The 288,358-nt window shown below is 39.3% G+C and overlaps 3 protein-coding genes and 1 long non-coding RNA gene across 8 annotated transcripts in view; 1 reads left to right on the forward strand and 3 right to left on the reverse strand.

Annotated features, from left to right (window-relative positions):
* LOC134299584 (uncharacterized) overlaps positions 1-3,283 on the reverse strand; it is a 14,696-nt gene extending 11,413 nt beyond the window's left edge. Inside the window, exon 1 of the long non-coding RNA XR_010006790.1 lies at positions 2,575-3,283. This is a non-coding gene — a long non-coding RNA (uncharacterized LOC134299584). The remainder of the gene's footprint in view (positions 1-2,574) is intronic.
* Positions 3,284-85,405: 82,122 nt separating this feature from the next.
* On the reverse strand, positions 85,406-90,642 carry LOC100561244 (opsin-VA). The gene is made up of 4 exons (XM_003221042.4): positions 89,320-90,642; positions 88,069-88,397; positions 87,140-87,385; positions 85,406-85,647 (listed from the first exon to the last, which is right to left on the reverse strand). The coding sequence occupies exons 1-4, from the start codon at positions 89,648-89,650 to the stop codon at positions 85,513-85,515; spliced, it is 1,041 nt and encodes a 346-aa protein (XP_003221090.1). The 5' UTR covers positions 89,651-90,642; the 3' UTR covers positions 85,406-85,512.
* A 6,397-nt stretch (positions 90,643-97,039) lies between these two features.
* On the forward strand, positions 97,040-127,559 carry plekhg7 (pleckstrin homology and RhoGEF domain containing G7). Of its 3 annotated transcripts, XR_010006792.1 has the most exons (18): positions 97,040-97,504; positions 100,538-101,186; positions 102,654-102,679; positions 106,180-106,316; positions 106,817-106,857; positions 107,375-107,476; positions 108,105-108,254; positions 108,590-108,685; positions 109,325-109,420; positions 110,314-110,427; positions 111,579-111,750; positions 112,350-112,465; positions 113,503-113,596; positions 114,197-114,276; positions 124,135-124,294; positions 125,083-125,122; positions 126,600-126,697; positions 127,137-127,559. XR_010006792.1 is itself a non-coding variant. In XM_003221081.4 (17 exons), the coding sequence occupies exons 2-17, from the start codon at positions 100,569-100,571 to the stop codon at positions 127,242-127,244; spliced, it is 2,208 nt and encodes a 735-aa protein (XP_003221129.2). In that variant the 5' UTR covers positions 97,044-97,504; positions 100,538-100,568; the 3' UTR covers positions 127,245-127,559. The 3 variants fall into 3 exon arrangements, 2 of the variants coding, with proteins under 2 accessions (XP_062838878.1, XP_003221129.2); XM_003221081.4 differs by lacking the exon at positions 125,083-125,122 and having other exon boundaries at positions 97,044-97,504; XM_062982808.1 differs by lacking the exon at positions 127,137-127,559 and having other exon boundaries at positions 125,083-126,697.
* Positions 127,560-128,335: 776 nt separating this feature from the next.
* On the reverse strand, positions 128,336-203,410 carry eea1 (early endosome antigen 1). Of its 3 annotated transcripts, XM_062982806.1 has the most exons (30): positions 203,271-203,410; positions 197,119-197,208; positions 191,397-191,522; positions 189,492-189,613; positions 188,341-188,395; positions 188,184-188,249; positions 187,203-187,242; positions 186,453-186,566; positions 186,245-186,366; positions 185,643-185,798; positions 181,159-181,275; positions 179,782-180,120; positions 176,696-176,845; positions 173,898-174,017; positions 166,857-167,060; positions 163,376-163,576; positions 162,130-162,243; positions 161,471-161,626; positions 154,747-154,886; positions 154,075-154,405; positions 145,478-145,579; positions 144,928-145,122; positions 143,014-143,196; positions 140,589-140,774; positions 138,944-139,075; positions 136,742-136,927; positions 135,140-135,378; positions 134,632-134,752; positions 134,178-134,276; positions 128,336-132,697 (listed from the first exon to the last, which is right to left on the reverse strand). In XM_062982806.1, the coding sequence occupies exons 1-30, from the start codon at positions 203,292-203,294 to the stop codon at positions 132,575-132,577; spliced, it is 4,353 nt and encodes a 1,450-aa protein (XP_062838876.1). In that variant the 5' UTR covers positions 203,295-203,410; the 3' UTR covers positions 128,336-132,574. The 3 variants fall into 3 exon arrangements, with proteins under 3 accessions (XP_062838876.1, XP_008109078.1, XP_062838877.1); XM_008110871.3 differs by lacking the exon at positions 191,397-191,522; XM_062982807.1 differs by lacking the exons at positions 188,184-188,249; positions 188,341-188,395; positions 189,492-189,613; ... (1 more) ...; positions 197,119-197,208; positions 203,271-203,410 and adding an exon at positions 188,095-188,163.
* Between the last annotated feature and the right edge of the window lie 84,948 nt (positions 203,411-288,358).

A 288,358-nucleotide genomic window follows, 5' to 3' on the forward strand; every position in this document is an offset into this window, starting at 1 on the left:
TCATTACAGCTATCCAAATCCTGGTTGCTTCTCTGCCCCCTAAAATGGGGGCACCAGCCTCTACATACAGGCCAAGTACAGTAACCAAAATATTGAACACTAGAAGCTGCTAAACCCACATTCCTGAAGCAAATAAGGCATATGAATGATAATCAGTTTGTAAGCCTAAATACCGTTAGAAAATGTTATGGAAGCTTTTCCTAACAAACAAAATTACAAAATATATTCACTCTATCCCAACAAGGAATTTTATTTGGGTCACTACTTTCTTGTTGTTTAGTCTTGTAAAATTTCACGAACACTGAAATGTGATGAAAGATTTATCTTGCAAAAGAATAATAATTCCTTTTCCTATCACACATTTGTTCACTTTAGAAACTTGTGTCAGAAGCCTTTGCATATCAGGAACAAGATATGGCTCTCTCAACAATGTAGTTGTGAGCTGTATGTGATAAAACTGATGAAAAGTAAGCCTGAGCTCACTCATTTCTTGATAATTAGCAGCTTTTATCTAACAGACACCATTTCCTACACTTAGTTTTGCTCCATGATAAGAAGTAAAAAGTTTGCTAAAGGCAGAGCTATTTTTGTTCATGATAACACATACATTGTCATCAGATCTTAGAAATACATATAAAAGGTACAAAATGGTGGCAGGTCGTAAATCTGCAAAATGATGCAGTTTCTGGCTAAAATCCTGTTCAAAAGATTCACAACTGGGAGTTATATCTGTATAATGACTATTTGATACTTTATAGAAGGTGAAATCCAGTACCTCCTTCTGCAACCAAACAACAACTGATCTCCCCAGGTACATTCACACTGAACCCTGAAGTATTAAGCAGTCTTATGATGGGGGTAGCTGCTGATCCATCTTCCCTCCTGGCACAAGAGCAGTTTGAATGAGTCTAGACTCTAGATGCACCTTCCAGCTGATCATTTGCTCTGAAGATGATCCTGTCCCTGGCACACACACATACACACATTCATGGACAAACACACATACTAGCTATTATCATAGCATAAATATCAGGCAGCAAATTATACTTTGAAAGGAATGTGCAATCCTTATACTATACTATGGGAGAACCATGGTATAGTGCAGTAGTTCTCAGTCTGAGAACCCCTTATGTTTTTGGCTTTCAACTCCCAGAAATCTTAACATCTGGTAAACTGGCAGGGATTTCTGGAAGTTGTAGGCCAAAAAACATCTGGAGACCCCAGGTTGAGAACCACTGGTATAGTGATTTATACATTGCATTGCAACTCTATAGACCAGGGTTCACATCCTCACTCAGCTAAGAACCCCTTGTGTGATCTTGGCAAGTCACATACTCTCAGCCTCATAGGAAGGTAAAGGTAAACCTCTTCTGAACAATACATTTCAAGAAAATCCTCTGATAGGTTCACTTTAGGGCACTATAGTAGGCTAGAAATTACTTGAAGACATGCACCAACAACAAATAGTAATTGGATGCATAGTGCAACACATGAACACTGATGAATGTGCATATCTGTTACCTCACTGCATGATGTATAGTGCATAATGTACAATGATACACTAATGTAGCAGCATTGTTTCACATCTGTAGCAGTTTAATATCTAGAATTATCAGTGGGATACATAAAAAGTCACACCACGAGCATTGTGCAAGTTACACCTGAGTATGTCACCAATAGGATTTTGGCCAGAGAAAGTGAGAGCTTTATCAATGCCCACATCCTCAAGTAGAACATGACAACTTTTTGAAATAGCTCCACTTACAGTAATTCAAGTTTCCAGCTGAATCTCTACTGATACTAAGAGTCCCTGGGCAAAAGCACAACTTTACAACTACTCTTATAGAACTATTCTTTTAATCAGGGGGACTTTGACTGAGGACTGGTGTGAATTGTGCTGGCAGTATATGTACTCATGGCAAAGTACTTTGTGGCTGACAGGGAAAGATTAGGTTTTCTGACCACATGCCTTACATTATGATTAATTCATCATTTTAATTATAGACCCTTGCTGCAGATAAAAGCACCACTGAGTGACGCAATTACAACAACAATGACAGGGTCAAATCTCTTTTAGAATTTAAATAGATGATGTGAATACCCCATTGAGCTCATACATATTATTTCCTCTTGTTCTATGCATGCCAAAAACACACTCCCAGCAAGGACTGTAAAACATGGAGGAAATGACAGGCAGGAGGGCTGAGCGACAGGAAACTTTCTCTAGTCAATTTAGCCTGTGACTATTGCCAGCTTTTCTAAATAACAATGAGAGAAATAATGATATGCAGGATTCACAACATGGAAGCAACTTTTTACAAGTTTGTGTTTTAACCTTAAAAAACAAAATAAAATACTGATTTCAGTTAATGCATCCATAAATTTCTCTGTAAAATTACTGTATTATCCACATTCAGCAAGAACATGATGCAAAATGTCTGTTTCTATAAAGGCCCATTCCTTATTCTACTGATGAAAGGAAGGAAACTTTTTAGTTCTCAAACAGGGGACTCTCCTTTTAAGGCTTATTTGTCAATCTGGTCCCATTCAATTGGCATATGTAGTGAATTTTACCTGTTAGGCCGGAAAAGGAGCCTGGATAACAGTGGGCAGGCCTCCATTTTAGGAGAGCATACCAGGGAGGCAGCCATCTTAAGTGAGGCTGGTTAAAAGGGGAGGAGTTTTGGAGACTCCTAGGATTGGCCAGAGGAAGTTGGGAGGAGCCAAGTCTTAGAAAGGAGGGAGAGAAGGAAGGGAGCTTCAGTCAGAGTTGGAGGTTGGAGTTGGAGAGTTGTTGGGAGAGAGAAAGAGTTTGGGAAGTGTAGGTTACAGAGTCAATTGCTGTGAGCTGACAGGAAAAGGGTCAGACAGCAGGGTGGTTTCTTGTGGGAATTAGCACAAGGGATTGACTCTCTATACTGGGCTAATTAACAGGAAGAACTCTAGTTAGAGTTAGTTAATAACCCAGGGGACTACCTAGTTAGGTTAGTCAGACTTGTTACTATTCTCAGAGATAGAGCGAGGGTTCTGTTAACCATTAGTTAGATTGGTCTGGTTAATCTGTCTGTAAGTGAAGTGAACTGAACAAACAACCAAGTCCAACTACAACCAAGTCCAACTCCAACTGACGCTCGGGTGCCAGAGCTAAGAGGGGGCCATGAAGAGACTTCCATCTTGTCTCTTTGCATCGGCTGAGGCCCCTCCCACCATCTCCAACTGACGCTCAGGTGCCAGAGCTAAGAGAGGGCCATGAAGAGACTTCCATCTTGTCTCTTTGCATCGGCTGAGGCCTCTCTCACCTTCTCCAACTGACGCTCGGGTGCCAGAGCTAAGAGGGGGCCATGAAGAGATTTCCATCTTGTCTCTTTGCATCGGCTGAGGCCCCTCCCACCATCTCCAACTGACGCTCTGGTGCCAGAGCTAAGAGGGGGCCATGAAGAGACTTCCATCTTGTCTCTTTGCATCAGCTGAGGCCCCTCCCACCATCTCCAACTGACGCTCTGGTGCCAGAGCTAAGAGGGGGCCATGAAGAGACTTCCATCTTGTCTCTTTGCATCAGCTGAGGCCCCTCCCACCATCTCCAACTGACGCTCTGGTGCCAGAGCTAAGAGGGGGCCATGAAGAGACTTCCATCTTGTCTCTTTGCATCGGCTGAGGCCCCTCCCACCATCTCCAACTGACGCTCAGGTGCCAGAGCTAAGAGAGGGCCATGAAGAGACTTCCATCTTGTCTCTTTGCATCGGCTGAGGCCTCTCTCACCTTCTCCAACTGACGCTCGGGTGCCAGAGCTAAGAGGGGGCCATGAAGAGATTTCCATCTTGTCTCTTTGCATCGGCTGAGGCCCCTCCCACCATCTCCAACTGACGCTCTGGTGCCAGAGCTAAGGGGGCCATGAAGAGACTTCCATCTTGTCTCTTTGCATCAGCTGAGGCCTCTCCCACCATCTCCAACTGACGCTCGAGTGCCAGAGCTAAGAGGGGGCCATGAAGAGACTTCCATCTTGTCTCTTTGCATCGGCTGAGGCCCCTCCCACCATCTCCAACTGACGCTCAGGTGCCAGAGCTAAGAGAGGGCCATGAAGAGACTTCCATCTTGTCTCTTTGCATCGGCTGAGGCCTCTCTCATCTTCTCCAACTGACGCTCGGGTGCCAGAGCTAAGAGGGGGCCATGAAGAGATTTCCATCTTGTCTCTTTGCATCGGCTGAGGCCCCTCCCACCATCTCCAACTGACGCTCTGGTGCCAGAGCTAAGAGGGGGCCATGAAGAGACTTCCATCTTGTCTCTTTGCATCAGCTGAGGCCTCTCCCACCATCTCCAACTGACGCTCGAGTGCCAGAGCTAAGAGGGGGCCATGAAGAGACTTCCATCTTGTCTCTTTGCATCGGCTGAGGCCCCTCCCACCATCTCCAACTGACGCTCAGGTGCCAGAGCTAAGAGAGGGCCATGAAGAGACTTCCATCTTGTCTCTTTGCATCGGCTGAGGCCTCTCTCACCTTCTCCAACTGACGCTCGGGTGCCAGAGCTAAGAGGGGGCCATGAAGAGATTTCCATCTTGTCTCTTTGCATCGGCTGAGGCCCCTCCCACCATCTCCAACTGACGCTCTGGTGCCAGAGCTAAGGGGGCCATGAAGAGACTTCCATCTTGTCTCTTTGCATCAGCTGAGGCCTCTCCCACCATCTCCAACTGACGCTCGAGTGCCAGAGCTAAGAGGGGGCCATGAAGAGACTTCCATCTTGTCTCTTTGCATCGGCTGAGGCCCCTCCCACCATCTCCAACTGACGCTCAGGTGCCAGAGCTAAGAGAGGGCCATGAAGAGACTTCCATCTTGTCTCTTTGCATCGGCTGAGGCCTCTCTCATCTTCTCCAACTGACGCTCGGGTGCCAGAGCTAAGAGGGGGCCATGAAGAGATTTCCATCTTGTCTCTTTGCATCGGCTGAGGCCCCTCCCACCATCTCCAACTGACGCTCTGGTGCCAGAGCTAAGAGGGGGCCATGAAGAGACTTCCATCTTGTCTCTTTGCATCAGCTGAGGCCCCTCCCACCATCTCCAACTGACGCTCAGGTGCCAGAGCTAAGAGGGGGCCATGAAGAGACTTCCATCTTGTCTCTTTGTATCAGCTGAGGCCTCTCCCACCATCTCCAACTGACGCTCGAGTGCCAGAGCTAAGAGGGGGCCATGAAGAGACTTCCATCTTGTCTCTTTGCATCGGCTGAGGCCCCTCCCACCATCTCCAACTGACGCTCAGGTGCCAGAGCTAAGAGGGGGCCATGAAGAGACTTCCATCTTGTCTCTTTCCATCGGCTGAGGCCTCTCTCACCTTCTCACTTTTGCTTCACAAGCATGTGCCTTGTTTTTGTGCCTAAGTTTGGGTTTGGCTTAGGAATAAAATGCACACACCTCACACAGATTATTTTAAGACAAAATAATCTTTCTAACAATGCCATGTTGCTAAGCTTTAGTGTCATAGCCATAAAACTCGTTTCACCAAGAGGGATGAAGATAGAAATTTTAATGCACCCCCATGATTCATATGTTGGCTACTCCTATTCCCAGAGATGTGGATGTTATAATAAACAGATGCAGTTTAGTACATGTGATCTAAATACATCTCACATCTCATTGTACCTCCCAGCCTAGTGTGCTGGTAAACCTTATTTATCAAAACTGATTGACATAGTGTCTGCTAGCCAGTCAGATTATGTGAATAAAAGCCATGCTTTAAAAGCAAGCTGCTGTAGTGCTGTAAATGTCCGTTGTGTACAGCGCTGGCTATATCCCCAAGAAGTGAAACACTATTTAATTTTAGTGCACAGATAAAGGCTTTCAAGCCTGACTGAACTTTCATGCTATCTGCATAAAGGAGAGCCTAGGGAGTATGAAAGGACTAATGGGTAACTTTATCCTCAGAAGCCTCTTGGGGAATTTGCTAGGAAGATAGTGATGGGTCAAGTTAATGTACTCCAGATCTAAAGGGGGGTGGGATTGCTCCCACAGAAAGAGAGAGAAAATGAGATAGAAAAAACAACTGACGGAAGGAGAGAGAAGTTTGTTTGGTTTTCAGCAACTGAAATTGTTTTAAAAAATAACACCAGATGAGCCGTGCAAAAGAAGAAGGCCACACTGAAATCAACCACCAAACAAAAGTGAATGACAACGCATTGTCAGAGTGCATACCCCCCCCCCCCCCGGCTCCGAATTTCAGCTATGGAATAATGTAAAAAAATATGGAGAAAAGAGAGAGAGAGAGAGATCGTCTTAGAACCCTAAGTCTGAGTTTTTGGTCTCTAGAGAATTCAGGTTTTATGTACTAGCATAAGAAAACAAGTAATAGATTCCACACATTTAAGAAGATGTTAATTCATTGTCGGAAATTAGAATTACACGCTGAAACCATTATAGGCACAGACAAGGTATAAAACCTGTCTTCATGGTGAACAGTTTCATTAACTCAGGCACCCATTATGTTTCTGTGATATTTATTACACATTTAAAACATTTATTAGTTAGTACTACATGCATATTTTAACTCTACTTTTATGCTTGAGTCCTCAAGATATCTACTCAAAATGTAGTCTTGCTGAGATCAATGGACCTTGTGTTTACAGAACTGAAGTCTTAATATTTTCTTATTTCATGTAATAAAAATATAGCTGCATTTCTGGAAACTTTACACTTTTCTGAAAAATGCATTTATTCCCCTGACCCTTTCCATCCTTCTCTAGTCCATGTCATTCATTCATTCAATGTTGAATTCTGCTCTTGAGTCCAAGAAGAAATCTAAGGGATGCTAGGAAAAAAATTGAAAATCTATTTTAAAAAATAGAACCTATTAAATGATATTTAGAAGTTGTGCAATTTGGCTCTGACTTATAATGATTCTATCACATGGTTTTCCTGGCAAGACTTATGCAGAGATGATTGCCTTTGCCTTTTTCTGAGACTGAGAAAAGGTGACTTCTGGGTCCCCATGGTCCCATTCATTGGGTTCCCATGGTCTAGTAGGAATTTGAACCATGGTTTTCTGGGATCTGAGCCCAAGATTCAAACCACTACTCCACAGTGGTCTCTCAAATAGCAGAGAAAGCCCACTTAGAAAATAATAGCCTTGAAAAATGAACTTGCATAGACCTCTTGGAAGAATCTCTAATGCAGATTTCAACACACATGCAGATGTGAGGATAGTAGTTGTAGGATGCCTAGATCCCCTGCTCTCTAAGATTGGAAAGGTTAAGAATTTTCCTATGAGGAATACAATATGTGGAGTATCTACAAGTATTTGAGGACACTAAGTGAAAGTTTTCTGGGCAGTTGTTTCTGCCTGAGAAATACTTCCTACACATTGGGGAGTGCATTTCCTCTTCCTAAATGTTATCTCCCCCTTGCCCCCATACACACAATTTTTGAAAAGCTATCTTTTAAATTACAATTCCCAGAATCCCATTCCTGGCCAGGCAGACTGCTGTCTTTGAAGGCTTGGCAGTTTGGGAGTTGGGATACAAGACTTTGTGCATATAGGGGAAATTGCTGTACATACAGTAAATACACTTGCCAACCAAAGGTTGGAGTGACCCTTAGAGTCAATTCAAAACATTCAGAAATAGTATATAGTAGAACTGTCCTTTGAGTATATTTTCACATGCCATTGACAAATCCCATCTGAATGTCCTTTTTGTCTATTAAAATGTCTCCATTCCTGTAAAATTAGGCTTGATGTGATGACATATATAAACACGCAACTGTCCATCCCAGCATTCTGAGCAGTCACGGTTCAGTGTTATCCATTTTTACTCGGAATCCCTTGAATTGACCCTGACAAAAACATCCACATGGAGTTACATCAGCAACTAAGGAGAACATATATAATTATCATTTCAATATGCATGGCTGGCATGTCACGTATTGAGTCAGTTGTCTATATTGACCCAGCAATAATTTACAGGAAGCTGGGATCAAATTCTGGAGACACAAAAAAGAACCAACACAAGAGTGGTTACCTGGTTAGTATTCCAGACTTGTTTAATGGTTAATGGTCAACTATTAATAGACATTCCTTTTTATTTTTATCAGAGAGTATTTAGACTTTCAAATTGGCATTACTGGAGTCTTCAGGAGTCAAGCCAAAGCAAACAAGCAGATTAGACTTTCCCACCCATGCTTACTACCAACCAGAGAATCAGGTCAAAACAAAGGTAAATAAATCATATTTGAGAATAATATGAACTTTCTGGCCTTTCAAGGTGGTGCTTTGCGAGAGCATAATGACCTGCAGTCATAAGTTAAATCAAGTTCGTTTCGAACAAAGTCCAATAGTCTAGCATTTTATCATTGCTAAATAAACCTTTTTATGTTCTTATTTTACACATCAAATAAAAAAACATGGATATCGCAAATAGTTAGATACATGGTTCTCTCATTAACAGCAGAGGCCAGTGCAAAGGGCAAGTGTCTGGCAATTAAAAATGAAAAGGGCTTAGAAGTTTTCTTTCCAGTGAAAGGTTGCCATAGCACAGTGGGCAGAGTACACAACAGAAAAGTAGGGAGTTCAAAGAATGAGTTTCCTCATTGCGTTCCTTCACATAACAGCCTACGTTGGTGAAAATAAAAATATAAGCCTGGAACCAATGAAGCAAATGGATAGTCTTGCTACTGGCAAATTTAGATGAAAGACAACACAGTATAAGATACATTTTTTTGCTGACTGAGAAAAATTCTTTCAGGCCACAAATTTGAGGAGTGGTCTTCACTTAGAAACATGTCTAAAGATTAATCAAAGGGAACACATTCTTTTGAAGGGCTAGCTCTGATTTTTTTAAAACCCAAAACAAGGGTCCAATTGTTTTGTGATCCTGCAACCCACCCAAGCACAACATTATATCATCTGGCAGTTTTCACTAAAGTTAAAGCAAGTAGAGAGAAGTAATGTGAACTGAGGGACTTCAGTTCAGTGAGTGAGGGGTATGGAAAGGGCCATACCTCAGTGAATGAGTATCTGCTACACATAGAGAAGAGCCTTGCATCTGATTAATCTGCCTGAAATGATCTTTAGTAAAATGTTCATAAAAAGCTCATCTTATCAAAATAACTAGAACCTAAGCTAAACTAGTCTTCTTTAGCAGAAGGGATTTTCCACATAGACCTAACCACATCTGGTCCTTTGAGTATCTTTCTTCCTAAGACTATTATGAATGAGACCAACACAGGAAATGGTAAAACCAATATTTATCATAGTGGCCCTTGGAGCAATCTCCCAGCAGAAATAACCTAATAACCTAACTTAAATCTTTGGACTTAGTTCTCAATGCAAAAGCCAGTTCCACTGTGAAATATCTTTGGGGGATTTTGGAGGATGTGAGGGCAATTATTCTTTTAAAACATAGTAGCATGGGACAGCATGCCTTTACATTTTTAACAAGCATTTCATTTTCTGTCATTTCTTCAGAGGACTACTTTACACTGCACCCATTGAATAAAATTAGCTTAGAGAAATGATCCATCTACTGTGTAAATGCATTTCTATTTCTGTAGATCTGTCAGTGGTCATGCCATAGTCCAAAAAAAAAAAATCTTCAAAATGTATCAAATCCATTCTATCCACTTTAAGGTACCATTTTCCTCATTAAGTATCAAAGGAGCCAAACACATGTTATAGATGTGAAACCAGTAAACTCCACACAATCCTCCACCACTACCACATAAACAATAGTTTCACTTCAGTTATGAGATTACAGAAGAGAAAGAACAGGCAGTTATGAGGTCTATGAAAAGGTTGAAAAACTGCTCTTGACAATTTGGTTCCCCTTTAGCTGGACACAAGGTCTCTGGGCACCACCAAATAATAATAATAATAATAATAATAATAATAATAATAATAATAATAATAATAATAATAAAAAAAAACTTTATTTATACCCCGCCACCATCTCCCCAACGGGGACTCGGGGCAGCTTACATGGGGCCTTGCCCAGGACAATACAATATAACAAAAGCATCTGATGCTCCTTTACATTTATTCAAACCTTAGTGTGTGACTATTAGGCAGAGATTCTCAGCCAATCCCTAAAATTTCCATTGTAATATTGTATAATATTTACCTGGTTGTCAAAGTTTGTGAGTTTGTGTAATATGCCTTCCAGGGTTTTTTCAGGATCTGGAAATTGTCACCTCTGTGACACCTCATTTCATTCTTTGAGGAGGATTTTTTAAAATCCTAACAGCTGGTAAACTGGCTGGGATTTCTGAGAGTTGTAGGCCAAAGCACCTGGGACCCACAGGTTGAGAACCACTGCACTATGGGTCTTCCAAAGGGCATGATTTGTCAAGACGGTTCTATGGAATGAAGATCACATTTTCTCCTGTCTGCTCCCCACCCCCACCCCCAAATAAAATAAAGTTATGATGGCCATTTCATTGATACACTGATGCACTATAACTCTGAGAAAGAGAGAGACAGAGATTTCAACATATCTCAGAATTAAAAAGAAACCCACTTTGGCAGTGGGGATGAAATGTTGCATCTGGTGTAGCAATTTGCCAAAAGTAGTTTAGGCAGTACAGATAGTTTGGGGCAACAATAATATTATTTGTATGCTCATTTTAAGAACCAAAACATAAAAATAACAAAAAAATGACTCTCCAAGACATTTGCCCCATCTGAAGGAGTACAGCATTGTGTATAATACAATAACTAAAACTTTGTGTATAGGTTGTTGGAGAACATGGGTTTGCACTTATGTTCTGTTTTTAGTCTTCCCATGGGCAACTAGTTGTGTGAATAGAATGTTGAACTAAATGCACCTTTGATCTGGTAAAGTATGACTTCTTCTTATGTTCTTAGAGTTTTCTGTATTCAAATGCCATATAATCAAATTATAGCTTCCAAGGAGTTTTATTATATTTTTGATGCTTTATTTTTGTCCTGTTGACCATTCAATTTCTTCCTGGATGAAATGCTGAGCAGTCCTCTTTCCTCTGAACAACTGCCATTAAACTTACATCTTACCATTTAGTTTGTAACATGCAACCACAAGATAATGTTGCAAAGGATGTTTGCAAAAAAAAAAAAAAGTTCAAGCCTGACAGAATCTGGTAGATGGGCCTAATCATTAGCAAATATTTGTGAGAGTTAAGGAAATGTTTACATTTTCGCAGTTCTGAGAAAGGAAGATAACATATACAGCATTTTACAGGGAAATACCATATTTCATTGCATAATATTCAGCACCGTATAAAACCCCAATTTTTGAGGTGGCAAAATTGGTATTTTGTTGTTTCTTACATAATAGTCACATGCTTTATTCATTTGCCCTCGCACCTGCCCAGACAGCCACACGTCTGCCCCTTGGATCTATGGGGCTTCACTCAGCAGCCAAGTGAAGCCCCATAGCTCCAAGGAAAGACTGCAGGAGCACAGGCAGCCCCTTTCCAGTTACTGGGCTTCTCTTGGCTGCCAGCCAAGTAAAGCCCTATAACTTAACATATTATCAATGCATAAGAGTCACACCCCCTTTTTTTGACCAAAAGGGAGGAGGGGAAGTGTGACCATATATGGTGAAATACGATGTGTTGATAATATCACAATATTGTCAAAGTGTCAAGAATGTCTCTGTATAGTTTTTCTTTGCATCACTACAGCAAAGTCTGCACTGGCTTCTTATTAATGTTACCTTACAATGAGTGATTTGGCAATCTGAACAAATACACTTTGTTCTGTAAAATGCCCAGTATAGAGATCTCAAAAAAAAAAACTTTGCAGGCTGTGGACAATCCATCAATAACTGCTGGAATCTAGCAGATGGATTAAATACATGAGAAAAAAGTGAGAAAAGTATTGATGAATTGTCCAAATTTCTAACAATTTCTAACAGTGGACATTCAGAGAGTCTTTAAGAAATGGATGTCTAGGGTGGTAGCTCATCACAGTTTTGCATCCCCTCAGTGTATCTATCCCCAGCATAACTTCATTTTCCATCCAATAGCTACTGCTGCTCCTCTAAATATAATGCTCAACTCGATGTTGCTCAAGAAATGATGTGGAGCAAAATTTGAAGCATATTGGCTGACCTGTTCACATTCCCAGTCTCATTGAATCCAGCAATACTATGTTAGCTGGGTTACATGCAGTGCAAGTGCTTTACCATGTAGCGAGAGTAGATGATTAAAAAATAGCCTCTGATCCCTAGTTACTTTCTGTTTTGTAGAGTCATCCAATCCAATTGACAATACAATATGAGCCCTTATCCATGGCTTGGCATACACACACTCCAAAAAGAATCCTGATTGGTGATCAGTAGTGATGGTGGTATGGTGGTACAAGATACTAAATATGTTGTTGTACCTTTCATTGATGCCTTTGTTTGTCATGGCACTAAAGTTTCTCAAAAAATACCTTACCAGCTACCACAATATTTCGATACAGGAGGTTTTGCAGCTGTTCTGAATAAGGTTGCTTTCCCTCTGAAAGATCAGGTTCATAGCTTGGGCGTGCTCTTGAACCCAGAGCTGTTCCTGGAAAGCCAGATTGCTGCAGTTGCCAAGAGAACTTTGTTCAAGTGTGGTTGGTGTGCCAGCTGCTCCCTTTCATGGGGTAGGGCGAATTGGCCACAGTGGCTCATGCTTTAATTGCCTCTTAATCAGACTATTGTAATGCACTCTGTGGGGCTGCCTTTGAAACGTGTTTGGAAGCTACAGCTAGTGCAAAATGAAGCAGGCAGACTGGTCTCAGATGTGCATCTTATAGACCATATAAATTTGCCCTCAATGACTTGGAGCCAATGTATCTGAAAGACCGCCTCCTCCAATATGAACTGGCCAGAAACAGGAGACCTTTAGAGGAATCCATGTTACATATCCCATCACCTCATGAAGTTAGGTTGGTGGATCCAATACTTTAATTTAATTTATGCTTCCAGCAGGCAGCCAAACCAGTGTTATTCCATTTGGCATTCAATGTTTGAAAGTGCTGTTTTAACTGTTTCAAAACTGGAGTTGTTTTTAAATTGCCTTTAGTTTTTAAAGAGTATTTAAATGCATTTTTTAAATGTTTTCAACTTTGTAGTGTTTCAAATGGTTTTAATTTGTTCTCATAGGAGCCCCCAGATGGCGGATCCCACCTGGGGAGAGTGTGGATGAGCTCCCTCTATCAGCTCCAGCTCCATGCGGGGACATGAGAGAAGCCTCCCACAAGGATGGTAAAAAACATCAAAACATCCGGGCGTCCCCTGGGCAACATCCTTGCAGACGGCTAATTCTCTCACTCCAGAAGCAACTCCGGTTGCTCCTGACACGAAAAAAAAAAATGTTCTCATCTCGAGAGCTCTTGTGGGCTGGGAGATCAACAGAAATGTTTTAAAAAATATATAATGCTCATAGGCAAACAGTAATTTAAGTGTACATTATCCTGGTCCAGCAGAAAGATCCCCCCCACTCTCTTGCCAATATTTTAAATGGCTGAATAGAGGGAGAAAAACAAGAACAAAATCATTATTCCTTTAACTGCTGCTGATATCTGTAATTAATTACATTCCTAGGGGTTAAAATCCTTCTTTTGTTCTCCTAGTGAGATATATTAAGTCCACAGGCACACACACAGACAGACAGAAGACCCATATTTCTGCTGCTGCAGCTGCGGCTATTTTTTTAACTGAAAATAGATGAGCTACTTCCAACTGCATCGCTCTCCTATTTTCTCCATTAATTTGTAGAATCCAATTATGTCTCCTTTCCATTCAGTCTTCTGTTTACTAGTCTATATAGGTCAAGCTCCTTTAACCCTGTCTTACCAAATAGGGTCACTACTTCTCATATGCCTCAATGAGCTCTTGTTTTTACATATTTATGTTTATATTTATCATATTTAAACCTCGCTATTAGCAGGTGTTCTTTGTAATGTAGAAATTAAAATTTTCTATTTTGAACTGGCCGACACTTCAAGACCTTTTTCCAAGGGGAAGCCCATAGAGGAAGTTACCAGAATATGAACAATTGCAACAAGGCTGTGTGTGCACAGGTAAAGGTATACCCGGTGTATTAGCCCTAAGCTAATAAAGGCTTTCTGAGCCATGAAAGTAACTAGGGTTGGCATTTCAGGACCAAAATCTGAGACCTTGAAACAACAACCCTGTGACTTGCCACAAGTGGCAGCTCCTGGTGATTTACAATTTGACATTACAAGAAGAAGCCCAGATGATTTCATTAAGCATGACACCTTAAAGTTCAACCACAATTACATAGTGTACACTATTGAGATTTTTTTTTTAAAAAAAAAAAAACAGCATATAATATAAAATAATAATAACTTTATTTTTTATATCCCGCCTCCATCTCCCCGAAGGGACTTGGGGCAGCTTACATGGAGACAAGCCTGATCCAACAAAGATTAAAACCAAACACAGATTAAAACATATCTCAATAAAATCAATGACATTACAAGAAGACAATAACATAAAAACAGCATCATCAATAGCCAATAGTCTGAGCAGTAATGGGCAGTAATATAATTCATAACCCAAAATTATGGATCCATAACAATGCCATATTCAGCTATGCTCCATATTCATAACTGTGGCACTATTGCCACAATCAAATGCAATTCAAAACTCATCTTTAAGAGCCAAAAAATAGCTCTGAAGACAGAACCATGCAAACAAATTAAGTGAGAAGCTTCAGGATGTTTCAGTTAGCCCCCTCCCAACACAAACTGCACTGAGATGAGTTTAAAGTGTATTTTGGGAATTGGATTCTTAAATCATTTGTGGATACATTAATGTAGCTCTGAATGCCATGTAGAGTCTCAAACACTAAAGCCCCATCTACATTGACTATTAAATACAGTTCAAAGCTAGCTTCAAACAGTGGCAGCCGAACAACAAACTCGCACAAAATAAAGCCCTTAGTGTGCATCAATGCTCTGCGGTTTGTGGAGTCACCAAACAGGCTTCAAACAAAATTTCCTGTGTAATGATCTGCACGAGCCCCGGTGGCGAAGTACATTAAAGCACTGAGCTGGAGACCGAAAGGTCCCAGGTTCAATCCCCGGAAGCGGCTTGAGCGGCCGCTGTTAGCTCCAGCTCCTGCCAACCTAGCAGTTCGAAAATGTGTCAATGTGAGTAATAATAATAATAATAAAACTTTATTTATACCCCGCCACCATCTCCCCAACGGGGACTCGGGGCGGCTTACATGGGGCCATGCCCAAGACAGTACAATATAACAAAATATAAAAACAACATATCAAAATACAATTAAACAATACAAGAATAACAATGCACAGTACAGAACAAAATCAAAGCAAAAGCAACATAACATAACAAGGGCGGGCCGCATGGACACAAAGTTAAAACTCGGGGTAAGAAGAGATAAGAATAAAACCATGGGGAACAGGGACATGAGATAATGAAAACAGTCTAGAGGATAGATGTTGGGGGGGGGGTAACAAAGGAGGTATATAACAGTTACTCTCCGAAAGCACACCGGAAGAGCCATGTTTTTAAATCTTTCCTAAAGGCTAAAAGAGTGGGGGCTTGCCTGATCTCAATGGGCAGTGAGTTCCATAAACGGGGGGCCACAGCAGAAAAGGCCCTCTCCCTTGTTCCCACAAGGCGGGCCTGAGATAAAGGCAGTGGCAACAGGAGGGCCTCCCCTGATGATCGAAGAGATCGGGCAGGTTTATGGTAGGAGATACGGTCACGAAGGTAGGTGGGTCCCAAACCGTTTAGGGCTTTATAAATGATGGTCTGCACCTTGAATTGGGACCGGAAAATGAACGGCAGCCAGTGGAGCTCCTTAAACAGGGGAGTAGATCTCTCCCTGTAACTCGCTCCCGTTATTAATCTGGCAGCCGAGCGTTGGACCAATTGTAGTTTCCGGGCCGTCTTCAGGGGAAGCCCCACGTAGAGCGCATTACAGTAGTCCAGTCTAGAGGTAACTAAGGCGTGCACCACCGTGGTCAAGTCAGACTTCACGAGGTATGGTCGCAGTTGGCGCACAAGTTTGAGTTGTGCGAAAGCCCTCCCGGCCACCGCCGACACCTGAGCCTCAAGCGTCAACGCTGAATCCAGGAGGACCCCCAAACTGCGGACCTATGATTTCAGGGGGAGTGCAACCCCGTCCAGCACAGGTTGCCACCCAATACCCCGATCTGACGAGCGACTGACCAGGAGGGCCTCTGTCTTGTCAGGATTGATCCTCAGCTTGTTCCTCCTCATCCAGTCCGCTACAGCGGCCAAGCACTGGTTCAGCACCCGAGGGGCTTCCTTGGAGTCAGATGGAAATGAGTAGTGGATCTGTGTGTCATCTGCGTAGAGATGGCAACACCCTCCAAAACTCCGGATGACCTCTCCCAGCGGTTTCATGTAGATGTTGAAAAGCATGGGGGATAAAATAGACCCTTGCGGGACCCCACAGGTCAAAGGCCAGGGGTCCGAGCAGGTGTCCCCCAGCTTCACCATCTGGGAACGGCCCTCCAGGAAGGATCGGAGCCACTGCAGAACAGTGCCACCAAGCCCCATCCCAGAGAGCCGTCCCAGTAGATCAATAGGTACCGCTCCGGCGGGAAGGTAACGGCGCTCCATGCAGTCATGCCGGCCACATGACCTTGGAGATTTCTACGGACAACGCCGGCTCTTCGGCTTAGAAATGGAGATGAGCACCAACCCCCAGAGTCAGACATGACTGGACTTAACGTCAGGGGAAAACCTTTACCTTACCTTAATGATCTGCACAGTGAAACCACTTTCTTCAGTACCGGTTTTAAACTGCATTAAATGGTCAGTGTATATGGTGCCAGAGTCTAATGAATGAGGAAATATATACATACACAATATTTCAAAACAATAATCTCACATTGAGATTCCTCCCTCTTGCCTTAAGAACTGGAAAGAGGGTCCAGGCTCAGAGACTTGGTTACCCAAAAAGCCAGAACTGCCTCTAGTGACAACGATGTATCTAACAACCTCATCATATGAAGGAAGAGAAGTGTCTTCTACCTGCTTCTCTCTGCTGTTGGCATGGATTCCCCTGGAGCCCGTCACATGATGCAGGGCTACTTCCTGTGGGACTCTGTAGGGCTCCGTGCTAGCAGTGTTGTGGCAGCGGAGCCCAGATGAGTCAGGTGCACATCCAACTCCTCATAGAAAAAAGGCAGAAGAAGTATGGGACAATGGGTAACATCATGGGAAAGGATACCATGGATTCCGACGGTAGAGAACACAGTGAGACGGTTCCCTGTGTTGCACCATCATTTCCCCCACTGTTCCCCAACAAAGACTGATGGCGACATTCTGAGGCCATCAAAATATGTCAGATTTTACAAATTCAACTTTACTAAGATTTTGAAATTTTGGTTCTGTGTGTGTCTACCACTGCTCATTCTTAGGATGACAACTGAAGTCTTAGGCAACTAAAATGTTTCCTAAGTTTCCAGTGTTTAATTCTGTTTTAATGTTTGTATATTTATATATTTTAATTTGGATACCAGTGCTTCTATGTTAAGCCGCTTTGAGTCCCCTTTGGGAAAATAAAGCAGGGTATAAATAAATATTATTATAATAATAGGACAAAAATCAGTGCTAGGAAGATAATATAATAAAGTACTGTAGCATAACTGATCTTGGATATTTTCTTCTGAAATACAAACGGAGCCACTACAGTATGATGACCATACATCTCAACGCAATCAGCTTATTCAGATCATAGTGGATGGTGCTGAGAGGTAAATGGAATCAATAGGGTCACAAAGAACAGAGTTTGAGTATTTTGGAGGGCCAAAATTTCATTGCCTGTACTCCAGACCAGCAATGCAATGAGGAGAGAAAAAGCAGGGTATAAATAAACATCATAATCATCCACAAAAAAAAGGCAGAATGTTGTACTTTGTTTGGCTTTTTGCTTAAAACCTTGAGAATCACCAAGCAGACCATGGTGAAAAATACATATAATTGAAGATTCCAAGACCAGGCATTCATCTGAACTGAATAAAGCTTACAGGCTTTCCACATACATTTTTCCTCCTCATTACACCAAGCTTGAATAATTTAAGGCAGAGGGGTCTTGTAGGTGTGTGTGGGACTATTATTAAATAACTGAAACAAAAATTCTTGAAACAAAAATTCTTGCCATATTAACATTGTGGGTTTAGGGAGGGCTATTTAGAATTTTCAACCAGAGCTCTCCAAAATCTATGATGAGATTTCATAGGATAAAGCCATTTCAGTTAAAGTGGATTCATAGCACTACCTTCTGTCCACCCCTATAACTATTGTTGGAATAAATTAAGAATTAAGATTCAGTGTGTGCTGATCTGTTTTGGTGAGCTTTATACACTCCATCTTGACAACTGCTGACATCTCCTCATGAACTACATTGTTTGCTGAGCTCCGTCATTTGTGTTATGCTAGAAATGCTGTAGCGGCAATATTATGTGTCCTGTCCAATGCCAACAATGAGAAGTTATGACTACATATATTGCCAGACCCTGAGAACATCCCCTTGAACAACAAACAAGCCTTAGATACATTCCGTGCTGGTCACATAGACCTCAGATAAGGATTACTACATATGGCTTGGATATTGCTCATATGCATTTTGTCTTTATCTGTATCTGTTCTATAAAATACTGATATTTGAAATAAATTGTATCTGTCTCTGCCAGTGCTATGAGTATGTTGGACTGAAAGCAATGCTGGGGTTGGTAGATCCTTTGGACAAAGTTAATGTTTATTGTCTGTTTGTCTTCCTGGTCAACTTCAGGACTCATCCTAGCTTCGTATCCCACCTGGGAGGATACTGTAGGCTGATATTTCAAGCCTATTCAACAGTAGTATACCAGAACCATACAAATGTCAAGAAATAAAATGCATGGCAATGGTTCTCAGCTTGCAATAATTAAAACTTATTATTGTTGGGTATTAAAACTGTCTCCCGGCCATGAATCCTGAAACACTAGTCATTGCATCATTTTGCAGGAAAAATATATTATGCCCCTGAGTCACAGCATGTACTGTATGTAAGTGTTTCTGAAATGGAGGGTGAGAGGGTAGTCCCCCACTTTTGTCAGTTCCAATGACTTGTTGCACCTGTTCCCTTCAAGGACTGCTCATTTCATGCCAAAGCGAGTTTGCTGCCTGGCAGAGCAAGCATTCTCCGGTTTAATTCTGGCTTTAACCAGCTGGCTGTGTTGAAAGAGCAAGAGTGAAGGGCAGCTCTGCCAGAATCACATTTCATACATTCTGACATGTAAACACACCTTCACCTAAAGAGTGATGAAACAGTGCAAACAGAAAGGTTAGTCCATTCCGCAAGCTGAACCAAAGTCTTCATTTCTTCCATAATTCTGTATTAGAATTATCAACAATAATAAATATACAGAAGGGGAAGTGTCATGGGTCAACATGCCCCTTTCAATATATGGAAACTGACTGGGGGAAAGCATTCTGTGTATGTTCAAGCTAGCTCTGCGCTATTTGGAAGAAGCAGGACTGATTTCATGTTTCATAGCCTCTCAGTTGCTTCTGCCATATAATCCCACATCCATTATTACCTGATAAAATACAAGTGTTGCTGGTTCTATTGTTCAAAGATATAAAACAACAACTGGAGGCCCCAGGGTCAGTTGTTGTGAGGGATACTCTCTCGTTCCACAATGCTAGTCCAGAGGCAAAGGGAATATTTGGAGAAAATGGCGGCAAGAGCAATAAGATTTGCTTATGGTGCTCTTTAAAGTATTGTGGGTGAACTGCTCCTCTAGCCAGCCCTTAGAACCCTTTTACACTACATCAGGCATGGGCAAACATGGACCTCCAGGTGTTTTGGACTTCAACTCCCACCATTCCTAACAGCCTCAGGCCCCTTCCTTTTCCCCCTCAGCCGCTTAAGGCCTGAGGCTGTTAGGAATGGTAGGAGTTGAAGCCCAAAACACCTGGATGCCCCAAGTTTGCACATGCCTGCACTACATCCTTTCACTAGGTCATCCATACCCGGGGCGGCCTTAGGTATAAGCGAGCTACACTTATGGCCAATCCCCTAGGAGCGCTGTTGAGGTGTGCCTGGTTCAGCGCCGAGAGAGAGAGAGAGGCGGGCAAACAAACATTTACCTCTCTGCCTCAGAGCGCCTCTGCCTCTGACTAAATCCCCAGCCAAATGCTCAGATCCTGGGAATTAGGGCAGTGTAGATTCAGCCTGAGTCCCCTTCCACACTGCTCCTATATCCCAAGATATGATCCCAGATTATCTGCTCTGAACTGGATTATATGAGTCTACACTGCCAGATAATCTGAGATAAGAAGATAATCTGGGATCAGATCCTGGGAATTAGGGCGGTGTAGATCCACCCTGAGTCCCCTCCCACACTGCTGCTATATCCCAAGATCTGATCCCAGATTATCTGCTCTGAAATGGATTATATGAGTCTATACTGCCAGATAATCCAGAATAAATAATCTGGGATCAGATCCTGGGATATAGGGCAGTGTAGTTCAAGCCTAAGGCTATCCCTATATCCCAGGATCTTATCCTAGATTATCTTCTTATCCCAGATTATATGGCAGTGGAGATTCATATAATCCAATTTAAATCAGATCCTGGGACATAAGGCAGCATAGAAGGGGCCTGATTTCCATTATTAATTTCAATGGGTTTAACATTTGGGGGGGGGGGGGGAAACAAACCTCAATTAAAGTATCAGTTTTTAAGTGTGTATACCTTTTTTGGGACACCCTGTTTAGAGCAAGTTCAGATGGAAAGCGGGGCTCTTAATACAGGAATATTTAAAGGCATAATAAAATCTATCCACACTGACATTTCTATGCAGTTTCAAACCAGTATTGTAAGGGGGGAAATGCAGAAAATCCTGGAACAAATTGGAAGCCTGGAAGAGAAGGTAATTGCACCAACCACAGAATTTTGTTCTGCGTTAAGGAGTTTGCTGGAGTTCTCAGGAGTTTGTAGGAAGCTGCATGTAAGGGATCAGCATAGATTGGGAGGAGGGGAGGGGACTTGATCTCTCCTCCATGCAATCGGGAGAGAGGGGTCCTGATTCTCCCTGTTTGCATTGATCAACTAACCTGGATTCCCGGCTGTATGTGGCTGATTGCTATAGGTTTTTCGGGCTGTATGGCCATGTTCCAGAGGCATTCTCTCATGACGTTTCGCTCACATCTATGGCAGGCATCCTCAGAGGTTGAGGTCTGTTGGAGACTGGAGAAGAACCTACAGCCTGAAAAACCTACATCAATCCAAAAAATACACTGCTTTCTCAAAATGTTAATTGTCCCCCCATTAGTGTTTCTTTGTATTGACTCTTGTTTTCCAAAGTTTAAATTTTTATTTATGTTACTCTTGGTAACTGAGGGTTGATATATACATCTTAGGGCCTGATTGGTTTGGGGGGGGGGGGGGGGATGCCAAAATACTGTTTGCTTACTCTTGAAAATTACCTAGGGTCGGCCCTGTCCATACCCATGGGATTGGTACATACTCTTTCACCTACCTGCATCTGACAAAATAATCCCTACCCTTTAGTGGGCAAAATTTAGTTTGAAGGCTCAAAATTTTCCTTTCCCTACTATAAGTATGTTACTTTTCACACATACACCTCCAAATAAGGCTATCAGTTTTAAATGATACTCATACTTTCTCTCAAAATTTATTTATTTATTTATTTATTTATTACATCACTTCTACCCCGCCCTTCTCACCCATCAGGGGACTCAGGGCAGCTTACAATATAAACATACACATCAAAAACAGTTTTCATCAAATTTAAAAATCCATCAAGATTAAAAATTACAATAAAATTAAGAATATACATTAAAATATACATAATTATACATTTAAATATACATTTAAGGCGCTTTCCATGTCCAGGTGGAACATGATAGCACCACTGCCCATGAGCAATGATTAAACTCAGAGCTGAGTAATTGACCTTGTCCTGGAATAGATCCTTATGCCTTTGTAAAAATAAGATATGCTGCATGACATACAGCAGTGTGGCCCAACATTTAGTTACCCGAGGGCAAATCAAACTTTAGTATAGGAATGTGAGGCTTCAATATGGCTGTTATATGGCTGTTTCTTAAAAACTTAAAACAATAAGAGAATAAACAATTTTTCCAAACATTAAATTAAAATATTTTTCCAGTAAGAAAGGCAGGGGCCAACAAAAATGAATTGGTGGGCTGCACAGGCCACAGTATTCCGGAAGTGAGCCCAGACTCAGATTTTCTTCTTAAGATCTGTTCAATGTTCAAATGGGCAGAAACGGCTAGGAGCCACCACTTTAGTAGGAAATAGCCATCTATCAATCCCTGGTGCTTCTTGGAGAAGATGATTTGACAAAAGAAAACTGCATCCAACATTTATGACGAGCCTGCAAAAGTGGGAAGATTTTAAAACAGCTTGCAATGGTATGGGCGGTGGTCAGCATCACTGAAAACTCATATAACCAATTTCATTCTGCCTTTTGTTACACTCATCAGTTGGGAGAAGTAGAAAAATGTGTGTGGGGGTGGGGGGAAGTGTTCCATTTTCTCATCATCTAGTCTAACAAAGCTGCCTAGTTTTCCAGTCTGAATTGCTGCATCCTCTACAGCTGCGTGTTTTTGCTTTTCATCCCCTCCAGTTCCTCTGACCTTCAAATTGTGCCTCCCCTTTTTGTAATCACATGGCCCTTTTTTGGACTTTATAATAAATCAATAGACAGTAAAAGAAAATCCCTGTGGGAGCAGAGATGTGGGGGTCGCTTGTTTAAAACTTAAAATGCCCACCTGCCATTTGACCAGCAAAAAGCTTGGATTCATCTCTGCCCTCCCTTGCAGATTATGTAAAGCTATTTAAATCCTGAGTGACAGTATTTACTAAGACAGCTGTTGGGCTCTGCCACCATCAGTGGGGAAGAGGGGATAAAAGGCAAGGCAATCAGAAGGGTGAAGGTAATAAAAGATGACTTTCTTATATATTCCTTTGGCAAAACAAAATATTCAGCTGCTACGTTTTGTCCAGGTGGCAGCAAATAAATAATGGGGGAGAAATAATGTTGCTGCAAATAAAAGAGTAAGTAGGGGTTAAAACATGTATCTCTCCCTTCCTGCCATTCTACCTGACACTGTTTTCCTAGATACAAGGGGCGTTCATTAAAGATTTCCCCTGACCCACTTCAATTTATCACAGGATGCTGAAACTGCACATGTGTAATTATATAAGTCTGTATTAGTTACATGCCAATTTACAACTCAGAACTGATAACGGTCTTGATTTTACAGGTGCTGAAGTGGTGTGAGGTTTGATAATAAACCCAGTGGAATACAGAGCAGTCATCAAGTTCCTTTACTTGAAAGGCTGCACACCAAAGGAGACGTTCGATGAGATGAAAGAGGTTTATGGTGATTCCCCATCATATGTTGTTGTCAAGAACTGGCATCATCAATTCAAATGTGGTCATACTTTGGTGCAAACAGTTCCAAATCCTGGGCGACCTCACTCTGCTATTGCATTGATGAACACACCATCCAGCAAGTAGAGGTCACCATTTTGGAAAATCGCTGTGTAACCATTTGCCACCTAGCTCAAAATGTCAAGATTAGTGTGGGGTCTGTGGAAAAAATCATCCAAGACCATCTTCACATGCTTAAGGTATCTGCTCGCTTGGTTCTCCGGCTGCTCACACCTTTCCAGAAGCAGGAATGAGTTGAATGCTCTCAGGTTCTATCGATGATATGCCATGGAAACCAGGAGGACTTTTTCAACAGACTGGTTCCATCATTACGGTCCTGAGACTGAAGTCCAGTCGATGCAATAGAAGCATCATGACTCACTGCCTCCAAAGAAACCACATGCCCAACTCTTGGCAGGCAAGGTCATGCTCACAGTATTTTGGTACCAGCATGGAGTAGTATTGATGGATTTCCTAGCAAAGGTTATCATGATCACCGGGGTATACTATGCTTCAGTGCAGCAGAAATTGCAGGAGGCCATCAAAAGCAAGAGATGTGGCATGCTCACCAAAGGTGTCCATCTTCTACAAGACAATGCACCAATTCACAACTTACATGTTGCCCAATGGAAGCATGCTCCTGTGGCTTTGAAATTCTACCGCATCCCCCTTATTCACCCGACCTTGCACCATCGGACTTATTTTTGAAGAGAAAGCATTTTTCAGATGATGAGACTCTGATTTCCGAAGTCACAATGTGGCTTTTGGAGCAATCTGTCAACTTCTGCAAGCAAGGTGTTTTCAGTTGCTTAAAAAGATGGGAGAAGTGTGTGTCCCTAGGTGGCACCTATGTAGAGAAGGACTAATAACTGTGCCAAGTTTCATTGCTCTCAGTCCACAGGAGGTAGGTCAGGGGAAATCTTTAATGAACACCCTTCATATCAATGACCTCATCATCATTTCATATGCAAAAGCAGAGATAAAAGGAAGTCTCTCTCATACCTCTCTCTCTCTCTGTTTATTTTGCCTACATGACATTTGTTTTTAAAATATTTCAAAGTGTAAACTGGAACAGCACTACTTGATCATCTATTTAATTGCCTTGCCTTTATGTAATGAAGCTATACAGTTGTCTACCAGAGCTCTGCGCCTTCCATCTGATTTTCTATAGGATGACATTGTATGTGCATTTATAGCCTTACCCAATTCAATGATCTTGGTGTTACCAAAAAAAATGGGAATGTTCACAATTTGTAAGATAAGTTTAATTGTCTTTAATATCTTAAATTCACTTCTCCCCTCCCCCCCCCCAATATCACTGTCCCCCTTTCAAACCTATGTGCATATAGTATGACTCTCATTTCCATGGGGATGCATTGTTGGATTTCATATGAAATTGTAAAATTGTGGAGAACAGTGAAGCCTATTGGAATTAAGGGACACCTGGCCCAAGAATGCCATACATTCATGCTGGAGGTCTTAGAAAATTGCTAGAGATTATGTATTTTTATAAATGAAACAACGGATACTGATCCCATGGCTACCTACCTATGTTAAAATTTTCATCTAAAGCACTGGTTCTCAACCTGTGGGTCCCCAGACATTTTGGCCTACAACTCCCAGAAATCCCAGCCAGTTTACCAGCTGTTAGGATTTCTGGGAGTTGAAGACCAAAACATCTGGGGACCCACAGGTTGAGAACCACTGATCTAAAGGGTTTTTTTCTCCTTACCAGCTGTTTTAGATGCAAAAGTGCTGTGAAAAAACCCTCGCTTTTTAAAGTACAAATTCACCATTAATCATTCAAGCCATTGACCTAGAATAGATGTATTTTGTTATTGTTGCCTGCACATAATTCTTCCACAAACTCATGGAGCATTCCCCCACCCCTCGTACACAAATCTAAAATTGAATACAGAAATCACTTTAAATAGCACTCTCATTTATCCATCCTATATTCCACATAATTCTTGTATTCCTCAGGCCATCTGGATAAACTAGATTAATGATGCCATGTAGCATGCAGCCGCTATTGCTGTAATCATTTTCTTTGCTGATAGTAGTGGAGAAGGAGTGCTCAACCATTTCACATTATTTCAAAGAAACAATGCTTCCCTTATGTTTTCTAGATGTGGGCAAATTCATGTCAGAATTCTCTCCTGAACTCTTTCCACCCAAAGTGGGAATATATTGTGAGCAAAAAAGGACCAAGCCCATATGAACTCTGACACAACATTCATTAATCATATCTCTAAATCTTTTATTTAATAAGGTAAAAATTATGTGGTTAATTTTTAACTACCAAGTGAGCTTTTGGTCATTCAAGCAGTTATATTTACCATTTACCAGATTAAATTATGAATATGCAGCTCAAGCTTCTTGTATTCTGGAATGTTAAGTGACCTGGTGACCGCCTAGGGCAAGACAGCCAGACTAAAATGTATGGCACCTCAACTAGCTGCAGAAATAAAGACTAACCATGAGTCTGCATGGATCAAATACAAGTTTGCACCTCAAACCTTCCGTAAGCAGTCCAGATGGTGTATCGCCAATTCTGGAACAGAGGAATTGCTTCCAGCATTTTAATCATCACAAGAAGAACCGCAAGTGACTCTGAAACTTCCAGGAAACTCTGGAGTGTTTTGAAGTGTGGACAGCTGGATTGGGTTAGACCCATAGCAGTGACGACATATCAAAAAGATTCACAGCTCTTTTCCTGGTCAGAAGCACTCCCAGGCAGAGCCTTGTGGTAATGTCACTCCTGGTGATCAGATGGTTGTGTGCCCTGTTATGACCACACCAGAAGCAACATCACCAGCAAGATTCTGCCAAGAAACTATTTCTGATGAATGAAAAAGCAGCAGTGGTGGCTTCCCGGAAAAGGACAGGGCACTGATGCCAGTGGACTGTTGGCCCAACTGACTGAATGCAAAACAGCTTCAGAATGCTTCCTGTCTGGTATGAGTGGACCTCATATGGTGTATCCGAAGCAGCTCCTGAGCAGACTGATATGAATGCTTTTGATTGGTGTAAACACAGTTTAAGATAAGCCCAAGATAAAGATATCACAACAAAACTGAAGGAATGGTGTTTCACAAACACCCATTATGATTTGTTGTCCTCTTTGTTAGGTATAGGAGTAGAGAGAGTTATTTGTCATGAACCGTGATCCTCACCTAACTTATGACCATCTGTAGCACATTCTGTACAAATATTTCAAAGAAAGCTATGATGTGGGAATATGCTGCCAACGTTTTGTCTTCCCCTGGATTTTTACATAATATAGAAAAGTCTGCAATAAAAGTACACAGTTCTTTGAAATGTTTAAAAATGACACAATGACTGACAAGAAAGGAAGGAACAAGTTAAATTCCTTCTTAAAGATTTGATTTCTGAAAGAGTTGCTGAGTATTTATTTATTTATTTATTTATACCCTGCCATTCCTCTAAGATTGGATTCAAGATGATTTTCCTAATACAAAAAAAGAGAGGCAAGGATATGGTCAAGTAATGTGCAGAGTACAAAAAAGGAGTTACATACAGCTTTCAATGTAAGATCTATTCCGCAGATAGGGAATATGTGACCCTCCAGATGTTGCTGTACTGCAAATTCCAACATCCTTCATTGTAGTCTAATAACATAGTTAACTCTGTCCCTGTCCTAACCCTAATGTGTGCTAACGAGCAGCAAAGTAGACACATTATTGTCCTCGGGGTGTGTTCCTGTTGCTTTTTTGATTTAGGTCTTCAAGGACAATTACATAGGTGTACCAGGAATCTTGAAATAGGTCACCCCACCCTACTCCCTGTCACAATACTGCTATGCCACTGTGATACTCAGATATAATGACAGATCTTTTGATCATAGTGTGGTGGAGTTGGGTAAGTCAGTTTCTCGCTGCCTCACAGATTGGTCACTTCCATACCTGCTTGTCTCTGGAGCAGCAAAAAACAAGCTGGCCTCATCTTCAATATAACATTCTTTCAAACATTTGGGCAAGGCTTTCATGTCACCACTTAACCATCACATCTTCAGGTTAAACGTACCCAGCTCCCTGAGCTGCTCTTCATAGGGCTTGGCTTCCAATCCTCTCACAATTTTGATCAAGTTCCAGCTTGTCAGTTTTTTAAAATCATGGTACCCAGAGCAGTACCATTACTTCCCTCAGTGTAGACACTATATTCCTATTGATGCAGCCTAGAACCACACTGGATTTTTTAGCTGCTGATGCCACATCATGTCGTGACTGGTTTATACAGGCAAAGTGGTTTATCTTATAATGTTATTACTATGGCTGGTATCACGTTAGCGTGGATATAGTTGCAATGGCTGTGCTTTCTCATGATTTGCACAAGTGTGGACTCCAGTGCAGCCAGTCCTTTTGTCAGCACAACCACACCCAATTCTATCCCTTGTGGGTAAAAAGCTAACGGACAACTGTGAAATGGGTGAGCTTCAGACAATGGTGCCCATTATGTCTTTGGTTGTGCCATTGGGAGATCCAGCTTAACTACACTGATAATACCCTCCAATTTGACAATGACAGTCCCATGTAATTCTGGCATTACAGTTTTTCAACTGCATTTAAAATGTCCTAGTTTCTTCCACTTCCTTCCACTCTCTCCCTTTGTCCTCAGCTTACTTCACTTACTGCAAATGAGTTCACCATGCAGAAGTAGTTTTACTTCAGTTAAGTCAGTGCAAGAAGGAGTGAAGGGAGCAGAATCTTGCCCTTCTCAGCTTATCTCTTCTTATCTGTTCTTCCTCATTAATAACTTTTGCCATTTGACCACATGCTGATGTTACTTGGATTTAAACATGTACAATATTACAGGGCATGCACTGATTCATAACCATACTATATGACAAATGGGTATGAACTTGGCCATTATGGGGAGATACCTTGGCTGAGCTCCTACAATTGCCCCTCTCCTTCTCTCTGGTTGCATGGATGCCTTTGCTGATGTTAGCAAAGGCACCCAGCAATGGCCATGAGCTCTGTGGAGCTCTCTATCCATCTGTCATGGTGATTGGGTTGTCAGAAAAGGTAAGGGTAACAGTCCAGTCAGGCCAAATTGGTTTGGGCCCAACTGGACCATCTAGACTCCACCTCTGCCATTGCCATGGATCACAGGCAGAACATGTAAACATCCCTGTGGCCTCTGGATTGGCTCTGGATTTTGTTGTAAGTGTACACGAGCCCCTAGACCACCTTTTTCATAGAAAATGAGACACATAGAGTGCTACAATGCCATGGCTCAGTGCTATGGAATCCTGGAATTTATAGCTTGGTGAAACATCAGGACTCTTTGGCAGAGAAGGCTAGAGACCTTATAAAACTACAAAATTCACTGATCACTTGATTTGAGCCATGGCAGTTAAAAGTGGTAACCAGGTACATTATTTCTACATTGTAGATGGATCCTTGTAAATGTGAGTAGATCAATAGGTACCGCTCCAGCGGGAAGGTAACGGTGCTCCATGCAGTCATGCCGGCCACATGACCTTGGAGGTATCTACGGACAACGCCGGCTCTTCGGCTTAGAAATGGAGATGAGCACCAACCCCCAGAGTCGGACACGACTGGACTTAACGTCAGGGGAAACCTTTACCTTTACCTTAAATGGATCCTTGGTTAATATACATCATGTCCCTAAACCAGAGATAGATTATTTTGTGTTCATTTAGTTGCTTTGCAATTCACTCTATATTTGTAACTGAGCGAATCCCGCTAGAACATGGGCTGCAAAACTCTAAGATGAGAGCTAACTTTTAGAGCAAGAATAGGGACCTTTTGTCCCTCTATATGTTTTTAAGTACAACTCCCATAGTCCCTCACCATTGCTTATATTTGGCCAAAGCTTCTGGCAGCTGAAATAGAAAACTTTCAATAAAGCAAAGGTTTTGTACCCTTCCCTTACTTACACCTTCCCTAGTGTGATCTTTTGCTGTTCATTATCACAGTTCTCTTCACAGATCAGAGTCAAAGGACCACGCAGCACACTGTTTATCATCTCCATCAAATAAATTGGAACCACAAGAGTTCTGAGAGTCTTTAGACATTATTGGTATTAATAGACCTTACAGGATCACACTCCAAGCAGTGAGCTAAGCTGTTAATCCATGAGGTATCTTAAGAATGGAGCGGATTCATCACACCTCTCAGTGGTCTACCAGAATATTTCTCGTCAATGTTATCAGGAGTAAACAAAGAAACAGACACCTATCAGATTTTTCATCTTGCACAGTCAGGAACATGTTGGACTATGCTCATTTATTGTTAGCACCTCATACGATGCTGAAATAAGGTTTGAAGTCATGTGTAGCTTGTCGGATTAACAGGGGAAATGACAGACAGCTTTTACCTGCTATGTCTTGGGAAGAGCAATAATAACAACACATATTTGAGTTCCCTGGTTTCTCACTATTAAAATATCAAAGTCCCGTTGTAACTTTGATCTAGCTGACACTCAGCCTTGCTGACACAAGGCGGAATATGAACCAGGACATCTTGCAATAGCATGGCTTCTAATTTAATTCTTCATATTTTTCCTCCTTCCGAACCATTCATGGCTCCAATACATGCCAAGTTCAGAGAGAGTTCAAGCTCATCACTTGCACAGAAATTATTGAAAACCTTTAGGATTCTGTTTCATGGGGATGGTGCCCGGGCACTGTAGGGTAAGAATTGATATGTAATACTTGTGCCAGGCAGTGTGGGATTTAAAAACTAAACTTCTGAGCCTTATAATTTTCAAGAACAAACTTGGTGAATATTATACTGCAGAAAGGAAAAATGCAGTGATGGAGATAAAGTTTGGTGTGTTATAAAGATACCAAAGATGATAACACTCAAATGATGTTATCTCCCTTTGCCACTATCTTGTTCACAAAACTCAAGCAATCGTTTCAGGTCAGGGTGTTTGGTTTCTCCAAACAATGGAGCTGATACTTGTATAACCATATCAATGCCAACATGTACAATAGGCCAGTGTATGCAGAGCAAAAGGAAAGGAAATTCCTAACAAGACAACAGCTTTCCATCTCAGAGTTTCAAAAAGATATTAGACACCAACAAGGTTTTTTGTTTTTTAAAAAATAAGTTTTTAAAAATAAGATACACAAAATTAGGATTCTTGTAGAACAAGAAACATCTCGAGGGTAACAGTTCCAAACAACAACAAAAGCCGATGCCAGAAGCCACATCCCTACCATGGTGAATTCAATATTCAAGGCAATTCAATCCACAAAAAGATATGCATAATTCTTCTGCCAATATGACTGGCAGAACAACAGCTGAGGCTTTATCATGTTTGGCATGAGCTTCTCCACTGAAACGTGTGAATTCAGATAGTATAAAAAGGAAGGCAGTTTTTTTCCATTCTTGCAATATGCTGAGACAGGGAGTGGATGTCAAAAACAAACTGTTTATTTTGGAGTTGAGAAATGATGGAAGGGGTAGGGAATGTTAGTAATAAATATCCTGCTTTTTATTTTTGAGAAACTGCAAGTTGCTTCTAGAATCATAGAAACAAAGAGTTGGAAGAGACCTCATGGGCCATCTAGTCCAACCCCCTGCTAAGAAGCAGGAAAGTCACATTCAAAGCACCCCTGACAGATGGCCATCCAGCCTCTGCTTGAAAGCTTCCAAAGAAGGAGAGAATTGGCCATCTGCAAGGACGATGCCCAGGGGATGCACAGATGTTTTTGATGTTTTTACCATCCTGCTAACCAGTACATATAGAGAACGTGTGTGTACAGACAGCCCCCAAGTTACAAACAAGACAGATTTCATAGGTTTTTTTTTCTTAAGTTGAATTTGTATGTAAGTCAAAACAGGTACATTTTGAGTGTAATTCCTGCCAAATATATATAGAGAGAGAGTGAGTTTTAGATAGCATTGGGAAGAGTTAACGCCCCTGTAGTGTCTGTGCTCCTGTTCAGAAGATTTCACCTCATTTTATGTCCCTGTAATAATTGGATTTTGGGGGAAAAATGGCTTGTTGTGGAAACAAGGATTGGTGATAAAATTTCTGTTGAGACACCATTCCTCTTTGATAACTCCCAGGAGTGAATTTCTCTTCCTAGGGGTAGATTTCCTCTTACTTCCTGTTGTCTCACACTCATTCTTAACTATAAATCATTTGTAAGTTGGATGTTTGTAACTCAGGGACAACACCCAACATACAATGGAAGACATCCATGGGAAAGGCTAAATTACTGGAATCTACATAGCTGGGCACTGAATGCATCACAGGGAGTGATTTTGTCAGCATTCAGTATCATAGGATGTAGGAGCAGGGGGGGCAATGTCCAGAAAGTACCACCCACAAATTATCCAAGAGCTTGTTCAACTAAAGAGGCAATGTTATGTAGATAAAGCATAGAGTCTGGAAGTAAAGAAGAGAGTAAGGACCTCAGTACATTTAGTTGTCTAATGCAGGCAACAGTGGGGGGAATTGGCAGGCATTGTGGCAAACCTGTGGGGGAAGGCGGAGGAATCTGTCTCTCTGTGCCATACAGCACCAACAATGTTGCCTTTCCCATCACATCGGAAAGTGTTGCTGCCTGGTTTCTCCCCACCCTGTCCCCATTACTGGCAACGAGAACACGGGAAGCTTCATCGTAGGACACTGGGAGCAAAGTTCATGGAAGTAGCTGTGCGTCGGAAGTAGCTGTGCATCGTGTGAAGGCATCCAGTGCACTCTGTCCAGGAACTGTGCTCTCAGCATCCTACGACAGATGTGAAATCCCACATGATGAAGGAATAAGTGTAGTTCTACTTGTTCAACACTAGACAGCTGTCTTATAAGGCAGCCTCCTGTAGCTTGACTCCCTCCAATAGTTGTGCTGGCTGGGGATGATAGGAGATATTGTTCAACATATTTGGAAGGTAGCATACTGGGGAAGCATCCTCTAAATTGAACCATATGTCCTGCAGACACCAATGGCTGGGATGCTCAACCCTGGAGAGAGGAAATGGAGAGGGGCACCAGGAGGAGAAACAGGAGCAGGCAGGAAGGAGTGTCTTCAGACAGGCAATGAGTGATGCCCCACCAGCTGTCACCCCTTGCTGACAATGTCACTCAGTAAGGTCCGTACCTCCTTCACCCTCCTAGTAATGCCACTGAGGATGTGTGTTCTTCCTCAGCTTCCAAAAAACTTGTCTAGCATTAGGTAATTGCCACCTCAACTTTTGTGTGAGGAGACTATATTTGCCATTCAACTTCAGACAGCATGAACAATAAGAGCATCTCCAAACTGAGTTCTGCTGGCCAGGAGAGCAAAAAAGAAAATTCACAGCCCTTCAAAAGGGAGAGCTGAAATGTTAACTATCAGGTTCTCATTTAACATTTTGTTTAAAAAGCCTTCAACTTAAATAGATTTCTATAGAATAAGAAGGGTATTTCAGAATGTTCCCATTTTTGTATCATTTCCCATTAAGCTGACAACATGCTCAACAAAATTTACCCAACTGTTATTTCTGCTTTACTGAAGAAAGGCCCAACAAAACATTTTTCCCCTTCATGAGGCGCCTTCCTAGAATGAAGAGGATTTGGAAATAGAGAACCATTAAGAGATCTTTGCGATACTTGGATAAATCACTCTTTTCTGAGGAACAAATCACATTGTGCAAACTCTACACAGATGGATTGATGGTATCTCTGTGTGACTTGATTTTTGACTGGTTTCCATCACATTACAATTACATTAAGGGGCAACATAGTGTTGGAGATTCTTAAAAGCCATTAGTGATGTGTGTGCATTCAGTTTTCATATCTGCAAGGCCTCTTGGAAGAGGCAGAAACTCCTTGCGGTGGTACTAGGATGGAAGAAGGAGCAGAGCCAGTATCATTATTGAATCATTCAGCTTGGAATCTACTACTTCTTGGCCCCACTGCCAAGTCATGAGAGAAAAACCCTTTGCAGCCTCTAAATAAAGGGGGCAACATTTTACCCATTCTGTTCAGATGGGAGGAGGACATTTTTATGTCATTAGAACAGCAAGAGAGAAGGCATAGATTCTTATAATCTTGAACATTAAATTTAAAATAATCCTATTTTGTGAAGGCAAGGTGTTGGCAGTCAGTCAATCACTGAGGCAGGGGCTTTTTATCATATGGATGCTTCATTTTCCCTCGCTTATGTGTGCTTAACATTTGTTTTTCATTGCTTGAATTAAGGTTTTGATGTATGTTTTAAAAAACAGTAAAGGCCAGAAAATCTATCCAGATTGTTTTTATATTTTAAAGTATTGATTGGTTGATTTTAATATGTCTTGGATCTATATGCTGATGTTATGTGTTTAATGTGTTGTTGTTCTCCATCTCATTCTGTAAGAAGAGATGGGCAAGAAATGGATGATAATGATGACAAGCTTAGTGTTTTCACATTTGCTGGCTTTACTGACTGCAGCAAGTTAAAGTATAATCTTCCCCAACAACAACCAGGATCTTTAATAACAGTATGTCATCCCATATCCATGGAGGATAGGTTCTAAGCCCACCCATGAATACCTGAAACAATGGAAAGGAGATTCCATCTAAATATCAGAAAGATCTTCCTAACTGTGAGAGCTGTTTAGCAATGGAACTCTCTTCTTTGAAGGCTTCTAAACAGAGGCTGGATGGCCGTCTGTCGGGGGTGTTTTGAATGCAATTTTCCTGCTTCTTGGCAGGGGATTGGACGGGATGGCCCACAAGGTCTCTTCCAACTCTATGATTCTATTATTCTAATATCGAACCTAATATTGTGACTATACTTGGACTGGAAGCACACCATAGAATTACATAAGAGAATTTACAAAGACCCACAAACAATTTCAAGGATAAAAAAATTTTTGGAGTGTGGATAAGCGAAACCATGGATGAATCCATGGAAAAGGAAATCATACTATATTACTATTTTTTTCAGCTCAATATTCAACAGGTTGCTTGGGCACAAACTACAAAAATGAGTTAAATTCAATTTAGCTTTAAAGAATGTTTTTTTTTTTTCATTTCCAGTCTGATGTTTGGAAATGCTGCTGTTCTGACTGCCTCAAAGGAGAAGGTCAGGCTCCTGTTCTTTACACCTGTCCCAGCCAATTTAGAAGCATCAAATCCCCTGCTTGTTACAAAAATGGATGCTTCACATCACTGTTCCTTTTTGGAGCAAAAGAAGTTGAGCACATACAGTCCTGTGAAAAGCTTAGCAGGAGGCCAGTGCTCAAACCACTGGTTTTTATTAATGACACCCTGCCCAATATAGGACCAAAATGCCTGACAGACCACCTGAAAGTGTATGAACTTGCCCAGAGGCCTTACTCAGGGGCTTAGTTTCAATATCACATAGCCTATCTGATGCTATGGGCAATGTTCCATATGATGTTTCCTATATTGTGAAATTCCCTCCCAATAGATACATTTTTGGCCCAGTCAGTTATATCCTTCCAAAATCCTTTGAAGAATCTATCTGTTCTTAATTAACTTTTAAGTAAGAAATTGCAACTTACCATCATTGTGATGGGCATCTTTGCACAGTTGCTGGCATTGTGTGATTGTTGCCCCACAGCTGTGCAAAGCCGCAGTTCCAGGAGGAGGCATAACTGCACCGTCTTGCTCTGCAGTTCCACTTCCTTGTTTCATGTTGTTGTTGTTGTTGTTGTTGTTGTCACTGCAATATAAACACTTCAGAACTGTGAAGTGCCTGGTGATTTTTTTTAAAATAGAACTACAGAGGAGCAGCAAGTGCTGCCACCGAAGCACATGGACCCTCTGTACAAAGTGGGTCCTGGGACCATGGTGCAATTAATATCCCTGATGGTTTCATATCAGGAAGGAGATAGACCAGCTATGTGTATTACATGACCTCATGCAATAGGGACAATCACCAAAGTTGACAGTCCTGCTGGTGTACCAGTTGGACATCTTCATGTAAATAAATTCATGGTTTCTTTTAATGTATAGTAATTTTACACAGTTTTGTTTTATTCTTGTTTGCTGGGTGTGTTTTTATAAATAGTAATATTTCTTTTTTTTTCTATTTTAAACTGTGCCATATGATAATTGAAGCTTTGTGGTTTACTTATGTGTTTCAAAAGCTACCTTGACAGGAAACTGTAGTCTAAAAGAGTAAATAATTCATTTTCAATAAATAATTCCCAAGTTCACATTTATAGTACTAGTTCTACAGCCCAATTCACCAGTTTTCTACCATGCAATTAATCTCTGTGCAAACAAATGAACAGGATGTGGTGTATACATATAGTTGTATTCATGGTTATATCTCAGAGCTTCAAAAAGATAACTTTTGGACTACAAGTCCCAGCTTTCCTGGTCAGCAAAGTTACTGATGTGTTTGTATGTGCCTTCAAGTTGCCTGTTGACTTATAAAGACCCTGAACCTCAGAAAATTTTCTTAGGCAAGAAATATACAATGATGGTTTCCCTTCCTCTGAAATCTATCGCACAGCTATAAGCTATATTGGTGGTCTACCATCCAAATGCTAATCAGGGCTGGCCCTGGTTAGCTTCCAAGATTAGGCAGGATATGGTGCCTTTGGGCCACATAATTACTAGATGTATGCAAAAACAACTTTGCTAAGTTCTGGCTGTACTTCTTGATTTCTAAGTCCCAAGTATGCGCAACTGGAAGGCTAGAAATAACAGGCAGCTTCTGGAAGTTCATACACAGCCTAGTATATATTAGAGAGAAATACATGTGCATAAGCACAAAACAAGCATTTGATTGATATAGTGTGGAGCTTGTAAAATGATGTATATGCAAATATATTCCAGAAAAAAATGCATAACAACTTTCCTTCTCTGCCCTTCTGGAAGTTGGGTGCACTTCCAAGCATCTGCACTGTGTATAGCTGTGTAAACATATGCTTATTTATTCGTTTTCATAAATTCACCACACCGTTTGACTACATCCTCTAGCTGCATGTGGCAATTAAGAGTCAATGACCTTTTGCACTACTTTTGCCATGCTTCTCAAAGGTGCTATTATATGTCTAGTTGGGATAGCACAAGTGTGGTTCTGTTTGAGTCAGCAGGTCTGCTACAGGAAAAACACTACAAAACCCGCTCAGTGTAACCAACCTCACTTTGTTTTTGTTAGGAAAGGTCAAGGCAGCACTAGAGTAAGTGGAAAATCAGCCAGGATTTGGCATCCATCCCACTTAGGCAAGACTTCCAGAGTCAACAAACTACTTCTCAATATCCTCCATACGAAGTTTATTGAACAGAGACCTAAATGTTAAATGGATGTTTCATCCATAAAAAAAATCCTGGGCACACCTTTGGTACCATTCCCAGAGCTCTGAAAACGCCTTCAGCGATCATCAGTTTTAATTCATCTCAAAATTCGACTTCAATGCAAACTTTGTACATGATTCTTGCAACTCTGGTTGCCCTCCGTCCTGTGACTATCTGAAAGACATCTTTCATGGGTGGGTTGCTGAAAATTCTAACTACATTTTTCCGTAAACAATTTTTTTAACATTTAGATTAAGAGTTACCATGTGCAGAAGTCATTATCCTGCCAATTATTTGGATAGAGCATGGAATAGATATTCTACCAATGTTGGGTAAGATGTGAGCTTGCACAATGCAGGCTGAAATCATAAGTGATGGCAGCAATGTTGGTACCTAAACATGGATGATCCTTCCTATCAAACACGGTCTATTCCAACTCCAGGGATGATTTGTCTACATGAGGAAGACTGTTTTATACAATAACTACCACAGAAATGGAAACCCTATGGCCCTCCAAGTATCGGATCAACCCCTCAACAGCATAGCTAATAATGAGGGGCTATGAGTATCCCACAACATCTGGAGAACAACATGTTCCTCATCCTTGCCCTACAAAATAAGAGTACATTGTAATGAAGTCTTGGGAGATCTTGCAGCACAAATAGGATTGTAGCAGATCCTGCAACTCTAAAATCCAGAGTTGAAGCTGCAGTTGGGGGCAAAATGAGGATGTGGCCCCTCTGGCAAAACTTCTGTCCCTCACTATGAAAATTTCCTTGAATTGTAGAGAGTAGAACATTGAAAATTAGTCATACCTAAAATTCTTACATTCCCTTGGTAATTTTACCTTTTCATTGGATGTCTAAAAAGCTGATGTGAGTGGAAGTTTTCCAGTCAGTATCAAATTAAATTGCAATAGCGCCCTCCATTCACCTTGGCAATAGGCAACATATTTCATCCTGCCCATGTCCTCGAATGACCATCGTTAAGGACCTCATCACACAATGGAAATTCAGCATCCTAGGACACTTCTGCCCCAGTTAATCCACAGATCCACATGCTGTCCAACACACAATGTGGTCTCACTTCTGGCAGGAACCTGTGGGACAACTGGGGCAGCTGCATCATAGAACTCTGTGCCGCCATCACTGGAGCTTCCCCATATTCCATTTGGAACAACTGGGCTACAGCGGGAGGGAGCTACACAGCAATGCTTCTCCACGCATGATGCCAAAACCTCAGTTAGTGGTGAGGCAAGGTGCAGGATGCTGGGATTGCCCCTGCCCCCAATTCAAAACAGAGGCTGGTGAATTGGAACACTGGATCTCATCAATGTGATGAGGTTCTTAAACTGAACTTGTCACCTCATGACTATACCCACATGTTTTGCATTTCTGTTTGTATTCACACATATGACTTGTTCCTGGGCACTTCACTCCATGTATCAGATGTAGCTGGCTTAAGTTTGAGAAAGCTTATGCTTCCAACCTCTTTCTCTCCATCGCAAAGGTGCTAAACTACCCCTTTCAATTCTGAAGCATGTGATTGAACAGAAACTGCAAGAATCAAAATGTATGAGTTAGATTTTTGGGGTTTTTTGCTCAACAATATTGTTCTGATTCAGAACCATCAAACCACTTATGTGTTCACACGAACAAAATCACAGTGGCTTCCCTCTGAATCTGCTGCCTCAGCCCTTTGAGATATCACATTCCCACAATGCATTAGCATAGCTGATCGATTCAGCATGACTGATACATAATCACAATAGCAGCAAAGCCTAGATAACCACCAGCAACTATGTCGCTAGCCAGTTTTGGATGGAAGCCAGACACAGAGTTTGTGCAGAGAGTCATACCTCTCCCAAGTTCTGAGGGTTTGCGGCAAAGCTGTTTCAGCATCTGAAGTTTATTCATGTTGAGACTACTGAGTGAAATAAGGTGGAGGCCTCTCTACCCCTTTGTTCTCATATACAAGCAGTGTATTCATGCTCCAAAGGTAGTCAGTTTCCAATACCACAGCTTGGAAAAGTCATTTTGGGTTATGTAGCTTTCCAGATTCTCCCAACAACAAGGGTGGGGCAGTGTGAGAGCTTTAGTCCAGAATAACAACATGTTTAGCCTCTGATGTGGATCTTTACATGGCCAAATCACCCACACATGAGTGTGAGGAGTCCAATCACTTAAGGAAATCCTTTATTTTGCAGAAGTACCAAAACATCAAGGAGAATTCAGGTGGAGAACCTAAAATCATGGTGATGAGGACCAAGTCAAGCCATGTGCACTATACGTACAGGAAGCACCAGAGGTAAGGGAATGTCCTGGGAAAGGCCATAACTGAGGGGAAAGGACAACATATCTATTTTCTTCCAACTCTGCTGGTGGAGTGTCTCAGTTTGGAAATACAGTAGAGTCTCACTTATCCAACACTCGCTTATCTAACGTTCTGGATTATCCAACGCATTTTTGTAGTCAATGTTTTCAATACATCGTGATATTTTGGTGCTAAATTTGTAAATACAGTAATTACTACATAGCATTACTGCGTATTGAACTACTTTTTCTGTCAAATTTGTTGTCTAACATGATATTTTGGTGCCTCATTTGTAAAATCATAACCTAATTTGATGTTTAATAGGCTTTTCCTTAATCCCTCCTTATTATCCAACATATTCGCTTATCCAACATTCTGCCGGCCCGTTTATGTTGGATAAGTGAGACTCTACTGTAAAACTAGTCCACCCAAAAATATGGTAGCTTCCTTCGTTAACTTGGGGGAAGTTTCTTAATGAACACAGAAGGAGCTATATCTGTAAATATGGAAACACAGACCATGAGAATGGCTGACCAAAACGTATTTGCTATCAGGTTATATAGAAAATTAAAAGGAGTTAAGCCTACAACGATAAAAGAAATTCTAGAGTATTTTAACCTATTGTCTCAAAATCCTTTGTTTGTTGCTACCTTTAAGCCATACTGCAATGGCAACTAATCTCAAAGAGCTTCTTTTCAAGATAAAGATACAACGAGAGCATTGACCCTGGAACCTGACACAAGCTGAGGTCTGATATGGTCTAAATTTTAGATACTCTACATCAGGCACGGGTAAACATTTTTGCCTTGGGGCCATACTGTGGGCCTGGCCAGGAGGGAGAGAGGGGCCAGGATCACGCTGGGTGGGGAGGGCGTGGGAAAGGACAGGGCCAGGAGGGGGAAGGGCAGGACCTGGGTCATCCTCAGGTTGCCCTCCCAGCATAAGGATGGGGCTGCTCATCCCATCCTTATGCTGGGAGGAAGGTGGTGACTGCCCCAATCTTCCTTCCCATCCTTCTCCCCCAATCCTTGGGCTGTCCTCTTGGTATTATGCCGAGAGGAGGGCGAGACAGGCAGCGGCTGTGTGTGCTCTGGAGGTCTGTCAGCTGTCACATGCCTTCCTCGAGTCATCCACTCCGCATAAAGATGGGGTCACTCACACCATCCTTATGCCGGGAGGAGGGTGAGACATACAGTCACTGAGAGCGCTCCAGATATCTCTCAGCTGCTATGTGCCTTCTTCCCGCATATTTTTGGCATGAGGATGCAGCAGGCTACCACGTTCTTATGCCAAGAGGACAGAGAAAATGAGGAGGGCCTGAGGTAAGCGTCTTAGTTTGCCCATGCTTGCTCTACATAGACCAGCATATGCAATAGTTCACTTTTGCATAATTGAATGGACAGTGTTTACTTGCACAAACCTACATCCACATTTTTTCTCTATTCCCTCTTCTCAGTCTCTTCTCACCTCTCATTCCTTTTTGTTTTTGTTTTTAAGGGCAGGAATCCAGTGAATATGAGAGAGTGTCTTTTTTTTCAGATGTGCATATTGTTGTTTCATACACATCTCAATTCATACACATTTTTCTGTATCTACTTTTCAAGTATTATTTTTGTCCTAAATGCTTTAACCTCTGTTCATAAATACATGGATTCCTGTTCATCTAGTCTCTGAATCATAGACCAGGGGAAATCTGTACTAAAAGCCCACTAAAGTGGATTCCTAAATTCTAATACATCCTTAGCAAGGAGCCCTGGAAAAGTAATTTTATTGCTCTTATTGTAGATGTGTGCCTTTCAAACCCTATCATGACATGCTGTTGGCAAAATTTATTCAGAGGGAATTTCCCATTGCCTTACCCTAAGGCAGAAAGAGTATAATTTGCCCAGGATCACTCAGTGAGTTTCCTCAGCTGAGCATGGATTCACACTCTGGTCAGCTAAAGCTTAGTCCATCGCTCAAACCGTGACATCAAACAAGTTCTTATAATCAAACTGCCTACCTGTAATTAAAACTCATTGTGTTTCCATCGGTGCACAGAGACTCATATTGTTTTGCACCTGTGCAGAGCAACAGCTCAGAACATTTGGGAGACATCGCTCCACTCAAGGAGAAAGTCCTGACAGGATCTACATGCCTCAGGGGAGGAAATAACATATTTCAGTTCCAGCTCAGTTCCTTCCTGATTGATCCACTCAGAGATTTTCCCAATCAAGGAGTGCTCTTGTGGGAAAGGATGCCACAGTGTGTGAGCCTATAGAAGGGATGAAAGTATAAAAAAACACATTCTATTGGATCAAATCAAGGCCTGATTTAGTCCATCATCCTACTAACTATAGATCTCATTCTGATGTATCTTACGACTTCATCACACACAGTAAAATCAGCATTTCTACACATTTAGGAAACAGCAACCCACTGTACCCTTCTCACAATGCAAGCTTCAACTGTGGAATTGAGGCATTTTTCCATTTCTAAAGTGTTGATTTTTCGAATGTTTCCTACACTAATTGGTAATCGGCTAATTTTTAAATTTCTCATATAGAAAGGAGCAAAATAGCCAATTTCCCAGTGTTATGTTAATCCCTGTTGCCCGCTTGTAAATAAAACGATGACGCTGTGTGTGGGAGGAGCCAAAATACCCATTTCCTCAGATGGCCAATGCCGAGGCTTGGAGAAAGATCAGGGCTAATGAAAGGCTCTGGAAAAGATGAAGGCTAATTTTAAACCACTTCCTACAATCCAGGATGATGTTTTTTTTTAAAAAGATAAATAATCAAAATTCTGGAAGGACAATAAGAGGACACAAATCTCTGAGCAAATGACCCCATGGAAACTGCCACCTTAAGAAAAGTGTCTTAAATCCACTTTCCCTCATTTTCTCCAGCTCCTTGTGATGAAGTCCTTAAAGACCTGCAATTGGGATATCACGATCTCTTATGTTCACACTATATAGTCGGCCCTCCACAGATTATTCATAGATTCTGCATCCATGGATGCTATTATTCAAGAATTGAAAATATCTCTCTTCCCCCCCCCCCAAAAAAAATCCCAAAAGCTAACTTGGATTTTGGCATTTTGTATAAGGCTCACCATTTCATTCTGCCATTGTATATAATAGGATTTGAACATGGTCTCCACAAGTGGTCCTGGAACGAAACCCCAGCCAAAACTATTATATCCAAAGCTTAGATAATTAATTCTTGAAATGAATGCATATAATAACCGTTGAAGCATTAAATAAATGAACAGTAGTTATGATTTATTAATTTCTGGTTTTGTTTTTAATAACTCTCTTTTTTTGAGCCCAGTACATACTGTGCCAGAGGGAGTTTGTCCATATTTTAGTATTTATGTGCATGGATAGTCTCCCGATCCTATACCAACCAATGATCTTGTCAAGACCCAGGCTACGGAGCACCAATAACCATGCGCAGAGGCCAGATTCTATCTAATATCTTTATTAAAGGAATATATAAAGTCAATAAAAACAAGTGAAGAATAAAGTTCAGAAGTAGACCTTTCAGGAAAGGTCAAATATAGTCCAGGAAAACAATGTCCAATATGAGATATTAGAGTCCAAAGTTATAATCCAATAACCGAAACACACACTTTGCCAAGCAAAGTGTGGGGAAATGACAAGGTCCTTTAGTCCAATGGAGCTTGACAACAAGGCTGAGAAACAAACTAGATTCTTGGCAAACAAGGCTTGATACGAGGCAACAAGAAGCAAGAAGCAAGAACGAGGTCCGTGACGAGGTCCGGGGAACAAGGCTGGCTTGGAACTGGAACAAGATCCGTGGCAAGGTCCTGGAAACAAAGGAACTGGAGTAGCGTAGTCTACACACGATCTCACTCCTGAAGCTGACGAATTGACTCCGCAAGGATCCCCTTGCGGGAAACAGCTATATAGGATCTTGTTTTCCCGCCAAGGAACACTTTCCCTGGGGAACAAGAAGTGAAACCCAAACTGTCCAGATGCAAGACTCCTTAAGATTTCCCAAGGGAAACAGGCTTAATCAGCTAATTGTCTGGCAGCGATCCTGGCGCTTCGGCGATTCGCCTCCCGAGCGCCTCTATCTCGATTATAATTATCCCGGTGAGAGAACGGGGGAGAATTCTGCCCAAGGCTTGTTTGGCTGACTTCTTGAGGGCAAACATCCTGCAGGTGCAGGGGCTCCGATTCTGGCTGAATCGGTGGGAAACCAAAGTTTTCCTCTTCGTCTGCCACAATAGTACTAGGAACGGGACTACATGGCCCATGAGACATCACAGATCTTCACATGAATTTACCAGAGGGTCCTCGCCGTCACTTAAGGATAAAAACTGCAACTGAAGTTTTGCCTGCAGAACGCATGAGATGAAATCCAATCTTTTCCTGCTATTCATCCCTTTTAAGGGTGAATAGATTTGTGCAGCCTGGAATGATGACTGTGGTTTGTTTAAAGTTGTCATAACATGCTCTGGTTCTTTGTACTGAGATCTTTTCATCATGTTCAGGCCGTAAAGAAAATTTCACATATTATGAGATTACTGCCAGGTGAATGGGATCCTAGGGTCATATTCTTCCCCAAAATGATTATATTTTGAAGTTATAAACATAAATTGTTTCTTGGAGACAAAACAGCTCCCCTGCTGGTGCTCCCAGTGTGCAGCTCACATAATGTGCCGTACTGCAAATATATATCACAAATTGATTCTAGAACTTCTCAGAAAACATTGGCTTCTCGCGGAGAACAATACCTTGGTCACAAAAGAGAAACTGTTTCATTTCTTTTTTAAAAAAAATTAAAATGATCCTATGAATTTCCATTCCATTTTATAGAGATTTGGAAGCACACTTGCTTTCTGTCATCACCTTTTTTCCTTCGTTGCCAAAGACTGCATAACACAACAAAGCTCTTAGCTGCATCACCAGCTACAAAATAACAGGATGATGCAATGGCAACCGTAAGACTGCCTGGAGACCTGGAAGAAGAATTGACATTTAAGTTCATAGGTTCTGACTGGAATCCCACAAAGAGCCAAAGTCACATCAGAGCCACTTGATGAACTAACCTGGACACAGTATATTATCTGAGAACACAGAAATGCTGGACCACTCTAATAACCACCATGTCAGACTACACAGAGAAGCCATTGAAATCCACAAGCATGTGGGCAATTTCAACAGAAAGGCGGAAACCATGAAAATTAACAAAAATCTGGCTACCACTATTTAAAAAAACTCTAAAATCAGAACAGTAAATAAGTAACAACACTCTGAAAACAGAGGAATTCCAGACATGAATCAATCAGGGGCAGTTAACACCTCCGAACAAAGGATTCCCCCAGGCAGGAAGAAGCCAGGACATGAAGCTGGCAAGACCATTAATGCTAATCAAGGTGATTAATTACAACATTCACGCTGGCCTCAAACAGACAAGAGTTCATTCTCCCACCCTGGACCTTCTACAAATATATAAACCTTTCTTGCTTAGTTTTTCCAATATACCTCACAATCTCTGAGGATGCCTGCCATAGATGTGGGCGAAACGTCAGGAAAGAATGCTTCTGGAATATAGCCGTACAGTCGGGAAAACTCACAACAACCCAGTGTAAGAACTGTCATGCAAGATCAGAAAACTGCAGAAATGCAAACATGAAAATTTACTAGTGATAATTTTAATTTTTGCTGCCTAGTGTCAAGCTCTGAAAATCTAATCTACTGTAGATTTCAGTGATTTTTTCTCTCCATGGAACAGCATGAACAAGCCATTTAGAACTGAGTCAAAGTAGATTATTTTCCCCTCCAAGATGCATCCATATAATATTATGTGTATATCCAACCTACCTGCAGGTTTCTAATCTGTTTTGTACAGTATTTGGCTGCAAGGTTTTATTTCTTACATACCATCTGTAAGAAATATAGAGCCACCTGTTTGGTGTCATAGAATCAGAGCTAGAAGAGACCACAGAGGCCATCCAGTCCAACCCACAGCCGTGCAGGAATGTTCAATCAAAAGCACTCTCGACAGATGGCTATCCAGCCTTTGCTTTAAAAACTCCAGAGAAGGAGACTCCACCACACTCCAAAGCAGCATATTCCTGTGTCAAACTGCTTTTGCTATCAAGAAAGTCTTCCTAATATTTGGGTGGAATCTATTTTCTAGTTGTTCGAATCTATTGCTCTCACCACTTCCCGACATGCAGTTCTACAAAAGATTGCCTATGCCTTTCCTACAGACCAGTTATGACTAGAATGAGCTCCATGCAAACATCTGAAGAACTGAAGAGCCATTACTTAACTTTCTGAGACATTTTTGCATTCATCACATTAGGTTTCAATAGAAATTATATCATACCAAAATGAAATTCATATCTGAAATCAAGTTCTATTTTCTCAGTTCTCCTATAATGATCTGTATCAGCTACATGTTTGAATATTTTCTGTGTGAGTGCTAATGCCAGATAGGCGGTATTATTATTATTATTATTATTATTATTATTATTATTATTATTATTATTATTATTATTTTCATGTGTAAGCATTATATGTCTACCTGTCTCCCAGAATAAATTGCATAAATATAATCCATGTAGGATAGGGAACAAGTGTCAGATCCCCTCAGTTTCAATTGCATCACAATTCAGGGATGTTTCACATCATATTTGTTTATATTTTGATTTTCTTAATGAGATCTTCTTTTTAGGCTCCAGGCACTTCTGTGTGATTTAAACTAACTTCACTGCAGCAACTTTCCACACCCACCAGTGCCACAAAAGAGCTACGAAATTAGTTAGGTATAACAGAAAGAGAGAGAAAGAGAAAGAGAGAGAGAGAGAGAAATGATACATACCATCTAGCTCTCATATATACAAAATACCACTCTTGGTATTTACCACTCTTGGTTTGGAAGTCAGAATCACTTATCTGGAAACTTTAATTAAATGCCAGTAAATTTTATCGTCATTTCCTAGCAGTTTAAGTGTTGGATTCTGGAAACAAAGTTTCAACTCCCCACTTAGCCATGGCAACCCAGTGAGTTACCTCTTCTCAGCCCTAGAAAACTGTGTGACAAGTTTGCCTTAGGGTCACCATAAGTTGAAAATGACTTCAGTGCACACAATAATGACAACATAGTTTAGCATCCAGATATAGTCAAAATCCCAGGCTAGGGAAATATGTGTTGATCAAATGCTCAATAATCTGTGAAAACTACAGATCTGAGTAGAGCATTTTCCTAATGTTTTTGGGAAAAGAGATGAGATCATGCTCACAGCGGCACTCCATCTCCTCCTGATACCCATATGTTCACTGGCATCATATGCCCATCAACCCCAGTGGGACCTGGTGGCAAGCAAAGATGCTACATTTTCTTTGCTTGCCACTGACTTGGCCACTTTCACATCATAGGCATCCTTGGAAACATAAGACTAGCCAGCTGGGATGGATGAAAATGAACTGAGCAGAGCAGACTCATATCAAGGCTCATATGCAACCATTATGAAACAGTTGCCGATCTGTTTCCTATGTGGTTTGGATTTGCAAATGAGTAGGTGTAAACTTGATGAAAAGGATAAAGTCCTGTGATAAAACTAGACTGAGTGATAGATGTCAGTCCAGGTCATAGGGTCAAATGCCTTCATATAATTATGTGTGAAGTACAACAAAACTACGTGGAGAATGAGCCTGCCCCTAGGCACACAGAGCCAGAGGTTATCTCCATAGCTGGGACTGCTGAGAAAAGTGCAGCCACCATTATTTTTAAATAACTGCCAGCTCAACAAGTCTTTCTGTATTTTGTTTCTGTTGTTGTTTTTGTTATTACTACTATTACGGCCTCACTTTCCGCTCTGGCTCAACAAAGTGACTCAATGCAGTCCTAGATCCATTTGAAGAATCTTTTGAGAAGTTGACACTGTCCAGTCCATAGTTGGTTCTAATTGGATAGGAGTATGAAGGCAATAAAGGGAACATTATGACATGTGTTCTTTGCCTAATAGATTGTGAGACAAAAAGAATCCAGCTGAGGTAATAAATTTGGAAGTCAGGCTAAGGAGAGCCAATCACTAATCTCACTAAATTTATTTTGAAATTGCCTACTCAACACTTCTCATTATTATCTTTAACATATATCACATCTTTTTTCTAGTGAGCCATTCCTCCACTGCATCTTTGCCACAATCCTATGAGGTGACCCAGACTGGGAGATTGAAGGTAAGGGACTGGGCCAAAGTCACCCAGTAGACTCAAAATATTCTCTGAGTTTCCATCATTTCAGTGCCTGCATAGGAGCCCCCAGATGGCGTAGTGGACTGCGTGACTTGAAGGTTGGGTTGCTGACCTGAAAGCTGCCAGGTTCGAATCCCACCTGGGGAGAGTGTGGATGAGCTCCCTCTATCAGCTCCAGCTCCATGCGGGGACACGAGAGAAGCCTCCCACAAGGATGGTAAAAACATCAAAACATCCGGGCGTCCCCTGGGCAACGTCCTTGCAGACGGCCAATTCTCCCACTCCAGAAGCAACTCCGGTTGCTCCTGACACGGAAAAAAAAAGTGCCTGCATCACAGTGGTTCTCATTTACACTAACAATTCTATATCACAGCAAGCAAATCTTTACCAAAGTATCACACAGTTCTACTTTGTCTAGACCAGTGGTTCCCAACCTGTGGGCTGTGGCCCACTGGTGAGCTGTGGGACCTGAAATAAAGTCCACGAGACATGCAGGGAAAATCAACTCTAGATTATTAAATATAGTTTTTTGAGGGCAAGCAGATAGTGACTAGTGGGTGGCATATGTTCTGTATCAGAAACTAGAGCTGATGTGGTCTATCCAATGCAATTTTCTGAATCAGCACCCCGAATAACCAAACTGAACCTAAAGTTTACCAAAAACTGATTTGTAACTCTTTTGGTACTAATGTTGGAGAGTGGTTCCTGGTCAAAGTGGTCCCTAGTCAAAAAAAGCTTGGGAACCACTGGGCTAGACTTTGCTATTGTTACCTATCTTTAGTAATGCATGTTGTGTTATGCTTGGAGCTTACATTAAAGCAAGCAATAACAACGTGCTGCCTAGGTGCCACATGTAAACCATGCCTGTGATGGTCAAGAGCTCCCCAAGAGCTCTTGACCATCACAATGGAGACTGGGAAGGGAAGGGAAGGTGAAAGTTCAACCAGGCAAAATTGGTTTCAGCCTGGCTGTGCCATCTAAAACAGAGGTCCCCAAACGGAGGCCTGCAGGCCAGATGCAGCCCTCCAAGGTTATTTGCCCAGGCCCTGCCTTAAGCTTTAGTCTTAGGGCCCTTCCATACAGCCATATAACCCAGAATATCAAGGGAGAAAATCCCACAATATCTGCTTTAAACTGGGTTGTCTCGGTCTACACTGCCATATATCCCAATTCAAAGCAGAAAATGTGGGATTTTATTCAGCTGTGTGGAAGGGGCCCCAGAGTTGCACCAAGTCTGAAACGACTTGAAGACACATAACAATAACAATCCTAATCAACTTGACTATCTCATCAGCCAAAACCAGGCTGAAACTTCCCATTGAAATCCTGGTAAATTTATGTTGGTTAAAACTGCTCATCATTTTAAATACTGTATTGTTCTTTCATTTCTTGCACTGCAAATAAGATATATGCAGTGTGCATAGCACTTTGTTCATGTTTTTTTTCCAAACTATAGCTTGGCCTCCCAACAGTCTGAGGGACCATGAACCAGCCTCTGCTTTCAAAGTTTGAGAAAACCTGATGTAAAGTCTGCCCTGCTGCCACTGCAGCTTTGGCATGGAGCTTTTAAACACCTCCAGACTGACCCTGAAATAACTCACCAGTATAGACAAGCCCAATGATATGATCTACCTCAATACACAATAAATGGAAGAAATAATTTTGTTTCCACAAGCCTCTATATATGTATGTGTGTATCAGTGTGTAGATAAATATATCTATCTATCTATCTATCTATCTATCTATCTATCTATCTATCTATCTATCTATCTATCTATCTATATTTTCTGGTTTTGGTTTTTTCTTTCCTTACAGAAGATCTATCATTTAATGAAAGGCTTGTTGATTAATGTTCTTCCCCAACTTCAGAGAGATATAATGATTACATTTCCTGGAGACAATTTCAGCCCCTTAAGGAGCCTAGGGCTGCAACATCTTGTTTCATCAGGATTACGTGCAAGAGCTCAGGCTTTGTTATGATCTGCTCGAGCACATAGCGATTCCTATCAGGCTGCTTGCTAAAGAAACCGTCACAGATCAGGTTTCTAAGTTTGCAGTAAGGAATAGTTGTGATTTTCCATGATGGATCACTGGGTTCAAGCAGTCAGTCAAAGGACTGAAAAACACAGAATATGTTTTGAAAATAACTGCAGGTCATAAATGAAGCAACTTCAAATATGTTAAGCAAAAGGGCTGTGCCAATCAGTTGTTTAAATGACCTCGGTCATTTTCACAATGAAAAAGGGAGGGGTGTTTGTTGAACGAGGTCACTATTAGCCATTTGTGCAGTGGCTTTTTTCAAGTTCTATGCTGACTCTTTTGTTTTGTAAAAACGAGACAATAGCCAGATGACTATCCAGATGCAAAACAAGAGAGAGTTCATGAATCTTCAGAGCTTGAAAAAGTTCCTTTTGGAAACTATTGTTTTCAGATAACCAGATGCAAGAATTCAAATCCAAAAAAATCTAAGCTTTGTATTTGTGAAAGTTTTCTAGAAAATAAAATTTTGCAGATATTGGTTATCACCATATAGTTGTTTTGGTAACTTATCATACAGTCCTACGCATAATACTTCCAGAGATAGATGTATGTATCATGTTACTTTCTCTCTCTCATTTTTCTAGTCTTAAATTTGTTTCCTTCTATCCTATATCAGTTTGCCATTTTATTTTTGTTTGAATCTGCATAAATATTGTAACATATTCCACTGCACATTTGCTCTGACGTGTTCTCTTTTTGTATGCACATATTTGCAAACATGTTTGTTTGTTTGTTTGTTTTTCTACATTTGTATCACGGCCTTCTCACCCTGAAGGGAACTCAGCCTTACAGATAGGCAGCAATTCGATGCCATAAACATTCATACAATAAAATAAACAATTACATTAAAACCAAAAAATTAAAACAACTCAATTTAAAATCAATTGTTTAGATCACGCCATCCAAAATCATAATCCAAGGCCATTCCATTTGTCATTTCACTATCCCTTAGACTCTTATTGCGCTAAAATTTGCTATCCAAAAGCTTCCATGTTTTTACTTTCGTCCTGCTCTAATTTCACTGAGGAGGGAGTTTCACAGGCAAGGAGCCACCACTGAGAAGGCTCTGTCTTTTGTCCCCACCAACCACACCTGTGAAGGAGGTGGGACCAAGAGAAGGGCCTCCCCAGAAGATGTTACCCTCCAAGGTGGATCAAGGGGGAAGATACGCTTGGATAGGTAAGCTGGGCCAGAACCATTTAGGGCTTCATAGGCTAACACCAGCACTTTGAATTGTGCTCGGTTGCAAACTGGCAGTCAGTGGAACCGACATACCTCCCTGTATGCTACCCCAGTGAAGACTCTGGCTGGCACCCGTTAGACCACTTGAAGCTTCCAAACAGTCTTCAAAGGCAACCCCACATAGAGGTATGTTCCCACAAATAATGTGGTGTTCATCCTAGGATGAAGTCAGGGTTATATTTTCCTGGCAAAAACAGTTTCCCATTTTAGGAGCCTTCTCTAAAGAAAGCTTTTTGCAACAATGTTATTACCACATAGGAAACTGTGGACTGCTGTCCTAAGAAAAGTTCATCTGGCACCTATTATATTGTTCTTTTACCACCTGGCAAGCAGCTGAGTTTTTTAAAGGCAGTTTTAATTCTACTGACAGCTTTTATCATATTAATTATTTTATTTACATGCCAAATGCTTTCATTCTTTCTGGGAAGCGCCTTGGGGATATGAGTGAAGAAGAAGAGTACCGAAATAGCGATTAAATATGTGAATAAATAATAGTAAGGACGATTCAGAGCATTTGATAAAACTTTCCAGTAAGAATGCATTTTATCAGTAATCTTAATACATCTTGTCACATTTCCTGCAGAGCAAGAGATGACCCTTTACATTACCAAGGAGGTATAAACTTTAAATTCACTGCAAGAAATCATTTCATATTTCGTGTTACATATCTGGATGGATCCCATTCCAATGTACCCTAACAATCCTAACCGCATAAACCTATTAGGCTTAGTTAGACAGGATATCTCAGCATGGGATGATAGATTGATAGATGGATGGATGGATGGATGGATGGTTATTCAGAAGAGAGCTAACAAGATGTAGTTTGGATTATCAATCTGGAAACGAGGGTTCAAATCTCCACTCAGTCTTGCAAACTCCCTGGATGACTTTCGGCACATCACTCTCTCTAAATTTCAGAGGGAGACAAAGGACACACACACACACACACACACTGACAAATCTTGCCAAGAAAATCCTGTGATATGTTCACCTTAGGGCCGCCATAGTTTGGAAATGAAATCAAGGTACATAACATGTCTCCCAGATTACAAGGCAAGTTGCTTAAGCCTTCTGTAACATGATGCAGATTGTAGTTTTTAAATATGTGATGAACATACATGTTAATCGTTGTATCATAGATTTTTGAACCCATCCAAAGCAGTGCCTGTAGAGCAGCAGTAGCAAATAGAGGATCTTCACCCTGTAAATTTGAAAGGATCAGGAAACACCCTGCTCCACATTAAAAGAAAGACACTCATGAAGTCAGCTGGGTTGATTTACAGCTGGCTGTAAATTAGCTCAGACAAAACCATTCCATTGCTAAAGACAAACAGTTCCAACACTCCATTACAACCCAGTCTGACATATCTGGCTTTGTGAATCACTAAGCATGTACAGTCGACAGTCTCTGGCAATTCTCTTCTTGGCTTCAGATGTTGCTTAGGACTGCTTTTCCCATTTAGACCTTGGGTTGTGTGGTCCCCACTTCTGCTTTCATTGAAGCCCCATATATAATATGGAACAAGTCTAATCCCTTTCCTCCCTGCCCAATCCATTCCTGTTGGTTGTAAGTGATGAACTCATCGAGTACTTGCCAGTCCTGAAACCAGACACTTGCCTTTTAAACAATTATGATCACAATACTGTCTTTAGAGAGATTTTAGATAGGCCTTTACAAAATGTTGTTTGAATGGATCATGCTAAGTCAATTGTTAAATGCTTTGGCCAAAGGATCTGTGGAAGTGAAATAGCTGAATGGAGAAGAGACACAGTATAATGCATGCACCTAAAAAAAAGGACAATGCACTTTTTTTACAACACTATATAATTATCAGTCCCATACAGTAAGTGCTGTTGAAGGTAAGCTGAGAAGAACATTCAGCAAATTAGAATAAAAGGAACCTGTAATCCCTAATGACGTATAATAAGTCCACCATACAGTTTCCCTGTTTTGAAAGTCTTTGAAACAATAGAAGGCATGAGATAGCAGGCATTTACTGGCAACTCCTTGACTGCAATGTCAGTCTGAGCTGCTCTGTACCCCATACCACCACACACAACAACAACGAAAGGGAAGTAGATACATAAAGGTTTGTAAAATTGAAAGTAATGAAGATGTTTCAGGAACTGGCATCTGTGTGTAGATATTCCACTGAGCAAAAGAGATGCTAACTGCATCTGATGAATTATTCATTGTGAATTCTTCATTGAGCTTCTGCTAGTGTGGCATTAGCACCAAGCAGCACCAGTCCAACAAGCGACCCTTATCTGAAAAGCTTTTGTAAGCTTTGCCCCTTGTTCCTACTAACCTTTCAAGAGCCCCATGAAAGGAGCATATGGGGAATTGAAGCACTACTACTCTGTATTAGTCATTTATTACTTTGGTTGAAAAATCTACTAAATCAACTCAATCTGATTTGACTGAAAATTTAAAAATTTAAAATATGTAGAGGAAAATATATGGTATATTTTAAGATGTTCTAATTTGGCTGGTTATTCTAAAGCAAGTTTCCTTGTCACACTACAAGCTCAATATTACATAGTTCTTTTCATCCGTTGCTGCTTGAACAATACAGTTTACACACCAAAAGAAAAGGGGCAAAATTACCAAATGACTGAGGACATAGAAAATATAAGGATTGTATGTGTGATTTTTCAGTAACCCTCTGAAATGCCAGAATTTGGGGACTGAAGGAGATAAGGGAGGTGGTCTGAATTCTCCCTGGAGCAATGCTACCAGCTACATTCCTAGACATCCGCATAACACAATTTTTTATTGTTACTTTGGGATAGCAGGAGCATAATGACACTGTCCTTGCAAAACAACATAACACTCTACATATTCAGTGGCGGTCTTGTTGAACATACAGCAAAATAAAACAAAACCTACAAAAGATAGATATATAACTTTATCAGTCAACCAAAATGCACAAGACACTCCATTTAAACTTTTGGAACTCCCCAAGCTTCTTCAGGCAAAACATGTTTAAAAACTATATAAGAGAATATATATTACAGGCCTACAGATGTTGTTTCTGTTGTTCAGTTGTTCAGTTGGACTGGAGGGATTGCAATAGTTTGTTAGTAGGCAACACTCACTGTTATGCTTACTGTCTAACATTGAAACAATCACATCTGGGCCTTCAGGGCAGGGTTGGCTAAAACATTGAAATAAACAGGAAATAGTATCAGCAATGAAGATTGAAATTGTATCCTAATAGCATCACATGGCCAAAAGGGGAGGAAAGTGCAGGTAGTTCCATCGGAGCTACCCAAACCACGCTTTCCTCCCCATAGTTTTCAGCACTTCTTCTCCACTTTGGCAGGAATGTGGGAAAAGTGATTAAAAGCTGCAAAATGGGGCAAAAATGCCCTGTGTGGAGAGGTCCCCAATTTTCTATTGTCCACTTTTCAGATGCTTTTAAAATGTCACAGTTTCTCTGTCCTCTTCCAATTTTCCAGCCTTTCCCTCAGTTTGCTTCTATTACTGCAAACTGGCAGTGCTTCCAGACAGTGCCAAAATCTGGGTTTTAAATGGTAAAATGTAAATAAAAAAAAACTCTGACTGCAGGTCCCCACACAAACCTGTTAGTCCTGGGATTGGGTCCCCCACCATCCTCACAGGCTTTCTCTGTATCAGAACAAGATGAAGAGTGGTTAGGGGGCATCAAGCGGAAGTTTTGGTTTTTAAAAAACCACGTTATGTACTAGATTGTATATGTGCACATGCGAATATCTTAATATAAATATAAGCAGATTTGCATGTGCACATATGAGGTTCAGTGCATAACAGTGATTTTTTTTAAACTTCCACCAAATTTCTCTCTTCCCACAATTCAAGCTCTGTTTAATATTATAAAGTTTAAAATAGTTTCCGAGAGTTCTAATTACTCTCCATTCATGCTTCCTTTAAAGCAACTATGTGTCTGTTTCACATCCCAATCAGCTAATCAGCTGTTTCAGGCTTTTTAATAGCTGGAGCAGTCTACACAGAGGGAGAGGGAGGAAATCACATGTTTTCTTTGAGTACAGTGATGCAAATATGCACATTTTCCGTCTGGAAAGGTGATCTTTTCATCAGTTGCAGCGAATCAGTGAGGATTTACCACTAGCATCATGTAGTTACCGCCCCTTTTAAGTTGTTGACTTCAGTGTTTAAGGTGCTGTGTAGATGAGCCCTGCATTCATAATGCAAAAGTAGTCTGCATTCACTTAACTCAGGGTTTGGATGAACTGGTAAAAAATAACTTTTCACCACGAATGGACCACTACCTGTTCCCATAACACACAGTGGCTTCTGGCAAGTATCACAGAGTTTTTTGCTTTAATCAGTTTTGCTCCATTTTGGGCAAAGTCTAGGGATACTCATCAGTTTGCTGGAGGATCTGAGGGCTTTACTACAGTCTGGACAATGGGACAATTCAGACCAATCCATTGTTCAGATTGAACATCAGTATTACGGTGCTCGTTTCGTTGCTGCCACTATCATTCTTAGCTGGCCATGGAGATCATTGCAAGCTCCTGGCCTTAATAGACACTTCTGTTGATGTCACAATGAAACAACCCCCTCACCCAATCATCAAGAGATAGGGAGATTCCCCCCACACCCCTATTGCTGACCATGTGAGTGTCCCTAAGAGTAGCAGCAGTTTCAAAATGGTGAACCTCAGTAGTGTGGATGCTCACCAGGCTATCTAGATAATGACCTCAGAATCGTGCTGGATCCAGAGCCACACTGGGACATACACCAGGCTAAACTGCCTAGTGTAGATGAGCCCTTGGTGGGGGAGAGAGCGGAGGATGGAATAGTTTTCTTCCTAGTAGACTCATAAAAATGGCTATAGCCTCTCCTAGCTAAATAGCTTTTGCCATCTTGACCACACTTTGATATTCCCAGTCCACATGTGTCTGTTTTCCTATGTAAAATGTTGGGGATTATGCACTGCACTGCTTCAGACAGAATTGCACTGGTCTTAAAGTCATACCAGAAACCACTTCTACCAAGAAATAATCTGGAGATACTCAAAAAGTACTACTTTTTCTTGACTTTGATATCAAAGGAAAGGTAATCCATGCAAAATATAATTGATGCATCAATGAAACCAGGAAGAGAGGAAAAAGGAAGAGCACAGTCTCTCTCTTTTTACATAATAATTAGTCAGAATTGAAAGAGATGGCTGAAATGGCCTAAAAGTGTTCTGACACCCATATTAATTTTTTTACTTTCCCTCCCAGCCAGCTCTTGGCTAAACATAGAAGCATTTCTTCAAACAGTCAGACATCTGGCCTTTACTGTGTTCTCCCAGAGCCCTTGAAATCTTATCTGGATTCATATGAGCAAAGAGCAATCTTTGAAGTCAATATGGCACATAAAAAGCTTCAAACATCAATAAAGCCATTCAGAAAGCAGTAAATGAATGTAGGAAAAATCCACCCACTTCCAATAAGTTCTCCTTACCACACATGCATTTATTCCCCCACCAAAGCATCTTAGATTTGTCTCCAAGTCAGTTCATCAGTGAAGGTGGTTCATTAAGTGCTCTTTTCACAGGACAGAAACCCAGGAGAAAGTGGGTGAAAATAATCCGCTTTCTCCTAGGTTTCTGTCCCCACCCCTCCCACAACCCCAGGCTTTCCCTCAGGGGGTGGCATCCCCCAGACCCCCATTCACCCCCCCCAACTTACTCAAGGGGCCTGCTAGCAGCTCAGGCCCCTCAGCAGAATACTCCTGGTGCCTGAAAATGATTTGTCAGGAAATGGGAAGGGGGGAGGACCTGCACAGCTGGCAGGCACCTCCTGTAAGTTGGAGGGAGGAGACAGGGTGGTGGGGATGGGCGCTCTCCGATTCCTTCAGACTTCAGAAGACTGACCCCCAGGATTGACCCCCAGGACTGCAAACTCATTCCCAGGAGTCAGTGTCCCCACAGAGCCTACACCTAGAAAGATCCAGACCTAGATCTTTCCAGGTGTTTAATTAATGCAGAGTAAACTAGGAAAACCCAGTTTTCTTTGCCTTAATTCACTTTTACCGGATGCATCTATTTTTGTTTTAAAAATTGTGACAAACTATTGTACTCCTCCCCCCTTGTTGTGTTCCAACTCCCACCAGCGCCTTATTATTGATAATTGTGAACCCTGTGGATAATAGTGACCCCTGTTCCAATGAAGGACTTCATGTCCAAGAATACCATAGAAATGTACTGGAAGATCTAGAAAATGGCACAGAGATGGCATATTTCATCAGATGTGGATAAAATAAACAATCCAGATCTTAAGAAAAATGTTAACACAGAAATAATTCATTCATTGTGAAAACAAAATTAAATATATACATCTGAAATATATACATGTCTTAAAGTTACTGAAAATGCCTATAAGAGTGAGAGGCATAACATATCAAATGGCAGTTCAAAGGGGATTGCACAACTGCACACCAAATTGTCTTGGATGCCTTGCAGCTGTTCCCTGAGGCTCCTTAAAGCTGTAGACATTTATTTGCAGCTCCCTGGAATCTTAGAAGTGCTGGCATTTCTTCAGCTGCTTAATTCCTAGGTTGGTTATTCCAGTGCTTTAGGGAGGATTTGATGGTGCTAACAGAAGTCAGCAAAAACAAAAGAAAACAAACCAACAATACCCATAAATGCTAGAACTATTTTTGTTCAGTATGACTTACATCTAAAGGTAAGCTCCATGGTCAGGCTACATGACATATTCAAATGAAATATTCTTTCTTAAAATAATTCCTCTTTTGGATGCCCTTGCAGCCTTAGAAGAATTTCTGCACCTCATTGTGGGCTGAGAAATTGAGAGTAAGAACAAAAGAGCAAAGACCATTACTTTTTTTCTCTAGTCTATTAGGTTGAAAAATTGAATCATTCCAATGTATAAAAAAATCCCCCATCTGGCTCTTTCACATTGCTCCTGGGAAGTTCCCTAAGTTTCAAAAAGCTGAGTGGTGTGCAAACATTTACACAGGGTGCATCTACACTGCAGAGTTAATGCAAGTTGGCACTATTGTAACTTCTCTGGCTCAATGCTATGGAACCATGGGAGTTGTAGTTTGATGAGGCAACAGCACTCTTTGCCAGAAAAAGGTTAAATCAGTGTTCTCAACCTGGGGTCCCCATATGTTTTTGGTCTACAACTCCCAGAAATCCCAGCCAGTTTACCAGCTGTTAGGGTTTCTGGGAGTTGAAGGCCAAAAATATCTGGAGACCCATTGGGTTGAGAACCACTGGGTTAAAGGCATTGTAAAACCTCAACCTACATGGTTCCATAGCATTGAGTCATGAAAGATTTATGAAGCAGTAAGTCTCCTTAAAAGATGTTTCCTTTGAGCTGTGGTGAGTCTAGAAAGACCTGCGCCTCCCAAGGTTCACCCCGACTTTGTTCTCTCTCCCTGGCCTATTTTTAAGGTCAGCATTGCTGCCCACTCAAAAACCCTCTGAAGTAATCGGAAGGATATTTTGGCCTTCATTGGCGGAATAACACCTAGATTGTCTACAATCCAATTTACCTGAAATAGGCTCACTACTTAGAAATGACATAACTACCATCTCACTCAACTTACAGCACACAGATAATGTTGGGTTATTTCACCGTAGAAAACAAAACAGCAATAGCACAAGCAAAGAAGTCTTAAGCCCACAACATGAAATTACGCAGTCAGATGAATAAATGATAGTGAAGGAAATAAAGAAAAACAAGAAGATTGATCAGCCAACTGCATCTTTCCTCCCACCTGCTTATCTAAGTGCATTGGATAATGTCTTCCTACCCCTGTCCTTGGCCATGGGAATTGTAGTCCAACACACCTGGAGAGTGCCAGGTTGCAAAAGGGCGATATACATTTGCACAGCTTTGGTATTTCATTGTACTAGAACAACGTTGGCGTCAAAATGGGAATTACATGCTGCGCTTGCCAAATATCATCAAAACATTGCCTGCAAAATATGCTGTCATCCTGTTTACCTGACTACAATCTATCTTCATGTAATCATTTCATTTGATGTTTAAAAACTGGAATCGTTGCTCTTATTCTGCCCTCTGCTGACAGAATCCTTGATCTTTTTTAGCAAAAGCTTAAATTGACACAAAAACAAGGGGAAGTAAACACAGGAACATATATCAGAATCAGTCAGGATATATCAGCTAAGGTCAAGAAGTAATGCAATTACATAATAATAATAATAATAATAATAATAATAATAATAATAATAATAATATATAATCATCATCATCATCATCTTTATTTATATCCCTAAGTGGGACCCAAAGTGGTTCACAACATTTTAAAACAATATAGAACAACCATACATAAGCAATAAACAATCAAACCAACTTCACAATAAAACATAAATAAATAAATATTTTAAGATACCAGATACCATTGTTACGGAGGCTCGTAAATTCAGATGATAAACTTCGCTCGGTTTGGAGGTGTAGGTTGAATGCCATGGAAAACATCCAGGGCCCCTTCCACACAGCTGAATAAAATCACACATTATCTGCTTTGAACTGGGATATGTGGCAGTGTGGACTCAGATAACCCAGATCAAAGCAGATATTGTGGGTTATTCTGCCTTGATATTCTGGGTTATATGGCTGTGTGGAAGGGCCCCAGGATGTAAGGAAAAGACGGGATGGTGAAGCCTCTTAGGTTGTTTGTGAAATGACTTTCCTTGCAGCTTTTCCAACATAAGGCCAGGTAGGCATTACTTCTGTTGTAATGACAGATTTCATGTGATTCAGGTTCTCTCCCTTTCTACAACTATGGAGTTTGCAAAAACATAGCAACTTCTGCCGCTCACACATCCTCTTTCAGGTCCAAGCTATTTGTCAGATCGTATCTCCCTGTATGAACCTGCCTGGACTAAGATCTTCAAGAGGTGGTGGTGGGGCTAGCGTGCTCCAATGAGTCAGAGGGCTGAGCTGGAGGACTACCCAAGCCAAAGAGGCCTCTGATGAGGAGCCAGATTAAATGTGTCCAAAACCCAAAACTATGGTGAAGACAACAAAAAGAAACTTTATACCGGATCAGTCATCACCCGGGTCTACAAGGACCGCATTTTGTGCTGGAGTACCTGAGCACTTGGTGGAAAATAGTCTACAGGACTCAAGATCTTCAGCTGAGCAACTAGGGCTGGAGACTATAGGGCTACTGGTAGCATTGAATAAACATTAATACCTCTCATATCCTAGGCCCTAGGGAAAAGCATGATATTCAGAGATTAATTCCAGACACTTGGACCTAATGTGCATGTGTGCAGTGTTATGTACATGTAAACAACAACAACAACAACAACAACAACAACATATCCTATAGCTGTAGAAAGTCACCCCATGCTTTCTATATAAACTAAGCAAATTAAGCACAATACTCTCAAGTTCTTCGATATGTCTTCTCAGGAGTAGCTTTGAGTCCAACAGCATTCCTGTTGGTACAGCAACACATTTCAGTGCAACAATTTTCCTGTCCACAAAGCTGGACTCAGCTCAATGCTTTCTTACCCTGCTGTGGAGACTTAACTTTTCTGCCTTCAGGCACAGTTGAGTTCCCTAGAATAGCTTTTCTGTCTGGAAAAACTGCTCATATCCATGCAACAGCTTTCCACAGTTCCAATCCCTATATAATGTTGTACAGAATATTTAGAATTTAATTACAGTTTTATCACCCTTCCCTTAAGCATGTAGGGAATATGCTCCCAAACAAAGTCTGGATATGTGAAACTGCCATTAATTGTGAAGCCTATTGTTTTTAATGAGAAAATAACGGAGATACTGAGAAGAGTGTGAAGCTTGCATAGGAGGCCTGTCAAGGACAGAACGCCACAAGATCAAAGATAACAGAGTTTATTGGATTTACAGAACTCAAAATGCCCGTAAAAGACAAGGGCAAGGCAACTTTAGCCTTTAAAAACAAAAAGGGGCAAGAAAAACGTTCAAAAGATAAACCGGATTAAACTGGAGTTTAATCCGGGTAAAATCAAAACAGCTTGCTTCAGCCTGGGGAAAAACAAACAGAAGCTGGGAAACAAAGAGTTCAAAAGAATGCAACTAATTGGCAGCAGATGCCTCTCTGCTGCCAGCACTATGTTTTGAGTAACTAGGAGTCACTCCTTCACACAGCAAGGCAAATTTCCAATACAAACTCAGCAGCCAAGGATTGAAGCAGTAGCGTAGTCCCAGTTCGTTCCGTAGGTCGAGAGGCAGAATCAGACGTTTGCAGTTTTCCAAGTTCAATAGGAGAAAGCGAGCCCGTAGTCAGTTTTCAGTCCGTAAATCCAGAGTAGCAGATGGCGTCCGTCAAGAAGACGACGGAAGGTCAAAGCTATTGAGATTAAGCAGAGGTTTTGCACAAACAAAAGCCCACACAATTCCTCCCGCCGTCTGAACCCAAATTCCAAAACAACTTACGTATCAGCACACGAAAACACACCAGTCTTCAGGAAAGCGTCCCACACAGATCCCAAGCGTTCGTCCAGATTACCTTGCCCAACGCAATTTGCAATTGCTCCCAAGCCTCATTTTATGCCAGTTACAAATCCTCATCACTATCAGCTGCCCTCCTTAACCCGGGCGTTTCCTCATCACTTTCCTCATCAGAGCTGGAACACCTCTGACTACGCCCCACAGCATCCCCAGCTGTGGATCCCGTCCCATCCCTCCAGCTTGTCCATGGGTCTAATCCTGAAGGTCCCCATTCATCTTCCATCCCATTATTGCCAGTGGCACCCAACTCCTCCCTTACCCGAGTCCAATCCATCTCATCCTCTTCCGAGCTAACCAGCTCTTCCTCCATTCTCTCCGTGAACCCCTTAAAAGACTCTTCGTCAGATGGTTCTGCAAAGATATCTCGCAGCCTCTTTCTTTCTCGCTCCTCGAGAGTATCTGACTCTCGAGGAGTCTTACGTCCACGTCTGCCAGAAGCAGAGCCATGAGGCTCAATCATAACAAGGCCTAAATGAATAAATGAATAAGTGAAATCATGGATAAATGAAAGTGCATTTATTGGTTCTGTGGATACAGAGGTATTTTTACCTCTGTATCCACAGTATTTTTAAACACCAGTATTTTTAAACACCATCTTAAACCTAATCACTGATGTGCTATAACAGCTAAAGAAGAGCCGCAGTACTACATTCTTTGGTAAGATGCAAATACAAACCTATTTGGCTCATTTTTGTAGTTTACTTGTGATGAGTAACTCAGCAAGCCCCTCAAATTCTGAAATACAACATCCAATGCCAGTGTCATTAGGGACTACTCTATCATATGTAAAAAATATCATTCTCCTTCAGGCAGGCAGTTCACAAAGCAAATACATTGGCTTTGCTGCTGCAGCAAATTTAACAGATTGTCACAAACAAGGAGCGGTACATGAGTCTTGTTCAAACTGTCTTGTGAAGAAGTCTGTCTGCACAGCAGGACAGGAAAGCACAGAATGAGCATCAGGTTTTTGTTTTGGGGTGTGTGTATGTTGTTGGAGCAAAGTTACTGAGTTGACAGGAGATGCGTTCATTGGCAAGAAGGGCATGACATTTTGTAAGCCGCAGGGACCATCCGGCCTCACCAAATGCCAAGCAGCACAAAGAAAATGCATTGCATTCAGCCTTGCTAAAGAGGCACATCTATTGTCTCACTGGCAGAGAGTGCCAGGATAAAGAGTATCCTAGAAACAAAGTGTAAAGCTATTTCAACATCTACTTGGACACATGGAGAGAAAATGAAGCGGCACAATAGTAGCTGTGGAAGAAACAGCTGGGTTTGGAAGCACCAATCTGCATATTTCAGCTGGTATTATTTCCATAGCTTCATTTTGAAGGAGAGGTCTTCCAAGGACCTCTTTAACAAAACAAAAAACTGAACAATCAGTTTCTTTCAGTCCAACAGATAAATAGACAAATAGATGGAGCTTATTTTCAATCCAAAAACTTAAATTGAATAGCAATTGCTATAATATATGTGAAAAACTCACCATGAGTAAGATGCATCTAATACAGAAATTGGGAGTTCAGGGATCTTGAATTAATTTTGAACCACTTGTGTCATCATCCCTGACCAATGCACAAGAAACTGGTGAGATTTGGAGTCCAATAATATCAGGTGAATAGCAGGATTTCCCCAACGAAGAGTAATGCTATAATTATTGGATTGTAGCCACAGAGATGTTTAAATCCTTAATCCAATCTCATTCTCTACCCTCAGCTAAGTTCTTGCAAGTCCAGGTCAAATGTAGAAATCAAGCAACGATGCTTTCAATAGACATTCCAGCATGGACTCTAATATAAAGGGACTTCCTTCAGTGTCATGAAGTTGTGGAAATCTCTTTGGAGGACCTTTCTATTCTGAGGTGACATAAATTATGTTTATCAATTTTTACGTTTAGTAGCACAAAGGTGTATAATGAAAGTAATCTCTAAAAGGCAAACACAAGCAATTTATCTTAATGGTCTGCCTGGTGAAATTTGGTCTTGCTCTACAAGACACCTCTGGAGACCTAGTAGCTGAGAAATTCTTGAGTTCTCTTGGGAAAATTCAAATAGAGAGAGCTGGCCAATCTCCTGAGATCCTTGAGCTACAGAATTGCAAGTGAGGGTTCTGGGAATTGTAGTCACTGGTTGTGTCCATTCTCAGCCAATCAGAGCATGGACACAACCAGGCCTTTTATTGGCGGAGAAACAGAGAGAGAGAGAGAAACTTCAACTCACATCATGCTCTGAGAGAACAGAGACTTTTCAATGCCCGCCCTATGCAAGTGCTTCTGGGAAAACAAGTTCCCAGCAGGGCCCTCATTGGAGAAGGAGCCTAGGAAACTTTCCAAAAAGAAATGGAGGGACACTGCTTCTGCTGGGGAGGGAGAAAAGATACGGCAGATCCCTACCTAGGTATATTGCAGACTTAATTCCTTCCTCTCAAGGAACTAAAAAAAATCTGGCTCCCTTAATCCGTTTTTCCGGGCTTTGCAGCTCCCTGTTTTCAGAGATTATATCAAACTGACCACTGAATATTACAAATAATTTTCGTTCAAACTTATTTGAGCCCAAGCCTACTTTTTAGTGAGTGGGGCTTGGCTTGCTTTGTGGTTTTGTGGAGAATTCTAGACAATGAAATGATGGTGATCCTTAGAGTGGGAATTGGCTGAACTCACAATCAGTGACAAACCTGATGACTGACACCACATGTATCCCCCATATCTTCCCTTAGAATGAAAACATCTTTATCACCTATCCAATTCTTCTCCATAAGTTTCAAGCCAAACTCAGAGAAGTTTGAAATGTATGCATGTTTACTTCATATAAACAAATATATTTCATTTCTTTTCCTATCCATAAAAACTAATTACTCAACCATCTGCCACCTGGGAAAATCACTTCACATTGTTTGCTGGTTGCTTGAATGTTCTGGTTGCTAGAGTTCCAGTTAACTGAGAGTTTATTGTACATGCCAAGGGATGCCTTGCCTTTCATGGACTCTAGCTGCACCCATTTCAAGGAGACCGAGGAATTCTTAAAGAGTCTACCTTGATAATTTATTCTGCACTGAGTTTGTGGGTCACAGATCATACGTATCACAACCTTTCTCTTGAGCCTGACATTTCAGTTTCTTTGCCAAAGTAAAATAATGTATCAACACAACGAATGGGGATTATGTCCCTAAACCAAAAGTCAAGGAAGAAAATAGCAAAATGAGCTCTGCCTCCTGAAGACAATGAACATGGTATCACAATAATCATCAAAGACAATGAGGGTTTGGTTCAATGACCAAGGTTATAAAAACTCTTATCTTCTCAAGATAACATGTTTACATTCAGGTTCTCCACTGACACTCTGATTCTGCTTATAAATTCAGAATTGAAATTACTATCTTGCTCTAAAGTTTCTCAATGTGGCATAAAAAGATCCCATGAAGTTTTCATACTTCAAGGCCTAAACATTTGGACAGAACTGGCACAAACCAGTTCCTATTCTGGCAAGTTCAGTTGCAAGACAAAAGGCTTTCGTTTCCTTGTTTAACCAAGTGTGATCCACCCACTGAATGTAGCTATCAACATTTTTCATAGTGAGCATCATTTTGAAAATACACTTCTACTTTAAGGATTAATAATAAAGGCAGGAGACTCTGCAGTAAAGAACAGCTATTTCAAATTCTGTTAGAAAGTAGCTTTTCTCTTCTTATAGTTAAGGGTGGCACTAATTGTCCACAAATGATCAAAAAACAAAACCTGCAGCAGCTGATTTATTGACTTGTGATAAAAGTACTTCTGGCCTATTTTGGGATGGGACAGTGGAGGTATACTACACACCGAAAGGGAGCAGGAACATTTACAGACAGACATCTCTCCATGCAGCAGAGACGCAGAAATGTGGACCCTACATTTCAACATTTGAGTCAGATTTTGGATCTAGGTACTTTGAAAGAATGCAAGACCTTATCCATTTTGTTTTACTTCTATTTTGTTTTTACTGCTAATGCAACAGAAAAAGAAAGATATTTAGTCACACTAATGGGAGACGAAGGCTGGCATCAGGCACGTAGTTCTCAAGAGGAATATTTGATAATGTCTTCATCATTAGTTCCATGTGTTTTATTTAACATTATTTTAAAAAACAAAATTGTATGAGAGATAAATTACTCTTGGCATCCAATGTATTAGTCAGGGGCATTTGTCAGCTGCTTGTCATAATATATATTTCAAGCCCATTTTGCGATGTAATACTTTTTCTTGAAGATTGGTGTTAGTGTGCACATACTTCAAGCGGGGTTGCTGTAAGGAAAGAGGCAGACTCCTTAAAATCTAAGTAAGAAGTGATACAGGATCTGTTGCTGTTGTTGTCACAATGGATTTTAGATAAATAAAATTTCCCTTCCCTTGGCACCTCATGCAGCTTTCACAAAGACACCGACTATTTCTTTCTCATCTGCTTTAATGTATCTGCCTCTGCAAAGCTAATGCAGTTGCAGAAATTGCTTTCTGTGGTCTTCCATGTTTTATTGATACAGTGCACATCTCTTCATAAAGAAAGCTTAAATATTTCAGTGCAATCACTGGTCTAAGTAAAGAAAGAAGGTCCCATTCTCTATTACCTGGAGTTTTCTCAGCTTGCATTCTGTATCATGATTTCCCCTCGGGATCATGTCCTCTGAGAATCCAACGGCTATTTTTTTAAAATTTATGATTCATTTATTTCTTAATCATAACATGTATCATTTTCCCGCATTGAATTAAATATCTTGGAAGTAAACAGGCTTCGTCTAGATAGGTGAAAACTAGAAGCCTATAGTTTAAGTCAGTGGTTCTCAGTCTGTGGGTCCCCGGATGTTTTGGCCTACAACTCCCAGAAATCCCAGCCAGTTTACCAACTGTTAGGATTTCTAAGAGTTGAAAGCCAAAACATCTGGAGACCAACAGGTTGAGAAGCACTGGTCTAAGTGATGAAAATAGCTACTTAGAGGCTGGTAGGTGAGAGGAATAATGAGAAGTGGACCTGACATTCGGTCTTTACACATTTTAAAATTATAACCTTAGTTGTTATGGCAGGACCCTATGGAATACTTAGAATTATTTAGAAATTCCAACCTGAAAGCTATTTTACCTGACAAAACTACAAACCCCAGGATTTGAAAAGATGCAGGCATGGCAGTTAAAATAACTTTGTACAGTAAAAACGCCCATCATCACCTAGAACCTGATCAGATGCAGGGTATACCCTCCCCATTTCTACACACTTTAAAAAGAGTTTAGAGATGGAGTCCCATGGACAACTGACTTTGTACAACACAAGACCTCTGGCAGATCCCCATGGAACTATCTTTAAACTGTTTTAAAGTGTGTAGACACTGGGTTCAGAGTCAGGGACCAATAATCTTCAGAGCTCCTGATTTGCACAGAAATGGCTAAAAGCACATATTTTAACATGGGATGGGAATTGTCAGATTCCCCTTTGTTAGATATTTTAGTGACGTCAAAGTGTACGCAGTCCTGTGGGTGGTTTCAAAATGTGCTTTCATCCTCTTTTTCTCACCATTAATCTTCTTGCATGAATTTTTTGAGTAATTTGTAAAAATAATTTATTCTTCAGGAGTTGCACAATTTTGATACATTACCAGTTTGCTATAGCTATATTTTCTCCCTTTTTGGACCTAGATTTCAATTATAAGGTTTCCCCATTTAATAGCTCAGAATGCAGAGGATTAGAAATGGACAAAAGTACATCGTGTGTGATGGGGTTAATATATTATCTGTTTTCCTTATAAACAATCCAGAATGAAATGCTACAGTAAAGGGGATTATTCCCCTCGCTTTCCCCATCATGTGATGAGGTCCCATAGACTACCATAGATATTCCAAAGCACACTGGAAGTGATAATCAAAACATAATCCTCCCTTCCTTCTTACTGTTCAAAACAATTTACAGTCAGGATATGGTTGGCTGCACATAAACAGGGTTTACATGATCATGGTTTGCAGGTGCTCTTTTGTAACCTCTTGCACACATTTTTATATCCATTTGATCAACTACCAGTCCCACACCACCACCCAGATTCTAGAAGCAAGCTAAGATGTTGCCACACAGCCATTTAATCTGATTCAGGATATGGATGAAAGAGATTCAGGAACTCTTCATATTGGCCATCGGAATCGCCACACTTCGGGGCAATTCTGGCGACCACTTTGAGGGACATGGGGAACCCATCGCCCGATGCCCAGCATTGCCCAGTTTACCCACGGGGCGATCCCACAGGGGAAGTGTCAACTGCCGGCTTCCCCCCATTGCCCAAAGGCAACATGGGAAGCCTCCCAAGTTGCTGCCATAGCAGCATGCTCTATTTCACCACCCCTTTAAGCATGGAGGAAGTAGTAATATGTCATGTAATGGGAGTCAATGAGCTCCGTACTTAAAGGGATGGCAAAGTGAAGTATTGTCGAAGGCTTATTGACAGCCAAGTGGAGTATTGTCGAAGTGGAGTATGCCACCAATTCTTCCTAGGTCTGATGAGCTAATCAGTTTGCTTCAGAGTGCCTATACAGACACCCCAAACACTGGTTGCAAGCTCCCATAAAGTCCACAAAGCTCCAATGACCTCGATCCATACAAACCCAGGAGTATCCCTTTTCTTCACCCCTCTGAAAAATGTGCTGCTTGAAAACAGCATTTGTCTGCAGGTGAGGCAAGCAAGAGAGGGTAATTTAGCATTTCCATGAGAACACTGTGCATTCTTACTGGGGAGGAGATGTTTGTTTACCTTCCCTCTGAGCTGGTCTGTGACTACAACAGTTTTAACCCTGTCCTGATAAGCACTCCAAAGCATCTCCTGCTTTGCAGCACTGCATGGTTTAAACAGTAATCAACTTCAGCATATTTTGTGATATGATCCGGAATTTCTTGTGAGTTTTTTTAACATGCAGTTTTCAGTTGGATGAGTGTTGGAGGTCACATTGTGGGTGAATGTTTAAGACACTCCAACCTCGAGACAGTGTCAAGCCGGATTATAATCCCTGTGTAGATGGGGCCTTAAACATTTTGCAAAAATGTGTGAAATAACTTTACTTGAAATGCAAGAGATTTCATAACATCTTGTGGTGCAGGAGTCTCTGTGAACATACCCTCCAAAAATAAAGAAGCAAAACTGTAGAATACAAAACTGATACAGGAAGAAAGAGGATTTGGCCCTAGAAATAGGAAATTAAACAAGTCCATGCTGATCCTAACCTTTTAAAGAGATAAATTAGCAACTACCAAGCCTGGGGAAGCTAATGTCACCACCTCTAACAAGCCCATCTCAGCCACAAAACGTACAGGATGCATCTTGGGTCACTTACATGTTCTCTTTCATCCCAGTATACCATTTAAGTACAGTAGGCCCTGTATATTTGCAGGTTTAACTTTTGTGTAGTTAATTATAATATATTATCTCTAGGAGCCTCTTGATCCCCCAGTGCAACTCAGTAATCAACTTCTACTGGAACTTTGCAGAAAAAATAATGTTGTTTTTTTATTCGGAGGTGGGGGGCTACTCCCCTAACCCCTGCAAAATTGGAGGGTCTGCTATATCAGGAGGAGATAAATACATGCTGCTTAGAGAATATTGAGTGAAAGGTGGCATAGAAATGCAACAAATAAATCTAGAGGGAAAGAAAAGGAGGAAAATATTTTTCACAGCTTCACAACAAGTTCTTAAATTAATGCTCCAAAGTTTTCTTAAAGAACTGCAGTCCTTGAGCGCCATCAAGGTCATCCACACAGCAAGAAATATAGATAAGCTTTCTTCTTCTTCCTGTAGCATATGTGTTCGATGATGAGGGGAAGGATTCTGTGTCCTAGGAAGCCCATGCCTTCCCACTGGTTGGTAAGTGGATTGTTTTCCTGCCTCAGGCAGCTTTTGGATTACATCCACTGTCAAACAAAAGGAATTGTTTGGCACTAGACTCTGACCAGGCTTCCACACCTCATGGAGTTTATAATCTCTCTCTCTCTCATACAGAGCTTTTCATTAAAATATGTTGGAAAGATCTTTCTCCTGATTCCACGTGTCACGTTGGAAGCAAAATGCCAATATGCTCTAAGAAAACATTACTAAGAGTATGCAGGAAATACAAAGAGAGCCCTTCTGTTTGTTAGGCAGCTTTTTTAGCACACTAGCCTAAGAAGAATTCAAATCAGAATTATCCATTAAAAATCAGGTACAGTTTTGCTCAGAGAATGAGAAATATATTTGTTTAGGTTTAGAATATGCTTATTTAACAAGAAAAGTGATGGTTGGACTACATGTCTGGGAAGTGAGGATGGGATCTGACATATGACGCAGAAAATAATCATATGTCTCAGTGTGCCCTAGAACTGGAATCTCCAGTTCAGCACTCACTATTATGCTGTGCAGTCTTCACATTTCTTATGGATCTTATTAACTGCAGATTTGATTAATATTTTTGTAGAGGAATATCTAGGTCCTCCAGCATGACTCTGGTCAACTTCCAGCAGAAGCTGACCATAGAATCGCACTGCGCAACCTAGAGATCCCTAGAAAGAACACTTCTCTAGGCCCTTGTAGGTCCTCCAGTGCAATTCTGTGGTCAACATCAGACAGAAGTTGACCGAAGAGTCACACAAGAGGAGCTAGAGACTGAAACCATCGTTTTCTTTCAAATCTCATATCTTATGACATAAGCCACAGGATGAGGCTCAGTATGGTGCCACTGTTTACAGCAGGACCGAAACTCATGCAACCCTCCAGATGTTCTTGTAACTTCATCACATTATGAAACGGATGAATTCCTTACCTTCACCACACTTCCATGCAACTTCGTATGTTATCCGCAGTCTTTGAGTAAATTTCTCACCACATTACAGATCTGAGCCCCACCCCACCCCCACCCCCCCACACACATTATTTGATGGAAGAAATCGTCTTCTTGAAATCTCAGCCTTGCTCTGTATTAATGTGAGGGCTAAGAAGTTTCTGAGCATACTCAGTTTGTCCCTTTGAGATGCTGCCTAAAAGAAAGGAGAAAAAAAAGAAAGATAGAAACAAAAGGAATTAGGTATTTCAGCGTTATTTCTGGCATGAGGGAAGGGGGGAAACTCTGCAACTTAGTAGTATGTGCTCTGGGAACAAAATATCATACACTATAATACTTTCAAAATCATATACAAACAAATTACTAGGGGATACTTACATCATAGTGTAATTGCAGCCAGGCTTTGAAACTGCAAGGCTATTCGGTGCTAACCAAGGTGACCAATTGCTAAATTCCCACTTGCCTCTGATAATAATGAGATAATGCTTCTGGAACATGGCCAGACAGCCCTGAAAGAGTTTAGAGTTTAATTGAACTCAGTGGGCATTATTTCCAATGATTTTTTTATCTTGATGTGACAGTTGCAAGACTAAATCCCAATAGCTCTAGCCAGCATCACTAACGGAGCAGCCCAGCAACACCTAGAGGTTAGTATGATTGTGACTCCTGATATAGAGCATTGTGAAAGAATGGCCAAAATCTAAACAATGTCCTGTATATTGACAACTAGGGAAGATGTGTGTGCTAGGCTGTTTTTTATAGTTACAGATACCATTTAATTATTTTTCTTTTGGATCTAAGGCCTAGCTAGCATTTGCCAGAACATGTAGGCAAGATTGTATGTGGCGTACTGGGCAAGTCAGAATTTACTCAACCGTAATTAGAGGCAATCCTATAGGATATTTCTTGCAGAAAACAACCCCCTACTATACTTGTGCTTGCCTGCCTGTCTGCATGCCTATATCTTTATTTCTGCTGTATACTGTGACATATAAAAAAAACATTTCATTTTAAATCATGTTTTCTATTTCTACAGAAGTCCTTCACAAGGTTATGGTTGTTGCATCTGATAAAGTAGTTGGATTGTTTATATTATATGTAAGAAGACATGCACTGTTGTTACAGCACAGTTTGGGGGCTTTTAACATTTTAACTCCACTGAATTTCATCAATGTAATCTAACTCTGCTGCTAATCCACCGAAACTCACATGCGGTTGGTGAAGTAAACAGTGTTCTGAAACTTTCTTTTGAAGGTTTGTAATCAGAATTCTTGTAATTCTGTTAATTGGTAGATAATGTGTAGCTAAGTGTTTATAACTCCCTTACTTTTCTTAAGGTTCTACAGTAATTGTGTGTTTATGATGAAGGAAACAGGATAGGATATACATTCATTTTATGTATCTATAATTGCTGGACCTCCCACATGAGAATGATACAAACAAAGAAAATGGTTTTAAATGCTGGAGGCTAAGTAAGGGCATATGCACATCATCAGTTCTTCTCAAGCATCCAGTCATTGTAAGTTTACTTCTCAACTTGTGTCCTTGTCAATTGCCATCAATTAAATTGCCTTCAATTTATAGTGACCCTATGAATAAGGACCTTCAAGTCACCCTGACATCAACAGCCATGCTCAGATCTTGCAGACTCGGGACCAGGGTTTCCTGAATTGACTCCTTCTATAGTGTGATTCCCCCCCCCCCCCCTACTGCCTTCCATCTTACCAAGCACTATTGCCATTTCTAATCTTCTGATTTCTTAATTACAATCTCCACTGTGATGTGAATGACTCTTTGAATTATGTCAGTGTTTTCACCATCTATTTTACAGTTACATAAATCCTCTGTGGTCATTGCTTATTTTTTCTTAATATTCAGTTGTAAATATGCCTGTTCATTTTCAGTAGCAAAGATAGTCTTACTTATTTGTTGCTAGTAATATGGTATCATCTTCATATCTTAAATCATTGGTGTTTCTCCAGTTTTTATGCCTCCTTCCTCAGGGTCTAATCCTTCTTTACATATAAGGTCAGCAGATAGGGCAATGAAATACAGCCTTGCCTGACTCCCTTGCCAATTGAAATTCTGTTTCTCCATATTCTGTCCTGAGTGTAGTTTTGTATCCTCAATACATGGCAATCAAATGTTGTGGCACAAACATTTCTTTAATAGTGATACATAGTATTACAATCCAAGGTTTTACTGTAATCTACAAACCACATGCTGAAATTCTTTGGTGTGTTCCATTATTCAATGTATGTTTGCAATATGATCCAGAATATCTCTTGTTTTCCTAAATCCAGCTTGGACATCTGACATTTCTTGGTTTATATATAATCATATGTAAAATCAATGTTGTAGACTTTTGAGCGTTATTTTGCTTTTATGGGAAATTAATGCAATATTGCTGTGGTTATTGCTATCACTGGCGTTCCCTTTCTTGCATACTAGATAAATGGAAATCGCAGTGCCACACAGTGAGATAGGTAAACTGAATACAGCCAGTGGACCATCCATATTTGCCCTGGAAGATTGCAACCTGGCCTGCATCAAGAAATGACTGCTATAAACATTACACCAACCATTGCTCTACAAGTATTATAACTGTATACAAATCAGTTTTCTGGTGGAAAAGCAACATAGGAGGGATGCGGTTACAAGATTTTCTTTTGCAGAAAACATACAGTAAACATGCAGGAGCATCAAAATAGTTAACTCATTCCTCTTGGTCAGAAAATGAATGGAGTAATAATGATATATTTGTGCCTGATTAAATTAGTCTCTACATAAGTAGTGGACAACACACAACCCCAAGCCCTACATGGCTCTTGAACATAATTATTCTGTTCTTTGCATCTGCCAAATTGGCTGCTATCAACACCAACACCATAGAGAATACTACTGAATTCAGCAGAAAAAAGCACATTATTTTTTATCTATTGGGCTTGATCCTTCTGCCTTCCTCTCACTTCCTGTCTTAGAAGACACTCTTTTCTGATGGTCTTGGCATTGCATGTTCCTGAACTATATAAACACTGTCCTTGCCACTGAAATTCAGTGTCAGTTTCAGTTAATACAGGAAAAAGATGCACCCTCTAAAGATGTGTCTTCAATACAGAGAATTAGTTAATATTAATTAATCTTGATATTTTAATGTTTGAATTGTTTTTAAATCTTATATTTATACCTCTATTAAATGCATGAATGTTGTTTAAAATATTCTGTTAACTGACTTGAATCTCATTATTAGAGAAAGGCAGGATATAAATAAAATAAATAAATTTGAGGAGAGACATTGATGTCAAAATTTCACCATGTCTTTTTTGGGCTAAGGAAGTTGAGGCCAAGAGGCAAATAATCAAGCAGGGTCTAGGTGCACTTTTAAATGAGTTTCCTACTTCACACAAGTAGTCTAAATTAGAATGTTTCTCTGCATTGTTAGTATTTTTTAATTAAAAGCTAAAGGCTGTAGTTTAGGCAGCAGGAGTTCTCTTTAGGGTCATTTTTACAAATTGCAAAGTCAGTCAGGAGTAAACGCCACGTATTTCAGCTCAGTGGGGATGTAGTTCTTCATTAAATTAGTTCTAGAAGGAAGCAACAAGTAATTTTTTAATAATTTTCGCCCCCATCTTTTGAGAGACATTTTCCACTGATTTTGTGCAACATGTGGGAGGCAGAAAGACTGCATAGAAAATAGCATTTTCTCTGCAGAAGGTAATATGAACATAGGGTTGGTTTTTTACATTTTGTACATTTAATATCCTCAAGTATAGCATTTTCTGCAAAAAAAATAATAATTTTGTAATGTGAATGTTGTGCTAAATAACCCCCAAAGTGTTAAAATTCTCATCAGTTGATTAATCATCTCTTCAAGATTTCCTGCTTGAGAAAAACAGTTTTCAACTATTTTTAAATATGTTCGAATATTATTTCACCCCTACATCTCATTTTACTGAAAAGTAGCAATTGCACTTCCATGTGTTTCATTTTAGTTCCTAAACTGAGAAATTTACAAATGCTTTGATGGGGAAAGAAAAGTAGCTTCCCTTCGAAATAGGACTACAATAACAGTAGACCCTTCTACACTGTCCTATATCCCAGGATCTGATCCCATATTATCTGTTTATCCCAGATTATATGGCAGTGGAGACTCAGATAATACAGTTCAAAGCATATAATCTGTGATTCTATGGTATGCTTATGGTCCAAGTACAGTGTTCCCTCACTACTTCCCGGTTCACTTTTTGCGGATTCGCTGTTTTGCGGTTTTTCAATAAACTCTAAGACTATTATAAATAATAAAAAATTACAATTTACAGCCTAAGGAAGGGAGGAAGGAGAAGCCAAAGGGAGAGAAAAGGAAACAGAGGCAACAGGAGGAGAAGGAGGCGATTTATCAACACACGATTGGTTGATAAAGACTTAAAATAGTGTATAACTACTAAAATAATGTATACATATTAAAATAAATATAGTGTCCCTACTTTGCGGATTTTCACTTATTGGGAGTGGTCCTGGAATGTAACCCCCGCAATAAGTGAGGGAACCCTGTATAGTCAAAATACAGGGTTCACTATTATCCATGGTTTCAGGCATCCACAGGGACGTGTTTTGGAACCTATCCCCTCAATCTTGTGATTTGACCTTTGAGGCAATCTGGTCACCCCTTTTTTCATGAGATGTTCTCAGTTTGGGCATCTTTTCTTTTGGGATTAACCCCATAATAATTTTATTTACACGTGATATCTTCAGGCTCCTCCCCCCTTCTGTGAGATTGACCTTGGAGAGAATACTATAAAGAGCTATCAGAGATAGATATAAACATGCCTCCTCCCACTTTCAATGTGTGGGGTCCTTGTCAGACTAGAAATATTGCAAGAACATCAAGGCATGGTTGCTTTTATTGAACTTGCATCATCAAAGTTACATAAACCATGTAAATAACACTAACTTATAATGATAAACCTATAGAGAAGGTTGCAGTCTACAGATATTTTAATCATGCGTTTTCCAATATAGCTTTGTTTACTAGCAATAGACACTAAAAATTCAGAAATAAGAAAAAATAGTTTTAAACAAATGCAGAAAGCCCAGCAATGCTTTTAGAAGATGCTGTGCTGCCATCTTGTGGGCTTTAACAATGGCAGTTGTCCTATATAATAATAATAGTAACCTAACCAACTTAGAATGTGGGTCTCCACATATTGCTAAGATACAATTCCTGAAATCATTGACTGCATCAGTGTGGCATAGTACTTTGAGCTCTGGACTATGACTCTGGAGGCTAGGTTCAAATCAGAGGAAGGCGAAGGCAAACACACTCTGAACAAATTTTGCCATGTATTGGTTCACCTAAATCAGTGGTTCTCAACCTGGGGTCCCCAGATGTTTTTGGCCTACAACTCCCAGAAATCCCAGCCAGTTTATGAGCTGTTAGGATTTCTGGTAGTTGAAGGCCAAAACATCTGAGGACCCCAAGTTGAGAACCACTGACCTAAGGGTTGCCATACATTGCAAACGACTTGAAGGCACACAGCAGCAGCAAATACCCAACCATTGACCATACCAGCCAGGAATGGAGTCAAGTAATATCTGGAAGATTGGCACACTTTTCCTTCACTGATTTAAGTTTATTACTTTTAGTTTCAGTAATAGAAACACAGGAGATTGCAAGTCTGTTCAGGAATAAAAGCTCCTTTTTTCATGTCAGGAGCGACTTGAGAAACTGCAAGTCGCTTCTGGTGTGAAAGAATAGGCCGTCTACAAAAACATTGCCCAGGGGACACCCGGATGTTTGATGTTTTACCATCCTGTAAGAGGCTTCTCTCATGTCCCCACTTCAGCTGAAGCTGACAGAGGGAGTTCATCCACTTTCCCTGGATTCAAACTGTTGACCTGTTAGTCAGCAGTCCTAGTGGCACAAGGGTTTAACCCATTGCACCACCAGGGTCTCCATAAGATCTCCTGAGTTGAATGGCGTTAATGCCAAAGTAAGGTAAGGTACATGCACAGTAGAACTTACCACTGACCTTGCTACACATTTCCCTAGTAAAATACAACAGTCTTTTAGAAATGCAACCAGTTCAAACAATTGAATATTGAGGTAGACTGTCAAGTTCTATGTAATATTATAAGCCTGAAATTGTGTAGTGTACTACACAAGGAACTATGTTACACTGAGCCAATGAACACTCCCTGGATTTACTGGATAGCTGCTGAAGCTCCCACTTCTCACAATCATTTTGCCTGGAAGGGGTGTGTTGACAGAACCATCTGCCTATTTATCTGTAGCAAGACACAAAGTATTCACATAATCTGCTGAGGCCCACCAATGTCTCAGTGACTAATACAGTAATTTTGGATATAATCAGACACTTCTTTATGTCTCCTCCTTAGTCTCCTTCAGGCAGAAATGGGTCCGGGATTCAGCAACTTGATGGTTGATCTAGAGATGTCTTTGGTCACTGCAAATGAGAAAAGGAATACCAACCTTTTCAGCTAATAAAAACAAAAATGCATCAACAGGATGCTACATGTAAAATGCATAATGATTTATATATTTCAATATGCGAAGGATACAAAAATAAATTACATAGCATTGATGTGTTGACTTTTTAAGGTGATTATGACAAATATCAAGAGAGAAGGACTAGCCAAAATACAAAAATCCAATGGAAACAGGGAAAGAGATGTTGGCTGAAATTTCATGTCACCCAGAAAACGGCAGATTCCAACGCTCCTGGGCTTCAGGAAAGCCTTAAAGACATGGTTGTGTACACAAGCGTTCAGTGAATGAGAACTATATCCCATGGTCTGGACTACGATTTACATATGAGGACTTTTAGATGAATGGATTTTAACTTGAATATGTTTTTAACCTTTGTATTATGTATTTTACTATGTTATGTTATTCATCTGAACTGTTGGTGAATGTATTGTGTCAAGCATTGAATTTTTGCCTATTATTGTAAGCCGCCTTGAGTCCCCTCGGGTGAGAAAGGTGGAGTAGAAATGATGTAAATAAATAAATAAAACCAAACTGAACATGAAAATCCACAGACCATTGCCATGTATAGTAGCTGTCAAAGAAGGGGGTTTCCAAAGAAAAGTGTATGGAACAATATGTATATTTGATGAAGTCTGCCTTCATTTGTTTGCTTCTTCAGCACAATAATGCACTACATCATTATTTATTGTGCATACTTCAGATCTAGTTCCTTTCTTTTTACCATTTGTCCTTGGACAACCTTCCAGTTGACAGCCTTTGTCTGACTTACTCCATCTCCTCTTTCTGTTGGCCCCATGGGATTTCATAAAGAAAGCGCTGGAGGGGAGTATGTTTGTGCTGTTATTGCATGTTACAGGTCAACACACATTGTTTGTCAGTGACAGGAACATCATTGAAGAGGACAGGGATTGCAATCCATAACCTCCTCTTACATTCAGATTCCATATCTGGTTACATACTGAGCTGCTAAATACATAGCAATTGTATGAAACATTAAAAATTGTAGTAAGAACAAACAGTTGTAAAATGCATTTCCCCTCCCTTTTCTTTGGCAACAGAACTAAAACTGGTCAAACATAATCCCACCAGAAATGCAGCTTTTAAACTGTTGCAGCCACAACAACATGACTATTAACTAGTGGGGATGTGAGGAAAGATCAGAGGGAAATGGAGAGCATCTAGTTATGCTACTATAGCCCAGACTTTGGTCCTCCAGTTGTGTTGGACATTAGTTTCAGAATTCCTGACCATTGTGCAAGCTGACTGGGGATTCTGGGAGTTGAAATCCAAAATACCCAAAGGACCAAAGCTTGAAAACTTCTATAAAGGTAAAGATTTCCCCTGACGTTAAGTCCAGTCATGTCTGACTCTGGGGATTGGTGCTCATCTCCATTTCTAAGCTGAAGAGCTGGCGTTGTCCATAGACACCTCCAAGGTCATGTGGCCGGCATGACTGCATGGAGCACTGTTACCTTCCCGCCGGAGCGGTACCTATTGATCTACTCATATTGGCATGTTTTCGAATGGCTAGGTTGGCAGGGGCTGGAGCTAACAGCAGCCGCTCACGCCACTCCCAGGGTTTGAAAACTTCTATAGCTGAACATATAACAATGGCATTATCCTCCAAGACTTTTAGAGGCCCCTGGCCCCTAAAAGTCCCACAAGATGCCTTTTGCTGTAAGAACACACACTGATGTTCCTCCGCTATCATAGGGTGTGTCTACATTGTAAAATTAATGTGGTTTGATACCACTTTAATTGCCATGGTTCAGTGCTATGGAATCACGGGAGTTGTAGTTTTACAGGGTCTTTAGCCTTCTCTGCCAGAGTGCTGATGCCCACCAAAATACAAATCCTGGGATTCCATAACATGTAACCATGGCAATTAAAATGGTGGCAAATTGCACTGTTTTTACAGTGTGCATGCGCCCATAGCTCTGCCTGTGTGGAAATTTATTACAGTAGAGTCTCACTTATCCAAGCTAAACGGGCCGGCAGAAGCTTGGATAAGCGAATATCTTGGATAATAAGGAGGGATTAAGGAAAAGCCTATTAAACATCAAATTAGGTTATGATTTTACAAATTAAGCACCAAAACATCATGTTATACAACAAATTTCACAGAAAAAGTAGTTCAATACACAGTAATGTTATGTTGTAATTACTGTATTTATGAATTTAGCACCAAAATATCATGATATATTGAAAACATTGACTACAAAAATGGCTTGGATTATCCAGAGGCTTGGATAAGCGAGGCTTGGATAAGTGAGACTCTACTGTATATATCCCTCAGTCCAGCATTTCAGCTCAGCCAAAGATTTTCCAATCCAGTATGATTGTATGTATTACGTCTGAAGTTTGTTTAAGTTTTGGGCATCATAATTTTGTTAAGAACACACTATGAGAACATACTGAAATATTTTCTTATGATCAATACACAAAGTGTGGAAAAGTTTGGTTTGTTGTTTTTTTTCAAACTTTGCATGCACTTCTGTCTGACTGGTTGACATCCTTGTTTGAAATACAGGTAGATATATTTTAACAACAATAATTAATCTCTGCTATATTTTCTGCAGAAGAAATGCCATAACGGACAGATGGTTTAACTATCACTCTAGTCAAGCATTTTATTTTATTTTATTTTATTTTTTTAAACAAGCAAACAAGAAATTCTCCCCTGAATTTTTGGTAAATGAGTAGCCTCAATAACCTGACACAAAGTCAATGTCAAAGATAAAGCCCATTCATATTTGCAAACATAAGAAATGTCAGATTTCATGCATGGATGCTCACTGTTAATGTACTTGTAACATTGCTTTGTTGCTACAAAGCATAGCCCTGTGCTTGCCAATTTTAACTATGAGTTTTCAGAAAAGGAGTGTTAGCATCTTATACTATCAGATTGTGCCATCTGCTGCTTTGGATGGATGAGAGCATAATTTTGAGTATTATCGATGTGCACTGCATTAATATGTACAATATAGATGTGGGAATAGAATAACAGAATATCTTTATCATTGTTTCATTACCTGCATTATGTACTGTGCCATTTCAAAAGAACTGCAGCCTTTATAAAAGGGGCTCCCGTGCCATCTGCTCACACAGTAGGACTTCTGGACCTAAGCCAATAGGTTTTTGATTCTTACATTTCACTCGATTGTGCTTAATGTTTGCCATAACCTATGGTTTTATGCAAGAAAATGTCCTTCATGTCGTGAGAAACCAGAAATTTTCTTGAACATTCATGAATATCCTTTGTTTTCATGTCACCATTACTAGTTTGCACATTCTTGAATTCTTGTTTGTTTATTTTCCACCTCCAATCTCTTTCTGAGGTGCTCTAACCTGCAACCATTGTTTTTTTATCTCTTAATAATAATAATAATAATAATAATAATAATAATAATAATAATAATAATAATAATGTTTTAATGTTAGGACAACCTCAGTGGCCTGAAGTGCAGAGGTTTTATTATGATATATGTGATATTTTAATGCATATTTATATTTATCTAACTGGTGTTCTGTGCAATGTGTTGTTTATATGTTGGGTTTGTGGGGTGATGATTTTTTTGTATTATGTAGTTGTTTCTATTTTGTTCGCTGCTTTGGGTCCCATCTTGTGGGAGAAAAGCAGGACCCAAGTAAATAAATACATACATAATACCATCTGAAGATACTAGGGGATGTGGTTTGAAACTTCTAAAAAGGACTAGGCTGGGGGAAAAGCAATCTTTGCCCAAAGTTTGCCATTCTTTATTTTTCTATCATGCTTGCCTGGAAGTGATATAGAAATTAGATATTCTCCTATTGTGGGAGGACAGCTTCTAGTTCAGTGACAAGCAAGACCAGCCAAGCAAGCAGGGAAACGAATGTGAAATGCAGTTCTATTTTGGCTCAGGTAAGGACAAGATACCCCCCATGGGTGCTGCCCTAGTTTCCCTGCTGTTCAGTTCATTTTGCAACACTCCGTATCAGTTTGGAGTCAGCAAAGAAGCCTCACTTCCCAGCTTCCCTCCCTCTTCCTTTCCTTTTCTTAGGGCTTAGATTCCCATCACTCACATTCTCCTTCTAACTCATTTGTTAAACATAATATAATGTTATTCACCACTGAAACAACCTACAAGAAAGGATACCAGCATAGAAAAATAAATAGAATCAACATGCAGTCAGCTCTCCACATTTGCTGAGGTTAGGCACAGGACTCCAAGGTAAAGGTAAAAAATTTTCCCCTGACATTAAGTCTAGTCGTGTCCGATTCTGGGGGTGGTACTCATCTCCATTTCTAAGCCGAAGAGCCAGTGTTGTCCGTAGACGTCTCCAAGGTCATGTGGCCAGCATGACTGCATGGAGTGCCATTACCTTTCCGCCAGAGCAGTACCTATTGATCTACTCACATTTGCATGTTTTTGAACTGCTAGGTTGGCAGAAGCTGGGCCTAACAGCAAGAGCTCATCTCGCTCCCAGTATTCGAACTGCTGACTTTTTGGTCAGCAAGTTCAGGTTCTCTACAAAAGTAGAAAAACCACAGATATTTTGAAAATGTACTTTTATAATGGGAAGATCACTTCTCTTTGAATTTCTAAGTCTTCCAGCATGACTCCATAGTTAACTTCCACTGAAAGCTGACCACAGATTCACACTGCAGGACATAGAGATTACTAGAATGGTGTTCTCTCTGTCAGAATATCTAGATCAGGGGTCCTCAAACTTTTTAAGTGGAGGGCCAATTCATGGTCCCTCAGATTGTTGAGGGGCTGAATTATCATTTGAAAAAAAAATGAACAAATTCCTATGATCACTGCACATGTCTTATTTGTAGTGCAAAAACCCCCCAAAAAACCCCAGCAACAATTACTTATTTATTTATGTATTACATTTATACCCCACCCTCTATCACCCCAAAGGGGACTCAGAGCGGCTTACATATTGTATGTACATACAATATATTATATTATTAGCATAGCACAATATTAGCATTATATATTACTATATTGTACTATACCATTATACCGTAATATTATTAGTAATATTACATTTAATATATAATATATAATTAATATTATTATAGTGTATTATTATTATTAGCCGCCCTGAGTCCCCTATTGGGTGAGAAGGGCAGGGTAGAAATACTGTAATAAATAAATAAATAAATATTATATTGTATTACATTAAAATATTTATTATCAATATTATATGTATACACAATATTTATTTTTTATTACAATATATTATATTATTACCATATCATTCATTTACAATATTTCATTTACAATATTGGTAAATGAAAAAACAATACAATATTTAAAAATAAAAATAATTTTAACCAAAATACTGTAAACTTATCAGGATTTCAGTGGGAAGTGTGGGCCTGCTTCTAGCCAATGAGATAATCAAGTAGGATTGTTGTTGTGCCTTCAAGTCATTTCAGACTTTGGGCGAGCCTAAGTCTAAAACTAGGGCGGGGGCCAGGTAAATGGCCTTGGAGGGCTGCATCCGGCCCCCGGGCCTTAGTTTGGGGACCCCTGATCTAGATCCTCCATTATAACTCTGTGGTCACCATCTGGCCTTATTTCTCTATTTCCCCCAAAAAGCTCTTAACTGGTCAACTATGATCGTTCCAGTGTATTTTTATACATCTGAATTTGACATGCTACTACTTCTCCTTTTCTGCGACATCTGTTCTTTTTTAATTGTAAATACTCATCAATTGTAATATTTCAGTCATAGAAATCATACCACCAGGTGTCCGTTATGCCTATAAAGTCATATTTGCCTTCCTGCACTAGGACTTCAAAGCTTAGCTTATTTGTTATGTAAAATATTCCAGGAATTTTTATTCAAAGGTGATATGGAAATATTTAAAACACATAACCCATGCAAATCCCATGAACGCTACACAATAACTCAAGTTGATATATATTGCTTCTTCCTTTTATTGCTCATTGAAAGTTGTCACTTATAAGGTATTTGGTTTTTTCCAGAGCCTTCTTACCACATTTTACCAACTGATCTCATCATCCCATAACCTAATTACATATTGGCCACAGAAAATCGGAACTCTGGACCAACATAAAAAAACACCAGGCCGGGAAAAGCTGATCTATATTATACCAGCAAATTGCATCAATGGGCTTCATTTTTTTTTCTGCTACATTGAATCCAGGAATGCATAAAAGGGAACTTGACTTCTGCCAACTGAATGACATGTGATATTAATGTCAGATGTGTGCATGAAGGAATTGATGGCTGTTTCCCAAAACTGTATGGTACAAAATAGGCTTCATGTTTGATGCTGAGGGGAGCACCTTTAAGTCACAATGCATTCAACGCATGTCCACACATGCCCAGAAGTGTGCTAGTCAGTCCCACCCCAATCTTCTGTCCTGGAGTCACCTGGAAAGCTGCTCCCTGTCCATCTGGAATCAGTTTGGAGGGAGGCTGTGAACTTGGCAAAGGAGATTGGCAACACACGTGCTATGTGTGAACAGAAGTACCTTCTGCTTGCATAAGACATCCTTTGAAAACAAGCCAGCAGAGGATCATTATTTAGTGATAGTGTGTTACCTAGTTCAGTGTGTACTGCTGAGCTTCACCCAGGTGCAGGAACATTTTCATAACATCTTCATTAACTATGATCGAGCACAAATTAACAACACTAACAAGGGATCACATCAGACTTGAATGAGTAAAGCAATTATGCCAGCTCACTGAGCAGACAAGCTTTGCTCGCAAGCATGTCCCAAGGGCGGATACAAAGTTAAGTGAAGGCAACAGATTAGCGCACTTTCTAAATGTAAACTCCTTTTCCTTGCATAATTATGTACCACAGCAGTCCAAGCCAATATGCAAAACCATTTTCCTGCTGCAAGTTGTATTGAATAGTCAATTATTAAAGATCATTAGCAAATATTTATGAATTTTTAAAAATGTAAGCATGGATAAGGAGTTTGTGGTTCTGACTTTGGTCTATACTTCGCAGTTGTTCACATTGATAGTACTTCAGGAAGCTTGAAAGAAACAGTGCCCAAGATCGTGTGGTGCACAGCAAAGTGTATTAGTTTCACAACCAGAACTATAGTGTATGTTTTCTTAACACCCACCCCAAAAAATTGACTATTTAGTTTCGGCCCATGCATGCACTTTTCTGTGACAGGTGGGAAGGTGGGGGCAGTATCAGAAGTTTAGTCTACCTTCCACAACAACCCAAAAAGACATACACAGGCAAAAAGGCAATTTACAACCATATAAGTTACTAACATGGTTCCAGCAAAATGAGAATAAGGGACTAATGTTGACTAAACATTTAATTCAAGCTTGAAAAAGTTTTGAACAGGAGTAGGTCGTTTGGGAGCAGTCTTGGATTTTCCAACCTCTTTTTAATATTGTATGGGCTTCCTGAACAACATGAACAACTTTTAAACAACCAGATGCTTACATTATAAAGGTCAAACATCTGACTTGAATATACTTTGTTTGCTTCAGACATTTCCTCTATTCCTGCTGCTCAAATTCTTCGTGCCATTGCCTATCTAGCCCAAAATGTTCCACTAGTACACAAGACAGTTATCAGCAGATTTAGGGCAATGCTAAGTGTTTGTTTGTTTTTTTTAATGAAAAAGGAGGTGTAATTATAGACCACTGAAGATTAAGCTTATGCAATGGCCGTGGAGTGCTGACTGAAATTATATGAAAATTATTTCATGTTTTTAGAAGAGCTGCTCCCACAAGTGATAAAAGACATCTGTTTGTCATAGCCTGTGATTTTTATTCCTATCTTCAAAATATCTTCAAAGGAAGATATCTCAATTCAGTATGCCTTTTTTCAAATTGTCATAAGATAAAGATAAACACAGGCTTAACTTGTAAGTGAGCCCCTGATGGCACACTGGGTTAAACCCTTCTGCTGGCAGAACTGATGACTTGAAGGTTGGGTTGCTGACCTGAAGGCTGCCAGTTCAAATCCAGTCCAGGGAGAGTGTGGATGAGCTCCCTCTATCAGCTCCAGCTCCATCTGGGGACCACAAGGATGGTAAAACATCAAAAAACATCTGGGCGTCTCCTGGGCAACGTCCTTACAGACGGCCAATTTTCTCACACCAGAAGCGACTTGCAGTTTCTCACTTGTTTCTCACTTGTAAGTCAGATTCCTGAAGCATATACTGGAAAAAAAATCCCATTATAGGACAGGGAATGGGTTAATCAAAGAAACCATGCACTTTAATTAATCTTGAATGTTTTGAAATGTAATAAGATTGCTACAGTCCTAAAAATGTGGCATTACGAAAAAATACTTTTCATATTACAAATACCTTGAAGCCTGCAACCTTGAGAGTTGTAGTCCAAAATATAACAGATCTGCCACTTACATTGCACTAGTGCTGAAATTCAACCTGACTCACAGTTGAATAATATTGCACTGTAGTTTTACATCTGCCGCATTCATCTCTTAGTTTCAAGATGTGCTTATTTAGTCCAGGACGGGCAAATATGAACATCTGAACGTGTTTGGCCTACAACTGACTCCTCCATGCCCTACATACCCAATGGTGAAGAATTATGAAAGTTGCAAGCATCTCAAAAGGCATAGCTAGCCACCCCAGGGTAGTTTATCAATAGTGTGTCTTCCAAATGGCATCCTTTTTATTTAAAAAAATTCTACACTAAGAAGAATAGAAATAATAATAATAATAATAATAATAATAATAATAATAATAATAATACATTATTTTTCTTACCACCTCTCCTTAAAGCATTTTAAGAAACACATTCCAATGAGCTAATCAGCATAGATATTATTTCCCTTCCTTCTTCTCCAATTTGCTGAGTTAATCCTTGCAAACTGCTTCTGTGTTTTAAACTTAATTTGCAGCAACTGATGTAAGCTGAGGACAAAAGGAAAGGACAAGAGAAAAACCATGACAGTTTCAAAGCACCTGAGAATGGCACACGGTTAATTGGGATGGCCTTGACTCTTCTGTTTCAACAGGTCCTTAGATATGATGGAACTTGTTGAAAACACAGGGTTTAGAAAATATTTGCTGTGAAAAAGAAATCTGTTAAATGAATAAATAAACAACAATATATTTTAGAGGAATAAATATGTCAAAAGTCATTAATAGGCAGCCATTGAAAACTTTATTATCTTTTTGCATGAATCACATACTTCTAGTATCTTTCTCCAGCTGCAACTCAGTAAATGAAACTTGAGGCAAATGCTTATCAAACAGGAGTCACTTGGTTGATCTTACATGGTGCTATGCCTTCATCGGAAATTGCTGAAGTTGAAATGTCTTCTTCTGGGCTTGTTAGAACAACTTTGCCACAGGTTATAAATTCAACTGCACACTCACGGAACTGCACATGATGAAAGAAAGAAAGAAAGAAAAGAAAAGAAAAGGATAGATTTATTTCTGATCTTCAGTGAAACCTCATTATTTTTAGTACAGTATGACCACTGTATCCATAGAACTGAGACCCACAGTTTCATTTATTCATGTTCAAATTGGTTCAAATTTCATTTATTCATGTTCAAACACCTCTCTAGGTGTTTTCTAGGTTCTCCAGCATGTATCTATGCTGTCCTTGGGGCCAGAAATCCTTCATTTCAGAAGAGCCCATAGTTTTACATATTCACACGAAGTCCGGGAACATATTCACTAGAGATACAGGGGTCATCTATATATATAAAAGGGTAATGAAATTTCGGCCTAGGACAAAACAACAAAACTACACATCCCAGAAACACTGAACTTGGCAGCACCACCCCTCATCCATGCCTCTACGTTCATACAACAAAAAGAAAAGAAAGATAAAGTCCTAATTAGAGGGAGAGTAATAATTATTTTTATCCAATTGCTGCCAGTTAGAAGGCTAAGCTCTGCCCAGGGGACAGGCAGAGTTAGGCCTCACTTAGGCCTCTTCCACACTGCCTATAAAATACAGATTATCTGATTTTAACTGGATTATATGGCAGTATAGACTCAAGGCCCTTCCACACAGCCATATAACCCATTTATAATGGACTTAATGTCAGGGGAAAACCTTTACCCTTTACCTTAACTACCACCAATTCCTCAATACTTTATTTCCCATACCACCAGACTTCACCACAGCAAAGTGACATTTCGGCCGAGGACAAAACAAGAAAACTACACGTCCCAGAAACACTAAACTTGGCAGCACAACCCGTCATCCAGGCCTCTACGTTCATACAACAAAAAGCTCCAGCTCCTCCAGAAAACGGCCAGGCTTTGAGGCTGCAAGGCTATTCACTGCTCTTCCACCTGGCCAACAAAGGATTCCCATCAGCCACAGCAACGCGTGGCTGGGCAAAGCTAGTACTTTATAATAAACTACTTCAACAAAAGAAGAGTCTATCAAAAGGCCACGAAGAGCTCTTGCTACCAAGACATTCTTCCAACTGTTTAGTTGTAAAATGCATTCCTGTAATCCGAATCCATTAGTTTGGATCCTATCCTCCCAAGCAGTATAAAACAAGCTCATTCAATATTTGATACAACAGAAACATAAATATTTAAAGATGGCTGGTATATCAATAGTTTGCAGTTGTCAGATTGTTGGAGTCAGATCCCAGAAGTCACTGTCATTATGTTCAATGGATGGAATAAATGGGAGTTGTAATTCATTAACATCTGGGGGCCAAATCTAACAATTACTGATCTAAATAAATGACACCAAGTGATAAACCATTAAGAATCCAATTGATTGACGCAACAATGAGCAATATACTTTGACTCTACAAGCAATTATCAGCATGTAGCCACATCTCCAAGATGGATTTCACTATAATTGTAGTTTTTCATTACAGCTTCACCATAGAGCATACCTCTTTGTTCAGGAAAATGTAGATGATGGGATTGTATACTGGACTAGTCTTTGAAAGATATGTTGGGATGGTTGCAGCCAAAGGTGAAATATTTAGTGCTGGATTAAAGACAACAGTTAGAGCAAAGAGAGTGTAGGGCAACCAACAAATCAGAAATGCCACCACCATCACAAGGACCATAATCACAGCTCGAAATTCTTCTTCAGGATTACTTTTTCCTCCCAATTGTTCAACTTTCTTGTTTAGCTGTCAAGTCAAATCAATAGCATTAATCATTTGTTGAAATCTGCTTATTCAACTAGTTAAGAATTCATGCTAATCAATCATACATCTGTAATGTGCATAGTAAATATTGTAGTTCCCTTATTCTAAGATCCACTTTTTGCCTACATAAATATTTATAAAAATGGGGCACATTTTAGAATTGTGGGTGCATCTTATGTATTGTTGTGTTGTTGTTGTTGTTGTTATTGTTGTTGTTGCTGCTGCTGTCATGTCTTTTGTGATACTGAAATTAGGGTGCATCTTACAATCAGTTAAGAATATGAAAATAGCCAGGAATCTGGAAACAAAGCTACCCTGGCAGTCAAAACGTATGGGATGCAAATACTTAGCAAATAGAATTATACTTGAAGGTTTAGTTATATTTGAAGGTTTTGAGTAATGAATCCTCTGCAAAGGAAAGACAGCTAGACTAGCAATGTACAATATCCATAAATATGGAATGTATTATTATTAGCATTTTTGTTTTCAGCTTGACAAGTCCGAAATCATATATTAATTTGTAATTTGTGGGTGGGGAGGTTCATGTGATTTAATGTGTTTGCATGTGTTGTGGTGTGTTCATTTGAAATGTATATATATATATTTTAAAAAATTCAAAAAAGAATAAACAAACACAAGACACACATATTTACTTGACTACTTACCCCATGTAATGACCTAATGACATTGCCATAAGAAAATCCAATGATCAAAACAGGAATGAAGAAGCAGGAGAGGAAGTACACAATCAGATAGCTATAGTTGTTCCATGATCTTTCTTCCCAGCCAATCGAGCATGAGGTCTGAACTCCTTCAGGACCATATGAACTCCAGCCAAAGAGGGGCACCACAGCCCAGAAAAGACAGAAAACCCAGATAAAACCAAGTAGCTGGTAAGCTCTTTGAGTACTCATCTGGAGGGTTCCCAAAGGTTGGCATACCACATTGTATCTTTCATATGCCAAAATTGTCAAGGACCAGAGAGACACAATTCCTGGAAAACAGTGAGAAGATCTAAACAACTTGAAGTCACAAGCCCTCAATATGTCAGATTGCAACACTGTTCTTCAAATTTCCTTTCCATATATACTATAAAGTAAAATATACTGATTCAATGGAACATGTTCTCCACATATATACATACACTCACACCCACATATATATACATACATACACTTTTGAGTAACAATCAGAACGTCATATTGAAATCTATAGATTTCCACAAATGAGTTGAATCAGTATGTCCTAAAATGTGGTAAAGACTTGTAGAGTTCAGGACTACTGCTGGAATATATTGAACCCAAAGACAACTGAACTGGAATAGAAAATGATAGTACAGTAGAGTCTCACTTATCCAAGCTAAATGGCCGGCAGAACCTTGGATAAGCAAATATCTTGGATAATAAGGAGGGATTAAGGAAAAGCCTATTAAACATCAAATTAGGTTATGATTTTACAAATTAAGCACCAAAACGTTTACAACAAATTTGACAGAAAAAGTAGTTCAATATGCAGTAATGTTATGTTGTAATTACTGTATTTACAGATTTAGCACCAAAATATCACGATATATTGAAAACATTGACTACAAAAATGCATTTGATAATCCAGAACCTTGGAGAAGCAAGTCTTGGATAAGTGAGATTCTACTGTAATTATATTTGCCAAAGATTTCTTACTTTTCCCTCTGTCTTTTTTTTAGAAAAGCAAATGGTCAAATTCAAGGGCCTCTCATAAATCATCATTCAAGAAAGGATAGCATTTTGAGGTTTTATTTAGCAACAGAAATGTTAAGATGGTTTGGTATTTTAGTTGTTGCTCTTTCAGTTCTTGCTCAGCTCCATCAATATTTTGGATGTATATAACAAGAGAGAAACAAAGAGAAGCAGCAGCAGTAATCTGGTTATTTTGCTTACCAAAATAATTGACTGCAAATCCCTGGAAAATGCAGAATCGCCGTCCCAGATAGAAATATCCATGGTAGTTTGTAGCAATCACAATTGTGGTGCCACAGATAGACATCATGAGATCTGAAAAGGAGAGGTTTAGAATGAATATGTTGATGGGATTCCGGAGCTGAGGGTTCTTCAGGGTTACTGCAATAACCAAAAAATTATTAAATAATGAAAACAAAGCATTAATGAACATCAGGAAGGCTAAGACTCCATATCCAGCTCTTGGGAAAATTGTAGGTCTCACAATATAACCCTCAGCTCCTTCAAGCACAAGAGAACTTTCATTCTCCATGATAGCAATAAGCAGAGCTATAGGTTTTGTTATAACAGCCTCCAGAAAATAGGACTCATTTTCTAAATGGACTGAGATAATCTAATAGTAAAAGTGCGCAGACGTATAAAAAAGGAACAACCAAAATTGAGGTGGGTAAATCCAAGGATTAAAGCAATAGCTGTCCTTTCTCAGCAGTGCCTTAGTTGTATTCACCAGCTAGTAATAAACAATTAAGTATCCTAAGAAGATTACACTCAAAACAATAGTAGTCGACAGTTGACAGCATATGCTGAAAAGGAATTCAGAAGCAACTTGGTAAAATATCTCAGGGCTGAGGGTTTTTAAGTGATTGTGGTTGGAACACATGAAAAGGATATATGAAATCATGCATGGTTTAGAAAAAATAGAGATGGAAACTTCTGCCTCCTGCTGCTATAATACTAGAACCTGGGGTCAACCAGTAAAGCTGAATGGTGGAAACATCAGGCTGAGAAAATGTAGTGCTTTTAACTGAACAAATTTGCTTCACAAGAGGAGCAATGGCAACCAACTCAATCAATTTTCGAAAGGGTTTAGACAAATTATGATTATATATTCTAATACAGTGGTTCTCAACCTGTGGGTCCCCAAATGTTTTGGCCTTCAACTCCCAGAAATCCTAACAGCTGGTAAACTGGGATTTCTGGGAGTTGTGGGCCAAAACACCTGGGGACCCACAGGTTGAGAACCACTGTTCTAATATAAGAAACCATATGCCTCTCACTGCCAAGGGCTGGGAAAGAATACAAAGGGGTGGGGTTCAATTACATTCATGTCCTCCTGGTTGGTAACTGGTTAGTTCTAGCATACACATTGTTTACTGTGGACAATTTGCTTCTGTACCAGATTTCTAGCTTTGTATTAATTTAAAATTTGAGTGCAGCATTTAAACCCAGTGGGGTGTTGGGGGGTTTCTGGGCTGTATGGCCGTGTTCTAGCAGCATTTTCTCCTGATGTTTCACTTACAACTGTGGCTGGCATCTTCAGAGGATCCCCGAGTTTAGGTATTAAGCTTGGGTATTCAAAGAAAAGAGAGGCGAAGTTGCCAAGGGAATGTGAATAGCCGCAAATATAAAGGCTCCAGGTGTGAGCAATTTTCAATGCCTGCCTCTCTGCAATTGTGAAAGCCCAAAGAGGGTTAGATTTGGGGGACCTGAAGCGGAAAGCCCTCATTTTATTGCTTATATATATATATATATATATATATATATATAATCAGAAGTGACTTGAGAACATACTGCAAGTCGCTTCTGGTGTGAGAGAAATGGCCGTTTACAGAGACATTGCCCAGGGGATGCCCAACAAAGGATTCCTCCAGGCAGGAAGCAGCCAGGCTTTGAAGCTGCAATGCCATTCAATGTTAATCAAGGTGACCAATTGCAACATTCACACTTGCCTCAAGCAGACAATAGTACTTTTTCCCACACCGGACAGTCCACAGATAAATAACCCCACTTGCCTAGTTTCCAGCAGACCCCACAGCTTCTGAGGATGCCTGCCATTGCTGTGGGCAAAACGTCAGGAGAGAATACTTCTGGAACATGGCCATACAGCCCAGAAAACTTACAGCAACCCAACTTTTCCAAACTTTGTATTCTACCACTACATGCTACGAAACTAGAGGGAAGCCTGGCCTTTTCACGCTACACATTTATAGTGCTATGATTCCACTTTAAACTCCATGGCAACTTATGGAATCTTAGGATCTGTTGTTTAGAGAGATGTCTTATGATTCTCATGCAAAGAGCTCCAGTGCTTTCCCAAACTACAAATCCCAGGATTCCACAGGATGCAGCTGTGACAGGTAAGGTGCTATAAATGTGTAGTGTGGAAAGGCCATAGGAGTGCCATGATCTATAAATAAATCTATTTTACATGTTTATGTTCTGTTATTGTGAGTGACATTATAGCGTACAGAGTAGTCAGATCCTCTGTTTAAGCCTTGATACTGTTGTGGTTGCCTTAGTTATTGTTACTGTAGAAATAAGGATTCAAGCTGACAGCCTGAAAATGACTGGAGGCAATGCTACCGTTGTTTAGGTGGGTCAAGGTGATCAACAAATGTGATTTCCCACAGACCACATTGTACATTCTGGCTGCTTGATATAAAGGAAAGGCAACAGAATTATTATGCTGTATTGTTTTAAGAATGTTCTCTTATTGGCACATGTTTGGCTCCTTGGCACAGTACAGTAATTAGCATGTGACATGGAAAACAAAATAAAAATTGTCATAGCAATTACTACTGAAGATGACAAGTTGGCTGTGTACTACTTTAAGTGCTATTTTAAGCAAATTTAGCAAATTTATTGTGTGAATATTTAAGCTTCTTCCACATGTTCATCACATTCCTTCAGTGCAATTTGCAACGAGGCACAAACTGGAACTTTTATGGGACAGAAACATACAGTTTCCCAAAAAAGCGATATAAACATTCAAGATATGAAAAAGATACTTTCTGTTAACCGATGTAATGAGCGACTGAAATCCACCCCAGCCCTATGATCAGACCACAAGGAATGGTTACTTCAGGTTTCTGGAGGGAGGAGAAGGAAGCAAACTGAGCAGAATTGTGGGTCCCTATCTCTATCTAATAAGTGTTTCCATTCGCTAAGGTTCTCTCTTCAGTGAAAACAAGAGACTTTCATCCAAATATACCATTTTTATACCATTGAATCAATGGGAATTTGGTAAGTCAAGACATATAAAGCTGATTCTAAACAGGGTTCACTGAGATTTGTAATGCTGTCAGTTCTGGCGTACAACATGCAAACTGTTGCAACACAGACTCCTTAAAGTGCCAGACCAGACGTTAGTAGAAATACAGTTTATTAGTTCACAACCAAAAGGAGCCCAAAAACAAACTCAAAAGGCTCAGAACACTTAATCTTCAGTGTGAAACACAGAATTCCCACCAAACAACACAAAACCCCAGACCCTGGAAAATAACCTGGATTAAACCGGACTATAATCCGGTTTAAAAACAAACTTCGTAAAACAATAAAGAAGGCACTCCAATTCCCAGCAGGACATCAGCAGGCAGGAATTGACAACCAGCAGGGGCCCAAAGACGTCTGTTGAAGTCACCCAAACACAATGTCCACGTTGTTGAGTCAAATCTGGGTCAGCAATACGAAATCCAGTCCAGGTCAGTGAAGGAGAAGCCTGCAATACGAAATCCAGTCCAGGTCAGCGAAGGAGAAGCCTGCAATACGAAATCCAGTCCAGGTCATACACAGAGCCAAAGCATAAAATGCAGCACGGCAACTAATGCATAAGATCATCACAAAGCAGTCCAGAGAAAACAGTTCCAACCCCCACATCCAGATTAAACTTATGTTCACAGAAGTCTTCCCAAAGTACGTCTTCCCAAATAGCTCACACGGACACATGAACGAACACCCAACAACACTTTGCCGACTGCAAAGGTGATCCATTTCCCAAACTCACTTTTATTCACAAATCATCCTCAGAAGTAGAATCAGCCAACACCCTGCCAGCAGCTGCAGCCTGTTGCCTCAATTCCTCCTCAGAGCTAGAATCAGACAACGCCCCACCAGACCTCCTTTCAGTTGAAGCCCCTTGCCGATCCCTCCACCCAGTCCATCTTTTATCCGAACCCATAATTCCCCAAGACCCAGCTGGATCCCCACTGTGCCAACCCTCAAACGTGTCACTACTTGTGGGTTCTCTAAAGATGTCCTGGATCTCCTGCACCTTAGTCCAGTCCATTACCTCATCCTCTGAACTTGTCATCCCATCCTCCTGATTCTCAACCCCATCATCCCCCTCAAAGCCCTCAAATGAGTCATCATAAGTAGGCTCCATAAGTATTTCCCGGATCCGCTTCCTTTGTTGCTCCTCATCGGAGTCTTGCTCACGAGTAGTTTTTTTCCTCTTCTAGTGCATCTAGTAGTATCATTACTCAAAGGCTCCATCACAACACAAACAATGTACAGGCAGTCCCCATGTCATGAACTAGATAGGTTCCGTAAGTTGTGCTTAAGTTGAATGTGTATGTAAGTTGGAACAGCTACATTTTAAGCGTAACTCCAGTCATAGATAGATAGATGATTGATAGATAGCTAGATAGCTAGATAGCTAGATAGATAGATAGATAGAGAGAGAGATAGAGATAAAGGTTTCCATTGACATTAAGTCTAGCCATGTCTGACTCTGGGGGTTGGTGCTCATCTCCATTTCTAAGCCGAAAAACTGGCATTGTCCGTAGATGCCTCCAAGGTCATGTGGCCGGCATGACTGCATGGAGCACCGTTACCTTTCCACAGAAGCGGTACCTATTGATCTACTCACATTTGCATGTTTTCGAACTGCTAGGTTGGCAGAAGCTGGGGTTAACCTTTCGGTCAGCAAGTTCAGCAGCTCAGCGATTTAACTCACTGTACTACCGGTGGCTCCATATGTGTGTGTGTGTGTGTGTGTGTGTGTATACACACACACATGCATACTTTGGACAGCATAAGGATGGGTCAACACCCCTATGGTGTTTGTTTTGCTGCCCCTTTTCAGAAGATTTCACCTTTTTTTCCCTGTGGCAATTGGATTGAAAATTATGGCTTGTTGTGGAAACAAGGATTGGTGAGAACGTTTCAGTGGAGACACCTTTTCCCAATGATAACTTCCAGGAGTGAATTTCCCTTCTGAGGGGTGGATTCCTCTCACTTCCTGTTGTCCCACCCCTGTTCTTCACTATGAGTTGTATGTAAGTCAGATGTTTATAACTTGGGGACTTCCTGTTTAGCCATTTATTTTACCACAATTTCATAAATGCATCAGCATCTGTTTCAAAATACATACATACACAATCAAATGATATGTGTTGTTTAATGGGAATTTCCTTTCAACAAAAGGCATCTGTCAAGAGTGTTTCATTGCTTTGGACCAGCCCAGGCACACCTCAAGCCAAACTGAAGTAGAGAGAACATTATAAAGTATTTATAGGTGCCAATCCCTAAGCAAACAAGTCAGGTAGCTATGTTTGAAGCATGCTGAAAGCATACAGTAACACTAAGCCTTAAAGAGTAATATCAAGGGCCCCTTTCATATAGCTGTATAAAATCCACATTGAACTTGATTAGTGTGGATTCAGATAATCCATTTCAAAGCAGATATTGTGGATTATCTGCCTTGATATTCTGGGTTATAAGGCTATGTGGAAGGGCCCTAGGAAGCCCTAGACCAGTGGTTCTCAACCTGTGGGTCCCCAGGTGTTTTGGCCTACAACTCCCAGAAATCCCAGCCAGTTTACCAGCTGTTAGGGTTTCTGGGAGTTGAAAGCCAACAGGTTGAGAACCACTGCCCTAGACTGACTTCAGAATATTTCCTCTGAGGCTGGATCTGCAATGCCCTATATCCCAGGATCTGATCCCAGATTATCTGTTTATCCCAGATTATCTGGCAGTGTAGACATATACTCCAGTTCAAATCAGATAATCCCGAATCAGATCCTGCGATATAGGACAGTGTAGATCCAACCCTATATAGAAGGGCTGCTCAAGAACAGTTCTTTCTTTGAAAACCAGATCCTAAAAAAGAGATATTGAAACTACCCATCAATACTTGGCACATAAACAGCAGATTCATCAAGCATCCATGGATTTAGATATCCACATGACCAATCACAGTTCTCCCCCACAAAGGTAAGACTATGGCCCCTTCTACACTGCCATATAAAATCCAGATTATCTGCTTTGAACAGGATTACATTTGTCTGGATCAGCATACAAAGGAAATTCCAGATTAACACATCTATGTCTTTGAGATCATCATCATCATCATCACTGTCAAACCGATCTTTTATATACCAGTAGTACATATAATTTACAGATTATTATCATCACCAATCTGGGGATCACAACCAGGCACAGTGAAGACATCTGCCCTTGTGCTTTGCTACTCTGCTGCTGAATACACATGCCCAGTGTGGAATACATCTCGCCACGTTAAAGCCGTGGATGTGGTTCTTAATGAGACATGTTGCATTATCACAGGATGTCTACGCCCCACACCACTGGGGAAATTATACTGTTTAGCCAGTATTGCACCACTTGACATATGCCAGGAAACAGCAGCCAGCAATGAAAGGACCAAGGCAGTGACATCTTTGGCCCATCCCCTGTTCGGATATCAGCTAGCACGCCAATGCCTTAAATCAGGAAATAGTTTTCTAAGATCTACAGAGATACTTACAGGAACACCTCAGCAAGCGAGCGTCCAAAAGTGGCAGGCTAAAACCCAGAACCTCAATCAGTGGCTGACGCCAGATGAGAGACTCCCTCCTGGGCATACAGAAGACTGGGTGACTTGGAAGGCACTGAACAGACTGCGCTTTGACACCACAAGATGTAGAGTCAACCTTAAGAAATTGAACTACAAAGTGGAGTCCACAACATGAGAGTGTAGAGAAGAACAAACCACAGACCATTTACTACAATGCAGCTTGAGCTCTGCCACATGCACAATGGAGGGCCTTCCTACAGTAACACCAGAGGCACTCCAAGTGGCCAGCTACTGGTCAAATGACATTTAGTATAATACCAAGTTTTTAAAATTTTGTGTGTGTTTTCAAATACATTACAACTTGTACCTTCAGTTCGCTTCTAACACAATAAATAAATAAATAAATAAATAAATCACCACCTCCAAGCCCATCTATTATGTAATAATATAATGTACTATTACAGTAGAGTCTCACTTATCCAAGCTAAACGGGCCGGCAGAAGCTTGGATAAGTGAATATCTTGGATAATAAGGAAGGATTAAGGAAAAGCCTATTAAACATCAAATTAGGTTATGATTTTACAAATTAAGCACCAAAACATCACGTTTTACAACAAATTTGACAGAAAAAGCAGTTCAATACGCAGTAATGTTATGTTGTAATTACTGTATGAATCTAGCACCAAAATATCACGATATATTGAAAACATTGACTACAAAAATGGCTTGGATAATCCAGAAACTTGGATAAGAGAGGCTTGGATAAGTGAGACTCTACTGTATTGTCAAACAAAATTGTGGCTTAAGTATTCTAGTCCTTGAAAGAATGTAATAATCCTAACAAACATTGATTTATCACAATCAAATAATGCTAAACCCTTTTAGTGCTATACTATCAACACACATGTGAAGCCAAGCTATTAGACAGGGACAGTTTGAATGTCAGAATCATGTTGCCAGGATAATTTTTAAAGGAGTTTAAAGGAAGTCACTGAAAGAGGATTTTGAAAGGGCATGATTTCTAAGACCATGGGAAACGTCTTTGTGCTGAGAGACAGTAAGGAAAAGCTACAAAGGAAAGGTCAAACGGTTCTAGTTGCCCATTTGATCTCAAAGGAATGGCACAGCAGCTGACAAATCTCCCATAACAACATGATTTTTGCTACTCTTTCATCTGCCTTTCTCCCCTACAGGAGGTTAATTTGCCAAAACATTGATTTTCAAATCTGTATGGAAACTGGGAGATAGAAGGGAATTAAGCAAATGTGTCTGCAGAGCAAAGATAATCAGTCATGTATTCGGGCATATCATGTTACCTTCTGTAAACTAACTTGTTGCCACTTCCCTTTGTGCAGTTGAGATAAAAAAAAATCCCTTGGAAACACACAAAGAGGAAAAACAAGTTCCCTTTTCCTGCATTCAGCTAGGCGATCTAGAAAGTGAAGAGTGCCTGCATTCAAATCTAAAAGGGACAATTCAAAGAGGATTCGCCAGTTGTTTCAAGCAATTTCCACATTATATATTGGTGGACAAATTCTTAAACCCATGGAACCTGACAATATTAGTCATACATCTGTGTCAGCTGTTTATACCGTAAGTAATGAACGAGTGTTTCTATCAAAACTTTATCAGATCAAACTTTGTAAATTTTGGATTTGTCTCATGCTTCTATCCATTGCACAGCATTCCAAACTGTCTGTTGCAACAGTGTGTAGGTGTGTCTCGTGAACATAGTGAGAAACCTGAATCTACCGTGTTTCCCCGAAAATAAGACAGTGTCTTATATTAATTTTTGCTCCCAAAGATGCACTAGGTCTTATTTTCAGGGGATGTCTTATTTTTCCATGAAGAAGAATTCACATTTATTGTTGAACAAAAAAAAATGAACATTTATTCTATACTGTACAGTAGTTGCCATCACAAACCAACATAACCAGACAAACTGTGAATCCTGTCAAGAATTTCTTGTTACTACAGTAAAGTCTCACTTATCCAACACTCGCTTATCCAACTTCTGGATTATCCAACATATTTTTGTAGTCAATGTTTTCAATATATCATGATATTTTGGTGCTACATTCGTAAATACAGTAATTACTACATAGCATTACTGTATATTGAACTACTCTTTCTGTCAAATTTGTTGTACAACATGATGTTTTGGTGCTTAATTTGTAAAATCATAACCTAATTTAATGTTTAATAGGCGTTTTCTTAATGCCTCCTTATTATCCAACATATTCGCTTATCCAACATTCTGCCAGCCCGTTTATGTTGGATAAGTGAGACTCTACTGTACCATTATTTCCATATACAAGTACAGTAGAGTCTCACTTATCCAACACTCGCTTATCCAACGTTCTGGATAATCCAAGCCATTTTTGTAGTCAATGTTTTTAATATATCATGAAATTTGGTGCTAAATTTGTAAATACAGTAATTACTACATAGCATTACTGTGTATTGAACTACTTTTTCGGTCAAATTTGTTGTATAACATGATGTTTTGGTGCTTAATTTGTAAAATCATAACCTAATTTAATGTTTAATAGGCTTTTCCTTAATCGCTCCTTATAATCCAACATATTCGCTTATCTAACGTTCTGCTGGCCCGTTTACGTTGGATAAACAAGACTCTACTGTAGTATGTACATATACTAATCCTGCATGCTCTGGTGTTTTGTTTGGTGGGCGCCGGGCATGCTTCCAAACAAAAACTTTGCTAGGTCTTACTTTCGGGGGAGGCCTTATATTTAGCAATTCAGCAAAACCTCTACTAGGTCTTATTTTTTGGGGATGTCTTATTTTAGGGGAAACAGGGTATGTGAAATAAGCAATAAATCATATTTTTTTAAAAAAAATGAAAGGTTTTCATGAGATATGTTGTGTTCCCATACATTTTGTTATTACAACTTTTGTATGTGTCTATATCCCTTATAAGGGTTTGATTTAATATCCAGTTTGCTAGTAAAGCTGAATTACTGTGTTGTGAAATGACGCATGTCTAAAAAAGTGTGTCACCAACATGAAATGTTTGAAAACCTCTCATAATCTTCTTAGCTTTTGTATGCCTTCTAAATTTTGATTTTATTAGAAAGCAAAGTATTTTAAGGCAATGTGTAATATAATTCTATTGATTCTACAGATTTTTAAGAAGTCCCAAGTAACCCTGCACATAATTACATCTTTAAGCCTAAATTCTATTATTTGTCCCAACTAGAGTAGACTCACTAAATCAATGTTAATATAGCAAGTCAAAATGTATATAAACTCCACTGGTTTTCTGGATCTGTTAGTCTGGACTGTAACAGTTGCCTTTAGGCTTAAGTTTCTTTACATTGTGTGAACAGCTCTTTACTGTTAGCTAAGCCATAGATTTGACATTCTGAGTGTGTATAAAATATATTGAGGTGGAAAAAATGGTCAACCTTCAGATGCTGTTTGACTCCAGTTCCCATTAGCTCTGCCATGCATAACTAATAGTCAAGGATGATTGGGTTAAAGATCAACACTTTTAGGAGAGAAAGTAGTTTTCTACAAAAGAGAGATTTAGAGAGAAAAAGATTTCAAGTCCAAGTCCTTTTAAATCCAAATACAGTAGAGTCTCACTTATCCAACATAAACGGGCCGGCAGAATGTTGGATAAGTGAATATGTTGGATAATAAGGAGGGATTAAGGAAAAGCCTATTGAACATCAAATTACATTATGATTTTACAAATTAAGCACCAAAAAATCATGTTTTACAACAAATTGACAGAAAAAGCAATTCAATACACAGTAACGTTACGTAGTAATTACAGTATTTACAAATTTAGCACCAAAACATCGCAATGTATTGAAAATATTGACTACAAAAACATTGGCTACTAACAAATTGACTACAAAAAAGACAGATTGAATAAAATGAACTTATAGTAGCAACATTGTCAGAAATTAAATTCATAAAATGTTCAATCCTAGCTGCCTAGAGAAACAGCTGTGGGTCGGGGTGGGAGGCAAACTGCGTTGGATAATCCAGAATATTGGATAAGTGAATGTTGGATAAGTGAGACTCTACTGTTGTACCATGCATTCAAAAAAAGGCAGTTATGGGCAGGTACAAGAGTACAGGAAATCTTTAGAAGGAAAAATACCCTTCAGAAGCAGTATTGTGTAACTGCCCTTACTTTTAATTAATGGTATAGATCTGCCGTCTTTATGGTTTCGCATCCAATAAACCAATAGATGTCAAGAAATAATGAACTGGACCAATCCAAAATAAATAGGTCATACACTGTAGACATTTACATGAATACGATGATATAAAACTTCAGAAATCATCAGTTACAAAACATCAGTGAATAGGTTTAAGAAAGAATTCTTTCTCTGTCTGGGCAACCCAATAAAAGCACAAAAGACGACTAGGTAAATACTCAGGTAAATGGCATATTCTAATTTCTGAACATATCTTTATTTGTTGAGTTACAGAAAGGATTTTTTTTATTATGTTTGTGCCAGAGCTATTGGTCCTCACCAAAACTATAAGGCTTTATGAAAATTCAGGAGGTAAATTTCACGTGTTTAAAATTAGAGGCAATCTGCATGAATGAAATATTTACTCCAATTTCTCTTCAAATTGCTTTAGAATTTTGTGCTGTAAAGGCAAGGATGCAAAAATGGATGATGAATTTTGTATAGCAGAAGAACAATGTCATGAACTTAGTGGAACGAAACAATGGGACAAGAATTCATGTTCAGTTAGAAAGAGTGAGACAGAAGATGTCTTTTCATCCCAAAAGATCTCATCCACAACAAGCATGAACCCACATGCCATCACCAGGAGGTGTGACTTTAAAGCTAACCCACACTTACTACAAGTTCCATCAGTGGAGGATGATGATGTTGACATCACACTGTGCCAGTTTGACAGGCATGCTCCAGGAAGGATTTCAACTTCTCCAACTTTGAGGAGGCTACGAAGCAGTACGTCATCACTGTCTCAAGTATTTCCACTCCAAGATAGCACTGAGAGCACAACATTATGCAGTCCATTGACACAAAATGATTCTTTAATTCGTGTTAGCCAACGTCCTCTCAAATGTTCTCAGAGTTGTTCTTCCTCCTACCCCAGCCTCTGCAACAATTCACTGTCAAACACGCCATCCGTTGACCCTATATCATTTCAACCGCACATGAAAGATGGTTTCTGTGATGGTCACATGCCACAATATACTACAGAGAACAACTCTTCTTTCCTTTCTGAGGAAAACCAGAATTCTCAGGAATATGGTCAGGTAAATAATATGGATAATTGCAATAGCAACATGTTATTTTTCATCTTTTGTTTTGCTTTGCTTGGTTTCTTGCTCTCTTTATAAAAGATTGATAGTTTATTAAAGACTGTCCACCAAATAAAGTTATGCCCAATTTTACAATATTTCTTCTGATATGCATCTGTCCACTCCAGCATCCCCCCCCCCCCAATTTTGGGATTATGAATTACAACATCCTTGGCCAGCATAACAGACTAAATCCTACACATGCTTAAGTTCCCTGTGCTGTACAGCTTGAAGCTATTATGCCACAGCATGATATAGTACTGGAACTAGTCCAGGTCAGGGGAAATACTTCAGAGAATAGATGATAGGGAAGTAAGGAAGCAGTAGGGCAGGTTTTGGATCTGTTCATTTCTGCAGTACAAATAATAATAATAATAATAATAATAATAATAATAATAATAATAATAATAATAATAATGTTTTATAGCTAAACACAAACAAGTCTTGTTTAACTCTGAATTGCATGGTTGGACATGCAAACAGGAACAAGAATGGATATTTCCCTCTCAATGCAATCTTGGGTGTGGGTGAAGATCCAGATTGGAAACATGGCAGAAGATGACAAGGGAAATCCCTACATTTGGTCTCCCAAAGTTCCAGGTCTGATCAAGCCCCAACCTCCAACAATTTCTCTTTGTGTTTCTCAGAAGATTGACACTATTTACATATCTTGCACGTAGCAAGACAACCAGTATGGCTCTGATTTTGTGGTGGTGGGGTGCGAGGGAAATGGAGAACATCCAAGGGTTCATCTACTAAAGTGGTTCTTTACCTGTTGGTTCCCAGAGATCCCAGCCAGTTTATCAGCTGTTGGGATTTCTGGGAGTTGAAAGCCAAAACTCTGGGAACCCATAGGTTGAGAACCACTGATCTACTACATCTTAAAATACAGTTTGACACCACTTTAACAGTTTGACATCACTTTAACTGTCATAGCTCAATACTGTAGTATCCTGGGAATTATGGTTTTACAAGTTCTTTAGCCTTTCCTACCAAGAGTGCTGATGCCTCGTCAAACTACAGCTGCTGAACTCTATAGCATTGGGCTATGGCAGTTAAAGTGCTGTCGAACTGCATTCATTCTATAGTTTAGATTTACCCGAGGAGAGCCCAGGAGAGAAAAGGAGACCTGTCTCAAGTTGAAAAATAATGCTTAGTAGTTGAAGAGATTCAGAATGTTTTGGCCTGGACAAAGAATATGAAAATGGTAAAGTATTACATTGTTAATAATATCACAAATTGTGAAATAATTATACTACTCATGCATTAGATAAGATGCATATTTATTAATGGACAGGTCAAAAATTGCTGCCGATCAGGCTTAAAATTTATATTTGTGATCCCTTTCTTCAGCAAGAAGAGTGCAAATTGCTGTATTCTTTTCTTTCATCAAGACTAACATGAAATGTCTTTTCCCCCCAGGAATTAGATTTACATAAACCTAGTAGGTATGTATGAGTTTATTTTAAAGAAACATTCATTCTTCTTTAAAATGTGTATTGATAGATAGTATGTGTGACAGATTCGTTTATCTAAGTACTTAACAAGATTAGTTGATCTTCAGATTAAGAATGGGGAATTTGGTTTAGCCAGTGGACCAAATTTAATTTTGAGATAAGTTCTTGGGGACAACATTCCAACATGGGACAAAACAGCCCAAAGCAAGGTATGGAAGCAAGTTTTTGCCAGGTCTTTAGAGGAACCCCAGATCATTTTAGGCCCATGAGAGGTCCTAAAGAAGTTGACTCCTTTTTAAAGAAGTGTTTAGAATAAATTTTGACCCACTCAGTGATCAACACAACACATTATTTCTAAGAAATATGATTTGAGAGCATATTAGATGTCAGATAAGCTCTTGTACTTTTGGATCTTCAAACTTCCTTGTAATTTGAACATATCTTATGATAGAAGGTGTGAAATTACTAAAAACTGTACTTATTTGCTTTTTCCAGACTCTAGGTATTACTGCCAATCACAAAACTGCAATAATTTTTATTCACTCTCTGATCTAATCTTCATACACAAAGCTGATACAAATTAAACTTCATAACCCAAATATTGTCTGAATTTTTCTTGTAAGTCTTTTTTTAAAAATCCAGAAACTTGCAAGTATTATGTGCTTATAAGTAGACTTGCATCTGCAAGAAATAATAATAAATAATAATAATCTTTATTTATATCCCACCACCATCTCCTCGAAGGGACTCGTGGCAGCTTACAAAGGCACTCCAGGGTGCAGCATATAACATAAAACAGTACATAAGTATAAAATAATAACACATGAAATTATAATAACAACCACTACCAACACACATAACATAACATAAAATAGCTTAATTTTAAAAAACGCAGAACACCTGTAGATAAAAACTAACTGCCATCAATTTAAAAACTAAAGTGCCAGAGTGTCAACCTCATATGGGTCCATTACAACCTACTCAAGGTCAAAAGTCTGTTTTAAAATCCATGTTTTTAGGCTGGATCGGAAGAATTGAATTATGTAATGTCCAGTAGAGGGCTAATGTTACCTAACTACATAGCAGAATCAATGCACAATAGAACTAAAAAGAATAAGGACTAACGCAATAGGGTCCCTGTTACACAGCAACCCCACAATGCACATTGGACACTTTTTGTAATTCAGTAACCAAGTCTCTGCTACTTACCCTATATACTCATGTATAGGTCTAGAAATTTTGTGTTAAAAGAAGCAAAAACTTGAGTTGACTTATCCACAGGTCAATGTGAGTACTGTACTTTAACTCTTTAAAGAAGGAACCAACTCTTTCTCTGAATAGAGTGGGAAAAGGCAAGAGCTTAGTTCAACCCGAGGAACCCAAAATAACACTGATACCCCAGTACTCTCTCCACCACTTTTGAATGCTTGAGTGGAAAAATGGCTGGAGCTGGCCTTCTCTGATAGCTTTGGTGCTTTCCCCTCTCTGTGGAATAGCCCTATACTTATCCAAGAGTCATATCAAAAACAATTATTGTCCCAATCTCAACCCTTGACTTGTACATGAAGTCGACTTATACATGAGTATATACAGTAGCTAAATGCATGCACATTTACATTCAGTGAAAGGTTATATAAGATTCTGGCCATATTCACCAAAATCCCCATGTGTCTGAAATGCAATCCATATTCTTGGAAAAACAAGTAACATTTAAATTCTCAAAGGGTGGGGAAAGAATAAAAAGAAGGAGGGATGTTTGTATATACAAATATTCCAACCAAACCCCTATGTTATTTGAGACCTCTGTGGTTCAGTTATTCCATCCCATTTATTTACCTTAATCTTTTGGTTACTGTATGAAAGCTTGAATATGGGAAACTGCTATGACATCATGATTCACCACATGTGATTCCTTTCTAACACAAAAGGGATCTGTATAATATTAGATAGAAAATTATCATGGACCTGTTATAACTTCAGCATATGACATTAACCCGATGCTGTGTTAATAGTCCCTTTATTTCTCCACCACCGAGGCCACCATCTGTGAGATAAATGCATACTTGTACTGCATGCATCTCTCTTTTTTATTCAAAACCACAAAGAAAGAATCCAGCCCTAAGGATAAATCCCTAAAGTGTGTTTCTGGGACAAACAAAACAAAAAAAAGCTAGAAACTAACTTTTTTAATCAGAATGGGATTCACATAAAGATATTCTCAGGCACAGAAATAGATTTAATGTTGTTGTAACCCATTTAGAAATTACCTTTGAAATTTTGTTAAGAGACAATCCTCTGTCACAACACCAAATAGGATTTTAAATATTTGAAACTTAAGTAAAACAATTATTGTGATTTTCAATAGAATTCTAACAGGATGGGCTTTTTTTAGACTCAGATTAGTTTTAATGCTATTTATTTTAACCACTCTTGTGAAACAGCATCCTTTTATTCTGTATCATATTTTGATCTTCAGCCATAGTTCAGATTCATTAAATGTTGTTATCTTTAAAGCTAAACCTTGCCCAGTAGTAGAAAGTATGCCTCTGGTGATGCAGCGGGTTAAACCACTGAGCTGTTGAACTTGCTGACCAAAGGTTTGTGGTTCGAATCTGGGGAGCGGGGTGAGCTCCCACTGTTAGCCCCAGCTTCTGCCAACCTAGTAGTTCGAAAACATGCAAATGTGAGTAGATCAATAGGTACTGCTCTGGAGGAAAGGTAATGGCGCTCCATGCAGTCATGCCAGCCACATGACCTTGAAGGTGTCTACGGACAAGGCAGCTCTTCAGCTTAGAAACGGAGCTTAGAAACCCACAGAGTCAGACATGACTAGACTTAATGTCAGGGGGAAAATTTTACCTTTTACCTAAGCTCACTAAATATGAAAGAATGTCACAATCACATATAATTCTTCAGACTAGTTCAAATAAATTATATTTCATATTGTGTATATATGGTTTTGCAATTATATATTGCTTGTCCAAGGGAGACTATGCTCTGTTTGAAAAACAATCCAAACATAGTTGGTTGGAAAGATGTAGGTCACAACTTCATTGGTTACAGCTGATAAATCGGGTTAGACCATAAAAGGAACCCAGATCCAAGGAGTGACCAATCCTCCTGTTTTCGAGGAACCACCATTCCAGCCTATTGCCAGAACCCCCATGGGATCCCAGGAAAGAATCCATAAGCTGTTGACCATTGACATGGTTCCCCTGATACCAGGGAATGCAGAAGGATCTGACTCCCAAGCCAGGCAGAATTTGCCCACACACCCCAAGTCACCAATAGAAAACTCCCCAATGCCCTATCAACACTGGCAATTCATATCCCGTATCCAAGACCCATGCCAACCATCCCCATGAAACAGATTGGCAGACCTTTGGCCAGTCACTCTGTCAGGCTGGCCCATCTTCAGCAGCAGCGAATTACTGAACTTTCAGTGTCCTTTCTTGGAAATAATAGTGTGCATTGTTCTATTTCTTTTGTAGTCTTTATAGCTCACCAGAACGCAGGCATAGTTCAGTGGTGGTGAGTTTGCCCGGATTTGAAATGTTCCCAGGAGACCTGTTGATATCAGACAGTGCAGCAAAATTCCTCTATCATCCAGCATCTCTACAAAGCTCAGGTAAGTAAGGGCAAAGCACTTCACAAATGAAATAACCTTCACAATACTTCACACTTGCTGCCTGAGATGTCTGCCATACCTTGCCCAATGGTAGAGCAGGCCTTGTCATCAAATTCTCTTAAGTTCAGGTTTTCCATATCCCTTTCTGTTATACAAATGGTGGATTTTCCTTTTCAGAAATAAGCAAATAAACTTTTGCATGTGCACAATGCCACTGAGGGAGGATAAATGAAAACTTAAAACAAAGAACATAAGAACATTGCTGGTTAAAACCAAGGGTCTATTAATCTCAACTTTCTATTCATACAATGGCCAGTCAGTGGACTGTACGAAGCACATCAGCAAGAAAAAAAAGTAATCATCAAATTTGGCCATATAATTGCTTAATCCTAACTCCAGGATATAGAAATTGAAATGGATATATCCTATCTCCAGGTCATTTGTTAAAAACTGTGTCTTTTTTTTCTTAACAATGCCCTTGTTTCTGTTCCATTCATTAGAGTCCAAAAAGCCCAGGTGGCCATTTGCTAAAAGAGGAACTGTAAGTATTTCAAATAATACATCTCGGTTCATTTTCTCTTTCAAAAACATATATCAACATGTCAGAGTGAATCAGGCTTATCTGCTTTCCCTTTCTCTTTCTGTTTCGTTCTACACATGTTTAGTAGCTGATTCTGGAAGCAGCTGTTTACCTTGCCTGTCATATGCAAGCACACACAGCTATAGCTTTTGAAACTGGACCACCTGGACTCAGGTCAAAGGGTGCAGTTTACCTAGCATTAATTTAATAGTGATGTAGTGGAGACCAGAGTTTGATTCCCTGCTCAACCATGGAAACTCTGGGTAACCTTGGGCAAATGACACTCTCTTTGCCTCACAGAATGACAAAGGCAAACAACTTCTGAAAAAATCTTGCCAATACACTTTGTGACAGATTCACTTTAAAACAGAAATGACTTGATGGCACACAGCAACCTCAACGTCCCAACCCTTGGTCTGGTTTGAAATACGTGACTATAGATTTTACAAATTAACATTTATGTTTTACTTTTAAACAGAGTAAAGACAAACAAAAACAAATATCAGATTTGGAAAATTATCTTTCAACTCTCACAATCAAGATGTTGAAGTGTGACGACTATGAATTTAACAGTGTTAAGGTATACATGTGTAATTGTACACTAATATTGTACCCCAAAAGATGTTAGAAAGAAAATGTTAATCCTTGTTTTTCTTGTTCTGATTTCCCCTAAATCAATTGTGGCCTTGCAAACATATTGGACACCAGTTCCAACAGCCTTTCCAACATTAAAGGATGATAAAATAATACAATACTAATAATTTTACCATTATAGTACTGTATATCAGATTCAACATAATAATAGTGAAAACACAAACAAAATATTCCTCATCCACGGGTGATTTGTGATTAAAGGCACACAACAATTGATGTGCAATTTTACAGTGGTAACCAGTGGTTTCCTATCATGAGTGTGGTGAATTCACTTTCAATAAAATCCTATGTTATCTGCTTTGAACTGGAATTTATGGCAGTGTGGACTCAGATAACCCAGTTCAGAGCAGATATTGTGAGATTTTCTGCCTTAATATTCTGGGTTATATGGTTGTGTTGAAGGGCCCTTAGAGGTTGAACGCTATTCCACAAAATAGGTTCAGCACCTTGAATGGCTTCTTTAGTCTATAATAAAACAGAGTGGTAGGGAAGTCACCAGCCACCATTGCATAGGAGTATGCTTATAGCTATAGATTTGTATTTCCAATTCATAGAGCAAGACTTGGCAAGAAATCGTGGAGATGTATCAGCTTCAACCACGAGCCACTGATGATCGGTTAGATGCAAAAAAGAAAGAAGCAGTATGGGAGCTTTTCACAACTGAATGTACATATTTTCTTGATCATCTACTGGTTCTCAAAATGGTATGTTAGAATTGCAAAATTGTTTCTTCCCCTGTGAAGGTTGTAAGGACGGTAACAGTGTTGTGGTGAATTGTGAAGTGCAGGTGATCATCTTTACAATTCCCTGAACTAGAATTGGGCTGGACTGAACAGAGAGGGGCTTACTAGTACATGACTGGATATTTTGTGTCAATTGGCAAGAATGTCCGATTCCTGGCTATTTGACAACAGAACAACCAGATTAGACCTGCCCTCTATATTAAATGGTTGAGTTATAGAAAGCTGGGATAGAGCTGGTAACCTGCTTTGGAGATGGAAAAAGTACATTAACTGGACATTTCTGTCTTTTTGCAAAGATATTTATGGATACCTTGCAGAACCTGAAAAGCAAGGCATTCCTCCTTGATGTAGATTCTGGACTTCTTTTTGCAAACCTGGAAGAGTTAAATCAGGTGACAAAAATTAACTTTTAAGTTTGAGATTGACATAAACAATATGTATCTGCACAGTGACCTTTCAAGCTGCTGACTGAATATTATTATGTAATTAAACTAACAGTAATAATAGGAGCACATCTGTCTGGTTTCTGTTAATTTAAATAGTAATTTAAATAGAATACAGGAAACACTGGAAGTTTTTCTAAGCTCTTCTTTCTGTGCCCCTTTTAGCCCCAGAGGGACTATTAGAACAAATAGAGGGACTATTGGAACTGTTTATTGATATAAAGTTTATAGAATTAGGTCTTCGGGATTTCTATCTGAACGAAGATTTCGTCAGGATTCCAATTCTTCCTTGGCCATGAAAAACCACTGGGTGATTTTGGGCAATTCACATGCTCTTTGCCTCAGAAAATGTCATAATAGTTAATAGGTTGCCATAGTTAGAAGAAACTTGAAGGTTAATAGCAACCATCATAGAGCTGCATCTGCAACACACTGGTGATTAATGGAAATTGAATAACTACCTTGAGACAATGGATGCTCCCCATCATTGCCCTAAATGTCTTGTGCAATACTGTGTACTGGTCTATAAAATTATCTGAACTACCGTATATTTAATTATCCTAAATAATCATCACTCTCTCAACTTAGGTGAGCCTGAATTTTGTAAACAGTTTCTTCACCGCTATAAAGAAGCGCCTCAACAAACTAACACCATCCATAGATTTCATTGCCATTCTCAGAAAGGTAGTGTTATTTTATTTATTAGATATATTTATTGAAATATTTATAACCTGCTGTATATTCAAGGATCAGAGGAAAATTAGAATAAAATGAACCTGAATTTAAAACAGGAAGAATAATTTCAATGATAAAGGTCTATTAAATCATTTAACGCTTAAAACAGGACTGTTTATGACAATCCCTATTATCAAAGGCTTTCATGGCCAGAATCACTGGGTTGTTGTGAATTTTCCAAGCTATATGGCCATGATCCAGAAGCATTCTCTCCTGATGTTTCTCCCACATCTATGGCAAGCATCCTCAGAGGTTGTGAGCTTATGCCTCTGAAGATGCCTGCCATAGATGTGAGCAAAACATCAGGAGAGAAACTTCTGGAACACTTCCTGCTTCTTAGCGGGGGGTTGGACTAGATGGCCCATGAGGTCTCTTCCAACTCTACTATTCTATGATTCTATGGCCATATAACCTGGAAAATTCACAATAACCCAATCCCTATTATGTACAAACCAATAATGTACAAATTTTATTTCAATTTCAATCATACCCCAAAATATTTTGTAAATAGCCATGCTTTGCTTGGCTAATTATTAACATTTAGTAAACTTACTTTTCTCTTCACTAAATTTGCTTTACTGTTTATTGATTTACAAAACACAGGGAAGTGATCGTATCTTTTGAAAAAGTTGATTGACAGGATCAAGAGTAAACTGGAAATTAAATTCAGAATAATATAGAGGGTGTGTGTGGAATGGAGCTATTTTTGACCAGTTTACTTAGAAAGTTCCCTCTTTCTTCCTGGACAACTATCTAAGGGGTTTGGGACTGCACACAAAATTCAATGGGGTGAGAAACTGAGACCTCACATAGGTTTAATGGGACATATTTTTGTTTTGCAGTATTTCCAAGGCAACCTGTGCCAGAGCCATGAAGTATACTGCCTAAATTACACCTCTGCTATCTTTTACTTGGAAAAACTGAAGAAAAGAGAAGACTTTGGGGTCTATTTGAAAGTAAACCTAGAGTTTTGTTATTGGGCATAATAATCAAGGCTTTATCAGTCTTTCTAATCAAGACTAAAGACCTGTAAAACTACAACCTCCATGATAAAAGTGATGTCAAACTGCATTAATTTTATGGTGTAGATGCACCCTGTGAGAAATTCTTCCCCACACCAAAGGATCTTAAGATTTTGGCAGACTCACATAGTATACTCTCCAGCTGTTCCAATTTAGCAGAGACACTCCCACTTGCCATATATACTTGAGTATAAGCTGCCCCAAATATAAGCCGAGGCACCTAATTTTACCACAAAAAACTGGGAAAACTTATTGACTCGAGTATAAGACAAAGGTGGGAAATGCAGCAGCTACTAGTAAATTTCAAAAATAAAAATAGATACCAATAAAATTACATTGATAGGTTCAATGTTTTTAAATATTTACATAAAACTGTAATTTATGATAATAAGACTTTAATAAGATAAGACTGTCCAATTCTGATTGCCTGTATACTCAAGTATAAGCTGACCCGAATATAAGCTGGCCAGGACCCACTCGAGTATAAGCCGAGGGGGGCTTTTTCAGTCCTAAAAAGGAGCTGAAAAACTCAATTTATACTCAAGTATATCCGATAAATCTTTCTCAGCTGCTTTTAAAATGTCTCTCTTCTCTCTTCCCCTTTCATCTGTTTACTTCAGTTGCTAAAATTTGAGTTTGAAATACAAAGGTTGCTGACACTGAACAAGAGATGGAGATTAGAGATCAAAATCTTGCTCTTCTCAGTAGGCTCAGGAATAAGCAAAGTTTTGCAGACTCTCCTATCCTGCCTGACCTTCCCCATTAATAACACTTGCCATCTTGATCACTCCAATGTTATTCGGTATCGCATGTCTCAATTTTCTTCTATGAAAAATGGGAGGTCATGGTATAAGTAACTATTGCTCAGATAATTATAACCTCCAACTATAATCTGGATTTAAGATTTCAGATATTGTCTAGATTTAAGATCGTTGTCATGTCAGCTGAAACATTCTGGGAATTGTAGTACTGTACTTCTAAATCCCCTGAAAGAGACCTCAGAGAATTATAAGGTTCTGAGATAGCCTGTCTTTGTCTTCAACCAAAATCCTGGTTCTTAAATGGCCTTCCTCTGTCTTCAACAGTGGTGTGAACAGAACGAGCGCTGCAAACGTCTCCATCTCTCAGAATTGCTAGTTGCACCTTTACACAAATTAACCCGCTATCCCCTCCTCTTGAAGAACATCTGGAAAAACTCTGAGACAGCAGAGAAAGCAATAATTGGTTCACTGAAGGAAAGGGTGGAAAAATCTATACGTGAGTAGTACAAGGTCATAGCACTGCTTCTCTCCTTTTTGAATTCTTCTACATTACTTAGTATGAAGACTATAGTATAAAAATTGTCAAAATTGTCAACCCTGGAACATAAATGCAAATGCTTTCACTACTTGTGCATGTATTTGCACAAAATAAATTTATATGAGCTGTTATCCATTTTGGTTTGAAGTAAGCAATTATAACAATTGCGTAATTCATGCTAATCTTGATTTGTGAATATACATAGAATGTCAACGGGCTAGATTTTGGGGTAAGAGTGGCAGCTTAATCAGATGTGTATTTCTGTTGCTTTGTTTTATTTTATTATGGTTTTTAATCTTTAATAATTCATTTCGCTTCTACTCTTTCTCTTCCTTACACGCTTGGCTGGCTGGCTGGCTGACTGATTTATCTACATGATGGAAAGTTTATAAAAGTTTTTTTTTTAAGTTGGAATTTATCAGTATGAAAGGCACTGAGCTATTCTTATAGAGGCTGCAAATTTAATGCTCATAATAATTAAGTGTTCATAATCTAATAGTTTGTAGAAATTTTATTATCCATAATCCAACTTTATAATTCTATGAGGTCTCTTTCAGGAGATTTGGAAGGGAAAGTGAAATGGTTGGACAGCTTCCAGAAATTTAAGCAGCTTCAGGAAATTATAATTTGGCCTTCACTTTGGGATCAAGACAAACGATTTTTTGTTCCTGAGGTAAATTCTGTATTAATATTGCATATAGCTCCTCAGAAAGATCATCTTGAATATCCTTTAGTGAAGAGGTGGGGAACATGTGGCCGACCTTCATACTTTTTCAAACATTTTAGACAGCTTTTACACTCTAGCCTGTTCCTCATGAAGGTATTACTTTTCTGAAATATGCTGGACATTTTAAGGAAGAGTCATTATGAGAAAGTTTCTCTTGATTTGCTTTTCACTCTAGAATAGGTCATTAGTTCTACAATGACCAAAAAATCTGAACATCAGATAAATGGGATAAATGTAATTTTCAGAATTCTTCCCATTTCACGCAATAGATAATCTCAAGACAAATTAAAGATGTGATCATTGATTGGTGGTGAAAAGGAATAAGGAGAACAATTCATTTAATATTGTATATATCTTCATTGTTATGAATTTGGAAATGTTTATAGCATATTGTAAGGTGAACATCAATATTGAAGAGTGTCTCAGAGGATGATAGGAGGAAGCCTAAACTATCATAGATTGACGGATTGAATCAATTACTTAATGGTGACGGAACACATTTATAAATTCTATTTATTCAATGGGTCTACTTTAGTTGGGACTAGAGTTGAACTACAGTAGAGTCTCACTTATCCAACACTCACTTATCCAACGTTCTGGATTATCCAATGTATTTTTGTAGTCAATGTTTTCAATACATTGTGATATTTTGGTGCTAAATTCGTAAATACAGTAATTACTACATAGCATTACTACGTGTTGAACTACTTTTTCTGTCAAATTTATTGTTAAACATGATGTTTTGGTGCTTAATTTGTAAAATCATAACCTAATTTGATGTTTAATAGGCTTTTCCTTAATCTCTCCTTATTATTCAACATATTCACTTATCCAGGTTCTGCCAGCCTGTTTACGTTGGATAAGCGAGACTCTACTGTATTTATTCTTTGTAAAAGTAATTTTCCAGTTCTCACCTTTATGTAAACATTTTAGATTACATTTCTGTTCTTGGAACTTTTATAGTTCTTTTTCCCTGTCAAAAGGGTCTCAAGAATATGCTAAGGGACAATCCCAGTGAAAACATCTTGTCACCAATGAAGAGATCCCTTGTTCATGAAGGGAGATTAACTCTTTCAGGTAAACACTTTTACACATATTGCACAAGGTAATTGTTTATTTAAAAATAATATTCATGCAATAAAACTTTTCTCAAAAGGATGCAGGGGTTGCTGTTGTTGAATTTGTTGTCCTGTCCTTAAACTAAAGCAAGGGTCAACCCATCCCTTTGTAAAATATGGAGGGTGGAGCAATTTTAGTTGATTTCAAAGTAGGAGTGATTTGAGATGTTGGGCAATCATACCATAAGTAATATATGGGGGGAAAGTTTCAATCTGCCATTGAAAAGAAACACCATGTACCTGGGACATTTTTCCAGTAAACCCTTTCATCTGATATGCATGGGGTTAATCAAGTCTGCAACATCTGAAGAGATCAATAGAAGGAACAATTAAACTTATAACTTTGAAGAAGCAAACCCAAATTGTGTTTCATTCAACAAACGTTCCAGTATTCTGAAAGAAGAAAATGTTTTCAATCTTTTCAACCAATGTTTCATATTGCTTCCTTCAGCTACATCTAAAAGGAAGATGCAATGCTGAAGGGCTGGGCTGGGAGTCTTTTCTTCTTTTTTTTGTAATTGACTCATTACAGTTAAGCTTTTTTGGCATTTTTCCTCAGAACATATGAAGCTTACTGATGTCTACTTGTTTCTATTTGATGATCTGCTGCTGATTACAAAACCTAATCGGCAGAAAAAGGTAAAAAAGAAAAAAGAACATAGTAGTAACTGTATTTATGAAAAACACTGAAATAATTATGTTAAAATTAAGAGGGTGGAGGACGAATTGTACATTATTTATTTATTTGCCCCATTTGTACCCCGCCTTTCCCACCTCGGATACACATATTGGGCATACATATAAAATAAAACAAAAATTAAAAATGCATGCAATAGCATTAAAATTCTGATAATTAAAAATCACCCTATCTACAGGTCATAGTCTGAAGCCCACTCCCCATAAATAATATACAATTTAAAAAAAAAAAATTTCCAGGTAGGGAGGGAAGGAAAGCAGGGAGGGAGAGGTGGAGGGAACAGGGGAAGAGGGGAGAAGGAAAAAGGGGCTGAGTAGACAAAAAGAAGTTAAAACTGGAAAAAAAAATGGAAAGGGGAGCCGAAATGATAAAAATTAAGAAGAAAAGAAAAGAAAAAAGGGAGGAATGCGTCGAGCTTCCTTTCTTCTTTATAGTGGGATGGTGTGAAGTCCAAAAACAATAAGAAAAAAATAAGTAGATAAGTAAATAAAATTGTCCATCGTACATGTTTGTTCTTCTATGTGTCACTCCTGACTGTTTTCTTTGTTTTAAATTAGTAACTTTAATTTATTTTCTTTCATCCAATCTTTGAAAAGAGTAAATAATATAAATAATATACAATTGATGAACAGGACAAGAGTTATCATGGGCCTTTGATATCTGATAGGGTTTGGTTTCAGGACCTCGTATAGATACCAGAATCAGTAGAAACACAGGTCTCATTATATAGATAGTAGATATCGTATAGATATCAGAATCAGTAGAAACACAGGTCTCATTATATATAATATAGAATGGCATCCTTTATATAAAACATAAAATCAAGGTTTGCCTTTTGGAATTTTTTAAAATATTTTCAAGCCATGGGTAGTTCAATCCTTGGAATTCATGAATATGGAGCGTTGACTGTATACTTACTCAGTTGCAGAATCAACATCTCACAAATGGCAAATTCTGAAAACTCTATAGCACCCATAGGTTGTTTACATGTAGCAGTCATTCCCCAACATGCAGGTTTTTAAAAAGCAAGAAAAATGCTACCCAATCCATAGTGAGGCAGCACTGACAAGGCTGTTGAGGCCCAGACTAGTTTGACAAAAAATGAACAAAGCCCTATTTAAACTGCACATATCTTATGTGTAGTGCAATTTTGTTTAAAAAAAGAACAATACAATATTTAAAATGAAGAACAATTTTAACCAACATAAACTTACCAGTATATCAATGAGAAGTGTGAGGCTGCTTTTGGCTAATGAGATAGTCAAGTTACCGTATATACTCGAAGATAAGCCGAGTTTTTCAGCCCTTATTTATGAGCTGAAAAAGCCTCCCCCGGCTTATATTCGGGTCAAGGTCAAGCCAGCAGCCGGAGCCTGGAGGCCACAGTATGTTTTCTTTTCCAAAACCTCCCCTCTTCACTTCTCCTCCCAGGCTGGTTATCTTATTTTTTTTTGAGAGAGAGACAGAGACAAGAAGCAAATGTTTTCAAAAGCGAAAGGAGAATGTGAGAGAAACCCTTGCAAACCAGATTGCATGGGTAGAAGGGGAAGGAAAAAAGATATTCTTGCAAATTTGCACGATTCATTACTATTATTATTATTATTATTATTATTATTACTACTACTACTACTATTGCAAGAACATTTGAGTCCAAAGGGAGGGAAGGAGGGGAAAGAGAGCAACAGAAGGTGTGTATTTCTCTTTATTCCTAAGGAAACAAAATGAGGTGGGTTTTTTTGGGAGGGGGAGAGAAGTTTTTTTTTTTTTTTTTTGCAAATAATTTTTATTGGGGTTTATCACTAGCGAAACACAAAAACAAACAAACAATAATAATGAAACAACACAAAACAACTTAACCGAAGACACCAGGATAGGGGGGGGGGGAGGGGATAAGGGTAGTGAGGGTGATGGTGGTGTGTGAGTGTATGGGCTGACTTCCATTTATGCATCTTCTTCCATTTATGAATCAGTCTTTAGTTATATGCACTATGTTCTTTAAATAGTCCTCAAAACTAGTCCAGTCGGTAGCTTTCAATATTGTTCCGTTCGTTTTCTTGATCAAAAAAGATAATTGGTCCATATTCTTGATTTCCAGTAGTTTGTCTAACCATAATTCTTTTGTTGGTATCTGTGTGGATTTCCATAATCTTGCAATCACAAGTCTAGCTGCAGTAATAAAAAAAGTGAAGAGTTTGTCTGTATTGGGATCGATCTTATCGTCACAATTGTATAAGCCTAGTAGGAGTAGCTCTGGTTTTTTAATAAATTTAGTTTTTAATATAACATTACTTTCCTCCAATATTGCAGTCCAAAATTTTCCCAATTTTTTACATTTCCACCACATGTGGAAATAGGAACCTGTTTGGGTTTTACATCTCCAACATTTGTTATTCGCGTTTTTGTACATTAAGCCAATCTTTTTTGGAGTTAAATACCACCTGTGTATAAGTTTGAGCCAATTTTCTTTCAGGTCGACCGAGTATGTGTATTTCATTTTCTTATTCCAAATCGATTCCCATTCCTGCATCTGGATAGGTCTTTCTATGTTTTTTGCCCATGTTGTCATTGCTTTTGTTACTCTCGACGATTCTGTATCCCAGGATAGTAAGTTGTTATACATTACAGTTATGCATTTCTTATCAATAGAGATAAACTTATCCCAGAATCCTGGTTCTTGCTCAAAACCCACCAGGCTATCCCCTTTATAAGCTTCTTTAATTTGGAAATACTGGTACCAAGATACATTTTTGTTAAGTTCTTGTATTTTTGTTAATTCCTTCAATTTTGGGGGAATCCTTTTATCATTTGCTACAGTTAACAATTCTCTATATGTAGGCCATTTTCTCCAACCTAATAATCGTCTATGGTCTGCTTCTATAGGGGACAGCCATAGTGGGGTTTTTGTGTGGAAGCGACTTTTGTAATTGTCCCATACTCTCAGAAGAGCCGATCTGATAAAATGGTTGCCGAATTGTTTCTCAATCTTCGCTTTTTTGTACCACATGTAACCATGCCAGCCTTTTCTTAGTTCATGGCCTTCCAAATTTAAGATCCTAACTTTTTCTAATTTAGCCCAATCTCTTATCCAACAAAGAGCACACGCATCGTGGTATAGCTTAAGGTCTGGTACACCCAATCCTCCCTGAGTTTTTCGTGAAATCATAATGTTATAATTTATCCTAGCTCTTTTATTTTTCCAAATAAATCTCATAATCTCTTTCTGCCAATCCTTAAATAATTTTGTACTCCTTATAATTGGTATATTTTGGAAAAGATACAAAAGTTTAGGGAGGATATTCATTTTTATAATTGCTATTCGTCCCAATAGTGAGACGTTAATGTTTTTCCATTTTTCCAAATCGTTTTTAATTTCCTTCCAGATTCTTATATAATTTAGGTCTAATAATTGATTATTTTTTGCAGATATCCAAATCCCTAAATATTTTAGTTTAAGTGGTGTTTCCAGACCCGCGATGTCTTGTAACTCTTTTTGTTTCCTTTTGGACATGTTTTTCGTAAGCATCATTGTTTTCTTTTTATTAATTTTGAGACCGGCAACCTTCCCGAATTCGTCAATTTTTGCTATCCACTTATGGATATTCTGAATTGGGTTTTCTATAATACAAATAACATCATCCGCAAAGGCACGATATTTATAATCCTGGTTGTCAATTTTAATACCTTGTAGGTTTATATCTTTTTTGATTGCCTTCAGCAGGATCTCTAAAGCCATGATGAATATTAAGGGTGAGAGAGGGCAACCCTGTCTCGTGCCTTTGCTTATTACAATTTTGTCTGTCTCCTGACCGTTTATTTGAATTTTTGCCCATTGGTCCTCATAGATGCTATTAATGCCATTTTGAATTTGTGTACCTAAATCCAATTCTTGAAATAAGAGTTTAAAAAAATTCCAGTTCAAATTATCGAAGGCTTTCTCTGCGTCTACAGAAAGAAAGCCTACTTCTCTTTGGTTGTGCTGTTCATAAAATTCCATTGCGTCTAGTATTACCCTTACGTTGTCTTTAATGGTTCTGGAGGGGAGGAAGCCCGTTTGGTCTTCCCCTATCCACCCATTCAGGAATTTTTTGAGTCTGTTGGCCAAGATTTTTGTAAAAATTTTATAATCTGTGTTTAGGAGCGAAATAGGTCTATAGTTCTTGGTTTCGGATGGATCTGCATCTTCTTTGGGTATCATTATTATTGTGGCCTCCTTCCATGTTTCTGGGATAACTTTATCTTGCAAAGCCTGGTTCATTAATTTTTTTAGGAATTTGATCATTTCCGGTTGTCCTAGTTTATAAAAACCTGCTATAAAGCCGTCAGGCCCTGGCGTTTTGTTACTGTCTAAACTTTTTATTGCTTTGAGAATTTCTTCTTCTGTTATTTCCTTATTAAGATCCAATCTTTGTTCATCCGTAATTTTGTCCAGTTTTTGTTTCCCTAAGTATTCTGTTATGGCCTCTGGATTTATATTGTCTTTAGAATATAAATTTACGTAAAATTTTTGGAAGGCCTCTCTTATTTCTTTATCCGAATTTACCATTCTTTCTTCAAATTTAATTTTCATAATTTGTCTATTTTGTTTCTTCTTTCTTATTAACCGGGTGAGCCATTTGCCTGGTTTGTTTGCATTCTCAAATGCATATTGTTTGACCCATTTGATTTTTTTAGCCACCTCCTCTAAATCCCATCTTTCTTTCATTTTAGCTAACAGCGCTAAGTTCCTTTTTATTTTCTGATTTTTGGGGTTGATTTTTAATTCTTTTTCTTTTGCTTCAATTTCTTTATTCAACCTATTCCACTCTAGGTCTTTATGCTTTCTTTTGCTGGAATTTAGTTGTATAAAAAAACCTCTTGCAACAGCTTTAAAGGCGTCCCATACGATTTGGGGGTTTGTCTCACCATTATCATTTATACTGAAGTATTCTACAATCATTGCGTTAATTTTGTTAACATCTTGTTTATGCTTTAATAAATTTTCATTTAACCTCCACTTCTTTAAACAGTGTTTTTTATTTATTACCATTGTTAATGGGCAGTGGTCTGATATGTCTCTGGCCCGAATTTGTATGTCAGATATTGTTGTCATCAATGATTTAGATGTCCAGATCATATCAATTCTGGACCACGCTTGGTGTCTGTTGGAAAAGTGTGTATAATCTTTGCTCGTTGGGTTTAGTTCTCTCCATGGATCTATTAGATCATATTCCTCTTTTAAAACTATAAGATTTTTTGGTAGGGAAGTTGTTTCTCTTACCTTCTTTGAACTATTTGTTTTATCTAGCTTTACATCTAATACTCCATTGAAATCACCAAGGAGTATCATATGGTCAAATTCTGTGTTGTTAATTTTTTCTCTCAATGTTTTAATAAATTTTGTTTTGGGGCCATTTGGCGCGTAAATATTGCAGATCAATATTTTTTCATTTTCAAAATCTATAGTCACTGCAATTACTCTACCCTCATTGTCTTTGAATACTTCTTTAGCCGGGAATTTGTCGTCTATATATAGAACTACCCCTCTTTTCTTTACCTTATCTGCTGCAATAAAGGATTGACCTAGATATCCCTTCTTTAGGAGGCTTATATGTTTGAGGGCTATATGTGTTTCCTGTATTGCTATGATATTATACTTTTCCTTTTTTAATTTGTTAAATAGTCTGTTACGTTTATTCGGTGAATTTAACCCGTTAAGATTATTTGAAAAACATTTTAGTTGATAACAGACTTTACTCATCTCTTTGTGTTCTCTCCTCTTCTGTTGGATCTCCCTCATCCGAATCGTCTTGGTCCGTGTTTAAATCCAACTCAGTCACTGTTTGGTCTTTATCTTTGGGCGAGTCGAATCTTCTCTTCTTTGTTTCTTTAGGGTTTTTACCGCTGTCTGATGATGATGAGACTCTGTTGCTTTTTACGTCTTTCTTTAAAGTTCTAAAAAAGTCTTTGGCTTCTTCTTCCGTGGTTATCCATATTTTATCCTCTTTGTAAGTTGCCATCAGGCCTTCGTATTTCTCCCATCTGTATTTAATTTGTCTTCTCTTGAGTTCATCGGTGAGGAAGTAATACTTTCTTCTTCTATTTAATATCGATTTTGGATATTCTTTTAAGATAATCACTTTCCTCTCCTTGTACCAAATTGGGTTTCGGGCGTGTCTTCTTAACACTTCATCACGTGTAGTTTTTTTCAAAAAGTGTACAATGACATCCTTGGTTGCTTTATTTTTCTTGGTAAAATTTGATTGCACTCTATAAACTCTATCAATTTGCCCACAGGCCTCCTGATCTGTACATTGTAATAGTTGGGCTGTCAATCGTGTTATCACCCAACCTATGTTCTCCTTTTCCTCCTCTTGAACGTTTCTGTATCTCAATTGGAATTCCAGTGCCTGTAATTCCAGTCTTTCCTGTATTTTTTCCAGTTTTTTCCCCTTTTCTTCCATGGACTCAATTTTCTCTTGCAATTTAGATTGTGTTTTTTCGTTCTTCCTATTTACTATTTTTAAGTCATTTATATCATTGGAGTTTTTTATAATTTCTTGCTTCATAGCACCTATCTCCTCTCTCCATTCTTTCTTTAGGTCTGCCATTTCTTCTTGGAATGTTTTGTATTGTAGGTCTTGTTTCCTGGCTATCATTTGGACTTCATTTTGCATTAAATCCTGCTTCTCTGAAATTTTCTTAATCTCCCTCAAAATCTCTTTTAGGCCCCCCTCCTCTGGTAAAGAGGACCTTCTTACATTCAATCTTGAATCCATTTTATCTTTCTCCATTTTCCATTTGGGGGTCGTCATTGCAACGAGTTATCCTTCTAAGTAGTTACTGTTTAATATCTCTGATGAGGAATCTGAAGCACTTGCCTATTATTTTTGTACACCAGGGTTAAATGGGTTTCTATATCAGATTTATCAGATTTATAGTTGGTGAAGATAGGGACATATATATTGATATCTTGATATATACACCAAGCAGTTATCTCTAGGCGGCGATGATCAATATTTTCCGGGATTAGGTTGGTACCTCGTTGCTTTCCTAGATGGGACTGCGGGGTAGCGTATCACTTTTTGGAGGCTGGAAGCCGTAACTAAAGAACCCGTCACCGTGGAGCAGCGAGTTATAGTACACAGCACAAAAAAAAAACACAGACAGGAGAGTCTGTAGAAGATTAGGGACTGATTTTTTTCTCCCGTTTTATATTTTATTATATTTTTATTTTATCCCCCTTACCACTCTCCTGCTTATTTAATCCCGATCCTTCCTTTTCTTCACCGCTTTATTTTACCGCTTCGTTCCTTGGTTCCTCTCTTCGGTATTTTAGTTTATTATACTCCCTTTGCTTGGACTTTAATTGCCTTCGCCCTGTGTTCTGCTCAATGAGGTCCGCACGGAAACGTTTGCCTCATCCTGAGTTCCTTTCAGTCCTGTCCCTTCCGGGTTTTACGTTCGCCGCTTGCGTCAGCGCCTCCTTCCTGCTGTTTGTTTAAAGAAGGGCAGGCTGTAGACAAAACATCATGGCGCCAAGGACACTCTTGCAGCCCAGACTTGGCTCTCTCCTTTGCGGGACCCCTCTAACAGCTGTAAGGTCTCTTCAACCTAAATATAACTCTTCACTATACACCTCTTCTCTCCTCTCCTCTCGTCTGGCAGAGGAAAACCGCGCGGATCCGTTTGGTTGTTTTGTTTGTTCGTTTGTTGGTTAGGTCTTTAAATCTATGTCTGGTTATTCCATTAACATCCAATTAAATACTGCTAAGTGCCGTGGCTACTGGCTTTGACTGAAATTTATGTTTCTACTTCGGACTATTCAGTTTGTAATCAGATTTCAGGCAGCGTTAGCTTACCCTTTGTTCTGTGTCAGCGAGTGTGTAGCGTGGTTAGGCTGGCAGATAGTGCGGAGATTCACCGCTTCCCGTCCTTCGACCCGCCGGTCTTGACCCTCCGGACCCACTGGAACCTCGCCCTTGAGGGGTGAGGGTCGCTGGGGCCGTCGGAGGTACCCAAAGATACCGGCGTCTCTTCCCTACTCGATCCGAGGGAGGAGAGGGAGCTGCAGCTCTACCAGGTCAAACTCGCGGTTGGTTCACCCAGAGCCCAGGTGAACCCAGCCTGTCGCCATTGCCACGCCACCGGAAGTGGGAGGGGGAGAGAAGTTTTAAAAAGCTTTTTCTGGCTACTTTTAGAGTTTGAAAAAGGGAGAAAGAAAAGAGGGGGGAAAGGGCAGGAGAAAAGAGGACAAAGTTGTTTTCAGGGGGGCTTTGTTTTGAGAGGATTTGAAAGGTTTCAGGGGGAAATACACATGTGAAATTAGTATATATAAAGATAGCTCTATATCTAGCTCTGCATTATTTATGTAGGAATTATATGTTGGAAACTGGCCTGAGGGCAGGGTACAAATGAAGCTGTTGTTGATTATGATGATGATTATTATAAAGTTATTGTTGCTTTTCCACTTATAGAGTTAGTTTACTGTTTTTCTTTGAAATGCAGTAAATATTCAAAACATTTAACCCACTGATGCCTCAATTAATATAATTTTATTGGTATCTAATTTTATTTTTGAAATTTACCAGAAGCTGCTGCATTTCCCACCCTCGGCTTATACTCAGGTCAATAAGTTTTCCCAGGTTTTTTTTGGTAAAATTAGGTGCCTCGGCTTATATTCGGGTCGGCTTATACTCGAGTATATACGTAATTAGGATTTTTGTCATGTGCCTTCAAGTCGTTTAAGGGAGACCCTAAGTCAAAAGTTTGGACAGGGGAGTGAGTAAATGATCTCTAAGAGTCACATCTGACCCGTGGGCCTTAGTTTGGGGACTGCTGCTCTAGAGAATGATCAGTGAACTACAAATGAGGACTCCAGGGCTGAGGGAAAGAACAGGCATGTCAACAAAAAAGATAATGGCCCAAGTCCATTTGGACTTGCAAAATTTCTAAAGATAGTGTTCAATATTTTTCATGCTCAGAGTGCAAACGGGAAAAAATGTAAAGGATACTTAAAGGTCAGTAAGTTCCTCTTTTGCAATAAAAAAGACATCCTGCCACATAATTGCTACTATGATACAAGTAAGGTTTTTAGAAGATCTGTGTTTACAATTATGTGACTCACTGTATGCTTATGCAAGGCTTGGCTCTAGATTTTATTTCTGCTTATTCCATTGTTATTATTTTCACTGTGCATTCTTAATGGAGAAGTGGTTTGCAAATCTTTAGAATAGCAAGATTTTCGAGAAACACAGCTCCATTTGCTAGCCTTTAGCTCTTAATTTTAGTCTACAAAACAAAACAAAACAAAAATCCTGAGATCATATCTCCTATCTGTGGAGCACCTGAGCTCTCCAGGGGATAACTATGGCAGAAAATCAAATAAGGTACTCACTTGGTCTCAGGTTCTGACGGTAGGTGATTATATTTTCTGAGATCACTGCTTCCATTTTGACAACACAGTGAAAACAACATACAACCAACCGGTTGATTTGCTTTTAGAGAACTCTAAATATTGTAATTTAATATCTATAAATGTTGCTATCAAATCTAGGTCATCAATATATCACACAATCTAATAATTAATTTAAACAGCAATAACACTTTGAATTATTGAACTAGCCCAACGGCAAAAGAATTTGAATGTGTGCCAGTTTTGATAGATATTGAATATATTTTGCTGGCCCAGTTTACATCATATTGTGCTGGCTCCAGTTTACATCATATTGTGCATTCATGAAATATCATAATTACATTCAATATTAACAAACAAGGAGGAGATATGGATTCAATAGAGTGGGGAGTTTTTTTGTTTCTTTCAGAAATCTGGAGGTCCTGATTTGAGTGTAATCCCTGCCTGCCCTTTCTTTTCTCTGGAGTTGAAGTCTTTGCTTGAAGAAGGCAGTTCATATATGGTGCTTGATCAGCCAATCCCATTAGATAGACTGGTTGTAAGAAATATTGATCCATTCCACATAACAGGTATTTCAAAATATGTGTTACTTACATGCAACTTAATAACACCTTTCAAATATATTAAGCAAAAACAGTGAAAGTCTGCAGATTTAAACATTTTGTTTACCTTCACTTGGTTGGTAAATATAAATAACAAAGGCAGGCAGACTCATTCTAAGGAAAAAAAATATAAAACCCCAGTTAAAGTAATACAGTAGAGTCTCACTTATCCAACACTCACTTATCCAACGTTCTGGATCATCCAACACATTTTTGTAGTCTATGTTTTCAGTATTTCGTGATATTTTGGTGCTAAGTTCATAAATACAGTATTACTACATAGCATTACTGCATATTGAACTACTTTTTCTGTCAAATTTGTTGTATAACATGTTGTTCTGGTGCTTAATTTGTAAAATCATAACCTAATTTGATGTGTAATAGGCATTTCCTTAATCCCTCCTTATTATCCAACATATTCGCTTATCCAACATTCTGCTGGCCCGTTTATGTTGGATAAGTGAGACTCTACTGTACTTCTATTATATCAAACAAAAGGCCACAAAATGTGCACAAGTTTTAAGATGGAATGAACTTCTGAACAAGTCTTGTGAAAAAGTGAATACTGTTGGAAATAGCAACCTCCCAAGCCTTTCACTATTTATTTATTAATGTATATATTTACTAACCTGTATTCTATGTGTATGTTGATTTTCCAGTTTGACTGACCATTTTGGTGTGGGAGGGGTTATAGACATATGATTTACTGAGCATGTTCAGACTCAGGACTCAATTTTGTATTCAATCTGTTTTAGACCTCAGTGGAGGTGGGTACATGTTTGCTTATGGACTTCAGTGAGTACAAATATACTTTATTTATTTCGTGTCAAAAGCATTGCATAACAAATACATTTTAAAATGATGGGGGAAAAAGGAAAGAAAAAAAAGGAGCCTCCCCGAAGATTGAGTAAGATTCAGTCGGGCATCCCCTGGGCAACGTTTCTTGTAAGCGGCCAATCTTTCCACACCCAAAAGCATTGGATGAATGGATGAATACCAAAGGTCTTTATCAAGACCATTGCTAACGATTATGTCTATTAATATAGAAGGTTTGTCACTTGCTAAGGAAGAACTATTAGCCAAAATGTCTGAGGACATTTCGTGTGACATCCTATGTATACAGGAAACACACAGAGACATCACAATGAGAAGACCAAAAATTCTTGGAATGCAACAAATATACTTAAAGACTATGGACTGTTGATTAAGAATGATACTGTGTACTCAACACAGAGAAGCTATATACAGTAGAGTCTCACTTATCCAACATAAACAGGCCGGCAGAATGTTGGATAAGCGAATATGTTGGATAATAAGGACAGATTAAGAAAAAGCCTATTAAATATCAAAATAGGTTATGATTTTACAAATTAAGCACCAAAACATCATGTTATACAACAAATTTGACAGAAAAAGTAGTTCATTACACATTAATGCTATGTAGTAATTACTGTATTTACGAATTTAGCACCAAAATATCACAATGCATTGAAAACATTGACTAGAAAAAATGCGTTGGATAATCCAGAACGTTGGATAAGTGAGTGTTGGATAAGTGAGACTCTACTGTACTATCTAACTGCTGGTCGTGAGGTCGCCCTGAACTTTAATAAGAAATGTGCCTGTATGGTGAATTAATACAAGATGTTTGTGAGTAAACAAGATATTATTTTTCAAAGAAGAATTTGCTTTTTATCTCTGAGTGCATATTTTAAACTAAGAGATTTCAAGGGAGTGTATATCTTTTGGGCAACTGCAACTGCAAAGAAACATCTTTTAAAATTCTGCCAACCAAATATATTTTTGTAGTGGCATGCCTGTGTCCTTCACAATTCAAAGACATGGTTCTTCAGTTTAACAGCTGAGTCACCTGTGTGCCATTACATGAATGTTTGTGAATATCATTTGTTCAAAGAGTTTTAACAAGGTCATGCTTTTCTTGATTACTGGTTTTCAGAAGGTCTCCACATATTCATGGAGATTCACATCTGCCAAAAGGATATGTGCCCAGAGATTGGGTGCAGTTATTTTCCAATAAATACAAAAGCTATCTAATCTATTTCCTACCAGTGCAAGGATTCTGGCTACCGGTTACATTTGCTGAAATATTTAATATTGCAGAAGACCTCAATTCCTTAAAGTTAATGAGATGTGGTTATCCGCTCTATACCTTACCTGTAGTTAGAAATCCCTGTTTAAATACAGGCAGACATTTATATTTTATGGAGATCTGGAGTGAAAGCTGTGTCTTATGTCTCATTTATCTCCTTAGCTTTTGGACTACGAAATGCTTTTCTAATACAGCATGAAAATAGATATCAGCAGTGCATAGCTGCCTTCGTACTACAAGCACAGACTGATTCTGTCAAGGTATGCATTTTGTTTTTCTTAACAGAATAAAAGAAAACCATAATAAAAGGAAAAGATAAAGTTAACATCTCTTCCTAATTATATTGGTTGATATACATACTTATATGCAATAAAACCAGGACAACATACTACTTTTAAATACTTTTAAAAAATAAATTCCCATAAGTATAAACCTGAACAGATGTGTTTGTTTCCTGGGACATCTATCAATATTGTCCTCAAGTAAAAAAGAATCTCCCATCTCCTTTTTTCCAAACTACACATTAGCCTACCTACTTGCAATAAATAAAATTGCTTAATTTCTAGTACAATGTGAAAATGAGATATACCATCTTAAAATAAGCTTCATATTATTGGGTATATGAATAACATATAAGAATTTTGATGACTTGTAGTTATGAAAACAATCAATATTTACAGAATTTTTCTTCTATTACAGAAAACATGGCTGTCCCAAATTGAAACTGCAATCTCAGAATGTTCTAAGAAACACAATTCTTCTCAACCACCATCTTCCCATTCATCTGCTGAATCATCTGAAATTTAGTTGTGGAACTGATGGGCCTTGGAACAAGCTTTCTTCTTTTATAACAAAATGTTTAAAATATTCACAATTTTTTCTAACAGTAAGGAAAGTTAATACCTAGCTGGCATAGTCTACCTAGCACATAGGTCAGAGAAGGAAATTGACAACTCGTCATAGAGTCATTCAAAAGTGTGTAGCACTGATATGCCCTTCAATTCTGGGTATCTTTTCATGGATCAGCTTTCCAAGATCAATAGAAGTGGGTAAACATTGGGAAAGTTATATGTAAACTGGGGAGAAATCAAGTGCCATTAAACCAATGTCTTTTAAACTGTCCTTATTCAATTCTTCTAATGTCAAGTGATTGAAAACACAGAATCATAAAATCAGAGTTGGAAGAGACCAGTGGGCCATCCAGTACAAACCCCTGTCATGAAGGGAAAACGCAATGAAGGCACCCCTAACAAATTGCCATCCCGACTCTGTTAAAAGACTCCAAAGAAGAAGCATCTACTGGACTCGGAGGCAGAGAGGTCCACTGTTGAACAGCTCCACAGTCATGAAGTTCAGGTGGAATCTCTTTTCCTGTAATTTGAACCCATTGCTCCATTCCTAGCTTCCAGAGTAGCAAAAAACAAGCCTGCTTCCTCTTTCTTATGACATCCTTTCACATATTTAAACATGGATATAATGTCTTCTCTCAACCTTCTCTTCTGCAGGCTAAACAGACCTAGCTCTTTAAGCCGCTCCTCACAAGGCATGCTTTGCAGACCTTTTATCATTTTACTCATGCTCTTCTGGACACCTTCTAGTTTGTCAATACCATTCATGAACATCACTGGTAAAGACTGAGGGAAAGCAGGAGGGGGGAAATGACTTTAGTCAAATGTTTACCAATCTACCAATGGGATAGGAGAAACTAGCAAAACCCTCTTTGTGCCATTTTCATGGTAAAGTAGGGTGAAAAAACACAAAGCTTTACTACAACAAATCTGGAAAGTGGAAAATACTTCAGATTTGCTTGTCCACTATCTAAATCTGCATATGAAAAGAATCTGCTACAGTAAACTTTCTACATCAGCAAAAGCACAGCAAATCAGTCACTGCAAATGTTCTATCAGAAATGACTAATTTTATTTTCAGCCCAATAACAGATTAAAATACAAAAGTAACATTTCCACAAGTTTCCACCCATGTGTTTCATATACAGAATTATAGTTGGTGCATGGTGTCGTTTTCTTGTTCCTCCACTTTCACCACTTTCCAAATGCAGAGTTTAGGAATTTACAGTGCATACTGAACTAAACCCTTTCACAATGTAAGGCACAACTACATGACTACAAGTCATAAACACACCACGGAAAGGAGGGACTTCAGAAAATCCAACCGATAAAAATTGCCATGCAAAACTATCTACAAGATAATGTGAGTGTAAAGGTCCAATTGAAAAAAGAAGTGCAGTGTTATGAAGGTAAAGTTACCTTGATACATCTCCTGTAAATATAAAGTAAGCACAGAAGTGTTTCAATTCTAATTTTATACAATTATACAGAAAATCAGTAAATCGTATGCACAATATTCACATCTGCAACCATAATAAACCAATCATTAAAAAGAGGCCAACAGGACAGTACAATTTGTGGTACACTTTCATTAGAGCACAATTGTATTTGATAACTTTTGTTTAGGGTTCTGAAAACAGAAGCTAATTCAATGGCATGTAAAATATTAATGGTGGCCAACGGCCAATATATACCTGACAAGCCCTAAAGACTATAACTAGGACAGTTTATGTGATAGTTTGATTTTTGCCCAACAGCTGCAACTGCAAGCAAGTACAACTAAACTACAGAAGTTAAGAACTCATGTGAGTTTATAGCAATTGGAAGCTAGATAAGCATATACACCCAAACAATATATTTTTGGTGAGACATAATACTTGGAAATTTGGCAGTTATCACAAATCAGTACCCAACATTATAGTGAGAAAACCAGATCAAAATGGACTGGTTGAGTTTCATATCAAGAGGTAGTTAAAATGGAATCTTATACAGTGGTATCAAGTGTCAAATTGGAGACTGTGTGTTTTTAAAATCATATAATTACAAAAGTGAGAAATCTAAAACAAGCAGCGTTTGGGACAGATTTATATCATAAAATTTCTCTATATTTGCTGACTCAATTTGACTTTTTTTTCTTTCTCCCTTGATGCTGAAAATTGGGAGTCAACTGATATTACACAAAAGGAAACCAAAGATCAAGAGCTGCCATTCTGGCCACCAAATGAATTGCCTAAATGCAAAAATTAAGAGTAATTTTTTAAAGCAAAGAACAGAAGGAAAATGAATTCAGGTTGTTTTTAAGAGAGACTAACAACTGAAAAAAGAAAACTCTAGTGAACTTAATACATCTTTGATTGACACAAGGAGAATGGATTAATTTCCTGATATCAAATCTGAAAGTCTTTTTGGGTGCATAGAATATTGTATCATCCCATTAACTGAGGCAGAGCAGTCAGATAAAGGCTAGGGCCTAAAGCAAAATGTAATTCCCAACTAGAAACAACCCACTCATTCAACTGAACTTTTATAGGTGTTAATTAAATCAATAGAGGCTTACGACTCTTACGACAGTTCTGTTAATTCAATGGATCTTTCTCATTTGGGCTTTAATAACTGGATTTCATCTTATCATTTTCTAAAATATAAAATAGAAAGAAATGTAGTATCATACAATTATAAAACTTTTAGCTTTATAGTTTTATATTATTCTGAAACTTTTAAAAACAGAATGTGAACACAAAAAACTTCTTTACGTAGATGTTCTGCTCTACTTATTGCTATGGCCTGACCATCCACATAAATTTAGTGTAATTTAATGGTGGAAACAAAACCTCAAAGAAAGGAAAGCACCCAACTAATGTAAAAAGTGCAAAACTGATATGCCTATATTATTTTTTTAATGCGTGTTATGAAAAATGCAAATTTCTTTCCTATGCCTATATCCTCAGGTGCACACAGGACTTATAGATACAATATTCCTATGCACTAAAATGAATTTCAATGAGCACTTATCTACAAATACCAAGCCTTCTGGATCAATTTTTCCATTGGTTCTTACAGAACAGTTGTTTCACAGTTTGCATATTGTGTTGGAAAAACTAGAATGAAAGTGCATAGTGCCAGTGACAATATTATTATCCTTCCTGAGGGATACTTGGATTTCTATTGAAATAGTTTAACTTTCGCAACTACAGAACTACAAGATTCATTTCTTGTCTCCATATATATATATATGTATGTATTCACTGTCTAGAACTGTAAGATACCCTCAACCAATTAAATTAACTCACAGCTCTTAAATCTATTCAAACACCCCTTTTGATTGAGGAACTTGTGGGTTTTCAAAAAAAATTTCTGAATACAACTTAGCTACAAATGCCGCAGGCGGCAGATGCTATAGTAAAAGCCATTGCCTCTCATACAAAAAGGCAATGCCTGTTACTACTCATGTCAGCATTATCTACATTTGCATTAGCTGGGATTTTGCTTCAGAACTAGTTTATTCATAGAAATGCACATAGATTTCTCTGATTGGAACTCTTATGATTAATCCAGGCTTAATTCTCATCTCTTTTAGTAGATGATGTGAACATTATTTATTTATACAATTACTCTTAAAAGAACAAGTAAATTTGGGAAGGGGAAATGCTAACTATATAATATTTGGATGGTTCAATGTCAGTCTGACATTTGAAAAGTCTATACATCATATTTGGTTTTTACCATCTGGCTATCATTGAAGCCTCTTTACAACAAGCAAAACTACTAGCCTAACCCTGATTAGTCCCCATGTGCCAGAAAAAAAGGAGCTTTGCTAGATATGGTATCATAAAAGATGTTTAATATGGAAACTTGAAGAACTGAATTTATAGGGTTCTGCAATAAACAAGATGCTTGACTTCTACAAATATGTCTTTATTACTCCCTTTTCCCTTCCTCTCTATTCCAGTCTTTGTATGTTGGAATCACTTGTTATCCAAACAAATCAAGGACAACTGCATGGCATTTTAAAAAACAAACTTAAAATCCAAGATCATCTAAGATTTTGGTCATCCTAGATTTTACAAGTACTTCTAAAATCCATACAGTGTCACTCCCATCCTCCTCAATCAAAGAAAATGTGAAACTGGAAGATATCACTTGCTGCTTAATTGCAACTGTTTAATTTTAAAATATATTTAATTTTAAAAGCAAGAATTTCAGCCTATTTTAAAGTTGGACAAAATGTTACCAGAATGTTGTAAAATCCATGACTGATATATACTTCAGTAAAATACCTAAAATAATGTAAGAGAATGTTCATCCCATTAACAAATACAGGATTCATTCCAAATCTGAGGAGATACAACAAAATCCTCCAGCAAAAGCTAAAAAACTGGAGAGAAAATACACTGAAAATGTTGGGAGTCCGGAATAACTAATTGCTTTCTGAACTACCTATCTCTGAATTTCAGCCCTTCTGTTCTGTGTATATTTTCTTGGCTCTTTCATGCAAACTTTCTTATGAGAGTGAAAAAAAACCTGGTATGTATTTAGTAGTACAAAGAAATGTAAATGAATTGTAAGGCTCTCAAAGGAAGAGAGGGAAAAATACAGCCCTACCCCATGTGTTTCAAATTGCATATTTAAATGATGAAGCCCACCTAAGTCCTTCTGATATGAAGCAAGAGAATTTTTAAAAGAAATCAAACATAGACAACAATCCTGATGCTGCTTCTACTTTTCAGTCAATTATATATTGTGAAATTGTAGTTAAACACCCTGACAATATTTAAGCTCTCGGTGCAGTTTTCCACCAAGTGGGCACACACCATAAGCGTGATACTCACTGCGCCATAGGAAGAAATAAAGGTAAGAAGCTGCTTGTTTTGGGGCCACTAAATTTCCTTTAAGTGCTGATGCAGCCATGAAATTGTGATTATGCCATTACAGCAGCAATATCCAATACACAAAATCCCTGCAAACATGTTTACTCTGAAAGATGTTACTTTCGAATAAATGGATTAAGATAAAAAAATACATTGTTACTCCTCTTTCAAACTTTATTTACAAGTTACTGGGGACTTATAAGCTCAACACAGAAGCTCTTGTAGGACCAAGACCAAATAAGCCATAGATAACTTCAGCCTCACAAGAAGTACAATTGTTTACTTTATCAATAAAGTATAAACTATGCTATAATTTCTCCAATTGTTACAATCATCGCCCAAACCAAACAGTAGTCTGAGTGTTGTACGAAGTGCATAACAGAAACTTTATTGTAGCATAACATTTAAGAGATGCGAGTAATTATCCTTGCAAGTCAATGAAACAAGTATCACAGACGCGAACAGGTTTCTTAGAAGAAGGAGTTAAGGCATTCTTTGATGAGCATTCGGCACAGAAGATATTTCCACATTGTCTGCAGTGATGCTGTAAAAAGAGGAGGGAAAAGTTGATACAGAGAAACACAATGCCAATAACAAACAACTGTTTGGAACTATAAAGATATGGATTCACTGCCCTTCATTTGCCCTTCAATTTAGTTTATTGCTTCGATCTTTAGCACACTCCATTGAGGAAAGTGGCAATGTATGGATTTTAAAGCAGAACTGAAAAACTATTATTTGAATGAGAATATAACCTATTATTTGCCAGTTCTGATGTTAACATCCAAACAGTGTTTTACTCAAGATGTAACTAACAAATTAAAAGTACAGAATGCAAAGAAAATGGGAGAGGAAAAGAAAGGCAAACACAAGGCTTAAAATGTTCATAGCGTTTTGTTGTTTTTTTAATTCACAATGAGCACAAAGTGTACACTATTAAGAGATAACAATATAGTCAAAGACAGAGCATTGGAATAAAATACATACAGAAATCTAGTATCAACTTTTGAGAGTAATTGGACATACAGTAGAGTCTCACTTATCCAACATAAACGGGCCGGCAGAACGTTGGATAAGCGAATATGTTGGATAATAAGGAGAGATTAAGGATAAGCCTATTAAACATCAAATTAAGTTATGATTTTACAAATTAAGCACCAAAACATCATGTTATACAACAAAACGGGCAGAAAATGTAGTTCAATACGCAGTAATGCTACGTAGTAATTACTGTATTTACAAATTTCGCACCAAAATATCATGATATATTGAAAACATTGACTACAAAAATGCGTTGGATAATCCAGAACGTTGGATAAGCGAGTGTTGGATAAGTGAGACTCTACTGTATAGTAAAATTTCTTCTTCCCACTTATATTTCAAAGGAGCTGCTGAATTCCTTTAAGTCTGTTTTGTTATTTTTAGGAGTCCTAAATGGTGTTAGATCAAAATTTTCAATCACATTGCTTTTGTCCATTTTTTTTTGTCTAAACTGGAAATGATGTGGTCCGCAACAATTGAAATTATGCACATACATACACACAGAGTATATACTAATTACTATGTATAAATACATACTTTATTATGTATTCAATATAATAATACTTTGCTATGGGTTTTTTTAAAGGAAAACAAAAAGGGTTGCGAATTTATGCAAGACATTCTGCCATCTTGCTCCCATTCAAATAGATCAGAACTGGACACACTCCTTAAGCATATCTGGTGCTAGCCATTGAGCACAGAGAACAGCATAAACATGCAAACAAAGCAGGTGACTCACTTCATTGAGTTTTCTCTAGGGCAGCAAAAACTGAGACACAATTAAAAGTTTCTGAGACACAATCAGAAGTATCTCTGACCCTACCCCATCTAAATGAATGTTCACCGCTGTTGTCCATCCTGTTCATTCCCAGAAGGAATTATCTGAACAATTTTCAATTTGAAAAACTACAATTAAAATACACTGTTCTCATGTTTTAAGAAGAAAAAAACCCTTAACATATAATATCTTCAGATATACATACCCTCCTTATTGTTACCGAAAAGTTTTTCCCACAGCTCATGCAATTCTGAACCTCATTGTCTTCAGCCCATTTCCTATTTAGGGCTTGTGTATGTTTGATCTATACAAAATATAAGAAGTGCAGGTTTTGGTAGACATAAATCAAAACATGCCAAAACTATTCCAAGGAAATTCAACAGTAAGACTTTAACATAAATTTTAAAAACCCCTCTGTAACACCTACACAAATATCAAACTCAATGATCAAGTCTCATACACTTCAGCAAGGAATTGTTTCATTCAGAATCTGTACATTATTTTTATCATCCAGATTAGATCAATAGTTTTGATCCACTAGTCCAAGCACATAATAGTATTTGATAGAATTTGTATTTGATCCAGCAAATAACAGTATTTACCCGAATAATTTAATACCATATTAGCACTGATTGTCTTTCGAAACCAAAACAGAATACCTGCAGGGACTGGTTCTCTCTGCCCAGCTCTTGCATAGCTGCAGTAGTGTCATCCAGTTTTCTTCTTGAATCCATCAATTTGTTTTGAAGTTTTTCAATTTCTCCTTCACTTTTAAGGCACCTACAGAGGAGACGGTAAAACAATCTCCTAAATCTGTGAGAATAAATTACAATTGCCATTCCTATGGCTGTAACATCACTGTGATAATAAGCATGGGAATGATTGTTATTTTCTTACTGAGTCTATACAGACTGGCAGGTTCAAAAGAAAGCAAAAAATTATACATACTGACAGAATATTTCAGCAGTCTGTGGTGAATTTCATTGATAATGTTACATCAACTCAAGTGTGGTGAGGGGGATGATGCAGAGAAAAACATTCCTTTCTGCTAGTGTGAAATATTTAATTCCAGGATTTTGAGTAGTAACAACTACCTTTCACTTGTGACCACTCCCAAATGGTCATAAAATCCACAATTTTGTTCCCAAATTCTGTTGACTACCTTACCTTTCCAACAAGACTCTCCTCTCATCCTGGTTATTTTGCACTGTGGCTTCAAGCACTGCTATCTCACCGCGAAGATCGTCTATTTGTTTTTCTAGCTCGTTAACCCTCCTTTGGCTGCTCTGCCACTCTTTCTTCACAGTCCCCAGATTCTCATTCAAAGCTGTGATTTGCATATTGAATTTGCCTTCAGCCTCCTTGCTACTTTTACACTGTTCAGCTTTCTCCTTGATCTCAGCTTGCTAGGACAAGAGAAATGTTTGAAGTATAAGAATTCTTCATTTCACAACTCCAGAGCCATATTCAGATATTATTTTCTTCTAGAGACTGTATCCAGAAAGAAATAGGAAACAGACCTTAGCATCACATGTTCATTACTACCCCCCCCCCCCTTTCTATAGGAAAGACAAAAGGACTAAATGAAGAGATCATTCTCTTTTCAAGAATAAAAAGGACTTGAAGATAATGTTAATGGAAAAGGAACAAGTGATTTTCACCAATTATGGTTATGTCTTTTTGTGTAGCGGGCTAAGGAAGCCATTCTCTAGCCTTTGTCGCCCTACCTAACAGCCTATTTATCAATGGACAGAAAGTGGGAGGCAATTCAGACAATGCCTGTTATGGCTCTGAGGAGACAAAAAAAGGAAGGTTTGCTCCATCTTGCGAGTGTACTCTAGTTCTTTTCCCTCCTCTAAGTAGAGGGGGACTGCTTTTTTGTTGCCTGAACTGCCTCCATATTCCCCACCAGAAAGCAGAACAAAGTGGTAGGTCCTCCTGGGTTTGACAATGGCTAGGACATGGAACTACACAGATGAATCTAAGCCGTTATGTCCAAATTCATGCACAACTAATCCATCACTCTATTGATACAAAATTGTAGTGAAAGTATCATTTTGAATTAGCTCGGTGGCGCAGCTATACTGACCATTTAGGTCAGTGTAAAACTGGCAGAGGAGGAAGCAATTTCATTGAGTAGCTGTTTAGATGGGAAGCCCTGGAATGACGTTGAGGCCAGACTGTGCATATACGGATCACAGAGGTTCACTTCAATCTGGTTTCAGTATCTATGGCTTCATTGCCACAAAGGATCCAGGTTCGTTTGGGGCTGGGTTTTTTTCAATTCCCCCACTTCACACTGTGCATATGCAAATCTCGAGAGCACTCATCCCTTAATCGATTTTGCCATATGATGTGGCTGACAGCTAAGCATGCTGATGCACACTGAGGACTCTATTTTGGAGTGTCCCCCAATTTCGATTATCCTGGTTTAAAGCCTTTAATGGACATTACTGTAATTGTTAGCACCATGCATCATTCAAATACTGCATTATCAAGCTGTATTCAAATCACATTAAGTGGACAGTGTAGATGTGCCCCTAATGGGAAATATGATTACTGTACTTATGATACAAAACATATATATGAATATAAGCATAATGATACTGAAACTTGCTTTCAAATGAATTCTAAAATAAGCTACAATAATCATTCAAAAATTAAATGCATATGTATTTAGTGTATGCAATCCAAATGAGTCACAAAAGAGTGTTTATATTTAATCATCTTAATATTCAAACATGCCTACATAAGGACGGTACTACAGACCAGTTTTGTTTCCAACTCGGCACATTTCTTCTTCATTTCTTCTTCTTTCTTTTTCAATTGATCTTTGATAGCTTCCTGGTTCTTTCTCTCTTGTTCAAGAGCTGTATTAAGGCTATCCACCTTTCCCTGTAATTCCAGTTTCTGTTTAATCAATACTTGCTTGGCATCCTTTAGATTTGTTATCTCCTGTTAAAGATTTTTTTAAAAAAAATGAGTCAGGTAGATAAAGGGTTTTAAGAGAAACAACTTAGAAACAAGTTAGGTTTTTGGCTAGTGACCCTAATCACTCCAACTGTTTTTATGTTTTGAAGTACAAAGTCAACATCAGAAGCTTTCTAAAGGCCAGTTTAATGTGAGAAAAGTTTTAAAAGAATTATGGGTAGCGGTAACGGTTTAATAACTAGAATTTGTGATAGAAAGTCTATGAATCAGAGAAAGTGAAATCCAGCAAAGCACAACTTCCCAGAGATCACCTCTAGAGGATAACTACAGTGCCCAGCTAAGACCACTCAATAGCACCATCAATGAGCTACAACAAATTTCTGGAGAACAATACAGCTCTCCTACAAGGTCCAGGAGGTAGGCTTTTATTCGCAAACAGAAACCTCCAAATATTACACAACTACTCACTTACAACAAGATGCCTTACACAGATGGTAATACAAAACCCTGCCACAAACACATATCCTAACTCTTTTGCCATATCTACTCTGGGAATAGGATTAAAAGGGCCCATAAGACTACTCGCAATATCAGGGGTGCATATACTTGCTTTCTCCCCCATGAGATGTATGCCATCCTATGCTGGCAATGGCCAACTATACTCTGCATTTGACAAACAGGAAAGTCTCAACACACTAAAGTATATTTTATACCTGAGACCTTAATACCATTCGGGAGTGCATTCAAAGAAATGGGTTTATATCCATGAAAGCTCATGCAAAAATAAAAACCAATTAGTGTAAAAGGTGTTGCCACATTTTTCTCCCTCACTCTTCCTTCTTTTTATGCTCTAAGAGACTTCACATAGAACTTCTTTGGAATATGTCCTTCACAGAAATTCCAAAAATATATTTTATTGCTGTCTACAGTCAAAGCTTTCTCCTTTATTGTGCTGCTGTTTCTCCAATACTATTTCTGGTCTCCCTAGCTACAAGAACCTAGGCTCTCAGGATGATGTACTAAACAAAATGACATTTCATTGCTATTCAGCCCATTAATTTTGCACCAGAAAAAGGAAAATGGTGTAACAGGCATACTCTCCATTCTCTGCAGAAGCTTGTGTTCCTATTTTTGATTAATTACAGCTTAACATTATTTTTATTTTATTTTTTTATTTCCAGAATTTATACCCCGCCCTTCTCACCCGGGGGGACTCAGGGCGGCTTACACAGTTGGCAACATTTAATGCCAAGAACATAATAATAAAACAAAAAACAGTACATATAATCAATTAAAACTATAAAAATACATCATTAAAATACATTATAAAAATTAAAACATAAGTAAATTAGATCCATTTGTCTAAAAACCTCATGCTTCAGCCTTCAATCGGACCATGTCGACGTTATCATATTACTCGTTAAAAGCTTGTGCACACAGCCATGTTTTCACAGCCTTTCTGAAACCCAGAAGAGTTGGGGCTTGTTGGATATTTGTGGGGAGGGTGTTCCACAGCCGGGGAGCCACCACCGAGAAGGCCCTGTCCCTCGTTCCCACCAGCCGCGCCTGCGAGGCAGGTGGGACCGAGAGCAGGGCCTCTCCAGATGACCTTAGGGATCTTATGTTCCAATTCAGACAAGCCATAGTAAACCTTAACTACAGTTTAACGCAAAAAGGCAGATTCGAATTAACATTTTCAGTCTCATGGAAGTGAAGACAAGAAAATGAAAAAATCTCACCATGGGCTGATCTGTATTACAATGAACTACATTTCATCATGCCCACACACTGCCACTGTATATGTATATGCTATTTGCAGCCTACAAGAGAATTCTATTAATCTTTCTGGAAATCTCAATTACTCAATAAAAAGAATGTAAGTTTCCAAGTATCTTAAGAATGATACAACATAACTAAAAAACACTCAGAATAAGAAGGAGGAGGGAAAAACAAAATTGTGGAGAAGTAAAATCTTTTTTTCCTCAAAAAGTTAAATACATACATGCATACTCCCAGCTACTAGAAACTCCTATGCCTCACCTTCTCAAACTCTTGCTTGCTTATTTTAGCTTCTTCCTTCAGTTTGGAATGTTCTTTTTCCTGTTTGCTGGTAATCTTCTGAAGTTCTGCTATTTTGGATTTTTCATTAGTCAAGTCTTTTTCTTTTAAATCCTTGAAGTAGAAAGAACCAACATTATGTTTAAGATTTTTCTTTCCAGTAGACTGTGCCAGCGTGGTGCAGTGGTTTGAGTGCTGGACAACGGTACTGAGCGTCCCAGGTTGGATTCCCCACTTGGCCATGAAAATCTTGGGCAAAATCACACCCTCTCAGCCTCAGAGGAGGGCAATAGCAACCGCTCCCCTGAATGCATTGTTCCAAGAACACCCCATGATAGGTTTGCCTTAGCATTACCATAAATCTAGCTTCCCAAGGAAGGAGGTTCTGTAACTTCTGCTACTAAAGAGACCCTCTCTCTGATCGAACATGCATAAGAAAATGGTGGGAGAAAGAAAAGGAGCACTCCTGAAGATGTTAAGAACACAGACAGGATTATACAGAAAGATATTGTTACTTAGATTGTCTGGACCTAAGCCACAGGGTTTCATAGATCAAAGCCAGTTGTGCTTAAAATGGAGTGACAACACTTGAAGCTGTCTCAACAAAGGAGTTGCAAGTAAATATGGCCCAAAAAAGTCAACATATCAACCAAAAGATTACAACTAAGTTGAACAGAAGAAAACCTGCACATTTACTCAGAAAGTCCAAAGATATGTCCACATATATCATTGGATCCTAAAGTCATCTCTTACTATTTACCCTGCAATGTAGACTCTGTGCCATCTCTTACAACCACCATAAATATTATACCATTTTGAGTTAATTTAGCTACCTTTTCAATGAGTGATGGAATTCACATTTCTAATGAAAATTCTAATGCGATACAACTTTGGTTTATGTAGCATGCTGTCCATTAGCATATTACAGTAAACCAAAAACACCTACCATTTTGGCTTATTTGTGAATAAGCAAGTCTGTTGTGACTTATTGAGCAAGAGTCCTTTGTTACTTCCACTTGACTCTAAACCAACCAGGAAGCCTTTGTCTGTGGGTTAATTCATCCAGGATTCCTGACTGGTTGATGTACTAAGATGTCAAAGACATAAATCAGAGGTAGGCAGATTTATGAGCAGCAGGAGCCATTCTTTCACCTCATCCCTCAGTTTCTTAGTATGACTGGACCGTGATGTAAAATACTTCTAGTTTTATTTTTCAGTCAAAACATGAATTAAACTATTTTGTGAGAAGGGTCGGGAGTTGTAGGGTTCAGATAGTACAAGCTGGGAATATTTATTGATTTGAATATAATGCTAAACAAACCACAGACCCAAGCTTTCTGGTTTAATCACTCCTTCTAGCAAAAGGAACTAAAGGATTATTCAAGCTGGCAAAAGAAGGAAGTCATAAATTCTGTCTCAAAACTTATTTACTACTGTTTCTTACATTTGCACATAACTATGGCTGCCAATGTAGCCCTATTTACTCAAGTCTAATGTGAATCTAATGCACACCTTAATTTGGATGAGGTCATTTCACCAAAAAGGGTGAGCATTAGATTTGAGTAAATAAGTATATTTAAAATATATTTAGTGAAATCGTGAATGGTCAATAATCTCCAGAACTTACCTTATCTTTCTGCATTTCTTGTAATAATTTCTCCTGCTCTTTCAGTTGCTGTTCTTTTTTAGATACATCCTGCTCCAGCGTAGTTCTTACAATCTTAAGTTCTTTTATCAACTGATTGTGATTACTAATTTGATTTCTGTTTGAAACCAACTCCTCTTGAGCTAAAGCAAGCTTTTCCTCAATGGACTAAATTTAAAGATAGAATAATGACTAAGTTCCATAGCCAATCAAAGACAAAATAAAATATATTATTATGCATTCATGTGGAGAAAAGGGATTTTATTTTAATTATAATAGAGCACTGTTAGCATCACATTGCAAACAGCTTGCCATGTATCTGTTTATTTCATTGATTTTTGAAGGCTTGCACAATTATCTATATGCATCTTTACTCAGACACCAAAAGTGGTTCTGACCAAATTGGCACAGGATGAAGTAAACATTAAAACTAAGACACAAAAATATTATTATTACTATCATCAACATCACCATACTGATTTAAAATCAAACAAACAATATTTCTACCAAATCTGTTATGACTCAGATGAATGCAATGAATCACTAAAATACTTATTCATTACAATAATGAACAGATTTTGTGCACATCTATATAATCATATGCTATGAACCGTTACAAGGTTGGCTTTATTTTTTCAAAATATTTATACCTGTCTACTATTACCACAGATTGCTTATTATATGCATAATACAACAAACGCTTAAGATGTTGCAGACACTTACTGAGTCTGCTCCTGATCTCACTAACAACTCTTTCCACTATATATATATATCTTCCCTTCTCTTCCATCCTCAACTTCTGGTATAACAAATACTAATATTAATAAATTGCTTGGGCCCAACTAGCTTTGCTTTCTATTCCATGCTTCTTATATCTGCAGCCATGACTCTATTTGTTACTCAAAGTAGTTATCCACAAGGCAATCCTGGTCCATGAGCCAATGGCTACCCATCCCTCAAGAGTTTCAGAGGGAAAGAAACACCTATAGCAATAGGCAAAATATAATAATAGTTCTTGGAACATCGGGGGGATCACTCTTGGTCCCACATATATGATAACATGAGAAGCACTGCCTTAAATGATCTATGCAGAGTAGCCCTTGAAGTTACCACAATGAATAGACAAACATGCAGTGCCTTTTTCAACTAAGCTTGGATTGTTTAAGGATGACATTGCCGTTGCTATTTGCTCTATTTTTCTATTAGATGCTTTTTAGGATTACATATATACTGACCTAAATCCAATGTAGAATTAAGTTTGTGTAAGCCTACCTCATACTGGATTTAGGTAATTACCTTGAACTTTAAAGTTTAAAGACTGTTTTTAAAATAAGTGCCTTAACATATACTATAGCTTTAGCTAGAGCATTAATGAAAAAGCACAAGTCACAAATATTTTCTCAAATGCTCCAGCAGATGGTGCCATTACCATAGTTCAACCACTGACACTGATCTTTGCTTGTTAGCACAACAGGTATTTTATCATAATACTATTTGTTTCATTTCAACAGGTGCATCACTTGTGCTCATACCGTTTGTCACTTGATGCATCATAATCTTTCACTAGTTTTTTAAAAGAAAGGCTAGGCTGCATTTATACTATAGCAATCCCTCCCTTCTCCAAACACATTCATTTTAAGTGTATTCAAAAGAGCTGTGCTTTGTTACAGACAAACATCTAGAATCTCCCTTTTCCTTATCAGATCCCCACAAAGTTATTGGTGGATTTTCTATCATAGATTTCCAAATTCTGCCTATAATTCAGCAGAGAAATCACACTATACATACAAAAACTGCATGAGGTGGAACATAGGAACTGTGAGTGTTAAAGCCATCCGCCTCTAATAAGGGACCCTAGTACAAATCATCATGATATTTAGTAAATAGTAAATATTATTTACTAAATACTAATCCAGGAAGAATATCAGTATTTCCAAGATTCTTATATAATCAAAACAGTACAAGTTACACAAAAGATGCTAGAAACAAAAGAAACCCTGAAACTTGCAAAACCACAGCAGAAACATTGAACCACCTTCTTCTCTCAGCTGAAAAAAATCCCAATGCAAACTAAGCATGTTGAATGGCACAGAATGTTGGACTGGGATGGAAAATGGAGACAGAGTAGCCAATGGTGTGCTTTCTCCAAATCAATACTCTAGGTTGGTCAGTTTATTTTGGCTGAGGCATAAAATCTCACCAGTACAACTTCCCAATTCCTTACAGTAAAAATATCCCAAGAAATGAAATGATCAAGCACCTTTTTCATGACATTTAATCTGTTGCCTGAAGCAAATGACTCATTAAAACATTAAAAAAAAGAATTTTATAAATATATGCTATAAACACTGAAAAAAGATGCTATTTTCTCTAAACAACTCCAACTGTATGAAATACTCTAATTTACCTTCAGGTCTTGCCGTGTAGCCAAGAGCTCTGATTCTTTACCATAAATATCTAGTTGAAGCTTTTCCGTATTTTCTTGAGCTGTTTTATAGGTCTTCTGTAACTCTGTTACCTTTTCTCTTTCTGCTGTGAGCTCTTGTGCCGATAATGTTATCTGCTGCTGCAATTTATTCTCAAGCTCTGCCTAACACACAGGTACACACAAAATGGATTTTTCTTATTCACAAGGCAATTAAGACAAGGACAAAACATACAAATCTGGATTCCTTTCCAGGTTGAATTGTTGTTGGTCATCCCACTGTTCAGTTTACAATATACTTTTGGCATTTTATATCACTTGCCCCTTGCAAATAAGACAAAACATGCCTATGACTCAATGAACCGTATCCATTTGCTTTAGACATAAGACTCACATGCTTCCTTCCCTCCTGCCATCTTCTCCTCCAGCACACTGTGAGATCAGAAGCCTTCAATAACATTATTTAATTACACACCTTGTTTCATCTGATCTTGACAAGCTGTTGTTAATTTTAACTATTATTTTAAACAAACCAACATTAAAGTACATTATTAGAAACCTGGCTTCTTTCACACAAACTATACTTAAGACTTGCTACAAATTTAATTTTGGATGCAATGCCCTCTCTCTCTGCACTGGAAGAATAGATGCCAAAAATACTACACAAACCTTGTCTCAATAAAAAATAGTTTAATAAATTGACATAATATATCTCTATAGGAATAGGCAACTTTCAAACATTTGGGAACAGAAGACCTCTTAATTTCCAATAATAGATCATGGTAATTGGGGTTAATCGGAGTTGCAATCTAAAACACCCAGAAGATTCCAGGTTATCTATCAATTTCTGATGACATTGATAAGAGATCCTTAAGTTTAGCGCATTATCTTCCTTGTCCTTGGTAAATCAAAGAACAACAATGAGTCTATATTATGGTTAAAACTAAACATGATTAGTTTTAAAACAAGTGTTTGCAAAAGCTAACCATATCTAGCAATAGCTGCACTAAAAATACCACTGGCACCATGGTGAGTTCTAGAATAAGAGACGGAAAAATCCATGCAGGAAATTTATAACCTTATATGAAGTTCCCGATGTTTTAACTATAATCAATTTTACTAGCAATCGTTACTAGCAATACTGTGCCTTTGAACAAAAAGAAACTTTCTCCTGCTCTGAGTAGGGTGGGGTACAAGGCTTTTTTGAATTATTGGAAAAGTGTGGGGGGTGGCAGCAGTTGCTGCCAGGGGGAGTGACCAACTGATGCTGGCATGTTGTCTTTTCCTTTGAATGACATTTGACTTGTCCACAAATATTAAAATCCATCATTTTGACTCTGAAACCTCGACTTAAACATGTCAACTTATACATGAGCATTTACGTAAAATTAATGGCTGCAACTGAGTACACAGAACAAATATAACTATGCAATAAATAGTATGCTTTACATTTTATGAAGCATAATGCTTTATTTCTATGCTCAATGTTTCTGTATGTTCAGACTTGAAAAAAATGAAAGCTGCCCTTCTAGTGATCTAGAGAATCCTGTTAGAGTATAGCCAGACTGCTTTATTGTGGCAGCAGCATTCCTATGCTTCTGAGAAGTGGGTCTTAGCATCTTCTCGGTGGCAGATGGCAAGAGGCGGTGGCAAATGGAAAGGAAGTCAAACCCCATCAGCTTCATTTCATGAAATAAAGCATTCACTTTGACAAATTGGAGCCTTTAATTCAGGCTTGAATGAAAACTTTCATTTCTTTCAAAGTCTGAATGTTCAAAAACATTTAGCAACTTTTGTATTAGGGGATGGAAGAACAGCTTCTCATTTCTAGCACCATAGTATATTGCATAACTCCTGATGACATAACTGTTCGTGAAAAACTCATGGAACTATTACCTTTTCCAAGAGAGCTGTCTTTAATTCTGCTTGTTGTGTTTCATTTTGCTTTTTTTTCTGATCGAAAGATTCCTTCAGTTCTTTCACCTTTAACTGCAACTGCTGTTCATTCTTTTCTTTCTCTTTTAAAACACCTTGAATTTGCAGGACTTGGGAACGTGCTGCTTCAAGCTCTGTAGCCAATTGCTTGGAGATCTATATTTAAGAAATGCAATACTACACGTTATCTCTAATTTAATTAGTATTGTTTTACTACTTCTGCTTTTACATATGACTTTTGCTGACCATACACTATCACACTCCACAGTTAAATCTATGCATTGTTTAAAAATTCATTTTAAGATATTACCATACAAAAACACTGCAAGCTTCCAAAGTATGTACTAACCTCCCTTGTTTTATGTATGACTGTATTATTTAATCTAAGAGCAGTAATTCATTATTCTTGAATGAAACTGATTTTGTGCACAATCTAAAGAGACAACTACTCCTCAATTTCTGTAAATTATTTGATATAACAGACATATCATAGCTTTATCAGAAGCATTACCCCTTCTTGTTTTTCCAATGAGTTTTTCAATTCATTTTGTTCTTTAGCTATAGATTCTGACTGCAGCTGCAATTGCCGTCTAGCTTCTTGACAAGATTTCTCCTGTGTAAAAAAAAAAGAAAGGAATATGTGGTGAGCTTTCCACCTCATTCTCAAAATGTACTCCAACAAAAGTGGCCAGAATTAAAAAATATCACAACATTCAAACACATATTTAAACCCAAATTCAATAGAAACCAATGCCTTTCAAAACACAGTATTTTTTATGCGTATTACATTGTTCCCTCACTACTTCATAGTTCGCTGTTTTGCGGTTTTTTAATAAACACTAAAATAATATTATAAATCATAAAAAATATGATTTACAGTGGCGGTGGTCTCAGTCGGGTGCGGGCAGCGGGGCGAAGAAGGAGCCTAAATGGCAGTGGGAGGAGAAGGTGGTGTTCGCCTGCCTCTTTTTTCCCTTCTTCCCTCCCTCCCTCTTTCTACTTCCTTCCTAAGGAGAAGCCTACCGTCCCTACTTCGCAGATTTTCACTTATCGCGGGTGGTCCTGGAATGTAACCCCCATGACAAGTGAGGGAACACTGTATATACAATACATGCGATGTGGCATGATATTGGTTATGCAAGCCACAAATACATTATTTTCCATCATGGTTGAGAAATAAAAATCTTAATCATTGTACTCGATAATGCCTATCACAAGGAGAGTAGAAAACAGCCAATGTTAAATTTTGTTATTTTACATTTAACACATGAACAACAAGAGGTTTTGGAAAAGAGCAGATGGAAAGCCTGGGTAGAGGGTCCAGCTTTAAATTTGTGTTCTCCAGTTTCTATTTGTGTGTTTTTTTATGTTTTTCAATTTTACAATAGAAGAGACAAGCTTTTCCATTTTTAAGAGAAAAACATAATCCTAATAGAAATACTACAGATTTTAAATCTTTGCAGCATTAAATGACTGCATAAATAACTGGTCTGAATAAATGAAAAATAATGTTCAATTTGCAAATATATAGTATTTTAGAATACAGCATGTCAAACAAGCATATTATTCAGAAGGACATCTTAAAGAATACTTTCAATTATTTTTAAAAATTACCAAATATTTACTAGCAAGAGATTCAGGATAAGAGAGAAGGAAGTATGTCACACATTAAATTAATTAAAATACAGAATTTGCTTCAAGAAGAAAAGGAAGCAGTCAACCAATGAGAAATGTTAAAAAGACACATTCAAGGAAGACAAGGCTATCAAATACTACAAGTCATCATGGCTGTACAGGAGCCATCATTGGTAGAGTGGCCTTGACTTCAGACCTCTTCATACCAGCTTCTGGGAACCAAGAGAAGATTATTACTGTTGTACTCTACTTGGAATTCACATTTTTGTGTTTATTTGAGCTGTTTTCCCCTTTACAACTGAGGATCTAATTTTGTGTTACTTAATTACTATGATGTAATGCATTACAGGAAATCCAATACAGGTTGACTATCCCTTATCTGGAAAGCTGGCATGCTCCAAACTGTCCACATGGGTAGCCGACGTAGTGACACCTTCGCTTTCTGATGGTTCAATGTACAGAAACTTTGTTTCATAAACAAAGTTATTAAAAATATTGTGCATTAATATTATCTTTAGGACATGTGTATAAAGTATATATGAAATTTAAATGAATTTTGTGTTTAGATTTGGATCCCATTTCAAAGGTTTATCATTATTGTATTGTAAATGCAAATATTCCAAAATCAGGAAAATCAAAAATGGTTCTGGTCCTTTGTGCAAGAGATACTCAACCTTCAATTACAGTAATCCAACCGATAGTTAGAGAATTCTTCACCACTATCAAGCTATCCCTATCCACACCAAAAAAATCACAATTTGTTGGACAGGATGCTTCACAGTTCCACAAACAACACAAAATAGATTGCATTGTACTCTTATGTTCAACTATTGTCAATATGAGATTTTTGCCAACTCATTTTTAGATTATGATACCTGGCAGCAATTGTGTTAACACACCTTCTCATCTCATTATTCCATATAACAATGTCAAAGCTCTAATCATAATAACAGCACTTGCCCATTTCAACTGGATAATCCCCATAGCGTTCAAGAATCCTTGGGATTCCACAATTCAGGATTTGACAAGTCTCTGAAGGAAAACCATCTCAATGTGTCAGCCAGCTCGGCAGAGGAGAAATGCTCCTGTCAATCAAAATGTCACCTGCAACTGATTTGGCCATGACAACAATTTTAGATGTCTAATCTCAAACCCAGTCGCAACTTACTTACTTACTTACTTACTTAGGCGATCCCTCGTAGCTCGAGGACAATTGTCTTCCATCCTTGGTGTCTTGGGGGTGGGTTCTTAGGTGGGTGAAGAGACCTATTCTTGACCCGCATATTCTCCAGCAGTGAGGACATCGGTTTCCAGGTGGAAGGCGGTCCTGGTCGGGGTTAGCTTGACGCTCCTTCCTCTTGGCACGTTTCTCCCTTAAGCCCTCCATTCGTGCCTCTTCGAACTCTGCAGCACTGCTGGTTACAGCTGACCTCCAATTAGAGCGCTCAAGGGCCAGGGCTTCCCAGTTCTCAGTGTCTATGCCACAGTTTTTAAGGTTGGCTTTGAGCCCATCTTTAAATCTCTTTTCCTGCCCATCAACATTCCGTTTCCCATTCTTAAGTTCGGAGTAGAGTAACTGCTTTGGGAGACGGTGATTGGGCATTCGGACAACGTGGCCAGTCCAGCGGAGTTGATGGCGTAGGAGCATTGCTTCAATGCTGGTGGTCTTTGCTTCTTCCAGCACACTGACATTTGTCTGCCTGTCTTCCCAAGAGATTTGTAGGATTTACCTGAGGCACCAGGAGTTTGGTGTGACGTCTGTAGACAGTCCACGTTTCGCAGGCGTAGAGCAGGGTTGGGAGGACAATGGCTTTGTAAACAAGCACCTTGGTATCTCTACGGATGTCCCAGTCATCAAACACTCTCTGCTTCATACGGAAAAATGCTGCACTCGCAGAGCTAGGCGGTGTTGTATTTCAGTGTCGATGTTGACTTTTGTGGAGAGGTGGCTGCCAAGGTAGCGGAAATGGTCAACATTTTCTAATGTTACACCGCTAAGCTGTATTCCTGGCTTTGCAGAGGAATTAGCTGGTGCCTGTTGGAAGAGCACTTTGGTTTTCTCGATGTTCAGTGAGAGGCCGAGCTTCTTGTATGCTTCTGCGAAGGTGTTTAGAGTGGCTTGTAGGTCTTCTTCTGAATGCGCACAGACTACGTTGTCATCAGCATATTGGAGTTCTATAACAGATGTTGTGGTGACCTTGGTTTTGGCTTTCAGTCTGCTGAGGTTAAATAGCTTGTCATCTGTCCGATAGATGATTTCCACTCCGGCGGGAAGCTTCCCATCAACAAGGTGAAGTATCATAGCGATGAAGATGGAAAATAAGGTAGGGGCAATAACACATCCCTGCTTGACACCTGATTCCATCTTAAATGGGTCACTTTGGGAGCCGTTGCTGTCCAAGACTATTGCCATGATGTCATCATGGAGTAGGCAGATCAAAAGACAACTTGGCAAGGTGGCACTACCTGGAGGAATACTCCACCTTGTGTGACGGTGGAGCTGAACAAACAACTCAGCATATGTATGCTTGCCCACAATGCCCTGCCTCATGTACGGAGGAGGAGTTGTTTAAAGCTACAGACAATGCGGTTGCTGTTGCCCGCTTTTGGTACAAAACTATTTAGTTGCTTGTGATTTCTTTTCTTTTTTATTTTATTTCCATTATTTGAAATGTATTTGCTGTACCAATGCTTTTGACACGAAATAAATAAAATCATGGAGGAGCCGCAGGATGTTCACAAATTTGTCAGGGCACCCAATTTTTTGGAGGATGGTCCAGAGAGCACTGCGATTCACTGTGTCGAATGCCTTTGCAAGGTCAATGAATGCCATGTACAGAGGTTGGTTTTGTTCCCTGCATTTTTCTTGGAGCTGCCGTGCAGTGAAGATCATGTCCACTGTTCCTCTGGAGGGGCGGAAGCCATTCTGGGATTCTGGGAGGGTGTCTTCTGAGACAGGGAGAAGGCGGTTTGCAAGGATTCTTTGCGAGGATTTTCCCGGCAGAGGTTAGAAGGGAGATACCACGATAGTTCCCGCAGTGTGATGAGTCATGGGCCATGTAATCCCATTCATGGCACTGTAGTCCCAGATGAAGAGGAGAACTTGGGTTTTTCACCGTCTCAGTCAGAATTGGAACCTTCCCAGCCAGATCTGGGAACCTTGCACCTGCAAGAGATTTGTCTTCCAGAAGTCTGTCAAACAAGCCCTGAGCCTAAATCTCCTGTGTTTTCTCGCCACGAGTTTTGTAAACAACAGAGAGGAGTTCAAGCGGCCTCTCGCAGGAGTGCTAGGATAGCTGCTAAGAATTTAGCTGATTAAGCCTGTTTTCCATGAGAAACTTTAAGGAGTCATGCATCTGGACTCAGAGATTAGCTTTCGTTTCTGGTTCCCCAGTGAACTGTTCTTTGGTGGGAAAACTAGACCCTATTTAGGTGTTTTACCCACAAAGGGATCTTGCGGAGTCAATTCGTCAGCTACTGGAGTAAGTTGTGTGTGGACAGCGCGCTCCGTTTCCAAGCCTCGTTCCTGTTTCAAGCCTTGTTCCTGATTCCAAGCCTTCGCTCCCGTTTCCAGCCTTGTTTACCTCCACGGACCTTGCCTTGTTTTCCAGGACTCAGCCTTGCCTTGTTTCCCGGGTTTTGCCAAGTAATTCCACGGACCTTGTTCTCGCTCCTCGTTCCTTGTTGCCTTGTATCAAGCCTTGTTTCAAGTTATTTCCTAGCCTTGCTCAAGTTCATGGACTAAAGGACCTTGTCATCTCCCCTCACTTTGCCTGGCAAAGTGAGTGTTTCGGTTATTGGATTACAACTTTGGACCTTAATATTTCATATTGGACATTGTTTTCTTGGACTAATTTTGACCTTCCCTGAAAGGTCTACTTCTGGACTATTTCATACACTTGCTTTTATTAACTTTATATATTTCCTTAATAAAGATATTAGATAGAATCTGGCCTCTGTGTATGGTTATTGGTGCTCTGCAGCCTGGGTCGTGACACGCAGTGTGTTCTGTCCCCTTTCTTGAAAAGGGTGATGATGGTGGCATCCTTGAAGTCTACTGGGATTTTCTCGGTCATCCACACCTTTTCAATGAGCTGGTGGAGTTGTTGTATCAGCTCAGGTCCACCCTCTTTGAAGATTTCAGCAGGAATCCCATCAGGTCCTCTGGCTTTGTTGTTTTTTTGTTGGCTGATGGCATTGCTGACTTCTTCCAAACTAGGCAGTGCTGCAAGCTCATCCCTGGTTTGTTGTTGCGGGATTTGTGAGAGGGTCTCTTCGGCCACATTTGTGATGCCTCATGGGCCTTGTAGTCCTGTTCCTGGTACTATCGTGGCAGATGAAGATGAAAACATGGGGTTTTCGCCAGTTCAACAAGAGCCGGAGTCCCTTCACCTGCCGGATGTTGATGTTTGCCCTCAAGAATTCAGTAAACCAGGCCTTGGGCAGTACTCCCCTCCGTTTCCCAGGAAGGAATCTTATTCTAGAGACAGAGGAGTTAGAGAAGCTAATCGGAGAAGTCTAAGAATCGCTGCCAAACAACTGGCTGATTAGGTCTGCTTCCCTTGGGAAATTCTAAGGAGTCTTGCATCTGGACAGAGTTGGGTTTCGCTTCTTGTTCTCTAGGGAAAGAGATTTGTTGGCGGGAAAATGAGACCCAATATAGGTGTTTGGCGCGAGAGATTCTTTGCGGAGTCAATTGATCAGCTTCAGGAGAGAGATCGTGTGTGGACTTCGTAACCCCAGTTCCTTGCTTCCCGGATCAAGTTTTCGAGCCTTGCCTTGCCTTGCAGTTTAACCACGGACCCTGTTCCACGCTTCACGTTTTGCCTTGTTTCTAGTCACGGGCCTAGTCAAGAATCAAGTTTATTTCCAGCCTTGCTGTCAAGCTTCATTGGACTTCTAAGACTCTGACATTTCCCCACACTATTGCTTGGCAAGAGTGTGTGTTTCGGTCAAGTGGATTAAAACTTTGAACTCTAATATCATTTATTGGACAATACATTTTTGGACTATATTAGACCTCTTTTGAAAGGTCTGTTTCTGAACTATATTCTTCACTTGTTTTTATTGTTTTTATATATTTCTTTAATAAAGATATTAGATAGAGACTGGCCTCTGTGTAGGGTTATTGGTGCCCAGCAGCCAGGGTTCTGACAACATTGGAGCTGCGATTCAGCAGGTTCTGGTAGTGCTCTTTCCAACGTAGCGCAATTGATGTTTTGTCCTTCAGAATTTTGGTTCCATCTGATGAGCGTAGGGGCTGTATGCCATGGTTTCTTGGTCCATAAATGATCTTTGTGGCTTTGAAAAATCCCTGAGCGTCATGGGTATCTGCAAGGTGTTGGATTTCTTCAGCCTTCTTTGTCCACCAGATGTTCTTGAGTTCTCTGGTCCTTCTTTGGACCTCAGCTTTTGCACTGGCATAGATCTTTTTCTTGGCAGCACAGTTGGTGTCTCTCTGCCATGTTTGGAAGGCTTTCCTTTTCTTATCAATTAGCTGTTGGATCTCTTTGTCGTTATCATCAAACCAGTCTTGATGTTTCTTAGTTTGGTATCCAATTGTTTCTTCGCAGGCTGTGATGATGGAGGTCTTCAGTTTCTTCCAATGTTCCTCAACATTTTTGGGGTGTTCTGTGGGTAGATGATCCTTGAGTGTTGTTTGGAGAAGGGCTCGTTTGGAAGGCTCCTGAAGGGCTTGGGTGTTCATTTTGCGCCTTGTTTTTCTTCCTTGGAGTCTGTGTTTGAGGACGATCTTGATAGCCATCGTGGATCGGATTAACCTGTGGTCTGTCCAGCAGTCATCAGCACCTGTCATGGCTCTTGTGAGAAGCACATCGTGGCAGTGTCTGGCACGTGTAATAACATAGTCCAAGAGGTGCCAATGCTTTGACCGAGGGTGCTTCCATGATGTCTTGAGCTTGTTTTTCTGGCGGAAGAGCGTGTTGGTGATGACAAGGTTGTGCTCTCTGCATTTGGTGAGAAGCAAGATGCCATTCGAGTTGCTGTTTCCGACCCCGTCTTTTCCTATGATCCCTGGCCACAGGTCGGAGTCCCTTCCGACTCTTGCATTAAAGTCCCCCAGGAGGATGATTTTGTCCTCCTTAGATATCTCCGATAGGATGGTGTCCAGCTGACAGGAAAAAATTTCCTTGATGTCTTCATCAGCATCTAGAGTTGGTGCGTAGGCGCATATGATGGTTGCCTGTTGGTTTTTGGCAAGGTTAATTCGGAGGGTTGAAAGTCGTTCGTTGATGCCAGTGGGTGCTTCAGTCAGGTGCTTCACCAGGTCGTTTCTGATAGCAAAGCCAACTCCTTGTATTCTTCGCTCTTCTTCAGGCAGTCCCTTCCAGAAGAAGGTGTAGCCTCCCTTTTCTTCCTTCAGCTGTCCCTCTCCTGCTCTCCGGGTTTCCTGAAGGGCTGCTATGTCGATCTTAAAGCGTCCCAGCTCCCTTGCAATGATAGCAGTCCTGCGTTCGGGGCAGTGTTATCCAACAGTGTCCGTACGTTCCATGTTACAAAGTTCATTTTTCTTTTTTGGCCGCAGAGTGGTGACCCCTCTGGACGCGGCAGTCCAGTCAGGGTAGGAGAGGCAGACTATGTTTAGGGCACCTTTTCTAGCCCCTTCCTCATGTGGGAACTACACTACACAATGTGTTGTGACACTACATGACGTAGTTATGATCCACAATGTGTTGTGACACTACACAATGTGTCGAGCAGATAAAATACCGAGACAAGGCTCTTATGACTGCATGAACTGGTCTGCCTTCATGTTTTGTCACATCTGCCCAATTTCTTCTAGATTTTCATCTTTATTCCCAAATTCAGAAGTCCAATCATCAATGCAAAAGCTGATTAATAAATGTTCATCTGGCTCATATCCGTCAAAGCATCCAAGTTTCTTCTCAAAAGTCTCAATACTCATTAGATGATGTATCTGTTCACATTCAACACAAGTAATCCTTGGGGCTTTTGAACAGTTTAGATGTCTTTTATAGATTTTTTTTAAAAAAATCAGTCTTCTTATATATCTTTTAATAATGTCTTTCTGCAGAAAAATCTCCACAAATATATACAAATATATATAGAAGTGTTCCTGCACTTATTTTTTTCACAATGTACATGAAGTACACTTTGAAAATAACCAATCTTGGTTACCAATCTTTTTTTTTTCAAATGCTGTTTAAAAATGAATAACCCAAGCCAACACCCAGCATCTGAAAATAACATCTTATATTGAATATACATATTAAATCAGTGGAATGTTCAATTTAATATTCTTATGGCAAAATTAATTTCCCATGGTCAATCCCATCATAACTAGCACACTCCCCTAAATTTTCACAGAAAATACCAACAAACAACTATCATTTATATATATACATATACTTATACATATATATATACACACACACACACACATACACAAATTAGTTATACAGAAATCTGTATGGCTTAAAATATATGACTCACTATTTCTGCCACTGCTGTCTTTCCTTTCTGTTTCTCTTTTTCTAATTCATCTTTTGCTTCTTTCAAATATTCAGTGTTCTTTGACAATTTATTTTTAATAGCTTCAAGTTCCTTTAATAGAGTTTCCTTTTCTAATTCTAATTTCTTTAAGTCTTCTGTTGTTGCTTGTAATTTTCTATCTAATTCTTTATTATGTTTGTCTGCTTCTTGATGTAATTTTTCAATATCTAATTTCAGTCTTGCATTTTCTTCTTCTTGTTTCAATATCTGCTGGTTTGATTCTCCCAGAGCATCACATTTTTTTTGAAGATCTAATTTGATACTGGATACTCTGTATATACACAAATACAAAGATATACAATAATATTAATATATAATATTAAAAAGCACTCACATTATACAGCATACTTCAGGTATTCAAAGTGTTTCCTGTATTTTATCTCAATCATAACAAATGATATGAGAATAATTAATGGTAATTTTGCCTCAATAGCTACATGATGTAGTTATGATCCACAAACTACATACTGCAAGTTAAAACACAAATTATAAAATAAACTTTTAAAAAATATGCATGAATATCTTAACAAATTTCATTCTATCTTGGGGGCAGTACTTATTTGCAAGTGAACACAGAAATGAAAAGCAGTACATTTACACAATTAAGCATACATTTCTCTTTCCGAATCTAGTAGTTTAGTCAATTCTGCAGCTTTGAGATTTAAGTCTGTACATTGTTGTCTTTGCTGCTGCAGCTCCTGAAGTGCCTTTGCTTTGCTTTCTGTAATTTCCAGAATGTCAGCTTCAAGTTTCTGTAACGGAAAGTTTTTAAAATGTTAACAAATTTAATTAAAAGGAGTAGCTTTTCAAATCTGATTACAAACAATCATTCTTTTAGGTGGGATGACAATGGCTTATATATAGGCCATATTCTTTATGCTCCAAATACAAAATTGTCCATGTGAGTGGATAACATAGTGATACCTTTCTTTTTTGATGGTTCAGTGAACACATACATAAATATATTGTTTCATATGTAAAATTATTAAAAATATTGTATGTAAAACTACCTTTCAGCTACCCTGTTTCCCCTAAAATAAGACTTCTCCAGAAAATAAGACCTAGTAGAGGTTTTGCTGAATTGCTAAATATAAGGCCTCCCCCGAAAGTAAGACCTAGCAAAGTTTTTGTTTGGAAGCATGCCCGCCTAACAGAACACCAGAGCATGCAGGATTGGAAAATGTACGTACTATAGAGTGTTGTGCATTGAAATATTGGTAATAACATTAGTTCCCTCTAGAGAATTCACTGTGTAAAGAAATATTTGCCAAGTGCAGACAAATCAGTATAGGATGCTTAATGACTGTGAAGAGATGGGCCAGCTGTTACCCTGCAGTCTTCTACAGGATATCTTGTTTGTACAAAATTATAAGGAAGGGGGGGATCTGCTGAGGCAATAGCAAATAACAGGAGTACAATGTCCAACTTGCCAAGAAACCCACAAGCAGAAGCTTTTTGCAACCCGTCAGAATCCTAGCAGTGTGAAGACTTCCCTTATACTTGAGATCACTGCCATGTGCTGAGCCAAGTTGGAGGAAAGGTTAACTTTCAACCAACTATCATCTCATAGCTTCACGCCATATTTATGAAAGTCCCCACTGCTATATCAAAGTAGTCTTAATATATCTATGCACATGACGGTTCTTATCAAGGGTCTGAAAGCCAATCTGCTCTCAGCTCTCACTTTAGTCCCAATTCAGGTCAAGAATTGCTAGAGAAAGGCTCCCAACAATATGCTCATTTCTATGTTGATAAAAACTCTTAAAAACAGAGGTGTATGAACTGAAGACTTGGGGGTAGGGGGCTAAGACTGTTTGTGTAGCCCTCAGTTCCCCCAGACCCTTTTTCTGGCTTCCTGAAAGGACAAATTGCATTACCTGGAAACCTCCAGGAATAACAATTTACCTTTTCAATAGGCTGCAGGACACTGCTGCACAGTATAATATTTAAAAGAAAACTTTTTGAAACCAGAAGTGGATTTCCAGATGCCTCCACAGATCTTTGTTTTGTTCTTAAGGACTTTTTGCAACCCTGTGGCTCCAGGAGGGTGCCAGGGCCAAAAAACTTCATGTGGACTCCTTACACTTGCCCCAGAAGATTACAAGGATATCCCTGCAAGCGTCTTTCTGGAGCTAATTCAAAAACCTCTATTTACCATACAAACAGATCCCTCAAAATATAAATTCTATCAGGGATGATGAAATGCAGCAATTTATATGCAATATAAACCAATAAAATTTACTAGAAATTTTAAAAAGTACAACAACATGTTTTATTGATTAGCCCATCAGCCATATCAAAACATTCAACACATAGACATACGACATACAATGTTAAAATAAACAAGCTGTTATTAGTCATTTAAAAAAGTAATTAAATGTCAGGTTTTTAAAATGAAAAGATTCATAAAACATGAATTATTTAAAAGTCCTTGTTTTGTCTGATGTCGTAAAGACTACAAAAGCCTTTGCTTGTTGTGAAAAAGAAGGTAAAGGGTAACTATCATTCCATTTGCATCTAGACAAAGCTTCTAAAAATGAAGATTTGGGAACATGCACATGAGAAAAAGCAGTCTTTCAAGTATGCTGACCCATTTGCTTAGAGATTTACAATTAACAGCTCCACACAACTTGTATAAAAGGCTATACAAAACCTTAAAAGCCCCATGCAGCTTGGTCTGGACTATCTGAAGGACTATTCTTATATGTGAAAAGTACTCCATAGGGTGGTTTCTGTGACCCAGGACTGTCTGTGAAACGGGACTGTCTGAAACAGGTGTCTCCATCTATGAGACTGTTCAAGTTCTAAGATCTTCTGTAGTAGCCCTTCTCTCTGTCCTACAATCTTCTTAGATTTGTTTGGTGGGGATGATGCAGAGGGCCTTCTCAATGACTAAGATTGTACACTCTCTATTTCACCAGGCTTTTTAAGATACTGTAACTCTTTTAATAGTATGCTATGTTGTTTTATTGATTTTATGGTATTTTAATGAGTTTTAAATGATTTACCTTTACAGTTTGTTTAAAATAACTTTTATATTTATATTTTAATTAATGTTGCCGAAATTTTTAATCTGTATTGTTTTTATACATTGTAAGCTACATTGGGTCCCACTGTTCGGAAAGAAGTGAGAAATAAATGAAAAATTATTGCATTAAAAATTCTGAGCCTGCACAAAATGTTACAGCTCTTTTTAAAGTAGTATGAACCATTCCAATTCTCGAAGAAGCATTTTCAGCCTGGACTCGATCTTGGACCTGAATAGACATTGGCTTCTTGCTAGAACACACAAGCTAGAAAGTTCATACAAGTTGCATGTTAGTTATAATCAAACATGTTATTTATGTTACCAGGTTCTAATAACGAAAAGATATATGACAAAACTGCCTCAGATAGAGCTTTAGATACAACACTGATGATACTTGTTACGTTCAAGTCACCACAGGAAGAGACAACTTCATTTTCTCCAAAAGACAGGATTTTGGTTGGTAAGGAAATCCTCACAAAGGTGAGATCAAATATTGACTCCACCTACTTGCCTACAGAAAAAAGATTTCCCAAATTTAGGGTCTTGTTTCTATATACTGGCAAAGAAAATACAATATTCCAGTGATAGTTCAAGCCGACTTTCCGCCATCACGAAATCTGGCTGCTATGCTGACTTAACTATAAGAGAAATGCTAAGTGTAATGTTTATTGTATTTTGTGTTTTTAAATGGTAAGTTTTCATTTTATGAATATCAAACTTCACCACAATTTAATTTTTCTTCACATCCATGTAGTAAAGATAGTGGAGGTTTGGAGATTATTCTTTTTCAAGTCTTTTGTTTTAAAGGTTATTGTTTACTGCTCTCAGTAGACTGTATTCCAGATAAAATCCAAATATTTATCTTTTAACAATATTTCCAACTCACACCGAGTTGCGACTCTGGAGAACATCTCAGTCTTACCCACCAAAACAATCTTCCTAGCAGGAGAACTTCTCTGGTATGTGATGTTTGGACATCAATATTCCCAATAAGCAATAACATTGCAACTCAAATTTTTATTTCAAAAAATATTTGCTTCCTTTTGTTCATTGGTTTCTAAACAGTCATTTGTAGGCATATTGCTCACAATTCAATTTTTAAGGTAAGATACACAAACTACTCAAATGGTATACATGAATCTTTTTTAAACCACTGCTTTAAAATCTTCACTTAAATACAATTTTAAAAACTAAAACATGATAAAATGAGGCTGTCTAGTTAAGCAAGGCAAGAAATAACTACTATGGAAAGGGAAAGAGTCAACAGACCTAAAAGTAAAGGTAAAGGTTTTCCCCTGACATGAAGTCCAGTCGTATCCGACTGTGGGGGTTTGTGCTCATCTCCATTTCTAAGCCAAAAAGCTGGCATTGTCCGTAGCCACCTCCAAGGTAATGTGCCCAGCATGACTGCATGGAGTGCTGTTACCTTCCCGCAGAAGTAGTAGCTATTGATCTACTCACATTTGCATGTTTTTAAGCTGCTAGGTTGGCAGAACCTAGGGCTAACAGTGGGTGCTCACTCCACTCCCCGGATTCGAGCCTGTGACCTTTTGGTCCGCAAGTTCAGCAGTTCAGCGCTTTAACATGCTGCGTCACTGGGGGCCTTAACTGTAATGAATTAAGACCTAACTGTAATGAATTTAGACTCCTACCTTGTCAGTTATTATTACACAGAGAATAACCCATTAAGGTAGAATCATAGAATAGTAGAGTTGGAAGAGACCTCATGGGCCATCTAGTCCAACCCCCCGCTAAGAAGCAGGAAATTGCATTCAAAGCACCCTCGACATATGGTCATCCAGCCTCTACTTAAAACCTCCAAAGAAGGAGCCTCCACCACAGCCCGGGGGAGAGAGTTCCACTGCCGAATAGCTCTCACAGTGAGGAAGTTCTTCCTGATGTTCAGGTGGAATCTCCTTTCCTGTAGTTTGAAGCCTTTGTTCTGTGTCCTAGTCTGCAGGGCAGCAGAAAACAAGCTTGCTCCCTCCTCCCTATGACTTCCCCTCACATATTTATACATGGCTATCATGTCTCCTCTCAGCCTTCTCTTTTGCAGGCTAAACATGCCCAGCTCTTTAAGCCGCTCCTCATAGGGCTTGTTCTCCAGACCCTTAATCATTTTAGTCGCCCTCCTCTGGACGCTTTCCAGCTTGTCAACATCTCCCTTCAACTGCGGTGCCCAAAATTGGACACAGTATTCCAGGTGTGGTCTGACCAAGGCAGAATAGAGGAGAAGCATGACTTCCCTGGATCTAGATGCTATACCCCTATTTATGCAGGCCAGAATCCCGTTGGCTTTTTCAGCTGCCGCATCACATTGTTGGCTCATGTTTAACTTGCTGTCTACGAGGACTCCAAGGTCTTTTTCGCACATACTGCTGTCAAGCCAGGCATCCCCCATTCTGTATCTTTGCATTCCATTTTTTCTGCCGAAGTGAAGTATCTTGCATTTGTCCCTGTTGAACTTCATTTTGTTAGTTTCGGCGCATCTCTCTAGTCTGTCAAGATCGTTTTGAATTCTGCTCCTGTCTTCTGGAGTGTTAGCTATCCCTCCCAGTTTGGTGTCATCTGCAAACTTGATGATCGTACCTTCTAACCCTTCGTCTAAGTCGTTAATAAAGTTGTTAAACAGAACCGGGCCCAGGACAGAGCCCTGCGGCACTCCACTTGTCACTTCTTTCCATGATGAAGACGACGCATTGGTGAGCACCCTTTGGGTTCGTTCGCTTAGCCAATTACAGATCCACCTAACCGTAGTTTTGTCTAGCCCACATTTTACTAGTTTGTTTGCCAGAAGGTCGTGGGGGACTTTGTCGAAGGCCTTACTGAAATCCAGGTACGATACATCCACAGCATTCCCTGTATCGACCCAACCCGTAACTCTATCGAAAAAAGAGATCAGAATAGTCTGGCATGACTTGTTTTTGGTAAATCCGTGTTGACTATTAGCAATGACCGCATTTGTTTCTAAGTGTTCGCAGACCACTTCCTTAATGATCTTTTCCTGGTATCTTGCCTGGTATCGACGTGAGGCTAACCGGACGGTAATTGTTTGGGTCGTTCTTTTTTCCCTTCTTGAAGATAGGGACCACATTCGCCCTCCTCCAATCTGCTGGGACTTCTCCCGTTCTCCAAGAACTCTTCAAGATAATTTCCAGTGGTTCTGAAATAACTTCCGCTAGTTCCTTCAATACTCTTGGATGTAGCTGATCTGACCCTGGGGACTTGAATTCGTTTAGAGAGGCCAGGTGTTCCTGGACAACTTGTTTCCCTATTTGGGGTTGGATTTCCCCCAATCCTTCATCCATTCCATGTTGCTGAGGTTGAAGATGGCTTTCTTTTTCTGAGAAGACCGAGGCAAAGAAGGCATTAAGTAGTTCTGCCTTTTCCTTGTCCCTTGTCACCATCACCCCATCTTCTCCTCGCAGTGGCCCTATCGCCTCCTTGTTCTTCCTTTTCTACCAACGTAAGCAAAAAAGCCTTTTTTGTTGTTTTTTATGTCCCTGGGAAGCCTGAGCTCATTTTGCGCTTTAGTCTTTCGAAACCTTTCCCTACAGGAGTTGGCTATACGTTTGAATGCGTGTTTGACTTGTCTTAGTTTCAGCCTTTCTTTGTATGGCAAACTGTAGGAGCACATGGTCACTTGCCCCTAAGGATCCGACCACTTCGACTGTATTGATCAGGTCTTCCACATTTGTTAAGATTAGATCAAGAGTAGCCGATCCCCTTGTTGCCTCTTCTACCTTGTGTATTGCTTCTCCATGCCAACCAGATAATATAGCACTCATACTAACTCTTGCTTTATTATTTCTTTACTACACAAGTAGAAACATTTGTAAAACCAGAAGGCATAATTTACACAGTACTGCTCACAGACTCACAAAGCACCAATTTTAAGACATAATAAGGGACTTGAAGCTACAATTTCCTCCAACCACCTATATTTATACAATGAGATAAAGAGCAATCCTAGTATCTGAACACTTTCTCCCAACTCTGGAGTGAATATTCAATAAAAGAAACTACTTTGTAGTATAATTTGTTTCATGTTTGTAATTATTTTCTTGCAATTCTAGGAAAACATTTCCCCTAATCTTTACAATGTGGATAACTTTCCCCCATTTCTTCTTTTTGCTTATGCATTCAAAGGCAAATAAGCAAGCTGGGGAATAAGTTTTTCAAATTGGAAAACATTCCAGCTATCCCAACATTATCCTCATTATTATGATCCTCATGTTGACAATATTAATATGCCTATTAGATTTACACAAATTAACAAACTGGCTGAGGAGGCTTCTCAATACAAACCTTGCGCTGACCTTCCAATTCTTCTTTTTTTTGTTCTAAATGAAGATGTTTTTCTTTGTACTCTTTAAGATTAGTTTCCAACTGAGTGCAGTATTCCTGTTTGTCTTGGAGTTTAGAAGTAACCTGATCCAACTGTGTATTGACCTTATTTAGTTCCTATTAATAAACATCGTAAAGGGTAATTTTAGCAGAGAACATATTGTTGCACTATTTTCAAGTGAAAACATACTTATCCTAATTGAAAAGAGTACATGCTAGTCCCTCATGAAGATCAAATATAATAAGCGACACTATAAGAAATGGTTGAAAAAGAAACTGGTTACTCAGATTTAACAGGAAAAGTATTTTTCAACTGAATGATATGGAGCAGGATCCAATGAGTTAGTTTATTTATTTGAATGCTACATCCTTCAAAGGATTGCAATTCTCCAGGATCTTGTATGAATTCAGTAAAATCTAGCCAATAGTCCTGCAGCTTAATTAATTCACAATTTTCTACATAAATTCTACATTTATATAACATTCTTTAGCTTATTATTACTGATCTAGCAATTTAAGACAAATACAAAATCATTTTGGAGTTACACGTTAGTCAGTAGCAAGCAAGATTAGTTCGACTGATCTCGTTTTAAATAGCAATCTCTTACTGTTTCTCTCACCTGCTGTTTATCTTGTAATGCATTCTGGGCAGTGTCCAAATGATTCTGGAGATCTGCTCTTTGGGCAGCTTTTGCAGCTTCCGCTATTAGAAGCAACTCAGTCTTTGCTTTTACCTGAATAAGAATCAAAACAAATACTTCAGAATGTATTACAAATAATACACAATTGTTGTAACTTTTAGGATAAACAGGTCTGTAGCCATCTGATACCAAATCATCAATTGATACATAAAAGATGGGATTGAACAAAAATCCACCAGAGTAACTGTACATCAATTTAAGAAAGAGAAACAATTTGGCTTAATTCCAGTAGGCCAACAAATATAACTATTTTTCAACAGCTCTCAGAAAAGTTTTTTTCTCCAAGCACTCTGAACTGACTTTCAATGTTAGTAACAATGTATTACATAGTACCTCATTCTATTGTCATGTCTTATTGTTTGTTTTTCTTCAAGTCAAAACTTACTTTGAATAGAGCAAAATCAATCTGTTTAAAGGGGTATTTACAAAACTTTAGGGACTAGGGGGCAAGTTGACTGACAGTCCCAAGTTTTGAAAGAAAAAAGGGCATGTAGCCCATGAGCCTATGGGAGCTGCTATCCTAACCATTTACACAGTCTTAGGCAAAGGCTTTTCCCACTCTAATTCTGCCAGCTGTTTCAATAGTCTTAATGGATTTTGGCCCATTTAGCTTAATATTTAAAAATACTTTCTCTAAATAGCCTAATGTTCAGTGTAAATATATTTAATGATTAAAGTAATTTATGAACTTTAATAATATCATTACCTTTGTTTTAAGGCCAACAGTATGTTATTATTTGGGTGTATAGCCATGTGCATTATTATTTCTGACATCTAAACTGAATTTAACTAAGCTGGTGGTTTGCCAAACAAGCCAGGTTTATAACACAGGATTGGAAGTGTGCTTGTTTTTAAGAAACCAGTTAAGAATAACTACATTTTGTCTAGAATGAGACTCAATGACAAGCTACCATTAACCAATAGCCAGTATCTTCAACTTTCTACCCACAAACACAACTAAAGTGAAGGGAGGAGGGCACAAATGTACACTGCTCATTGCTGTCAGAATAAAATATAGTTTATCATGATAAGCACAAACAAACTTTTCTTTTCATGGTCAATTTTTTGCAGAAAATCAAGACAGACTATTGGGTTTACTAAGGTTCATTTTATACCTTTGCCCCCACCCTCATTTATATATTCATGCAGTACAAGATGGTAATACCTGCAAATCAAGTTGAATTACTTTTTCTTTACTCTCACTTAACTGACTGTTTAGCTCAGTTATAGTTGCTTCTAAGGAGACAACACGGTCTTGAGAGGATCTTAGATGTGCCTTTTGCTCCTGCACTTGCTCATGCAAATTCTCTAGAGCCTGTTTATGGCTTTCTGACTGGTTTTTCAGTTTTTCTGTCAGCTGAGTAACCTACAAACAAAAGAAAAGATGCATTAGAAGGGAAAAGATTATTTCTAATATGATGGATTAACTGGCTATGAACTTCTCCTTTAGAACTTCTACAATATACTGTATATATACGTGGCTAATATATAACATTTAAGGAGAAAGGGGGAAAATAGTTAATTCAGGAAAGCTTATCAGTTCCTTCTTTTCTCTTGGTGGAAAAAATTTTTTTCTTATCATAAAAAAAGCAATAACCTAAGGAGAAATTTTCTATTCTTTTTTCAATATACAAAAGATTTCTGAAATGTAGTTATTTTTATTTTGTCATAGTTACCAATAGCAGGAATGACTCCAGGAATTATTTTCCCAATCAATGTATTCACATAAATATGAACCTTTTCTGTTGCACTCGTTATTTGGACACTTATTACTGCAAGACAACCATCCTTAAATACCAAGATATCCCTATATCTACACACATAATTGTTTGTGTATATGTGGCAGAGGTGTCCATTTACACAAACAGCCTCCTGCCTCCACAGTGCCAAGGAGCCACCAAATCCCTCCCTCCAAGGACATTGCAGAATACAGTGAGCTACATCCCAGTGTTCCTTTCTCTCTCAATTGGCATGGAATTTGCATGACCCTGCCCACTGCCTCTCCCTTAACCCTTTGCTATTCTCTTCTATGACACACAGCAATTGAACATACTAGAGAGAGAGGTTTGGGGATTTATAGGAGTTGTAGGGACTGAGATGTATAGTTCACTTGCAATCTAAGAGCACTTACAATGACTAAGAAAGGTACATGCTCTGGCCAGGGAACTAGAGAATAATAATTAAAAAAGTAAAATTTCCAAGCACTTGCAGCTTTAATGGGCCTCAGGACACCCAAAATGCTAATTTCTCTACTGGGTTGCTGTGAGGTTTTTGGGCTGTATGGCCATGTTTAAGTAGCATTCTCTCCTGATGTTTTGCCTGCATCTGTAGCAAGCATCCCCAGATTTCTATTTGCTTGCAAACTTCACTGCCTTTTCACCTCCAATATTACAAGTGCTACCAAAATTGCTAAAAAGCCATCTTTCCCTCACAAAGGTCACTTCAATATCTCCCAGGCAGATATTATACCTACAACTTTTGCTTCCCACTGGATTTCTCATTACCACTGATCTACAAAGTGATTTACTCTTGTGGTGCTCCATTTCTTGCCATTCGCCCTGTGAAATTGGATTATCTATAAACAGACACCGAAACAGATTATGCTGCATGCCAAACTCTCAACTTTGTCTATGAAGGATATAAGTAATCACCATGGGGCTCAAAGTCTCATTTCATGACGCCTGTGTTTTAGGGTTGTCAATTAGGTCCCAGTTTAATATCAAGAATACAGAACAATCAGGCTTTATCATTGATGCTGGGACTTTACTGGCAAAGAGACCGTGATGCACAGAGTGCTGTTTTATACCTTTGGGTTGTTGAAAAGTTAAAACTGCCCTCTGAAGCCATTTTTTTGTTTATTGTCACTGTATCAGTTGTTGTTTTCCTACACATGTATGGAAGGAAAGCACTTCGTTTAAAGCTATTCCTGACTGCCTAATTTTGGGCTACAGACAAAAGAAGGAACTGGGGAAAGACAATCTGACATCATAAGAATGTGTGGCCTTCACCAAGTTTTGATTTGTACCTTCCATGTACAGTAGAGTCTCACTAATCCAAGCCTCGCTTATCCAAGCCTCTGGATAATCCAAGCCATTTTTGTAGTCAAATGTTTTCAATATATCGTGATATTTTGGTGCTAAATTCGTAAATACGGTAATTACTACGTAGCATTACTGTGTATTGAACTGCTTTTTCTGTCAAATTTGTTGTATAACATGAAGTTTTGGTGCTTAATTTGTAAAATCATAACCTAATTTGATGTTTAATAGGCTTTTTCTTAATCTCTCCTTATTATCCAAGATATTCGCTTATCCAAGCTTCTGCTGGCCCATTTAGCTTGGATAAGTGAGACTCTACTGTACTGTATATCTAAATCTGTCCAGGAAGTATGCAGTATGAGGCAGCAGTGTTGCTATGGACACAATGGGAATGACTGCAAGTGTTGCTAGGTTAGGTTATCTCTCATTTCTACTGGTGTTATTCTGATATCCTGCTGAATAATAATAGTAGGATGATCAGGCTGCTTGACTATCCACAAGACATATACTCAGCATTTACATGACACATTCACTAGCAAAACACTACAACTTAGTTCCATTTAGATATATTTAATTATTATTACAAATTCAACATTACCAAAAATAATTCCGATACTCTTATTATAAATGATAACTGCAGCAAGGATTGTTTATGCTTACTATTGGTAACAAGAAGAAATTCCCACCCAAGATTCATAGATTACAAAAATGTTGCACATGGCAGCGGTGGACAAACTGTTCAGGCTTATGCAATTGCCAGATCCTTCCAAATTTGAAGAAGAATGGCATTCGTTTATTGACTATTTAAAAGAAGATGAAGAAAAGAAAATGTTGGGTTTTCTATAGCATCAAGGGAAAATTAGTAATACAATGATATAGGAATAACAAGAAAGGAAAAAAAGAGAAATTAGTGACAAGAATAACAGGAATCCCAATGATATCCAAGGGATCCTGGAAAGTTAATCTACCAGGGATAAGAAGTTTTATGACAAAAATAATAGATTTTTTGGTTATGAAGAAGACAGCAGAGACAGGGTAAGGAAGCATTAGTTAGGGCTTTCTATTTTCCATTTCTCAACTTTTCTATATCCTTTGTTTCAAGACACTGCACACCCGTTTTTCTATCCTTCTGTTTTAGATTAGAAAAGAAATGCTCTTTTTTTCTCTTTTCTTTTTTAACATCATAGAAGCCTTTTTTGTATTAGATAACAATGGAAGAAGATGAAGATATTATTATTATTATTAGTAGTAGTAGTAGTAATGCCCCTGTTCTATATCCACTCTTGTACCCTTCCCAATTCCTCATATACTTGCAATAAAAATATGAAAAAAGAAAAGAAAATCCTTTGTTCAATCAGGAAATAAACTAGAGGTTGAAAATCTCTAGAGGTTGGTATCCTGGGTCTACCAGGAAGTCACAAAGTGGACTACTGCACTCTCTATGATTGCTATAGGATCTTTTCAATTAACAGTGGTATGTTACAAATATTGGAGTGGCGGGGGGATGCAGCTGTCCAAAGTTCTACGGGGGGTTAATGTGTAGCCTTTTTCAAAATTGTCTATTTTTTCTATATGGATCCTGCAATTCTGCTACTGCAAATTTCTTACCTGTTCTTGCAATGTGTGGTTCTTCTCCTGTAGCTGATTAAGAACTGCTGTTTCTCCTTCACCAGCTTGGATTTTGGCATACAAATCCTCCCTCTCTTTTTCTAGTAAGGAGATATTCTCTTTACTCTTTTGTAACAGGGCTTCAAGGTTTTGAATTTTTTGATCCTTATCTCCTATCTGACGTAGCACTTGCTCCAAATCATTCTGGAAGGGAAGGTACAATAGCTTAAATTAATTATGAAATGTTTAAATACATGTATTTATTTACTGTATTTAGAGATTCCTATGACAGAGTTAACATTAAGAATTAATTGAAACAACTCAAGACTCTTTCAATTAAAAAGAGGTATATAGTATCTATAGCTATTTACCTAAGGTTTTTTTTACCAACTAACAGGTAAAACACTGAAATGAGAAAAATGCAATGCAAAACAAGAAAATTTAGTTAGTCAGCCTGTTATGATTGAGCCTCATGGCTCTGTTTCTGACAGACGTGGGCGTAAGACTCCTCGAGAGTCAGATACTCTCGAGGAGCGAGAGAGAAAAAGACTACGAGACATATTTGCAGCACCATCTGACGAAGAATCTTTCGAAGGGTTTACGGAAAGAATGGAGGAGGGGCTGGTTAGCTCAGAGGAGGATGAGATGGATTGGACTCGGGTAAGGGAGGAATTGGGTGCCACTGGCCATGATGGGACAGAAGATGAATGGGGACCTTCAGGATTAGACCCATGGCTTAGCTGGAGGGATGGGACGGGATCCACAGCTGGAGATGCTGTTGGGCGTAGTCAGAGGTGTTCCAGCTCTGACGAGGAAAGTGATGAGGAAACGCCCGGGTTAAGGAGGACAGCTGACAGTGATGAGGATTTGTAACTGGCATAAAATGGGGCTTGGGAGCTATTGCAAATTGCGTCGGGCAAGGTAATCTGGGCAAACGCTTGGGATTCGTGTGTGTGTGTGGGACGCTTCCCTGAAGACTTGTGTGCTTTCCTGTGCTGAGACGTAAGTTGATTGGAATCCAGGGTCAGACGGCGGGAGGGATTGTGTGGGCATTTGTTTGTGCAAACCTGTGCTTACTCTTATTAGCTTGACCTTCCGTCGTCTTCTTGACGGACGCCATCTCCTGCTTTGAGAACTCGGACTGAACTGACCACGGCTTGTCTTCCCCCCTTCTTGGACTTGGAAAAACTACAAACGTCTGCTTCTGGCTTTGATCTACGGAACGGAACTGGTCTACTCTACTGCTAAAATCCCTGGCTGATTTGTTCGTGTTGGAATCCTGTCTGCTGTGTGTGTGGGAGCGACGCAAGTTACTCTAAAAACAGTGTTGGCAGCAGAGAGGAATCTGCTGCCAATTAGTTGCATTCTTTGTATCTTTTGTTCCTTGGCTTTCGTTTTGTTTATACCCAGGCTGAAGAAAGCAGTTTGTTTTTACCCGGATTAAACTCCGGTTTAATCCGGTTTATCTTTTGAACATTTACTTTTGCCCCTTTTTGCTCCTAAAGGCAAAAATTGCCTGGCCCTTGTGTTTTACGGGCATTTTTGAGTTCTGTAATCTAATAAACTCTGTTACTTTGAATCTTGTGGCGTTCTGTCCTTGACAGATTGCCCGACGCCCATAAAAGGTTTATTGCAGCAATAAACCCGTCAGGAAGACGATGGATGAGTTAAGGGTCAAATTAGACCAATTGCAAACGGCTTTTACCGTTAGCCAAACAGCTCATGCCGTGAAAGGACATGTTTTGACTCCTGAACGCTTTGACGGAACCAGGTGCAAGTTGCCAACCTTTTTGGCACAAGTGGAGCTTTATTTTTCTCAGCTCAGTGCTCATGCTTTTCCTACAGACACTAGCAAGGTGGCCTTTATTTTGAGTTTGTTGACCGGTCCCGCAGGACAATGGGCCACTAATTTAATTTTGGGAAATGACCCAGTCAAGGACAATTTGAATAATTTCAAAAAGTTGTTAACTGATACTTTTGGGGATCCTCTCCGCACGGAGAACGCTGGGTGGGCTCTGTATCGGTTGAAACAGGGAAAGGGGACTGTTTTGGATTACTTAAATAAGTTTAACCTGTATCGCCACCAGCTGGATTGGGGGGAAAATGCATTCATGCTTTTATTTACTGCCGGGTTAAGTGATATGCTCCAGGATGAATTAGCACGCTTGGAGCCGGCTGAAAGCTGGGACGCCTTAGTAGCTAAGGTGCTGCGTTTAGACGCAAGGTTCGAGGCTCGTAAACATTCAAAAGCAATGTGTGCGCCACCCATGCATGTAACCAGGGCACCTGTGGTGATGGGGGAAGAGCCCATGGAGCTTGGGGTCTTTAAAAAGCTGTCTACAGAGGAAAAGAGCCGTAGGAGGCAGCTGGGCTTGTGTTTGTACTGTGGGAATGCTGGGCATTTTGCCAAAAATTGTAATGTGAAACCTTCCCAGCTTTCGGGAAAAGGCCAGCCCTAGTGCGACGTGAGTCCAACGCACTAGGGCTCCTCAAGCAGTCAACTGAGGGGAGGAAGCATGTTTTCGTACCCATTACATTATCTGTTGGGGGAAAGGAACTTGTTTCTACTTTGGCACTGCTGGACTCAGGAGCCACGGTCTCCTATATAGATATGGAGTTTGCTAAGAAGCATGGCATTCCTAGAGTGCGCAAGGCATGCGACGTGTGGGTGGAAGGAGCAGATGGGAGACTGCTGGAGACTGGGGTGGTTAACCAGGAAACCTCAGCAGTAACGTGGGAGGTGCAGGGAGTAACGGGAACGTTTGTGTGGGATATTACGAGCTTGCCTAGATATGATGTGATCCTGGGGATGGATTGGCTAGCTGTAGTAAACCCACAAGTAGATTGGGCAACACGTAAAGTGATCTTAAAGAGGCAGGATTGTTGCACTTTAAATGTTACTCATCCTGATATGGAGGGAGTGCCTGCTGAGTATGGGGAGTTCTCTGATGTATTTTGTAAAAGAGAAGCGGACAAATTACCACCGCACAGGCCATATGATTGCGCCATCAAGTTGGCAGAAGGTGCGAAACTGCCAGCAGGGAGGCTGTATGCCTTGACTGTACCGGAAAGGCAAGCTTTGCGGGAGTTTCTAGATGAAAATTTAGCCAAGGGGTTTATTCGCCCCTCTAGTTCTCCAACTGCGGCACCAGTATTCTTTGTAGCCAAAAAGACTGGGGAACTTAGGCTGGTCTGCGACTATCGGATCCTAAACAAATACACCATTCGGGATAGGTACCCGCTCCCTTTAATCTCGGAACTGTTATCAAGGGTGCAAGGGGCTAAGGTCTTTACCAAGCTTGACCTGCGGGGGGCCTATAACTTAATCCGTATACGGGAAGGGGATGAATGGAAGACGGCATTTAACACGTGTTTCGGATGCCACGAGTTCCGAGTCATGCCTTTTGGGCTTTGTAATGCTCCTGCGGTCTTCCAGAGGTTCATGAACGATGTGTTCAGGGACCTAATTGACCAATTTTTAGTGATTTATTTGGATGATATCTTGATTTTTTCTAAGGACGAGAAAGAACATCGTCAACATGTCAAGCAGGTTCTGCACCGACTGCGGGCTAATGGGCTTTTCGCCAAGGCTTCCAAGTGCGTCTTTCATGTGCCTGAAGTGGAGTTCCTAGGTCATGTAGTGTCAGGTAGGGAACTTAAAATGGACCCACATAAGGTTGACGCCGTCAACTCATGGCAGGAGCTGAGGACTAAGAAGGATGTACAAAGGTTCTTAGGTTTCGCTAATTACTACCGGGAGTTTATTCCGAATTTTGCAAAGCTCACGGTACCTTTGACGCAGCTTCTGCGCAAGAAACAGCCATTTGTGTGGGGGCGGGAAGCTCACGAGGCGTTTCTACAACTTAAGTCTAGTTTTCAATCGGACAACATACTAACCCATCCTGATGTTGACAAACCGTTCGTGGTAGAAGCGGACGCTTCTAGCTACGCGTTGGGGGCTGTATTGTCTCAGAAGGATTCCTCAGGGACCTTGCGTCCCTGTGGATTTTACTCGCGGCAACTAACACCCTTCGAGCAGAACTATACCATATGGGAGAAGGAGTTGTTGGCGATTAAGGTGGCGTTTGAGGTGTGGCGGCACTGGCTTGAAGGGGCACGGCACCAGATCGTGGTCAGGTCTGATCATAAGAACTTAGAGCACTTGCAAACAGCAAAGAAGTTAAACCAGCGTCAAATCCGCTGGGCTTTGTTTTTCTCCAGGTTTAACTTCAAGGTGCAGTTCGTGGAGGGGAAGGCAAACTTGCGGGCCGATGCTTTATCCCGCAAGCCAGAATTTAAGACCAATGAGCAGGTAGTATGTCAGACCATCTTGCCTACTGCCTCGCTGTGTGTTGTAGATAATGAGCTCGGGTTACATGACCAGATCCTTGAGGCTCAGAAAGATGATGTGTGGACACAGGAGCAACTGATGCTGCTCTCAGCAGGTAACCGTACCATACTGCCGCATCTCCAAGATCAAGACGGGGTATTGGTGCGTAGGGGGCAGGTTTACGTACCAGTGGGGGCCCTCAGGTTGGAGGTGATTAGAGCCCACCATGACGAACCCATGGCTGGGCACTTTGGCAGGTTCAAGACCGTACAGCTTATCACCAGGAGCTACTGGTGGCCAAAGATGCGGCAAGACATTCTGCGCTTTTGTGACAGCTGCGCCGTTTGCCAGCAGAGTAAGACGCCTGTTGGGCGCCCTAGAGGGTTGTTGTCGTCTCTACCTGTTCCGGAGAGGCCATGGCAAATCATTTCCATGGATTTTATTTCAGATTTGCCTAAGTCTGGGGGTTATACTTGTATTTGGGTGGTGGTGGATTTATTTAGTAAACTGGCTCATTTTATTCCTTGTTCAACCATTCCGGCGGCCCCTACGTTGGCCTTACTATTTACTAAGCACATCTATCGTTTGCACGGAGCACCCGAGGTGATTATTTCAGATAGGGCTCCGCAATTTGTGTCACGCTTTTGGAAACATTTCCATGAGTGCTTGGGGACTAAGTTAAACGTTTCTTCAGCCTTTCATCCGCAAACGGATGGACAGTCGGAACGGGTTAATGGGCTCTTAGAGCAGTATCTGCGTTGTTTTTGTTTAGATCAACCCACGGCTTGGGTGAAGTGGCTACCGGTGGCGGAGTTTGCTTACAACAATGCGGTGCACACGTCTAGTCAGCATACGCCGTTTGAGCTAACTTATGGCTTTCACCCACGGGGAGGTGTGGCGCCGTCGACCAATGTGGTCTCTTCGGACCCTGTGTATCGCTCTACGGAAATGGCTGCATTGCATGATGTTGCCCGTCGCTTACTGTTGGAAGCTAAGGCAACGCAGAAGACTCAGGCTGACCGCCACAGGCAGGCAGGGGAGGAGTTGGAAGAAGGGGATTTGGTGTGGTTATCTTCCAAACATATTAAACAGGCTGGGGGAAAGTTTGCGCCTCGGTATTTGGGTCCCTTTCCTATCGTTAAAAAGATTTCTTCTGTTGCGTTTCGTTTGCGTTTACCGTCTAGTTTAAAGGTCCATCCAGTCTTTCATCGTTCGCTGTTGAAACTTGATACCTCTAGTCGTCGTGGTGCTATAGCGGAGGGTATCACTGCCACTTCTCCGCCATCGGGGGAGGAGGCCTTTGTGAGAGGGGATAGTGTTATGATTGAGCCTCATGGCTCTGTTTCTGACAGACGTGGGCGTAAGACTCCTCGAGAGTCAGATACTCTCGAGGAGCGAGAGAGAAAAAGACTACGAGACATATTTGCAGCACCATCTGACGAAGAATCTTTCGAAGGGTTTACGGAAAGAATGGAGGAGGGGCTGGTTAGCTCAGAGGAGGATGAGATGGATTGGACTCGGGTAAGGGAGGAATTGGGTGCCACTGGCCATGATGGGACAGAAGATGAATGGGGACCTTCAGGATTAGACCCATGGCTTAGCTGGAGGGATGGGACGGGATCCACAGCTGGAGATGCTGTTGGGCGTAGTCAGAGGTGTTCCAGCTCTGACGAGGAAAGTGATGAGGAAACGCCCGGGTTAAGGAGGACAGCTGACAGTGATGAGGATTTGTAACTGGCATAAAATGGGGCTTGGGAGCTATTGCAAATTGCGTCGGGCAAGGTAATCTGGGCAAACGCTTGGGATTCGTGTGTGTGTGTGGGACGCTTCCCTGAAGACTTGTGTGCTTTCCTGTGCTGAGACGTAAGTTGATTGGAATCCAGGGTCAGACGGCGGGAGGGATTGTGTGGGCATTTGTTTGTGCAAACCTGTGCTTACTCTTATTAGCTTGACCTTCCGTCGTCTTCTTGACGGACGCCATCTCCTGCTTTGAGAACTCGGACTGAACTGACCACGGCTTGTCTTCCCCCCTTCTTGGACTTGGAAAAACTACAAACGTCTGCTTCTGGCTTTGATCTACGGAACGGAACTGGTCTACTCTACTGCTAAAATCCCTGGCTGATTTGTTCGTGTTGGAATCCTGTCTGCTGTGTGTGTGGGAGCGACGCAAGTTACTCTAAAAACAGTGTTGGCAGCAGAGAGGAATCTGCTGCCAATTAGTTGCATTCTTTGTATCTTTTGTTCCTTGGCTTTCGTTTTGTTTATACCCAGGCTGAAGAAAGCAGTTTGTTTTTACCCGGATTAAACTCCGGTTTAATCCGGTTTATCTTTTGAACATTTACTTTTGCCCCTTTTTGCTCCTAAAGGCAAAAATTGCCTGGCCCTTGTGTTTTACGGGCATTTTTGAGTTCTGTAATCTAATAAACTCTGTTACTTTGAATCTTGTGGCGTTCTGTCCTTGACACAGCCTTAAAGGCTACAAAAAAGCATATGATGTGCCTTACACTTTCAGCAGATAACTAGGGAAATTCTGAACTAGATTAAGTGTCCAAACCACTTAATATTAACTACATTAAGAGCATTACATAATCTATTCTACAATTCACCAAAGCATGAGCAATGTTATCCAGATCCTGATCTTCCTGAACCTATAATAATACTGGTTGCATACATTAACATTAATTTTTCCAAAATCTCACAAGTTCTCTCACCTGAGCTTCTCGCAGCTTTGCTGTTGTACTTTGCTGAAGGTTCTGTTGCTCCTGGTGCTGCTGTTTCATTTTATCTAACTGATGCTGCAGTTCAGTTGCATTTGCTGCTTTCTCCTTTAGCTTAGAAAAATAGTCACAGACTGTTGACTGAAAACTGATAAGCACAATTCAGTAGTTTAATAGCATTTTATAATTTAATTTAACACTGAAGCATTTTATAATAGACATCTTTTACATTATTTTAGATGCCATATGTATATTATGTTTGTAAAGACAAAGCAAAAATGGTATTCTACCAACAAAGAACCTTTCCACACACCAACAAATATCTATCAATAATAACATTATATAACTAATCATGGAATTTCACATCTGGAAACTTGCAAGTAAACAAATATATTAGGGCCCATTGATATTGGTAAAGGTAAGGTTTCCCCTGACGTTAAGTCCAGTCGTGTCCAACTCTGGGGGTTGGTGCTCATCTCCATTTCTAAGCCGAAGAGCCGGTGTTGTCAGTAGACACTTCCAAGGACATGTGGCCGGCATGACTGCATGGAGCGCCTTTACCTTCCCGCCGGAGCGGTACCTATTGATCTAGTCACATTTGCATGTTTTTCTAACTGCTAAGTTGGCAGAAGCTGGAGCTAACAGCAGGCGCTCACCCCACTTCCAGGATTTGAACCTGCAACCTTTCGGTCCGCAAGTTCAGCAGCTCAGCGCTTTAACACACTGCGCCACCAAGGGCCATCATTAATATTGATTTGAATATAATTAGATTTTTAAAAAATACTCAGTTTTAGATAACAGTAAGAATTTTCACAGCTGTTATTGAACACTTTGAACTTAGAGAAAAACAAAGATCTTTGTCTAACCACAGAAAAATACTCATAGTAAAATACATGTTGAAAGACTCTTAGCATAAATGATCCAAACACCTTTTGCAAGATATCATTTTACCTACTTTGTATATTATCAGAATGGAAGGGGGGGAATGGAAAACAATAAATGGATTTTAGTGACAGAGTTCTGTAGCTAACACTAACCGTTCTGTCTATTTTCCCCATTGCAGGTACAACTGAAAAAAATTAAGAGAGTCTAAATAAGCACTAAAGGAAAATGAAGTAATTGTTGGCAGTTCATTGAATGTTGTCAGCTTGAAAGCTGGACCACTGGTTTCAGTTCAAAAGAAAGATCAGCCATGGCCCATTTACAAATTTCACAATAGTAACTTCACAAGGCCCTCCGAAAGAAACAGTTTGACCTGTATGCACTTGTATTTCCTCCAAATTACATAGAAAGCATTGGGAGGGGTCTCACAAGTTGCCATCAAATCCAACCCCCTGTTCAAGTTAAAGTATCCCAACCAGGTTCAGCTTCTTTCTGGCATAGTCTCCTTGATTTCTTCATTCCAGAAGAAACCTCACTACTTCTCTATACAATCGGTTCTGTCAAGAAGTTTCTTCTAAAGTTCAAGTGAAATCTGTAACTTCAGAATATTAGATCTGGTCCGACCATCTGGGCAAGTAGAGAACAGGCTTAGACCTTTTTCTCTGTAAGTCTTTGATGCACTTCAAGACTATAGTCACATCACCCCTCAGTCTTCTGTTCACCACACTGAATATGCCCAGAACCTTCAACCTTTCCTCCTGTTTTAGTCTCCACATCTCTTATTCTTATTACCCTCTCTGAACCTGCTCTAACTTGTCAATATGTTGTAAGCCGCCCTGAGTCCCTACGGGTGAGAAGGGTGGAGTAGAAATGATGTAAATAAACAAACAAATAAATAAAATCTTTCTTAAAATAAGATGCCCAAAATTGAATGCAGTACTTCAGATAAGGCCTGACAAGAGCAGAATACAGTGGGACTATTACTTCCCTTGAGTTGGAAAATATACTCTCATTAATTCAGACTAAAATAGCATTCACTTTCGCTCCTGGAGCATAACATTGCAGGTTCATGTTCAACGTGTGATTAACAATAACACCAAGATCCTTTTTGCATGTAGCACTGTTGAGCCATGTATCCTCAATCCTATAGAGATGCATTTGGTTTCTAAATGTATTCTGTACTGAATTTCAATTTACAAATTTTTGGCCAATTCTCTTGTTTATCTAGGTCCTTTTGAATTCTGTTTTTATCTTCCAGTATGTTGTCCCACCCTTATAGTTTTGTGTCATTTGCAAACTTGATAAGGAGTGCCTCCACAGTGTCATCTAAGTCACTGATAAAATTGGGTTGTTGTATGTCTTTCGGGCTGTGTGGCCATGTTCCAGAAGTATTCTCTCCTGACGTTTCGCCCACATCTATGGCAGGCATCCTCAGAGGTTGTGAGGTATGGACAACCTCTGAGGATGCCTGCCATAGATGTGGGCGAAACGTCAGGAGAGAATACTTCTGGAACATGGCCACACAGCCCGAAAGACATACAACAACCCTGTGATCCCGGCCATGAAAGCCTTCGACAACACACTGATAAAATTGTTGAAGAGTAATGGCCCTAGGATAGAATCCAGAGATAATCCATTTGAGATCTCCTTCTTCCGTTTGAAGTGCAGCCATTGATGATGACTCTTTAAACTTAGTTTTTCAACCAATTGTGGATTCATCTGACGATGTTTTCGTCTATTCCACATTTAATCAGTTTGCTAATCAAAATATTATGGGGGACCTTATCAAATGCTTTGTTGAACACGCACTCATGGTCTTCTCTAGATAATGTGAGGCAAGTTACCAATGAAAAGAAACACATAAATACACAAACAGCAATCAAGAATTAGATCTTGCATATAATTCCTACCTCCTCCTCAGAACGTGAAAGCTTTATTTGGAGGTCAGCAACCTGCTGTTCCTTGTCCATCAGCTTTTCACTAGACAGCTGTCTCTGTTCTTTTAGCCGTCCATGGGCTTCTCCAAGTTGATGCTCTGTCTCCAGAAGTTTATTATGTAACTGAGAGGAAAGGTTGGTCTTAATTTTTTTTCCAGACAGAGGTATCACACTATATGCTTAATGTTTTATGCTTGTGTGCCTTCAAATTGTTTGTGAACTTATATTAACTCTTTAACAATCATATCAACACATCTGGTAAGGTGTGAATAATTTACAACAATTGGTTTGAAGTAACACTCTCAGTCCCATCAGAAAACTACTTTCAAGTTTGACAAAGCTTAGCCATTGGAAGAACTCAACTAGTGCTTCCTTTGCCAAGTACTCCAGTCCCATTGGATCTTAACTAAAATGATGGACTTTTACCTTTATTGTGTGATATCAAGTTGTGTCTGATTTATAGCAACACTAAGGTGAATTTATCATGGGGTTTTCTTAGTAAAATTTGTTTGAGAAAGGTTGGCTTTAGCCTTCCTCTAGGAGTGAAAGATTATGACTTGCCCAAGGTCATCCACTGGGTTTTAATGACTGAGCAAACAATCAAACTCTGACCTCCTGGAGCTGTAGTCCAACACTTGAACCTCTATATAGCAGTTTGTTTTTGGACTTTGTTCATTTCTAATTCTCTAAATATATAAATAGCAATTGTTTAGATTGCCTGCACTGCATTTCAATTGCTATGTTTATTTTCAAGCACATAATATGCCCATACAAACTGAACAAATAAATATAACAAATCAAACAGTTCATATTACTACAATCAAAACATTTATGTTAACACAGTTTTCATCTCCATTACCAATGTAATAAAATATTTTAGAATAATTCCAAAGGAAATATCTCAGTCAGAAAAATAAACAAACCTCTCTCAAGTCCCAGGCTAGCAGACAAGCCAATGGACCAGACATTCTCCCTACAAATCTTCTATCAGAAACCGTTGGCAAAGCATGTACGTCAATGATCAGGTGTCTTCCATTAGAAAGTAATACACAATCTACTCCTAAATCAAGGAAAGGAACCTTTCAGAATGTCGACCCTAATCCTATTTTAGTTTTCAGTAAAATGTTGCATGGTAATAAAAAAGCGGATTGTTCTCCTATGAGATCAAACAGAGATCAAACAAATTACACCAGTGCTTCAGAACCTATACTAGTTATTCTAGAACTCTCAGAGTCTCCAGTGTGCGGGATGAAGTTATATTATGTATAAATAAGCTAAGTACTATTAGGCACTCTTCACAGTTAGAAGTATTAAGAGACAACTGTCAATTCCATTGCTCATCAGATCTCTGAAACAGGCCTACAATATCAATGTCACATGGATCAGCAATTGGAAAAAATCTTCCCAGAGGATGCTTTTTTTGAAAGTAATGTAAGGATTTCCTAACTGGTCTTTTGTAGCCAGCATAACATATGTACAATAGATTTCAGACAGGTATGTTGTTGCTATTGTTGTTTTATTTTATGCAATCTAAATGGATAAATACTAAGATTTTAAATTTTGAAAATGAAGTCTGGATAAAATGAATTCTTTTTTCTCTTCGTTATAACAAAAATACAAGTGAGCAGAACTTTCTTTTTGTGAAATATATTACTCTGGGATTTCTCAAAAAAAGAAATATTTCCCTCAAATCCTATTACTTTGCAAATCCTTTGCGACAATGAAATCAATTTCTAGCTGAACTCCTCAGATACCATGCTAGAACTTTTCTACTTGGTTGCCAAGTACCCATTCTACAAACAGAATTCCAAATAAAATGACAGAATCTCTAGCTTTGGCACATCATCAAAGAGCAATGTTATCAATGATTTCTACTTGGCCACAAGAGATGTGTAGAACTAAAAACATGCACAGCATGAGCATAAATCTACTACAGGCACATAGTTAGAAAAAGAGGGCAGATTCTTCATATTAAGAAAATGTAAAGCAACTGCATAAGAAGGAATCACTAAAAGACTTAGAGCGCAAATTTGCAATTTGCCTACGAACAGCCAGTTGGTGAGCTAGTAAAAACAGGCTTCCCCCTTCCAAAGTTAAAGGAATGTGTGGCCAGATAATAAAAACTACGGTAGGGGAGAAAATCCTGCCAACACTGTTCCAGCTGTGGAGATAACATGGGTTCATTGAAGTAGGAATGCCCAATAATCATTCCAATACACTTTGTTTTAGAAACAAAGTCTGATTGTCACAGATATGAATATTTAGGATCTCTCAACTGTCCACCAGAGTCACTCTATACTACCCTACTGAAATATTGGAAGCCAGTGCATCCAGAGGCCTTGGGATGATTTTGGGAGTTGTCCTTGGGAACGATAAAAAGAAGCTTCTCAATTTGTAACAGGAGAAACAGCATAGAGTATCAGCTTATGAAAGACAGCGCTCAAGAGCTTATCTCCTTTGATTAAAATATTGCCCAAAAGAATTGGCAATTATCTGCACATGCATGGAAATTGGACTGGAGAATTTTTAGTCACTCCACTAGCCTTATCTTTGCTATACAATTTATCTGCTTTTTGTTATGGTTGGTTTATTTGGGTTTTTCATCATGTCATCACTTAATTATTTTTGCCAATTGACATAAAACATTTTCACCATAAAATGCAGCAAGCACATTTAGTTAGGTAACAGTAATATTGGATATCTATCAAATCATTTTGACATCTTATAACAAGGAATGAACAACTTTTTTGCCTACAAGTACTGCATATAGCAGCAGATCAAGGGCCAGAGGCCAGAAGTGGGTGGGATTCCAGCAACATACTCGCCCAAGTTGCCCAACCCTTATCTTAGCATATAGTTGTTGTAAACAACGCCTCTTGCACAGAACAAACCTTCCCAACATGCTTTCCTCATATTCACCACCATTATAAGAACCTTTCCATCCTTTCTCTTCCCTCCAATTTGGCTAATTTTCACTATGTATTCAGCAGTTTAGTAATCCAAACAACAAGCACACTAAAGAACAAATTATCCTTCAAGGTGATAAACTCTTATCTTACCTGATTGAGTTCATTTTGAAGTTGTAGGCTATGCTGTTCTTTTTCCTCCCTTTGTTGTTGTAACTGTTTAAACTCTGCCTTAAGATGCTGGTATTTGGTCTCTGCTTCTGACAATTCTTCCTTAAGTTTTTGACTTGCTTCTCTCCTTTCACCTAATTCTTTCTGCAACCTCTGCAATGAGTCCTCAGATGCAGATAGCCTTGCCTGAAGCTGCTGACAGTCCAAATCTTTTTGATTAAGGGTTGCTTGCAGATTCTTTTTACTTATTGACTCCTCAGTTTGCTTTTCTTCTAACCGAGAGCAATCCAATTCTCTCTTTTTCAATTTTTCCAACAGACTCTGCAAGATCAGATCAGATGTTGGTGACCAATAGATGCATGTGGTTGGTCTATCAGAAAATAAACTGATGTGCAATTTCTAATCTCCACTTATTCTTGTATGCCTTTCTTCTGTGCCAGTATAAAATTTCATTTATATCCTTACATTAAGAAGATCAAGAGGATCCAGAAACAAGCAAAGGGAAATCATTTATCATGCTGCAAATATGAGCCATCCTTGAAACATTCCAAAGTTCACTTCCTGATCTTGAAAGCTGATGAACCAGTAAGTGTAGAAGAGAATGAGACAGCAATTGAGACAGAAAGCTATGGTCTCAATTTCTTAAGAAAATGGTGTATGGCAATATTTAACTATGCCATAAATATGTAGAATCAGCTTAAACTGGTATAGCATGAATTGGTGTACTACTACAGTATTTTTATAATGTGATGAATTCAATCCATCTCCACAACTAAATAGGTTGACTAATTCAACCTAAAGTAGATATACAGAATGGTTTTTTCAATCAATGGTATCTATGGATCAGATCACTTTTCTGAATTGACTAGGAAGTGTGCATCCCAGTCTCATAGTGTTACATGAACAAGAAGACTGGAAATGCAGGTTCTATTATTTACACAGTGTGCACACCCAGAAGAATGTCTGTCACAATGGAATACATATTTGTGATTGCAAGTGCAGCATCTATACACTTTTTGTTACTAAATGGCCACATACTCTCCAACCTGACAAATATCTGGAGTCTGGCTTCATAGTATTTGGTCCTTTCTGAAATCAAAAGTATCTCCCTTCAAACATCAAATAGTGGGATTATGCTTTTTAAGTTATCTGAATTAAATGAAAATCACTGAAATAGTCAAGCCACAACTGAACTGTTTAATATTTTACCTATCAATTTTGCTAATTTAACACAGTACATAGTCATTAATTTTGTTTTGAAATGTCAAGGACACAAACTGAAATTCAGCTAACCAAATGCAAAAGACTCCATCTGTTTTAAGTTCACACTTACATGCATATATGTGCTATATTTCTTACCTGATTTTTCTGTGTTAATTCGTTAACTGAAATTTGAAGTTTTTGAAGTTCTTGCACATATACAGCAACTTCTTGAGGTCCTTTGGCAAGCTCAGCTCGTAACTGATTGATAGTAGCCTTTAGAAAACATGGAACAATAGAAAATCAATTAACACCTTCAGCTGAATATATATGTGTGTCCTATAATAGAAACAAAATGAAAGTTCCGATTGCTTTAGCATAAAACCAAGTGAACAAAAGTGTCAATAATTTTGTTTTAAGCATCCATCCTCAGAAGAAGATTTGACGCATCACTTTTTTTAGTTTCTCCAGAAAATTGTGTAGGTTCTAGACCAGTGGTTCTCAACCTGTGGGTCCCCAGATGTTTTGGCCTTCAACTCCCAAAAATCCTAACAGCTGACAAAACTGGCTGGGATTTCTGGCAGTTGTAGGCCAAAACACCTGGAGAACCACAGGTTGAGAACCACTGTTCTAGACTTATCTAGAATCCTATTTGTCAGCCGCAAAGGTGGCATGGCAAGTCAGAAACCTGTTCACATCTTCCAGTGATGCAATGTCTTTTCAGGATACTCTGCACAGACACCTTAATAATCTTTCCATCAGACCTAAAGTCTGGCTGGTAACCAGCCAGCTCACTCTCCCTAGGGCAAAATGAAAAAACGTCTCCTCTCCAGTTCACCCAATATTTCCACATGACATTTCCTACTCTCTCTTCCTTAAGTTAGGGCATGCAAAGTAATGTGATACTGCATTTGTTCCAGGAAAGTTTTTTTCTTTCTTTGTCACAACCTCAGTGGCTAATGATTTTGACACTGAGCTTGATTAATTTGAACAGGGAGTGGGAACAGAGAATAATGGTTTTGACCTGTATGTGTATCTTTCCAACTTTGGAGGTTGAGATGTCATGGACATGGTCAACTCATAGGTCACTGTTCCCGATTCACTGTCAAATGGTAGGGAAACATACTGTGGCTGATGCCATGTGGATCTCAGTAACTGCTATCCCAAAGGTTCTTCAAGAAGGCTAACTTGGAATAGGTGTTGGTAATTTCGATGATATCTACATCCATTGCCATATGCTGTGCTGAGGACTTAACAGTTGCAAGCGATAGTTATTACCATATAAACTATGATTTTGAAGAGTTTGTATTGTTTATTAAATAGAGGCTTGTTTTTCTTTATTCTTACTACAAGATGCTTCTGTTTTAATAATGAAAACTAAAGAAGTCTTCTATGAGTCTTGTAAAGCATGTTTGAGAGTTTCCCAAAGTGATTCCCCTCTTTTCAAGAAGTTTCTGTAGGCTTAACATAGACTGCAATTTCTTAAATATACTAGATACTAGGATGGAAGTTCTAATACAACTGCTTGAATATTAAGCAGAAGTGGGATGAATACGGTGACCACCCTGTCCTTTTCCTAAAAGTCCTCTAGGCTTCATCCCAGATACCAAGACCTAATTGGTGAGAAGCACAGAGGTATTTAAAGAAACAGAGATGGCTGGTCACAGTAGCTGTGACCTCAGTGGCGAATTCACTCAAGTAGTGGGCACAGACTTTTAAAAAGAAAAAGAAAGAATTTTCAGGCACATCTCCACTGCCACCTCTCTTTTTTTCTCCACCGGGTCTTATACTTATTGAAAACCCATCAAGATAAGCAACCCACCCTATGGCAGGTCAAGGGACACTTGCTCCACCATTGCTCTCAATTACCATTTGGGGCAAGAGACTCAACTTCTCTCACAGCAAGGTCAATCCGCCAGGGCTTCCACAGTGTGACAAATATACATTTTCTGAAGACACCATGTTCTTTTTCCAAATTTCAGTTTGATTTGATGGATTACAGAACTCACTTATTTATAAAGACATTTCTCTTACCTGGAAAAAGTGTCATTAAACTCAGTAGACCTTACTTCTGAGTAGACATGTGCAGGATTGCCCTGTAAGTTACAAATCTTATGCCCACTTAGCTAGAAATAAGACATCCGATACAGTGGAACTCTCTTCCAATAAAATATACCTAAGATTATATTACAAGTGTCCCCTGTGATTTGACACTAATACCTCAAGGAGTTTGCTGGGTTACTTTTCAACAGCTGTTTCAATGCTTACAAATTACAGACAAGTTCCGTTAATTTGATGAGAGGTCTGCTCTTTCAGTAGGCAAGACTTGGAACTGAATTCATGTGAATGGTCCCAAGAAAGTTTCTATAATCAAAAAGAGCTCAGGAAAGAGTGGACCCCCTGCCAAATTAATAAAATTGTATCTATAATTTGCAAGCATCAAAACAACAGAACATCAAAAAACAAGCAATTGAAAGATGGGGCAGACCTGTATTAATTTTCCAAAAAGTTTCCACCTCTTCATATAGGACTTACACTTTGCTCATTGTAGGAATAGAGAATATTGATTTAGTGTGGTATAAGCTTCAGTATGGGAAATTTTGTGGTAAAGAATATATAAAATAAAACTACTGTCATTTTAAGAAAAAAATATTAAGAGCTACAGGATTTGAAGTATTTCCTCTATATCATTTGTTCTCAACCTGTGAGTTTCCAGATGTTTTGGCCTTCAACCCCCAGAAATCCTAACAGCTGGTAAATTGAGAACCACTGCTCTATATAATTAAAAAGTATGTACTATATACAGTGAGCTCTCGGTATCCATGGGCTAAGGATTTTCAGATTTAGCCAACGACCGACTGAAAATGCAGAAATAGTCCAAAAAATACCTGAGATCTAGTTCAACCAGGCTGAGAAGAGTTAGGCCTTGCAAAGTAAGTGGCTCACATTCCCCTTGGAAGTGAGGGATCACGAAGAATGCTCACCTCAGCAGCAGTTAAAAAGAATGCCGCGAGGGTTATTGACTTCCATGTGCACAAGTTCCTTAAGCTTCAGGATGGATGGCAGCACTGGAGAAGTACCTTGCAAGTATTCTTCATCTCCAACGTTGCAAGGTCTAAGAATGGGCATCTGCTGCCTTCACAAATCCCCTGGGACCACTTCTTAGTTTAGTTGCATTAGATCTCAGGTACAGGCTGTTGGTTTCATTTGTTTGGCAACTTCTGCATTTATATATTACCAGACGTAATGGAGTCTGAAGAAAGCTTGCCTTGCAGTTTACCTGCCGGCTGAGGCTTCACACTAGCCCCATAGCTGCCTTCTGCCATTACATTCATATGGATTTGATCAGCCACATTTTTAAATGTCTTTAGGGAATCAAACCCCCAGAAATGCCAAGGGCACACTTTATTCAGTATCTAGAAGAAAAACTATGCAGTATTCATCAAAAGTAAAAATGTAACAAAGACTGACTGGACAGGATGCTGATGAAAACAGAGATGACAGTCCAGACAGAATACTCAAACGTGCACTGGACTCAAATGAAATTACAAATGAATCAGACGAGCTTATGTCTGAGTGAGCCTGTTTAAGATGATGGTTTGTGACCACAATGTTCCGTCTACTTACTTGGGAGTAAACTCTAGTGATCTAAATAGGGACCAGGTATCAAGGGAGCATTCCCCTTGCCCATAAGGCCCCAGGGAGCAAATCTATCCACTGATACAGCAATGCTTTACTTCAGATTACTGCCATGATAGCAGTGTGACCGAGACAGTAGCAGAAAGAGCTAATCCAGCCCACACTCTTGTTGAAGGACAAATGATTTACTTTGAAACACTGCACTCTGATTAACACATTGGAATGCAAACCATATGCCTCAAAGGCTGAATCCAATATTCATCTCAACTAAAGTAGATTTACTAAAATTAATATTTGCTAGACTTTATTTCAATCTCATTTATCTCAGTAGGTCCACTCTAATTAAAATTAACAATTTAAATAAATTAGAGAAGTACAGAGAACAAAACATTCTACCACTCAAATACTTCACATCCATTGCCATCTGTGCTCAAAAGTGGTCATATGAACTTGAATAGAACTAGATTAATCAATGTTAGTAAGCATCTCAAAATATGAACTGATAATGATGGCAAGATTACCAAGTTCATTCATTAAAGGGTCCATTTAATACAAATGAATTAATATTAATTCTTTTTATCCAAAGGAGGACTCAATTACCATATTTACTCGAGTATAATGTGCCACCATGGCTACTCCTTGCCTGTCAGCTGCCTTTCTATCCACCTCGGAACAGCAAAAAGAAAGGGGAAGCCGTGCCCCTCCATAAGGCCGAGGCTGGCAATCTTCCCAACTAAGGTCTCATTCACGAGGCCTCAAAACCGAGAGAGAGGTTGTGAAGGCCTCGTGAATGAGGCCAATTGGGAAACCATGCCCCTCCGGTCAGGCTGAGACTTAGGTGTTTGCCAGTCTCAGCCTTACGGAGAGGAGCAGGCAGGTTTACGTCTGCAATTCTAACATACTATTTAATCAAATGCACATTTCACTTTTGGCTATGTAATTTGGTCTAAAAAGATGAGCATTAGATACAAGCAAATATAGTATGTTTTGGCCATATCCGTCACCTGTGAGGTCGTATATTCTGCTTGCAAATGATTGCACTCATCTTGCAGTTTCTCCGATTCTTTCTCACGCTCCAAGGTCATTTTGTCCATAAGTGTTTGAACTTGAACTAATTCCTTCTTAAGAACAGCAACATCTTCCACACCAGGTCTCTGAAGCTTTGCAAAAGAAAAAGCAAAACCATTACTCTTGTGGAAATCAGGCAAATACTTTCAATATAGCTTCTAAGAAATGTTCCACTTCTTAACGTCTTAGGCTGGGAGCATATTAAATTGTTCAAATATATTGCTCTACTAAACTCACCACACTTAAGCCTGTTTATCTCCAAGAAGATGACTGTATCATGTGCTGTCTAAGCCAATTCTCGAATAACAGCTCAAGTAGAGGGATTAAAATTTATAGATATTCCCCTTCCCTTTGAATGCAAATCAAAGTAACATATTTGTCACTGTCCAACATTCTTTCTACTGTAACTAAATTAGTCTGAAAGATGAAGAATTACAACTGATTTCAAAAGCTATGGTCAAACTATCAAACAGCTAAAAACACCCCCCTCCTGATTTGGACAAGGTATGACTAAAACATGATACATAATAACACTTGCCAGCTCTGTTTTCAAATCTTCACATACACCTCTTTCTTTCTGTAATTCCTCTGTCAAATTTGCCAGTCTGTGTTCTGCAGCTTCTCGGAGGCTCTTTTCTTCATCATATTTGGCTTTAAGATCTCAATAAAAGAAAGGAAACAAAAAAGTTCATTCACTCAATTTTTACACTAAGAAAAGTGACATGACAAAATAATTGTGCACTTACCCACAATTTCTGTGGCAAGTTGTGCTGCTTTCTGTTCAAATAAGTCTTTCATCTGCTTAATATTAAACTTTTCTACTTGACTCTCTTCTAGCTGCTGTTCTAACGTTTCCAATTCTAAAAGGAAAGTACAATTATTCAGTAATTCAAAGTGAAGTAATATATATCTTATTTTACTGACATACAAAGACATGCTTAAGCACTTATACTCCTCACATCTGCACACAGAAACTTGGAATTTACATTTCAAAGTTTGCTTAGAACTTCAAAAGATATACAATGTAAGCTAACTAGCTTATTAAACATTAACTGAAGAATGCCTAAACTTTTGTAATTTATAATATTTAATTCTAAGTGGAACCATCTACGGGCAATAATCGATAATAGTTTCAACCAGTACTGGAGCAAAAAGATTTATATCGGCCATAGTTCATTATCAAGCCAGTATATGAAACAAGACAACAAACTATTATCTGCTTTCATACAATAATTTCATCACTAAGGAATAGACTACAATTTAGAATCCACTCGAAGCCATCTCTTAACTCTTATTCCCCATGTTCCCTTGTTCATTTAACATAAAACAACACAAAAGTGACAATCACTACAAGTGGAATCCCAGTGAAATAAATGTTACAACTCTTCTTATGAGACATGGATTTCACTGCAGTTTCCTGACAATTAGAATTAATAGAGATTGTTTCTCTTCCACTGGATCACCACAACAAAAACTGCTTTTAAAATATTTGTCACCTGTAGGTGCTGCACCGGCCAGTCCATCAGGTTTATTCTCCTTAAAAAAGAAAAAGGAAGGCAATTAGATACGGAAGATAATAGAAATGAATTCACCGGCCTTTAGGATAATTGAACAATTATACTACAAGTAACTGAATAATTGGTTATTTATGTAATTGCTACTACAGAATATGAAAACTAAGATTTTAATCAAGGTTGTATGATGGAATAATAACAAATTAACTTCTACATAACAAGTGCTTGTATGAGACTCACCACATACTAGGAACCTAAGCCAATTTTCAATCACCATTAATTTCAGTAACACTTCCCTAAAATTAATAAAAGGTTGTGCAGTAACTATATTTTATTGATAAATATTAATTTCACTAAAAATAGTATGTATAGGAATGAAAGACAGAAAATGTTCTTTCTACTAATATGATTTTAATTAATGTTTGGAGATATGACCTGTATCAGCAAATGTTATTCTGAATTCTAAACATTTTAAATAAATTCTCCTTAGCTTTTAATGCACTGGGGAAGAGTTGAAAGGAAAAGAGAGATTAACAATGAGACGACAATAGATAAAGAAAGCAACGTAAGTGGAGTAGGAAGGTGTAAGAGATTGAGAAAGCCAAGGAGAGAGAACTGGATGGGTCATAGAAAAGAAAACTGATGTTGGTAGCTCAGTAGGTTGCCAAAAACAAATGTGAAACAGTGGAATGAAAATGTGACAGAAAGAAAAACTCATTTTGTGCTGGCACAACATATAGGATAAGGGAATATTACTAAGTAAAACATCTAATGATAGTGTCTTCCTCATATTCACATGGGAACACAATACACGCCTATGACACACATTATTTCAATAAACAAGTTATGAAACTAATGGAATCTGGCCACGTGCCTTACAAAAAAAAGGTATTAATCTTCCTTTTCAAGGCTGACAACAAACTGCTTGTAGTAAACCTGCTTCAATTATTTTAAAGCAATTACTTGATGCCTCTGCCCTTGAACTTTTTCTAATTCCTTCTTCAGCTCTTCAGAGTACCATCGCTCCTCCTGACAAATAAAATTAAAAACACTTTATGAGCTTAAAGCTTTGACAATCTTCTGGTGTAATTTTCAATTTGAAATAATGCACATTTCCAACCTTCAATGAAGCTTGCAAGTCTTGAACTTCTTGCCGCAGTAGTGTTATGTCATCCCTGAACACAGACCATATTTTTAAAACGGATAGAAATGTTTAAATTTACTGCATATTTAAATCGAAGTATGATTTCTAAAACAATATATTTAATAAGAAATTCTGAATTAGCCTTCTGAATTGCAATATAATATGTTTTTTAATCCCTCTCATAGAAATGATAAAATAAACACATGACTGAAGATGAAAGGCAATCAATTTCATTAAAAGGTCATGTCAATTTCAGTGGCGCTTATTAGCTGTGCTTTGAACATCAATTTTAATCAGATTCTAATGATTACCTATTGGCCACATTTGAATTATCACTTTTGACTTAAGCTATGATTTTTCAGCTTGCACATGCAATCACTTTACTCCTATTTATGTTTCTAGAGATTAAACCAAGATATCTTAAATTAGCCACACCTGTTTGAGAGTGTGTGTGTGTCAATGAGGAAACGATGGTTAGTCTAATAAATCAACTTCAAGGTATATTATCCTGGCTTATTTCAAAGTTAGTAATTATGGCTTCCTAATTAGTACAGAATGAGAAAATAGATTCAATTAATTATCTCAACTTAAGACAAAAACGTATTGTTCAAATGTGGCAATAATGTAATCATTAAAAACTGATTAAGACTGGAAAATAAGGGTTAATTGACCTTGTAAAAAGCTAGGGGAATTTCACTACAAATACCTGATGACTACCCAATCCACTACAGAAGTAGCAAGTAATCTTAGTATATTTTATTATTTTTTGTATCAACTTAGCAGGCTTTATAAAACAATTCTACTCAGTGGATTAAAATGTTGTTTTTCAGATTTACTGCAACATAAGGCCTAATGAGATATTCTCCATAGGCAGAGTTACCTTTAAGATTTGTTTCTGGCTCAACACGGTTACAAACTGTTTAATGATTACTCATTAAACCATTTGTAATTTTCTGTGTAATTACAACACATTGCCACAATGAAATATATTGTTTTGAATGGGTCCATCATTTTGAAACACACAGTATATTACTGTATGTAGTACTCAGATTAGTACATGCTTAAAATGCAGATATGGTGAATTTAAGTAATAAAAAAAACAAAGAACATTCAACACTGGTAAGCACCTTTTTAGAGACAATTCGCTTCCATGACTTGCGTCGACACCAGATTCATGAACTGCTTCATAGTGTTTGAAAAGTTCTTCAGCCGATCCATGGGATTTCATACAAAGTGGACAAATAAATCCCTATAACATGAAACACAAGTGAAAACATTTATTACCATTCTCTTCCCCACTGTGCAACCTCTCATACATCCCTTGGTCTCATCTAATCATTAAATATTCTGAGGCAAAAAAAAAGAAATGAATATTTGAACAGTACAGTCTTCAAATGAAGATACAATATAGTTTCTATATGTCAACTCAACATCAATTCCATCTAGAGTATGTCTATTGTAATGAATGAGACTTTTTAACCATCACTGTCAGAACTATAAAATTAGCTTATGCACACTTCTCAGGTCTAGATGAAAGAAAGCTGTTTAATATAATATTAGGTGTCTTTCTTTCTCCCGTGTCTTATAAAAGTTTAGTGCCTTATCTCCTGTTGTAGCAATAATTTTTATAATGAAAGGAAACTACATTTGAAAATTACAATTTATAAGACACTGATTAGTTGTTCTATGAAAAATGTGTTGTTATTAACTGCCATCAAATACACTTCGATTTATGGTGACTCTGTAAACGTGAGATCTCAAAGTCACCATATCTTCAACAGACATGCCCGGGTCTTTCAAACTTCCTTCACTGAATTTATCCACCTGGGTGACAAATTTGCTGTCTTTTCTAGTGAGTCATGCCTTCTCAAAATATGGCCAAAGTACAAGAGTCTCAGTTTAGTCATCTTGGTTTCTTGAAACATTTCAGGCTTGACTTGCTCTATGACCTGTTTATTTGTCCTTTTGGCAGTTCAGAGTAACTACAGAACTTTCCTCCAGCACCACATTTCAAATGACTTGATTTCTTCCAGCAGCTTTTTTCAATGTGTTGTCGAAGGCTTTCATGACTGGAATCACAGGGTTGTTGTGTGTTTTCCGGGCAGTATGGCCATGTTCCAGAAGTATTCTCTCCTGACGTTTTGCCCACATCTATGGCAGGCATCCTCAGAGGTTGTGAGGTATATGGAGAAACTAAGCAAGGAAGGTTTATATATCTGTGGAAGATCCTGGGTGGGGGAAAGAACTCTTGTCTATTGGAGGCCAGTTTGAATGTTGTAATTAATCACCTCGATTAGCATTAAATGGCCTTCCCAGCTTCACCTCCTGGCCTGGGGGAATCTTTTGTTCAGTCGTTAGCTGCCCGACTGATTCATGTCTGGAATTCTACTATTTTCAGAGTGTTGCTCCTTATTTACTGTTCTGATTTTGGAGTTTTTTAAATACTGGTAGCCAGATTTGGTTCATTTTCATGGTTTCCTCCTTTCTGTTGAAACTGTCCACATGCTTGTGGATTTCAATGGCTTCTCTGTGTAGTCTGACATGATAGTTGTCGGAGTGGTTGAGCATTTCTGTGTTCTCAAATAATAATCCTCAGAGGTTGTGAGAATGCCTGCCATAGATGCAGATGAAACTTCAGGAGAGAATATTTCTGGAACATGGCCATACAGCCCAGAAAGTGGATTTATACAAATATTATAAATTGTTTGGGCTCATTATAACATATGCAGAAGCAAACAGATTTTTTACAAAGCTGCACATCAAATATTTAAAAGTTTTTAAATGCATGTATTTTCAATATTCCAGCCATTCCACAAAGACAGGTGCAAACCAAGAACAAAGAAACACAAGACACCCATAGCAGACAATTTTTGGCATTTGCCATTAAGGATAAAAAAGATCACCTCATATATCCACAGAGCAAGCAGGGTCCAGAAAGGCCAAAGAGGCTCACCCCAAGCAATCAGAAAATAAAAGTATTTGTAAAAAGCTCCCCAGACCCAAGGCACTGATACCAAATAAATAAGACCCACTGTACTAGCAGGTAATTCATGAAGCTCCAGTCTTCTTGTTTCTGTCCCAACGTGTTCATTCTGGTAATGTTCAGATAACTCAGGGGCAGTAATGCACAATTTCATACACACTGGACAGATGAAGCCCTGTGAAACAGTTGCTTTTAAGCATACAAACCTTTTCAAGCAATGTAAATGACATGAAAGTCAAAAAGTAAAAACAGGTTATTTCTCAGCAAACATTAACATTTTAAAATGATGTGCTGATTTTTGTTAATAGTTTTAAGGTAAATATTAAAATTCATAGCTCACATAGGTGATATCTCTGTAGCTAACAACTGTCCTGTAGCCTCAGCCTGTAGTGTATTTAAATATTCCTTGTTTCAATCTACATCTTTAGGGCCCAATGCTGGGATTCGTTTTGGGGTTACAGGTAGGTAAGGAATATTTGGCATCACTCTCAATGGCCAGGTAGGGTTGGATCAGACCCTAGGTTTTACCCTGAGAGGTGGGCTGACAGAAACTAGACACTGAGGCAGCAACGGCAGCACTAAAACAGTTGCCATATAGACCTATTCCTTTCATAGCAGTCGCCAAGGGTAATGAATGACTTTGGTACAGAAGGTAGGAGAGACCTCCAAAGATTGGGTGAAAGTAGCTTTAGAGTGGAGCTCAATTCACAGCTCCATGTCAGGGATTGCATCTTATTTCTATCCTATAAGTCAATTCTCCACCACCCCATTTAATAGGATTGCCTGATCCTCAGGGTAGCCTTGCGAAGGATGAAAAATTTAGATCAAGGCAGTGTTACGGACATTCCAACTTATGGTGACTCTATCACATGCCAACGTTTATTCAGAGGAGATTTGCCTGTGCCTTCTTCCGAGTCTTGAGAGAATGTTATTCATCCAAAGTCACCTTGTGGGTTTGCAATGCTGAGCATGGGTTAAAATCCTGGTCTCCAGAGTTGTAGTGCAACATGCTAACCACTACATCACATTGCCTCACTATGAGCTTGAAACTGGGACATATCTAAAAGCAAAATTCACTCAATAACATTTCGTTCAGTTCCATCCCAGGCAGTTTTCTCTTACATTACTAACTGTTATTTTTAACTGATGGCTCTTAAACCCAGTTTTTGAAAGATAATACTGCTACATATTCCTGGAAGAAATATTTGCTGGATCAATTTTAATTTCCTTTCTTGAAAAGAACATATTATATATAGTAGTCAGAGCCATGGGGGATCTCATCCTTTCACAAAACAGCCCTATTTTTCACAAACCCATTCAATTATATCATGACATGCAAATCGCATTGAAATGAACAAGTGCTGTGCAAGTTATCTTGTTCCTGCAGGTAACCATTTCTTTTCAATTAATCTATCATAGATTGATTTCCACACAGAAACAGAAGCCTGAAATGGTTAAACATTTCCTTGAGTGGAGATTTACCAAGACAAATCTTCACCTCATCACATCCTAAAAGAAAACAAAACAAATCTTAAACATACTTTTAAATAATACATTGAAATTACTTTCAAGTAAGGGAGTTCCAAAGCCATGGGACATGCACTAAGAAGGCCTTGTCGTCTATAACCAGCAGCTATGCCTGCAAAGGGAAGGCACAGGGTCATGCAGGAATATAAACCCAGTCATATTCCTGGACCTGAGCCATGTATGATGATTTCATAGGCCACGAGCAGTCCTTTGAATCTTGCCAGAAACAAACTGACAGCCAGTAGAATGGATGTAGCAAGTCCCTGAAACCACTTCCAATTCAAGAATCTGGTTGCACAATGTGTACCAACTGAAGTTTCTGAACATTCTCCAAAATCAATCCCAAACAGAGGAAACAAAGCAGGATGTAACTAAAGCATGTGCCATTCTGGCCAGATCAGATGTCTCCAGGAATGGGTACAGTTGGCTCACTAGATTTAAGTGAACAAAAGCACTTCTGCCACTGCTGGAACCTGGTCCTCCAGATTCAAATCAAAGTCCGGGACTACAGCCAAATGACAAACCTAAAATCTCAGGAAAGTGTAACCCTATCCACCACAAACTGAATCCTTACTTCTGATCTACCTTTCAAATACTGAGAAACGTATCTCTCATGCCCACACTCACACAATCCATTATTAGTGCTTGTTACTGGTTTAGAACCGAAACAGCTTCCTTGGTCTTCAGGCAAAAGGCAAAAGGAAAAAGGGTATTGGATCTCATCATAATGCTGGTGACACTGAACCCCAAATCTCTGGACAACCTCTTTCAGTAGTTTCATGCAGATTTTGAATAACATGGGAGGCCAAGAGCTCTCAAGGAGTCAACAGGAGCTTAAGAGCAATTAGACAGCCTAATCCTCTGATCTCAACATTCTAGAAAGGAACAGAACTATTACAAAACAGAGATTCCAAGTCCCATTCCAGAGAGGTGGCCCAGGAGAATATCAGAGAATAGTCCCAAAATCCACTAAGAGTTCTAGCAGAAACAAAAAAGCGCTCTCCCTGTCCATTTCTCAGAGAATGTCCTTCACCAAGGCAACCAAAGCTATCTTTGTCCATAACCAGGCCTCAAACCAGAATTAAACAGATCAAGATAACCAGTTTCATGCAGGAACCTCTGGAGCTAGAGGGGCCACAATATATTCCAATACCCTGCCCACAAATGGAAAATTGGCCACTTGGAAATAATTATTCATTACATACTAAGGTTGTTGGAAATAGCAACCTCCTAAGCCTTTCACTATTTATTTGTTAATGCAGTAGAGTCTCACTTATCCAACATAAATGGGCCGGCAGAACGTTGGATAAGCGAATATGTTGGATAATAAGGAGAGATTAAGGAAAAGCCTATTAAACATCAAATTAGGTTATGATTTTACAAATTAAGCACCAAAACATCATGTTATACAACAAATATGACAGAAAAAGTAGTTCAATATGCAGGAATGCTACGTAGTAATTACTGTATTTACGAATTTAGCACCAAAATATCACGATGCATTGAAAACATTGACTACAAAAATGCGATGGATAATCCAGAACGATGGATAAGCGAATGTTGGATAAGTGAGACTCTACTGTGTATATATTTGCTAACCTGTATTCTATGTGTATGTTAACTTGCCAGTTTGACTTACCTCTTTGGTGCGGGAAGGGTTATAGACATGTGATTGAACTGAGCATGTTCAGACTCAGAACTCCATTTTGTATTCTGTTTTGCATCAGACCTCAGTGGAGGTGGTTGCATGTATCAGTTTAGACTTCAATGGATGCATGTTTGCTTTTGGTCTTCAGTAAATACAAGTATACAACTATACTTAAAGACTATGGACTATTCATTAAGAATAATATCCTATGTTCTTAACACAGAGAAGTGCATCCTATCTATAACTGCACTTTAATAAGAAATGTGCCTGTATAGTGAATTAATACAAGATGTTTGTGAGTAAATAAGATATGTCATTTTTCAATGAAGACTTTTTTTTATCTCTGAGTGTGTGTTTTTATCTAAGAGGTTTTAAGGGAGTGTATATCTTTTGGGCAACTGCAACTGCAATTTCAACTTCAAAGAAACAACCATTCTCTGCTAACCAAATATAATTTTGTAGTGGCATGTCTTTATCCTTGGCAGTTTAAAGGCATGGTTCTCCAGTTTAACAGCCGAGTTATATGTATGCTATTACATGAATACTTATGAATACCACTTGTTCAAAGGGTTGACTTCTAACAAGGTCATGCTTTTCTTGACTAGTAATTTTCAAAAGGTGGTTTCCACATATTCATGGAGATTCACATATGCCAAAAGGATATGTGCGAAAGACTGGATGCAGTTATTTCCAATAAAGGAATGTGTTTTTAAAATATAGCCCTTATAATTGCTTTCTTTAGATATACAGTAGCGTCTCACTTATCCAAGCCTCGCTTATCCAAGCCTCTGGATTATCCAAGCCATTTTTGTAGTCAATGTTTTCAATATATCGTGATATTTTGGTGCTAAATTTGTAAATACAGTAATTACAACATAACATTACTGTGTACTGAACTACTTTTTCTGTCAAATTTGTTGTATAACATGATGTTTTGGTACTTAATTTGTAAAATCATAACCTAATTTGATGTTTATTAGGCTTTTCCATAATCCCTCCTTATTATCCAAGATATTCGCTTATCCAAGCTTCTGCCAACCCATTTAGCTTGGATAAGTGAGACTCTACTGTACTGGAATGCTATCTAGCTGTAAGACATTAGCTACTCCCTACATCTGAGCTTTCCAACTGTGTGCCGTGACATATTAGTGTGTCAGCTGCAGTGTGTTGGTGTGTCATGTGAACATAACAAGATATGACAAAATCTTGTGTATATATGTTATTATCTTACAAATCATATATTTTTTAAATTTAAATGAAAGGTTTTCATGAGATACATAGTGTCCCCTGTACATTTTGTTATCAAAATTTAAATACAGTAGAGTCTCACTTATCCAACTTAAACGGGCCGGCAGAACGTTGGATAAGCAAATATGTTGGATAATAAGGAAGGATTAAGGAAAAGCCTATTACACATCAAATTAGGTTATGATTTTACAAATTAAGCACCAAAATATCATGTTTAACAACAAATTTGACAGAAAAAGTAGTTCAATATACGGTAATGCTATGTAGTAATTACTGTATTTACTAATTTAGCACCAAAATATCATGATGTATTGAAAACATTGACTACAAAAATGCGTTGGATAATCCAGAATGTTGGATAAGCGAATGTTGGATAAGTGAGACTCTACTGTATGTGTCTTTATCTGTTAAAGGGGGTTAATTTAACTTCCAGTTTGCTAGTAAAACTGAATTACTGTGTAGTGAAATGATGCATGTCTAAAAAGTGTGTCATCAACATGAAATCTTTGGAAATCTCTGACCTACATCTAGAGCACTCTCCTTGGCTATTTTAATGAGCCAAGATAACTAAGGGTGTAGACAGATGCGGTGGATCTTTACTATCAGTTTGTAACACAGGTAGGGTTAAGTAAGCAGGCTGTTAAAATTACTATAAGCTAATTATTCCGATTGACATGCTTGCAAAGCAGCTATCAATGCTCCCTAGCATCAGATATGCCACTTCTAAAAATCAACATTTTTCCCAGAACAGCACAGTCCCTGAAACCATAATCAAGTCTTTATTTAGTACACCCCAAAAGCATATCTACTATATGTCCCTTACTTCATTCACTGACTCCAAAATTCCCCTCAGTTTTTATGTTTCTGCTAACAATCATACATAATCTCTGTCCATCCGAGCTGAAAACCAGTAGCTGTCCAGATTTTACTGAACTACCATTACTACTCCCCTCATTCCTGATTATAGACCAGGCTACCTGGGCCTGATAAAAGTCCAACATTAGGACAAACACAAATAGCTTAGCCTTACTATACATACAATAAGTACCAAAATATGTACATAATTTATTTACAAAAAGTGTTTCCAGTTTCATACACATACATGCCTACATATATTTTATTTTGGTTAACTCTTATTTTATCTACCAGTACATCAAAAGAATGATGTTGAAGAAATTCACCAGCAAACATAACAATATCTAAATGTTATGTGATATTTCAGGATATTATAATATCACTGCTGAAATCATTAGGACTATGAAATAAGTATCTCAAACCATTATTTTCAAAGAGGTTGATTACATCCAGGAGATTAAAATTAATCTTAGGTAGTTTTTCAATACAATACCTCTGAAGAGCTCTCATTGTTAACATCCACCGCATTTCCAGAGACTGCAGAGTCAGAATCTGAGGCCTGAGATCCAACTCTGCCTGGATTCTAAAGGAAAGAAAGAACACAATGCATGATCTTTATACATAATGAGTAAGAACACTTTGAATATTTCAAAAGTAGAAAGGCATTTAGGAATAATTTAAATGATTTATCACTAAAACACATGTTAACTACACTTTAGGCTCTCCTAAAACTCAGACCAATGTGAATTGCCATCTAGAGTCTCATTCCAAACATGAGAAGAGGTAAGTGGGACTTCTCTTATGTACAAAACTACCCAGTGTGAACAGTCAACTCTCACCAGGCATGGAGGTGGGGGGAGCTAGAAAGATCAGATATTTAGTCAGCATCTAATACAAAAACATTCTTTTCTGTTAACAAAAGACAAACATACACTTGTCATAGCCTAAACCATTCACAGCTAAATATTCCTTTGAATTCCCAGTTGTGTGAACATGGGTATTTAAAAACAAATTAATGTTGTCCACAGAAAATACCAGTGTAACATTACTAATAAAGGATGAGTTTCTCAAATACGGATTTGAAGTACAATTTTAGAGAAACAAGAATCCAGCCCTGGCCTTTGAACATGTGCTTGAGATCGAACACACTCAATGGCAACTTGTGCTGAACAGCTGAACATTTTTAAAGCCCTACTGAACATTTAGATTCCCCACCTGTCCAACTCTAGATTTAAATTACTATACTAGATTATTTATTTATTTTTTAGATTAGGGGTCATTCTGCATCTGAACAGACCTTATTACTTCCTAAGCAAAAGAAGATCTGGCAAACAGAAATGTAATACAGATGTACGTTTCTGCTATTTGGAAAGAATACTTAAAAATGTACTTTTCCATGTAGAAAAGGTGCAGTAACAAATTAAATCAAAAGGTCAGCTATAAACAGAAACAGCACAATAAAAATATCATTTTACAGGACTGCTATCTGTAATAGTTCAAGTACATGGTTCACATCTACAATGGATCCATCTTCTGTATTTATTTAAGTTAGTATTTTAAAAAGTGACCAGGCAGGCATTGATAACTGACCTCTAATCACCTAAGTGCTATGCCTCTTTTACTGCTGTGCTGTAAACTACATTTTCATTTTTAATTTTGTTTCATATTTTAACTGTTATTTACTAACCATTTATTGCATTTATTTATTTCATAGGCTACCTTTCCAATGCCATGAGATCCAAGGCAGCTTACTAAAAGGCTAATGCAAGATAAGCTAAAAAGAGGCTAAAGCACGATAAGCTAAAAGATTAGTCATTCTGGAGCCTATCTGGAGTAGTAAAAGCAGGATATGAATAAAAAATTATGAATTCCTAAATTGGCAAGTATACAATTAGCTACAAAATCTGATCTTTCAGAAATTCCATCAGAGGAGGCAACATTAGATCAAGCTCTCAAAAACAAAAAAATTCTGCACTCAAAAACTCCTAATGCACAAGGTAAACTCTCTTTCCATTACCACCATAACTGCTCCTTCAAAGACAACTGAACTAATTACTAGTGAACTATCTTAAAGGCTTTTCCAGATTTCTGAAGTAAGTGTGAAATCTACATGATTTAAATTCTTCATAGCACTGGCATTACAAGATAGTTATGAAGAAATCAGAGCATTCACCTTGAACCAATTATATGATTCAACTCTGTTCTGCTTAGCTTAAATCTGAGCACTCAACAAAGTCGGGAATTTACTTTAATCTCCGGAGCACCTCTTCACACCCAAGAGGAAATTCTATATTATCGTACTCTTATCATGTTCATTTTGTTATCTTCACTGTTAGAGAAAAAGGCTCTTGTCCCAATTTTTCTCTTCAGAACAGAAACAAAAACTACCTCTTTTTAATGCAATCAGTGGAAAAGAAGAGTAGAAATATATTAGCCAAACACTTTTTTTTCATGTCAGGAACAACTTGAGAAACTGCAAGTTGCTTCTGGTGTGAGAGAATTAGCCATCTGCAAGGACGTTGCCCAGGGGACGCCCAGATGTTTAATGTTTTTACTATCCTGTGGGAAGCTTCTGTCCCCACATGGGGAGCTGGAGCTGACAAACACTGATCCAGTACCATACATTGACAGCAATTCTCCAGTCTTATGTATAAATCTTTCTTAAATCTTCTTAGTGAAGACCATTTAATTACAAAGCCAGACTAAATATGGGCTTGCATTATCTACAAGCCATGAGTCAAAACCCTTCCACAATCAGGGGAATCACTCCAATGTCCCTCCAAATGTTGTTTGAAAGCAACTCGCAGTGGTCATAATCAGCAAACCACTTTGCTGGTGAGGAAATCTGAGAGTTGCAACAACATTTGGGGGATGTCATGATTCCTCCCCCAGCCACAGTAAGTCGGGAAAATAGTAAAAGATGATTTTAAAAAAGACCAATGACAGAAGACAATTGTAAGAGCTTTATATCATCTTAGTACAGGTGTATTTGCCCTTTTCAGGCACGTGCAGCCTGTGCAAACTGTCAATAAGTGGATGAGTAGAACCATATTTTGCCACCAATGTTTGCAGGTGTATGCAAATAGGTGTGTGAGATATCAGAGTCTGTATAAGCCAACAGGCAATAACTCCTGCAACTTTGCACTGATGTAATCTGCTGTGATGTTTAATAACAGCAGCCTTGGAAGAGTCAGTGAGTAATGTCATCCGCCCTCAAAGAGAGACACCTCCCAGGGACAAGGAGAAATGAATCTGGCTTAACCCTGAGTCAAGTGCTGAGGCCTTTAGTACCAGGCTTTACAGCAACTGGAGTCAGATTCACAGAAGCTAAGCTAAAAGTTCCCTCAAAGCTGTATGCATCCTCTATATATTGATCATGATTAATTTCTTCCTTCTAAATTTCACCCCATCCTCTTTCCTCCCTCCTGTTCCACCACCATAATGAAGATGGAGCTCCCCATATCATAATAATTAGTTCGCCAACCATCTGAAAACAATCCCATAACCTGATGACATGTAAGGGCAGCTCTAAACATGAACTTTTCATCAAATGGATTCCACAGGTGTTCACCAAACTGCTACTTTCTCTTCACCCACCATCACAAAGATGGAGCTCTCCATAACACAGTAATTTAGTCTGCTAACAATCTGACAGTTTATGGCAGATGACAGACAGGGCCAACCTCAGAGTCTGATTCTTCACCAAATGACTCCCATAGGTATTCAACAAACTCCTAATTTCTCCACCATCATGAAGATTGAAACTTCCTATACCACCGTAATTTAGTTTACCATCTGCCTGGCAGTAATCTTATGGCATGATGACATGCAAAGGCACCTCCAGGAACAAATCTTTCACCAAAAGTGTCCTATAGGTGTTCACCAAACTCCTACTTTCTTTCCACTCAACATCATGAAGATAAAGCTCCCCCATACCACAATTTAATTTGCACATGCTACAGGTTGAGTATCCCTTATGCTTAGGACCACCTGACGGCAATTTTATGGCATGATGATATGTAGGGGCAGCTCAACAGTCCAATTCTTCACCAAATGGGTCATATAAGTATTCACCAAATTCTTACACACACTCTCTCTACCCACCATCACGAAAATGGAGCTTCCCATAACATCATAATTTAGTCTGCACATACTACAGGTTTAGTATCACTTAGCATGAAGATGGAGCTTCCCATAACACCATAATTTAGTCTGCACGTACTGCAGGTTAAGTATCCCTTATGCTTAGAACCAGAAATGTTTCAGATTTTTGATTTTGGAACATACATACACAAGGAGATATCTTGGAAATGAGACCCAAGTCTAAACATGAAATTCAATTATGTTTAACCCAGAGGCATGATGGCATGTAGGAGCAGCTTCAGATCCTTCACCAAATGGGTGCCATAGGTGTTCACCAAATTCCTACTCTCTGTTACCTCCCATTCCACCAAAAGATTGCTTCTGCTTAGCCCCTATCCACCAGGCTGACCAAAAGGGCCCTCACTCCAGTTGCAAATCTCCAATGGTTTCTGGTTCAAATGCTGCCTGCTCAAGGGACCCTGTCTTTGAAATGCAGTCTACCCTCCATAGCCATGAATTATGAATTATTATTATCCACAGATTCCACCATCCACAGCCTGAAAATGTTTTTTTTTAAATACAAAAAGTAAACTTCAATTGTGCCATTTTATACAAGGGATACTATTCTGCTATGATGTTGTATATAAAAGGACTTGAGCATCCATGGATTTTCAGGTTCTACAAGGTGGGTCAAAAGTCACAAAGAGGTTTTGAAATTTAATAACTCCTTTTTATGTTTAATTTCCAATGTCACAGCATTATATACAGACAGTCCAAGTTATAAACATCCAACCAACAAATGACTCATTGTTAAGAACAAGAGCGATACAACTGGAAGTGAGAGAAATCTACCCCTCGGAAGGGAAATTCATTCATGAGAGAGTTATCATGGGAAAAAGGCATCTCCACTGAAGCTTTATCCCCAATCCGTGTTTCCACAATAAGTCATTTTTTCCAAAATCCAATTATCACAGGGACAGAAAGTGAATTACATTTGGCTGGAGTTACACTTAAAATGTATCTGGACCAAACTTGGCACACAGACCCAGTCAACTTAAGAACAAACCTACAAAACCTATCTTGTTTATAACCTGGGGACTGCCTGTACAGCATATATCTATCTATACACATAATAAACGTGAAAATGTGTATGCGTATATATGGTAGAGGTATCCACTTACACAGACAGATTCCCGTGAACCCAACCACAATGGATCTGGACCAAACTTGACATAGATGATGGGACTTGCGGTACCTTTACTCATTTCCAGAGACCACTGCCATCCCCAAGAATGATAGACCTGGACCAAATTTGGCATACAGACTGCCCATGACCAAGAGAACATACTGGAGACGTTTTAGGGAAATTGACCTTGATGGGAGTTATACTTCACCTACATCCAGATAAACTGACCGCCACCAACAATGGACTGGAACCAAACTTGGCACAGAGAAGCCCCATGACCAACTGAACATACTGCAGGGGTTTGTGGGACTGGACCTTGATTCTGAGAGTTATAGTTCACCTACATCCAAAGAAACTGACAATGGACTGGAACCACACTTGGCACAAAGAAGCCCCATGACCAACTGAACATACTGCAGGGGTTTGGGGGAATTGACCTTGATTTTGGGAGTTGTGGTTCACCTGCATCCAGAAAACACTGAACCCAGCCGATGTCAGATCTGGACAAAAATTGACACACAGACCCAACATGGCCAACTGTGCATACAGGCCTGGTTGAGGGGTGATTGACCTCGGATCTCGAGTTGTAGTTCACCTTTATCCAGAGAGCCCTGAACCTAGTGGTCAACGGATCTGGACCAAATTTCGCACACAGACCCAACATGGCCAACTGCAAATACTATGAGGATTTGGTGGTGATTACCCTGGGAATGTGGGAGTTGTAGTTCACCCTTATCCAGAGAGCACTGAACCCAGCCAACTACGGTTCTGGACCGAATTTAAGTGATATTACCTAACATCCCAAAACACACAATGCCTTTCTCAAATAACCCGGGCACTGTCGGGTCCCCAAGCTAGTAGGCAATAAAATTACATTACATTAGGTATTTAAAAAATCTTTTCAAAAAGTTCTTTAAACATGAGGTGCCTTTGTGACTTTTGGCCCGCCCTGCAGAACCAACCCCTGGTGGATATATTCTGGGGGAAGTGGCCCAACCCAGAATGACCAGTCGGGGCCTAGATTTCCCCCGTACCAGCTCCAATGGGCCCCTTGGCCTTCCCCTGAGAGACCCTCTCTCCTGAATAGTCAGGCAAGAGGAGGGAGGCAGGGAGGCCTATGGCTTCATCCTCAGTCAAGGCCTGAGAGCAGCAAAAGGCAACTAAAGGGAGAAGGCTCCACGTTGTGAGGAAAAGGGGAGGCGAGTCAGTGGAAGAGACGAAGCCACGGGAGGCCTCAGGCGACGGAGGGGGCGCGACCCTGCTCTGCGGCCGAGGCCGGTTCCAGGAAGTGCCGCCGCCTCCCCACGTTGCTGCTCCTGCTTCTCTCGCTTTACCTCAGGCACGGACCCGACCCCCTTTCCCCCATGGCCCCTTACCCTCTGCAAAATCCGCCTAAACATGGTGGCGGCGGAAGTGGCGGCGGCTCCTCAGCGCGGGCCCCTCAGTGCCCTGGGCCACACCGCCCTTCACCCGCCTGCCTCCAGGCCGGCCCAACTCGCTCCGTCGCCGCCTGACAGCCGAGGGAGGCGCTGCCTGCCAGGGCCAGGGCCGGGGCGGAGGGAGGAGGAGGAGGAGGCAGAGGGAGGGAAGGAGAGAAGAAGGCACCTCCTCCCAGGCCCGAGCTGCGCAAGATGGAGGCGGAGCGTCCCCGCTTGGGCCCGAGAGGGTGGCGGGCCGGGCCGGGCCTCAGCCCGGGAAGCGAGAGGAGGCCTCTTCGGGCTGGCGGGAGCGGGGCGGCCGAAGGAGTCCCGGGAAACAAGGTCGGAGGTTTCCCGTCAGCCGCAGGACGGGCAGTGGCCGCCTCCCCGCCTGGTTTCCTTGTCAAAGGAATAAACAGCTCTTCTCTTCACTTCTCTTCCTTTCTTCCTTCTTTCCTTTTTGCTTCCCCCCTCCCTCCTTGCTTCCTTCTTTCTTCCCCCTCCCTCTCTCATTCCTTCCTTCTTTCTTCCTTTCCTTCCTTCCTCCTTTCATTACTTGCTTCCTTGCTTCTTCCTTCCCCCTCCCTCCCTCTTTCTTCCTTCCTTTCTTCCTGCCTTTCTTCCCCCTCCTTCCTTCCTTTCCTTCATTTCTCCTTTCTTCACTTGCTTCCGTCTTTCGTTCCCCTTCCTGCCTTCCTTTTCTTCTTCCTTCATTCTTCCTCCTTCTTCCTTCCTTCCCTCTTTCCTCCTTCCGTCTTCCCCCTCCCTCCTTCTTCCTTCCTTACTTCCTTCCTTTCCTTCCTCCTTTTGTCATTACTTGCTTCCTTCCCCCTTCCTCCCTCTTTCCTGCATTCCTTCCTTCTTTCCCCCTTCCTTTCCCCCACCTACTTCCCCCTCCATGCTTCCTTCTTTCTTCTCCCTCCGTCTCTCATTCCTTCCTTCCTTCTTTCCCACCTCTTTCTTCCTTCCTTCTTTCCCTCTCCCTCCCTCCTCTTTCTTCCTTACTTGCCTTTTTTCCCTTCCTCCTTTCTTAATTACTTGCTCCCTTCTTTTTTCTTCCCCCCTTCCTGCCTTCCTTTCCTTTTCCCTTCCCCCTCCTTCCTTCCTTATTTTCTTTGTTCTTTCCCCTTTCATTCATCCCTTCCTTCTTCCTTCCTTCTTTCTTTCCACCTCCCTCCTTCCTATTGTCTTTCTTCTCCGTCCCTCCTTCCTTCCCCTTCCTTCTTTCTTCCTGCCTTCCTTTCCTTTTTCCTTCCCCCTCCCTTCCTTCCTTATTTTCTTTGTTCTTTCCCCCTTTCATTCATCCCTTCCTTCTTCCTTCCTTCTTTCTTTCCACCTCCCTCCTTCCTATTGTCTTTCTTCTCCGTCCCTCCTTCCTTCCCCTTCCTTCTTTCTTCCTGCCTTCCTTCCTTTTTATTTTTCCCCTCCTTTCCTCCTATCTTTCTGTCTGTCTGTCTGTCTCTTTTCCCATTTCCTGTTTCGAAAGCTTGAAGCTCTCCCAGTGAGGAAATGAGTGCCACAATCTTGCCCAGGTTGTGATTTGAAAGTCAAATGGGCTCCAAGGCATGTCTGGAGTGCACTTCTCCGGCTCTGACCGCAGCCGGGTTTGTACAGGTTGAGCATCACTTATGCTTAGGACCAGAGGCGTTTTGGATTTAGGGGATTTCTCAGAATTTGGAGTGCACTATACTGTGTAGTATGTTATATATAAACATAAATGAATTTCATAAATGAATTTAGTATTTGGTCATATTTCCAAGATAACTCATTTTGTATGTATATGCAAATACAGGTATTCCAAGAGTGCATCTATTCTGCAGTTTGACATCACTTTAACTGCCTTGGCTCAATGCTATAAAATCTTGAGAGGTGTAATTTTACAAGGTCTTTAGCCGTCTCTGCCCAAGAGTGTTGATACCACCAAACTACAAACCATGGAATCAAACCATGATTCCAACAGAATTGAGCCATGGCAGTTAAGAATTGCCAAACCTCATTAATTGTAAAGTGTAGAGGCACAATGGGAATACCTCTATTTGCATAAATGATATCTTGGAAATAAGACCCATGTCTAAAAATGAAATTCATTTATGTTTATATGTACCTTAGACACATAGCCTGAAGGTAATTTTATACTATATTTTAATAGTTTTGTCCATGAAATAAACTCTGTGTACACTATTTATTTATCATGTCAGAAACAAATTGAGAATATAGTTATAATATAGAAAAACCACAAACAAAGTTACAAACTTGGCATTATACTAAATTTCCTTTGACCAGAAGCTGGCCACTTTGAGTGCCTCTGGTGTTGCTGTAAGAAGGTCCACACATCACAAAACACAACACACCCATCCCTCCACACTCAAACCACACATAGAACCTCATTATTTTTTTAATTGCTAAAGTCATTAGCTTTCAAAGCAAATCCTGAGACTTACAGTAAAAAGGCATAGGATTACACATTTGGGGAACATTTTACTGTTGACTCATTTGTGAATGCTCGTTTGGTCCTTTTAAGGTTGTCTTCTCCCATTTTTCTCTTGTACTGTTTCCTGAATATCCCATAATATGGTTGTTGGCTAAGAATGGTCTAATACAGTGGTTCTCAACTTTCGTAATGCCGTGACCCCTCAATACAGTTCCTCATGTTGTGGTGACCCCCAATCATACAATTATTTTTGTTGTTACTTCATAACTGAAATTTTGGCATTGTTATGAATCATAATGTAAATATCTGATATGCAGGATGTATTTTCATTCACTAGACCAAATTTGGTACAAATTGCCAATACGCTAAAATTTGAATACTGGTGGGATTTGGTGGGTTTATTTTGTTATTTGGGAGTTGTAATTGCTGGAATATATAGTTCACCCACAATCAAAGAGCATTCTGAACTCCACTAATGATGGAATTGAACCCAACTTGGCACGCAAAACTCCCATGACCAACAGAAAATACTGGAAGGGTTTGGTGGGCATTGACCTTGAGTTTTGGAGTTGCAGTTCACCTACACCCAGCCTTCTCTGCCAAAGGGGTTCCTAAGACCATCAGAAATATGTGTATTCTGATGGTCTTTGGTGACACCTCTGACACCCCCTTTGCGATCCCCCCCCCCAGGGGTCCTGGCCCCCAGATTGAGAAACACTGGTACATCTGGAAACTGTCACTTTGGAAAACCTTTTCATAAAACAGGAGATTCCATTTTATAATTTCTTGGCTGATCCAGAATGTTTCTCTTTTCAGTTCTTCACACATGTGTACTGATAACTCAGCTTTCAGTTTCCTTGTTTGTTAAAGGTGAATGAAGAATAAGTGATGTTAAAAAGTAAATAAAGTGAGAAGGTGCTGAAACACCACAAGTGCAGCAATTTGGGACTGATCACAAAAATCAGTCCATGAATCAAGGTTAGAGAAATAAGACATGTTTCTAGTACCTTAAAGCATATTCAAGCATTTTAAACAACAGTTTTGCTATTTGCTCTCTCTCTGCACTCACAATCAAGAAATACTGTTCTCAAAGAGCAGTGGTAAGGGCACACCAGATTCAGGGTCCCAAATTTAGTCTGTGACACTTCCATCTTGAAAGATCAAGATCCTTCTCTACATGTATCTTTCCTTAAAATGTATTTAAGCGTTTTAATGTGGCATTTTAAAACAGATGGTATAAAGTGATGTCTATCTGTCTCTGTTTTGCATGGTTGTAGAAAGGTAGCCCAGAGTCTGCTGAACATGTGTTTTAAATTTCAAATCCCACTGAAGCAGGGTTTGTGTGAGAGGAGAGAGATACATAGAAGCCAAGAGATGAGAAAATGGGAAAGGAATTAACAGAAACATTCCACTTAATTATCAAAATACCCAGTAGTGAGTGGATACTAAAAACATTAGAGGCCTACAAAGAGGTCAGTTAAAGCTCACCCCAAACAACCATGTACAAAAACAGAATACAACATAAATACAATTGGAGGAGGAGGAGACTGAAAGATACTCCCAACCCATCCACTTGTCATCCAGAAAAAAACCCCAACAGCTTTCATATAGCTAGAGCTTTCAACTCAAAACGGCCTAAAACAGTATCTCCCTCTACGTTGCATTTTTATATTCCAGACAGGGACTTACCATTTTTTCTTCCTTTCCACTCACTTGCTTATAAAATCTGAAGCAGGTCAATTAGAAAAACTAGTCAGTCAGTACAAAGCCATGTGTTGCAGTTCTTCCAATTTTAATCCTTCTCCTGAGACCCTCGTGTTATATCTGGCAGTGGGAGAGCTGCCCTACAACTAATTCTAACATTATGATATCTAATTTGTTTAAGAGTAGGAATAACTGCAGTGTACCCAGGCACTCTGGAGTTGAGCCATGTTGGTATGAGGGAAAGCAAATGATGCAGCAAATTAATTTAAGCTTTTCCCCCTCTTGCCTTCTGATCCCATCACATTCATCACAGATAGAAGATAGATAGGAAAAAGAGTGGGAGCAGGATTGTAATTGTCCATTTTTAATTACCAAGTAAGTCTTGAGTGTCTCATAAAGCAACTAAAATAAATGTAAGAGCCTGATCTGTGTATTCAGCATCTTTTGTCCCACAGTTCCCGACCATATGGGAAGCCTAAACACAGTTACGCTCAGGGATGTACCTCAGATTAGAATACATGATGTAACTTCAAGGTAATGTAAAATGTATTGTAGTTGTTATTAACTGTTGCCAAGTTGAATTTAATTTATGGCAATCCTATGAATGAGAGACCTTTAAGTCTACCAGCTATCAATAGTTCCGCTCAGGTCTTACAGATTCCGGGCTGTGACCTCCCTCATTGAATCCATTTATCTGGAATGCAGTCTTCTTCTTTTCTTACTGCCTAAAATACGATTATTGTAGTTTATAGCAAGTCATATCTTCTCATAATCAGGCCAAAGTACAACATCTCAATTTAAGAATTGTGGATTTTAAGGAGAGTTCAGGCTTGATTTTATCTAGGACTCATTTACAGTGGAGTCTCACTTATCCAAGACTCGCTTATCCAAGGTTCTGGATTATCCAATGCATTTTTGTAGTCAATGTTTTCAATATATCATGATATTTTGGTGCTAAATTCGTAAATACAGTAATTACAACATAACATTACTGCATATTGAACTACTTTTTCTGTCAAATTTGTTGCATAACATGATGTTTTGGTGCTTAATTTGTAAAATTATAACCTAATTTGATGTTTAATAAGCTTTTCCTTAATCCCTCCTTATTATCCAAGATATTTGCTTATCTACTGTATTTGTCTTTTTAGTAGGCCACACTATCCTTAGATATTTTTTTTCTCCAGCACCACATTTCATATAAGTTGATTTTCCTCCTGTCAGTTTTCTTCATAGTCCAACTTTCACAACCATACATAGAAATAGGAAGCATTCATAAGGATACTGAAAATTAACCAAACTTCATCCGACGCAGATATAAGCACATAGGACAAATTTCAAGTTTGAGCATGAACGCTGAAAAATGAAATTCTCATGTCATAGTCAAACAAAAAAAAAGATGGTAGCACAGGGAAGTGTGATATTACCGGAAATATAGTAAATAAATTGCCCCACATCTGAACACAAGAAGAAAGTCACACTGGGGAAGGAATCTACTTGGAAGCTGATAGTCAAAGATTCAGTCACTTCCACTCTTAAAAGCAGTTTGATTTTGCCTGAGTCTATTGGGAAGAGCAAGATTAATCTTCCCTCACCCCAGCTGAGTTATTGAATGCATTAGATTTGCATATAATTGATAGATCATATTTTGTTTCAGCTAGAACTCAGTATTTTCTATTGAAAATTTATGTTCTTGCAGGCATTCTTTTTAATGGGTTGGATTTTCTCCATGTTTCCCGTGATTTGATTTTTGAACTGATGTTTTTAATCAAAATCTTTAATAAAGAGCAAACAAATTGTACTGTTTTCTCCCCCTTTCCCCTACAGGTTTAAACACTTCAACTAATCTATGAATATTGAGGACTTTCCCGGCCAGGTATTGCTATTCTGTTTTCAATGCCATCAGCCTCACATACCCACATGTGAGAATGCCCTATTCACGTCTTTTTACATTTGGCTGGCACTGTTGGTGAGATGTAGTAAAGGCCAGTGGGGAGTAGACAGCGCAATGCAACACAATATAATTGATAACAGCTATCCCTTTACGTTTGACTGCCAAACCTAGTATTTTGCAATCTGACAACCACTGCTTATTCTCTGTCACACCTTAAAAAATCAGGTAATTGAATAATCAGCACATCATTCACAACAATTACCCCTGTAAAATAGGAAGTGGGGAGAGAAATGGGGGCAAAACAAATGTACTTAAATTTGAGAGGGTAAACTTTTTACTCTTATGACCTATCACAATCTCTTGGGACATGCAGCATTTACGACAGGAATTGGCAGCTCTTCTTGTGATTGATACACATGGCAGATTTCTGGCTTCACTGCGAAGACATCTGGTACCATACATAATTATAGACACCATGCCCTTCTCCACAGACCTCTACATCCTCTTAACACCTGCATCAGCCAAGTCCTCATGTGCTTTAAAAACTGCTTCTTCGGTATATTTGCCTTCACTAACAAATAATCTATTCCATGAGCTCATTTTTTTTCCCTGTGTCCATACCAGGCTCCTTTTCTCCTTGAAGTAAAGAACTGGGACTAAACAATCCTGTTCACAAATCAATATAAGTATGATTAAGAGAAATTATTTCTAGGCTCTTCCTCTTTTTCCTTGTTTGCTTCTTAAAAAACGTTGATATTTCTTTGATCCAGTGTTGCCACTGCTTACATCAATACTGAGCAAAAGGCAGCCCAGTCCTAAAACTAGATAGGATGATATACTCTAGACAACAGATTCCTTGGTACAAGCACATTTTTCAATTGTGTAGCTCATTGTCATGTTTCTTCTTACCATAAACACAATTTGGATTGCCTTTCTTAGACATTTAACTGGGAAATCTTCAGTGTGGACAATGTGATTTACAGTTTCGTTTTATGATAGAAGGTTGAGCTGAAAATGTCAAGGACTAGAGATGGCCCTTGCAGTCCCTTCCAACTCTATACTTTACCGGATGATGTTAATGGGTGTTTTCACACTCAATACCTATAGCGCTGTGATTCTACTTTAACAGCTATAGCTGCATCAGCCTGTGTAATCCTGTGATTTGTAGTTTGCTGAGACATTAGAGCTCTCTGGCTGACAATTTCAAATGCTTCTCCCTAATCTACAAATCCTAGGATACCATAAGGTGGAACCTTGGCAGTTATAGTGGAATTGTGTGCAACATGAAAGGGTCCTATATTTTAAATTCTAGTATTTACTATTGGGTAGAGAGTAATCAGAATGTCAACTTCATGAACAAACACTTGGAACAATTTTTCCCCAAAATGTGGTGTAGGAAAAAGTCAGCAATGCTATGTTCAGTGGCACTTGCTTTTTCATAAAATGTATGCTTTAAGCTTTCTTCTCTATCCATTTAAAAAGTAAATAAATGAATGTTCAGTTGTATGAAATGTCAATTTGAGGTCATATTCCAAGAAGATAGGCTTTTAAATAATTCATCTACAAGACTTAACCTTGGAAGGCAAAATGAAAAGCAAAATTCTTAGTTCTATCACTTTGACTAGCCATCTATGTATGAAGGATAGCCTGTGATAACTAGGTATGGATTAGCTGCCACTCCATTAAATAAATCCTGGTTGTTGTTCTTAGTTGTATGACTGAACATTTAAATGATGGTTCTGGACTGACAAAAAAGTATCCAAGTGTGAACTGTACACATGAATCCTACATTTAAAATACTAACATTGACATTCTTGTTGAAAATTTGTATTGTTAAGATGAGGAGGAAATGCCAGGGCTATTTCTGAATAGCATAGGCTGCTGTCCTACTGAATCACAGAAATGACAGGTTTATTTCTAGGCAAATAAGCATAGGGTGGTATTATAAAAGTTTTTTTAACCTAACAAAATGCAAGGTATTGCTTAAAATAGATGCACTCTAAGTGCTGCCTCAGCTGCTCTATTCATAATTTATTGATAGGCTTCATAGTTTGTATCGTTTTATGAAGAAAGCTAGCATGGTATAGTGGCTTGAACATTGGACTGTGTCCCTGGAGACCATGGTTCAAATCCCTGCTTGGTCATGAAAACCTACTGTGAACTCCCGATTGTCTTTTTGCAGAAATAAAAGAATAATATAATTTCATTTTACTTATGGTGGGGTGGAAACATCCTCCCTCTTGCATCCTGATTAGAGGCTTAAGATCTCTCTCTTGCTCAATCTGGTTGCTATCTTAAGGTGGCATTTGCATAAACAGAGCCACCAGTGGCGCAATGGGTTAAACCCTTGTGCCGGCAGGACTGTTGACCAATAGGTTGGTGGTTTGAATCAGAGGAGAGCCGGTGAACTCCCCCTGTCTGCTCCAGCTCCCCATGGAGGGACATAAGAGAAGCCTCCCACAGGATTGTAAAACATCAAACACCCGGGCGTCCCCTGGGCAACGTCCTTGCAGACGGCCAATTCTTTCGCATCAGAAGCGACTTGCAGTTTCTCAAGTCGCTCCTGACATGGGGGGGGGGGGGGGGAAGGTTTACATAGACTTGCAATAGGAATTCATTCCAGTTACAAATTCCTAACTCTAGAGTATACATCTATAACTGCATTACTGAATGCCAACCCATTATTAAGCTAACAATAGAATTAAATGCAGTGTGACAAACCAAAAAGATATACTGAAAAATATACTTTAAATATATCCTTAAAAGCTTAAACCAATGACATAGCTCTTTTAACAAGTATGTCTCATCATGAGCTATGATAGCCACACCACAATACAATAATTGTCTTATCTCTGGTTACTAATTACTACTTTCTCAAAATCTAATTTATGCTTCAAAAACCTTGAAACCAGATCTGGTGGGAAATAGAAAAGCAAAGTATGTACAAAGGGAAACTATGACTATATGATATTGTCTTGAAGATCCCATCTGTACAGCCATAAAGTAATGAAACCTGACTTCCATGTTATGGTGCTTATGCACCTTATCTGATGTGAGAATTATCAACTTCCTTGTAAGTCTGGACCTGCAGGGCAGTGTATTACCTCTCCTTGACCACAAGAGGATGCACACATCCCTAAATAGCAGTTCCCTATCCTAAAAGAAGATTACTTTGGAGTAGAGATTGAGGAAAAATACATTCACAGGACATTTTGGTACAAATCTACATGTTTTCACATGTTAAGACTATGAAGTGAGCCAAAACGCAATTATCCTTTGAAATTTGCAGGGGTATTCTCCAGTCAAAAAATGCACGTGTGTTATGGGTGCACTTAAATGGGTATATCAGTTTCATGAATGTGTATAAGGCTTTCTTCCTTGTCCATTGGCCTCCTTGTCAGGGAAAAGGCAACGGAAACCACCTAGCCATGGGAAATGTTAGGTTACTACAGACTTTGGCTGGTTGCCCAGTGATTGGGCATTTGTTGTTCCATCTTCACTGCAGTGAAGATCTGGTTGATGATTAAAACTGCAATAATCCCCATCTAACTTGTTGGGTGCAGATATAGATGAGATGGAAGCCAAAGTCCACAGGCTGCAAGGGATCTAGACCTATTGTAATGCATTGGCAATGTGTGGGGTCACTAGAGTTGGCCTGACTTCTGTAATTGGCAGCTGTATAAAATAAGACCACCAAACTGAAAAGAGGTTGCTAGGAGAAAGATTAAACTTTTTCTAATGCTATAGCTAGGCAGATGATTTCACCATGGTAGATGGCTCAAAGTTAACATTTACAGCTGGATAGACCAGTATTTCTCAAACTCTGCTCCTCCAGGGGTTTTGGACTTCAGTTCCCAGAAATCCCAGTCAGTTTAGCAGCTGTTAGGAATTGTGGAAGCTGAAGTCCAAAAAATCTAGAGGAGCACAGTTTGAGAAACTCTGGGATGAACTAATCATTTCCTCTGGTAGGGGTGATTAGACAGAGAGATGCCTTTTCGCCTCCTTCATGTGAACTAATCCTTATCATTAATGTATGTAAATAAACAGTAACGCTGTTGCCAAAATCTAAACCCAAAGACTGATTTCATCTCCTTTTCTTTCTTTGCAAAAGTATTGTCCTGCAGCTTGTAGCAACAATCATACATGGTAACACAGGCCAGTGTCAAAGAGAGTACCTTCTTTTGGGAATGTTAAGTTTGGATACTTCTGATTTTCCAGATGCTATTTTTTTTCAAGAGAGAACCATTGCTTCCAAAAAAAGTGGAGAAATGGCTTTCTTTCTTAGTGTTGCCATCAGTTCCCACTCTTGCTGCTTTTAGGAAAGGTGAAAATGGTTTTGGCCATTGATCTGGCCACTGAAATTATTTTGATTACTACTCTTTGTGGTTGTCTTAATGGTTTGATTGTCATTACAATTTTAATTATTTTATTGTTCAGCAAGTTTTTAATCCAGATTTTGATTAAGCTTTTTAGCTTCTTAGGTTGCTATTTTTTCAGGAGAAATGCACTTTTAAAATGTAATTAATTTTTTATTGTTTTGACAAAATCTGGAGTTTTTAAGAAAAGCCAGAAGCCCTCAGGTCAGAGCAATGCACAATGAAGGTGCAGCATGCAAGTCACTCTTTTCCATGGAAGAATGTGATATTTCTAATCCACAGCAATATGACCAATGTTATAAACAGAAATGCTAAATTAACCAATTTGAAAATATGAGTTAAAATATGAAATAAACAAAACAATGGGAAATGCCTTTTGTCACCGCCTCAAGAGATGACGGAGAATTGGACAAAATATTATAAAACTGTCTAGACAAGTAAATTATACAAATGCATGTAGTCTAAAGAAACAAAATAACATAAATTAGCCATGTGTGTGAATCTGATCACATGAAACTGCAAATGCAATAATCTCCACTGCTAACTTAGCAACAGAAGCCCTGAACATTCTCTGGTTTTCAGCAATGCATTGAAACTGTGTCATAATAGTAATTAAGGCCAATACTTTTTAATTATATCATTAATGTCTCTATCACAGCACACAATGTGAGAATTAGCTATGTGTCAAGCAAGGCCGGGGATGCAATCACTGAACGTGCATATTCACCCTTAAAAATATTTAATGCCCCAGAAATTCTAGATAGTAAAAGATGATCAAGAAGAGCATATGTACCTCTCAATCATGTGCACGTATGTGTGTATATGCCTCTAAGTTAACTGTCAGCTTATTAATTTCATAGGGTTTTCTTAGATAAAGTAAAGGTTTCCCCTGACGTTAAGTCCAGTCATGTCTGACTCTGGGGATTGGTGCTCATCTCCATTTCTAAGCCGAAGAGCCGGCGTTGTCCATAGACACCTCCAAGGTCATGTGGCCGGCATGACTGCATGGAGCGCCGTTATCTTCCCGCTAGAGCGGTACCTATTGATCTACTCACATTTGCATGTTTTCGAACTGCTAGGTTGGCAGGAGCTGGAGCTAACAGCGGCCGCTCCCGGGGCTTGAACCTGGGACCTTTCGGTCTGCAGCTCAGTGCTTTAACGCACTTCGCCACCGGGGCTCCAGTTAGGGTTTTCTTAGGAAAGGAATACTCAGGTGGTTTTGACAGTTTCTTCCTCTGAGATATAGCCTACAGCACTTGGTATTGGTTAGTGGCCTCCTACCCAACTACTAACCTGTGCTGAACTTGCTTAACAAGGTCAAACAGGATCAAGTTCCTTTAGACTCCCTTTCAACCATAGTAAAGTAAAGGTAAAGGTTTTCCCCTGACATTAAGTCAAGTTGTGTCCGATTCTGGAAGTTGGTGCTCATCATTTCTAAGCCAAAAAGCCGACGTTGTCTGTAGACACCTCCAAGGTCATGTGGCTGGCATGACTGCATGAAGCGCTGTTACCTTACCGCCAGAGCAGTACCTATTGATCTACTCACATTTGCATGTTTTCAAACTGCTAGGTTGGCAGAAGCTGGGGTGCTCCCTGGATTCGAATTGCCAGCCTTTCAGCCCACAAATTCAGCAGCTCAGTGGTTTAATCCGCTGTGCTACTGGGGGCTCCCTTTCAACCTATACTCCCCTTTTTTCTTTTCAAAGAAATACTTTTTCTGCCTTTTCCTTCTTTTTAAAAAAATCTTAAATGTTATGCACAACTCACCAGTTTATTGAAATCAGGGGCATATTTCTTTTTATCAACACAGTAGAGTCTCACTTATCCAACATAAATGGGCTGGCAGAACGTTGGATAAGCAAATACATTGGATAATAAGGAGGGATTAAGGAAAAGCCTATTAAACATCAAATTCGGTTATGATTTTACAAATTAAGCACCCAAACATCATGTTATACAACAAATTTGACAGAAAAAGTAGTTCAATACAAAATAATGCTATGTAGTAATTACTGTATTTACTAATTTAGCCCCAAAATATCACGATTTATTGAAAACATCAACTACAAAAATGTGTTGGATAATCCAGAACGCTGGATAAGCGAGTGTTGGATAAGTGAGACTCTACAGTAGATTATGAGGACATTGCGTGAACTAATTAAGAAATTCTGTGATGATAAAACATGAAAATTCAGCAGGTCACAAGACTTTCTATAAGGACATGCTAGGCAATAAGCTCAGCTCCTGAAAATATTTTGCTGCTCAGTTTTCTCTGATAGTACCACACAGAGATTGTTCCCTGCACCATGATGCTGGTAGTGATTGCCATGGCAAATATGTTTCCTTCATATCTAGTCTTCATACACTCATCTTGCAAAATTGAATTTGCATTCATATTTCCTTCTGTGGTGTCAATAAACAAAGTATTTATGGGAAAGGAAGTCTAACCTTTTCCATACAGCAGTATTACTATTTTTGCTATTCAGTAATCACAACAAAAGAAGACTTTTCTTCTTGATCAGGAGTGCATTGTTCACCATAACACCCAGTCCTGAAGCAAAAAGATCCATCTAATTTTCAATAGATATTTGACCAACCTGATTCTTTGAGTCCTTGAAAGAAAAGTTAGACAAAATGAGGCAGCTTGTTATATAGAAGCCCTCCTAGGCCTATTTTGATTAGGTTCCTCTGTTTCTTTGGGATCAGATTTTATACTCTCTCCATTCCAAGTTTTAATTATCAATAATCTTAGTTGAAAACTTGTATGAGTAGTACTGTTTCCCATTTTCGAAATTGTCTAGGATAGTGCTACTCAAAAGTGGTCTATGGACTGATGCCAGTCCAGGAGCAATCAGCTGTTAGTCCTTTGCAACAGGATAGAAACCAGTGTAGTCACTGGCTGCAAATATGGCACCAGTTCCTGGCACATTTGGGAGGAAATCGTTAGTTATCCATTGCAAGGTTAGGGAGATTATAATCCCTGGAACAAAGAGAAAGAAAAGGAATCTATTATTTTGCCAATAAATAATGTATTTTTCTGTACATTTAAGAATTCTTAAGTATGCAGAAACTGTGTTGTTGAAGTCTTTCATGGCCGGAATCACTGGGTTGTGCATTTTCTGGGCTGTATGGCCATGTTCCAGAAGCATTCTTACCCAAATTTATGGCAGGCATCCTCAGAGGTTGTGAGGTATGTGAAATAACTCACACCCTCTGAAGATGCCTGCCATACATGTGGGCAAAACGTCAGGAGAGAATGCTTCTGGAACATGGCCATACAGCCCAGAAAGTGCACAACAACCCTATGCAGAAACTTTCTTCTTATTGGTTCTGTTTCCTGAATTAATATTGATTATTATTGTCATTAGCAGCCAGTATGGTGTAGTGGTTTCAGCATTGGGCTACTACTGTGGAGACCAGGGTTTTAATCTCTGTTCAATCATAAATCATGATCTGGCAGGATACAACAACAGCACCTATTGTCATTGTGGTAAAGTGAAGCTGCAAATACATCCTGCAAACTATTATAGTAATTATCTCAGCTCATAGTGTCCTCTTCTCACATTATCTTTGTGGCATGTAATGCTCTATCCACCCATGAAGGTAAGACCAGAAACCTAAAGTCGAGTATTGGTGAAATCCAATGGCAGCTTCTTTAGAATTACCTGTTCCAGAAACTAGACCATTTAGAAACTCCTGTGATTTAAGGCAGTTTTTAAGAGGGCAAGTCTCCTTATCCCAGGACCACTACATTTTCTGAGGAGCACCTGGTTAGAGGATGATAGCAAAGGCTTTTTGAAAGTCCAGGTGCTTCTTTTTGCTGTTTTTTTTTGGCATTCGTTCTGTGCAAAAATCTAAAGGCCTTGAGATGAGATGCACACAATCTCCAGACTTTAAGAATAAACAAAACCCAAACAGAAGACTAAATTCCTTCTGGTTCCTTATCTATTTCACTGCATTCATGCATCTATAGCAGAGTTAAAGTTTTATAAAGGCATCCAGAAGCAAGGTGAAAGATGAAGAGATTACTGAATAATGGGAAAAGGCGCTTTTCAGACAGTTCAGTTTGTCTAAGAACAGGCCTAAAATGTATTATGCAATCTACTCCTCCCGGAGCGGAGTTCTAGCTTTCCTCAGCTTTTGAGCACTGAAAAATCAATTTCAGGCGAATGATAACTCAAGTCAATAGAGTGCTTTGAGGAGCCCACTTACAAAGATAAAAACTATCTTGCCGAAAGAGGCAAATCATAAGCCTAAAATGAGTATCCAGATTGCTAAAATATCAGTTTCCCCACTCATCTACCAGAGAAATCCTACAGTGTCGGTCCTGTTCATCCTGCCACTTAATGTATGTTGATTGCACTGTAAAAGAAAACCATGGTGAGCAGCCTGGTGCCACATGCTCAAATGAGCACAGAGCAGGGTCTGATCCTATAGAGAGCCGCACTGAGATCCATCTTGCCTTCAGTTCATGCTTCAGCCAATAGGGTGAGATGGATCCTTAAAAATATTTTGAGCTTTCTTAAGGCAGCGGGAATTATACAGTTCTTCTAAAGAGGGGAGAGAGCAACCAAAAACTGAATTTCTGATCTAGTCTTTCTGTTATCTACTGTAGGATCCTTGATTGTATTGATGTTAAGAACCAAATTATTGTCCCTGCACCATGAGAAGAGCCAATCCACCTCACCCCAGTAGGCAGACTCATCCCCTTTAGAGCCCCACCACTGTTGTATCATCTGCAAATTTGACAATATTTCTATGGTGAACAGGAGTGCAATCATATGTGCAAAGAGTATAAAGTAAAGGACTCAATACACAGCCCTGTGGTGTACCAGTGTCGAGAATAAGTGCTGAAAAGATATGATTATCTAAAACAGATTGAATATGCAAGTTCAAGATCTATATGTTTAGACACCATTCTATGTGGAAGGATTGTGTTAAACACAGAACTAAAGTCTGCAAAAAGCATCCTCACATAGTTGCCCCATCATTCCATATTAGTCAGAGCATATTATATGGCAGTGTAGAAGGGCCCCCAGAATGTGCCCTGTTTACAGAGTTATTGCCATATAACCAAGTTCAAAGCAGATAATCTGGATTTTATATGGCAGTGTAGATTGGCCTGGGACTTCTGAAAGCTTCACTGTCAGTTCTCAGTGAGTGCTCCCCCCCCCCCCCAGCCTTAGACCACCATTGGAATTCTATATAACAAGAAGGCATATGTGTCACAACAGCACCCTAAAACTTGCCAGCTCTACTTCCTAACCTCAGAAGAAGCCCATCACCAAAAACAAACAAAATCCAAAGGCCTCCATAGTTTCCAAGTAAACCTTGGAAACAGATTAAAAATTAGATCTATCTATGCATGGAGGAACATGATAGGTCTTCTTTCCATAGCCCCTGAGATGCATTCATGGGATCTTTGTATTTAATAGCCACTGCTATACAAAATCTGTAAATTGCAGTACAAAAGCTGTAACAGACTCCTCGGTAGATATTCACAAGTTTGTGCTGTAACTGTTTAAATTATTCAAGAAACAAATGTCAGGAAGATCACTTTCATAACAACTGAAGCGCGGTTTAATCTACATACTTGACAACCTGATGATCAAAGAAAATGCATGACGTTTACCAACCATAGAAGGTCTTTGAGCCTACTGTGGGAGATATATGATGCAAATAAAAGCCACCATCCTGTCAGTGGGAAAGATATGTAAAATATATTTCCATACCAAGTTCAGTTCTTTTGATCATTATTCTATAGGACACACACACACACACACACACACACACTTTGAAGCTTTTTCCCTCTATGACACTTTGAAAATTCACCAGGTATTATAATGTCTCCTTGTGCCTGTCTGTATTTTCACTAACTGCTCTTTCATTTTTGTGATTCTTTGTTTCCTGGATCCTACAACCTGTGTAGATTAGATTCAGAGTTCCCCAGTCCTCAAGTAACACTTGAATGACTAGACTATATCAGTTCTCAGAAAAGCAATGAGAGGATCACCTTATTTGATAAGCAATGTGTACATACAATATTCTTGGCTGAGTTATTAACTGCAGGTAGCATGAAAGGAGGACCCAAGCAGGAGGTCTACTTCCATTCCCACCTTGGTTGCCAAGTAGTGAATAGTGACTAAATGAAGAGAATATGAAGTAAAACACATCACAGCTGGGTAGGAAGGAAAGAAACCCCATCCCATAGTCTTGTGGTGGTTGTTTTTATTTGAAGAAAAGGGGGTAATCTTAAATCTCATACCTTCTTTTCCACAGCAGTTCTTAGGTCTATGCCTGATCAGCAGCATCCTGTGAACTTTTTGGCCAATCCAGAATCCTTAGAAGTACCACAGAGGTCACTAAGGCATCTCAGACATTGCCACCAGCCTGCATTAGACCCACATGTGGTGTCCTAAGGAATCTTTTGTCCTGTTTGGGGCACCACAGTTCAAGAAAGACATGTGCAAGCTGGAATGCATCAAGAAATGGATAACCAAAACGGCAAAAGGACTGGAAGTCAAGCCCTATGAAAAGTAATTTAAGGAGCTGGATATGTTTAGCTTGGAGAAGAGAAGGTTAAGAGCCATGTTTGAATTTTTGAAATGATGTCATATTGACAGCCAGTTTGTTTTTTGCTTGTTCAGAAATGTAGCATTTGATTCAAGGCACAAGAAAAGATTCCACCTAAACATTAGGAAAAACTTCCTGATAGTAAGAGCTTCTCAAAAGTATGTTGGAGCTGCTCAGAGTATGTTGGAGTCTTCTTCTTTTGGTAGTTTTTTTTTTAAAAAAAGAAGCTGTCAGGACTGTTTTAATTGTATATTTCTGCATGACAGCAGGTTAGACTGGATGGCCCCTGTGGTCTTCTCCAAATCTGTGTGCATCTCCACTGTAGAATTAATGCAATTCGACACCATTTCAACTGTCATGGTTAAATGCTATGGAATTCTTGGGTTGTAGTTTGGTGATGCACCAACAGCCTTTGGCAAAGAAGGCTATAAATGCTATAAAACTATGTACTCCCCTAGGATTCCATAGCATTGACATAGGACAGTTGATGTGGTGCCAAACTGCTTTAATTATACAGTGGAGATGCACCCCATATTATTCTAATACATGTTGTAATATTGCAATAAACAGACCCAGTTCTCAGACAGCATGTTGCTTCACTCATAAAACTACTGGTAACTCCACTTTAGAGATTTTTCTTTCATTGTTTGAACAACAGGGTGAGGCTCAGTTATGATGCATTCCAAAGAGCACTTCACTGCCACTTCAGGGCAAAGCCCTAGGATGTCTACCACGTGAAGATCTATGCCTACATCCAAATTGCTCTCATGATAAGGCCTCTTATTTTTGAACATTTTTTCCTGATACTATCTTTCTCTCCCTCCCATACTCTGGTATTAAGGCTACAGGGTACAGTGGTGGTATTATCTACCTACCATTGAATGAATCTTCTGGGTTGTTTAAATACTAGATAATATAATCAGTGAAGTCCTTCCCTGAAACTCTACCAATCTACATCTAAACAATGGAGGCAAAGAGACAAGGAGAGGAGAAAGGGCAGGGCGATATGCAGAAACAAGGCTAACAAGTTACATTTACAAGCAAATCTAGTCAAACATACTTTGAATTGGGGCTATCATTGACTAGAATGAGGCGATACTGGCTACCTTTCAGAAGGTTTTGATGTCCTGATAAGGCAGCAAATTCAAAGACGGGTTGTTAATTTATTGTTGTATTTTTACTGGCAAAGACAGGGAGAGGTGCTTGTGGGATTTTTTTCTGCCTCAGATGTTAATTTGATCATTCTTGGGGAAAATAGAAGTTACTGACTAGTCCTAGCTGGAGGTTCTTCCACACAGCCCTATATCCCAGAATATCTGAGTGTGAACTCAGATAACCCAGTTCAAAGCAGATATTGTGGGATTTTCTGCCTTGATATTCTGGGATATAGGGCTGTGTGGAAGGGCCCTAGATTATAGCCATTGATTCAATGGCAAAAAAGTGATTTGTTCTAGCTGGGAATAACAGTTGGATTTAGACTCTGGAGTACAACCTCTGGTATCCCTTATCAAAATGGCTAATGGAGCCAAAAAGAGTTGTAGATCAAAAATAATGTTTCCTCACTCTGGTCAAAGGGCCCTTCCACACAGCCATCTAATCCAGAATATCAAGGCAGAAAATACCACAATATATATTTGAACTGGGTTATCTGAGTCCACACTGCCATATATTCCAATTCAGATCAGATAATGTAGGTCCCTTCCACACAGCTGTATAAAATCCACGTTGAACTTGATTATATGGCAGTGTGAACTGAGATAATCCAGTTCAAAGCAGACATTGTGGATTATCTGTTTTGATATTCTGGGTTATATGGCTGTGTAGAAGGGCCCTGGCTGATAATGTGTGTACAGTGTTCCCTCACTACTTCGCGGTTCGCTTTTTGCGGATCTGCTGTTTCGCAGTTTTTCAATAAACTCTAAAAGAATATTGTAAATCATAAAAAGTACAATTTACAGCCTAAGGAAGGAAGGAAGGAGAAGCCGAAGGGATAGAAAAGGAGCCCAAGTGGCAACGGGAGGAGAAGGAGGCGATTTATCAACACATGATTGGTTGATAAAGACTTTAAAAAGTGTATAACTACTAAAATAATGTATAAATATATAGCATCCCTACTTCGCGAATTTTCACTTATTGCGGGTGGTCCTGGAACCTAACCCCCTCAATAAGTGAGGGAACACTGTACACACATTTCACTGAGAACGGGAAAACATTTCATGCCTAGCAGCTACACTTCTTTGTTTCTGTCATGCATATCTGTGCAACATTGACTGTAAACCCAGGTTTCACAGAACCTCCAGGTTAATGTTTGAACCATAGTGATGTTTTAAATCAATTGCAGGATAGTACTTACTATGCTGGAGCATAATAGGAGGAAAAAACCTTGACACTGCACTTGACACATAGCTGAGCCAAGGCTAAAGTCACAATGCAATAAAGTGCCAGTGACCCTACTTACTCACATGCGATTAGCAAGAAGCCAGAGGGGGAGATGAATGAGCCCTTTGCTAGGAGTTCAGTGGCTAACTACATCTATACGTTTCAAGGTTAATACAGTCTAGCCAAAAGGGTCATTACTCAGATCTCTTGTCAGTTCAGCATAGGAAAGCTGGCAACAATATCAAAAGAAGTGGATTTCTCAAAACTATTGTAATCCTTATAAAGAATACAAACTATACAAAGTTTATCATTATCAGAATTATATATATCCCTCTATCATACAGAACAATAAAGCAGATAATTCTCTGAACTCTCTGTATTCTATGCAGATGAAACTGTTACTTGTGAATAGCTGTAAAACATTTCAGATAAACGAAGTTCCAATCAGAACTTGAGAAAGATACTTTTGGGGGGGGGGGGGGGGGGACAATAACTGCTAGAATCCCCCAGCCAGCCCAACCAATTTTTGGAATCTACACAGCTGTATAAAATCCACATTGACCTGGATTATATGGCAGAGTGGACTCAGATAACCCAGTTCAAAACAGATACTGTGGATTATCTGCCTTGATATTCTGGGTTATATGGCTGTGTGGAAGGGCCCTTAGAACTAAAGAGGTAAGCTTTGCATTGGAACCTCTCAATCTGCAGCCAATGGATGTTGCTTTCACTCATCATAGGAAGTATTCTGAGATGCTTTGGCATCGGAAAGTCAAATTACTCAGCAATACCGAGAATGTATTAAAGGTGTGTGGCCCATTTAATTGAATATTTTTTGCAAACATGAAATTGCATTTCTACTTTCTAAGCATTAAAGCCAATCCCACTATGGCTGTAAGTACAAGAACTTCATTAATCCTTCACCTCTATGGGGTGAAGGGTAGGTAGATGAAGAGATCAGTGGGTGACTTAATGGTGCACCTGGATGCTTTGTAAATACATAAATCTGTACATGCAAATCCTTTGAGAAATACAAACATATTATGCAAGAGTCTTGACACAACTTTTACTGTCGTAGCTCAATGTTATGGAATCATGGGAGTTGTAGTTTTACAAGGTCTTTAGCTGTCTGCCAAAGAGCACTGGTGCTGCACCAAATTACAAATTCCAGGATTCCATAGCATTAAACCATGACCGTTAAAGTCTTGTCAAACTGCATGAATTCCACAGAGTAGATGCTATGTGACATTTGGTCTGAATTTCCTTGTTCTCAGGGAGTACATAACTAAACTCTGGTTTATATCATAAACCAGAGAGGGTTTTTTCTCTCTTTATCACAGAGCTGAGCACACCTCTTGTTCTTACTTTGAGTAGCTATGTGATTTATATATTGTAAAGGCTGATATTTGTGTCTGTGTAAAAGTATACATATACATTTCTAAAACCCAGAAAGAACAGGAACAAAATGTATTCCTTTCCAATCCTTTTAGTCACACACAAGCAAATTGGGGAGGTTGTGGTTTTTCTGAGTTACAATGTCTAGTCTTTGGTTGCTCAAACTTCCTGGTCAAGCTTGCTAACATGTGTTTCCTGCCATCCCATGTGTATAGGTCTGCGGCTGTTTTCCCCATGTACCCAAGATGCCACCCTGTACATCTGCATTCAATCAGGAACATCTTTCTCTCAGTAGACCAGAGAGGTGGATTTTTTCTTTTTAAAAATATAGGAAGACATTAGAGGGGGAGAGAGACTATTATTATGCATTGACTAGATCCAGCACAATAAGCAAAGCTAACAACAAGCGGGAACATAAGATTCATTATTTACAAAGAGAGACACCAGCTTTTTCAGCCATTTGCAAAGGGTGCTAAACAGACTGATTTTCCTTTTTATGAAGTACAACTGAAGCATTTTTCTACACTGTAAACACAGCATGGTGTTGCTAATGGTTTTGTGTAAATATTGTGTCATCCTGCACTGCCTAAGTCTCTATGGTTAGATAGGAAGCCTAGAAAAGAGTTAGGGACACCTTCCCACAGTCCCATGCATGCTTGATAGGCTTTACTATTATTTCCTTCTTCCTGTCCTGTTTAGATCCACCCCATCCTTTTGTTGCATTTAAAATGTGATCTCTCCTAGGGGTTGACATAACTTCCTCAATTTGGCCTTTTGGAATTTTTATGGCCCTAGAGAAGAAAGGGACTCACCACGAGGTGATTTCCTTTCATTCTTCCTGCTTTGTTTCACAGAGAGGACGCATTCTGTCCCCTCTTGTGGTTGAGATGTAGCTATCTAGATTCTTTGGTATTTTGATCCATCTACCTGTCTTAGACCAGATTAGATAAGCTAGTTAGCTCCAAACCTTTTCTATTAATCAATGGATTTCTTTTTACCTCAATAAATGCTTTTAAACTTTAAAGCTGACTTTGCAATGCTTTGCCATCCTGAAGAGACAAAGGCTTTCCTAAACTCACACCGCGTAAGTTTTCCTGCTGCATTGGAAGAAATGCTTCCACACACTCTGCTGTTTTTCCTGGGAATTTGCCTCATAAAGAGGGTGATTTGAGCTTAACAGCTCCTAGATTCCCAACACCTTTTACTGTTGCCAAATTTTTCATGACCCCAATGTTGGGATCCCCATTTGGGGTTGGGGCCCACAGTTTAAGAAGCAGTGTCTTAGAGGACTGCAATGGCCACTGATAATATTATGAGATGAGGAAAACCCATGTGCATTCTGTCCTAGAAATGTCTGCTATAAGAAAAAATAGCATCCTGTTTTGCTATCTTACAATTTGAGATTGGCACAAATAAGAATTAGAACAACCTGAGTCAGTATCTAAACAACATTCTCCTATTTCTATGTTTGTGTTTTCAGAATTGGCTTGTCCTTTTCTCCTTTTCAGAAAGAAACACAAGGCTTCTGGTTCCACAAAGTAGTGTTATCTCTTAGAATTGGAACACCTTCAAAATAATTTATCATCGGGATATGTGGTGCTCAGTGCTTTCTAATCCTTTGGATAATAAGAATGAGAACATGGTTGGCTCACTCTACATGATCCCCAGGTTAGTCTACATAGGAACTGCTCTGTTGTTACACAATCATGACAAGGTTTGTGCCCATTTTGTTCTGTTTTAACATTGCTGTCTTTGCAGAGCCATTATGCAAGTGCTGATGGAACAGTTTACGGTTGCATGATCCAGAGGCAGTCCTCTTTCTTCATGGATGGAGATGGGGTAACATTAAGGGAACATTATTGCAACTGTCACTGGTTATAGCCTTTATTATTCAATCAATCACCCACTCATTTAGAATATTTTCAGCACAGCCATCTCAAAGCCATGTCAATAGTTAACTAGCAAAAGCAGGGAAGGAATGAACACCTTTTAAAACAGCTTCCCCCTTTGCCATGCAGCCTTGAAAACATTGCTTTCTCAAAACATGCTGACATACAGGCTATATCTGCATGAAATGGTTAATAGTTCGATAATTCTGAGATTCAGTTTGCTATAAAGAGAAAGGATGCTTCCAGATAAAATACTGGGCATTGCCAACCCAAAAAAATGTCACAGCAGTTCTGGAGGGCTGTGTGATTCCTGTTTCAGGTCTTCTTGTTTCCTATGGCTGGCTTTATTCTGATCTTGTTTTAACTGTTGTAAAATGCTATATCTTTATTTTATTTCTGTACTTCTCTAGTTTCAAGATTTTATATATGAAATAATCAGATTTTTTGGCATTCAGTATAGAAATGTTGTAAATAAATTTCCTTGTTTGCCTATACTGTATAGTACAATACAAACATTATGTATGAAGGACAGCAGAATCGACTGTGAATCTTACACTAACAGCAATACTAAGAAGGCATGAAGCTGTTGCCCTGACAACAGGCTCAAATCAGATTTTGTAGTTGTTGTATTCCTTCAAGTAATTTCCCTAAGGCAAACACTATCAGGGGATTTTCTGGGGCTGAGAATGTGAGGTTTACCCAAGGTTACCCAGTGGGTTTCCATGGCTGAGTGGGAAATCAGACCCTGGTCTCCAGAATCATAGTTCAATACTCAAACTGCAATATCACCTGTAATAAAGCTCTCAGAAGCTAAGGTTAGTAATACCATGGCTATATTTAGAGGAAGGCAATGATTAACCACCTTGAGTATTCCTTGCCTAAGAAAAACCTGTGAATTTCATTAGATGCCATACGTTGACAGATGATATGAAGGTGAGTATGTACAAGTAAGTGGTACAAGTAGCACAAAGCCCTGAAGGAGAAGCAGCATCAGATCCGATTACCTAAGTGTAAGGTCTTTAAAAGGGCATTGGAGCCTGTCTGATCTTATATTTTGGAGGAATGAACTGGCCAAAACCTTATCTGAGTATCTCTTGCCTATGAAATCCCTATGAAATTCATGGGGCTGCCATAAGTTGACAGGCAAATTAAAAACATACACAAGTAATAATAGTAATGTCATAAGGCTCTGAATGAGAGACAGATGAGTAGCTATACTGGCTAAGGAGCTGCATACTTTAGTCCAAAAATGTAAACTATGTGGAAAAAAAATCTGATTCCTGAAATCTCAGATTTAACCACTAGAGCATCTAGCAGGCCCTTGCCGAGGAAAAGGTGGCAGCTGAATGCTTTCATGAAAGCTTATTGGCAAAGACCCCATGCTTTACTGCCAACCTTTAGAGAAAGAATTAATACTATTCCCTCTTATCTGGCCAAGCTTGCATCTTTCTCGTGTCACTCTTATTTTCCTCTCTCTTGTGCTATAATAGCTCTTGCTTCGTTTCTTTCTGTTTGCCCTGTGTTCTTTTTTTAAGGACATATTTTTGAAGAACCTATCTATGGTCAGTGTCCCAAACAGAATATCAGAGAAGATTAATCTTTTTGGCGTTGGGAGTTTCGAAACCAGGTTCAGAGGGATTGGAAATGATCTGTTCTCTAGCTGAGCTGGAATGGCCGTTCTCTTATTCCTAGGAAAATCATTATTTCTGATGAGCTGAATGGGTGACTCTGATGTGAACTAGTAACATGTTTCACTCTATAATTAGGTGACTGCATGCTCGTCTAGCATTAAATAGAAGTACAGAGCAGAAGAGGAAGGCAATATGCCAAACTGTGCCTACATTGAATACATAATTGCATGATTCTTTTCACACCCATATAGTGTTTGGGTGTACTATATAAAGAAAATTAACTTCCTTATATAAATAAATACTATCCCAAGAACACTAAAGAAAAGGTTTGCTATGTCTAAGTTGGAAAAAAGGCTCCCTTTTATTGGAAGTAAGCAGCACTGAATATAGAGAGTAGAAATGTATAGGGTTACAATTAGAAGGGTTTTTTTAATCTTCTGATAGACCTCCCTGTTTTGTAGGGTATATGAGGGTATAACAGCAACAACAAAACACTTTGTTGGGTATCACAGTCCCCAATAAGTGCAATGTCATTTTGACCTGCAAGATAAGCCTCACTAAACTTGACAAGAATGACCTCTGAGTAGTAGACGTGTAAAATAGGCAAACAGTATTCTTCCCACTTTTGCAAATGAGAAACTGGGGCTGGTATACTGTTTATTTTAAGGCAATTCTATTGAGGCTATGCTATGTAGGAACAGAAACACACCCTTGAAATCTTTCACAGTGCAAACATTCCAAACTGAAAATGTAATTTCCAAATCACAAGGATGGCATGCATAGTCAGAGCTTGGGAAACTGACTTATCTGGACTACAGAATGCCATAACCAGTTTGACCATAGTCAGAAGAGACAAGTACAGTAGCAAATGGCAGCTATATCTGAAGGATCTCAGACCTGAACATGGTGGAAACACCTGCAGATCATTTTGGTCTGATTTGAAAGGAAGCTATCCAAGGTGCTAATTTAATTTGAAGAATATGGTTCAGCACCTTGGATGGCTTCTTTAAAGTTCAAAGTAAGAACCATGTCATATCAATGTTGCTCAAGTAATGTAGACTCACCTCTTAGTTACTGCAGGGAGTCCCAACGGCACACAGCTGAATTCGTAGCAGTTGCATTGCATCCAGCTCGTAACATGGAGAAACAGGATTTACTTCAGAGCTTCCACAAATGACACTGGATTTTCAGAAATATGAAGGGCTGCAATGTTTCTTAAACTGTGCTCCTCTGGGTGTTTTGGACTTCAGCTGCCAGAAATCCTAGCCAGTTTATCAGCTGTTAGGAATTGTGGGAGCTGAAGTCCAAAACATGTGGAAGAGCGCAGTTTGAGAAACTCTGGACTACTGGATCAGGCTGTGTCCAGCCTAATCTTCTGCCCACACATTCAACAGATCCACTACTTTCTCACAGTCTACAAGCATTTCCATGGCAGACACTTGCTGGTGATGTCACTTCTGGTGAGGTTACACCAGAAATGCAATATCACCTGCAAGACTCCAGCAGGGAGCTGCTTGCAGGGAGCCTCAATGCATACTCAGATGGCCAAAGGATCCTTGGGATGCTCCAGTGTAGTTTATCCCAGATTAATTAGGTAAATATAGACATGGCCTTAGATCTGTACAGTGACCACTGGTAGGAAACACCATCCTCTCAGTTTTCTTTATTGAAAGTATTTATCCATATAACTGCCTAAAATATCTTAATTCTTGATCCCGCTCTTCCCTCTCCTGTTAGCTTTCATGTGTGTTGGTCAGATGCACTTAAACCACTCCAGTGACCCTGGGCATAGTGAAATATTTATCTTTCAGCTCCCCATTCATCATCCCTCTCCTTCTAAGAATACAAGGCAACAGGCAGTGACTTTTACATAATGCGTTGGCAGGGCCACCCAAGCAGTACTGCATCTTTGGGAAGCTTATCTCACTTTGACCAGGGCCAGCGCTAGAAGTGTACCAAGTGCCTCCAGTCAATTAATACTTTGTAAGGGCAGCATGAGAGGGGAGATGACATCAAATGTACGCCAGAGGGAAAACATGCCAGCTTAAGTTTTGGAGTGGAGAAAGAAAACCTTTGCAAAGTATGTCATTGTACAAGAGGCTCTTAAAGGCCCTGGACTTTGTGCTTGGTGAGAATACTCCTCCCTGTGTTTTGGCAGAAGGGAGAAAGGTCCAACAAGGAACTGGCTAGTGTTCATCTCAATGCAAGTACATGAAGCAGCAGCCCAAAGCACAGCCCATACCAACAGTTGAACCATTTGAATTTCCTCTTCTGTTATTTTATGAGGTTCCAACTCCAAATATAAAATAAACTAAAATTATTACTATAACTGCAGCATAAGTAAGGTAATTGCAACTATAAAAGCAGTTTCACTATTATCAGATGCAACAATACTATAAAGCTGTAAAAGTTCATTAAAATGAGTTACGTCATGAAATTAGTTTATAAATAATTACTTCCAGGATTGCTGTGAGTTTTCTGGCCATGTTCCATATATATTGGAAACTAGGCTAGTGAGGTTTATATATCTGCAGAAGGTCCAGGGTGGGGAGAGAGAACTTTTGTCTGCTGGAGGAAAGTGTAACTGTTGCAATTAATCACCTTGATTAGCATTTAATGGCCTTGCAGCTTCAAGACCTGGGCGATTCCTGCTTGGGGATCCTTTGTTGGGAGGTGTTCGCTGACTCTGATTGTTTCATCTCTGGAATTTCTCTGTTTTCAGAGTGTTGTTCTTTATTTACTGTCCTGATTTTAGAGCTTATTAATACTGGTAGCCAGATTTTGTTCATTTTCCTGGTTTCCTCCTTTCTGTTGAAATTGTCCACATGGCTTCTCTGACATGGTAGTTGTTAGAGTGGTCCAGCATTTCTGTGTTCTCAAATAATATGCTGTGTCCAGGTTAGTTTGTCAAGTGCTCTGCTATGGCTGACTTCTCTGGTTGAGTTAGTCTGCAGTGCCTTACATGTTCCTTGATTTGTGTTTGGGCAATGCTATGTTTGGTGGTCCCTATGTAGACTTGTTCACAGCTGCATGGTATACGGTAGACTCCTGCAGTGGTTAGAGAATCCCATTTGTCCTTTGCTGAACGTAGTGTTTGTTGGATTTTCTCAGTGGGTCTGTAGATTTGTATGTTGTGTTTCTTCATCAGCTTCCCTATGCAGTCAGTGGTTCCCTTGAAGTATGGAAAGAATGCTGTTCTTCTGGGTGGATCTTTGCCTTTACTCTCGTGACTTGTTCTTGACCTTATGGCTCTTCTGATGGTTGTGGTGGAGTATCCAGCCCAGTTTGGGTGGTTCACTTCCCCTTGTAGGAGGTAGGGTTCGCAGATTCATTTTGCACGGTCTGCCATGGCTTTAATTGTGCTTCTTTTTTTACTTGGGTGATGGTTGGAGTTTTTATGTACTTATCTATGTGTATGTAGGTCAGGGGTCCCCAAACTAAGGCCTGTGGGCCAGATGCAGCCCTCAAAGGTCATTTACCTGGCCCCTGTCCTAAACTTTAGACTATGGGTTGACCTAAGTATGAAACAACTTGAAGGTGCACAACAACAACAATCCTAATTTTGGATTATTTCATCATAGTCCGGCCCCCCAACAGTCTGAGGGACCATGAACCGGCCTCCACTTAAAAGGTTTGAGGACCCCTGGTGTAGGTTTTCTGTAAACGGTGTGGGCCAATTGTTGATTGGGTTTGTGGATGACTAGGACATCTAGAAATGGCAGCTTTCCTTCATTTTCTTTTTCAACACACAATTACTTCCAGGCCCTAATTTGTTGTTCTGCAAAATCTTGAGAAGCTGTTGAGGCTATTATAGTTGTTGATACGGAGTATGGTGAGCACTCCTGAAGCAGAGCCTTGGTGTACCACCACTGTGTTTACATTCTTCTGAAAACACTGGGGTATAAACAAAAGACTGAGGCAATTCTTCTGCATTTGAAGCACATGGTAATGAAGATCCTTGTTTTCGGTCAGAGGTCTCTGCTCCAAACACAAGTGGAAAGAGACATAATGGGGAACCTTTGATCCTCTGGCTGTTGATGTCTTTCTCCCATGAGCTCTCAAGGGCCAGACTGGTAAGTGGAATCTGACAGTATCTAGATGACCACTGGAAATGATCTTATGAAATACATCTACTGATGGAACTCCTCTGTAAGTAAAGTCTGAAGAGGAAAATCTCCCCCCACAAATTTTACTGCATCCAGAACTGTTCTCCAGAAGACAGGGAGACCCCCTAGATCAGAACTGAGAACTGTGGTACAGTTTTAGAGTCCTGTTTAACATTGGTATGGAGAAAAGAATCATGATAAAACTAGTGTAGCCTTGTTGATCATTGGCTTGCTCTCCCTGCTAAAAATGCTTTAAAAATTCTCCAAATCTGATAGCATGAGATGTCCCTGAGATGACCTGTGCCTTCATATACAATTCGGATCTCAAGGAGAGCCTTTGTAGCTGCAAATGGGGACATTTTATTGCCTTTTACAACCTTTGTTCACAGCTACTTCACAGATTTTTTTGAGGAATTGAAATTTATGTCTGCATCAACCTCTCCATAACCTCTCTCAAACAAACAAAAAGAAGATAAGTGACTCTAAAATCCACCCCTTCTTTGCTTGCCGAGGAGGCCAGTGAGTTCTGAAAGCATCCATAATCATTTTGCTCTTTCTGCTTGACCCAAGGAAACACAATATCTACTATCTCTAAAGAACAGGATTTGAAAAATGTCTTGAATATGCACTTTCCTTTTATGGGTCTGGAATGGGCTCAGACTAGACAAGAGGTGCTGCAACAAAAGGAAAGGGCTCCCACATCCTATGCAGATCTAAGAAGCATGGAGCATTCTTTGATCCTGGGCACAAAGCTGTCTCGACTATTAGGCGGAGTGAGGCAGTCATCTCAACTGACAGGTGCTGGGAGAGTATAGAGAAGGCAGTAATGACAACATTCTGGCCATTCACTTCTCTTGGAGGGTCAAGCTGTGTTTCAGGTGATCTTCCCTGGTCTCTTTGTGTGTATATATATGTGTGTGTGTGTCTACACCAGGCATGGGTAAACTTGGGCCCTCCAGGTGTTTTGGACTTCAACTCCCACAATTCCTAACAGCTGATAGGCTGTTAGGAATTGTGGGAGTTGAAGTCCAAAACACCTGGAGGGCCCAAGTTTGCCTACACCTGGTCTACACACAGATGTGCCTTCATGATGCCTGTCAACTTTAAATAACCCTATAACTTTTTCTTAGGTAAGGAATACTCAGAGACAGTTTTGCCATTTCATTCCACTGAAATTTAGCCTAGAGCAGCTGGCATTCCTGAACAGTCCCTGATCCAAATACTAACCAGAGCTTCCAAGATCAAATAGGATCTAGTGCCTCCAGGGTATGTAAGCTCCTGGCGGGGGAGGGGGAGGCTCTTAACTATTGTAATGACCTCAGATAAGGTGGAAGAGTTTGTGCCATCACTACATTTGAAGAAAAAATCACCAGCAAGTTTGGCCACTATCTGTAGATTGAAGGAGACATTGTCTTGTCCTTCCCTCAGGCAGTGAAATATTTGGGGTCAGTCCTGCAGAGATACCATAATAGATGTCAAGGGTTTTACAGCAAGCCTGTGACTGTGTTTTAATTTCAAATTACTAGGAAGAGCAGGAAGACTAGGGGAGGAAGATGATTTATATATCAGTCAACCTTCACTTTGGTTCTCCTCATTTGAGGGAGGGATCTGGCAAATGGCTCCTTAATGACAGTATCACAGCTATTAAAGGCATTCCCAGAGGTGACAATAATTAACAGATTCTACAGTCACCCAGTTGAAGAATTGATCTGTCAAGAAAGGGGAATTTTTAGCCTCTTCAGTTTCTGTTTCTGACCTTTAATTCCAGAGATAATTTCATGCCTGTTAGGACCTTACCCCAATTCACAAATCAACCCATCAGATCACAAAACATCTACTCCAACTTTTCAGATAAATCTTTGTGGGGTATTTTGTAGCTGTAGTAGCAGTAGCAATAATCATAATCATAATAGAGCACAACAGAGTCAACTGTCTTTTGAGAGAAACATCAAGTGAAGATTTAAAAAATCATAAAGTTGCTTATTAAGCTGCATTTTCATTTTATGTCAACAGACCTTGAAGGCCAGGCTTTTAAGAATACCAAAGCCTTGCAGTGAAATCAGGAAATGCAACTAAAGCTGAAAAATCAGGGGGAGGGGAAAGTTCAGTCAATTTACCTAATTAAGGAACTTTTTAAAAAACTTGTGAAAAGAATGTCTATAATTTCTCACAGATAGATGGTACTGATGGAAACAATCATTTTTCTAAACTTGCACCCCACCCCTAGACACACAGCTTTGTCTACATTTAAGTATATTGTGCATTATAGCCACTAGATGTCTCCATCTGAAACTTTTTGAAATATAATATGGAAAATAAAGGGATACTAGGTCTAATGTATAATTGGGTCTAGTGTATAATTTGGTGTTATTCACAATAAATCAAAAGCAAGTACAGATATAAAAGGTATAGAGTGCGGTGCTCATTCCTCAGAGCGCTTCCAGACAGCACTAAATCACAGGTTTTAAACAGGAGCAAAAAAATCCCCAGACTTCAGAAGAGGTCCACATAAAGACCTGTTGGTCCAGGGATTTCTGCCTCTGTCATCCAGACTTGATGCTTTGTTTGTTCTAAGATTTAGAAGCTTCCAAGATGGCAGCTGTGAGACTTCCCCCAGAAATCTTGGCAATTTTTTTAAAACAAGCCTTGAGATGTGGATATGCAAAAATGTGGAGATTGCTGCAAAAGTTCCTTTCTTTATCCTGGCCAGAAAAATTGTGTCCTCCAAATGTTTCGTGAAGTATCTCCCACACAAACAAACCTCATGGGGTAGGACCACTATTGCCCAAGTCATCAGTACACAATCAAACAGGAACACACACATTTAAGCCAGAAACAGAACTTTGTTATTATGTACTATTTTAGAGCCTGGCTGTCTGGTCATCTGTCCAGACAGATTTGGTTGTGTACTTGTGGCATCAAACAACAAAGTACTGTTCCTGGGTTATATATGGCTTTTCCTATTAGCCACCTGCATGATTTTTACATTCCTCTCCAGCACGTCCATGTCCCAACAGCCAGTAGTAAGTTTTTGCCATTTACTAAACTGTACACATGTTGTCAGCATACACGGAATGAGGAACCAGCATGTATAACCTGGCAACATCATCCTGTTGTTCCCTGGCACTAGTACACCACAAAACCTGTCTGCACAGATGGCCATACAACAAGGTCTGAGTAATTATAGTAATGCTGGCATTCCTGATTTGAAAGTGTCTGTTCCTGTTTCATTGTGTACAACCTACTGTGAAAGTACTTGTTGCACCCCAGGAACTTCATTTTTCTGCCACAAACTTCATTAAACAGGTGAAGGACAAAGTTCCTCTTCCCAGGACAAAGTTTTTGCCTTCTACTCAAGTGTCACCTTTTTAGTAACTGACCAATTAGGAACAAACTCAGATAAAAAAAATCCGTGATTTCCGATTGCAGGGACATACAGAATGCAAAGATCCGGATATTCGGCTAAAAATCTTGCATTTTTTGCCTTTTGTAGTGATTGATTCTGGGTTTACAGGGAATGGCACCTGGCCACCCTCCTGTTTGCTGTGGAAGCTCCTGGGATAAAGGTACTGTTCGGACGGACCCTCAGACTGCAATTCCATGCAGATTCATCCTGGAACAGAAATCCACTCTACACAACAGGATGTCTGAGTATAGCTATACACAACCATGGGAATGTGCAGGTGGTAGTGTGGGCAAAGGTTCTTTCTCATTGGCAAAGCCTGGCCTTCCTCCAAAGAACCCAAAGTCATATGCCAGTATCGTACCTTACTTTTCCTTCCACCTCCCCCCTTTACTAGACTACTAAGGAGATTCGGGACACATAAAAGGCAGTATTTTCCCGCAATATCACCTACAACAGCTGTCAGATGGATGGCTTTAAAAGAGGACAAATAACAGGAGGATAGTACTCACAGCTATATCTTGATCAATATACTTCCTACATTGGAGATGGCAGAAGAACAAAATGGGAGAGTCCTCTTGGGTTCATGTCCTGTTTGTGGGCTATCTATAGACTACACAGTTATATAATTCCTCTTTATATGTTTTGCTAACATCCTACAGAATCCTGGGATATGCAGTTTAGATAGGCATATTTAAAATTCTTAGCCAGAGATCAAAATGCCTCAGCAAACTACAAATCACAAGATTCCATAGGATGTTGTCATGACAATTAAATTGGAAACATATTCCTGTAATTGTTAGGGATGCAGGTGGACCACTGTGGAAAGACAATGCCGGACTGCAGTGGACTCTTGACTGATCTAGTAAGACTTGTCCTATGTTCTCGCAATATAACATAAGCACATAGAACAGGAAGATCATATGTCCAAATAATAGGTCTGGTTGTAAACTCAGTAATTTCTGAGAGTTCATTGAAACCAAGTTAGGAAAGAAGGCTGAAAATAATGGGTGACTTCAGAGAATGACACACAACCTCTGAACAGCAGCACACGCTAGTACAAGTTTACTCCAGGGTGATCTATTTTTTACAGATTGGTCTCATGACAAGTTAGTGTGAGTTACATGATGGGCCCACGTGGCGAGGTGTTACTTTTGGCCCTTGTATGCCAAAGGAATCCTGCTTAGGTGATCTGAATTATATAACTCGTGCAAATCAATTCCCTCCTGTAGCGTCCTAGAGGCAAGTGCAAGCCAGGAGAGCAGACAGGTTCTAAGGTCATAACTGTCATGTATTGGTTCCCCTAAAATACCATGCATTGAATGACATCTTCATTTGACTCCTTCTACCACCTCCTATTGCCAAAATATACTAAACGTACTTCTAGAGATCATAGAATTATAGAGTTGGAAGAGACAAGAAGGACCATCCAGTTCAATCTCCTGTCATGCAGGAATACACAATCAAAGCGTTCCCAACAAATGGCCGTCCAGCATCTGCTTAAAAACCTCCAACAAAGGAGACTCTACCACACTTCATTTTCAGCAGTTCTTAGGGTAAAGTAAAGGTTTTCTTCTGACATTAAATCTAGTCGTATCTGACTCTGGGGTTTGGTGCTCATCTCCACTTCTAAGCCAAAGAGCCAGTGTTGTCCATAGACACCCCCAAAGTCATGTGGTTGGCATGACTGCATGGAGTGCCATTACCTTCCCGCCAAGGTGTACCTATTGATCTACTCCCATTTGCATGTTTTCGAACTGCTGGGTAGGCAGAAGCTGGGGCTAACAGCAGGAGCTCACCCCGCTCCCCAGATTCAAACTGCCAGCCTTTCGGTCAGCAAGTTCAGCAGCTCAGCATCACCTTAGAATCGCCATGGGTTCAAAATGACATAAAATCAGTTCTTACTGACAGGAATATTTTTCTAATGTTTAGGTTGTATTTTTTCCAGTAGTTTGAATCTGTCTTTGGCTGGATCTACACTGCCCTGTATCCCAGGATCCGATCCCTGATTGTCTGCTTTGAATTGGGTTATATGAATCTACACTGCCAGACAATTTGAAATAAGATAATCTGGGATCAAATCCTGGGATATAGGGCAATCTTAGTCTATACAGCAAAAGAAAATAAGCTTACTTCATTTTCAAAATGGCATCCTTTCAAATGTTTAGACATGGCTATCACGTCAGCCTTCTGTTTATGTGCAATCATGGGAGCTTTCTATTGGGATGTGTCTTCATTTATTTTTCACTTTTGTATGTTTTTTAAATCATTTAATGTTATTTATTGTGAGGAATTTTAATTGCTTAAAATTTGTTATTGCTAAGTTTTTATAATCGATTCTCTTTGTAGCTGCCTTGGAACCCACAAAATAAATACTATTTGGTTCAATTATGTGAACACATAAAGCCATATGTGGAAGCCCAAGCATAATGCTAGCAGATATTTTATTGATAGGCATGTTTTGCTTATGAAAGGATGTGCATGGACTTGGAAACTATATGTATTTTTAAAAAATCCTTGAACATATCTATGCATTTCTTTTTATCTTCTCCCTCTGCCTACTGAAGAAAATACACATTTTGCTTATGATAAGCAAAAAAAATTATGAAGTACAGCTAACATTTGTTTTCCAAAATAGAGGTCAAGCAGTTGCTTCTTTGTCCCAAATGCATTGCTAGATGTAAATGACACTTGCAACACTATCAATAAACCAAGGGTATAAAAATATTTTGTTGTAAATCAGCTCCACACAAACCCCAGATGGTTGGAAGATTTAAGAAATCGTGAAAGCAATTGCAAACCCCATCTGAACTAATCTTACCAAAATAAAACTTTGCGATAGGGTCGCCTTAGGATCACCATAGGTTCAAAATGACATGAAGCCACCCAACAACAACAAAAACAATAACAACGTACAAGTAGTGATTCCCAACTATCCCTAGGTCACTGCTCATCTGTATGGATTACAATCTATAAGATCACAATTTAGAAGCCAAGTCTAATGAACTGCAGACATCATGGCATTTTGCATGGTTTTAGTGAATATATTATCTAACATTTACTAGGACCAATTTCCCCTTTTCTTTGTCTGTTAAAACAAACCATAATTGTTGGGTGGCTGTGAGTTTCTGGTCTGTATGGCTATGTTCCAGAAGTATTTTCTCCTGACGTTTCGCCCATATCTATGGCAGGCATCCTCAGAGGTTGTGAGGTCAGCTGGAAACCAGGCAAGTGGGGTTTATCGGTGGAATGTTCAGGGTGGGAGAAAAAACTTTAGTCTGCCTGAGGCAAGTGTGAATGTTGAAACTGGCTAGCTTGATTAGCACTGAACAGCCTGTCAGCTTCAAAGCCTGGCTGTTCAATGCTAATCAATGAAAGCTTTCAACAACACACCATAATTGTATTTTGGTAATTATTTAAATATATACATTTCACAACCAATACATAGCCATTTGACATAATATTTCATAATTTGTCATCTAGCTCTCATTTAGAATTAGACAACTGATCCTTATTTTTATTTTTAAAAATCTCCCAGTTACATGAATGGTGGTGTAACATCCCAATAGACGTGTTTCAGATGCACTTCAAAAGATTATTGTATAAACACTAAACATAGGGTTGATCCTAAGTAGATGAATGCGCCAAAACATAGACAATTATAATGATGATGATGATATTCACTTATGAACAGTGAATAAGGAAGTTAACTGTGGGGTTTAAGGATTCAAAATACAGCATAAATAAAATTTACCTCTAACCTCTGGGACATTGTGGTTTTAAAGCAGCTAGCACTGCAACAAAGTTGCTAGTCCCTTAAAATTATATTGTTTGAGGTTTCCAAGAAGATAATGCTAGCTGTTTCCTACTGAAATGTTCAAAATTGCAAGGATGCTGTAATTTTAACAATCATGTCTGGATTACAGGATGTAACAAGACATGGTAATTATAAATTCCTTGCCATGGAAAGGTTAAGGAAAATGCAGTTGAGTCAACTTTCGTTTTCAGCGATTGCCAGTAGATTTCTTTTCTCCGGCTCCTCCATTTTTATTTATTCATTTTAAATTAGTGTAGGATTTTCCATCTCATAAGAAAAGGAAATGATGTCAGTCCAAAATAATCATGCCAGCATTACCTATGATCTTACATATGCCTTAATCAAGGAACAAATCAGGAAGCAAGGAAGATAAACCAGAGAACAACTGGCATGATTAATTCTTAAAATATAGGTCTTTATATGTTCCCTCCCCCCACCCTGGAAGACCTAAACCAAATTCCTAAAGAAGATATTTCTCCAGACATTTTTTAGGCCCACCAAAGTATGGTAATTTCTAGCAGATGTTGTTCATTTCAATAGGATTGACTGTTATCCAGAGTTTTCTATTTCCATTGTAAGATCAGAAATGTGTCCCCCACAGAGATGGGGTAATACTGTAGTTGCCATTTTCCAACCACAACTCCTTCCATTTCTGTTCCTCGCAAATAATTTTAAAAGTTGCCTTTTAGTTACTTTAAAAAATAAACATAAGACACTGGTACTTATTAGAAAAAACTTTCTCCTCCTATTCACCTTACCATCATTGCCTCAATGAGAACATCTGTTCCAGTTCTTGAACAATGTAATAATCCTCCCACCATCTTGGCAGTGCCACTGTGAGCTTTCTATGCCCAACCAGTAGCTATTTAAGAAGGATGGAGCTGCATCCAAAGTTGTCCATCAGCCATTGTGCTGCCAAGTAAACCTGTTATGTAGAGAGGTATAGGATATACAACTTTGTAAAAAGTAGAGCCAGTGGCGTATTTTCCAGTTGCATTAGATTAAAACCTGAACAGATTCTGGCCACTTTTGTTTCATAAGAACATAGAGCTCGTACATCCTGAGATACTTTGTAAACATTGAGCATTAATAGAGGACAGGACTATCAGTGGCCCCTTTTCTTTTGATTCAGGATATACAAGCATGACCTCTGAAGTGTATACACAAGGTTTATGGGGCATTCCAGTCTTACACATAAATGACCAGGACACCCCTGTTTTCCTTGTCCCTCCTCAGCAAGCTAGACTCCATGTAAATATTCTGATGGAACTTTAAACTCTTTCAGCTTTATACAGATGTCAACCAAAGACTGTTTTGCTGGTCCATGGGGGACACAATCCAAGATTCACATAAATTTGCAATATTTTTATCAAGACTAACCAAAATGCCGCAAAGTTGCTTTCCAGGAGGTGATATAAGAGAGAGAGAGAGAGAGAAGTAAACAAACAGATAAGTCTCCTCAGTTGGTCCAGACGTGTCTATGAGGTTTGCAAGCTAAGTATAATCTTAATTGTTATAGATTGCATATAACAATTCAGTCTACTATTGTCCATTTTGAGACCAAGTGTAAACTACGGCCTTCTCTCTTTTTTTGGATTTTTCTGCTTCTTCGCATATTTACACATGCTACTTGATTTTCTGGGTAAACTGAGACAACTCAGAAGTTTGTACACTTTATGGAGGGTAAAATTAGAGAACTTGAAATTAAATAGAAAAGAAGAAAATGACGAGACACAAGGACCCAAGAACACAGGAAGAAGTCAGGAGAAGAAAAAAAGTTAAGAAATAGAAATGGAAGAAGGAAAAGGAGAGAAACCCTATGGAACAGTCCCAGGAAGTCAACGCAAAAAGAAACCAGATCTGTTTCTTTCTTTTTTCTTTCTTTTTTTTCTTTTTCTCGTTTTGTTTTTTCTTTTTTCTTCTTCTTTGTTTTATTTTATTTTGCTGGTTTTAAATAATTGTAAAATTATAATAAAGAGTATTTTTTAAAAAAAGAAGTTTGTACACTTTAATGGCATTTTGGATGGTCCTAGTATTTATTAATCAAAATGCTCATATTGTGTCCTTTATCCAGACATCTCAGTATTAGATACAATAAATCATTAAATGTGCAACCCCAAGTAGATTTAGGGCTTTTCTGAAAAATTACTTATTGCAAAAAAATTAAATTTCACTTAAAGAATGTAATCCCGGAAATATAAATTCATGATAAGCTTCCAGCTTCATTAATATAGTGTAGATTTGTCAAACACACATCCAGAAGTAAATTCCATTTCCAGTAGGAGAAACTCTCAAGTAAATGTGTACATGGTTTTCAATTAACTAGGTATAACCCATGCTGAATTCAAAATAGCTTCTAAAAAATGGATAGTGATAGTGCTATATAAGGACTTCATCAGATGGAGGCCTTCAAGCTGGGGGAACGCAGGGGCATCAGTGGGGCAGCGGGACAAATCCGGCAAGCAGAAGAGGAAACTGCTGCTCCACACCTCACATCACCCGTATCTCCCCCTTTCGCATCCCACAGGGGAAGTGTCGCTGCCCGGCTTCCCCCCACACTTTCCCTGGCTTGTCCTATGAGAATACGGGAAGCCTTCCATGTTCTCAGGGCTCCATCATAGGATGCTGCTAGGATGCTGGGAGGACGGAGCCCTGCCAGAAGTAGTTGTGCATCATCAGATGGGATCTAGCAGGCCCCGTCCTCCCAGCATCCTGAAGCATCCTAGAATACTGAAAAAGTAGGATGTAATTAGGTCCTAAGATTGCACTGTGAATCTAATATGTTTCACTTGTTGTATTCCACTACTATAACTAAAAATTGCATCATTAAGCACGTACTATTAATGAGTGCAATCTGTCAAGGATATGAAATTCCTGAAAAAGAATGCAAAATCAAACTTTACTAAATGCTTTTCACGCTGCCTTCTGTTTCCTGTTGTCTGTCTGGCATGGTATGCTTCACATTAAAAAAAGACTCTCTGGCATTCAAATATTTCCATTCTGGATCCTTTCCAAAATCTACAAAACAAAAGATCCCAAAATGGAAAAATAAATAAACCTGGGAAACTTGGTTTCCCAAGATTCCTTCCATCTTCTGTTCTAAAATTTACCCATTTCATTTTTCTCAAGCTTGGAGCAGGAGGCCAGGGGGCGGGGAGAGTCTCTATTTGTAGTCATGTTAATCTGAATTATTTCTTTAGTGATAAATGTGTTGGCAGAAATAAATATGTAATAGCACAAGAAGAAGTAAACCAATACATCTCTTAATCATGTGCATCTGTTTTATCCCACAAATCTATGGAGAAATTCAAATGTTAAGAATGTATGCTATAAATAGTGCCATAGTATCTGGATAAACTGCACAATGGAGTCTATTCAATGGGAGGACAGAATAAGTACTGGGTACTTTCTATACATGCATTGTGTGTGCTCCTATGTATATCTATATTTTCATGTTCTTAATATTGGCCATTAGGGAGTGAATAGGGCATAAATTACGAGTAAGACTTATGCAGCCTTCTATGTTGGTTTCCAGTTCCCAGCATTTCTCACCAATGGCTATGTTGGCTAAGGCTGATAGGACATGCAATTCAGCAATATTTGGAGGGCCAAATCATTTTCACTCTTGCATAGATTTGTTCTTCCCAACCAGACTACTGACCCAGTAGGAATATGATAACTTAGCACTTACAGTTACACAAATTATGTAACTGATAATTAAAATTTAAAAAGAATGTAGAGTCAGCGCTCTACATCCATGAATTTTGTCAGAAATATTAAAAATTAACTAGATATTTTTAATTACAAAAATGTGAGTCAAGCACTGAAAGGGTTAAATAAGTTAGCATCCTCCTGAGGAGAGTGAGTAGGCTGAAACCTGTCAGAGTTAGTGAGCCAAACCTAGTGTTGTCCTGAGGAGTGTGAGAATGTCTCAGTGTGAGGTAAGCCTCAGTGAGAGAAGCCTCATTGTGAGCCTGGTGTGAGAAGCTTCGGTAAGAGAAGCCCCAGGTTGAAGGCCTCATGAGTGAAGCTCCAGTGTGAAGGCTGCTGTGTGAAAAGCTACTGTGTGTGAAGCTCCTGTGTAAGTTTGATTGAGAAGAGGCTCTGTGAGAGCAAAGCTGTTTATGTGCATGAGAAAGAAGCCCAGTGTGGGAGCAAAGAAGGAAGTATAAAGAACTTTATTTGTGTTATGGAAATCTTGTTTTTGTAAATGGTGTAACCATATTATTTTGCTACAAAGAAAAGCCTTCAAAGGAAGAGATAACATTGGTCTGTGTGTTTTTGTTCTTTTTACAACTTTTGGCTACTGGTGCTGAGTCACGCTGCTGCTAATAAGTTGCTCAGCTATACATTTATGGGGAGAGTTTTTTGTTTATAAGCCCACTTGCGCAACAAATTTGACTGTCCACAGCTTGAAAATGTCCCAGTTTTCTCTCTGTCTGCAACTTTCCACTTTTTTCAGCATACTTCAACCCCTGAAAACTTAGTTCAAAGATCAAAAGTAGTTTTTTAATCAAAACATTTACACCCCACATCTCTAATAATTATTATTATACATTTATAACATGTTTTTACAGATCTTGGCTGGCTTCTCCTATGTCTTGATTCAGGTATATGCTTTATTTAAGCAGAGAGGGGAGTTGAATCACATATATACACAAAACTGGGGTATAACCATAGACATATTCCCAGGCACCGAAAGAAACTTGATATAGAATGTGCTTGGAAAACTAAACATCCAGGAAGCCCTAACACCTTAATCCAATCAACTCTCCCTTTTATGATTCTGAGGAAACCCTTGGAGCCAAAATTAGGCTGTGGCTATTGATCTTTTCCTCACCTCCTGAGCCCCACCCTCTCAGCCTCAAGAGAAATTAAAACATATATATCATACATTTCTTTAATTAACAGACCCAGCTTTTTCTCTCAGTTTACTGAGTATCCCTTCCCTTTTTTCCCCTAACTTCTTCACTTTTGCAAATCTGTATAATTGAACTGACAGCTCCAATATATTACCATTCTGTTTCTACAACTGAGTCCCTGCTGTACAGAGGACCAGCACAAGATCAATTAGACCCAAGTCTGTAAAATATAATAACTTATATTTAAGTAGCTGTCTTGTGTAAAACAACACAAATTCTTTCAGTGGACTCCCTGCGGAGAGACTGATTGCCATCAACCCCCCAGGACCCAGAACTCATCAAGGATTTTGTTTACCCACTTGAGGTTTCCCAAGCCTCACTCTTTGTATAATGATTGTTTGAAACTTCCAAAATCCATTAGTGCTAAATACCCATTCATTCCAGTCTGGACAATGGGACCCACACCCTCAGAAGCAAGCATAACAACAAACCTTTAATTTTGAACCCCACCAATCCCAACTGTTCCCTAGAGGATCCTAGGAGACATGTCTCTGGGCCTACCTGGGGACAGAGTGGAAAGTTTGAATAGCTGCCAAATTTTATAAAATGTGCTACACTTTTCTATGTCAGTTCTTTTAGTAATTAAGCTGTTCTGTCATCCATCTGGCCAGGTGAATAAACCTCTGTTATTGCCTTCAAACCCAGTCATGCTTTTCCAGGCTTTCAAAGTAGCATGGTGTGCTGGGCAATGGACCTACACTGCCCCCCTGGTGGCAGATAGCTAATTTTGGTAACAGTTTGCTTTCAATTGACTGAGAGGAGAAGGCAGGAGGAGTAGAATCTTACCCTTCCCTGCTAGCTCAGGCAAAAGCAAATTGCTGCAGCCTCTCCTAACTTGTATGTTCTTCTTCATTAAGCCTGCTCAATCTATGACCCTCCGGGTATTTTGACTTCAGCTCCCAGTATTCCTGACCATTGGACAAACTGACTAGGGCTTCTGGGAGTTTGAAACACCTGGAGGGCCACAAGTTGTGCAGGTCTGTTCTTCATTAAGAACTTCTGCCATCTTGACCACTCATTGATGTTGCGTGACCATATACAACCCCAGTTTTCAGTGATAAAATATTTCATGGCGTGCTTTTGGAGTTGGTGTTTTAAGATTTTTTCTCACCCGCTTCAAAATAATTTTACAATATTGGAGTGGAGAATCCATTATCCCTAGCTGGTTGGACAAATAGAAACTGGAGGGCAACCATTTCCCCATCCATAGTATAACCCACTGTGAGTTTCCCTAACGAGTATTACTGTCAACTGAAATGTATCTCTTTTGGTAGTCCCTACACAAGAGTCTAATTTTCAAAGGTGCAAATAAATCCAGGCACTTTCCAGTTAATTTTTAACTTCCTACCTTGCATCCATTAAAGGCAGCTTTCCTCCCCCAAAGTGCCCCCTCCCTTCTGCTAGCACATTCCAGCAAAATCCTGTTGCAATCTTTGCAATTGAGTCTGTACCTCTACCACCATAGAGATGTTAAAGAACTTAACCTCTAGATAATCTTGAAAAAGGAAGTTGATCATTTACAGATTTTTTAACTTGGCAAAAAGATTCCACTGGCTTCATGTTCAAAGGTATTTATAGAATTTTGCAACATTGGCCTCCCAGCTGCAGGGTGTAGTCGGCTAATCTGAAATTGGTACATTTACATCTGTCATTCCACAGTCTCTTCTGGGAGAAAAAAATAAGTTAATTACAATGAACAAAATCTCTCTCCCTCGTTCTTCCTCTCAGAAAGGGGGGTGGGGTTGTGGGAAAGGCAACTTTTGAGGGGTTCTTTTCAGATCTGCAAGATTTGGAATGTCAAAAACAGAAAAACTACTTAAAATTGACTACAGGTCTGACTTTGTAAGATTAAATAGCCAAATATGATTCCTTTTGTTAGGAACATTTATCTACATAGACAAGTTGAATATTTTGCAAGGAAAGAATCTTGTCGGAACAATGTTTTAGCTTCCCCCTTTCCCTGAAGAAGATGATATCATCAGAATCTTTGAGAAGCTGCAAGGTAACTTTGGAAACTCTTCGGCTGGAATCATCATCGAGTCAAGAAGACATTTTTATAGGCTTGAGTGTCCGCATAGGAATCTGACAGGAGAAAAAAAAAGACCACTGAAGCATCTGTCACACTGATTAGTGTTATGAGCCAGTAAAGTGAAAGACCTAGCTTTCTATTTCCTGGAAGGTCAGTTGCATTCAAGTCTTAAGTGCTGTCTACACCAGGAAAATAAACCAGGTGCAATTCGGAGTATTCTTCTCCAGAGTTGCCCCAGATCCAACCTCCCACCCCCAAATAATACACTACACTGATATTGAATTGACGGCCCAACATTTCTCCTGTTCAAATTCAGATCGGGGCCCTTTTTCTCTCTCTTCTTAAAACTACCAGCTCTCCTCAGCCAATCCCAGCCATGAACAAGTTCAACTGTGAGTAGTTAGGGGCTCTCACCATTAAAAAGGCAAAATCATCTCTGTCTTTCTTCTTAGGCCCAGTTGTTCACAGCATGCCACAGAATAATAGAATCTTCAAGTTGGAAGGAACTAACTTGTTGAACTCGCAATATGCAGGATTATGCAACTATAGATCTAAAAGATGCCTATCCAGTCTCTGATTAAAGATCTCCAAAATGATGAGTCCACCATCTTCTAAGACAATTTATTTCACTGTCAAAATAGCTGTTAGAGTAAAAAGATCCTTTCTTATGTATAGGTGGGGACTCATTTTTTGCCCTTCTATGGATATGTTCCAGCTAGTTGATAATGTTCTTGAATAGCAGTATTGAAGTGAACACAGTATTCCAGGTGACATCTGACCAAAGCAGGACAGAGCATTACTATTTCTCTCAAGAAAGAAAGAAATTCCTGTTGATGCAGCATTTTTAGCCCCATCACACTGTTGATTCATGTATAACTTGTGGTCTACTAAAACTCATAGATCCTTTTCACATGTAATGCTTTCAAGTCCTACATCACCTATCCTATATTTATGCATTACATTTTTCCTATCATTGAAAGTAAAAACATGAAGAACAAATGAAAATATATTTCACTCGTTGAAGATTAAATGTTCCAAATGCTGGATTGGAACAGTAGGAAAAAGGACCCAAAACTTTTCTCAACTTTGTTTTTAAAACTTTTGTAGATATTGATAGTAATAACACATGGAAGCTGTAATTTATTTATTTATTTATTTATTTACAGCATTTATATTCCGCCCTTCTCACCCCGAAGAGGACTCAGGGCGGATCACATTACACATATAGGCAAACATTCAATGCCTTTTAACATAGACCAAAGACAAGACAAACATAGGCTCCGAGTGGGCCTTGAACTCATGACCTTCTGGTCAGAGTGATACATTGCAGTGCTTCATTACAGCTGCTCTCCAGCCTGCGCCACAGCCCGAGCCCCAAAGTGCACTTTCTTTGGGTGCACTTCCTTGGTTTGAAGTGCACCCAAAGAGCACTTCAAACCAAGGAAGGAAATTGTACCAAGGTTGCAACCACAGCATGAGGAAGGAGAACTGAGAAACTTAAGAATCAGATAAGTACAAGGCAGCAACTGAGTAGTGTTAAAATCAGCTGTATCTGATGCAGTATAATACTTCATGCACTGACTGCTCTGCCCAGTAGTCAGTGCAGGAAACTTTTGAGAGGGGGGGAAAGGGAGGGGAGAAGGTGGCCAGGAAGATCCCTGGAAAGTTTACAGGATTTATTCCACAGCTCTTAGCGGCAAGAGACAGTAGGAAAAGAGAAGGTGCTTCCAGACAGCATCAAAATGTGGGGTTTTAAAGTGGGACAAAATATCCCAGGCCCTGACAGCAAGTTTACACACAGACCTGTCAATCCCAGAGAATGGTCCCCTGCCATCTTATTTATTTATTTATTTACAGTATTTGTATTCCACACTTCTCACCCCGAAGGGAACTCAGGGCGGATTACAATGAACATATATATGGCAAACATTCAATGCCATCAGACAAACAGCATACAGTATAAACACACACAGAGGCATTTAACATTCCAGCTTCACACCTTCCTTTGAAGTGGATCAAGATGAAGGGTGGATGGGAGGACATCTGGCAAAAGTTTTTTTTAATTATTATTCTCTCTGAGATGCACTAGACCTCATATGTGCACATGCGGAGATACCAATGTACACACAAGCAGATTTGTTATCTCTTTACCCAACTATTAATTCAGGCTCTGTTTAATATTACAACAGTTCTAATTGCTTTCCAATTGTGCTTCCTTTTAGCCACCTGTGTGTCCAGGGCTTCATGTTTTGACAGACCAATCACCTGTTTTGAGCTTTTAAAATGTGCACGTGCACTGGAGTAATCCACACAGAGGGATGAAAAGGAAGTCACCTGTTTTCTATGACTTCAGGGATATACAGTCATGCGAAGGTGCATATTATGGGGGCAGAATTGGGTTTTAAGCGCACTTTTTAAACATGTGCTTTTCTGCTGTTAATCCTTTTCCCCAAAGATTGTTTAGCCACCCGGTTACTTCCAGGTTTTACTGCATGTGTAGAAGGGCCCAGATTCTTTTCAAGGTAGCACTCTTGTTCTGAGATTACTCCTTTCACTTTGAAAGCCAGCAAAAGCAGAGGGGGATGTCCTGCAATCTCAGATTTCTCTCACAAATATTACAGAATAACCCTCAACAGAACTTGGGAAAGTGCCATTTTATACTACATATCCACAGTTAGCATATAATTTCATCTTGCAACTTCATTCAAAAGAAACATAACCCCGAGTAAGTGCTAAAATCCCTGAAATATCATAAGTCATGGGTTTCGGCTATGCATGATACCAATACAATTCTATAAAAGGTTTTGTTTCTCTATAACTTTGCCTTAAGCAGCAAAACATCTTGTCTCAACCCTGACTACAATACTACAATTGCAGCAAAAGAAAGCCAGCTTGAAACTAGTTGCACAACAAGTCTTATTTGTGTGTGCTCTGGGAGGGGTGGCGTGGTGGGGAAGTAGGAACAAACTTCATTGAAGACATAGAAAACAAGCTGATATAAATAAGAAGGAAATTAAACTCAGCAGGCTACTTACTAAAATAGCAGGAATGTCTTACAGCGTGCTAGGATAAGGATAAAAGGAGAACAAAACTAGCCGCAAGCCTTGTAATGTGAAAAAAGATCCCCATTGTATAGGAGACTAATGCTCCCCCATGACCAGCCCAAAGCACTGCCCATGTGGTGCTACAGAGAAGTTACCCAGGGCAGGGGCCTGGCAAATTCTAGAAGCCTTCTGAAAATATTGCAAAACCTTTCTTTTCAGGCTAACTGGCCCTAAGCAGATTGGCTGGGATGCAATTTCATCATTTGGACTATTTTGTTTTCATCTATTTTTTTTAAAGAGCAGTTGTTTTTTAACTCATCTTTAAATCCAAGGTAACCAGCTAAGGGTATATCCACACTACACAGTTACAGCACCATGATATCACTTCAACTGCCATTGCTGCAACCTATGGATGACCAGAATCGATTGTTTAGTGAAGAATTTAAAATCAGGTAGCATAATAGATAATAATCTGCATTTTCCACAGCATCATGATCTTCTCCAAGCTTTCCTATCTTCTCATTATGTGGCCAAAGTATTTCATCTTTGCCTCTAATACCCTTCCCTCTAGTGAGCAGCCGGGCATTATTTCCTGTAGTATGGACTGGTTGGATCTCCTTGCAGTCCAAGGCACTCTCAGAATTTTCCTCCAGCACCAGAGTTCAAAAGCGTCTATCTTCCTTTGCTCAGCCTTCCTTATGGTCTAGCTCTCACATCCATAGGTTACTATAGGGAATACCATTGCTTTAACTATGTGGACCTTCATTGCCAGTGGGATGTCTCTACTCTTCACCATTTTATAAAGATTAGCCATTGCTCTCCTCCCAAGAAGTAAATGTATTATTATTTCCTGGCTGCAGTCTGCATCTGCAATAATCTTTGCACCTAGAAATACAAAGTCTGTAACTGCCTCCATGTTTTCTCCCCTTGTTTCCCTTTATTTATCTGTCTGGTTGCCATAATCTTGGTTTTTTATGTTAAACTACAACCCAGCTTTTGCACTCTCTTCTTTCACCTTGGTTATAAGGTTCCTCAGCTCCTCCTCACTTTCAGCCATCAAAGTGGTATCATCTGTATATCTAAGATTATTAATGTTTCTTCCAGCAATTTTAACTCCAGCCTTGGATTCATCAAGCCCCACACGTTGCATGATGTGTTCTACATACAAGTTGAATAGGTAGAGTGAGAGTATACAACTCTGCCATACTCCTTTCCCAATCTTTAACCAGACTGTTGTTCCATGGTCTGTTCTTACCATTGCTACTTGGTCATTATACAGATTCCTCAGGAGACAGACAAAGTGGCTTGGTATTCCCATACCATGAAGAACTTGCCACAATTAATATGATTCACATAGTCAAAGGCTTTAGAATAGTAATTAAAACAGAAATAGATGTTTTTCTGAAACCCCCTGCTTTCCTCCATTATCCAGTGGATATTGGCAATTTGGCCTCTCGTTTCTCTGCCCTTTCTAAACCCAGCTTGTACACCTGGCAACTCTCTATGTATTTTTGATTTCAGGAAAAAAGGAAGGGTTTCGCTTGCTTTACAGATATTCATTTGGAAATCAGAAGAGCCCCCACAATGACTGGGAAACCTGAGGTAACAGTACGACAGGAGTAGTCAAGAATCCTGCCTGCCACCCTTGTGGAGTGATTTCAGCCACCACAAGGACCGTGGCTTGTCAAGCTCCCAAAGGATTAAATGAGAAACAGACAGAATGAAAGCAAAGATCAGAGGCTTTATTCTCCTTTGGTCAAAAGAGGATGTCAGCATCAGCACTCCAAAAACTGGCATAAAAGCAAATGTGAACATACAGATATACTTATAGCACCTTGATGACTATTCATAACAAAGGCATTCTGCTGCACTGGCTTTTGATCGGTCCAAAATGCTGCTGGCTAGGATCTACTCCCTGATATGGCCAGGAGATCCATCTTTCATTGTTGCTAATTGGCTTCAGTCATGGCAAGAAATGTAATAAATTGTCATTTGCTGAATTTGAAGTCTAGTGGTTGTTTCTGGTCTGCCCAGGGAAGGGATGCAGGAGAAATTGAATGTGGCTATTGAAGGTAATAGGATTAGATGGCCCTGTTCCTGATTGGCCAGAACTGGACAATGGGATTTGACCAGATATACAATAGGTGCGGAAGGCACAGGCAGTTGCACATTATGAATAGGATTCCCCAGGAGCAGGTCTGATCTGACAGCTGTGTTGAGGAAATGTCCCCAGAAAATCTATACACATAATAAGCAAAAATCTGTATATGTGTATGTGGCACAGGTATCCGCTCACACAGACAGCCTCAGCATCCACAAAAGGCTATAGTTCCCAGTGCTGAGGAGCCACTAAGTCACTCCCTCCCAGGACATTGCAGGTTACAGCAAGCACATCCCAGTGTTCCTTTCTCTTTCTCTTTGCATGACTCTGCCCACTGCTTCTCTCTTAACCCTTTCCTACCCTTTCCTATGACACACAGCAAACAAAGCAATTGATCAGCAACTGAACATACTGGAGAGGTTTGAGAAGAATTCACCATGATTTATAGAAGTTGTAGGTACTGGGATGTATAGTTCACCTGCAATCTAAGGGCACTCTGATCCCCACTAATGATGGACCTGGAACAAACTTGGCACACAGACCCAACATGGCCAAATTTGAATACCTGCGAGGTTTGGGGTGATTGACCTTGACATTCAGGACTTATCACCCGTATTCAAAGATCACTGAACCCATCTGATGACGTATCTGGACCAAACTTGGCACACAGATCCAACATGGCCAACTGTGAATCCTGGCAGGTGTTTCAGGAAGATTACCCTGGGAATATGAGAGTTGTAGTTCACCCTCATCCAGAAAACACTGAACCCAGCAAGTGACAGATCTGGACCAACTTGGCACACAGACCCAGCATGGCCAACTGTGAATACTGGCAGGTTTTGCAGGTGATAGTTCACCTGTATTCAGAAAACACTGAACCCAGTCAACATCAGACCTGGACAAAATTTGATACACAGACCCAACATGGCCAACTGTGAATGCTGGCACAGTTTTGGGGTGACTGCCCTGGGAATCTGGGAGTTGTAGTTCACCTGTATTCAGAGAACACGGAACCCAGCAGATGAGGGATCTGGACCACATTTGGCACACAGACCCAACATGGCCAACTGTGAATACTGGCTGGGGGAGTTTTTGGAGGATTGACTCAAGATTTTGGTGAATTGTAGTTCACCCACATCCTTATGCATTTTCTAATGGGAGCCATCATAAAAAACAAAAGCAAAGGGTTTTTTTTTTAAGAGATAGTGTAACATATGACCAAACTGATATTATCTAACATCCAAAAACAAACGAAGTCCTTTTTTAAATAACCCGGGCATTGCCAGGTACCCAAGCTAGTATTAAGTTAAAATCTAGAAAGAACTCTGCAGCTCTTCCCAAACCCATTATCTGTCCTGTGTATCTCTCAGGGATTGTGAGAAGATTGTGGTAACTAAATGGTTGGACATTTCCTGATGTTTGGAGTGGAGAGCTTCTGCATCATTTAGATAGATTTGCTGAAAGGTTGCCTGAAATTAGGGAAAAGGTAATTGCGGACTCCCTGTTGGTTCCTATGGAGTCACAGATTCTGGGATTTACCTTTTGGGGTCTGGTTTTCGATAACACCCTGACTCAAGGACCTTCATACTTATTTTGATATAAACAAAGGAGCAGCTATTTTAGCTATCCACAATGCATTCATACCTCGCACGGTGAGTAACCAAACAGGATCCCATTGCATTACCTTCACTGCCCAACCACTGGGAATAGGTTTGTGCACAATGAATCAAAAAATGCTGAAAGAGGGAGGAAAGGGAGAGCCTGTGGGAAGAGGGAGAGCCTGTGGGAAGAAAAAAGATGTGGAAGAAAGGGAAGAGAAGAGGAAGAGGGAATAATTATGAGAGAAAAGTGGAACAGAGCCATTCATACCAGCTGCAAATGGCTTCTGCTCACTTCCCATGTACGATGGTCCCAAATCAGAACTTTTCACACAGCTGCTTTTTTTTGGACAAGGATTAATGCCTGAGATGTCAAGAGCTCCTACCTCCAGTTTGAACCTCCCTTTGGTGGCTTTTGCAAACTGGTGCAATCACAATGGGTGGCCAGACCAGGAATTCCTCTTGCAAATCTGAAGACACTCAGGGTCTACACTCCTTCTTAGCCATGTAGAAATACTTGCTGACTATCTCCATTTGCTCAGGCATCTGCTGTCATCGCTAGTAGGTTCTGACTATGATGTTGCTCTTATAGGGAAAGATATGCAGCTTATTATTTCATGACAAATACCAGGGCCTGTCATATACAATAACAGCCTATTAATAATTCCAATAGCTGTAGCAACATAGGCAGAAGGAGGCCCATAAGAACCCAAAGGTTCGCACTAGTAAAGGCAAATCATGTTCCATGACATCACACAGACAGGGAATTGGATATGGTTCTGGAAAATCTGTATTCACATAACCTAGATTCCATGTCTGAAAAATGGGCATAAAAGTGACCTCTCACACGCAGCTGCTGTGCTGCATGTGATGCTGCGACCAGTACCTACTCTGACTTTCTGCATCTTCTTTGCATGGTACAGCCAATTCTCCACATTCACCATACAAGAGCCAAGGCCAAGGCTGATGATGACATTATCAGGTCCAAACCCATTACATCTCCTGGAGCCATCCCTAGGTCTCAGGTTTTGTTTTGGAAATCTCAGTGCCATTAGATCTTGACCAGATTGTAGGTTAGAACATCAACAGCTTTTAGCACGATGCCAGCTTCTGAAAAATTGAACTCTCCCCTATTTATAGCTACAGCCAATACCTTTGGAATGAAAGACAAAAGCTCAGGGCTTTTGTTTCATTTCCTCTCAAGACTCAAAGGAAAGAAATTAACTTGTGTTTTGACATGGAATTAAACAGATTTTTCATTATTGGCCCTCCTACAATGTAGTGGTCTGAGTGTTGTATTAGGACTCTGGAGACCAGGATTTGAACGCCCACTCAGCCATGGAAATCCAGTGTGTGACCTTGGGCAAATCACACTCCCTCAGCCTTTGAGGACGGTAAATACAAACCTGCTCAGACCAAGCCCATAGATAACCCATAGAGGTTGCTCTAAATCAGAAATGACTTGAATACAAACAACAGCAGCAGCAGCAGCAGCAACAACAACATATTAGTTGGCAGCATAAATGACATAATAGCAGTAGATCTCACTCTAATCTTGGAAGCCTTCCAACTCTGGTTAGTACTTTGATAGGAGACCACCAAGGAACACTAGGTGCTGTAGGGTATATTCCAGGCCAGAGGTCATCAAACTTTATAAACAGAGAGCCAGTTCATGGTAATATTAATAAATAATAAATTTTATTTATACCCCACCACCATCTCACAGAAGCACTTTTAAGTGTCGCATAAAGCAACAGTACATAAGCATATAAACAACAACATAAGTATAAAAACAACAACACACATAAAATCCCATCTGATAAAATTGTAAAACTTCCTAAAATGCAGTAGAACCTGCGAATAACGCTGGCTATCTGCAGTAACAAATCAAATCAATCAAACCAATGTTATTTCAGACTATTGGGGGCCAGTCGTTTGAAAATCCATAAATTCCTATGCACACTGCACATATCTTATTTGTCGTGCAAAAAAAGAAAGAACAATACAATGTTTAAAAATGAAGAACAATTTTAACCAGTATAAACTTACCAGTATTTCAATGGGGAGTATAAGCCTGCTTCTGACTGATGAGATAGTCAAGTTAATTACGATTTTTGTTGTTGTGCACCTTCAAATTGTTTTGGACTTAGGGCGACACTGGGGGCAGGTAAAATGTCCTTCAAGGGCCTTAGTTTGGGTACTCCTGTTCCCCACAAAGGAACTGGCAAAATCCATGGTGCTGCCATACATCAACAGTCCATTGAAACTGAATACTGTACACAGATATATCTGAATTGTAACAGACACTGCTATACTATAGGATCAAATATATCACCTCTGGAAGAGTCTGCAAACATTCCTAACGGACCCACATTTGACACATGTATAGCATATGCATGAACTGTTCAGGTGTCCTAGCATGAGAAAGAGGAAAAAAATAACTATAGGATATTGCTGCCCCCCTAAACATTCAAAGACTGTCCCAGAAAAATATTTGCTCCACTATTGTTTCATTTCCTTCCTTCGTTTTCAGATGGAGAGTTGGAGCTGGGAAGAATACAAAGCATTCTTTTCTAGCCTTGTATTTACAAAACAGTCTTGTTATACTTCCAGCTTTCTATTCTGTTTGTACTTGCAATAGAAGATATATAATGTGGAAATTTCTAATTTTACCCAGCTCCCTTTCATTTCAGGGATAGTTCTAAAGGAAAGTTACTTGGTTTTGGATGAATGGTTTTAAGCACTTTATATGTTTTAAATTTGTATATTGTTTTATTGTTTATTATCTAATTGTTTTTATTTGCTTCATGTTTTATTCTACTGTATTGTTGTTTATCAGCATTGAATTTTGCCTCAGGAAAGAAAGGCGGGATAGAAATGATGTAAGTTAATAAATAAATAAATAAATAAATAAATAAGCAGGGCTACCTAGTGACACTAGTCACATTTCTGTTTCCAAGGGCTCTGGCTCGGTTTTCCTGGAGCCAACAGTGAAAATGATTATGGTGATGACGATGATGACAATGATTATTATATTCGTATCCTGCTTTTAGATCAAGATCCAAAAGTGGCTCGCAACCTTAAAAACTAAATAACATAAAAACCTAAAGGGTAAAGGTAAAGGTTTTCCCCTGACATTAAGTCTAGTCGTTTCAGACTCTGGGGGTTGGTGCTCATCTCCATTTCTAAGCTAAGGAGCCGACGTTGTCTGTAGACACCTCCAAGGTCATGTGGCCAGCATGAATGCATGGAGCGCCATTACCTTCCTGCCAGAGCGGTACCTATTGATCAACTCACATTTGCATGTTTTCGAACTGCTAGGTTGGCAGAAGCTGGGGCTAACAGCAGAAGCTCACCCCACTCCTCGGATTCGAACCTCTCGGTCAGCAAGTTCAGCAGCTCAGCAGTTTAACCCGCTGTGCCACAGGTGGCTTTAACATACAAAACATAAATATTAAAATAGAATTAATAGAATTAATGAAATCTTCTATGCTCTCTGTTCCACTCTGACTTTGTCCTTCCTTGCTCCCCCAACAGTTTGATGTAAATAGTTTCTTTGAGCTGGAATTGTTCACCATTTTATTTTATTTTGAATTTAAATGAGGTGACAATGTTGTCGACCGCGTTTTAGGGGATCGGGCCCTTAAGGAGAGACCCGATCCGGTCCTGAGAGAACGGACCTTGGCGGAGCCAATAGGAAAATATGAGCCGCAATACAACCTGAAGCCGAAATGAAGAAGGTCCGCCAAAGTTGAAGGAAAATCCGCCAAGGAGTCTTTATTGAGCAATTCAGCTGAAGAGGACTCTAGTAGCGATCATTCAGTCTACTAGGGTACCACATAATCAAAATAAAGCCATATTTATACAAAATTTCAGTCTGACAGCCCTTTGAATTTCCCGCCCCGCTCCCCCCACCCATCTGATCGTTGATAGGCTAGAAGGTTGAACGAGGCGGGCTTTCGTTTCCCGCCTTGCTCCGTTGGCCCAATAGGAAGCTGCCTTTTGTCTCTACTCGGGCCAATCAGGAAAGAGAAGGCGGGAGTTATTGAAACAATGAAGTGACAGGGCAGGAAATATCGGATTAATTCCTGCTAGACCGATTTCTAAAGGGATTAATGGCAGCAATCAAGGGTGTCTGAGTTTCTGTCACGTATACAGATTTTAGATATGCCTTGGGGTGTCAGAGGTGGAAGTAAAGATGGGTGGTGATGAGCCATATTGACAGGCTCTGCAGGGCGCCTTCCTGAGGTGTCCTGGTTTTTCCTTTGGATGAGATATGACAATGTTTGCCTTGGGGCGAATCACCTTTAGGTCAATACTCCGAATTCGGCGACTCAAGCCCTATATTGTCCATGCAATCTGAATTTGATTGGGTTTAGTGGTGGCAGATTATCCTTTTGTTTTTGGGAAGGGAAGCCTGGGTCATAGGAAATGGGATAGGTTCTGGGGTTCAGGTTGAGTTCAAAATATTTCCTATTTGATTTCATGACTTGGCAATTATATGAAATAAAATGAAAAAGATAAAATAAAGTTGGAATATAAACCCTGCTGGGAAAAATACATATTTTCCTGGGATCCCAAAGAGTACAAATACATATAGGCAGATAGATAGATTTCATGGAAATAAGGGAGAATCCATAAAAGTGAGTTACATTGCCTAAAGGGGAATCATGAATGATATAAACAATTGAAAATATTTGATAAGAACGAAGTTCATAACATCTGGAGAACCCAGCATGGAAATTCATAAAAGTGGAGTTTTAGCAGCATGATTTTACAATTCATGAAGTTGTTATCTCTTGCCTCAGAGTGCAGGGATAATCCACAGTAAACTCCAGTAAAAAGTCTCAATCACCTTCTACTATAAATATATGGAATATAGAACATAAAGTCTTGATTTTTGAACTATCTTTTACAAAGTCCTGGGGGGGGGGAGGGTGGTCACCTCGATCACAACAATGACTGATGAATGGAAATTTATGAAATATAATTTTCCACTGATACTAGTGGGCTGTTATGATTGTATTTACCCTACTTGTGAAGAAGTTCTGCAGGATACAATTTGGCAAACTTACTTCTGGGGAACAAGCATTCCCAGAACTCCCAAAGCAGCACAGTCATTGCAAACGAAAAAGTCTCCCATAAAGTCACTTTTCCACAGTATGCAGCAGATCAAAGAGGCATGAAGTCAAAGGAAGGCAGGGTTTTGTTTTTCTATCCAGTGGCAAGCTCATGGCTTGAGCGATTTCCTTCACTGCATTTTTGCTGCCGTGTGGACAGTTTTCATAATTACTCTAAAGTTATCAAGGGTCTGTGTGCTTCACCAAGCTGCTAGGTCAGGCATGGGCAAACTTTGGCCTTCCAGGTGTTTTGGACATCAATTCCCACAATTCCTAACAGCCGGTAGGAATTCTTGCCTGCTGTTTCAAATCTCCAAAACAGAAATCTAAAAGCTGAGATAGGTTCAGCACTGTTGAGGTCATCTCAACATGAACACCTGTTCATTCAGGATTTAGACAGAATGAATGACATCTGAAGAGTGCTGGGTCAAAACCCGAAGAACTTTTTTTAGACTAGGAAAAGGCTGTGATCTAAGAGACAGAGGTATTTTGTTAGTTAAGTTGTCCAAAGTGGATGTTTCCTCATGTTCTTATGCTGAGCACTCACTATGTAAAATAGTTGCCTTCTGAGTGATGTGCCAGTTACAACACATGACACTTACTGGAGATTTAAGAAGCCATTAACGCAGCAATAAAAACAATTTTATCTTCCGCGCCAGACTTCCACTAAGCCTGATCTAGCAATAGTAGCACAGTAGTTTATGTAATGAAAGACAGAGTGCAGTAACCATACAAAGTAACTTACAAAGACTTTCACTTTTTTCAGATTATCAATTGCTCTGATGAGGGGCAAGAAAAAAACATTTACAGAATAAAGCACATAAATAATTTCCCAAAAGGATAGCTGAATTGGCCAATCGCAGCAAACAACAAGACTACCACATTTAAGAACTTTGCTATAGTTTAAACTCCTGGGATGAGTTCTTAAATCTTATTTCATAATAAATACTGTAACTCTTTAAGGTCCCTGTAGACACCGATTGTTTTTGAATAAATAAACATTGCAATACAGTAGAGTCTCACTTATCCAAGCTAAACGGGCTGGCAGAAGCTTGGATAAGCGAATATCTTGGATAACAAGGAGGGATTAAGGAAAAGCCTATTAAACATCAAATTAGGTTATGATTTTACAAATTAAGCACCAAAACTTCATGTTATACAACTTTTATAACTTTTTTGACAGAAAAAGTAGTTCAATATGCAGTAATGTTATGTTGTAATTACTGTATTTACGAATTTAACACCAAAATATCATGATATATTGAAAACATTGACTACAAAAATGGCTTGGATTATCCAGAGGCTTGGATAAGCGAAGCTTGGATTAGTAAAACTCTACTGTACTGAGATTTTCTTTTAAAAAAATTATTCCCTTTTATAGTTTGCCTATTTGTTTCCATTACAGTACTAGAGAGACGAAACAATATTTATATTACATTTCTTTGTGCATTACTCCAATGTGCTCTGCACATTACACCTTGTTGATGCAGTAGTTTAAGGTTAAGAGCCTGTCAGAAAAGAGAGATTCTAAAAGGATCCCCATGAATGTGCTTGAATACATATTGAAATCCAGATTTTAAAAAGTATAAATATTCAGATACCTCTACACAGATAGGCAAGTTAGCTTTCCTGCCCCAAACACTCACATTTTGTTCTTCTTTCTATCACATTTCTATAGAAATTTGTAAATTTTGGAAAGTTCTTATTTTTTCAAAAATAAACAAAAAAATTGTTGTAAATAGCCTCTCACTATTTATTAGTTAATGTATATATTTGCTAACCTGTATTCTATGTGTATGTTGACTTGCCAGTTTGTACCTCTTTGGTGTGGGAGAAGTTATAGACATATGGTTGTACTGAGCATATGCAGACTCAGGACTCCATTTCATATTCAGTCTTGCATCAAACTTCAGTGGAGGTGGATGCATGGATGTGTTGGACCTTCAATGAAAGCAAATTTGTGTCCAGACCTCAGTGGAGGTGGATGCATGTTGCTGTTTAGAGACTTCAATGGAGAAGTATGATTTATGGACTTCAGTGAGTACAGCTATACCTAGAGATTATGGACTATTGATTAAGAATGATACCTTGTGTACTCAACACACAGAGAGAACTGTATCCTATCTATAACTGAAGTTCAATAAGAAATGTGCCTGTATGGTGAATTAACATAGCTTGTTTATGAGTAAACAAGATATATTATTTTTCAAAGAAGGCTTTGTTTTTTATCTCTGAGTGCATATTTTAAACTAAGAGGTTTCAACTGCAAAGAAACATCTTTAAAACTCTGCTAACAAAATATATTTTTGTAGTGACATGTCTTTATCCCTGGCAGTTTTAAAAACATGGTTATTCAGTTTCACAGCTGAGTTACTGTGTGCCATTATATGAATGCTTATGAATATCACTTGTTCAAAGAGTTGACTTCTAACAAGGTCATGCTTTTCTTGACTAGTGGTTTTCAAAAGGTAGTCTCCACATGTTTGTGGAGATTTACATTTTCCAAAAATGATATGTGCCCATAGACTGGGTGCAGTTATTTTTCAATAGGTTATACAATAAATATTCCTTTTAGGAAGCCAACAAAAGACAGAGGGTGGGCAGAATTTGCTGCCAGAAAATCCTGCTTTTGTATGGACACATATGATTATTATTGTTGTACTAGAGTCGGATGCAGTTTTAATGTAAGACTCCTTGGAAACCGTTTTGAGAAATTCTTGAGGCTCAAAAACAGGAGATAATAAACAGAACTGTGAAGCTCCATAAGGGGGAAGTTCACCTGGTATCTGCCTTACTATCTTTGGAGCAGTAAAAATACTTTTTCAAGCTCCTAGGATCATTTAAGTACCTTTTAAAAGCTTTTCAACTACACTTCTTTATGCTACTACTTGACTTGTAATTCTTGATGAAGGCAAGTGTAGATATCTTCAAAACTAAGCAAAGTAAACAATGGCGGCAGCAATATCTTAAGCCAGAATTGTGTTCTTGTAACTTTGGGGATTCAGAGTTACATCATTAATGACTGAATGTGGCCTCTCCCAAAAGCTTTTGAACCAGGCAGCACCTGAACCAAAGAATGGAGCACTGGGGAATGACATCTACAGTGGTATCCCAGTCGTGGGCACATTGAGAGAAACAGAACCTCATCAGGACTCCAAGAGGTGTCTACATGCTGCTGTTCGATGTGCAGAGCATTGATGCTACCTGACTCAAAAGGTTTTTTAGTGGAATGCATTGTCAGGAGGAATGGTCACCATAGTGATAAAGATCCTGATGATGCAGGATCTCAGTCTTTCCTATTTGAAAGTTGAGTCAAGAGCATAGATGAGTTAATTTGGACCAGTTGCATCCCTTAAAACTTCTCATTCTGTGACAGCTGTGATATAATGCTGAGCTTATCACTCTTCTAATTAAAGAACGGATTGCTCATGGGGGCTTTGCCTGGAAAAAGATGTCTAACTCTAGATTTGTAAGAGGTGACTAAGGGATTTCTGAGGATTGGCTCAGAAAATAGAGCACACTTCACCTGTTCAGTTCAGAGACCAGATTCATTTTTCTTCGCCTTTCTTCTGAACTACTATGATTGGACAGTCTATATATCAAGTATAAGCTGAGTTTTTTTAGCCCTTTTTAGGGCTGAAAAAGCCCCCCTCGGCTTATACTCGAGTGAGGGTTCTGCCCGGCTTATATATGGGTTTATTTTATTATTTATTTACAGTATTTATATTCCGCCCTTCTCACCCCGAAGGGGACTCAGGGCGGATTACAATGAACACATATATGGCAAACATTCAATGCCAATAGACAAACAACATTGGCTTATATTTGAATATATAGACTGTCCAATCAGAGTTGGGCAGTCTTATCTTATGAAATTCTCATTATTATTATCTTAAATTACAGTTTTATTTAAATATTCAAAAACATTTAAACTACTGATGCCTCAATTAATGTAATTTTATTGGTATCTATTTTTATTTTTATTTTTGAAATTTATCAGTAGCTGCTGCATTTCCCACCCTCGTCTTATACTCGAGTCATTAAGTTTTCCCAGTTTTTTGTGGTAAAATTGGGTGCCTTGGCTCATATTCGGTTCGGCTTATACTCGAGTATATACGGTATTTTCATTCAGGTTGACTATTATTAACATTTTGAAACTCCAAGAACTGAAGCTGAGTTTGGTTGTTTCCTTCTTTTATCATCTACTTTTTCCTTTTGTATATCATGTCTGTTATATATGGGCTGTCTTCTGTTTTGACTGATTTTATTTTAGCCCAAGAGTGGAGTAAAATAATTTAAATTAATATGTGTGAGTGAATGTATTCTCAAAAATTCTGTTTTCTAGTCCAGTGCTTCTGAGAATGTTAATCTGCGGAACCAGCATTCCCCCTTCCACACACACACACACACACACACACACACCCTTAATGTGCCAGGGATGAGTTCTATATTTTTGCTGACAATTGTTTCTTTCTTTCCTGGAAACTCCTGGCAGACTGGCAGCTGATGGCTCATGGAACAGCACCAGTCTAAGGTTGGCACTGCTCTAGACTACAAGTACCAAGAAATATAGATTAAGTTATAATGCAGGGAAATCATATTCCTTGAGTACTAGCAACCTTAGGAAAAATTCTACATTAAATCCAAAATAGTGTCAAACATGCTTGAACTGTTGAAATAAATTGGTTTCAGCACATCTAACTCCAGAGTGAATTTAGGACATTCTGTCAAAAATGCCATTCACATTGGAAAAACTTTAAATAACACGAGCTTCTCTAAAGCCTCCTTTTTTAAAACCATTAACATGTTGTTCCCCCACCACAACCACCACAGCATTGTAAAATCTCTTGTTTACTTTAGGGCATAAGAGTTAATGAAACAGTCCAACAAGCCCAATACAATTGTTTCCTAGAAATTCAAAATGCTATCAACCTAGAGTTGACTTCTAATCTCAGCATGGTGCCTCAATCACCTTGGCTTCCACCTGAAAACTTTCCACATTTTGACCTTCACTTCTTATCTGATGCCTCTTATAAATTGCATGCAACTGCACACAAGCGTCTGGACAAATGTGTTGAGTACCAAAGGCAAAATTAGTTAAATCCACAAGGTCTCAGTCATTGTTTGGTGCTTGCTTGACCATAGTACAGTGACTGAAAGACTTATAGTAAGATAGTTATTTCAAACAAGAAAAAAACTACAGAAGTGTACAATATAAAAGCAAGAGTGGAACTTGAGTTAACAGGGACTTTTCCATCAGCAAGGATAAGGGTTTCATTTGTCACTGTCTACCCCATGCCTCAAATGTATCTGTTTTTCTGTTAATCCTCACAGAAGGAAAGCAAGGGATCTGTTCAAATTAACACATAGTGACAATTTGGAGAAGATGTGTTTCTCCCTCATTCAGGAAAATGTGTCCTGAAAAATCTTGCCTCTGCATATGCCTCTGTATGTTGTTATATGTATGACTTTTTGAGGGGTCGGGCACCTACCATATGCCAGATATTGCTGGATATGATAGTGCTCTGACACTCACCTAGACCATATTGAGCCCCAAAGTGGAACTAATCCAGACCCAGTAAAGCACCAATGTAAAGCCTTCCTAGTTGCCACTTAACTGCAACTCCCATAAGTCCTAGGCAGCACAGACTGTTGAATTCTAGTAAGTACAGTCCATGGGGGAAGTAACTTCCTAAAGCTCTTTTATTATTGCACAAGGAAATGCCTCAGATCTATGTGTTTATTATGAGTCAATGTTATTTACCACTTTGATTCCGTGAACCCAAGGCACCATGCCTGGTTTTCCCAAACCCCAGTTCAAGACTCTTCATTCCCTTTTGTGGAGTTATTTGCCCATGTTCCACAGGAGGGATACCAGATGGGAAAGTGTACAGTTGGCCCTCCGCATTCACAGATTCTGCATTCATGGATTCAACCATCCACAGCTTGAAAATATTCCAGAAACAAAATTCCAAAAGTTGATCTTGATTATTCTATTTTATTTAAGGGACCCGTTTTACTATGTTCTTGTATATAATGAGACTAAGCATCCACAGGTTTTAGTATCCACTGAGAGGGGGTCTCCAGAAACCATTGGATATCAAGAATCCACTGTAACTTTAATAGTTGTGTAGGAGAGAGAATTTCAACAGACATTGCTTGTTCTGCAGCCAGGTAACAAGCCACACCTGTTATATTTTTCTTTCTAAACAACCATTGTATAGGAAGACGGCACTCCAGTTCTCACTGTGACAACCTTACTTCACAACCACATAAAAGAAGAGGTTCCCACATAATTTGTTAGAGACCATACATGGGTAGAGATATGTGATGAAAATATTCGCTGGACAGGTAACTACTGTAGTTAAATGCACAGAGTGATGGCATTGGTTAGATGAACATTGATGGCATTGGTTAAGGTAAACTGGCCGATCTTGCAAATCAAAACCTGGTGACAGAATAATGGCTCTTATTATCCTTTTTCTCTAAATTAATGCATGAGCAAAGTGTTTGTGAAGGATGTTTTTAAGGATTTTCTCCATTCAAGATTCAGTTTTTCTGTCCAGAAAGCATGAACTGCTGCTCTTGAAAGCTTCCAGGCACTGCAATTCACCCTTTAAAGAGGTTCTACCACCACCAATACTGTAGCTACATATACTGTGTGACATTTTAACTTTTCTGGTCTTCAAAACCAGAAGTGGACTTGTGGCTGTTTCCAATTTTAGAATTTGTTGGGGGTTTTTTGGGAGGGGGGGGGGAAGAGTGATATATTGGCAGTCTGTGTGCCACCCAGGGAACCACGGGGAAATTTGTCCTGCAAACCCACCATAGTTATCCAGCTGTGTTTTGCAACAGTTGAGCACCTCTGGTCTACGTATCATTCAATCTCACAAAGGTCCTGAAGTGGAAAATTTTCTCCTTGCTTCCATTCCAGTTCTGGTTAAAATAAAACTATTAATGATTGCAAGTCATTTCCAGTGTTTCCTAAAAATGCTTAAGTAAAAGACTTGGCATGCCTTCACCATCATGGTACGTGAACAGCTGCCTGATCAAGTGATCCATTACTCTCCTTATTCAACTGCTGTCAGGTCTCTTGCCTAATAGCCACACCCCGGGGGCTTCTAAAGCCTAGCAAGACAACTTTACAAAAAAATTTTCATTTTTGGTCAAACAATTTCCTATTGTTGTTGCTGTTGTTGTAACCTTTTTCCTAGTACTACAGACTCAAAAAAGTCAGATAAGAGACAAAGATCTGAAATTCTCTCATCATTAAAATTATTTCACCGGGCAATCCCAACTGAAGACAGCTTATTCAATTTAAAACAGATGGAGATAGAGCTGCACATATTATACAAAATTTAAAATATTTAGACAAATAACATTGTTTTTGCTAATTTTACTAATGCTTACCTCCAATTAGAGCGCTCAAGGGCCAGGGCTTCCCAGTTCTCAGTGTCTATGCCACAGTTTTTAAGGTTGGCTTTAAGCCCATATTTAAATCTCTTTTCCTGCCCACCAATTGGAGGTCAGCTGTGACCAGCAGTGCTGCAGAGTTCGAAGAGGTACGAATTGAGGGCTTAAGGGAGAAACGTGCCAAGAGGAAGACCCATCAAGCCAACCCTGACCGAGACCGCCTTCCACCTGGAAACCAATGTCCTCACTGCGGGAGAATATGCAGATCAAGAATAGGTCTCTTCAGCCATCTACGGATCCATCCCCAAGATAGCGAAGACAGAGGACCATCATCCTCGAACTATGAGGGATCACCTAAGTAAGTAAGTACTAATGCTTAACAATCTCTCAACCCTACATAATGCCACAGGGTGCCATAGAATCCCTTGCCATTTTCAGTACCTTGCTCTGTTCTTGTGAAAGTTGTATGAACACAGATGGGGAGCCAATTTGCCTAGAAGAAACAAATCCTTACACGATCTGGAACCAGTCAGAAACCCAGCTTGGCTTCTCTTTTCCCTACATGAGGAAAGGACATAAAGGAAAAAGCCCACTTTTCTGCTATTTGCAGACCCAGCTGGGTGCCAAAGATTCTCATTGTACCAATGATTACTGGAGAGACAAGGCCTTGGGGCCTGCCAGGATCAGACTCTAGTGCCTTTTTTTGCCTAACTCAGAGGGTGTTATGCATCTTCACAACTTCATGTGGACAAGCCAACCAAACCAGTGGCTTAATGTCACTACGCAGTAGTGAGGAAACAGCTAGCAAGGTAACATATATCATATCCTTCAACATTTCACAAATTAAAACTAGAACACATGCAACCAGGCAACATCAGAGTATGGGCAAGATGGCTAAAGTTGTAAACAAGGAAGAACAGACAAACCAGAAGAGATAGGAGCAGTTGGCTTTTGCCTGAGTCTACTGAGAAGGGCATGAAGGCAACCCTCCTCTCTTCCTCTCCTGCTAAATTAGTTGAGTAAGAACTAGAGCCACAGTGGTGGAATGGGTTAAATCCTCATGCTGGCTGGAGTGCAGACCTGAAGGTTGGGTTGCCGGTTCATATCTGTGAGATGGAGTGAGCTTCTGTCTATCAGCTCTAGCTTGCGGGGACATGACAAAAGTGTCCCAGCAGGATGGTAATAAATAATAATACTTTATATTAGGAATATATTCATAACCTGTTAGGATTATGATACCAATATGGTTAGATATTGGTGCAGAGAAGCAAAAACACAGAAGACTAGGGGTTTATGTGAGCAGAGGTGAGAAAAATGCAAAATAGCCAGCCTCCCTTTCCCTTTAAAGAGTCATGCACATAAAATAAGTATCAGAGACATCAAGAGTAAAATAGTAAAAATATGTTTACTCACAATCTTGTATGATGATGGTCATACAGGTAAAAACATCTTAGTTCCAAAAGAATGCAGTTCAGGATACTACATATCTCTTAACAAAGAGTAACATCAGCATGGCATGGCTGGATCAAGAAAACAGGAAGAGCAGAGAGAGAGAGAGCAGGAAGAGAGTCTCCCCTTTCTATGCCCCAAATTCTAAAGGTGCACATCACTTCCTGTGTGTCCCCAGAAAGGATACTCCCCCTTTTCACTTCACATGCACAACCCTTAAAATGGTGCCATCAACTTTGGAATGCAGCTTGGCTCAGGTTACTAAGCAACAAACAAAACTAACTACATAAACCATCCCACATTGAAAATGCACACATGATTGCTAGATAACCCAACAATTTATAACTCAATTCCATCTCCCTTAGGGGACTCGGAGTGGTTCACTTGGGGACCAAGCCTGATCAATAGATAAAACAATACAACAACGGCATATATAATTAAAACAATAACAATAAAATAACATTAATAAGATATATAGTGAGCATCATGCCTAAATGGTGGGGCTATTAAGAAATTACAGGGAAGGCAGGCATGTGCAAAAACGCAAGTCAACACATCCGGGCATCCCCTGGCAACGTTGCTGTAGACAGCCAATTCTCTCACACCAGAAGCGACTTGCAGTATGTTCTCAAGTTGCTTCTGACACGATAACTATTTCTGAACTATGAACATAATTTGCAGAAACTGAAGTAAGATGGGGACAAATGGAAAAAATGGAAGGAGAAGAAAGAGAAGAAGGATATTTTTAAAAAAATGGGATGGTAGAGAATTAATTGGGACTATCCCTGCCCATTCAAGACAGCTAGAGGGTATAGTTTATGAAGCATAGAGTAAATTGTATAGCATACTAACTCTGTTCTCTGGCATACACCTCTCACTATGTAGCTCTGCATTGTGCCTAATGGGACAACCGGTCTTGGCACAAATAAGAATACTGGGTACTGTCCAGTTTTCCTTTGATCACTCAGTTAATATATTTAATCCAGGCACACAAGTGATGTGTTGTTTCCCTTCCATTTCACCCATCTATTCTCACCCACTACTAATCCTCACACTTTGCCTGCTGTTCTCCTGCGTAGATTTTCAGCCTCGATAATTTCTTTTTAGTCCCTGCAAACAAACAGAGTGTAATCAAACCTATTCTGGGACCTGTTGTCCAAAAATGAACTTTTCCAAGCTCTGTTTTAACCTCTTCAAAGAGTCTGGAAGAGACCAGATCCAAGATCACAATAAATAAACAAAGAATAAGTTTGCTTGCATTTATAAAAGGTCTTTCTCCCACTCCTACTGCCTTCATGCTACGAATTTGAACTCAATAGCTACACAGCCAGATTTTAAATGCCTATACTTCTAATTTTTCACTTTTAACGAAAGGTACAGACATTCTTCAACAATAACATTCATTCCAAAATCATTTGTGCCTTCAACTAAACATTTATCTTACCTTTGTTTTCCCTGGGTAATGAGTTTAATTATAGTGTTACATAAAATGTGTATTTTGTTAACATTGGAAAGAGGTTATGCTCTACATTAAGCTCCAAACAAGTCTGTGTTTACAGTACATCATTCTTTTTCCAGCTGTTCCCATAGTCATTATCAAAGTAAATTAGATATTTATTTAAACCATCACCTTATTTTGTTGACTTCAGCAAAATGCAAAACATGATGGATATGGAAAATTACTACCCCAGGACCTGTTCAGTTACTGTATGGCGACTTCTTCAAGTACTATAATCATAAGTTCACTAGGGAATCTGTTATGGCGGCCACAGCATGCTACTAAAGTAATCTACATCTTCTTCCTGGGTGTATCTTAGTACATAAACAAAGGGAGAGGTAATAAAATACATAGCTTCTATTTCAGTCCCTGTGAGGAAAAGGCTAAGAGTCTTCGAATAAATTGTTTGAGGCCAAGCTATCGGAAAGGCTTCTGCCTTGTCCCATATGAGCTTGCCCCAATTCTGAGAGCCTCACTACTGACCTTCTTTTATGTCAGTCGCCAAATAGGCTAAATTGGTGAATACACAAGAGTTTCTCTATAACAACAACTCCAAATTCCCTCACACCAGAAGACAACATAGCTCCATCCTTGTGGAGCTTCTGAGAAACAATCAAAATTATATTCCATCTGACCTGTGTGTTTGTATGTATGTAACTTATGGTGACCTTGTGATTTCATAAGGTTTTCTTAGGCAAGGAATACTCAGAGGTGGTTTGTCACTTCCTCCCTCTGATATACGACTCTTTAGCACCCGACATTCACTGGTAGTCTTCCATCCACCTACTAACCATGGCTGAGCTTGCTTAGCTTTCAAAAGCAGATAGTATCTGACGTCTTAGGAGGTATTTAGACCCTAGCCTATGTTAAAATGTCTCTCTGTGTGTAGTATCTGCATGTCAACTATGCATTTGTTTGTTGTTGTTTTCTGCCATTGAGTAATGGTATATACAGTAGAGTCTCACTTATCCAACATAAATGGGCCGGCAGAACGTTGGATAAGCGAATATGTTGGATAATAAGGAGGGATTAAGGAAAAGCCTATTAAACATCAAATTAGGTTATGATTTTACAAATTAAGCACCAAAACATCATGTTATACAACAAATTTGACAGAAAAAGTAGTTCAATACATGCTATGTAGTAATTACTGTATTTACGAATTCAGTACCAAAATATCATGATGTATTGAAAACATTGTCTACAAAAATGCGTTGGATAATCCAGAATGTTGGATAATCGAGTGTTGAATAAGTGAGACTCTACTGTAGTATTTTATTTTCTGCTCTTTAGAGCTCTGAAATTCCAAAATGATTGATGGATGATAGACAAAAAGACAGACAGATTGATGGAAATCACTGAACTTTCAGGACTCTCTTGGTCAGAAAATAAAAATACTACATTCTTTTTATCACCTGCAAAAATAACAACAAATAAATGGATGTTGACATGCAGATATTATTTCCAGGAACTGACTATTAAGAACATCAAGAGACAGCTGGATGTGAGCCTCCCTCCACCATAGTGTATACATGACTTCATTCCTATATTCTTTTTACCATCTTTCATAATACAGTTCACAGGAGGAAGGGCAAGCTGAATGTATGTATGACTGTTCCTTTGGATCTCTGGAATGAATCTACTGACTATTAAGGCAAACAAGACTAGTGAAGACAACCTGAAATTAATTCCCTGAACTTGGTTGGTTAATGCTGTGGGCTGGCGAGGGGAGAGAAAATAAGGGCATTTTCTCCTAAACATGAATTCTGCCCCATAATGACATTTTCCTTCAGTCCCCAAATTTCTATCATTACACTAACTTAACAGTAACACAAACATTTAAACATATACTATAGGCATCCAAAAAAAGGGCAGGCAACAGCAAATATAAGAGCTCCACTGTAAACACAGAAATACTAGAAATTTGAAGATTGAAGGAATTTGTGGGGTAATGTCCTTGTTTTCTCCTCCCTTTGTAGCCATATGTCTAAAGTGGGCTGTATTCCACAAAAAGCTTATATTGAAATTGTTAGTCTTAAAGCTACCCCAAGTTTCCTTTTTTGGGGGGCGGGGTGTCTTTTGATGATGACACCCAAAACAAAGGAATTTGGGGTAGTTTTAAGACTAATAATTATAAGCTTTTTGTGGAATACAGCAGATCCTCCAATGGCACAGCGGGTTAAACTGCTGAGCTGCTGAACTTGCTGACCAAAAAGTCGGCGGTTCAAATTCGGGGAGTGGGGTGAGCTCCCACTGTTAGCCCCAGCTTCTGCCAAACTGGCCGTTTGAAAACTTGCAAATGTGAGTAGATCAATAGGTACCGTTCCAGCAGGAAGGTAATGGTGTTCCATGCAATCATGCTGATCACATGACCTTGGAGGCGTCTATGGACAACACCAGCTTAGAAATGGAAATGAACACCAACCCCCAGTGTCCAACACAACTAGATTTAATGTCAAGGGAAAACCTTTACCCTTACCTTTGATAATGAAACTTTTAAAAAGGGGAAATGTTTTTTTCCATGGTTTTAAAGCCCATTCTAGAAGAAGGGTGGGATAGATAAATAACAAATGTATGGGAATTTTACATATTGAGCTGGCCAACTTCAGCAATTGGGAACGTGAACCCGTTTCCAAACACAATTCAAGTAGTGAATCTTACTGGACTCTCCTCCTTTTTTGTTGTTGGAAAAACTGTGCTTACATTCTGCATATTGACAGTAAACTCTGGCCTCCCTACATTGTTTTGCTCCAGGGCTGTTATTTGAAATAACAGTCTTTGCTTTTTATGTTCTCTGCATGTGTTACATTTATTTATCTTATTGAGAAAGGTTACTAAGTTTGTTTGTACTCAGGGGTGCTGCAATGGGCTCTAGATCACTGAGGATAAAGCTATCTCTATAAAGTACTCCAGTATAAGCACAGAAATAGACAAAGAGTATCTGGTTGTCCAGAAACCTTAAGTATTAACATCTTTATGGCCACCTCACAGAATGTGCTCACTTTGGGGTTTTGTAGAGATCTTCATCACAGATTTTAGACATTATTTGACTATATAAAGATGCCTCCCAAACTCTATTTTTAGATTATAACTAACTATAATCTGCAGTGGTGCAGCGGGTTAAACCACTAAGCTGCAGAACTTGCTGACCAGAAGGTCGGCGGTTTGAATCTGCAAGATGGGGTGAGCTCTTGCTGTTAACCCCAGCTTCTGCCAACCTAGTATTTTGAAAAAATGCAAATGTGAGTAGATCAATAGGTACCGCTTCAATGGAAAGGTAACAGCACTCCAATGCAATCATGTCGGCTACATGACCTAGGAGGCGTCTACAGACAATGCCCGCTCTTAGTCTTAGAAATGGAGATGAGCACACACCCACCTCCAGAGTCAGACTCGACAAAACTTAATGTCAAGGGGAAACCTTTACCTTTATATCCAGATTACATGAAGTAAAAATCACCCACCCACCCCTTTTTCTTTCTTTCTTTCTTTCTTTCTTTCTTTCTTTCTTTCTTTCTTTCTTTCTTTCTTTCTTTCTTTCTCTTTCTGATAAAGAGGTCTGAAAAACTTGGAAACTTGCACAATATCTGTATGATATTTGAACTGGATTCATGGAGGTTAGGTGTTACCTTAATATGGATTTAGCACCTTTTTGTTTAAACAAGTAATTGGAATGGGTGGCAAGGAAATCTGAACTGGAGCTTCCAGCATTTTTCCATAGTAATGCCTTTGCAATACTTTAAGTGATACCTAAAGTAATACCTTCGTAATTTTAAGATTGATGTGCTAATATACATTACTCTTTTTTTTCTTTTCTTTTTTTTACAAAAATATGCTTTAAAAGTAGGGGAATGGTTTATAAATGCTCTTAGTTCTAGAATATGTTCTCCAAAGATAGAACTTTAGCATTTAAAAAAAATCTAAATGAAAATGTACCTCTGCCATATGACATTTATGGAATAATGAGAGGTGGGGATGGTGTGAGTAGTATTTTGAGGGGCTGTGTAATTTAAAATCTATATTAATATTTGTGTGTTCCATGACACAAAAAACTTATTTATTTTCATATTTCCATATATTTGCTCTATTTTTATTGTATTGTGCCACTATATTGTGCCAGCCTATTTGAGGGACTGCATCTTCTCCTATCAGTCTGAACGAGCCCTGAGATCATCAGGAGAGGCCCTTCTCTCAGTCCCACCACCGTCACAAGTACGGTTGGTGGGAACAAGAGAGAGGGTCTTTTTAGTGGTGGCTCTGCAGCTCTGGAACTCTCTTCCCAAGGAAGTGTGTTTGGCTTCCTTGTTACTGGCCTTTCACTCTCAGGTTAAGACCTTTTTATGGAAGCAGGCCTTCCCCGACAACCCACAATAAGCAGCCTATTTCAGTCAGGCAAGGCTGAGATGGCCAAAGATTTGGAGCTCAAGACTTTTAATGTGTTTTATAATAACCTCAGTCGTCTGAGGTACAGGGATTTTAATGATAAATGTTGTTATTTTTAGTCTATTTATATGATTTATGCAATGTGCTTATACTATGAGTTGGTTATTGTTTATATGCTTGGGTTGGGAGATGTTGTGGTGTTTTTGTATCATGTAGTCTTGTTTTTTATCTTTGTTTGCTGCTTTGAGTCCCACCCATGGGAGAAAAGCAGGATAAAAATTTTTTATTATTATTATTATTATTATTATTATTAATTGCATTTTCCCATGTATTGTATTGTGTTAGCAGCCTTGAGTCCCTACGTTAGAAGAAAAGCAGGATAAAATATAATAGTAATAATAATTATAACAAGAATAATAATTGTATTGTGTTAGCAGCCTTCAGTCCCTACGTTGGGAGAAAAGCAGGATAAAAATAAAGGAAATAAATTAAATAAAATATTAAAGTGATATCAATCTGCACTCATTCTACAGTGTACATGCACCCCAAGAGAAAGAAGTTGTGGCATAAGTTTTTGTAGATCTAAATCTACATCAGATACAAAATGTAAAAATATATATAATAGCACAAGTAACCTCATTATTTGTTAACATGTTATTTTCAAAGTCTGGTTTGAATTCCATCTCTTCAAAGATTTAAATGTCATATGGAATTCTAAAGCATTCGGCTAAGGTGCCACCTTAACAGGAATATGAAACTATACTAGAAGACAGAAAACTTCTGATTTGCACTCAATGACCTAGCTATATCAAGTTGTTTTCATCTCTGCAGGCAGTAATAAATTATGACAGCACAGCCACAGCTTTGAGATATCTATTGCTGTGCAATGAGTTATCAGACACGAAACTGATCTCTTAATTTCTTCTGCCACTCTAGCCCTTCCAAGTCTCACCAATGACCACACCTCAGAAGAGATGCTTACTCAGTTGGCAGGAGCCATAGAATCACAGAATCATAGAATAGTAGAGTTGGAAGAGACCTCATGGGCCATCCAGTCCAACCCCTGCCTGGAAGCAGGAAATCGCATTCAAAGCACCCCCGACAGATGGCCATCCAGCCTCTGCTTAAAAGCCCCCAAAGAAGGAGCCTCCACCACAGCCCGGGGAAGAGAGTTCCACCGCCGAACAGCTCTCACAGTCAGGAAGTTCTTCCTAATGTTTAGGTGGAATCTCCTTTCCAAGGAAACTATTTACTCCCAAAACCCCAGCCATTATTATAAATGGTTTAGTTTTCAGAGTTGAAGTCCACATCTGGAAGACTGAATGCTAAAAGCAATAGTCTATTTCAAGGAATGTCTAGTTAAGTCTTGCTTGAAAATACATAAAACAAAGAAGGGAGAGCCACTGTCTTGAAGTTTCCCAACAAGCAGTACACAGAAAATTGAGCAGGCAGATCACAACCTTCATGATTACATTTCTATTTAAATTATATAAATTTATTTCTAAATAAAGGAACATCATTCCATATATATATACACACACACACACACACACACACACACACACACATATTATAAGATGCAAATCTGTGTTCTCGTTCATCTTTTCTCTGTGTGTGTAGCATTCACTGCTTTTGACAATGTGTAAGTTACTCCTGATTATATTAACTGAGTGAGTTAGGACAGGGAAACCTGAAGCTGAAGGGACAGAACAATTCTGTTTTATAAACATATTCTGAAGAGAGTCTAAAAATATCTTGGGGAGGGATAAATAACAAGAGAGGGTTCATTAAATTAAAAAAAAATCTGAGAGAAGGCAACAATATTATATTTAAAAAGTCTTATACTTTTCTAACACAGGTTGGCCTTTACGTCTTGCTGAAATGAGATCATGATGCTTTTACTAAGGGCAAAGTTTAGCCAAACAGCTAGATAAGTGACACTTGGTTACTCAGCTGAAGCAATGAAATGTTCTTGCCAAATGAACAAATCTATAGACTTTGAACATAGCTTTTTTTTCTCTCAAATCCATTATTCCACTCCCCTTTTACAAATAAAGCTATGGGTTTCTAGTTCACAACTCGGGAAGGCTACCTTTTTACAACAACAACAACAGCAATAACAACAACAGTATTTATTTACAATGCCCTTTCCATGAAAGGGTGGAATATCAAACATAGACAAAGACAACAAAACAAAATACTATGACAGTCTTTGAGGTAGGGAGCAATCCAACAGGAGAGATGTAGAGTAGCAAGCAAGCAATGCACCTTTTTCCTCGTAGAGAAGGTGGTGATCTTCCCCTTTCCATGTGCTGACTCCCCGCAGACACTTCCAACTTTTATCATCTTGCAAACAAGACAGGTGGTCCTGTTTAGGAAAGATTTCAGGAACGTTTCTATCAGGACTAAAAAAACTCATTGGCCCCTTTCACACAGCTGAATAGAATCCCACATTATCTGCTTTGAACTGGAATGTATGGCAGTCTGGATTCAGATAACCCAGTTTGAAGCAGATGTTGTGGGCTTTTCTGCCTTGATATTCTGGGTTATATGTTTGTGTGAAATGACCCATAGTCATCTTGTAAATGCTGCAGTCTAGACATTCAGCTTTCTTGATTATTCACTTGTAATGAGGACCTTGGCCTCTGGTCCAGTTTAAAAAATCTTGACTTTAAGCCTGCAATCTTGCAGAAAATCTGGAAAAATTTTGGCCATATTGTTGGCTCTCCTAGGCCCCTTCCACACAGCTAAATAAAATCCCACATTTTCTGATTTGAACAGGAATATATGGCAGTGTGGACTCAGATAACCCAGTTCAAAGCAGATATTGTGGGATTTTCTGCCTTGATGTTCGGGGTTATATGGCTGTGTGGAAGGGCCCCTAGAGGCACCACTTTATTGTTGAGTTAGTGGCAGGAGTTAATGGTGGAAGGAACTGGTTACTGAGAGGTGATCATTCCCACCAGAAAATGGTTCTTTCCCAGGTTGATTTTTTATAAGGTAGGGATACTTGCATATCGGTGTACCAATATCAGTGCAGCCCTGCTTAACAGAATATATATATATATGTCAATGTAAAACAGGAAATGTGGTGCCAAATTTATTTATTTTTTTTGGTCTGTGTAGACAAGCCCCAGGGAGCCCCCAGTGGCACAGTGAGTTAAACTGCTGAGCTGCTGACCTTGCTGACTGAAAGGTTGGTGGTTCAGGTCCAGGGAGTGTGGTGAGCTTCTACTGTTAACCCCAGCTTCTGCCAACCTAGCAATTCAAAAACATGCAAATGTGAGTAGATCAACAGGTACCGCTCTGGGGGGAAGGTAATGGCGCTCCATGCAATCATGCTGGCCACATGACCTTGGAGGTGTCTATGGACAATGCCAGCTCTTCGGCTTAGAAATGGAGATGAGCACCACCCCTTAGAGTCGGACACTACTAGATTTAATGTCAAGGGGAAACCTTTTCCTTTTAGACAAACCCCAGATTGAATGAGTGCATGAATGAATGGGCCTGCACCTCCCAAGAGTTCTATCTGGTCAGGAAATTCCAGAATATAATTTCAAATAGCCGGAAATGTAAAGCTTCCCTCTCCTTTAGCCATAAGCCCAAAAATGGAACTTGACAAACATATCTTTAGAACTACAATTCCAAGAAACCTTATGCAAGCTAGAAGTTTTCAGAAGTTGTAGTCAAACCCATATAATGCTTCCAAGCTCTACCTAGATCAGAGGTGAGAATTACCTAGCCCTGCAACTACTCTTGTACTGCAACTCCCACCCTCTTGCCAGCAAAGTCAATGGTGAGAAATGCCTGGGAGGACCATTGATTCCCCACCTCTGGCCTAGACAGACAAGCTATCCACAGATAGCTGACACTATCTATCTAACCACCTGTTTGGTTTGCTTTGCTTTTTTCATATCTTCAGTTTCCTCTTACTGGTCAGGAAAGCAGAGGCCCACTGTTTTGTTCCCACACAACTGGTGTCCCAGAGGCACTGGGGGAGACTGTGTATGCTCCTATGCAGCAGACAACAATAGTGCATCCCAGCTGTTTTGAGTGCACAGGCTGCATCCTGTAGGAAAAGAAGCAATCGTTTCTTGTAACAACCACAATGGCATTTTTAGTGGAAATAGGGTAAGACCTGAAGGTTCATAAAAATAAACAAAAACCATGTAAAGAGAATATAAAAGAGCTATATAAGAAATTGCAGTTGAAAAGGATATTTGTAATTATGTAGAGTTGATTTATATGCAAATGCCTCCAGGTCATCATGAAGACAAACGGATAGATGAAATCTCAAATTGGCCAGGATCCAGAAGTATCACAAGTTTTTGCAGCAAGACTTGGGTGAGGCTCAAACCACTACAGCACTCTAGTTCTTGGAGAAATCATAGTATCACGTATATGCTGGTAGAGAATGAACTAGAAAGGGATTATGAATGATGAAAAAGTCACCATATCAGCAATAAAAATGACTGCAGACTAAAGAAGGGGTCTGAAATAGATCAGTCAGTATCAACACCTTTATGTAATCTGCAAGGGGGAAAAAGTCCACAATTTGGTTTGCACCATCTCAAAGTTCATCATAGAGTTGAAAATAGAAATGAAGACTACAGTGTTTATAGTTTAGAATAAAATATGGCTGGAGGGGATTTTACAGAGTTTTACAAAAATGGCGTGGAATAAAAATGTTATTCCTCTTTCATAATAGTGGAGCCTGAAGTATTCAAATGAAATTGATAGATCTAAAGGAAAGTACTCCTTCCCATAATCCATATAGCTAAAGTATGTAATCGGATTCTATAGGATGTAGTGATGTGATCATTGCTTTAAAGAACTTCACAAGAATAGGACTATCAATACTTATTGACCTTTCCCAACCAAATACAATCTAGATATTTTGGCCAATTTCAGAAGGGATTGTAGCTTAAAACAGCTGCGGAATCCCAGGCTGGAAAAGGCAGCCTAAGGTCTGATCTACACTGCCAGACAAAATCCAGATTATCTGCTTTGAACTGGATTATATTAGTCTACATTGCCATCAGGGGAGGCTGAAGCTATAAGCCAGGTAAGCAACTGCGGGTGGTGCAAAATATGCTAGAGGCGCCATTGAGGTGCCCTCAGCGCTTGGCTCAGAGCGCTCAGCCTCAGCCTGGAAGGGAAGGCGGAGGAGCTGCCTGAATGATGGGCAGCCCCTGGCTGTCCGTCATTCAGGCGGCTATGCCCTCTTCCCTTCCTGGCTGGACCACCTGTCACCATGGTGAAGATAGCCTTCCAGTCACCCTTCGCCCATAAGGATGAGCCCAAGAAGGAGGCGGTGGAGGCGCTGGTGGCCGACAAGGTGAGGGAAATGCAGCCAAGACTTTCGGCTGTGCCACCGGCTGCAATTTTGTGACTGTGGAAAAACAGAAAAGTCCTAGATGTAGAGTTGTCACGCCCGTGGCAACGGGGCACCAAGAACCGGACATGGAGGCCAATATCTATCTAATAACTTTATTAAGGAAATATATAAGAATAATAAAAACAAGTAGAAAATATAGTCCAGAAGCAGACCTATCAAATGAGGTCAAATATAGTCCAGAAATACTTTGTCCAATAAATGATATTAGAGTCCAAAGATAAAATCCAATAAACCGAAACACACACTATTGCCAAGCAATAGTGTGGGGAATTGTCCAGGGTCTTTCAAGGTCCAAGGTAAATCTACAACAAGGCTGGAAACAAAACTTGATTCTAGGAACAAGGTCCGTGACTAGGAACGAGGCAAGGCAATTCTTGAATACTCGGATAGGCAAGGCAAGGAAACTGGATTTGCGGACTTTGCGAAGTCCACACAAGGCTGGAAACACGAAATCACTCCTGAAGGTGCTCTGTTGACTCCGCATGGAACCTACCGTGCCAGGCACCTATATCTGGGCCCCGTTTTCCTGCCAAGCAGGTGTCCAGCGATCTCTTTCCCTAGAGAAAAGGAAACGAAACCCAGCTTTCTCCAGATGTGAGACTCCCTAGATTTTCCCAGGGGAAACATGACTAATCAGTGTCTTGTTTAGCTGCAATTCTCAAACTCCTGCGAACCTGTTCCTTCACTCCCCTGTCTGCAGTATAGGACTGTCTCGTAGCAAAAGGGGGTGAGAGCTGCTCAAGGTCTGTTTTAATGGGTTCTTGGGCAAAAACATCAACATCAGGCATCTGGAAAGATTCCGGCTCTTGCTGAACCGGCGAAAACCCCATGTTTTCGTCTTCATTAGCCACGATGGCACTGGGAGCAGGACTACAAGGCCCATGAGGCATCACAAGAGTGAGGGAGAGCAGCAAGGGCAGCCCCCTCCTCTTCTTCCTCAGGAAAGGAGACCCTCGGGGCACAAAATGGCAGACACAGAGGAATAGGAAGCACCCCTCTCCCTTCCTTTTCCGCCTTGGCACTGTTTTGTGTAGCTTTTAAATATATACACATTGAGTGCAATAGAAAAGCACATTTTGATTCCATGCACAAAATTATTTAATTATTAGGATCATATCTTGGGTCCTAAGATATGGTAAATATAAAGATATAGTGTATATAAAGATATGGTGTGTGTATATATATATATATATATATATATATATATAGAGAGAGAGAGAGAGAGAGAGAGAGTATATAAAGTGTATATTATTAGGATCATATCTTGGTTCCCAAGGTATGGTATATATAAAGATACTGTGTATATTGATAGATAGATAGATAGATAGATAGATAGATAGATAGATAGATAGATAAGGAGTGTGTGTGTGTGTGTGTCTATGGTATATATGTGGTTTATATAAAGTGTATTTTTCAGTGATTGGTTTGGGGTGTGGTGGCAAAATACTGTTTGCTTACACTTGAAAATTACCTAGGGCCGGCCCTGATTGCCATATAATCCAGTTCAAAGCAGATAATCTGGATTTTTTTCTGGCAGTGTAAATGTGGCCTAAGTGAAACATCTATATTCGGAGTAGGGTTGGGGGCGAGGGGGGTGGGGTGGACTACAACTCCCAGGATTTTTCTGCCAACATAGCCATTCTAAGATTCTGGGAATGGTCAAAGATGCTGCTTGTCGGCACACACAGAAGTAGCCTGAAACTGGATGAAACCATTGTTCCATCTAGTCCAGTACTGTAATACTGACTGGAATAATAGTTTATCAAGAGTTGGGATTTTTTTATAAAGCTCTCCCTGGTACTTCTGATATCTGGTATTCTATAGTGATCTAGCATTCAAGTACTAATCAGGCCCAACTATAATTGCCTTCCCAAATCAGAGCACATAGAGTAGCACAGTGATCTGTATAACAATATGGATACCAACCTAGTAGGCAAGAAGCTACTGTACTGTTTTCATGATCTACATGCTTTTTGAAAGAATTGCTGACCACACTTAGAAAATGGATTATACTAAGTTGGTTTAGAAGGCTCTTCCTAAAAAACACACTTGTTCAGCTAGGAAAGGATCAGCTAAAAGAGTTTCCCTCCCTTAGATATCTCACTGTTCCTCCTATCAGGAACAGCCACCATGGTCATTAACAATGATTGGTGGAGACAGTAGGAGATGTAGTGCTGCATATCTAAAGGGCACCAGGTGAAGGAGAACTGGACTAAATCCTGCAATTAACCCGGTGACTAGAAGAAAAGGAAGATGATGACACAACAATCCCACAGATTACCTGAGTTGCATCATCTCCTGAAATTACATAGCACAAGAAAATCCTTTCTCAACTCTTTTGGTCCGGGAAGAGTGCCAAGGACTCTCTACTCTACATTTCTCATCTTGTTTGTTCATTTGATTCTGTCCCATTTATTTCCATCTTAAGTAATATTTCATTGAATGTCATGGAGCCAGCTTTCCCTCTCACCCTCCCCCACAAAAGAATAATTCAATGCTAATTTAGTTAGGAATCCATAATTAATGACAGATTTCTGAAAAGACAAAGTTGCTGGCTGTTTCCACTGTGTCACATCTGGGAACATCTTCATGGCTCAGTGACCCATGGCCAAAACAGCACAATGCCTTAACACGTCTGTCCTATACCAGTCCTCTTGAGTATTATATTTACAAGGATTCATTGAAAACAGTTGTGGGGATATCCTCTTTTGCCATTTTTTTTTATCATGTCAGAAGCGAATTGAGAACATACTGCAAGTCGCTTCTGGTGTGAGAGAATCAGCCGTCTACAGAGACATTGCCCAGGGGATGCCTGGATGTGTTACCATCCTGCTCAGAGGCTTCTCTCATGTACCCGCATGGGAAGCTAGGACTGACAGATGGAAGCTCACCCCATCTCGCAGATTAAAACCACCAACATTTAGGTCAGCAGTTCAGCTGGCACAAGGGTTTGACCATTGCATCACCGCGGGCCCATGAATCCATATTTAGCCAAGTAGTACAATAGTTTTGAACAATATTTGTTCTTTATGGCCAATATCTGCCATGGAACAGCATATAGCAGTAGTTCCATAGTAAAAGTTCAAAGGAAGAACCATACTACATTTCTCCAAGCATACCTCCTCCCCAACTCACCATTTAACTGCTGTAGCCTTCCTCCTCTCTTCACCATTCTGTGTTCAGTGGAGATAGGCATCAAAGAAAAATAGTTTTTTGGAGCAAAAAAACCCTCCTTCCTATTTTTTCTGTGGAACAATTCCTCCACAATACATCCCAGCTTTCAAATATAGAAACTGCACAAAATTCTCAATAGTCTGTCATTCTTCCTGCCGGGGTTGCCTGAGGAGAACCCATCAGAAAACCTGGTTTTCAGCATGGATTTTTTTTTGGTGTTTTTTTCGTGTCAGGAGCAACTTGAGAAACTGGAAGTTGCTTTTGGTGTGAGAGAATTGGCTGTCTGCAGGGACATTACCCAGGGGACGCCCGGATGTTTTACCATCCTGTGGGAAGTTTCTCTCTTGTCCCCGTATGGGAAGCTGGAGCTGACAGATGGAAGCTCACCCCGTTCCCCAGATTTGAACTGCCAACCTTTCGGTCAGCAGTCCTGCCAGCACAAGGGAAAAGCCATTGCGCCATTGTGGGCTCTTAGCTTGGAGGTTAATGATTGTGAATATTGTTTCTATCCCTAATAGAAACACGAATATACACACCCCATTTTAGTCTTCTCTAATCATTTCATTGGGGCCCCTGGTGGCACAGTGTGTTAAAGCGCTGAGCTGCTGAACTTGTGGACCAAAAGGTCCTAGGTTCAAATCCCGGGAGCAGAATGGGCGCCCGCTGTTAGCCCCAGCTCCTACCAACCTAGCAGTTCGAAAACATGCAAATGTGAGTAGATCAATAGGTACCGCTCCGGCGGGAAGGTAACGGCGCTCCATGCAGTCATGCCAGCCACATGACCTGGAGATGTCTGTGGACAACGCCAGCTCTTCAGCTTAGAAATGGAGATGAGCACCAACCCCCAGAGTCGGTCACGACTGGACTTAACGTCAGGGGAAACCTTAACCTTAACTTAAAAATCACTTCATTATTTCAGTTTCCATCTTCTTCACCTTTCAGGGCTGATCCTGTTGTTAGACAAAGTAAGGCAACCCCCTAATGCAACAGATCAGGAGATTCTGCCAATTCTTCCAGAGCTATTACTATGTGTTGTAGGATGGGGTTGTTTTTATTATGTGGTCCATTCTGCAGCCTCTAAAATGGCCCCCAGCACTTAGGGGATCGTCCTATCAACAAGTCTGAAGTAAAATTAGACCATCACAGCAGCTCATTTCTGTCCGCTGAAGGGAGGAATGGTGTCATCTTGTCCTTTGCTTCTATCAGCAAAATATGTTGGCACTCACCACATCGTTATAGTACCTTGGTACCACTTTAATTGCCATGGCTACATTTTACAAAATCTTGAAATTTGTATTTTAGTGATGTACTACTAGTGTTCCCTGGCAGATAATCCCACAAAACGACAGATCTCAAGAATCCACTGGATGAAGTCATAATGATTAAAGTGGTATCTCACAATTATAACTGTGTAGTATAAAAGATTGTGTAATGTAAAAGAGACCTTGAACTGACCCTGGGGTCATTTATCATTCGTTGACATTTCCTTTTGAACCATATTCTATCATTCCTCCCTCCAACACTTCTCTTTTTATCATTAGAGCCATGCCATTTTTTAACTAGCATAGAATGTGATCCCTATGCAATGTCAGCAAAGCGTATCCTTTGGTTTTGTCCTCCTTCAGGAATATGCTTTTTAAAAGAGTATTAAAGCAGTTGAGTTTGAAGGGAGAGAGGTGATCTAGTTGAACCTGGGAGGGGAAAACAAACATAACCTGTGTTGTACACCATAGTTTGGCCCACATTTGGCCTGAACAATTCCCAAAGGGAACGTTTTAAAGCACTTTGCAACAGTGTGAAATATAAGCTACTGTAACATAAGCCACACCAACTGCACACACACTATTCATGGATCAGCCTTCTCAAGTGTGTGGCAGTTTGGTATAGGCTACATCTGTGTCTAAGTGACAATGTTTGTTTCAATCAGGAGCAAAACAGTTACTCATCCAACTAAAAATGGCACATTGTTTGAGTGGCAGCTGGTAGGTGGTTTTCTGCAAAGATGTTCATGAGCTGCTCCAGGCAAATGCACACATACAGAGTCCATGCAAGGGCAAATGTTCATGCTCAAGTAAATCGCATTGCTTGGATACCAGAGCATTATATATCAGAGGAACACTCAAGAAGGCCACGTGTTAACTACCTGCTATGGTATATCAGAGGAAGCCTTTGGTATAGAAATCCCAGTTACTCACCCTTCCATCCTAGGGTGAGGATTTAAATGACCAAAAAGTTAGACGGAGAAAGTGGATTACGTGATGGAGCCGTGTGAAGTGTGGCTTGGAGAGAAGCAATCATGAGATTCCACAACTACTACATCCAAGTCACAGTTCAACTTACAATGACACATGAGCTTGTGTTGGAGATTTGCAGATCCTGAGAAAGTGTGGGGTGAGCTGAATACTAAGCCTCTGGGAAAGCAGTCATGCACAGCCCCTTCAGCTGGACCTCATAGCTCTTCCAGAGGAATATTTTCAAGTGCTAAAAACACATTTCATTCCTAGCTAATGGAATGGTTGTGCAGAATACAGATGGTAATGACCATTTTAGTCTCCCTAGTGAAGCTTTTCACCCAAAGAAATTCCCTCAAAGCCTAGACTTTTGTTGTAAAGCATTGGAATATCACTTTCAGGTAGTGCTATCATTTACAGTCCTCAGAGGTGTGTAAGTTAAGATTACGTGGCTGTTGTACAACATCTCTAGCATCCAACAATAGACTCTGGACATTTTGCTAGCCCGCCTGAAATTAAGTGATAGAGGGACTTAATTTTTGACACTTCATGTGTCAAAATATCAGAAGGCCAAAAAAGACTGGTGTGATGTGTTGGTGAACATTTCGAAGCTAAATAGTGTTGTACCCATTCAAAGCCGAGTTGTCTAATCTGAAGAAATCAGACAGATCACATTTTCCCTGTAATGTTATCTGCATGCCAGAAATGCCAATCCTGGCTTAATTTCATCATACGCCATTAAATACACAGAGACAGGGGAAAAGAAAATAGTTAGCAATCAGTGTGAAGAGCATAAACCTTGTCCATGTAATCAAATGGAAAATAAACAGGTAAAATGTTCTTTCAAGAAAAGATAGTGTCCTATATTCTATTGAAGATTTTCTTTCATGAAAGCATAGGAAGCTAACTTTGAGCCTACCATAGAATGGTTCATTAACACCAGGGGCCCATTCACATTGCAGAATTAGAATGCTATTATTTTACTTTAATTGTCACAGCAACTAAAAATTCTGGTGTTGGCAATTTAGGGAGTGATATTCAGAATGCTCACAAAAGCCTCAGGATTCCATAGTATGGAGCCATGACAGTCCAAGTGGAATGGTAGGTAAAGGCAAAGGTTTTCCCCTGACATTAAGTCTAATCGTGTCTGACTCTGGGGTTGGTGCTCATTTCCATTTCTAAGCTGAAGAGCCGCCATTGTCCGTAGATACCTCCAAGGTCATGTGGCCGGCATGATTATTACCTTCCCACTGGAGTGGTATCTATTAATCTACTCACATTTGCATGTTTTTGAACTGCTAGGTTGGCAGAAGCTGGGGGTAACAGCGGGAGCTCACCCTGCGTCCCAGATTTGAACCGCTGACCTTTCGGCCAGCAAGTTCTGCAGCCCAGCGGTTTAACCCACTGTGCCACTGGGGGCTCCTGTGATACCTCATGGGCCTTGTAGTCCTGCTCCCAGTGCCATTGTGGCTAATGAAGACGAAAACATGGGGTTTTCGCCGGTTCAGCAAGAGCCGGAATCTTTCCAGATGCCTGATGTTGATGTTTTTCCCCAAGAACCCATTAAAACAGACCTTGAGCAGCTCTCACCCCCTTTTGCTAGAAGACAGTCCTATACTGCAGACAGGGGAGTGAAAGAACAGGTTCGCAGGAGCTTGAGAATTGCAGCTTTAACAAGACACTGATTAGCCATGTTTCCCCTGGGAAAATCTAGGGAGTCTCACATCTGGAGAAAGCTGGGTTTCGTTTCCTGTTCTCTAGGGAAAGAGAACGCTGGACACCTGCTTGGCAGGGAAACGGGGCCCAGATATAGGTGCCTGGCACGGTAGGTTCCGTGCGGAGTCAACAGAGCACCTTCAGGAGTGATTTCGTTTCTCCAGCCTTGTGTGGACTTCGCAAAGTCCGCAAATCCAGTTTCCTTGCCTTGCTTATTCAAGTATTCAAGAATTGCCTTGCCTCGTTCCTAGTCACGGACCTTGTTCCTAGAATCAAGTTTTGTTTCCAGCCTTGTTGTGGATTTTACCTTGAACCTTGAAAGACCCTGGACAATTCCCCTCACTATTTCTTGGCAATAGTGTGTGTTTCGGTTTATTGGATTTTATCTTTGGACTCTAATATCATTTATTGGACAAAATCTTTCTGGACTATATTTGACCTTATTTGAAAGGTCTGCTTCTGGACTATATTTTCTACTTGTTTTTATTATTCTTATATATTTTCTTTAAAAAGATATTAGATAGATATTGGCCTCCGTGTCCGGTTCTTGGTGCTCCGTTGCCACGGGCGTGACAGCTCCCCAAGTGAAAAGATAACACTATAATTCTGTCATGTGAATGGGGCCCAGGACAGGATTGAGTAATCTCCAGCAGTTAGGGGGCTGTGGAAGCCAATGCAACAACAACAATCCATCCAAATTAACACTTCTCCTTTAACTAAGAGCATAATTTGATTTACACTGCATGTTCCAGCACTCCATGTTTTAATGTAGAAGTGTTTTCTAAAAGATGGGGTTTTGTTTTAAAAGCATTTGCTGCAGTGCAGTTGGATTTTGTAAGTGTAGCATTGAATTTTAGGAATCCAGATGTTTCTTCCTCCCATAATGTATCACTATGAATAAACAAATTGAATATTTTCAATCTTAATAATTTTCAATCTTAATAAAAAATTTCCAAATGTCATGAAAGCAGGCTAGGGAGATGCTCTATAGGTGTGTAGGTGAATAAAGGAATTCTGATTACACTTTTCACTTTTTGGTACAATTAAATGACATTTGCAGATGTACTTGCTTATTCCAAGTTTAATAAGTACAGGAAGTTTTGTGCAAGAGTAGCCTTCAGAATGGGGCAGGGATATCCATCCTTATTCTCTTGGGTTTTTGTTATCTGTTGATATGAAAATGTCTTATTACAGAATACAGATCCTTCCCTGTCCCACATTTAAGGAAACCTGCAATACTTCAAAAAGGTAGATGCAGAGCACTGACTATAAGTGGAGTGCTATTTGTTTCTTATTTTATATTACTTAATGTTTCTTCAAATTGAAAATCTCATAATAAAATCTTTCCATACTAAGACTCCTATACATTTACAAACCCATTCTGTGTGCTACAGACTCTAACTTTAGCTTTGGATTGAAGCAAATATAATGTTGCTACACATAACAGCAAGTTTCATCTCGCTGCACATACATCCACTTCATTCAAGTCTGTGCCAAGTTGGTATTTACACTTGTAATTCCTGTAGAATTCATTCATGAAGAAAACTGTACAAGCCTGCGAGTTAATTATTGCCTGATATATAAAGCCCCTGGGCAACATATGATTCACACTGGCAAGGCTGCAACAGTTGGAAAGATAGCAAGCAAAGCCATTCTCTACTATTTCTTGTAAATACAGGTTGAGTATCTGTTATCTAAAATACTTGAGACCAGAAGTGTTTTAGATGTTTTAGTGTTTTTGGAGGGACTTGGATTTTGAACACCTGTATATGAATATACATGCATAATTCATGTATATCCCATCTTTCTAATGAGATAACTTGGAGATGGGAACAAAGTCTAAACATGACATTTTGTGCATGAAACCATGATTGTGTACACTCAACCATCAGAAAGCAAAGGTGACATTATCTCAGCCACTCATGTGGACAATTTCAGATTTTGCAGTTATTTCAGATTTTAGAATTCCTGATAAGGGATGCTCAACTTGTACCTTAGGAATCTTCACCTCTTGGACACCAGATGACATGTGTAAACATGCAACTTGAATACATTTCAGATTTCTTTTATTTAAAAACTGTCTACTACCATAATATATAGTTAATCATATTGAGTTCTGTGAAAGAAAAGAATGATACAAAGCATGACTAACAAAGAGGACATTCTTCTTTTACCTTCAAAAGTAATTGGTTGGGTGATATTCTTGATAATAATAATAACACTAATTTTATTTCTTACCCACCTCTCCTAATGGCTCAACATTGCTAAAACACATAATCAAAACACTTAATTGTTTAAAACACTGCAAAACACACATATTAAAACATATTCCCATAAAATACATATTAAAATACACAAAACAAAAGTTAGACATAGAGTGGAAATTTAAAATTCATCATTAAAACTGCCTAGGAAGGCCTGCCTGAAGAGATGTCTTCACTTCTGTCTTAAATTCTGACAGCTGGAAAGAAGTGACAAGTGGAGTGCCGCAGGGCTCCGTCCTGGGCCCGGTTCTGTTCAACATCTTTATTAACGACTTAGACGAAGGGTTAGAAGGCACGATCATCAAGTTTGCAGACGACACAAAACTGGGAGGGATAGCTAACACTCCAGAAGACAGGAGCAGAATTCAAAATGATCTTGACAGACTAGAGAGATGGGCCAAAACTAACAAAATGAAGTTCAACAGGGACAAATGCAAGATACTTCACTTTGGCAGAAAAAATGGAAATCAAAGATACAGAATGGGGGACGCCTGGCTTGACAGCAGTATGTGCGAAAAAGACCTTGGAGTCCTCGTGGACAACAAGTTAAACATGAGCCAACAATGTGATGCGGCTGCTAAAAAAGCCAATGGGATTCTGGCCTGCATCAATAGGGGAATAGCGTCTAGATCCAGGGAAGTTATGCTCCCCCTCTATTCTGCCTTGGTCAGACCACACCTGGAATACTGCGTCCAATTCTGGGCACCACAGTTGAAGGGAGATGTTGACAAGCTGGAAAGCGTCCAGAGGAGGGCGACTAAAATGATTAAGGGTCTGGAGAACAAGCCCTATGAGGAGCGGCTTAAAGAGCTGGGCATGTTTAGCCTGCAGAAGAGAAGGCTGAGAGGAGACATGATAGCCATGTACAAATATGTGAAGGGAAGTCATAGGGAAGAGGGAGCAAGCTTGTTTTCTGCTGCCCTGCAGACTAGGACACGGAACAATGGCTTCAAACTACAGGAAAGGAGATTCCACCTGAACATCAGGAAGAACTTCCTCACTGTGAGAGCTGTTCGACAGTGAAACTCTCTCCCCGGGGCCGTGGTGGAGGCTCCTTCCTTGGAGGCTTTTAAGCAGAGGCTGGATGGCCATCTGTCGGGGGTGCTTT

The sequence above is a fragment of the Anolis carolinensis genome, chromosome 5, assembly GCF_035594765.1.
Source record: "Anolis carolinensis isolate JA03-04 chromosome 5, rAnoCar3.1.pri, whole genome shotgun sequence".
Taxonomy (NCBI): domain Eukaryota; kingdom Metazoa; phylum Chordata; class Lepidosauria; order Squamata; family Dactyloidae; genus Anolis; species Anolis carolinensis.

Coding starts and splice junctions, on each gene's coding strand:
- LOC100561244 (XM_003221042.4), bottom strand. CDS start 89,650: ATGGAGAATGAAAGTTCTCTTGTGCTTGAAGGAGCTGAGGGTTATATT. Junction 88,398..89,319: donor ATTTGCAGTCAATTATTTTG/GTAAGCAAAATA, acceptor ACTGTTTTCCAG/GAATTGTGTCTCTCTGGTCC. Junction 85,648..87,139: donor ACATTTTCCTGAACAAAGAG/GTATGCTCTATG, acceptor CATCATGTGCAG/TTCCGTGAGTGTGCAGTTGA.
- plekhg7 (XM_003221081.4), top strand. CDS start 100,569: ATGGATGATGAATTTTGTATAGCAGAAGAACAATGTCATGAACTTAGT. Junction 106,858..107,374: donor CATTTGCTAAAAGAGGAACT/GTAAGTATTTCA, acceptor ACTTTTAAACAG/AGTAAAGACAAACAAAAACA. Junction 107,477..108,104: donor ATGAATTTAACAGTGTTAAG/GTATACATGTGT, acceptor TCCAATTCATAG/AGCAAGACTTGGCAAGAAAT.
- eea1 (XM_062982806.1), bottom strand. CDS start 203,294: ATGTTTAGGCGGATTTTGCAGAGG. Junction 145,580..154,074: donor AGACAGCAGTGGCAGAAATA/GTGAGTCATATA, acceptor TTTTTTACACAG/GAGAAATCTTGTCAAGAAGC. Junction 145,123..145,477: donor CATTGGAAAAACAAGAAGGG/GTAATGCTTCTG, acceptor TCTTAAATATAG/ATCTCCAAGCAATTGGCTAC.